At 45.7% G+C, this 284,152-nt stretch overlaps 6 protein-coding genes and 7 long non-coding RNA genes across 25 annotated transcripts in view; 6 read left to right on the forward strand and 7 right to left on the reverse strand.

The window, feature by feature from the left end:
- LRRC8E (leucine rich repeat containing 8 VRAC subunit E) overlaps positions 1 to 7,329 on the reverse strand; it is a 20,740-nt gene extending 13,411 nt beyond the window's left edge. Inside the window, exons 1-2 of one of the 2 annotated variants that reach the window (XM_081181657.1) lie at positions 7,174 to 7,329; positions 266 to 404 (exon numbers count right to left, since the gene is read on the reverse strand). In XM_081181657.1, the coding sequence (XP_081037783.1) occupies positions 266 to 403 (138 nt within the window). In that variant the 5' untranslated portion in view covers position 404; positions 7,174 to 7,329. Of the gene's footprint in view, positions 1 to 265; positions 405 to 1,353; positions 1,561 to 7,173 lie in introns of those variants that run through there. The other variant, XM_081181656.1, reaches the window with a different exon arrangement.
- On the forward strand, positions 1,660 to 2,451 carry LOC308580324. Its single transcript, XR_014004798.1, has 2 exons — positions 1,660 to 2,163; positions 2,315 to 2,451. It is a non-coding gene; the product is annotated as an uncharacterized lncRNA (long non-coding RNA).
- A 20,371-nt stretch (positions 7,330 to 27,700) lies between the features above and the next one.
- On the forward strand, positions 27,701 to 37,856 carry LOC308581978 (CCN family member 1-like). Its single transcript, XM_081184774.1, has 5 exons — positions 27,701 to 27,923; positions 28,898 to 29,114; positions 31,767 to 32,093; positions 34,465 to 34,670; positions 35,149 to 37,856. Exons 1-5 carry the CDS (start codon positions 27,873 to 27,875, stop codon positions 35,455 to 35,457), a joined length of 1,110 nt encoding a protein of 369 aa, XP_081040900.1. The 5' UTR covers positions 27,701 to 27,872; the 3' UTR covers positions 35,458 to 37,856.
- Positions 37,857 to 37,992: 136 nt separating this feature from the next.
- Positions 37,993 to 44,738, reverse strand: LOC308581979. Its single transcript, XR_014005428.1, has 3 exons — positions 44,675 to 44,738; positions 41,445 to 41,607; positions 37,993 to 41,383 (listed from the first exon to the last, which is right to left on the reverse strand). It is a non-coding gene; the product is annotated as an uncharacterized lncRNA (long non-coding RNA).
- PRR36 (proline rich 36) lies at positions 43,918 to 62,475 on the forward strand. Of its 8 annotated transcripts, none has more exons than XM_081184767.1 (6): positions 43,918 to 44,616; positions 51,242 to 51,746; positions 52,259 to 52,340; positions 53,864 to 54,030; positions 55,174 to 57,963; positions 60,117 to 62,474. In XM_081184767.1, the coding sequence occupies exons 2-6, from the start codon at positions 51,326 to 51,328 to the stop codon at positions 60,527 to 60,529; spliced, it is 3,873 nt and encodes a 1,290-aa protein (XP_081040893.1). In that variant the 5' UTR covers positions 43,918 to 44,616; positions 51,242 to 51,325; the 3' UTR covers positions 60,530 to 62,474. The 8 variants fall into 8 exon arrangements, with proteins under 8 accessions (XP_081040893.1, XP_081040896.1, XP_081040897.1 ...); XM_081184770.1 differs by lacking the exon at positions 43,918 to 44,616 and adding an exon at positions 44,748 to 44,920 and having other exon boundaries at positions 53,864 to 53,946; positions 60,117 to 62,475; XM_081184771.1 differs by lacking the exon at positions 43,918 to 44,616 and adding an exon at positions 44,751 to 44,920 and having other exon boundaries at positions 52,259 to 52,313; positions 53,864 to 53,946.
- A 4,767-nt stretch (positions 62,476 to 67,242) lies between these two features.
- Positions 67,243 to 75,716, reverse strand: SAMD1 (sterile alpha motif domain containing 1). The gene is made up of 5 exons (XM_081181658.1): positions 74,839 to 75,716; positions 72,707 to 73,085; positions 72,143 to 72,233; positions 70,682 to 70,790; positions 67,243 to 69,380 (listed from the first exon to the last, which is right to left on the reverse strand). Exons 1-5 carry the CDS (start codon positions 75,574 to 75,576, stop codon positions 69,222 to 69,224), a joined length of 1,476 nt encoding a protein of 491 aa, XP_081037784.1. The 5' UTR covers positions 75,577 to 75,716; the 3' UTR covers positions 67,243 to 69,221.
- Positions 75,717 to 82,173: 6,457 nt separating this feature from the next.
- Positions 82,174 to 143,385, reverse strand: PRKACA (protein kinase cAMP-activated catalytic subunit alpha). 5 transcript variants are annotated; one of them, XM_081181662.1, is made up of 10 exons: positions 143,212 to 143,385; positions 97,217 to 97,278; positions 92,855 to 92,983; positions 92,670 to 92,768; positions 90,480 to 90,562; positions 89,219 to 89,345; positions 88,589 to 88,684; positions 88,320 to 88,442; positions 85,197 to 85,361; positions 82,174 to 83,340 (listed from the first exon to the last, which is right to left on the reverse strand). In XM_081181662.1, the coding sequence occupies exons 1-10, from the start codon at positions 143,255 to 143,257 to the stop codon at positions 83,215 to 83,217; spliced, it is 1,056 nt and encodes a 351-aa protein (XP_081037788.1). In that variant the 5' UTR covers positions 143,258 to 143,385; the 3' UTR covers positions 82,174 to 83,214. The 5 variants fall into 5 exon arrangements, with proteins under 5 accessions (XP_081037788.1, XP_081037791.1, XP_081037789.1 ...); XM_081181665.1 differs by lacking the exon at positions 143,212 to 143,385 and adding an exon at positions 131,432 to 131,528; XM_081181663.1 differs by lacking the exon at positions 143,212 to 143,385 and adding an exon at positions 131,199 to 131,226.
- Positions 111,041 to 115,171, forward strand: LOC308580330. The gene is made up of 3 exons (XR_014004805.1): positions 111,041 to 111,232; positions 112,710 to 113,146; positions 113,577 to 115,171. It is a non-coding gene; the product is annotated as an uncharacterized lncRNA (long non-coding RNA).
- Positions 131,289 to 132,468, forward strand: LOC308580333. The gene is made up of 2 exons (XR_014004808.1): positions 131,289 to 131,382; positions 132,262 to 132,468. It is a non-coding gene; the product is annotated as an uncharacterized lncRNA (long non-coding RNA).
- Positions 140,770 to 143,091, reverse strand: LOC308580325. Its single transcript, XR_014004799.1, has 2 exons — positions 142,978 to 143,091; positions 140,770 to 142,333 (listed from the first exon to the last, which is right to left on the reverse strand). It is a non-coding gene; the product is annotated as an uncharacterized lncRNA (long non-coding RNA).
- A 9,216-nt stretch (positions 143,386 to 152,601) lies between the features above and the next one.
- ASF1B (anti-silencing function 1B histone chaperone) lies at positions 152,602 to 161,087 on the reverse strand. Its single transcript, XM_081181679.1, has 4 exons — positions 160,868 to 161,087; positions 156,366 to 156,481; positions 154,755 to 154,931; positions 152,602 to 153,675 (listed from the first exon to the last, which is right to left on the reverse strand). Exons 1-4 carry the CDS (start codon positions 160,974 to 160,976, stop codon positions 153,478 to 153,480), a joined length of 600 nt encoding a protein of 199 aa, XP_081037805.1. The 5' UTR covers positions 160,977 to 161,087; the 3' UTR covers positions 152,602 to 153,477.
- Positions 161,088 to 161,216: 129 nt separating this feature from the next.
- On the forward strand, positions 161,217 to 262,262 carry LOC308580327. Its single transcript, XR_014004802.1, has 5 exons — positions 161,217 to 161,565; positions 163,371 to 163,474; positions 189,340 to 189,799; positions 193,533 to 193,689; positions 260,986 to 262,262. It is a non-coding gene; the product is annotated as an uncharacterized lncRNA (long non-coding RNA).
- A 4,259-nt stretch (positions 262,263 to 266,521) lies between these two features.
- LOC308580331 lies at positions 266,522 to 279,108 on the reverse strand. Its single transcript, XR_014004806.1, has 4 exons — positions 278,972 to 279,108; positions 278,511 to 278,708; positions 274,837 to 274,912; positions 266,522 to 272,038 (listed from the first exon to the last, which is right to left on the reverse strand). It is a non-coding gene; the product is annotated as an uncharacterized lncRNA (long non-coding RNA).
- Positions 279,109 to 284,152: the final 5,044 nt, after the last annotated feature.

The following is a 284,152-nucleotide window of genomic DNA, read 5'->3' on the forward strand; positions in this document are numbered from 1 at the left end:
AGGGTCATTTCCACCCTTGCTCAGACTGCCCCCAAACATTTAGAGCCTCTTCTTCCACGGGCAGTGGAACATCACCCCAAGATTCCAATGATTCCAATTCTCCTTCCTTGGAGGTTTTCAAGCAGACGTTGGATGGCCATCTTTCACGGATGCTCTAGCTGCGACGCCTGCATTGCAAGGGCCCTTTCCAACTCTACAATCCTCTGATTCTATGACACCATGGCGGCATCTAGGCACTGCGTGGGCTCCCCCCATACGCACTCACCTGCAAAGTGCAGCCAAAAACTCCTATCATCAGCATGGCTATGGTGATGTACTCGGCCAACACATCCCACCATGGCTTGAGAACCTTGAAGGCAGGCTGCTGGTCTGTGAACTGCTTGAATTCGGCCACCGGGATCATACTGCCTGCCAAAAGACAGTGAAGGATTAGAACAGTCAGCTCTCACTTTTAGCAATGCTCATGGGCTGGCTGCAGGGCCTATAATCTCTTCCTGTTCTTGCACAACCTAGGTGTCCTTTGTCCAACATACATACACCACTGGGACAATACCATGCACATGAAGAGGCAGCTGCCTTCTAGATTGGTGCCTGCCCTAAAACACTTTAATAGCCAGTGTTTACACCTGGCAGAAAACATAGCCAAATTAGGCAGACTCTGGCATCTACTGCAGTAACATCTCTAGGCCCATAAGGACCCCTTGCAGTGCTTTGACATGCTACTTCCTCTTTCATGGGCCAGCATCCACATCTCACAGTGAGGCAGCTTATTTCAAAGACCAAGAAAACCCATTGTTTTTATATGGCTGCCACACCCAGCATCAAGGCAGGGCTATCTGGTCAGCAACATTGCTGCAGAGGGGACTCACGCAAGAATTCAAGAAACTGCCATTCCTCGCTTGTGTTTGCTAACATATTTAAATACACAGGGAAAATAGAAAAATACAGATAGCAACGCTGGCAACCTAACAGCCCCCCAAAGTGATGATGCTTATAGATTTTATTGTGGTAGTTTGAAGTACAAGCCTATGTGGAAGCAAATTTTTATTTTTAGGACAGGTTTTTTTTGTAGGGTCTGGTATTGAGAGTTGAACAAGAGAGGTATATTCATAGTTTGGACCCTGGTCTTGGGGATGGAAGGACGAGACTCAGGGCCACATGAATCTGCCTGGTATATGATGCCACAGGGAATATAATGCCCAATAGTGTCACACTGGAATAACGGGATCAGTGTTGTCTATTCAGATGATCCCACTATGCTACCAATTATACTGCCTTCTATGCAAGATTCTCAGAGATGTAAATGTGCAGCCATGCCTTCTTCATCGAGGAGGCCAAGACCTACTCACTCACCCAAATAGAGTACTCATGGTGAAGATGGATCTGGCTTCCAACACCACCAGGAGAAAATCTAATCTTTGAATAGACTGGTGTAGGTATGGCAATCTCCTTGCTATAGCTTATGCAAAATTCCTTCGTCTCCTCTCTTTTGGTTTAGGATGGGATGGCAGAATCAGAAGTTACATGTGTATCTGTCCTCTGGATGACACCTTCTGCAGAAACCCTAAAAGAGCAACCTTCACAGCTACATTCCTGCCCAGCACCTAGACTCTGGCACCATAGAACAGAGCAGTCTCTGAGATTCTGGTTGCTATAGTAGTGCTCTCGCTACACTGGCCTGGCCAAAGATGTTGGAGGAGCAGCATGGAATGTGCCAAGGAGAACCAAGGAGGTGGGAATGTTAATCCTGCCTCTAAAGTCTAGTGTTGCCTCAGCCCTACCAAAATCCAGAAGGAAGATACTCTTTAGCAGTATGATCAGAGGGTGCGATCTGTTTTCATCTCCCTTTCTGTTTATCTAATGACCCCCAACATGGACTTCTCTTCTCTTGGTAGGCATGCAGGATCTGCCTCTGATGGTCCTTGATTGCTCTGTGCTAGTCATTCTATCGAAGAGGAACATAAACGGAAACTGCATGGGCAAAATTCAGAACAGCAGAGGGCAGCATGGCAGCAGACTGAGCATCCATGGAATCTGGTGGTCCCTGAATGAATGGCTTCATCAGTTTCACCACACATAAACTGTGTGTAGATGGCTGTGGCTTCTCAGTACAATTGCAGGTTCCCAACAATGTGCAAACAGTGAAATGTGTAAATATGAAAGGTCAGCATGAAGTTTAGGTGTTGGTTAACTGGGGGCGGGGGAACCATGCAGGGAAAACATACTGTGCTTAGTACAGTACGGAGATTTTCTATATTATTTTTTTCATAACAATAGTAATTAATTGTGTTGTGAATCACCCTTCCTCCAACAGAGCCCAGAGTGATGCACAACAAAGGATAAACAACAGAATTGCATCAATGATGAAAACAAATACAGAGCTAAAAGCAGCCAACTGATGTTTCTACCTCAATCTCCAGTTCTGAAACATTGCACTACTGTACATTGATACATATGCCTCAGATGTTTGATTTTATCACCATCTCATCTTCATCAAGCAGGATTCATCCAACTTGACTGATGAAGTTATAGTTCCAAAGTAAATAACACCTTAGAAAAAGTGTGAAAAATACGCTTCTCTCTAGACTCACCCCATGCCAACATTTCCTTAATCTAATTCAGACTCCCAAAACTATGTGGTTTAAGAGATGTCAAATTGGACCAGGATAGATTGACCACTGTCATCCATGTACTGGTAACCCTCTCCATGCCCCCCCCGGATTGCTGCAATACAGTCTCTGTAGGGCTCGACTGTTCACTGGGACTAAGACTATCGCCATCATGTTACGCTACTGCAGAAAGAATTGCACTGGCTGCTGATTAGTTACCAAGCTAAATTCAAACTGTTGGTTTGGGTATACAGGTTGAGACTAGGATACCTAAATGATACTCTCACCTCTTGTATACCCAGCTGGTCATTGCACTCTGAAAGGGATGGGCTGTTCCATATGATACAGGAATTTGGCTTTTAGTATGGAGGTACCTGCTCTTTGGAATTCCCTCCCATTTACACATCAGGCAGGCACTGTCTCTATGGTATTTGCAGCGTCCATTCCAGACCTTCCTTTTATTAACAAGCCTTTTAAGTGGAGATCTTTTGTATTAGACTTGAAATCATTTTTCTTGCTGATTTTTTTTTTTACTGTGAAATCACTTAACAAGAGATTTTATAGGAAACAATAAATGGAAATGAATAAATAAATGTGGTAGACTCGCTTTGACTCTTCAGAGTCAGCCAAATGGTTTAACTGAGACAGGCCTGGCAGCAACTGGCAAGAGAGTCCTCCAGATCAAAGTCAATTTTGATGGTGGAAAGGCACTTCCACAAAGAGACTATTGAAAGCGAAAAAAGGTGTTTGTTTCCACTATCCTTCCCAGCCTTCCAAGAGTTGTAGAACTTGTTTTCTCACCACTACTAACCTGTTACAAAAGATCATTAGGTGCAATTTACTAAGACGCTCAAGTGCAAGTCCAATGATTAACAAGAGGGGTGTTGTTATTCATTGCACCAGGGGAGACACCCAAATCACCCCAAGGAAGGGCAACCAGGATGACCAAGTGGCTTGGAGCAACTTCCACATGAAAAAAGCTTACAAGATTTGAGGCTTTCTAGTTTCAAAAAAGGTCAAGTAAGCAGGGGACGTGCTAGATAGAATTAGGTATGGAGTCGAGAAAATAGAAATAAGTTATTCCTCCCTCTCACATATAATAGAACCCAGAGACATTCAATGAAGCTGAATGTCAGAAGATTCAGAACAAAGGAAAGCCCTTCTTCACACAGTGCGTAGCTAAACTGTAGAATTTGCTCCCACAAGATTGAGGGTTGGCCACCAACTTGGATAGGCAAATTTGTGGATATTCCGCCTCCTCTGTTGGCGTCAACATGCCTCTGCATACTTGTTTGTGGGAAACACAGGCAGGGAAGTTCTCTTGCAGGCTTCCCATGGGCATCTGGTTGGCCAATGTGATGCTGGGCAAGATGAATCTTTGGCCAGAACCAATATCCCTCCATGGTAGATCATTGGTGCTGTTCCCCAACATCAATTTGTCTCCTGTTGCTAAGAGCTGGCTCATGCCCTTTCTTAGCTTCTTCCATAAGAACATGTCTGAACAGCTGAAACAGACACTGTCTGCATAAGGTTCTGGTTTCTATGAGCACCAAACCAGCCGGGTAATTATCTCTGAAGGTTACCATTCAGAGGAAGCAGCCAAGGGAAAAAGAAGTGGGAGGGGGTGAACAGAGGGCAAATCCAGCAATTTGAATAATCAAGCTTTTAATGGGACTTGTAAAATGTTCTGAAAGTAATGGAACTTATATAAAAGTTAATGTTATGAGTAGTAATTTTCCATAGAAAGATCTCTTGGAACAGAAATAGCTCCAGGGCATCCTGGCTACCAGCTCTTCTGCTCCTGTCTCCGCCCAGTTTAAAGAAAAGAAGTTTTTTTAAAACAACAACAATATGCTTTGGTTCCCAAACTACCTGCCTTCCATTCTAATCTTAGATGGCGTATACCTTCCAAAAAAGAAAGAAAGAGTGGAGCACCCAGGAATTCTGCCTTCCAAATCATTTCCCACACCTGCTAATCCCTCTGCCTCCTCCTGCTCCTTTCACACGACACCTTTCATCCTCTCTCCACTAAAATACATCCCATTATTTATTTCATTTCACCTTTTTAAAAAAAGCCCCTTGGCGTAAAGCGGGGGTGGGAAACCTCATGCCTGCAGGCCAAATGCAACCCTTTCTATATGGCCCTTGGGACTCTATCCAGACCACACTTCTCACTATCCCTTCTTCACAGGAACGGCCTCTCCCCATATTAAACCATCCCGGACTCTGTGTTCATCATCTGAGTCCCTTCTTCGTACACCTCATCCACATGAGGTCCAGAAGGTGGCAACACAAGAGCGGGCCTTTTCTGCAGTGGCTCCCCATTTGTGGAATACTCTCCCCAGGGAGGATCGCCTGGGCCTTTATTACATATTTTTAGGCGCCAGGAGAAAACGATACTTTTCAGCCAGGCCTTTGGCTGATTAATATCCTATAGCCTTTCAAATGTATCTGTGGGAAGGGGGTTGTTTTGGTTTAATTTTTTTTTTACTATGTATTATCTTGTATTTTATTACCACTCTGAGATCTTTTGATGAAGGGAGGTATACAAATTGAATAAAGAAAGAAATAAATCACACTTTGAGGGGTTTTGCCCAGCTGGAATGTGTCCTTGAACTCTGGTAATGCCTCCTGCCTGTCTGGATAAATGGAAGGATTGGTGGGAGGGAGGAAGGAAGGGTCTGCAGGTGCCTAGAGAGCAAGAGTAAATCAAGATGCGTTATAATTAGGGAGATTCTGTGCCAGACTGACTGTCCTTATCCCCCTACTTCCAGTCCAGACTAAATACTTTCTAAATTACAGTCACTCCAGTGGCTGTGTGTCTACGTATTATCTTCGTCAAAGTGGAAACAAAACAGGAGGTATATCAAGCTGTGGTTTCATTGTCTCAAGCTGCAGACATGCCATACATTTAAAGCACACCCACCCAGAGAATCCTAGGAACTGTATAATAGTTTGCTAAGGGTGCTAGGAAATGTAGCTCTGTGTAAGCTACATTTCCCATGGTTCTTTTTAGTAGGGGTGCTTTAAATGTGCAGTGTGTAAATGTGTTTGCAGCCTTTGAATACACAACTGTGTGTGAATAAGCAGCTCCCAAACTCTGAAAGGAATCAGGGAGCAGGAACTGCTAGCCAACTTCCCCCTGCAATTATTTATCTTTCCTATCAACTAGTTTTCCTTGCTGTTCTCCCCATACATTCCTTGGAAAAACCAGCCTGTAAGTAGAGACAAAGCAATGAGTACCTGCTTTAGAACGCTTGAAAGTCCAAGACTATTTTTCACCCAAGGAGCACAACATTAAGTCGGAGTTGGTGGTACCTAGTCCTCCCCTTACTCCCCTTACCCCTGCAATTTGAGAGACACACAGAGAAAGAGCTCCTGTATTTTTAAAGATATTGGAAAACTCTAGCAGTTACTTTAAGCCGTGGTAGTTCTAAAAGTTCCCCACCACAGGCAGCCCATTTGCAATGGTTACATTTGGGTAGAGATGCACCATAGCATATTTAAAGAACATGGCTTCCCCTGAATAATCCTGTAGACTGTTGTTTACCTCTTAACAAGCTACAGTTCCCAAGAAGCCGTGTGCTTTAAAAGTATGGTGGGGCCAAAACAGTGCATACAATTAAAGAAGCATAGAATTGTCCTCTAGTTCAACACAACTGGATCACACTAAAAGTCCATCTGGTCCAGCGTCCTGTTCTCACAGCCAACCGGATGCCCATGGGAAGCCCACCAACAGGAGCTGGTCTCAATACCCCCCCCCCTCACCCTTGCTCAATCCCTTGCCTTCAGCGATGGCTACCACCATCCACCCAGGCTCACCAAGCCCATTTCCAGCGCCAGGGCTCATCCCTGGGGGCTGTGATGCAATATTAAGGAAGGAAGGCCCCCTTGTGCATGCGCAGGGTGCCATTCCAGCCGGACCAAATGGAGTTTTTTTGGGGAAGAGCTTCCTAAACTCGGGAGCTACAAACTGAGCAAGTTGAGAACATCTCTTCACTCAACGTTCCTTCATTTTTGAGGAGTAGATCCCGCTAGCGCCCCCTCCGCACTTTCCCACTCCATCGGACAAAGGGGAGACCCCACCGCCTGCTAATCTTGCCCCCACAGTTTACCCGAGGGCAAAACGGGCGCTCACAGGGTAGCCATGCACAGCATCTCCAGGCACCGTCGGTGCGCGTGCCAGGCTCCCGTTGCTGTCGGGGGTCTAGGCTCGGGCATCACCTCGTCGGGACCTCACCCACATTCTGGGAACGGGCCGGGCAGAGGTAAGACTACATGCTCGCTTTCTTGCCGCCAAGGTGTGTGTGTGGGGGGGGGGCAATACCTCTAGCGGCAAAGTCAGCGTGGGCCGCCCGCCGTAAGCGCGCTGCCTAGGAAGTTCCACGAGGAACCATGTGGGGATCCTTCCAGGTAAACACGCCGGCTCTGGCCGGATCTATAGTCCCCCTCCGCGGCCACACTTTCGAGGAAGTGAATGGGACACGCTGCGGTCCCTTTATGGGTCGATCCCGCCTCTCCCTAAAACCGACGTCCCGGCCTGCGTAAAGACGCGCACACTCACCGACGGTTCCCCGCAGCCGCTTGCCTGGAGTTTGTAGGCTCTCGCTGGCTGCCCCGGCCGCCCGGAAGCACCTGAGCCGGCTTCCTTGTGGCCACCTGCGCTAGGAGGCAGCGGCCCTTGCTGGCTTCTCCGGCGGCGGTGTCGGCCGGTACAAGTGGCGCCCTCCTCCAGTGCCGGGCCCGTCCCTCCCCAGGCGCCCGGCGCTCCCGCCTCCCTGCCCATTCCCTTGAGCTGGCTTGGGGAAGGGAGGGAACCTCGCGCAGGGCGCCGCCGCCCAGCCAAGCACCGAGCGAGAGGAATCCGCCCCGACGGCCCACGCGAAGCGAGGAAGAGCAGCCCGAGACGGGCCCAGGCCGGGAACCACCCACTGGAGAGTTGCCATTTCCAACTCCTCTCACGCTGCCTTGGAACCTCCCTCAAGGATCGCTGGACGTCTGAAGCAGATGGGGGGGGGCTGTGTTGGGACTGGTGGATTCTGATGACCCCAAGTGGTGGCCGACATTCATGTGGATGTGGCAAAATGCAACAAAAGGGTTGGCTAACTCGCAGCCTCTTGACTCCTTCCACAGTTTGGAGTTATATCAGGAGGAAGTGAGATGGCATCTCAGCAAGATCCAAAGTGCATCAGCCTGGTCACCACTTGTGGTGGTGGCTTTGCCCTTCTCTGTTTATCTCAAACCACTGTAAGACTGCAATCCTAACCACACCCCCCCCCCTCACAACCTTACTGAGATTAAGTCACATTAAACGTAGCAGAACTTCTTTTGGAGTGAACACAGGGCTTGCCCACCCATGAGGCAAGGATCCACAGACAGCAGACCTGGCCTCCAAAAAATGCATTGCCCGCTGCTGCTGCCACAGTGGCATCAACCGCTGTGGTGCACTCCTTGGAGGATAGAACTGCAGACTCCCCAACAATAGCACACCTATAGTGGCCTTTTAGCAAACAGGAAGTGCTGTTCCTGATCTTCCTGATATAGATCTTTATTCTCATCATAGAGTTGACAGGGACCCTGAGGAACATGTAGTCCACCCCCTGCAATGCAGGAATATGCAGCTGTTTCTTACGGGGATTAAACCTGTAACCTTGGTGTTACCAGCACCATGCTCTAGTCAGCTGAGCTATTCTTGTTCCCTTGGGGGAGGAGGCATGCCATTTTGTGGTTTGCCTCAGGTACCAAAATGTTTTGGGCTACCCTGAGTGAACACATCTGGGATTGCTGTGCTGGACACACAGGAGTGTAAGAGCACCTGTGTCGCTCAGCCTCTGGTGGCTGGATGACCAGGCCCCTGAAAGTGTGACCAGGAATGCTAGCATTCGATTGACGTTGGAGAAAGACTGAGTTGAGAAATAAGACCAAGCCCCTGAAAGGGTACATATTGATATAGGAATGTATTAGATAAAATGTAAAGAAATATACAATAATAAGAGTACATTCATTTGTAAAAAAGTTATATAAAACGGGATAGACAGGAAGTCCAAAGTGTTGGTACATATATGATTTTGGAATAGTTTTTTTGTCCTTGTTGCTTTTCTTTAGGTATATAAACTTTGTATACATGTCGAAAAATAAATTATAATAAGCCTTGTTATGTAATATGATAATGTTTACAATGTAACATAAGAACATTAATAAATAAATAAAACTCAAAAAAAAAAAGTGTGACCAGGAGTACCGAGCAAGTTAACCGTTTCCACTAAAGAATATTGCAGTTGTGCTGATGCAGTGGCGGCTGCCAGTGTTGTCTGATCTGCAGTGCCTGAGTCATGAACAAAGCTCATCATCCTATGCTGCCCTCACCAAGTGATGAACTAAACTGAAATCACTCGGAGGTGATGAAAATGTGTTGTCATTGTTAGAGTTTATTTCTGTTCTGCCTTTTGGCCAAAAAAGCGTGTGCGCCCCCCTCCCCCAGCCCAGAGTTCACACACACACATACAAAAGGCAAGTTTTGTACCACCTCTGCGGTAGCTGAAGGACTTTCCATGTCATTGTGTGATGAATGTGGCTTCACAGCAGATGCATACAATCCTTTTTCTCTGCTGTGATCCCTTTCTCCCTGTCATGAGGTGAAGCTTTGGAGGAGTCGCCTTGCACTAGAGATCCATGTAGGTATTGCTGTTGCAAAAAAACTAGATGGTGCATTCTTTGCAAATCTCCACAATCAGGGTAGAACCAAACTAGTGCTGGCCCACAACTGTGTTGGAAGACCTTGGATGTTGAGAGTTCTCTTTCTGGTGGGACAAATGATTGTACGAATCTAGCCTTCAGTTTCCCAGCTGGGACATGTGCTGTTTCCATGCAGAGCTCGTCAAAAAGGCCCCAGTGATCACACCATTTTAAGTCTTGTCACCATTTAAAACCAGGCCCTTGGTGTCTGCCTGTGCTTCTTAGCCCCAGGCTGGAGATGCTTTTACACACCTGTGATGATATGGATCTCTGTCTCATATCTCTGCAGGTCTTTTTGTGCTTGGACAAAAAGCCTTCTCATTCAGTGCCAGCAGCCTTTCCCTCCCCTGGAGCAAGGTGCTGTCCCTTAGCATACAAAGGCACCAGCCATTGAGTCATTCTGGACACAGTCTGTGGCGGGGGCTACCCAGAGATCATTCGGTGCTGCTGAAAAATGCAGCTGCCTCTGGGGTCAGGCTCCTCCGCTTCAGCCAATGTCCAAGTGGGAGGCAAGGAAAAATAATCCCCTCTCCAGCCCTTACGTAAAATGTTTGTGGCAAGCTTGTAGACAAACCCTGTGCTAAATTCTGCCCTTTGGTGAGTGGAGGAAAGCAGCCTATAAAAGGCGGTTATTATGTTCTCAAGAAAGCTGATCGTTAGGACTCTGAATGGGCTCAAAGCCTTTCATTGTCTGGGGGGAAATTCAACCGACCCTGATCTACCTCTAAACAGACCTACTCAGGTTGTCTGTGGTGTTTTGCAGCTCTGGTTGGAATAGACCATTTCTTCTTGACAGCAATATGTGTGTGGGCTGGGGAGCTGGGCCCTGTGTTGTTGCCAATTTTCCCCTCGCAAGAGTCTAAACAGTGCAGCTGTGTATGAAGGCCTGGATCCCAGAGCCCGGAAGCAACTGGCAGGTAAATGAAAGGAAGCCAGCCAGGCACCAAAGCTCCAGAACATTGAGAAATGTGGCAGCTTGTTTCTGCTTCCTCGCTCCTTCTGTTTGGCTTTGGAATTACCTTGCCTCTTGTTTGATGCTGATCATTTTCCCAAGGAGAAGTTTAGCACTGGGTAATTTTTCCTGCTAAGTCTGAGAGTTCCTATGGGTCTGGCATAAATCCACCACCCTGGATAGACCAGTGGCCAGATTTGGTATAAGCAGGGGCATATCTACTATGAAACTTAATGAAGTTTAAGCTTCAGGGGCCTCCTAATCCTGGAGGGGCCCCCAAGTGACCTTATTCGTGCATTCCCTATTTTTAATTCCCCCCCACATAACTCAAAAACTACAAGGCATAGGAAACATTTATTCACACCTGTGACTTCGACATGTGAGATAAACCAGAACAGCAATTTTAATCAAAATCTGAGATGTAGTAGTTAAATAAATAACTAGTGATCTGTTGTGGAGCAATACCATTGAAGAAGATAACAGTGGTTACCCAGACTTCATTACTGGTTGTGAAGGAGCACCCAAAATGAAGGTCTGCCACATTTCCAGATTTCTACGTACCTATCTAATTATTACACCCTTTATTTAGCTCTATGAGGACTAGAAACTTACTTTATTTTGAGGGGAAGGATCATAGCTCAGCAGCAGAGCCCATGCTGGCCATGCCCCTGACTGAAACCCTTGAGAGCTGCTGCCAGTCAGTGTGGACAGTACTAAATTAAATAGATCAGTCTGACTTGGAATAAAGCAACTTCTTACATTCTTACCAATTTGGGACATGCAGCTAGACCTTATGCAGGTTTCGTAATAAGGGAGTCCTATTGGCAGAACAAGCCTGTATGCATGTTTATTCGGAAGGAAGTCTCATTCAGTTCCATGGGATTTGAGTAGGTAAATGTGCATAGGATTGCAACCTGAGTTCAATAGTAAGTGGGTGGAGGAGGGGAGCCTGGCAGTGCAACCCTGTGCGTGTGTTTGGTGATGTTTATTCTTTAGTAAGTGAGTACATAAGATTGGGGCCTCACTTTATTGCAGCGTGGAATTAGCATTTATTTAACAAGGAGATTAACAAGATACATTGCATCAGCGTTCCCCAACCTTCTCCAGGAAAAATCTGAGTGTGTTGTAGCTGCAGCAAGTGCCTAAGCACTTTGTTGCCTGAAGCAGAGCCCAGATGCCCACCCCCTGGCTAGGGCTAAGACTTCACAAATTTTGCATCGTCCAGGCATCCATTCCCACTTTTGTCCATTCCTTCCTGGCTACCTCCTTTATGGGGCTGCCCAAAGCAAGGGCATCTCTGTTTGGTGCTTGTATTCCACATACAGTGGTACCTCGGGTTACAGATGCTTCAGGTTACAGACTCGGCTAACCCAGAAATAGTACCTCGGGTTAAGAACTTTGCTTCAGGATGAGAACAGAAATCGCGCAGCAGTGGTGCGGCGGCAGCAGGAGGCCCCATTAGCTAACGTGGTGCCTCAGGTTAAGAACAGTTTCAGGTTAAGAACAGACCTCTAACACAAATTAAGTTCTTAACCCGAGAGACCACTGTATTGGAGTGGGGTGGAAACTAAAGGCTGGAGGTTATAAGCATCGCCCAGAAACCATTACATATCACACCATTAGCGACAGCAGCCATCAAAGCAACATGCCAATATGCCAAGAACAATTCTGATGGAAAAGGATGGGTCACATTGGGCAGGCATACGTTGACCCAATACTGAGCCCTTGCCAGAAGTACCATTTTTTCTGAATGACAAGCACTTGCCAAGAACTATCTATATGTCCATCACCAGAAATTAATTTCACAAAGGGGTGGGGAACCCTGTTAAGCCCAAGGGCTGCATTCCTGCCTGGGCAACCTTCCAGGGACCACATGCCAGCGGTGGGTGGGGCCAGGGGCAAAATGGGGCAGAGCCACCAATGTAAAATTTCCCTCTGTACAGCAGGCTAGTTTCTACTCACAATCCTATGCCTTTCTTTGTCCTCCACCCAGGCAAGCAAGAGCCATTATCAGAGTTCAATGACATATCCTAGACGGGCAAAAGCAGGACAGCTGGGGGGTAGGTCATAAACACAACAGATACCAAAGTCACATGCCTCAAGATCTCTGGTCTTGATTGCCATAACTGTGGCTGAAAGTCAGGAGAAGGAACGACAGCCATTCACCCTTGCCCAAGGATATAGGCAAGGTTTGCAGGGGGCAACCTGGGCATCCTTAACTACAAACTCAGCACTGTGGGTTAAACCACAGAGCCTAGGACTTGCTGATGAGAAGGTCATTGGTTCGAATCGCCACGATGGGGTGAGCTCCCGTTGCTCAGTCCCAGCTCCTGCCAACCTAGCAGTTCGAAAGCACGTCAAAGTGCAAGTAGATAAATAGGGAAGGTAAGCGGCGTTTCTGTGCGCTGCTCTGGTTCGCCAGCAGCGGCTTAGTCATGCTGGCCACATGACCCAGAAGCTGTATGCCGGCTCCCTCGGCCAATAAAGCGAGATGAGCGCTGCAACCCCAGAGTCAGCCACAACTGGACCTAATGGTCAGGGGTCCCTTTACCTTTACAGGTGAATGCATGCTCCAGTGACAGGCCTCTTTGGGACAGCAAGTGATGAGATGCAGGAGATGCATGATCTGAGCCTCCTAATTTATTCATTTTTTTACCTAAAAAGAGGTGGGCCCAAATTTGATTGGAGCAGTGATGGTGGGAGAGAGGAGCTTAAATCTGCCCCTTGCGCTTCCCTAATCAAAATTACCTTCCCACAATGCTCTTCGCTTTGTAGAGGGAAAAGCAGGGACACCTGCATGTGCCTCTCTTTCGCTCTCCTGCTGCACAGCTTTGGGATGGGGGCACTTGGATCTAGGAAATGGCATGGGGGAAGGATTAACTCCTCCAGTACACTCTGTAACTGCTTTGAGGTAAGCAAAGGGGAAATGCTGGGAGACTCAGTCAAGGATCTCCAGCACCTCATTTGTTTTGGTCCTTTGTTTGACCCTCCACTGGCCTCTGGAAGTCTTCATTCATCTCCCCCTGGTTGGTTCCAGTTACACAACAGACGGATCTTGCCAACACACTTGCCTTTGCCCAAAGACTGTCTGCTTAGCCTGCAGACTCCAAGCTGATAAACAGTGTTGTTGTAGGTAGTAATTTCTAAGCCTGGGGCAAGTTCTCAGGCCTACACACCAGGAACTGGCACCAGGACAAGTTAAGAAACACTATGGACTTTTATGGGATATTGCAGCTGAGCTTCCAAATTTCCAACAGCTCAGACAGACTGTCCCTGTTCCGGGGAAAAAACCTGCAGGTCACTGCCATCCATTGTCGCATGTCTCCAGCCACATTAGCAGGTTTAGGAGCATAACAAGTGGTCTTATATACAGTACCTAGTCAGACCAATGGCACATCTTGTTCAGTATTGTCTACTTTAACTAACGACAGTATGCCACAGTTTCTGACAGGAGTTCAGTCCTCACAATTGCCTCGTTGGGGCAAGACCTACTGGGAAGAATTGCTATGATTACTAGGCCTGCACTGTTTTGGTTTCTTTGGATAAAGAGTTAACAGGTACCAGATGTTTTGTTGCTGAACTACTTCTAACTCTAGCTCTTGACAGCTTGGTGGACCAATAGTCCAGACTGTTGTGAGGGAGCTTCATTTGTATGTCTCAGATTGATCTAAGTGGCTACCTTCTTCCGCTGCCCCTTCTGTGTGAGGTTTCCCACATTTGTGAAAGGACGGGCACACCCTGTCCAATCCGGCTACTGAAAGTGTATGGCTGATCAGCTGCCCTGGGACAGAGACCATAGAACATACAAAGAGATTAGCAGGGCTTAATACACACTCCTTCATTACTGGGGACGGTGGGGTGCATTTGAAGTTGGCCTCCCCTACTTTGCTCTGAGCAGGCCTAGCCTAACCACAGTCACAAATCCTTTGGTAACCTCAGTCCACATTGGATTTGTCTGCTTCTTGCACAGTGTTTGTTTGTTTGTTTGTTTGCTTGCTTGAAATTGGAATCTTTTTTTTTCCTTTGAAGAAATCCAAGCAGCTAACACCAAAAATAGAAAGTACAACAAACAACAGCATAACAGATAAGCAAAAATAAAAGTGCTGCAAAAACAAAAGCTGCGAGCACAGCACTTCATGGCAGTAGAAAAAACACAGCATTCAGCCTTCCCTGGCAGCCTACCCACCCCTCAAAGCCCCCCTGCTGTATTTATGCTCTTTATCTTAAAACTATTTTATCAAGATTGTCCTGTTTTTGAGGCCCTTTAAAGCATGTGATTGATTGATTGATTGATTGATTGATTGATTGATTGATTGATTGACTGCTTGATTGGCTGATTCAATCAATCAACTGAAATAGTCCAGAGAAAGGAAAGCTGATTCAATCAACTAAAGCAGTCCAGTGAATGACTAGCTGCCTCTGGGTTGCAGAGGCGCTATTTTTTATCTTCTGAGAAACCAGCAGTGGCTCTTTGTACTGCTGTTTTCTACAGAGGAGATCAGGCTCAGGATGCATCTCTACGCAGAAGGAAGTGCCATTGTGTTCAATGGAACTTACTCCTAGGAAAGTGATTATAGGATTGCAGCCTAAAGGCCACTCTGGACATTTGCCAGTAACCATCTAGATCTGACTTCCACACTCGGCACCACTGCCAGGCACGATTTCTTGTTGCAGCCCTAAGCTCTGGCGATAACAAAATTAAAATTGCTTTGATATCATTGTTCAAAGAATTACTGTTGGAAACAACAGCACACCAGAAAGCCAGGGTTGGAGAAAGGTCAGCAGCAGTCTTGGTCTCAGACTGCTACTGTTCACAAGGGAACACGCCTGAGCCTTGCACTCCTCTCCCTCAGAAATAGTCTCCAAAAATCCTCCTTTTATCTATAAACCACATCCGACCAAGGTGGAGGAAGGAATAGCTCCCTGAAAATGTATTAATTGCTAAACTCATATGTGTGTCCTCAGATCCCTTATGTCACCCTTCAGATGTTGCTAAACTACAACTCCCATCCACTCCAGTCATTAGAGTGAATAGTCAGGGGCAATGGGAGTTGTCCCAGAAAACCACAGGTTCCCTATCCCTTATGTAGCTATTGTTCACTAAAGTGAGTCAGGGAACCCTGCCTTACCTTTAAGTAAAGGTAAAGGGACCCCTGACCATTAGGTCCAGTCATGACCGACTCTGGGGTTGTGGCGCTCATCTCGCTTTACTGGCCGAGGGAGCCAGCATACAGCTTCCGGGTCATGTGGCCAGCATGACTAAGCCGCTTCTGGCAAACCAGAGCAGCACACGGAAACGCTGTTTACCTTCCCGCCAGAGCGGTACCTATTTATCTACTTGCACTTTGAGGTGCTTTCGAACTGCTAGGTTGGCAGGAACTGGGACCAAGCAACGGGAGCTCACCCCATCGCGGGGATTCGAACTGCCGACCTTCTGATCAGCAAGTCCTAGGCTCTGTGGTTTAACCCACAGCTCCACCCGCGTCCCTTACCTTTAGCCCCCCCCCAAAGCCCTACTACCTGTGGGAAGGTAAACAGTGTTTCTGTGCACTCTGGCACTTGTCACAGTGTCCCGTCCCTTGGCTTGAAGCAAGATGAGCACTGCACCCCATAGTCACCTTTGACTGGACTTAACCATCCAGGGGTCCTTGTCCTTTACCTTTACCAAAGCAGAGTCTGGGATAGACAGCAGTGTGTGAATGTTTCTGAATGTCCCAGGGTGGCCAGCCCCTGTTCCTTTCTGGGAGCTAATCAAGAGAGGTTTCTTGATGCAAATCTCTCTGGAATGCTTGGAATGTGACAGCCATCAGAATCTGGAGAAAGTGACAAATCCCACCCTTCTCTAGTTAAAAGGAGGGGGAAGAAGGGGCAGGGAGGTGGGTGCAGGCAAGAGACACAGACTTTGGGCACTCCGGTTTGCTGAAGCTTACTGGGAACGGTAACTCTACAGTGCCCAGGATTATTTGAGGGCGGAAATGTGCTATAAAGGTACAGTATAGTGAGTACACAGTAGGAGAAAGAGAGTTGTGAGCTGAAGACTGGAAGCATCTCTGGGGATCTGAGGCAGCAGATCGGCCTGTTAGGAGCACCTGCTGCTTGCCTCCACTTATGTTCTACTTGTACAAACCAAATATTACAAGAGCACCATAAGCCTCCAGTGCTCTTTCTGCTCTGAAGGAAACTGAAACCAATCGAGTGCTGCCTTTAGAACGCTCTCCTGCTTGGGCAAGTTGGAAGCAACAAGTCATATGACTAATCCCTGCTGATCTCTCCACTTTGAAGTGCATCCACCCTTGTCTGCACCGCTGAGACACAGGGGTCAACATTAGCTCAAAAAGCAGAAGAAGAAGAGTTTGGATTTGATATCCCACTTTATCACTACCCTAAGGAGTCTCAAAGCGGCTCACAACCTCCTTTCCCTTCCTCCCCCACAACACTCTGTGAGGTGAGTGGGGCTGAGAGACTTCAGAGAAGTGCGACTAGCCCAAGGTCACCCAGCAGCTGCATGTGGAAGAGCGGAGACGCGAACCCGGTTCACCAGATTACGAGTCCACCGCTCTTAACCACTACACCACACTGGCTCTCCTCCATAAGAGAGGGAGCCTTTTCAGGCACAGCCCCTGTACATCTTCCAGTGTGTTTCCACTACCAGGAGCATGATTGCTTTTAAAATGCAATCAGGCAGGCAGGAGTGTTGCTAGGTACTTAAAGGACCCAGGGCCCATGATACATATTTGCATATGCTAATTTATACTCAGAGATGCCTGGTGGTAAATTAAGATGATGGCTGGCTAGGATCTCACCAGCACAGCCTTTTGCAGCATGCTCAGCTGCTCTAGAAGAAAAATAAAAATACTTTTTTTTGTTTCCCCAGGGGATCCAGGGACCACTGCCAGAGAAGCAGAGCTCGGGTTCTCCAGGACCACCCTATAAAAGAGCTCCTGTCTTCAGTTAGATGCTAGTTCTAGGTAAGGCCCCTTTGACTGGCTCATCATAGGACTCCATTATCAGGAAATGTTGGGGCTAGAATCAGGATCTCTTTGCAGCCCTTCCAGGTGGATGGCAACTCCAACCATCACTGCTCATTGGTTATCTTGGCATCTGGAAGGCCACAGGTGCCCCAAGACTGGACTATGGGCTTCTAGGTCTGCCCTGAGCAATAGCAGTATCTGAGCAATGGCAGGATCTGCTGGTTTGGAGTCCTGGATCCCACCCTGTGTCTGCTTGAGGGCCAGCTCTGACACCGATGCAGGCATCCCTGAGCTCCTTGAAGTGTGGGATGTCAGGACAATAAATAAATACAAGAGAAGAGGAGGTTCCCCTACTTCCACATTTTCATGACTCAACTAGGGCCAAAAGACACAGTTGCTAAAATGCTGCAGACTGGCTCTTTTGCAGCATCAGCAAGAATTCTGCATGGCAGCGACCGAAAATAATTTGCTAGATCTTTGAAAGTGAAATGGCAGGAGAAATTGTGAGGCTTAGCAGTCTTGGCTCAGCTGACAGCTCATTAGCCCATCAGAGAAGGAAAGGGTGGCGTGGGAACATTTAGAAGAAACGGACTGTGTTTTATGACTTATGTCAAACTGCTCTTCAATTAGTGCCAAACCAGTCTCTCCATCTGGATATATTATGACTTTACGATATTAATGGCACCTTATCCTCACTAAGGGCACTTTATTATTCCTTCCTGGTTGTAGTTTTTGTATTTGTCTGTGGATTTGGTTTATCTTAATCGTCATTCCCAAGTGCAGTCTTTTTTATTTGCTTACTGTCTACATTTATATTCTACAATTCCTCCAACAAACTCAAAGTGACATACCAAGGTGGCCATTTTCCCCCTCCTCACCACAGGCCTGCGAGGCAGTTAGACTGAATGATAATGGCTGACCCAAAGAAAGCTTCATGGTCTGAGATTTGAATCTCCCCGGTGGTCCTCCCCAGTTGTACGAAAAGGCCACAGTGGCCCATGGTCTTGTTTTGTCTTGTCTTCCCTCCCCTCCTGTCCCCTCCCCTAGTTTCTCCCTCTCCTGTTATTTTCCCACTGTCTGATTTCAACGGGGAGCCCCTTGGGAGCAGGGACCTGTTTATATTGCCTATGTAATGCTGTAAGGCAGCCTTCCCCAGTCTGGTGCCCTACATATGTTTTGGACTACAATTCTCATTACCCCTGACCATTAGCTATACTGGCTGGGGCTGATGGGAATCGTAGTCCAAAATATCTAGAGGGCAACAGGGTAGGGCAGGCTGCTATAAGGCATCATGCAAACTGATGTCATAAATAATAACTTTTTAAAAATGTTGGCTCTTCTGGATTCTAAAATTATATTGTTATCTGTACACTGCTCAGGTACCCTCTAAATGTAGAGCAGCTTACAAACTCTAAAATAAAATAATTATTTTATAGCATGCTCTTCTAAAAATTAGCATTTTTAAAATTGCCACTTATCCTCTGAGCCTGACTAGCTGAAGATCAACACCATTCTCTTTTTCAAAGGCACGGAAGGAGCTAATGCAACCCAGAAAACAAATAAAACAATTGAGTCATTCAGCATAAGGAGCTATCCTTGTCCTCTGCTGGTAGGAATGTTGGTCAGAAGGAGAGAGAGGTTCTCAAGTGCATATACAAAAAGGTGCTCCGTTCACACCTACCTGCGAGTGATAACCTCTGCCTCAGATTAGTGCTGTCTGCATTTACTTAGTAGTGAGGAAAAGGCTCTCTGCTCCTACTCAGAAGAACTCATTTATTATCATGATTCAGGGCTAAGCGCTAAAAATATGTTCTGGGACAAAACAAGCCATTATTATTATTATTATTATTATTATTATTATTATTATTATTTATTTACATGTGTCATTTTATCCAAATAAGGGCAAAATTAAAAATGTATCATTGTCTAGCACTGGAAGGAGGAGAAGTCATGCAGCAGGAACACTCCCACATGGTTTATTTAAATTTAACCAGGTGAGTAACTCTTAAGAGGCAGCTCAATATATGCTTCAAGAAAGCAAGCGAGGAATCATTCCTAAGAATGTAGAAGTTCTAAAATAACAAATTTATTGATGCTTACACATCAAGGAAATGGACCAAGCTGGCTCCTCATGTTTCCTCCCTGCGGAGACTCCTTGAAAGCGACTCTGGAGGATGGCTGGTTTGTGTGTACAAGCTCACTATGATTGTTGTCATAGGTGACTTACATTGGTGCCACTATAAATTGATGAGGGTCAATCCACATGGCAAACTGGTCCACTCAGGACTGGCTTTCTGTGTGGAGCTGCTTCCATATGGAGGAAGTTTCAAGCATGGTTTACCCAGACTTCCTGCTCCATAACAGGAAGGGCCGGTCTGAACTGGCCACTACAGTAACATGTACAAAGTACCATTCCTTTATTGTGAGCCAGTGTGGTGTAGTGGTTAAGAGTGGTAGGCTCGTAATCTGGGGAACCGGGTTTGCGTCTCCGCTCCTCCACATGCAGCTGCTGGGTGACCTTGGGCCAGTCACACTTCTTTGAAGTCTCTTAGCCCCACTCACCTCACAGAGTGTTTGTTGTGGGGGAGGAAGGGAAAGGAGAATGTTAGCCGCTTTGAGACTCCTTTGGGTAGTGATAAAGCGGGATATCAAATCCAAACTCCTCCTCCTCCCTTTCCCATTCCCTAGGCCAGGAGTGGGGAGATCTGGCCCTCCAGGCACCATCAAACTACAACTACCATCAGCCCCAATGAGCATGGCCAATGGCCAGGGATTATGGGAGTTGTAGTTCAGCAACACCAAGAAGGCCAAAGTTTCCCCACACCTAGGCTAAAGCTGAATAGTGCAAGGAACATTTGGAGTCAAGATTGCTGGCTTTCATCCCCAGTCCTTGCAGGAGAGTGATACCTCATGGGTCACAGACCAAGAACCCGATATCCACTTTGGAGTGGGCAGTGAGCACTGTAGTAATTAACGTTCCAGTGGACAGGGATACAGGACTTCTGAAAGGAGAGGCCCAATTCTGCCAGTGTTTGTAGCGTTGTCCTGAGTGCCACTCTGTTATTAATAGGCTGCGTGTTTATCGGGCTGTTTTGGCAGGTAGGGATCGGGTGACCAGCCTGTGCTGACTTGCTGCCTGATGCCAAGGAGCTGGTAATTGGATCCTTGGGCCAAGCTCCCAACATGCCCCATTTTTATCCTGTTCGTAGGAAACCCCAAAACACAAACACCATGTGCACTTTTAAAATAATGATTATTGGAACTCAAGCCCTCAAGGACAAAACAGAACCGGGCCCTGTGCAGTGATGCCACTAAACACTCCTGATGTGAGAATAAGCCAGACTGAACCCAATGGGAGGGATCTTTCCCTCCAAGTCTTGCTGTGTAGAAATGAGGTTACCCCTTGCTGTTGGCCCCTGGCTCCAAACTTTCACCCAATTCCTGGTTCTTGGGCATTTAAATATCTGGAATCCATTGCCACAGCATAGCTAAGAGAGGCTGGGAGCAAGAAAATGCCCCTCCTGAAACCTGTCCTGCTGTTGCATCACATTTTATCAATTGAGACTATTAGTGCAAAGAGGGCAATGTCTCAGCAACTTCAGCCAGCCTCCTCTTTTACTTGCAACCATTCCAAATGGTGGCCCTGGCTGTCACCTTCCTCCCCCTTAGTCTCGGTGTTACCCTTGCAGAACACAGCCATGATGAGGATGGAGCTGCCTATCATTGGCTGGGGCGCCACCTGCTGGTGGTCTTCCTGCTTTCCGCCCCATGCCACTGCATTTTACGCTGCTTCTGGCCCTGCCTGGGCTCTGCCTCGCTGACCTTGCTGCTCCCTCCTGCTGCAGCCCCCTGTGATCCAGCCTGGCTTTCTCAGTTCCCCCAGCTGTCCCAGCCTGAAGGAAGGCCTTCTCCCTGGTGTTGGCTCCCTGTGCTTCCTCACATCCTTGGGGATGCTCATCCGCCCTGCTCAAGCTGCCCAGGTCGGCGTTCTTAGTGCTGACTCGCTGCCCCTTCCATTCCGCAGGAGTGATGATGTTTGCACATAGGCGCGTGTGCACACACACACACCACGGAGGAGGTGCCAGTGACCAGCAGGGTTGGTGGAAAGGGAATTGCTTGCACACAGGCTCCTTTGTCCAGCAGGGGCTTTTGCCACAGAGGAAGCTGCCTGAGGGTTCAGCAAGCATCCCAGGAATCTCACAGCACACATAGTCTGGTTGGTCTGTGTGTGTGTGTGTGTGTGTGTGTGTGTGTGTGTGTGAGAGAGAGAGAGAGAGAGAGAGAGAGAGAGAGAGAGAGAGAGAGAAATGAAATGGTGAGAGAGGATGGAGAATGCAGTTTGCTTCCTTTTCCTATGATACCTGTTTATTTTTCAATGAAGCTTCATGAAAGCATCAGGCCATTTCTCCTCCTAATGTGAAGCTCTGCATCCACGTCTTAGTGGTACTTGGGGCTCACCGCTCTCCAGATTCTAAGAGTGCAGCCTGATCAGTCCCCAGACATGGCATTCTTCTGGGAGGGCTTAAACGTAGCTGATCAATGCTGAACTCTCAGAGAGACCCCATTTGCACTCAACGCAGATTGGCATTGGAACCCTGACCTCATCTGCCCTCCCAGAGGCAGGCGGATTTCTCTCCAGAGCCCTGCCCCAATCTCTCTCTCTCCAGATTCCCAGACTCCCCCAGAAATATTTTGGGACTTGCACACTGTGCAGAGGCAGGACACCCGGCATTTGCTGGTATTCTGAACCATGACAACAGCCAACACTCTGCTTGAAAGCAAAAGCAGCAAAAACAACAACAACAACAACAACAACAACAACAACAACAACTAAATGTATCTGAAGAAGTCTGCATGCACACGAAAGCTCATACCAGTAACAAACTTAGTTGATCTCTAAGGTGCTACTGGAAGGAATTTTTGTTTGTTTGTTTGTTTGTTTGTTTGTTTGTTTGTTTGTTTCAACTAAATGTATGCACTTGATGAGCTGCAGGGTTATTAAGGATAGAGCAGTTCCTAGAGAAGTGGAAAAGAACTGTGAATAATGAAACACAGTTTATGTCACAACACTCCAGGCATGCCTAACAGGTTTAATTTAAGGGGGTGGAATATTTCAGTGTACCTTATCCCTATATACCAGACACTGTGAGAGGGATGTTGTTCGTAACTCTTGAACATCTGGTAATGCCTTTCTGCATCTTAACAAGATTAAATATTTTAACTAGAATATTAAGAGCCATCTTAACTAGAATAAATATTTATATTTCTTTCAACTTATTATGTGCCTGGTTATCTTCCTGGATAAACACCTCTCTCTCTCTTTTCTAGGATACTTTTGCCTTGTCTTCTTTAGACACTCCAGCCCTGGGTTGGGGAACTGCAGGCACAAATGCAGTCTGCCAGGCCGCCCTCTGTGTGTCTGTGTGTCCCTTGGCGTTCTCCGCAAGTCATACTCCCTCCCCAGTCCTGCTTCATACCCTCCATGCATGTTTTTGCCTGAATGGGGTGTATCCCTGAACTTTGTCAATGCCTTTTGGTTGCTTGGATGGAAGATAAGGTAAAGGTAAAGGGACCCCTGACCGTTAGGTCCAGTCGTGGCCGACTCTGGGGTTGCGGCACTCATCTCAACTTATTGGCCGAGGGAGCCGGCATACAGCTTCCGGGTCATGTGGCCAGCATGACTAAGCTGCTTCTGGCGAACCAGAGCAGCGCATGGAAACGCCGTTTACCTTCCCACCGGAGTGGTACCTATTTATCTACTTGCACTTTGATGTGCTTTCGAACTGCTAGGTTGGCAGGAGCAGGGATCGAGCAACGGGAGCTCACCCCGTCGCGGAGATTCAAACCGCCGACCTTCTGATCATCAGGCTCTGTAGTTTAACCCACAGCGCCACCCGCGTCCCATGGATGGAAGATAGCAGCTAGCAAAAGTTACCTAGCAAAAGGTAAAAGCTGCATCAATTTGCCTCTAGTCCTGCCCACCATTGGTATGTGGACTCCAGAACATTGCCTTGATGGGAATGCGGCCCCCGGTCTGAAAAGGGTTCCCTACTCCTGCTCTAGCCTAAACCCATGTAAATTTTCAACGACTGATTTCTACCCTACGTATATAATATTCATCAGAAATGGAGGCAGTACATAAGAATAGGAAGCATCAGCCATAGGCTGTTTCTAGGTGCTGCAGTGTCTGTATGAACCAGATATCATTACCTTCTTGAAAATCAGTATGCAGCAAGGTGGCAGCAGCTCCCCTGAGCACAGTGCCAGTGTCAAACCTGGTTAGCCTGCTCCATCTCTTGCACGCTAAAACCCATGCCAGCCCTGGGCTTTCCTTGGATAAGTACTACTTTCTTCAAAACATGCACATGCCACCTTGTAGCAATGGTTTTCAAAGCAGTTTGCAAACCTTAAAACAAGTAAAATGACAATAAATGCATGCAAAGCAACCAGCAAACATAAACACAGTTTTAAAAAAGAGAGCTTAAAATACTTAATATAGCAAAAAGGAAATGTTTTCAAATGCCCAGGTGATTTATTTATTTTTAATAGAAATATTTGCTTGTGGCCTAAAGACAGCAAAGATGACAGCAGACATACATCTTTGGAGAGGGCATTGCATGGCTGGGGCACCATTATGCCAACTAAAAACCCACCTCCTTTTTGTAACAACCCCCATCTCTTGATGGAGGTGGTAATTGGAAAAGGGCATTGGCCAAGGATCCTAGCAGGCAAGCAGACTGGTGTAAAAGGAGATCCCGCTTGAAGTACTTGAGTCCCAAACCATTTATGGCTTCAAAGGTAAGCATCCCAGGTTTAAAATGGACATGCAAGTTAATAGGTACGTATAACATTATGCAGCTGAGTGGGCAACTGCTGTGGGGTGGTCTGGCGAAAAAAGAGAAGTCTTCTTTGCACCTTTTCATAGCTGTGTGGCAGAGGGAATTTCAGTAAGTGTACCTGGGGCCTGCAAGAAATTTCTTTTTCTATGCAACTATTAACGATGCAGAAGCCCTGTTCTCTTTTGCTTCTGGTCCCCCTCAAGGGGGGAAATACTATGAAAGGCAGGCGGTCAGAGAGAATCCGCAACACATTTCCTAGCATCAGAAGAATCCTGCTGGATCAGAACAAAGGCCTACCTAGTCCAGCATCCTGTTCCCACAGTGACCAACCATATGCCATTGCAAAAGCCCTGTCCCCTGAGAAAGATGGGCAGGGAGAAAGTGACAAATAGGAATTCAGACAGAGAAATGAAGCTAACACACTGATTCTAATTGGACATGGCTTTGCTTGCTTATTGACTCCAGAAGGGAATTTTGGGCATTTTATAAGGTTAAAAACTGGCCAGGCCCTAGATAACATGATGGTTGTAGTACTGGTCCATGGCAGAGACCTCCTTGTCAAGCCTCTGTACTTACCCTTTCCCCAAAGAATCAGACATGGCAGCTGGGACATGGAGCTGTCCAAGCAGGGTAGTGCTGGATCTTTGATCCTCTCCTTTCTCTTCTGAAGTTTGTGCCATACTCGTGGGACGTGTCTGCTGCCACCTGATAATTTTTAGGAACCAAAAAATATTGTGATTTTTAAATGAATTTGTGAGTTTGGACCCATCATGCCAGAAATTGGGCAACGTCACATCAAAGTCACATTTGGTGGTGATATCTCAAGAGGAAGCCGAACCTGTGCCAAGAAAGAGGGGACATCATCCCAAAGCCATGTTTTGGTCCACCACCTTGATTTAGAATGGTACCCAGCACTCACATATTGATGATGACCCCCCAATCAATCACTTTCTCTGTGGTTTTTTTGGCACCTTTTAAGTTTCCCAGGGTTTTAAACTGTGAGTATTTGAATCCACTGATATTTTTCCAGAGCTGTAGATCTGTTCCAAACTTTTAGTGGTACTGTGTTTTCCTCTATGGTGTTTTACTCTAAGTTGCTGTTTTTTAAATGCTGGAATTCACATACTGTTTTATTGCTCTGTGCTTATTAATTTGACATATTATGTTATTTTTGCAAGCTACCTGAAGAGCGCTGCTATTGGCAGTGTGGTGTAATGGTTAGAGTGTTGAACTATGATAACCTGGGTGACCTGGGATTGAATTCCCACTCGTCCATCAATCTCACTGGGTGACCTTGGGGTGGTCATTGCCTCTCAGCCTATCCTATACCACAGAATTGTTGTGAGGATAAAATGGGGGGGGGGACCATGTACACTTCCTCAAGCTCCTTGGAGGAGAAGGAGGCATATAAATGTAAGAAATAAATAAATGTGCCATTAATAAATTAATGTCAAGTTGTAAGAAAGTAAGTAAGTAATGAGCACACGTTGTGTGAGCATGCCCTCAGACTCTCAATAGAAGGTGGAACATTGTACAGACCATATCTTAAGCTAGCAGACTTGTCACAGTTGGAGCTCTCTGTGTTCCGGGGATTATTACCCTGCCATCAGTTAAGTTAAAACTACTGTAGCTGCAAGGTGTATAACTCTGACCCACCCAACTGGGGCCCCTGTGTGGCTCAGCTGGGGTCCTCAGAACAGCCAGTTTTGTCATTCTAATTCTAGCCTGCCCTTTGCAGAGATATTAATGGACACCGGTTCCTGTATGTAAGGGAAAGATCGGTCAGCAGGGGTGGTTGGGGGTGGAATACCCTGTCTTTGGGGCACCGAATAACAGTCAGGGCTGTGTGAATAGTTATCAGCCTGGCAGCTACAGTATGTGGCCAATAAATCTAACAGATTGTAGTGGGGGAGGTGAATTTATTGCTTTTACTTGTTTCCTTTGGGAAACTGCTCTAGTGAACTCACAACACTTTCCATGTAAGTGGAGAAGACTTATTTCAAATCTATCAGCAGTTATAGGATGAAGATCTACCATGAAAAAATTATGGCTGGACCCTCAACATTGGAGGTAGTGGGGATCCTATCATATTATTTACAAGGATGGCTGATTTGCTCAAACTTTGGCCCCATTAATGTCTGCGAGGCACTGTTGATTTATGGTAAGTGGAAATCACCAATCTCTTATTAGCTCCAATATAGCCAGGCTAGGGGACGCGGGTGGCGCTGTGGGTTAAACCACAGAGCCTAGGACTTGCCGATCGGAAGGTTGGTGGTTCAAATCCCCGTGACGGGGTGAGCTCCCGTTGCTCGGTCCCTGCTCCTGCCAACCTAGCAGTTTGAAAGTGCAAAGTGCAAGTAGATAAATAGGTACCGCTCTGGCTGGAAGGTAAACGGTGTTTCCATGTGCTGCTCCGGTTCGCCAGAAGCGGCTTTGTCATGAAGCGGGCCACATGGCCCGGAAGCTGTACCCCGGCTCCCTCGACCAATAAACAGAGATGAGCGCCACAACCCCAGAGTCGGTCACGACTGGACCTAATGGTCAGGGGTCCCTTTACCTTTATAGCCAGGCTCAATGATATCAGTTTTGTCTCTGCTTCAGTAGAATGAATGTAATTTACTTGAAAGCAGATTTAGCCCCATGCAATTGAATCACAGTATCAGAATCAGTTTAATATTTCAAGGTAAATCATTCATTCTCAAAATCCTTTTGCAGATCTTTGGTACTTTTGTTTAAAAAGGCAAACCAGGACATGGTTTCCCAATTATAAAATGTGATAAAGGATGAAATTTAACTTACACTATTGCAAAGATGTTTGATTAGGTACATATCCCATCCCTCCTCTAAGGGGCTAAGGAGAGGATGCATCCCCCCCCGCCACTTTATCTTCCTCAGCCCTTATCTGGTGGTGCTTGTTGCCCCCTCTGATGCCATTTTGGTACAATTCAATGATTTTACAGTTGCAGGGTGAATATTGTGCGCGCGCACTCCGAAGTCTCGTTGATTTCAAAGGCGCTTACTCCCAAGTAAATGGATCACGCGCTTAGCCACATTCCGGTCCCCCAGAAAGACCCCACCCATTTGTCTCTCTCTGGTTTTGTGGGCCTTTGATCTGCTCTCGTGTCAGATCAGAGGCTGGCGCTGGCCAAGCAAACGCTGGCTTCCTTCTGCTTATTTTCCTTCGCCCGTGATTTTTTCCTTCGCTCTAATTTGTTTTTTTGCATGTCAGGAATGACTGTGGCCGCGGCTGCTCCTCATACTGGTATGCCTGTGCACTGATGTGCCCTATGGGAGCAGGAGCCTTATTCAGCAGTCTCCATAAAAGCGCTACTCTGCTTAGCGGAACACCCTGGCCCGCGCGAGACTACGCGCGCATCGCCTCGGAATGCACTAGCCTTCTAATTTTATGAATGACTCTATTCATTCAGCCCCTCCCACCTTTCCAAAGCCCCTCCCCTGGAATGTTTGGAAGTGTGCCACCGTTGCTATTGGCCGGCGAGGAGGTTCCTATTGGCTCCCAGCCCGGTAGGTGGGAGGGGCCCCGGGGAAATATAAATACAGAAACAACGTAGTTGCTTTGTAGGTACTGAAAGTTGCGCAAAAAGGGGTGTGCGGAGAGCTTACGGAGCCGAAGGATCCTGGGGACAATTTTGCAGCTGCTCTACGATCGCCCGAGAGTTAGTTTCTCGAGTCGTTTTATTTTATTTTATTTCATCTCCTTTGGTATTTTTGCTCCCTTTCTGGCGTCTCCTCCCATCCGACAGCAATGAGGCAGGCTGTCCTGTTTAGCGCTGCTTTCCTGCTCTGTATCTCCCTGGTGAGTAGCTCTTGCTTAGCCACCTCTTTCTCTTCCGCTTAAGCAAGTGAAATGTGCGCGCAACCTTGTTGGTGATAACAGGCAGGGGTGACCAAGCACCAGGCAGCGAGAATCATTTGGGGAGGGGGTGTTTCATCAAATGCTAGCGAGCTCTCGCTAAACTCTGGATTCTAGTTTGTAGCTGGCCCCCCGACCCCCTCTGCTGGCTCTCCCGGTGGATCCCGGGCTCACCAACGTGACTGCACTCGCGGAGCCACATTTATTCACACGCGTCCCGGCCGGTTGCGGTGGGGATGGGGGTTGATCCCCGGGTCCTGGGAAGCGGTGCGGAATCGGGCCGGTGTGTGAGACTTCCTAATGCTTAAATCTGGCGAGCCTGTCCAGAGTGGACGCACTCAGGAATAGAACCTTACCGAGCATTAAGGCGAGTTTTTAAATTTCCGCCCCTGTGGACTCCTGGGAGCTGCAACTCCGCCGCCGCTTTAGCCCCGGTGCCTCTGTGGCGGGGCTGCTTTGATGGTGGTGGCAGGGATTTTATTACGGAGATTTATTTGGGATGGAGGGGACGGGCACGTTGGTAGGGGAGGCCGAGAATGCCGGGACTCCGTGGCATGTAGCGCCATCTAGGAAACTATTTTGGTGTGGCCTTTAAAATAAATACATAGCAGGCGGCCAGGCGAAGGTTAAGATCCGCGCGTCCCCAAAGATCCCACAAGCGCCGCAAGCTATAAGAGAGGAGGAGGGCCCTGATCCGGAGCTTCAGCGCCCCAACTTGCCCGCGGAGTGCTCCTCTCGGCCAGCTTCCGCCTTTCCTACCTCCCTGGGGTAGTTCAGTCGGTAGAGCAGTAGACTTTTCATCTCAGGGTCATGGATTTGAGCCCCCCGTAGGGCAAAAAGGATCCCTGCATTGTAGGGGGTTGGACTAGATGACTCAGGTGGTCCCTTCCAGTTCTAGGATTCCTCTCTCGTTGCAGGTGGCCTCCCGCTGCCCCGCCACGTGCCGATGCCCCCCTGGCGGCCCGCCTCGCTGCCCCCCCGGAATCAGCCTGGTGCTGGACGACTGCGGCTGCTGCCAAGTGTGCGCCCGGCAGCTCAACGAGGACTGCGGCCAGCTCTCGCCCTGCGACCCCCACAAGGGCCTGGAGTGCAATTTTGGGGCCGACCCCTTGGCGAATCGGGGCATCTGTTGGGGTAAGGGAGGCGAAAGGACGGAGTGGAGGAGGGCTTCGACCCTTCTGTAGCTGTTTGTTTGTGGGGCTGGCTGGAGTCATGGTTTATCAGTGATCGTAAAATGATAACTTTTGAAACCGTTTTGTAAACCTACCTTGCACTGTGAAAGAAACACAGTATGCTGCTGCTGCTGCTGCTGCTACTACTACTACTAAATAGAATTTGTTTTATTTTAAGTTTCTATCGGGTTTATAAATGCTTTAAATGAATGAATCAATTTATTTCGGTCACTGAACAGAGTGCATGCTTTAAATAAATACAAAATAAACCATGCTTCCTGCTACTTAATCCTGTTGATGGTCATGATGATAATTTCAACTGAGTGTTTTTGTGCTTGCTGGTTACCTTTTTTCTTTTTCTTTTTTTGTATTTTATGTGAACTCTGCAAGAAAGTGCTTTGAAATCATTACTGCGATTTTAAGTTACTTTGAAATCATTATTGCGATTTTAAGTCGTACCCAGTGTGCTGGGTGTTGACCAGCAACCAACTATGTTGGGCAGTGGCATGTTATGTACTAAACTGGCACCTAATCACAAACTGGCACATAATTTAATGAAGGAGGAAGGAGCAAGGGCTTCTCCTCCAGCCTAGTCAGGCACGTTCTCTGTTGGGGCTAGACTAGGAAAGGATTTCCTGTTGATGTACATATTCTGCTTTGGCAATCATATCAGGGATGACTGGTCCCCGTGTCCCAGGTGTGTTTTCTTTTAAGAGGATCAAAGTCCGGAAGGGTTGGGCAGAGCCACCGTGAGGGCTGGTGAAGGTAATTTGCAGATGTAGCAAACTACGTCGTCTCTTATCCAACCTCCCTCTAGTGACGGATGTAGTTGTGGAATCCATCGTGGCATTGCCATGACGATAGAAAGGTTAATGGAAATCGTGAAGAGGCACAAAACATTGGACAGGAGTGTGTGTGTGGAGAGACAGTTGCGCAAATATTTTTGTTCCTGAAGCATTTTGAGAAAGCCAGTCTCTTGATCAAGGGTTTCCTTCAGTGCTTCTTGGAAAATTTGCTTGGGGCAACTTCTGTTGCCGGTCACCTAAGTAAGGCGAGAGTTGCCCCAAGCAAAATATTTGTGCAGCTTTTTCATGCTTGTTTGTTCCTATGACTGTTTTTTATCCTCCCTCTCTCGGTGTGTGCTTGCTTTAAAATGGCATGAGCTCAGGAGTTGGAGAGAAGTGACTTTGTAATCCAGCCTTCACCAAGCTAGTGCCCTCCAGATGTTTTGAACAACAGCTCCCATCAGCACCAGCTGTAGTCTGGAACATCTGGAAGTGCCAAGTTGGAGAAGTCTGGTGTGAAAGAGATCTCTGAGGGCAGCTGGGCAGCGATGGGACTCTTGAGTTGTGGCTCCGCTTGGTGGAGGGTGAACCTCTGTTGCTCCCCTCTATCTCCTCTCATGGATGTGGTGAGCATTTTTTGCAGGGTCAGCCAGCCACTCACTCTTTTCCCCCCAGTGGGACAGAAAACCAGATTTGCAGACTAGGAGGAAGGGAGCTCCTTGGCAGTTTCTACACCAGGTATTTTGCTCCCTTCTAGGTAGCAGGTTTATGACGCTCACACAAGAGCACACTTGCTTTTGGAAACATTGAAGGTCCTAGTAGATCTGTATTAGCATTCATCTTGTGGCTCCACATATGCAAGCTACATGTTAACTCTCTGAGCTGGGAGGCGATGCTGGAGGGCAACACTGTTCCCATGAGAAAGCATGTTTTCCCCACTCCTTCCTCGAGACTACTTCAATTCTGTACATTTACCAGGGTCACGGTTGTGTCTGGGACCACCTGTTTCCCTGTATGTCTGAGCACTGCCCCTTGCTGGAAAGTGTGAGAAGTAAGATCTTCGTTCAGGAGCACACATGCCAAGAAGAGAGCAAGGAGCAAGTGAAAAGTTGTCTAAATAGTTGCAGGGGAGTAAGGTGAAGGGCACATCTCTGTGGGCCAGGGGGAAGCACACTGCATGTAGCAGATAGGCTCTCCAGGCGTGGCTCAGGCCTTTGCAACCCGATCTCGGTCCATGTGAGCTCTTCGCATCCTGTTTTCACATGGCTATTTAAAGCTCCAAACACTCTCTTCTTGTTGACATGGCCCCTAAAAACCTAGTTCTGCAGAGGAGTGTATTTCTCTTACTTACGACGCTGGCAGGTTAAGTCCTGCTCTGTTTTTCACATCCACAGACTCCAGGGATGAGGCTTGCTGTTATGTAGCTCACTCCCAGGTTGGCCTGAAGTTGCGGATGAGTAGAGGGAAGCAGGAAGTGATCTCAGAGTCCTCTCCCACCCTATCACCTCTTGGCTATTTTAAAAAATTATCTGGTCTCCCATCATTGATCTGTGGTAACCATGGATGCCAATCCCTAACTAGACACCAGATTAGGTGAATGGAGGATTTTGTGTTGCTGGGATGAATGTCAGGGACCATTTGCCTGTTGGCACTTATTTCAAAGGATCTCTGAAACTGCTGCCCTCGTGCAATTCCATGATGACTTCTTGAAACCGATCCAAATGCCTGTAGCTGGGTCCTCAATTACAGGGACCTTACAGTCAGCATCACTTTTTCATTTTTAATCCAACTTCTGAAACTGAATAACACATACCTTTCTACCTCCTCAGCAAAGCAAGAAGGCCGGACCTGCGAATACAACGGCCGCATCTACCAGAACGGGGAGAATTTCCAGCCCAGCTGCAAACACCAGTGCACTTGCATCGACGGGGCTGTGGGTTGCCAGCCGCTCTGCCCACTAGAGCTGCCCCTGGCCTCCCTGGGCTGCCCCAGCCCCAAACTCCTGAAGGTGCCTGGCCAGTGCTGCAAGAAGTTTGTGTGCAGCAAAGGACTCAAGAAGTATGGAGGGGTCACCTTTGAGTACAACGCCAATGGCGACTCCAGTGACAATGAGCTCATCTATGTGGGCAAAGGCGGACACTGGAAAAACCTACCAGGTGAGGGCTGAAGGGTGCAGTCAGAGCTGCTGCGACTGGAGGAGTAGGAATGCTATTCAGCTTCTGCCTATATTTATACCAAGAGGCTTGTGGCACCTTAAAGACCTAACACATCTGTTGTGGCATAAGTTTTCATGGACTACAGCAGGGATGGGGAGGCTCAGGCCCCAGGGCTGAATAAGTCCCGCCCCCACTCCCTTGGGACTTCCCCTAGGCCACACCCTCTCACCGAGCACACCCCCTATCCCCAGGCAACACCACTGCTTCGCTAGCCTGGCTTTGCACGCTTCCTGAGTCTTCTTGACAGGCTGGTGTGTGTCTCTGAAAATGCCTCAAGCTTGCATGCGTGGACCGAGAGGAGCGTGTGAGCGAGTCTAGAAACTAGTGTACTGTCTGAGTTAAAATTTGCACTGATTGCTTGGCTCCCTTTGCCTCTTGCCCCACCCACCCCTTGAACACTTGAAGGTTGTCCAGATGGGAATGTGGCCTGCAAATGGATGACGAGATTAGTCCACCTGGAAGTTTCTTTTGCAACAACAAACATGGGTGCTCCTTTGGAAATCCTTAGAATGGAAGGCATCCCTTTATACTGGATGTTTTCCATCGTATTAGGTCACTCTAATGTTTGCATAGGAATAGAGAGTCTGCATGGGGATAGTCTTGGGCACTATATTTGTGGTTGTTGCTAAATTTGGTGTGCATCACAATTTAAACAATTGCTTTGGGGACCTGAATATAGGTAGTTATGAGGTGATTTATGGCTGTAGGGATTCTCCACCTCCCCAGCTTAGAACGATAGGCACCTTTGGACCAAAAAAACCAAAACTGCTTTATGAGCTGTGCAGCAGTGTGTTGCATCTGCCCCATGGGAAATGGCATAGCAAAGTAAGATGAAGCTTCCAGCCATTGCTCGTGAGACTGCATCTGTCAGAGGCATTCCCTTGTAGGATAATGTACTGTAGGATGTCATACCAGGATGTTTATTAGCAGGCCACATTGCAAGGCTTAAAAGTCATCTGCTTACTGTGTGGCATTGCTCTTTGATGACAAGCTGCTCCTTAAACCGCTTTGGGACACCATCTCACCCATGAAACCTCCTTGCACTATCAATTTCTAGGTCCGTGTCTCACACAAGCTAGTGGCGATGTAGCTCCCTTCTCTTTTTGGCAGCAATCTAGTGACTTTGCTACTAACTCTCTAATTGGAACCCTGAAATTTCCTCCTGCCTCCAAGTATCTTGGTGTCTTCACTTCCTACTACTTGGGCCTCATGCGGTCTGTGCACCAAGGCACTGAGGGAAAGGTTGCGCCTTGAGAAGAAGTGCCTAAGATGCAGCTGGCCAAGTTTATAACCGTTTTGCTCCAAGGGCGGGAAATGGAAAGCTGGCACTGTGTTGCGTGGAAGCGGCATCTAAACAGGGTGGAGACACAGAACATAAATAGGGGTAAGAGTGGGAGTTGGCCTTTGCCCTTTCAGGATCTATATCTGATGCTCCCGAGGGGCAGGAAATGTGATCCTTCACTTGCATTTGCTTTGGTTCCCAGTTGCTATTTCGACTAAGCATGGCAGTGGTTGCATAAGAGAGGGACCGAAAAGCATTAAATCTGTCTGAGAGGGATTGTTCACACAATCTCCTGTATCACTCTTGCTCCCAAGTGATGGTTGGTCGGGATGCCACTACTCCTGCATATTTTGTTTTGTGGTTTCATGGCAAAAGAGGAATGCAGGCATTTCCTTCCCAGAAGACAAGAGTTTGCACCTACTGGGAATTTATTCTACAGATGCCAGTTTAGTCTAAATGGAGTTGATGGGTTCTCAGTTGCCAGAGTCCCGAACAGCCTCCACATCCACACCCTCTTCCCTCCATTTCCCCCCTACAAACTCATTTCCCATGTTTCCTACCCAGCATGTGGCCTTGCCTCTTTCTGTAGTTGCCATTTTGAATGGTGTGGCTGCCATGGAGGCTTACGAAGAATCCTGCTGAGTCATCTTGACTTAGCATGATGGCAGCTAGATGCCTCTGGGAAGCTCATCTACAGGACAAGGAGACAGTTGCCTTCTTCTGTTGCCCATTAATGCCTGCCTTCCGTTTGTGGAAGTTGCAGGGAACCTGTGGCTCCCCAGGTGCTGCTGGACTCTAACTCCCATCATTCCCAGCCAGCATGGCCAGTAGCTGGGAATGATTGGAACTGTAGTCTAGTAACATCCAGAGAACAGAACAGACGTGTTCCACATCTCTTAAGGAACTTAATCCCTTTCAATCTCATGTTATGCTTGGCCAATGTGTGTAGCTGCTGGCAGTACATTGCTCACTGTTCCCTTTGGGTTCAGAATGACAGTGCGGTAACTGGGATTCCCTTCTCTTCCCCAGCATGGAGGCCATTCTTCCAAAGCCACGTGGCAAAGCAACAGCACAAGTGCTTGGCTCAGACTACGGACTGGTCGCCGTGCTCCAAGAGCTGCGGCTTCGGCATCTCCACCCGCGTCACCAGCGACAACCCGAAGTGCAAACTGATCAAAGAGACCCGGCTCTGTCAGATCAGGCCTTGCGGGAAACCTGATTTTTCCAAACTAAAGGTGAGGGTTGGGAAGGCGGGAAGAGGGTGAGCAGGGAATAGGGGAGGGCACTGCTTACCACAGAAGCCCAGCATCTGGGACACGAGAGCTGAGTCTGCCTGCACTCCCAACCATTCAAAATGGCAAGTTTTGAGCCTAACAGGTGGGATTAGGGCCCAAGATGGTGAGATGTTCTGCTCCAGGCTTACATTACAGGAATGGTGCCTGTGGGGCTAAGAGGTGTGTGTGCTTGTTTACTAGAAAGAAGAATAGCTCAGCTGGATACAGCGTGGTGCTGATAATGCCAGGGTTGCAGGTTTGATCCCCCATATGTGACAGCTGCATATTCCTGCAACTGTCCCATATTCCCTTCCAACTCTACAATTCTATTATTCTATTCCATGACTAGGTTCTCCAGCTGTATGCTTTGTGTGCATACAGCTTTCCTGGGCTGTATTCTTTTGCACACAGTGCAAATACTTTCCTCTCCTCTTTTCAGAAGGGCAAGAAGTGCTTGCGGACACACAAAGTGCGTGAGCCGGTGAGGTTCAGCTACGCTGGCTGCAAGAGCCCACGCCGTTACCAGCCCAGCTACTGCGGGTCCTGCTTGGATGGCCGCTGCTGTGTCCCTCTGCGCACTCGCACCCTGAGCGTGCCCTTCCATTGCCCGGATGGGAGCTCCTTCTCCAAGAACGTCATGATGATCCACACTTGCCAGTGCGGCCCGGCTCATTGCCCGCTCCTCAGCGAACCTGCCATGGGGCCCCGGTACCAGCTCAATGGGGATATTCACAAATTCCTGGAGTGATGGAGCCCGCTATCCTCGGGAACCGAGTCAACACATCTCCAGTGACTCTGGATCACCCCTATGGACTTGAGGCCCCTCTGCCTGATGTCAGGAGAAAACAGGACATCCTAAACCTGCCCTGCTTCCATGAATGCAAATGCGACTAAAATTAGGAAAGGCAACATGGATTTTGGAGGTGCACTAGTTCCTCAGTATATGGGTTGTGCCTGGGAGTCTAGAGATCTAGCGATTTGAGGAATGGATCTCATGTCGCTGGGTTCAATCTCTCCATTCAGCCCGGCCAGGCTCAGGCTGGAACTGGGCCTTGGGCAACAAAATGGGGAGTCAAACAAAGAGATCTCCCCATTGCAGTCACCTTTAGGGCTCCACAGTCCATGATTTGGTCACAGTGCTGGAATGAAGGAGGAAGCACAGCCCTTGCACGCTAGGGATAGCTGTAAATTCTCTGGTTTGATTTGCCAAATTCCAAGATGGACAGCTCTGATATCCTTAAGGTCCTTTGACTGGAAAGAGCAGAGGAGGATGCAAGGCAGATAACCCACAGCTGGACTGGATTGGGGTGAGGGGGAGTCAGATCTGCCCTGGATGCCTCCCTAAGATCCTACAGTCCTTTTTAGATTGAAATCTGGCAATGCAACCTCAAGACAGTCCCACAAATAATGAATTAGGATGAGTTTTGGTACAGAGTTCAAATTAATGGCCAGTAGAGGAAGCCATGGTGGAGTGGCAGTGCTCACTTGACCTCCAGGCAACTGAGTTGCTACTATGGGTGGAGGGGGCAAGGCAGTGAGAAGGTCACCATGGTGCAAATGCAGAGGCAGACCGGCACTCCTGGTGTGTTTGCACTGCGCTGACCTCCTCGCTGCCTGGCCCCTCCCCTTCCAGGTAAGCAGAAGCAACTTAGCTACCCAGAGGTCAGGTGATTGCTGCCACTCTGCCATGCTGTCTGCTGCTGCTGCTGCTTTTTTAACCCTGTGAATTATTGAGAAAATGGCCAAACAAGGGTTGACAGGGACCTGCTTCCCCTTCACCGCCTGCTGTTTGCACCTGTGCTTCTAATTCCTTCCTTGTCTGCCTCAGTTGGAAACCTTTGCTTCCCATTCTGTCCTCCTTTGAACCGAAGGGCTGCCTTGCCTCCTGCTCACAGCACACCCTGGTGGTGAGATGGTTTCCTGGAGAGAAAGAAACCTGTTGGCAACAACAATGCGGAAAGGGAAGGGCTTCTTTCTCCAGTTTGCGCTGTTTCCCAGCTCATCCTTCTGCGTGTTGCTGAACTGTTATTCAAACTTGGGTTGGGGGGGAATATTTTTTAAAAAATTAAAATGTGGGGAAAATCAGAGTAAACACACACACTGCAGACTGAAAACAAAAAAGAGGGAGGGCTGAGAGTTGAAGGAGATTTTCTGTGTTATTTCAAAAACCAGCAGACCCTATTTATCCATATGTGATGGTAGCAGAAGGGAAACACTTTATCAAATCACTTTCTTCCTTTGAAAATCACTTTCTTCCTTTGAAAATCAGCATCTGCCTCCAGACTAAGACATGTTGATTTCCGGAACAGTCATTTGTAAAAGGCAATCCCCCATTTGGCGAGACTCTCCTCTCCAGCAATTCTGTTGCACCATGGCTAAGCTTAAAGAGACCTCCTCCGAGATTTATTGAAGCACTTTTTAATAATTAATCATGTTCCCTATATGTTCCTGGTGAGCAGCAACAGGGATCGTCAGAGAATAGGGGGGCAATGTTGGAACAGATATTAAACTGTTAAGTCTTTCTTGTCCTGTTGAGGAAAACTATATTTATGAGCGCAGCAAAGTAGGCTTTGCTACAAATAAGGAGATTTTATTTTATTTACCTTTTTTTTGCATAAATATTATAGCTTCAACGCTGGTTTGGAGTGTCGGCTATTTAGCTTCATAATGAAGCCTTCCTTGCTTTGCATCTTGTAAGCAGAGCTTTTGATTCCACTCTCCCTCTTGGATCTTAAAAGTTGCTAGAATGAAATGTCTGTCACTTCATTCTGGTGTTTGTGCCTCTTTCCGTCGTCTTGGAGGTTTTGGTGTAGGAAAATCATGACACTGCCCTTGCAAAAGGGCTTGATATAAAATGTTCAAGGGGTATGTGATAGGTAACCTTGGTTGCTTTCCATTTCTACAGCCATCGCCCCTGAACTCCATTCTTCCCAATGTAGGAGGAAATTGGATTTGCAAATCCAGCAGGACCTGACCTTAGTTGGAACTGAGGGGTTCTTGTTATTTTCAAAATGTATTCTTGGGCTCTCAATTATGATTTTAAGGCTACAATCCTAATCACATTCTCTTGAGAGTTTGCCTCACTGAACTGATTGGGTCTTACTTCTAAGTAAACATGCACAAGCCTTGTTCATGAGATACTAGTGACCATATTTATCACATCCTCATTATTAGCAGCTGACATATATTTATTGTTTAAGTTGTGCCAAATGTCGTAATGGTTTCTTTTTACAGGTGAACCAATTTAGTAGATATGGGGAATGCAGTAGGTTTTATATAGTTCGCCTTCAGTGTTATTTTAAACAGTCTCAGCCCACTGCCATTCTACCATTTTTACCAGACACTTCAATGGAGCAACAGAAGACTATGCATATACATATTACATTTGACTAAGACTGAATGGTGGGAGGCAGGGTTTCAAATACTATAGGGCAGAGGTTTTCAACCTTTTTGAGTCCAACTTGACCAACTACATTCTTTCTGCGGCTCCCCTGTGGGGCTCAGGAGCCCAGATATGTCACCCCTTGCCTCCAGAGCTGGCAGCCTCTCACCCTTTTTGGAACACCCTCCCTTGTGGAGGGTTCCCTCAGCCTCCTCTCCTCTCCCCTGGGCTGCTGCTGTCCCTGGTCTCTGAGCTGCCCCCCCCTCCCCCAAAGACAGGTGCCTCCCAGAGGCACCATTTGCCTGTGGAGCTTGTGGCCTGGGCTGCTGCAACAAACAGCTGTGCAAGCCTTTGGGAGGCAGAGACACAAGAGGGCATCAGAGGAGGGAGGGAAGGAAAGAGGGGCAGAGGCCAGTGTTGCCTGTGGCACCCCTGACCATCATTCAAGGCACCCCAGGGTACCATGGCACACTGGTTGAAAACCACTGCTATAGGGAATCAACATGAGCTGGGAACAGTGGCGGATCTTGGTGTTTCAAATTTAAGCGGTCAGGATCCGCCCCGCCCCCCACCTCTGGCGCCATCGAACTGGTTGTGCTCTCCTACATCTGCTTTTGATAGGAGTGCTGATCTGAAAACATTCAAACCAAATTCACCAAAGGTGAATGCTAAATGCTATCCACTCCAATAGCCCTACAAGGATAGAAATACAAAACATGATGAAAATCACCAGCATACGACATCCCCTGAAGATATTTGGATTCTAGTAGGTCCCAAAATGAATAAGTTAGCAATATGTCATTATTTTGCAAGGGGGTGGAATAAGAAATATGCCATTAATGCTCACGTTAACAGAAAGATGGTAAGATACAGATGATGCTAGCATTGTTCTGCTCTGGTTAAATCTCATTTTAAGGATACAAATGAACGCCAGAAGCTTCTATACATAGAGTCAGACCACTTGGCCTTGTATTTGCTAGCCGGACTGACAGCAGCTGTCCTGGATTTCAGAGAGGAGTTTGTAACTGTACAACAAGCTTCAAGACCTGGAAAGAGACTTACCTTGGGTCACAGTGCCTGTAGGGCAGGAGAGGGGATCTTACAGCAGTGTGACTTTACTGCCATCTAGAGGCCACCTTCTCTGTAAAAGCCAGGTTGGCTGCCTGAACCATGCATGGAATGTGGTTTTTGGAGTAAGAGACCAAAACCTCTTGCTTTTAGACCAGCTTTTACAAATAGGAGAGGGGTAAAGTAATTTAGCTATGTCTCCACAAGCAATGACAATCCAATTCTTGTCTTCTGGAATTAGCATATTCATTGACTCACAAAATCTGTGAGAAGTGTCACCTTTGGGGTTATGGATTTTCTGAATTTAAATGTTTAAAAAGAGGTATCTTATGGAGCCAGAACCAGCGACCAGATCTCTAAAAGATGTCATGCAAATATGCTAATAATAATAATAATAATGGTTCATTGTATCCACTGCAGCACAAGTCCATTGAAACTGGGGCCGGGGATGGGTTAGGAGGGTAGAGTTTATTTTTCCGGTTTCCAACAATGGCTTGCTCCCTGCTCAAGCCTAGATGTCTTTCCATTATGTTGTTGTACACCACTCTAATCTCCCCGTGACACTTACCCAAGGTTCGGTTTCCTTGGAGCGTGGCACAGCGGAGGCTATGGTGCACAGTTGATTTACACTTCTATACAATCTAAGCCTACAATGGAGGGGTTCACAGCATTGACACCCCAAAAGGGTCTTGCTTCTCCCATAGCCGCAGCCTTGGATTGCAAAAGAAATCAGGCATCACTCTGACCCTCTGCCTTACCAGCCTGCTGCCTTGCTTCCATCTTCTAACTCACATAACTTCACTCTCAACTCTGACCCTCGTCTCTCTAACTTCCAGCCAGCGGAGGGAGGAGGCCCACCCTTTTGCCCTCTGGTGCTGAGCCACTTCTGTCATCGGTAGCCCAGTACCCAGTCTGTCACCTCACCAGGAAGCTAGCCTCGCTTTTCCAGGAATTAGAATCCTTGATTAGATTTCAACACTTGCTGGGTCCAGGGGTTAGAAGGGCCTCAGCATACGGCCTACCTCCTCCAAAACTCTTAACGCTATGCAACTTAGCAAACACAAGAGAGAGCGCTTAAGTCTGCAACAGCCGGCTGCTTCACTGGACTGCACTATATAATCTACACCACCTTTTCCCAAGCTGAAAACACATAAAATAAATTGTGGGATTTGGGACAGTTGCAAATCAGTACTCAAAACAGTAATCAACAATTCCGAGTGTTATTACCGTCCCTCATCTCAATCTCAAAGCTCTTTGGCTCATTAAAGACTTCGATCTGTGAGTGGAAAGAGGTTGCTGTTCATTGATCTCCCTTACTGGAGTGTAAGGGCTGGAGTAGGAGTGAAATGATCTGATCCAGCCTGCTTAAGAGTGTACAGCTGAACACATTGCCAGCTCTATCTATGCTGATCCTTGAAGAGGGGGGTTGGAGGGGAGGCAGAGAAGGTGATGGATTGAGTCCAGTGTCCCTCTTCGCCACACAAAAATTAGAGCCAGCAGGACTGGAGGAGCACTAACCATGTCACTGGGGGGAATGGATGTGTGCATTTTTAAGCACAGCAGCACATGTGCAACTTCCTGGCGCATGCAGAAATCTCTGATTCGGGCCCTGGTGCCTGGTTAGGGTGGGGTGGTGGAATATGGCCTATAAAGAATTAACCAGGTATAGCAGCCATATGTGATGAATGTCTCTCTCCTTATCCATTATTATTGTTGTGATTTTTCTTAAATAATCATATTAGAGCTATTTTCATTGTGCAAAGTGCTTTCCAGTTCTCCTCCTCCTTTGCTGTTTCTCCCAATTCATCTAATGAATAGTGGGCTTTATTTTAAAGAGATCTATGTATTAAAATGAAAAGGTTCAGCAGTTTTATATTTTGCAGATACATGGATATATGGAAATCTTTGTTTGGTTTTTATAAAATTAAACAATTATTACATAAGACAACTCTGATCCAGGCTAAGTTCTGGGGGACTAATGAAGGGACTTCAGGGTGGTGGTGATTAATGAGCACAGCTGACAGTGAAGGAGAAATTCTGGATGCAGAAAGAGCCAATACACACAGCCATTAGGAGTGTTGAGGAACTCAGGTTCGTCTCCAGTCCTGTTGAATTCTGTACGTGGGAAGGAGAGGGGGCACTATTTTGCCCTTTGCCTGAGGCAGCAAAATGATTTGGGCTAGCCCTGCTCTTCCCCTAGTATTGAGATTCAGCATTTTCACTCCTAAAGTAAACAAAAAATTAAAAAACACAGAGGAGATCAGAGGCAAGCAAGAAGCACCCACCTCTGGAATTAGCTGCCAGAAGCAAGTTTTCACTCTGAAGGCCAGGACAACTCTTCCCATAATAATCCTCACTACTCCTTGTTGGCTAAGGAAGGATGGAGATAACTTCAACATCAGGCCTTTCTGCAACACACCATGCAGCATCTAACCCAGGAGCTGCAGCCTGCAAATACAATCCAAATTAGTTTGTCCACCATCAGGATGCACGCTGCGAAGATGGCCCTAAGGCAAGTTGCAGGTCTGAGCAAACATGAAAGAAAATGCTAGACATGGGGGTGGGCAGTGCTAGATAATATAGTGCTATATTAAGTGTTTTGTTTTCAGCTGATTTTGGAAAGCAGCTCTCAGAAGTAGCATGGTGTAAAATATAGCAGGGTGTGTAAGCCACTTGGACTCTGCTGCCACAAAGCACATAGGCTGATGACATGTTGATTAAAAGCAAAGCAAAGCAAAGCAAAGCAAAGCAAAGCAAAGCAAAGCAAAGCAAAGCAAAGCAAAAAACAACCACCAGAAAGACTTGTGGCACCTTGAAGAGTCTCCAATTTATTGCAGCATAAGACTTGGTGGACTAGAGCCCAGTTCATCAAACATATATTGCATGGCTATAGAGAAAACAATTGTGAACAACTGGGCCAAAAGGTCATGAAAGACAAGAGATCATGAGACAGAAATTCCTGATCTGAATACATAGGATTAAATTTACTGTACTCATAAATTCTAATCCAGCAATTTCACACTGGAGTCCTCGTAAAAGTTTTTGCTGCTGTTAAATGCTGGTGACTTTCAGGTTGGCAGCAGTGTGTCCTGAGAAAATGAAATAGTATCTTCCCACTAGCTTATGCTGCCTTAAAAAAAACATGTAAGCATTGTGCCCATTTACTCTTAACTGTGGATCCTTGCTTATTTGTCCTATGCAGACACTAGGAAGGCATTGTTGGCAGCTGATACCGTACCATACTTCAAAAAGTAAAAACCAGGACACCTCAAAAGTTGTTGAGGAAACCCCCAAAATTGTTGGGCTTTTTTTAAAGGAACAGTTTGGGCTGGTTCCTTTGACAAAATGCTGTGTCCAGTTGCTTTTTCTTCTGGGTCTGTCCTGTAGTAGCAGGCAGCTGGATCGAGGCGGGTCAGGGCTGCTGATTCTTTTAGATCTGTCAGCAGCCTTTGACATGGTCGATCACGAACTCCTGGACCACCGCCTTGCCGACGTGGGGATCCAGGGCACAGTCCTTCAATGGCTGCGCTCGTTTCTCTCTGGTCGGGGACAGAGGGTGGCGCTTGGGGGGGAATTGTCATCACGCCACTCCTTGGTGTGTGGAGTGCCTCAGGGTGCAATTCTCTCCCCGATGCTTTTTAACATCTTTATGCGCCCCCTCGCCCAGCTTGTCCGGAGTTTTGGGCTGGGTTGCCATCAGTATGCTGATGACACCCAACTCTATCTGTTGATGGATGGCCATCCTGACTCGGCCCCAGACACACTGACCAGATGTCTGGAAGCTGTGGCTGGATGGTTACGTGGGAGCCGGTTGAAGTTAAATCCTTCGAAGACAGAGGTCCTCTGGCTGGGGCGGGACGATATGGGATCGAGGGGGCAACTCCCATCTCTTGCGGGGGTGCAATTAGTGCCAGCACCGGCCGTTAAGAGTTTGGGTGTAATCTTCGATACCTCCCTCTCTATGGAGTCGCAGATTACAGCTATAACAAAGGCGGCATTTTTTCATCTCCGCCAAGCTAAGCAGTTGGCCCCTTATCTCTCTCGTCCTGACCTAGCCACTGTGATCCATGCGACGGTCACCTCCAGACTGGATTATTGTAACTCACTCTACGTGGGGCTGCCCTTGAGACTGACCCAGAAACTCCAGCGGGTGCAGAATGCCGCGGCGAGACTCCTTATGGGGTCTTCGCTGCGAGAGCACATTCATCCGGTATTATACCAGCTGCACTGGCTCCCGGTGGAGTACAGGATCAGGTTTAAGGTGCTGGTTTTAACCTTTAAAGCCCTATACGGCCTAGGACCCTCGTACCTACGGGACCGCCTCTCCTGGTATGCCCCACAGAGAAACCTACGGTCTGCAAATAATAACATCCTCAAGGTCCCAGGCCTCAGAGAGGTTAGGCTGGCCTCAACTAGAGCCAGGGCCTTCTCGGCTGCAGCTCCAAACTGGTGGAATGCTCTGTCAAAAGAGACTAGGGCCCTGCGGGACCTGACATCTTTCCGCAGGGCCTGCAAGACAGAGTTGTTCCACCAGGCCTTTGGTCAGGGCGCAGCCTGACTCCCTCCTCTGGCAACCTGCACATAATTCTGCTTAATTGGTTGCCATCAATTTGATTTAATTAATTTTTATAATGAAATATTTTTAGATTGTGTGATTATTTGACTGATTATTTGATTGTTGTTAGCCGCCCTGAGCCCGGCTTCGGCTGGGGAGGGCGGGATATAAATAAAATTTATTATTATTATTATTATTAGTAGATCATTCCAGCCTTTCCAATTCTGTCTCTTCATTCTGTGGATATTATAGTTTTTAGAACGCCTGAGGCAAATCTTTTGGATGAGATCACTGTCTGAGGAACTGGAACAAATTCTTGTTTCAGAGGGCTACAGTACAGATAATGGATGGGGAGACTGTGGCCCTCCGGAATATCCTCATGGTGCGGAAACGGGAAAGGGCAACCGCAGGCAAGTAAAGCTGTGCAGGCCTGGCTGGTGCTCCTGTCAGTACCACTGCCAGACAGTGAGCCTGTTTGGGGATGGGGAGGGTGGGCCAGCCCGGTCTGCCAGGAGGGCCCACTTAAGGACCCCTTTGACCCAGGCAGGGTCCTGCAACCCGGGTCGGCCCCTGCTCGAACAACTCCTTTCAATAAAACCAGTTCACACGTTCAGGTCAGAAGGGGGGTATATCCGCGCACGTGTGAACCAGCCCCGTGTGTCCTCTTCTGACAGTAGCAGGCTCGCTATCAGCGCTCCAGCAGGCGGAGGGTTAACGCTCCCCCCCCCCCGCGGCTGAATTACTATTAACCAGCTGCCACATGGGCGGGGGCGGGGCGGGGGCCATAATAGCTGCCGGCGGCGCAGCCGAAGACACAATTGATCCGCGCAGCGCCAGCCTCTCCCCGCGAGAGTGACATCATCCCTTCCAAACCCCAACTGGCGCTGCCATTGGCTGTCCAGGTAATTGAGAGGGGCATTTCTGCTCTCCCTCCCGCCCCGCCCCTTTCCCCATGCCTACTTTGTGCGTCTCTGGCGCTGCCGCCGCCGCCGCCTCCTCCACTCCGCCTTCCTCCGCGCCCTCCGGCCACACACGCCCAGGGCAGGCGCCGCCGCCGCCGGCAGCAGCACCAGCAGCAGCGACGCCCAGGCCGGCCGGCAGCATCCCCTGCACGGAGACAAAAGCCCCCCAGGGCTCCTTCGCTTGCTGGAGCGGCCGAGGGACGGTTGGCTCGGCTTCCCGGCGCGCCGCGAGCGAGCGTGCGAGGTAACAGCCGTCGAGGGGGCGCCGGGAGTTCCGGCGGCGGGCGGCCCCTGGCCGGAGCTTTGGGAACTGCGCGCGGAGCGGAGAGGGTCTGGACGGCTCTCCTCTCCCCCCACGGCTGGGCAGGGCGGGTTGCTTCTCTTCTCTTCCCCCCGGTTTCCCACGTGCTGGGGGTCAGCTTATGGGGGGGGGCGCTTGGGGCTCCGGTGCACATGGCGCCGGCAGGTGCAAAGCGGACCGAGCGAACAGCCCTGATCTGGAGGGGCGGGGCGGGGTGTTGGCTTTTTTGTTAGGCTGGGCAGTTTTTGAATGGATCCTCCCGGCCAAAGGGAAGACTGGGAGCTGGATCCCAGGCTCTTCTCCGGGCTTCGTGAAGCCTTCGGGGCAGAATCTGCTGTGTTAGCCTGTTAGCCCCGTCCGCTCTCCCTCTCCGACCAACTCGTCACCCTCGGAGAGGGGAGCTGCACACTGCATTTGCTGTACCCGTTGGTGGCTATTCTTCTTGTTGCACTTTCTCTGGGTGCAGTAAGCAGGGCATTTTTTCCTTTTTAAAAAAGGCGTGATGCGAAAGGGGTTTTTTTCCCAGCAAGCTGATTGAAGCGAGCTAACGCTACAAGTGCATTAAAAGCGTCGGTACCGAAAAGCGAGGTTTATATTATATATAAACAAACAAAAAAACAAAGCCTCCATAATGTCAGGGGCCACCGGGGGAAGTGGCTCCCATCCCTAAAAAGTCTCGCATGAAACCAGGAGGGACCAATTCCTAAGATCTGCAGGCCCTTTCCTTTGTTAAGGGAGGGATTTGCAGTGGTGATGAGCTACCATCTCGTATGAACACACAGCCCCACCCTGTGCTTCTTTGTGAGAGTGAATAGGCTTTCCCTGGTATTGCTGGATGAATCCATTTAAAAGATAAAATGAAATTGAGGCTGCCTTTTTGCAGGAAAGGCAAACTGAACCAAATCTCTCTCAGCTGGTTACTGGAAGAACAAATGTCAACTATCTCACCTTTCATAGGGTCCCATGTAGTGGACAGTGGACAAAGGGGTTCCTTTCTCCCTCTCCATCACAGTATACATGTAAAGGAGCCTGTCTCTAAAATGGAGAGAAAGTTTGTATTAAGGCTTTGTACTCAACAGAAAAAAGCCTCCCCCTCCCCGATTAGCTCCTCTCTAGGAAAGAGGCTACCCCTCCAAGAAAAATCCCACAGGAAATAAAGTAAAAAAATGGGGGTGGGGGAATCCAGGTGAGCTAGCGGCTTTTAGATGGATGGCTGAGATATGCAGAAATGGGCTAGTCTAGAGCATGGGTAGGCAAACTAAGGTCCAGGGGCTGGATCCGGCCCAATCGCCTTCTAAATCCAGGCTGCGGGTGGTCTGGGAATCAGTGTGTTTTTACGTGAGTAGAATGTGTGCTTTTATTTAAAATGCATCTCTGGGTTATTTGTGGGCCATAGGAATTCGTTCATTTTTTCCACAATATATAGTCCGGTCCCCCACAAGGTCTAAGCCGGACAGTGGACTAGCCCCTTGATGAAAGCTTGCTGACCCCTGCTCTAGAGGAAAGGCAAAGCCTTTTTGGGATTGAGATGAATGAATGAAACCCTTTAGGGCAAGGTGTATGGACCATTTGCTAGTAAAAGGATGTTGCTACAGAAGTGTGCAAAGGAAGGGCAGTGCATGAACACTGAAGGATAAGGAAAATCACTGGTGAGGTAAAGTACTTCAGTTATAAGATGGAAATAAGTTTGGGGAGTATGCATCAAATCAGGTGAGTTTTTAAATGGGAGAGATGTCTGCTAATCTAATCACCTACCTAACCTAACAGGAAGCAGAAGTCATGGATGATTGTGTTGGGGGGAAGATAATGGATTGGGGTAGCTAAGCAGGTGTAACTGTGTCTTTACACACTGATGCTTCTAGATCGATCTCCCTGGTACGTACTTTGTGTAATTAAAGCGGATCGGCAAGGTTGTAGCTGGGGAACGTAATGGCCATCTCCAAAACCAGAAGAGAAATTATAGGCTTGCTAGCAGAGCTCTTCCTCCTGGGACAATAATTGGAACAAACAAAAAAACAAAAGTGAATGGGTGACTGTTGGCATGATCTAACTCTCTTGCTTTGGGGGCAGGGGTGGAGGGGCTGCAGCTCCCTTGCACTTCTTATGGCTTCAAGGAAAGAGCAGAGGAGGGAGCGTTGAGTGTCTAATGTAGCTGGAAAGTTTGGGAGAATGTGCAGCAGCATTCAAGGGCTAGAAAAGAAGCAGGTTTTCCCATGGGCCTGCCTTGGGCTCAGATGTGGACTGAAACATATGCTTTGCAGCTTTGGGTGATGCAGAATTATAAACATGCCAGGATGTTGTGGTGGGTTATAAACAACCGAACAAGATATTTGAGACAACTGAAAGGTACTCATGGTGGGCAGTGGAAGGGTGGGGGGAAAGTGTAAATACAATTTTGGGCAGGGGGTGTGTAGGAGAGATTTCAGAGAGTTCAACTGTAGCATGAACAACACTTAGCTCTGCTGGGTTTTAAAATGTCAAGTTGTATTCATTAACAAAACAATATGGAAAATAAAAATTGGAGGCTGGTTATGACTTAAAAGTTAAATGGCTACCTTCTGTGATACTCCAAGGAACGGCATATGCATATATAAGGGATTTTGGAGGGTACACACTTTCAGCAAGCAGAAAGTGAAACGGAAACTTGACCATGCAGGAGACAAGAAGGTCAGGAGAAACCAAAGTACAGCATTACCGTATTTTTCGCCCCATAAGACGCACTTTTTCCCCTCCAAAAATGAAGGGGAAATCGGGGTGCGTCTTATGGGGCGAATGCCTGCAAGCCTCGCGCGCCCGGCAGGAGGTCCGACCGGGTGCGCGAGGCTTGGGGCGGCAGCCTGTCGCCCGAAGCACGGGGAGCCCTCTGGAGGGCTCCCCCTGCTTCGGGCGAGTGTCTGCAAGCCTCGCGCACCCGGCAGGAGGTCCCACCGGGTGCGCGAGGCTTGGGGCGGCAACGGACTGCTTGCGCGCACCGAGAAGCTTGGGGCCAGCTGAGCTCAGCCCGCCCCAAGCTTCTCGGTGCGCGCAAGCAGTCCGCTGCTGCCCCAAGCCTCGCGCACCCGGCGGGACCTCCTGCCGGGTGCGGGAGGCTTGGGGCGGCAGCGGACTGCTTGCCGGCATGCAGAAGCTTGGGGCGTGCTGAGCTCAGCACGCCCCAAGCTTCTAGGTGCGCGCAAGCAGTCCGCTGCCGCCCCAAGCCTTGCGCACCCAGCGGGACCTCCTGCCGGGTGCGGGAGGCTTGGGGCGGCAGCGGACTGCTTGCCGGCATGCAGAAGCTTGGGGCGTGCTGAGCTCAGCCCGCCCCAAGCTTCTCGGTGCGCGCAAGCAGTCCGCTGCTGCCCCAAGCCTCGCGCACCCGGCGGGACCTCCTGCCGGGTGCGGGAGGCTTGGGGCGGCAGCGGACTGCTTGCCGGCATGCAGAAGCTTGGGGCGTGCTGAGCTCAGCCCGCCCCAAGCTTCTCGGTGCGCGCAAGCAGTCCGCTGCCGCCCCAAGCCTCGCGCACCCGGCGGGACCTCCTGCCGGGTGCGGGAGGCTTGGGGCGGCAGCGGACTGCTTGCCGGCATGCAGAAGCTTGGGGCGTGCTGAGCTCAGCACGCCCCAAGCTTCTAGGTGCGCGCAAGCAGTCCGCTGCCGCCCCAAGCCTTGCGCACCCGGCGGGACCTCCTGCCGGGTGCGGGAGGCTTGGGGCGGCAGCGGACTGCTTGCCGGCATGCAGAAGCTTGGGGCGTGCTGAGCTCAGCACGCCCCAAGCTTCTAGGTGCGCGCAAGCAGTCCGCTGCCGCCCCAAGCCTTGCGCACCCAGCGGGACCTCCTGCCGGGTGCGGGAGGCTTGGGGCGGCAGCGGACTGCTTGCCGGCACGCAGAAGCTTGGGGCGCGCTGACCTCAGCTTGCCCCAAGCTTCTGGATTAGCGCAGCGCACCTGGGGGGGAAATAAATTTTTTTTCCTTTATTTCCCCCCCTAAAATCTAGGTGCGTCTTATGGGCCGGTGCGTCTTATGGGGCGAAAAATACGGTAAAACAAAAGGACCTCTTAAGATAATAACAGGGTGGGAGGGCAAAAGTTTCCTATCAGAACTGTTTGGCAATAGCTGATATTGACTGGGAAGGTTATTTACACGGAGAGGTGTTGTGTCAAGTGTGACTTAAGGGGTTGGTCCCATAAAGTTCATTCTTGTTGCATTGAACAAATGTGCTTTTTTGCAAATATGGTGCTGTTTGTGCATCTTTCTCTCCCACATCAAACAATGGGTTAAAAGTTAACCATTCTTTTCAGCATAGGAGTGGCTAAATGTCCTGGATGTTCAGTTAGGGCTTTAAAACAACCAGCTGAATAAGCAAATATGGGTGAAGACTCTACTCATAGCCCCCTCATTGCCTTGTGCTCTAAGAGCAGAATGGAAATGACCCTGGGAACTGCCTTCAGGATCTAATAGCTGTCAGCAGTCACTGAAGCTTTCTGCATATGGCTTCTCTAGAGTGGGCAGAAGGTAATGTGATCTGGTGGAACATTGGGTGCCCTAGGATATAGGTGGAAGAGCCTCTCTAAGTCAGTGGGTGACTTGAGACCTATCTACCTAAGTCAGCTCTGTCAGTTCATGGGCAGCGGGCAAAGTATTCTATGACACTTATTGCCTGGGAAGACTGTGCAGAGGCTGCCAAGGGCCAGTTAGTCTTTCACTTCCTGCACAGTAAAATAGATCATTGGTAGTGTCAACGTTGGACCACGTGGCTTGGCAGCCCTCCCCTTGTCTTCTGCCCTCTCCCCTGGAGAGGAGTGCTATCATGTATTGTGGCCTCTGCAGCCACAGTTCATCACACTTCTGCTCAGGTACAAAATTACCACTGGCAACAAGGCTTGGTTGGTCCCAAACCTGCTGTGCAAACTGCATCAGGTGCACCCAAGGTTCTCATAAGGGGAGCTCTCCCGACCTGGTACCCTCCAGTTGCTTTCGGCTTCAGCCAGTGTTCTATGCTGGCAGGGGCTGATTTGATGGCAGGGGCTGCTCTCGTCAAATCAACCCAAGATTCAGTGCATGGCAGTTGCATAAGGCCTTCAGCTCTTTTGTATGCTACATGCCAATCCTGGATAATCAATGTGGATAAACCTTGCATTTTAAATAGGCTCCAAGCAAGTGTGTGTAAGTACGAGGCATTTTCTGGAACAAATTTGCATCTTCTGTTTTGCTGTTCACCTTGTCTCAGAGGCACTTCAACTTTCCCTGTAAAGTTTTGAGTCTCTCCTCAGTTTAGAGGCAGGAATTGAACTGTCTTCAACAAATCCCTTAAAAAAAAACCAACCCACCCTCCAAAGCTAAGACATGTTTAAAATAACTTCCTCTCTTTGGTCATACTGAAAAGGGCTTTGATAGGAGATCTAATTATCTAATAGTATGGCTCTGAGCTGCCTTGGTTTTGCGGCATAGGATTTATTGTTGAATATAAATTTCAGCTACAGTAGTGGTTGTAAATTTTGTAGCGATCTTTTAAATGCCTTGACGGTCCATTGGATGCCATCTGGGAAGAGTCCTCCTTTCAAGTTATACTCTGTCTTGGCCTGTCCCTGCCAGCTGCTCTTCCACTGATAAGTCACATGGGAAGGCATAGGGAGCAGAGCATGGTGAGGAATATCAGGTTCTCCTTCTGCTGGTGGATTTGGTTTTCTTTCTCACCACATCCCCCAAGCTTGAGTGCTCTGTGGTTTTGATGGAACACATTTCTTTTCTTTTCTTTTTTTGCTGGGAGTGACGGAACCCTTGTTGCAAAGTAGACAGCTAAAATAGTTGCCAGCCATGGGCAAATGCTGCTCTCTGGGCGGCAATGTTCCTGATTTGTCACTTTGCACAGTGGCAGAAATAGGGCTAATCTAATGAACAACACAACATTGGCCTTGTGACTCTAAGGTGGATCCTAGCAACGCAACTGTTGCTTGACTGATCTGACTTACCAGTAAGACTCCAACATAAGGCAGCTGCCACTATGACTTTGGCATCCCTAGAAAATTAGTTTTGTACTGCGTGGATGTTCATGCTTTTCTTTGCAGTCCCCCAATGTAGAATCCACCTCTCTGAAAGCTTTTGGCAACAAGCTGCAGATAGCTTCATGTGACTAGATGGCCGCATATGAATGCTTTTGTGTATATAGTCAGTGCTGGCTTTTTGCATCCGAAGCAGCTGTGAGAGTCATCTGCAATACTACACACAATCCCCGCAGAGCTTCATTGGGGTGGGGTTCCACACAAAGTGTTGGTGGTCCTCTTTTTCAGGTCGCAGGTGAAAACGGAGCCCTGCACCTGGCCTAGCGGTTCAGAGAGGTACGGACAGCCTGCCCAGTGTCAGTCGGTGCGAAGATGGATGACAATGGCGCTGCTGGTGGAGACCCAGCTCCACAGCTGAATGGCGTGGCAACGGCCAGTAAAGGAGCCCGGGCTGCCTGTCCACCTGCAGCAAAGCAAACACCCAGCAGGAGCCCTCGGGCTCCAGGGCAAGTCCCTGGCAGGAAGCAGCCAGGAGCCCCTACAAGTCGTCCTCCTACAGTTCCTTGCAGCGCCCCCAGAATGCTCAGCAATGGAGCAGCCAGGAAGCCGCCTGTGTTGCAGACGAAGCAGCCAGTGGCCAAGGCCAGTGCTGCCACCAACTTGTCTGCTAAGGGGGCAGTGAAAAAGGTCATGGGGGACAGACCCAGCGGGCCAAAGACTTCAGAAAGGATCGGTCAGGAGAAGGAGGTGCAGCAGAAACCCACAAAAGTGGAAACGCAGGTGACGGCTTCAGGTATGGATTGCCAGCCTAACTCTTCAGCAGGGGCTTATTAAAGCTGTGCTAAGCCCCTTAAGACATTGCATGGCACCTCTGAGGTTTGTTCCTAGACATGCTTGTCTAGAGAAGGCTGTGATCTGGGCCAGGTTCTCTCAAACAGCTTAACTCAATGCTAACTTCCCATATACCCTCCCCCCAAAAAATTGGGCCAAATTTTGGGAACAACATGGAACTATGTGGCTAACTGAAGGGTCCTTCCTTCCTGCCCCCCACCTAAAACCCCCTAGTAATTTGTTTTTCTAGGTTTCCACTTGTATACCTTGCAAATATGTGCACAGGCCTGGCTGTGATAATCACTCACCATGTACTCAAACCTGGTAGAGAAATGAGGTTCCAGGACCCTTCCCTGTTCTGCTGGCGACTTGATAGCTCTTTCATGCTTATCCAGCTAGGGTCTTCTGATCGTTTGTTCTGTGCTTTAATCAGCTGTTTACTTAAGGCAAGTATCTTCTTTGCTCTTTCTGTAGGACCAAAGGCAACTTCCACGAAAGTCAAGAAACCCGAACAGACAAAGCCCACCAGGTATGGAGCGGAGGAGCACAGGGAGCTGTGAGTCAGACCACTGATCCATTCACCTCAGCATTGCCAACACTGACTGGCAGCATCATTTCAGGGTTGCAGGGAGGGATCTTTCCCAGCCCTGCCTGGAGATGCTGGGTATGGTACCTAATACAGTACATGCAAAGCATGTACTTCTGTCCCAGGAGCAGTCCTAGGAGGCAGGCCAGGCTAAGAGGGTGACTGACTTGAGTCCAGCACTGTCCACGGGCACCACAGTGGCTGTTTGTCATCCTAGTGCAGGTGTGGGGAACCTTTGGCCCTCTGGACGTTGCTGAACTACAACTCCCATCATCCCTGACTGTTGGCCATGCTCACTGGGCCTGATGGGAGTTGTAGTTCAGCAACATTGAAGGGCCCAAAGGACTGGTGTCCTAGTGAGTAGATGCAGCCCTGCTTCCGTTAGAAGGAAGTCAGAGAACAGAGGTGCAGAGGACAGTGGGATGTGGGTCTGTAATGTGATGAGTGATTGGCTGCCAGCTTCTTGAACACCACCACAGCAGCGACAAAAACCGTGCACCTCCCACTTAACGATGCATCCCATAGATGACCCCATGTACTGTTTTTGTGGGTCTGCTGCGAGTCCTACCTTTGCAGTCTCTGAACAGACTGATAGGGTGCACTTAGCAACAGTGCGGTGCCTGAACCAACTCGACCGAAGTGTAGTTTCCATTCTGATTCAGGAAAATGTGGCCCACAATCGCCTTGTGTACAGTGCTTCCCCCACTGCACATTGGAGCAGGCAGTTCTCTGCTAAAAGCGATGGTTACTGAAGCAGTCTTTTGAACTGTGCTGGCAAGTACTGCAGAGGCTGCCCTGCCTAGAGTAAATACCAGTTTTGGTGATGTGCCACACTTTACAAAAAAAGGAATCGGTTTAATCATCTTCACTCAGCCACCTCTTGAGAAATGAGTGGTCCTCTTAAGGCAAATCTACAGGCAGAATTTTGCCCCATCGACTTCCTTTGGGGCAACCTGTACGGTGTACCAAAAAGAAAGCAGTGGGCAGAGAAATAGCAGTTGTAGAGGTACATTTACCTACTTTTAATTTGCTTTTATGCATTTCCTCTTTTAATCTTGGAAATGACTAGAGGCAAGGCCCGGAGAGTCGGGGGTGGGGATATTCTCCAGGAAGGTTCTGCGTTTCCCCAGGGCTCTGATTTGCATGTTGTAAACAAGTGGAGGAATGGGAAGCACGGCTAATTTTATGTTTCCTCTCTCCCCCCCCCCCCGCCCCACTTGCTTTGAGGATCTGAAGCCCAAGGAGCGGCTAGAACGGAGGAAGTGATCTGATTTTTTAAATCTATTTTTTATAGCTTTCTCACTGGAACACTTCTCTTCTCTTGACGGCTGGCATTTGTCAAGGATAACCTTGCCACTCTGGTCGCAGCTAATTGCCAGAGACTTAGAAGTGCTAGCATTTGTGTCAACGCACCAGCATGCTGGCACCAGTGGCCTCTGTGTGTTGAGCTACAGTCTCTCTCCCCTGCATAATCTTGTTGCTTTCTGTTTCAGAACTTGGTTGCCAGGGACCAAGAATTCAACTGCATCAGCCCTAAACAGACCACCAGCCAATAGCACTGCAGCCAACAGCAAAGGTGTGGGGAAACCTAAGCAGGCAGTGCCAGCTACTGGTCAAGCTGTAGTAGCGCAGCAGAAAAGCAGTCCAGCTACACAAAGAGGTATATGTGAAGATACATAGGTCCTATGTGGCTTATGGGAAGGCTGAGCCTTCCACAGCATAATGCAGAAAGGGAAAAGTTCCACTTTCTGTGGAATCTTGGACATGTATAGTTGGGGGGGTAACAAGGAAACGAGGAAATCTTCACAAGAGTACACAGCATACATGCATCTCATGAAGTGGGCTCAAGTCTATGGGCTTTTCCACACTTCCCTTTATCTTGCTTTGTTAACCCGGGGAAAGCCCCTCTTTAGCGCTTAGTCGGTGCAAACAGCAATCAGGTTTTCTTCAGATTGCTATTTGTTCATATTCCAAGCTAAAGAGGGGAAACTGCTCAGACCCGTGCTTTCTAGGCATGGGACAAGTCCTATGAAATGTCTTTAAGGTGTCATCACTTTTGCTGCATAGACTAACACAGCTGCCCCTCTGGAAATTGAGACATTTATATAGCACTTCTATACGTCAAGAAACCCGCATAACAGTATCTAGTTTCAATCCTCTGAAGATAGGTTGGCATTTCCATGTTACAAGCCTCCAGCTGAAAGCTGCTTGCTGAAGCCCACCTAGTGGGTTCATAGCAGAAGTGAGATTTTAGTTAGGGGCTTTCTGAGAGAGAGCTGCCACCTTAGTTGGGGGACTATACATTCCACCAGCCTTCCTCAACCTGGTGCCCTCCAGAGCTTGTTGCACTTCAACTCCCATTGGCACTAGGCAGCACGACCAGTGATCCAACATGGTGGGAGTTGCAGTTCAACATCAGATGGGCACCAGGTTGGGAAATCCTGCATTGCATATCTGCATTAAACTATAGCTAATGGTGCCTTATTTCAAAGGGGGTTTGAGGTGACCCAAATTCTGGCTCCATAAGGCAAGGGGTGCAGCAGTTGGAGATTCCTTTAGGGTAGGTGGTGGTTCATAGCGAAGCATTCCTAGTGATGGTACTGTGGCTTTTATGTTGTTTGGTTTGAAACCAGGTGGCAGGCATAAAATGGGTAAATGTTTATGGCTTTGGAGCAGAATTGCAGCTGCCATGAGAATAAGATCTTCGGCTGCTTAAATCTTCCAGCATGCATTGACGCATGTTGCGAGAGGCTCAGCTTTGGCAATCGCTGCAATGGACTTAAAATACTATTTCTCATTCCAGATGCTTCCAGAGCTGTCACGACCTCAAAGGCCAAGCCTTCAAGATCAAACCCTGCTGTGAAGATGCCGCCTGCCCCCTCCAGGCACCCCAAACTCCCAAGCTCCAAATCTCAGTCCGAGCAAAACCTCGGGCAAAGGAATGCGGCCGCCCTTCCGAATACCAAGCTTTCGTCGAAGAAGTTCTCGGAGTCCACTAAGCCCAGAACTCCTGCCAAGGCGGCTGGTGGGACTTCGCATCCGCCCACGCCACAAAGAGCTGCTGTCTCTGCTTCCAAGGCTTCTCCTGCAGGGGGCAGTCCAGGCAAGAAGCCCCCCAAGAAAGATGCCCTTCCTAGCCAAGAGCAGGCCCCCTCTCCAAAGAAGGTCCAGAAGGCCAAGGAAGGGCATGCCATGGTGGGCATTGGTGAAGCAGAAAGCATCTCCATAGAGGAGGCAGGGCCCATAGAACAATTAGACCCTGCAGCAGAGGTAGAGACTGTTTCCTTGCTAGACTCCCAAGAGGCAGTGTCTGAGACCTGCAGGGTGGAAGCCGTGGCGACTGAGCAGTTGGAGCCAGGGGGCTTGGAAGGGGAAGACTGGGCTGGACATCCCAGCCTGAAAGTGCTAACTCCAACTGCTCTTGAGGCACCCCTATCCCCGCTTGATCAACAAGATGTGACGGTCTCTTCCTCGCCCACCGAGATGCATCCAGCGGTCCTTGTCACACCTTTGGCTTTGTCCAGTCCAGATGATGTGAAGGACTCTTCCTCTCCTACTGAGATGCATCCAGCAGTCCTTGTGGCGCCTCTGGCTTCATCTAGCCCACAAGATGTGACGGTCTCTTCCTCTCCCACTGAGACGCATCCAGCAGTCCTTGAGGCACCTCTGGTCTCTCTGCCTCCGCAAGATGTGGATCATGACGAGATCTCTGAGGTCCTGAACGTCCCTGGTGACGAAATACTGGGCTTGCAGGCAGCTTGCACTTACGAACCATCTCTTCCTGTTGATTCGGGGCTTGCTTCCCAAACTTCAACGCTGGAATCTTCCCAGACTAGGCAGGCAGGCACAGACTCTGAGTACTTAGAGGAGCAAGTCTTTCCGCGCCTTGATATTCCAGTGGCTGTTGAGCAGCCGCACTTACTGCTTGACGCGGAAGAGCCTTGTGAAGGCATAAGCCACCTCTCGTCACCCGGCACGCCGGTGTCCACTGGGGAAGATGTCCCCATGCCAAGCTGTGTAGAAGGATTTCATTCTCCCGGGTCCTTGGTTCCACATTTTGGGTTGCTTGGAGAGGCCCAAACTGCCAAACCTCTGGCACAGACAGCAGAGGCAGCGGAGGTGTCTGTCCTTACAGCGGAGCAGCCCTCCTCGTTCAGCCAGGCAGGTCCTCCCCTGGAAACTATGGCAGAGCCTTGGGCAGCTGAACATGAAGTGATGGACGAGGTCCTAAGCCTGCCTCGTAGCCCAGAGGTGGAGCGGCAGGTGGACAGGGCCCCACTGGAGGCAGAGACTGAGAGGCTGAGGAGGAGCCCACTAGAGCTTGCAGCTCAATGTGGTGACGTAACACAGGAAGTGGTCACTTCTCCACAGGCTGAGAGGCCACACGCAGCTGCCATTTATACCGAAGATGAACTCCTGGAGCCTCCGCATGCAGCAGAACCTTCTGTAATCGGTGAGTTTGTTCAGGACCAGGCCCCAGTCTCTCTCCAGACCCCTGAAAGCTTGCTTCCCACAGAATTTGCTGGAGAGCCTCCTGTAGCCCACAGCGACCCGTGCAGTTGTTTGGGTGGACATCCCGTAATTGGAGGCCCTGTGGATGATGATGATGATGGTGGTGGTGATGATCCAATGCTCCTGGAAATGTGTGTGGGTAACCTGAACCGAGAGGAGGATCCTGCAGGGGAAGCTCCAGGCTTCCGGCCCCATCTCTCAGGGGAGCTCTCTCCGAGCGGTGTGGCTCAGGTGTTGGTGCACAAACCCCAGACCCTGCCCCTGAAGAGCCTTGAGCTGCTGCAGGAGCCTCCTGCCCAGCTCCCCGAGCTCCCAGACTTGCTGCTGAGTAGCACAGTGCTGACCACGAGCCAGTCCCCAGAGAGGGGAGGCTCCTCTTCGAAGTCCAGCACTTTAAGCGGACCCGATTTGGCAGGCAAGAGTAGCAGCGAGACCAGCACCCCTGAGGAACTGCTGGACTATGACAGCAGCTCCGGGGTGGAGTCCAAGTCGGAGGAGAAACTGGAGCAGACCTGCCACCAGCTCCTGAGCCCCCTGGAGGACCTGCCTGGCGAGCTGGACCTGGGCATCCACATGGAGAAGGGAGACGACGAGGCAGAGACCCTGCCTGCTGACGAAGTCCTTGGCGACCCGCCCACTGAGCCCACCGTGTCCTCCGAGGAGGAAGCCGAGCTGGACGCCGATCTCCTGAAGGACCCGGGCTTCGCCAAAACAGCCGTGTGCCTGTCGACTTCTTTCCCGGGCAAGCCGTCCTTGCCCCACTCCGTGGAGGAGTCTGACGAGCCGGGCTCCGGCGACGCTGGCACCGAGACCCCGGCCTCCACCAACTCTGCCGCCTCTTGCGACGTCTTTGGCGCCTTCCACCTCCACTCCACCGACAGCTGTGGGAAGAGCCCCGGCCTCTCTTCCCTCGAGAGCGAAGAGGGCAGCAAGGACCAGCTCCCCAAAGAGACCGGCAGCAAGGCCCCTGTGGATTGGGAGCAGCACTCCTTGCAGGCCTCGCCAGCCCCCCAGAAGACGCCTGGAGGGCAGGGGGAAGAGTCATCCCAGCCTTTCACTGCCACTTATAGCTTGGCTGCAGGTAACGTATAGAGGAAACCTGCCTTGTCTGTGTCAAAAGTGCCAACCTGTGGTATCTCAATGTGCAATAGTACCCTGTAGGGAAGGATGACGGCCCCTCTCCTTCCATGTGCACCTGTTCCATCTGTGTTTCTAGCCAAACAGGCATACTTTTTTTGTCTCTTTGTGTTTGATACCTCTCCCCCCCCCCCCAATCTCGACAACCCCTTTTCTTCGCGGGAAACTGTGTGTATTTTAGCGTGTTTTCTGAGAAGGGTAAACTTCTTAGTCTTGATATGTTGAATAAAGCATCACTTTGTCTATCTGATCTGGCCTGTCTTGTTTTTCCAGGAGATCTGTTCCCTACTGTTTTGAGGTGGGGTGGTTGGGGGCTTGGAGAGAGCGGAGAGCCCTAACTGAACGCGGCTGTAAGTGGCTTTGCTTCCGAGATCTCGCCAAGGACAGTCCACGTATTTTTCAAAGTTGCTCAGGTGTTAGGGACGCAATGTGGAGCCCTGTCATTGAGAGCTGCCTCTTGTGTGCTGTGTTGCTCAAGTAGCCCAGAAACCTTGGTTGGTTTTGCACATGAACTGGGGCAAATCTGACTGGCATATTGGCAGCAGTGAATCATGGGAATATTTTGCAGAGCTGGGTAGAATTTTAATCCATCAAGGTCAATACACTTTCCTAGCCTTGTTCAGCAGCCCTTGAGCCTAGTAGTTGCTTCTAGTGACCTTGGAGCCTCCCTGTGCCTTGAAGGTTATTTTTCTTTATGGGATCCCATCACCATTTGCTTCTCTCTCATGAACTGGATGAAGCCCTGCCAAAAAAAGGCTCTGCAGAGCATTTGGTGGGGAGGCATTATACTTATGGCAATCTTCAGGCTAGTCTTGCAGGCAGCTCCCCTAAAGTGAGTCTCACCTTATCAAATATAAGAGGAATTGAAATTCGAACAGGCCTCTTCTAATGCAGCTGGCAGGGAGGAGAGCTTTCTAGAAATGGGACTGAATACCATGGAAGAGGGCAAAACCCACTCTGCTGCTCCAGAGGCCTGGACTAGACCTAAGGCTTAAGCAAGAGGAGAAACCTGTTGATGGCAAGGACCAGTTAGGCAGCAAACCCAATTATCTAGGGGGATGGAGGTCTTTGAGCAGAAGCTAGGCAGTCCTCTGCTGGAGATGGTTTAGCTCAGAAATTCCAGCATCAAGCAGGGGATTCTATGGTCCATGAGACCCCCCCCCCCACTATAGTCCTATGAAGTTGGCTAAGGCAACTGATCTAGGCAAACCAGCTTTGTTGTAATCTTGGAATATGATACCTTAACCTTGTGACCTTCTGTAGGGTGGTAGGAAGAGCATAGGTTGATCTCTTTAGAAGCGATAGGTGTAGTGAAATGGGGGAGTGTTCAAACTAATTGCCATTCTAGGGGGAGCAAAATATGTTGAAATCCTACTGGACTAGCAAGGTCACATGCCGAAAGAAGCTTGGGTCCCCAGTAAGAATGATTGGGTGTTCTGTTTTGTCAAAAGAATGGCAGAGCTGACTGGCAACTTAACTACAACTTCCTTGATGGATACATCTTTCTGCTGTTGGTTGGCTTTTTAAGTAAAATGGTCAACCAGGACTCCAGAAAATATAGATGCTGTTGAGAAGAAACAACTCTGATTTAAGAACTAGCTTAAGTTTTATAAAGCCAATGAAGTTCTTAAGAATTCATTGCCCACCTGCCCAACCTATCATCTTGAGAAACTCGGGAGTGGCTGTCTGACAGGGACCATGAGTGGATGGGGAGTTGCTTGGGAATCCCAAAAGGCAACCCTAGCCAGGTCCCCCTGCAGTTCTTACAGCTGTTGTATGTCCATTAAGCTGGCCCCATATCTGGATGGGACGACACTAGAGGGAGACAAAGTGGGGGATCTGAACAAAAGGGCTCTGCACAGCCCAGGCATTGCAATGGTGGTGGGTTCAGCCAATAGATAACAGCAACCTTTGAAGGCAGCTCTTGCCAGGCTGAGAAGCATCTCAGGTTTTCTTTTTAAAAAGAAAGAAGTAAACCCAAGCTCTTTTCCCCTGCTCTCCTGTTGTGTTCTTCTTGTCTGTTACTTCCTCTTTGTTCGTCACCACCCCACCCTGAGGGCCACTCTTTCCAACCCAAGCTCCTTGCCCTGTTTGTAGGTGACAATGGGGCTGGCCTGCCCTTCCCCTGGGGACCCTGTCCGTCAGAGATCCTCTCCACTATCTATGAAGTGGAAAGTGGCGCTGAGACTCCTGGCCCGGACGAAGAGGACGGGAGCCGCCATTTGCGCGCTGCGTCCCGAGACCAGGCTCTTCACCTAGGAAGCATCCAGGCCACAATGGTGCAGCAGCTGATCAGCCGGACGCTGCTCTTCTCAGCGGAGGCCCCTTCCGGGGCAGCTGGGGGGAAGGGGGCGCTGAGCAGCGAAGCAGAGATTGGCAAGTGGACCGAACTGATCTCTCCTCTGGATGAATCGCGCGCCAGCATCACTTCTGTGACGAGCTTCTCCCCAGAGGACATGTCATCCCCGCACGGGGACTGGACTGTGGTGGAGGTGGAGACCTTCCACTGAATTTGTTTCCTTGGAAATGGAAAGTTTCCCTTGGGCATTTTGACTTGTTTCCCCCCAACACCCTTCCCCTTAGGTACGATCCAGCCGTTCCTGTAGGGACTTCAGAATCTAGTGTTAGCCAACTGCGGGGGTGTTCCTCCTCCCATTCTCCTGATCTCTTGGGCAGCTAATGAGAAACACTATCTGAGATGATGGCTCTGTTGGCTTTTACCGTAGCTTAGCCACTGTTTTTGCCACTTGCCAGAAAGTGCAAATTCACTTTTGAGCTGCTTTTAGCTCACTGGACCCCCTCTACATTTTGTTTGGGTTTTCAGTGATATGGGGCAGCTTCTACACTTGAGATAGTCTTGCGCAACTTCGCCTGGTAAGTGCTGGGGGGGGGAACCACACCCCTCTGCTTTTGGTTGACATAGCAATACTTTCTCTACTTGGCTGGGGGCTGCCCCCAGCCATAGATAAGCAACTGTCTGATACAGCTACTGATGTGGCCTTGGAGTTCCACGTGGATTTATTGGCAATTAATGGCTACAAAAGCTGGCAGACCTTTCCTAGGTTGGCAGAAAGTGTTCACGTGCCTCATTTCTCATAGCTGACTGCAGATACAGGGAACCCTTCTAAAGCAAACTGCTTGCTCTTGGGAGAAAGGCATTTCTACCTCTTTCCCCTGAAAGAGCAACACATGAAATTGCCCCTCCAATGACATAAAGGGGGGGGGGAGCATCTACAAGTGAGGAGGAACTGCTCTGTCTTTAGCCATTTCTGTACTTCTCAGGAGCGGGTCATGCCCCAAGTTTCAAAGTATTTGGTGGGAGGGCTTGTGCTGGTATGTGGTTTGCCATCTAAGTGCCCATCAACTTGGTTTTTTTTACATAGACATCTGTACCCTGTCCAGGGGAAAGGATAATGAGAATCTCTTTGGGAATTATTCTGCTTGGGAATTGTTTGGTACAGAGTGTCTTCTTCCTGGGAGCTTGAACCCAAAGTTCAGCAGTATAGAGAAGTGGACAAGATTGCAATGCCGATGACTGTGCTATCCTGTCTCAGTATTGGCACAACAGTAGCAACCTGCAGGTTTCCTATGGTGCTTTGCAGGGATAGCTGTGCCATGCCCAGGGACTTCCTTTCTTTGATGATGGACAAATGCAACTGACACTTTTTACTGTGGGACTCTGCAGTAACAGACTTTAATGGCGATGAAACACTGCATCTTTTTTTCTAGTAAAGGTCTCCTAGCATTTGCTGGTATTAAGTGGGACAAAATTACTGCCAGTACCCCACATGCCAGTTTTGGGATAGAATGTCCCATCACAGGGATTTTAAAAATAAAAAAAAATTCTCCTTCACCTCCGCATACTTGGGCACGTAGCACAGGACCACTTGCTAGAGAAACTCCTGAGCAGTGCAAAGGTAGAAATGCCTTTGAGGCATTACTTTCCTCCATTTCTGCCTGCTACAATGGAGATGGCAGAATTTAGGATTCTTGAGTCAATTACCTTGAGAGATTAGTGCTGCTAGGAAAATGTTACATGGGATGGAGAAGATTGTTTTCTAGGTAGGGACAAGGTGTCCATGTTGGTTAGCCCTGCCTTGCTTGTGGGGCTGAAAGTGCCCAGGCATTACAAATTGCTATGGTGGAAGTAGCCCAACTGTGAAACCTATCATCCGCATGGCAATATGGTCCTTCTCTTCCATGCATTCAGAAGTGGTTTTCCTCTTGGTAACTCTTGTCCATGCAGCTACATGTGCCTTGAATGCAGGGTTTGGGGAGTATCTCTTAAAACTCGATGGAACTGTAGCTTTGTGTAGTGATATCATTGGAAATGGAGCCTTATTAACTGTAACAAGGTGTGTGGTTTCCCGCCCCCCTCCTGAAGTTTGCATGTGTGTGACTGCTTTTGTAATGTAGCACATTGTTGGTGATAAATTATGATAGATTTTTCTTAGTTTCTTAAAATAAAGATGAACTTGAGTTTCCGCTGTTGTGTCCATGTTTCAAAATGGGGGGGGGGGGGGCTTATAGGTTCAGGGTGTACTATATTTCCTCAAAATAGGTTTCAGTTCTAATACAATTTTGCACTTGTGGTGAATTGCTTTCTTCATCTTCCCTAAAACACTTTCCCTAGCAGATTCACCTTAATATTGGCGCCTAGACTGGTTCCTTAGATGACTGCAATGCATGGTTCCATGTCAGGCCTGAATCCTGTATCCAGCTCCAAATTCTACATTTGCAGTGTACATTTAAGACTTGCATATACTGGACAGTGGTTTGGGGTCTTGCATGATGGGTGGTGCAAATTGCTTCAAAATTAGGTACCAGTTCAGTCCTGGATAAGAGATTTACCATTTGAACTGCTAGCTCTGTACTCTTCACCTACCCTTATGAAGCATGGGACAGGTGGCATCTTCCTTCTGTTAATGGAGCGCTCTACTATTGTAACCACAACAAAATTGGTTGTTGGTAATGATGGTTAGCCGGTTCTTCTGTGTGCTCAAGTAAAACTACAAAGTAGAAGCAGCTGGCACAGTTCTGCTGTGTCTATTATGTCATCAAAAGGATATGGATGGGCTTTAAAAGATGCAGTCTGCACACAGTGGCCAACACCAACACATTCATCTCTAGCCCCTGTACCTTAAAGCTTGGTTGACAGGTGCAGCTGCAGTTTGCATACTGAAAGGAGAGACTTTTATTTAAGAGCCTGCTACTTGCTGTGACATCTCTAACTCTTCTAAGTTGAGTGGAGAAGCAGCACCTTGATAACTGGGAAGGTAAAGAATGTAACAGTCCAGGCCTGGGACAGGCAAGGCATTTGGCTGCTTATTTGTTTTTACCACAAAACAAGGGGATTTATAAAGCAAATCCTGCAGAGAGAGCACTACACTGTTCCTGCTGTAGTTCACAGAATGATTTGCTGTAGCAAAATGAGGTAAAGGGATGTATGTTTACCTTTTAAGTCCCAATGACTTAACTGGCACCCTCAGGCTGTATAACTTGAAGTTTTACTCAGGAAATATTTGGTGGAAGTCAACATCACTCTTCCAGCTGTTCAGATAGAATCATCTCCCTCTCCTCGTGTGTACTATTCTGGGAGTTCTTCTGATGCGCGCACACCTTGCCAAAATAACCAATTTTTGGGTGTGACATGGTGTGCAGGGGGAAGCTTGCGCGGTGCTTCTGCTGAGGGGCTGGTTAGGTAAATCCCGTCCATTGAAATTTATCAACCAATCTTAGTCACAGTCATTCATTCCAATGAGTGTACTCTGAATGACATGTTGGAATGGCACACTAAGTGGTCTCAAAAGTGTCATAGCAGCATATATTTTCCCTTGAGTTCCTGTGCAGATTCTCCAACCTACCTACATCCAAACCAATACTATAAAAAATGCTATACCAAGTATGAGGTTCTATTTGTAAGGTGTCTATCATAGCCTACTTTCCATAATTTGTATTTGTGCAGCTGGGTCCCCTATACCTTACCCTAAAAAAATTGGTTGTAGCAGGATTTTCCCCAGGCTTAGTTCTATTTTATTTTTTTGCTTTTTTGCCATTCCCAAGACCCACACAAACTATTATTTTGTTCCAAGGAACACAGGCTTTGCCTGGGCAAGGAGTCCTGTTATGGTTGCTTGCCCTGCAAAAAGTCCAGTTCAGCATCTTATAAACAGATGCAAACGTGGATTGATCAAATGGACCCTCTTATAGGAGCCAGGAGTTATTATCCTTTAAACCAAAAGCCTCTGATCTTCCCTCACCCCATTCCCATCCTCAATATGCAGTTATGTTACTGAAGTCCAGCACAAAGCGCAGCATGCAATCACTTCTCAGGAAGAACGGAATAATAATTGTGAACTCGACAGTGACCTAATCTGGAACTCCCTACAGTGGCTACCAAGTTGAAAGCAACGAAGGATCAGCACAATGGGAATTCAAAGTCCTTTACTATTTTTTACTGAAGCAGAATCTTCCCTTACACACAGTTATCAGCCACAGAGCTGTTGCTTTCATTGTAAATCTTCTTGGAGGAGGGGGAGAATCAATCCTAATTTATTATCTACTCCCAAAGGTACATTGAAGTCAGAATGAGGAACATAAAGACTTCCATGGCCTCAGACAGAGTTCATCCATTTCAGCATTCCTGTTTTTGAGAGTGGCTAGACTGCCAGCTGGCTGTCCAAGGTAGACTGCATCTGAATCAGGTGTGTCCATTTAGTTTATCATGGCAAACAGCTAGTGCTAGACCCTGCACTGGAGCCAGTGGCCATCACGTCGTACAACAGCCTTCCATCAACTATCTGACAAAGCATAGTTTTTTTTAAAAAAAATCTGTCCTTGGTCTGTTTGGCAGAGGTGGAAGCATAGCCTGTATGTAGGGAAGAGATGGACTTGCCACAACACACACAATTCATACCTCCCCTCTTCCATTTAATTATAAAGCGTCCAGTATTTTGGCCTTTCCTCAAAGTATTTCAGATGCTTAATTGCTTTGATTGCCTTTTTGTGTGTGTATGCTGCAGGACAATGCATTGGGTCCCACCATTAGCCACGAGGTTAAATACTCATAGCTAAACAGGAGCAGCACATTATTGTTTTAAAAGATCAACTTCTGGTTGTAAGCACCACAAACATTGATACCTCTAGTATGCCAGTCCTGAATGAATTTGTTCTGTAGGGATGTTCATCGTTGACAACCCAGCTGCTTTTGGGTTAATCTCAATTTAAATGCCACATAGTGCTGAAAGTACCTAACAAACTTGTACTCAGCTGTAGGTTCTACTCACTTCGACTGAGCTTATCCCACGGTAAGCAGGTATAGAACTACAGCCTAAGGATCCTCAGAGTGTAAGAGCATCTGCAGGGCCTAAGATGCTGGTGCTGCATTACGGCTTCCATCATTCCTGGCCATGCTGGCTGGAAGTCCAACTTCTGGAGGGCTACAGGTCCTCCATCCATTTTAAGTCAAGGCAGCACATTTGGAAACAGAACAGAGGACATCCAGAGGCATACGTACTTATAGCTCAACCACTTGTAGTCCCAAAGTTGGACAGTTCCATCCCATGTTCATCAGCAAATGCTAGTTGCAATCACTTATTCAGAGGGAAATCTGAAGAATTAATAGGAAAGCTGCAAAGTCCATTAGAAGCATGTATTTTCTTAATTATCCTCCGTCCACTTCTTTCAGGTGGGTATGTGGGCTTAGATTGCATCACCATTTCCAAGGAGAAGCCCATGAAATATCAAGCATTTCCTTGATATTTCAACCATACACCCAAGGCATAACTGATCAGCAGTTTGAGGAATGACCACTTTGCCAGAGGCCTAGTTGGTTAAATGGCCCTAGAATATTTCCCACTCCCTGCACCCCCATTCGCTTTTCACCACCTGTGACATATTGCTTCTGCAGCAACATTGGGTGCTAGACCACCCCTGCACCATGATTGAAATAAGGATTTTAAGCAAGTTTAGGGAAATGTCTGTGATTCAGTCTCTGACTAGGTTAAGTAACTCTTATGTATTCAATTCAGGTAGAGCAGAGCTTTCCAAACTCTGTGTAGCGACACCTTAGTGTGTTAGTGTGTCGTGCAAATGTTCCCCGCTCTCTTCCTGGTGCTGGAAAGGGGTTAGTTTAACCTCCGGTTTGCTAGCAAAACTGAATTACTGTGTCACAAAATGATGCATGTCTAAAAAGTGTGTCGCCAACATGAAAAGTTTGGAAAGCTCTGAGGTAGAGGGCGCCAGGTGCGAGGTCTCACACTGAAGTGGGTGCACGTGATTCCCCAGCCCAGTCCATCCCAAACCTCCGGTTTCAGCTTCACATCCAAACTAGATTTCAAATAAAGGTTGAGATGAAACTTCGTTGGAACTGAGTCACCCAAAGTGATGGAGCACTTATTTGACCAGCTGTAGTATTAAAATACTATTTCTCCTCATTAGAATGGTCCAAATTAATTCCTAGCCTTTAAGTGTTTAATTTCTGGTCGCTAGATTAGCCCAGATCAACATAAAAGACTGTGCAATATGTTGTGTCCACCTTTACTAAGGAAACTTCGCCTTTGGATTTTGTAGATGTTGAATTAGGGAACACAAGCCCAGTTCACACCTCAGCACAGCCTTAGCCAAGGCCATTCCCCCTGCACAAATTTCCAAAACCTGTATGTTACAACCTGGGCCCATTGCCAACCAGCTCAAGCCTAGATCCCAAAGCACAAATCTGTTTTTTAAAAAACCACACAACCAGCCAACACCTTATCTGTGTTTTCATCAGCACAAGGTCATGTATATCAGCCCTTAAACTGTACTACAGTATATCTAGGAAGTTAGGATCCTGAAGCCCCTTTCCGTCTTGTCTCTTACATGAACTACCCTCTGCACTGACAGGCAACACAACCTTGTCCCATCCAAGCCTCACAGAGGAATTTTCAGAAAACTGCGCTGGAACAGCCTTGCTTGGCTTTGTCCATTCTAATCTACACCTTTCCACTGTGGATTATGAATGTCCTCTCTTCTTTCCACCCTGGCCAGTGTCAATAACAATGAAGTAAACGGGCAGCCCAATTCTATGCGCCCTACTCTGTTCCCAAAAGGACAGCATGAAGAGTTGGAAAAATCACTCCCACTGTTGAGTCATCTAAATTGGTTCCTAAAGCATTTCACCTCCTATGACAGCTCTTTTGACAACTGGTGGCCAATAAACAAAATACATATTAGAACCCAAAAATCTTGTTGTTTTTTTATTCCCAGCTCTGGACAAAATAGTAGGGTCTAGTGCAATAGGGGGCAACATGCAGCCGGTATGTAAGCCCCTGAGGCACTTTTGTGCTACAACATTGAGAACCTCTGCTTTCAAAGTTCAAACAATAGGTTTCTAGCCCTCATGGTTCCAAATAAAATTTTGAGAACATAAATTCAGTGTGCTCCTGTCTAGCTGTGCATTCCTCTAGGCATGCATGTTGGATTGTGTCTCGAGCTACGTACGCTTCTCTGTTTCTGAGTCACAACTAAACAGGGTAGCTACTGTCTATCCACTGATCCTCAAACTGTACTAAGGGCCTGTCTACATTCCAAATTTAAACCAGTTTCAACCCTCATCTGCCACGGCTCTAAAACAACAAATTCTAGGAACTGTCGTTCTGTAAAAGGGTCTAAGATACTACAAAAGAGTTCTCAGCAGCCTCACCAAAAGGTGTCCATTCCTACAGTTCTTTACAGAAAGCCGTGACAGTGAAACGAGTTTCAAACTGTTTGTGAAACAGATACTTACTAAGCAACTGGGGTACTCAAGAGGTGTGCCCTGAAAAATCACCAAGAAAGCTCAGATTTTGTGTTGTGTGCCATAGCTAGATCCTCTCCATTTGATTTGCACAAAGAGCCAATTTCACTGTAGTCTTTTTTACCACCCCCTCTTGCCTTTACAGTCTACCTTTGCGGGCTTGGCCTGCTTTAACAAGAGGAGATCCTTTCTTAAGGCAACAAAAACCACCACCCCATTTTTCGTAACTGAGAACAGGGCTATTTCCTTTCCTTGCTCTTTTCAGTCCCCAAAGTGTTTGCTCCACTTATATTATCTGCTATAGAAGCACCAGCTAAGCCACAGGGTTGTGAATATACACAGACGACAAGTCATCTGCCTCTGCTACTGCAATGAGACCTTCCCTAAACGCTAGGTGTTTCATTTTAGACCTGGTGATGGTGCAAATTGTTACCACACTTTTTACCCCAGTTGATTATAGCATTGAAAATTGAGCCAGAACTCCAGAGTTCTGCTCCCATCCCTGGACTAGTCAGAATACATCCCATAAACTGATTAGCAACACCACTAGGTGACATCACCACCCTCAAATAAAAAAGGAGAGAAAAAGAGAGCAGAACTCAGGACTTCCACCTCTTTTTACACATACTTTTGTCCTTTAGACACATGTTCATTTTAGGTGATCCAATACCCCTTCCAGAAGGCTAACAAGTCTGGGAATACTAAACCAATTGGGTTTTTTCCAGTTTAAATATTTATATATTTTTTTAAAAAATGGGAAGAAAGAAATAATAAAAAGCAGTTGACTCTGGGCAACGGCCATGAAAACTGGAAGAAAAGCCTACCCAAACAGAAAAGAGAATAAAAAGATATTTGATTAAAACCTCCTGACACCTTCAGCAGGCTCTATCTTTGTCTTCTTGAGAACAGCAACAAAGGGAGGGGAGCAGGTAGGACCATCAAGTGCTACTGTGGTTGCTGTTGTTGTGGTGGTAAAGGGGAAGGGGAAAGGGGGATGCTGAAGCACAAATTATCTCAATTAAACTGCGGCTGGGAAGAGGGACAAAAACCACATCTTTCCACCCTTTCCCAATAACAGACAATGCACTATGGTAAGTAAAATGCTGGGGTAAGTAACACAGACAGGTTGGGAGAAGGGTGGGGTTTTCTTTTTTCTTTTTTTGCAGCCCTCCCTCCCTGTCTTTCCTCTCTCTGGACAATCAGGGCAGAGAAGCCGCAAAGCCTGGATCATCATTTCTGTCCTCCCCACCATTTTCACAAAAATCTGGCCAAAGTCCTTCTTCCCCTTCCCACACAGCTGCTTCTCTTTGTTTTCATGGAGGCAGAGAAAGGCTGAAATGACTCGAGACAGTAGCGGTTGGCAGAGTCCCCGTTCACTTCTCCCCACCCAAGCTCTCCACACCCTTCGCGAGCTGCGCCCGTCCTCCTCAGCCCATGAAGGAGTCGCCCTCGTCCTCCTCAAAGTGGCACTGCTGCAGCACCTTGATGTGGTACTCGTAGATCTTGAGAGCAGGCCCCAGGCGGATGGAGAGGCCGGTCAGGACATCGGTGCGCTGCATCAGCAGAAGAGACTTCCCATCGATCTCCTGCAGCGGGAGCAACAGAGGGACAAAACAACAGGGCATTTAGGGCACAGGGACTCCCCCCATTAAGAGACAGAATATAGATTACACACACACACACACACACACACACACACACACACACTACTTTTAAGAAAGCAATAGTAGAGATCTGTATTAAGAAGGAATCCCCCTCCTCAGTGAACTGGAGGGAAGAAGGAAAGTGTTCTTTAAATCTAGACGAGCTTCCAGGTTGAGGAATGGATATAATTGAATTTATGCACATTTTTTTGCCTATCTTGAATGCTTAGTCCTTCCCCATCCTTTTAACACATATTTAAGCATTATCAATTACGATTCATGCCACTGGTTTAACACCCGGCCATCAACCCATTAGGCCTCCAACACAAGCATAGCTGTCAACTTTTCCCTTTTCTTGCGAGGAATCCTATTCGGAACAAGGGAATTTTCCTTTATAAAAGGGAAACGTTGACAGCTATGAACACAAGTCACCAGGAAATGCCCATCCTAAGCAGAATTTCATATTTTGAAATAGTCACAAGAGTATTTTTCAGTCTTTTCTATCTGAACACAGCGCATAGGAAGCACAACAACACCACTCTCTGTTGAGCTTAGGTCGCAACAGGGCCTATGCAAAGGTGGCTTGAAGGTGCAGATGTCCATAGACAGCATCCAGCTCACAAGGTGGGATGCTTCTAAGTGCAGATCCCTGAAGAGGGAAGCCTGACTTTGGCCTTTGTTGGTGCCATTGACAGCTGTAGTTGGACCAGGCAGAGAGCCTTGATTACAAGAGGAGAGAGGGCTGAAGGAGTGAAATCCCATACTAAGGGAAAGAGGCCCATGATGCAACATGCAGAGAGGGATGGGGAAGACGTGTGTGGGAGAACACTCTGGATGCTTCCTATGAACATAAACACACATTCAAATAGGATTGCTGAGCTCTAGTAACTATTTTTCCTGAAGCAAATAACCAGTCGGAAACAATGGTGGGGAGTGGCAATATGGATAACTGAAACAGATCTCTAATCATTGGCAAGCACCTCTGTTATTTGCAAGGCAGGTTTTTTAGCACGCAAGAAAACCCCACGGTGACTGCTGCTTTGATGTACAATCATATGCACCCTGGCTTGTGTTTTACATTTGACAAAGAGCCCCTAAGCAACTAGGAACCGAGTGTGCATACTTGCAAGTCCCTACCCTGTTAAACATTCAGTGCCCATGCCATTCAGAGCCTTCTATTTCACTAAGAGTTCCGCTTGAGCATTAATCCCCAAATCTTTCACTTGGTATCCCAAGGTTCTCACCTGTTCTTGAAAGGCAGATGCTTGCTCAGCAAAACCAGCTTCTGTGAAATAATCCACAACATCACTCACAGTCCATTCCACTGGGTCAGAAGGCTTCTCCTTCACTGAGCTACAAGGAGGAGAGAGAGAGAAAAGAGAATTCATACCCCAGGCATCCAATGGCCTCCTGCTCCACAATGAGAAGGGGACTTCTCACCAGGAATTAAAAAGAAGAGAGTGCATGCATGGATCCAGAATGGGAGGGGGGGGGCAGATCATAAAAAGAACCCAACTTGAGCAAGAGACAAGTTTTTCTGTACGGGGCCACCCAAACCCCACCCCAGTAATTTATTATGTGTATTTTTAAACCACACTTCAAATATACTGCGGGAAGGGGAGGGGTTACAAGAGTAAAACAAAATGTGAATAATAAAGTCAAATGCCGCAAAATGACAGAGAGCAATAACTTCATCTCAAAAGCTTGGGTAAATAAAACACAACACCTGCTTGGAGCTGAAAGGAAAAATAGCATCTTGTCAGGGAAACATCTTTGGGCAGAAGATGTTCCATCACTTGCTGGGGATCCACCAGCAAAAATAAACTTTCTCTGGTTGCCACCCACCTCACCTCAGTCAGTGAGGCATATCTGGAGACAGATGGCCCTTCAAGTTCCCTTTGAACAGGACCCACTAATGGAATGGAAGCCAGTGCAGCCGCATAGCACAGGCAAAACATGATCCTAACACCCAGTCCCAGGCAGCAATCAAGCAGCTGCATTCTATACGAACTGCAGCTTCTGAACAGTTTCCCAAGGCAGCTCTATAGACAGTGCATTCCAGCAGTCTATCTTGGAGGTTCCCAGAACATGGGTGACAGAGGCCAGGCTAACAGGAAGCCTATCCCAGCAAACAGGAAGGGAAGGTCCCCATTGAGAGGCACCAATATGGCATCACAGTCACACGAATATGGCAATGTGCAAAGCAGCCTAATGAGGACGTCTAAGTATTTCAACCCCACTGTGCCTGCTTCGGAATCTGAAGGGCAGCAGCAACTCATTTCCTCCAATGAAGGAGGGAGGCAGCTGAAGAAACTTGCAGGACTAACTTACTGCTTCCTCCTCTACTGCCACCACCTCAGCAGCCCCTCATTCACTCTGACAGCAGCTTCATTTCCCAGAGTGTGCAAAAGCTAAGTGCTGCTGCTGCTCCTTCTCTTAAGAACCAGCTGGGGTGAGGCAGCAGCTACAGCTCCTCCCTCATTTCCATAAGCACCAGGGTAGAATGAGGGGCAAGCTTACCCAGATGAAAGCCCTTCTAGATGCAGTCAGCCTTTACTCACTGCTGAAGACGTCTTGTCTGGTCCTTTTCTAAATAGGTGGTGGCACTGATGGCAGGGGACTCAAGTGTTCTCTCCTTACAGAGGGTCATAGGTGAACTAGCTGTCATTAAACAAATGGGTTTTTGGTGCCCACTCAAAACTTACGTGCAGCTGAAGGGTCTCCCATCTGCCTGGATGCCAGGTCTCCCAGGGGATGAGGGCACAGAGGGCTCAGTACCTGCAACAGCTGGTGACACTGGGAGAAAGTAAGAGAGAGGGAGAAAAAAAAGACACAAATGGGAATGGCCCTGGTTCTCTTACATAGCAATGAGGCTTTAACTAGCTGGTGAATGAATTTGTGCATGTGTATGTGCCTGGAGCCCTTTTGAGGCAGAGAACAAGAAGCCAGTTTTAATTCCCATGGCACAAACACCTGAGAGCCAAAGCCACCTTCCCACAATCTGACACCCCCCCCCCCCGCTCCTCATCCACCCATAATACCACTGACCTGGCCTAGGGCTCCTAGGCATAATTCTCAATAGTGAGTTGCACAACGACCCCAGGGGTCTATTTACACTGGAAAAACCTGTGCAATAATCTTATCACCATCTCCAATGGTTCCTCCATTAGGATCTTTTGCCATATCCCTCTAGGGCCTGGGTCTCCCAAGGAAAGTCAAGCTCAGCCAACTACTCCCCCCCGCCCTCTCGCCCACCCTATACCCTATACCTGCTCTGTCTGGCTGCTGATAGGCGCTGCCATCTTTCTTGCTGCCCCCCAGATGGTGACAGGCACTTTCTCCAGGCCAAGAGGCCTTTGTATGACATTGCTCATTTCCTTCATGGTGGGGACGCTCTGATCCTTTGTTCAAGGGCTGCTCCTCGAGGGAGTGCAGGTCTCTGGTGAGGGCACTGCTGGGTGGGATCTCTTTCCCACCATGCTTGCTGTCCTTACAGTCCCCGTTCACCTGGCCCATCCCAGGTCTGCTGTAGTTGCTGGCCTCATAATCTTGTGCCACCTCTGAACCTTCAGACATGGTGGAGGCTTCATCCTCTTCTTCTTCTTCCTCCTCTTCTTCTTCTTCACCTTTGACCTCCTCACCTGCCTTCTGCAAACATAAAAAGAATACATATATATTTACAAATCCAGGCCCTGCTTCCACAGCACCCCAGACTAATCACCCCTGTGTCTAACTCTCCAGGCTTACTCCATGTTGGTGCCTCAAGTTCCTTGTTTCACTTTTATTGACTTTACAGTACTGTCCTACACATAATTGTTGTTAATGGTGCTTACTGCCAGGCTAAGGGTGTATGGGATTGTGGCCTTTTGCTATGCCAACTTTCCTGGGAGTTAAGTACCACTGACCTCTGTGGCTGTTACTTCTGTCTAGACATATAAACAGGATTGCACACTTTGACAACTAAGCCAATCTACTTCCAGGTTACAATGTAATTTTACTCGGAGCCATTTCTTGTAATCCTGCTTCAGTTTCCCCTATTTGTTCAAAATGAGTTACTGTACAGTGGTACCTCTGGTTACACACTTAATTTGTTCCGGAGGCCCGTTCTTAACCTGAAACTGTTCTTAACCTGAAGCACCACTTTAGCTAATGGGATTCCCGCTGCTGCCGCGCCGCCAGAGCACGATTTTTGTTCTCATCCTGAAGCAAAGTTCTTAACCCTAGGTACTATTTCTGGGTTAGCACAGTCTGTAACCTGAAGCATATGTAACCTAAGGTACCACTGTACTTGGAACCAGTGGTGTTGCTAGTCTGGGTAAAGGCCTCCACAATACTACCGCAAAATGCTCAGAGGCTCTTTGAAACACAGCAGGAGCCTTCTAATCCAAGAAGAGATGGAATCAAACTTCAGCCACACCATCCCTCCACTTGGCTTTGTTGTGCAGATCCGCCTAGATTTATGGAAATCTATTGCCATCCTTGTAACAGAAAACTTGCCAAAAATAAGAGAGAACTGAAAGGGGCTTCTTTTTACTGGACTGTAATTGTATTCTACCCTTGATAATTGCTCTGATCCTTACTGGATTGGGTTACATTCCAGAGCTGGTCACCCTCCTGACATGAGGGTGACATGATTTCTCCTTTTCTGCTCCCCCCTCCGCTCCCCGTTTGCATTCGCTGCCTTACTACTCCCACCACCTCCCGACCTTACTGGAGGTTACAGAACCCTTTAGGTCAAGCACAAACTGACTCTTTGTTCTGTGTTTATACGGAGCCTGGCACGGCCTGAGTTTGGCGGGGGGGTGGGGGTGGCGAGGTCGGAGAAGGGGCCACTGTCCATGGCCCGACGTGCATCCTCAACGCCGCACAAATGTCACCGGAGGGCCACGCACGCAGGTGAGCGGAGCCTCTCCACACGCCCGGGGTTGGTTCTTACCCGCTCCCCAACTCGGCCCCGCAAGTTCCCCGCGGACCAGGCGGAGTTGTGCCATCCAGCGGCGGCCTTTCCGCTCACCTTCCCACAATACTTCGGAACTGCACGGGAGAATGTCGCCCCGTCGAAGCCCAGGCACCAATCGTGGCGCCCCCTCCCGTGCCAAAGCGATTTGATTGGGCGCTGCCCATAACTCTTCCTCCCAGACACACGCACACCTGCGCGAGCGCCCGCTGACAACATTCGGGGGGCTGGGCGCCGTCTGCCCTCCCCGAAAGCGGCTCCTCTCCGGCGCCCGCCCCTCCGCTCCCCCCCCCGCGCGCCCAGTGTTCGGGCACCCCCTGCGCGCGCACTCCTCCGCTAGGTCCGTTTCCGTCCTGGGGAAGCTCACCTGTTCCCCTCAGCCCGTGCGCCCCCGCCGCCCCGCCCCCACCCCCTCCCCCCGCGCGCGCCGCGGCAGCCCCTCACCTTGTTCCTGTAAGCCCTGGCGCTGGGCGCCCGGGCCTGCGCGCCTCTCTCCGCCCTGGGCAAGGCGACGCTGTTGCCGCTGCCGCCCCCGCCCCCGCCGCCACCCAAGCGGGTCCTCTCCAGCCGCTCCTCTTGGAGCAGCCCCTGCGCTCGGCCTCGAGTCACTCGGCCGCCCCCCGGCGCGGCGCCGTCGCCGCCCAAGTAGCGCACAATCTCTCGCAGGCTGACGGGGGAGGGCTCCTCCGGGGCGGGGGCAGGCGGCGGCGGTCGCTCCCGGCCGGTCCGACGAGGAGGCGGCGGCTGCGGCGGTGGCGGCGGAGGAGGTGGCGGCGGCGGCGCGGCTGGCTCCGCGCGGGGCGCTGCACGCTGGGAGGACCGGGGCGTCGCGGTGGCGGCGGCGGCGGGAGCGCTGGGCGGGGAAGTGCGGGCCGGCCGCTGCGGGGCCGCGGGGCTGGCGGCGGGCGTTCCGCCTCGCCGAGGCGGCTGGACCCGCGCAGCGTTGCGGTACGAGATGCTTCCCTTGTAGCTGACGCGGAGCACGGCGCGCTGCTGGATGAGCTTCTCCAGCTCGGCGCGGGTGCGCTCCGGCTCCGGGCCGTGCCGCCGGCGCACCATGCGGCAGATGCGCTCCAGGTCCGGGCGCGCCTTGCGCGAGCGCAGCGAGTCGATGGTGTCCAAGATCCACTCCTGGTAGCGCGGCGCCTCCTGGCCCGGGGGCGGCGGCGGGGGCCCGGCCATGGTGTTGCCGCCTCCCCCGGGGCTTCGCTGCCCCCGTGCGCCGCTCCGCCTTGGCCTCAGCTCTTGCCCGCGCGGCGCCAACTAGACCCTCCGCCCGGCAGGCGCTGCTGCTGCTGGAAGCGGCGGCGCGCGGGCTGGTCCGGGCAGCGCGAGCTCCTCCCTCCCCTTCCCCCAGCCGCACGCGCCGCCGCCTCCACCACCGCCCGAGCGGGACCCGCAGCCGCTTAAGGAGGCGCTGTTGCCTCCCGTAGCCTCCCTACACTTGGCGGCTTAAGGTGGAGCAGGAGAATTCGCAGCGTCCCCTTAGCGGCCGCGCCGGCTGGAAAGGGCGCTCTCTGGCCGCCTCAGGCAGAAGTCAACAGCAGGAATCCGGCGAGTACATAATTCTTTTTTTAAAAAAAAACAACTCGCTGGCTGTTCCATTTATAGCAGCAGGAGTTTCAGCGGCGGATTTTAGCGGAAAGTGGAATAGAAGTTTTCCCCTCAGCCTGCAACGCTTAGCTTTCCTCTCAAACGCCTGTCTTCATTTGCCCAATTTACGAACCTGACCTCCTCCTAGTCCACATTTATTCACTCAAAACTACAGCGGTCAGCGTCCACGCCCTTGCTTAATCCCGATCGCTGAAGGTTTGTCCTGCCTGCCCCTGTACACTTGTATTTCCTGACTACAGCAGATAAATGCGAGCGCTCAAATATGGAAGGAGATCAGAACCTCTATGTTTTGCTTTGTGTTGTTTTTTTTTAAGGCGGCTGTAAAGAGAGGAAAAATGTCCCTCCCAGCCACCACTCCTTCACTTCCTATGACATTTGCTTTTGCAGCCCTATGCTACACCATTAAGGTTTCAGTTCTGTGCACAGAGAAGCAAGCTCCACTGAGCATAGTGAGACTTTCATCCAAGTAAATACACAGAGGTCAGACTGAACTGAACTCTTGCAGTTGTCACAACCAGTTGGCCTCTGGTCACACTAGGATGTCCTGCTGTAAACTCTCACAGTCTTGGGTACCCTCCTCCGACTCTTGTTCTCATACACTAGAAATGTTAGAAAGGAGGCCCTTAGATTTCACAATAGGTTGCATTTTGATTACTGTACTCTTCTTTTTGGCCAGGACCCCAGAGTTTATGATGTGATGACATAACAAAATATAAGCTGCTAAAACATAGTTTAAGAGGATAAGTAGGATCAGAAAGGGGAAGCTTGTACCTGTTTCTATTATGGTTAAGCAATTAATTGTAACAGTTGGATCCCCGCAGCCCCAGAAGTCAGAATCTAAGCAATGCTAGGAATATTGACTATTGAATTTCAAAGAGATGAGACAGGAAATCTGCAGTAGAGTGACTGAGGCCTTGAGTATATTTTCTCTGTACTGATGTACTGTAGGGCTGTGAAATTTTCACAAGATGCCAAAGGCTAGCACACCACACCACACTATTCATTTATTTGTGAACACGAGTTGCACTAAAGCATATCCATAGTAAATAGTGTGGTAGTTATTGTTCACGTAAAAGTCAGCAGTGCACGTCAGCACTACCAACTTAAGCTATGTCTGGTTGAAGTCAGTGCTATTGTCCATCTTCTCTACCTGCTAATTACTCAAGTCCTGACCAAGCTAGACCAATCTTCATGACAGTCATTGGGTAGTGCTAGCTTGCAGAGGAAGGGCAGTGCTGCACAATGTTGTGTACGCGGATGCTGCTCCACTTTTCAAGCTGTAGGCCCTTGCACAAAACGGGAGCTACTACCAGGCATAGGGGAACCCCAAGATTTGTAGCAATACAAAAAAAAGTGGAAAAAAGCCAATGGAAGGAAATCTCAAAGCAGACCAATGAGAACAGCATGCTCAGGAGCCAGAGACTGACTAACTGGTTTGAGGGAGGGAGTGGTTGGAATCTTTAATAGCAGCACTCAGCAGTGCATCGTATTGTTGCAGCTCCAACTTCTATATATATTTCCAACAACACATTGCAATAGCGTGGCCAAGAATTAGAATACAGAGGCAACGTAAATAGGAACAGGCTCGGTTCTCGGTGAGAGATGCGTTGAATGTCTATGCAGAGTGCAGCAACCTACTAAACTATATAGTAATGAGTTCCTGCAGTACACTGACCATCATAAGAGAGACAGTAGTGATCTGCTTTATGCCTGGGGCAGGAGCAAGAATAGGGGAAAAGTGAATAAGGGATCCTACAGAACAGAATCCCTTCCTTGTTGATTCTGGGGGAGAAGAAAAGCATCTGCTTGGCTCAAGGTAGGACTGGGGGGAAACCTTGCATCAAAAACCCTAGCGAGCCACTGCCAGCCAGTGCAGACAGTACTAAGTTAGATAGACCAATGATCTGACTCAGAATCAGGTAGCTTTCTATGGCCCCAAAAGCAAAATGGATAGTATAAATTGAGCAGCCATGCTAAGTTACCATGAGTTTTAACATTGCACTATAGACTACTACTATAAGTTGAGGACAGCCGATAAGGATATGTTAAGAGGTAGCTTTCATGAGTTATATTCCCAGTTCCCACATATTGCAATTAGGGCAGAATAACAGGGTTTTGTGTCTTCTTAGGCTGTACCTGTTTAACTCAATGCTTTCCCCAATGCTAATTTTGTGAGAATTTCCAGTCCATCTCAAATCATAGTTTTTCCAGTTATAGCACAGGTAACACGATTTAGCAGTGATGTGGACTGTGGGAAGCAGTAGCTTTGATCCACCCCCATTACTGATGGGAAAGAGGCACTGGAAAGGGAAGCAATATGCCCATGTTCACAAGCTGAGTCAGTGAGAGGAAGTGGTCAGGAATGAACTGCCTTCATGCCATCTCTTTTTCAAGCCCTCCTCCCTTCCAGAGGTGGGAATAAAGCACTGTAGCTTTCAGTATGTTTTGAAACTACCAGTCCACTTGTTTTACTTTAAAACTCCCAGTGTGTCAAACGAATGATCTTTTCCAAACTGAAGCATTTGTGCCCTCCAGAGAGATTTCAAGAGCAACCGCCTTGAAAAATTGCAATAGCATTTTGGTTACTCTTAACATCTCTCATTTGTGGTTTTCCTTAAAACACCAAGGTTCAAGAATTCCAGTATTTGCTGGCAAGCAAATGCAAGGTTTCCAGGCATCCTGAACAGAGACAAGAGCATGCCAAATGTGGCATTCCTCTTGAGTATACAACTTTAACATATATACACATCAGTTATCTAAATCTTATGTAAAAAGGATATTATGCAAGTCAAATGGCCTGAAGACTGCACACACACAAACACACACACACATAGTTTAATCCAACTTGAAGATACCTAAACAGCTGATACATTGAAATTGGGGTATGATTCCTTACATAGGGCACCGGAGCCTGTCTTACGTGACAGGAAAAGGGGCAAGTTGCGTTAACAAGTCTGTGTTTGAGACATTTAACTTTGTGCTTCTGGGTTTTCAACATTCTCTAGTGTTATAGTGTCTTTTGTACCAACTTTCTTGCATAGTAGCCATGAGTTGTATGTGGACCTATTGAGAGGCCGCACGGTTTCAGACAGCTCCAAGAAGCTGCAAGAACTGTAGGCAGTCTCACTGGCCTACAACTTCTGCACCCTGTTAGCTTTGGAACGCTGGGGATCACTGTTAACCAAGTGCTACCCTCCTGAGCAAGACTTTGCTCATCACCAGATGTGGCCTCCTTGCCTGACCATCATGAAGAGAAAAAAGTGCTCAATGGGGACCAGATAGGGTATCAGAAGGCAATTTAAGAGGAAGACAGGTACGCTTGAGAGATGAAAAGTGGTTTGAGAAGGGCTTCAGTTCCCATGTGTACACACACACACACACACACACACACACACACACACACACACATTTTTGTCCCACTGCCATCTCTGGTCAAAAAGATTTTGCAGTTTTTGAAAGTAATACCACAGCTATTAACCGGAGGTGAAAGTGGAATTCCTCTTCCAAACTGTCGTCAACATTGGGGGAAGGTGGAGTGAACAAACTACAGTGTATCTGGGTTTAGCTAAGAAAATTAAAAAAGGAACCAAAAAGGATCTCATAGCTCCAAGAAGTCTTACCTCTGTATGAACTGGGAAAGCAGCTAGCATGCTTCAAATCAAGTGGCATCCCTTTGCTGTTCAGTCCCTAATGCTTGTTATTCTCAGAATGACCCATTCACTTTTAGAACAGTTCACCCTAGTTTTCCAGTGCACCTCATTCCATCACTTCACTTGAGCAGACATCTCTTTAGAAGCCAACTTCAGTCGAACTAGAACAAGAAAGGAGCCTTGTAGCAGCATGAAAAACTGTTCTAGCATCCTAGCTAGCTAATGCAACACAAAAAAGTTAGTTTGTAATGTGCCATAAGCTATTGGTAGGCTGTCACTTTTTCAAGCCAAGCCTGAAAATATGTACATAGAAAAAGCAAAATTTAGATTAAGGAAAAGAGTGACATTATAGCCAACTACAGTTGCCATACATCTTGCTGAAAAAGTTCTTTAACTATGATGATAAGCAGAGGCCCCAAAAGCAAAACACAAATGTCCAGAGACCTTGCAATATAGTTGTACCTCTGGAGACTAATACAATTAGTTTTCTCAGAGACAGTGTTGATAATGGTTGATCTCTTACAAGAACAGGAATGTCTGTGTACCATTAAAGTGGTTTATATTTTGTCTGCCCAACTTTCAATGGCCTTGAATGGATGGATTTTGTACTAGGAGACTTTGTACAACACTATAGTTCAGTGTTGCCCAACCTTGGGCCTCCAGCTGTTTTTGGACTACAACTCCCATCATCCCTAGCTAGCAAGACCAGTGTTCAGGGATGATGGGACTTGTAGTTCAAAAACAGCTGGAGGCCCAAGGTTGGGAAACACTGCTATAGTTCATTACGTAACTCGACATGTGACATTTATTTCACATACAAATAGTGTATTCTTTTGTAATCAGCAGGGTAGGAGCTTTCTACAAATATCAACATTCTATGGCTCTATCTATCTGTCTATCTATCTAAACACACAGGTCCAGTGAATCTGGCAATTGTGGAATGCTGGTGTAAACTTTAGGTAACAGACACGTGATCCCATTTTCACAGCTGTTTGATAATCTTAACTTTCCATCTTTAAGATGCTAGCAGAATTCCCACAAACTAAAAATTAAATAGTCTCAAAATATCACTTATATTGCTACTGCATTATTGATTGGCTAGTAAGTTAAAACTAGCTAATCCATTTTGTTAGCTGACCTCCTTAAAGTTGATCAGGACAGACAATACCCTCAATCTATGTACCTTCAGGCATGGCAATTAAACCATAGGTAAAGAATCTCACTGTGTCAGTGGCAAATGTGAGCACACATACTGCTCTCTAAGAAGATATATTCCATAACTTCCCATTCAGTGCCATCATTTAGCACCTGTCATTTGGAAGGCCCAAGTACTGTCTCCCGTCTTAGCGTTCAAACTTCTCAATGTCATCACAGCCCCTCGCTTCTTCCTCTTCTCTGCACCACCCTGTCTTAAGTCACACTTCAGAAATAAAAATTCAGGTTTTTTTTAAACAAAACTTTATTGGTAATAGTTTCAAATATGTTTACAACAAAGCACACTGTTAAAGAGGAAGTAGGGTTTGTTTTTTTCTCAGTGAAACAAGTTTTGTTGGATTACATAGAAGTGTTTTTTTCTGAGGCAGGGAGCTGGTGGGTATTTTAACTCCCGCTGTCTCCCCAACCCAACACAGAAGAGGCCAATGAGCTATTGGTGGGAAGAGGACGACGAGGAGTTGGAGGGGCAAGCAAAGCTTGCCTGCTCCTGACAGCGCTTCTGTATGTGTTATATGTCATCTATCAATCTAAAGAAGACTGCTTTGCTCCCCAGCCACAGAAAGAAAACAAAAGAAAACTAAACTGGTGAATATAGAGTGTGTTTGGAGTGGGGTAGGTGAAGACAGAACACAAAGAGGCATTGCATTGGAAAGGGAGGGGGAGGAAAGAGTCGGAACAAATTAAATGGAGAGAAATGGGCTCCCCCTCCTCATCTTTGAGTCACAGCTCCCTCCGCATCCATGAGAAAAGACTCTAATAAAACAGATGCCACCTCTCATTCCCTGTCAGAACTGCAGGTCAAAATGGAATGGGCCTTCCCAACACTTTCGTTTCTAAGCCCCTACCCCACCTCCATTTACACCGGGATTTACATTTTCCACTCCCTCCTTACCGTCTTAACATTAAAAAAAACCCCACATAGCAGGCCGATGGAGCCCTTAAGGACCGGTGCGATGGAGTTTCCACCAACAGACTGGAAAGATTGTTGTATTACAAAAACAGATGTCAGAGGTTTGAGTTGGGAAGGGTAGGATCCCAGCAGCCAATGCATTTTGCCTGCGACGGTCAAGCTCTATCTACATGGATTTTCTCCCACCCTGATGGCTCACCAAACGGGAGAGGCCCCTTTGAACCATGGCAACTAGCTAGAGTCTATCTGATGTTTCACAGGGTGGACTAGATCCTGCTTGTTTCTCTTCCGTTCAGGCAGATGCTCCAAGAGTTGCCTGAAGTGGGGAAACTCATGTTGGGACATTTGGATTGGAGGGTGGTGGTGATGGGGAGACTAGGGGAGGGAGAGGGAGGGAGGGAGGGAGGGAGGGAGAGGGAGAGGGAGAGGGAGAGGGAGAGAGAGAGAGAGAGAGAGAGAGAGAGAGAGAGAGAGAGAAGGGGTGTGTGCACATTTAAGAAAGACAAATTGAGACAAGCTTCTTTCTCTCAGTATGCCTTTGCCAGCTGGCAACCAGTCACTGCTCCCTCCTACAGGTGTGAAAACTATTGCCCCCTTCTTTCCCCCAAAATAGGGAGACAAAGATTGGAAATAAAGTGTTTTTCTATCCAAAAAACACACACAAATTCTTCATGCTAAAACTCAGTTGTTTTTACAGAGTTAAAATTCCGGCTGAATTTAATTTAACGGTGCGGGAGACAGAGCGTATAAAAAAGCACTGTGCCCTGCCTAGACTTTTAAAACCCTTTTTTATAAAGCCAGTCAACTATTTCTTTAAACTTTTTATTTAAAGATAATAAAAGGGGCCTGGAAAGGGGGGGGGGGCTGATAAAAGGACAGGAGTTGTCCCATAGGGGAAGGTGAGAGGGTGGGGCCATTAACCTGTTCAGTGCTGGTCTAAACACCAAAGTGCTGTGTGGATGCGGTTATTTCTTGCCCTAACCCCCCCCTCCAGAAATTCTTGCAATGCCCCATGAACCAGACCTTTCATAGGGGGTGATGAATGGCAAATATATCCCCTTTCCCCTAAAAAATAAAATAAAAATAAAATAAAGCCACCCATAAACCAGGGACTGTCCAATTAGGGTTTGTGTGTGGTAGTGGTGGAGTCAATATGAGGAGGAAGGGAATTTGTTTAAAACCTGCCTGAGAGTGGCTGGGAGCCACCTTACAGCTTTCAGTGGGAGGTGGATGGATGGCACTCCGACTGCTGCCTTTTCCACAGCTTCAAAATGAACTCCCCTTTTCTCTCTTCTGCCCAAACAGATTCAGGTGAACCCCAACACTCTCCCACCTCCCCAAATTAACATATAGGCAAGGAACTCTGGCCCTTGGGGCTGATCAAATCCAGCCCTTCCTTTTCCTGGGCACACAAAGCAAGGGGGACTGGCCCTAAAATTCTGCAAACTCCTTGGCGCACTTCTCACTGATGGACACCCGGATCTCCTCTTCCTCGTAGTCGTCAAAGTTACTTGTGTCGCCGGGGCCTTTGCACTTTGGTATAAAGGGAGCTTCCACCTGTGGAGGGGAGGGGACAAAGCGAGGAGTTATTAGGGATCGTGTCTGCATGGGTTTAGGAGAGAGAAATACCATTCGCTGTGAAATTGGGCTCCCTGCAGGGTTATTGGTTTAAGCCTTCTCAATTTAACCAGAAACAAAAATAGGTGGGCAGGAGAGAGAGAGTGAATGTCATACAGGGGAACCTCGGGGTTGGGGGGCAAATGTACTCCTCTCTGAACTGTGGGACCCTCCCCAGACACACACCTCCCTGGCCCCCCTTGCCTGACTGGAATAGGTCCTTGGGCTCTGGTAATACCTCTTGTTTGCCTGGATGGAAGGCAGAGGTTGTGGGTGTGTGCAAACATCTGTAGAAAGGAGCCTATTGTACCATAAAATGCACATCCACTGCTTTGCTCACTTTGGTCTCTGGCTTCACCCACCATCAGCATGTGGTCCCTGGAAGGCTGCCCAAAAGGGAATGTGGCCCTTGGATACAGCTGAGCCTATTCCACAGGCAAGGAGAGCAACATGAGCTCTTCCTCACTCATAGCTTAAGCCCGCTAAAGGGCAAGCCAGACATGCCTGTGCTTTTTAATCAGGTCCTTGACTGCTTATCTCTCAGGTGGGGCTGAGATCTACTTTCTGAGTATCAAAAATGAGTTGGCAGGAGAGGGGAACAAAACTTTCCCCTCGTTTACCTTGCCACACTTGGGTTACTTTAATCTTCTTTCCCTTTAGCCCACTCTACTTCCAATACTGGAAGTGGTTTGGGGGGAAAGAATCTCAAAGCAGCATTATACACCTTTAGGCGCAAGGCAAAAATGTTCCTTTTTAACCAGGCCTTTGGTTGATTTGATTGACATCCTATGCCCTTTAAGAATGTGGTACAGTATTTTTTTGCTTTGTTGGGGTGTATTTATTGGGTTGTTGTTTTTATTTTGATAATGTGTTTTGTGGTTTTATATTTTGATTTTGTTTTGTGAACCACCCTGAGACATCCGGATATAGGGCGGAATATAAATTCAATAAATAATAAATTATAATTATAATAAAACAAAAAAGAAAAGGGAGGACGGAGTAGCCCTTGATCCCCTTACTTGTGTGCCCACCCTGACATAAAACATGGCTCTCCCCACACCTGCACGTTACAAGCAAATAGGCAGACTGAACAAAAACGCATGTCTTGTTTGGCTCTGAATCAGGCCCAGCCAAAATGGAAGCTGTACCTACTGACCCCTGCCTTGCTGCTCAGCTTCCTCCTCTCAAGGCAGAGATGCATTTAATTGGGCCTGCTATTTTCCCCCAGTTTAGGAGGAACTGAAACTTATAACCTTCATCTCCAGAATATTTGCAAATTAGGTAGGCAGCAGAACTAAGAGTGAACACAGTCAACGACATCATCCTATCCTGCCTCCCTTCAGCTTTTTCATAGAAAGGGATTTCTCAGCCCTGCCCTCTCATCATGTTCTATGGGCAATTACTTTCATATGGGCCACTAGCAGATCCTATACCAGGAATGGCCCTCCAGACTGTGCTGGATTCAAACTCCTGACCAGCACTGGTGGGAACTGGAGTCTGACAACATCTGGAAAGCCACAGGCTTATACCGTGGAAAGCAACATGTAACCAGAGGTGGTTTTTAGCATCCAGATGCCATTAGCAGCTGTGGGGTTGAAGCTTTCAGTCAAATTCACAAAGGGAAGGTCTAAGAGAAGACATGACAATTTCCAACACAGCTGCAACAGTGGATTTAACTAGATCCTGGGATCTTTTCACAGATAACTAATAATCACAATATGTCCCGAGATCCTATATCATTAATATTGGGCCTGCAAGTTCCCCTCTTCTGACTGCACCTTCCTACTTCTCCTTACCTTCCGTTGGTAGATGGCAATCCAATCGGTAGTAGCAAACCACTTGTGGTTCTTGATGTCATTGACTCCATTTTTGAGGTTGCCAAAGCGTTTGGTGAGGTCTACCTGGAGTAAGTTACGCAACAGGTCCTTCAGGTCTGAGCTGAAGTGAGACGGGAAGCGAACCTGGGTACAATGAGGCAGAAGCCAAGAACAGGTTAATCTCTCTGCCTTCCAGGAGAAATCTGACAGCCGCAGGGAAAGGGCAGGAAGTGAGATTCATTATGCTCTGTAGCCAAAGCACTAATTCACCATATGTCTGTAATTGCAACATCTACCACAAAACTGGGGCCTTGGGAAGTTGCACCCATGCCCTGCTTGAGGACTTCCCATATGAATCTGGTTGGCCACTGTGAGAACAGAATCTAGCAGGCTCTTCTTATGTCCTTAAATGTTAACACTGCACATTCCCACAAATCCTAGAATTTATTCTATCAAGAACTTCTAGCTGCCACAGAGACAGAGATGTGCACATCCCTCTGGAAACACTCTAAACACAAGAGGGACAGAAGGAGGGCTTTTACTAACACACTTGGAACGCTTGCCTCTCTCTTTAAAAACTGATTTATAACTTCTGAATTTTAAAAAAATGGTCTGACTGGCTTGGCACAGGAACTGCTGAAAGAGAGAAATTCACATGCACACACAAATGTACAACTGACGCAGTGTCCCCTGAACTACATTTTAAAAACTGAAAACAATTTAAGAAGCAGTTTGGCAAAAGAAGTTGACAGCAAGAAAACCCTTAAAAATAATACAGGTGCTCTTGGTGCTTGCTTCTCGACAATGTATCTCACCTAAATGAAATTCAGGGTGGCTAGTGGGTTTGAAGATCTTCAATCAGAAGCCCTAGGAGCAAATGCCCAAAGAAAAAAGCACTGGCAAAGTGGCTATATTTATTTTATTTGTGTATTAAATTTGTATACCACCCTTCATCCAAAGATTTCAAGGCAGTTCACGTATATGTACTTACTGTAACCTACATTTTGTTCTACCACAGAAAGATAATAGATAGATAAAAAGGTAGAATGTTATCAGGCAGAGATTAGTAGGGATGTGGCGCTAAGTTATGCACATATTTACACCATAGTTTTTAAAGGGGCTTAAGGCATTAGGCAATGTGATTCTATGAAGCAATGAGGATCCCCAAGCAATGCTCTTAGGTTTCCTTGGCAGGGTGGTGGAAACAGATGAATCAGTTTGAAAAAATCTGGCTCAAATCTGTAGTGTAGACATGCCCTATATTTAAGTACATTTAGTGTACCAGTTTAAATGTAAGACTGGAATTCTATACAAGCTTCACCAAGATCAAACGTAAGTATCACAGAGTCTGGCTTAGCCTCTTAGTATTGTGAAAGGAGCTACTTCTACCCAGATTCCCTTTCTCTTTTAATCAGAGCACCTAATCTTGATTAATGGTTACTTGCTATTCATTCTGCTGAGATCTGTGCTAGACTGTCATCATGACCAACCGTGTTTAACCCTCAGTCATTATTACTTGGATGACTTAGCTAAGTAAAAGCCCACCTCACAGAGGTGCACAAGTTTCATCAGTTTCTTTTGCAGAGAACCAAACCTGATCAAGCGCCTAACATTTTGACTATGTTTTTTATATGCAACCTTAGCTGAGCTGTCCTGATGCAAGAACCTATCACAAACAAGGTTCTGGGAGCTTTTATATTAATTCAGCTAGTTAATAGTAATGCCTCATGCCCAACTGTGATACTAAGTGCTAATAATAATGATAATAGTAATAGTAATAGTAATAATAATAATAATAATAATAATAATAATAATAATAATAGTATCACAGCAATCTTAACAAGGACAAATCCTTTGCTGAAGGACATTGTGGAGATCCATAACACACCTGCACAAATTTCAAATCCAAAGTAAACTGCGGTCAGTGCCACAGAATAACTGTTATCCACAATGCATGTTTATTTGTCAACAATTAGTTGACTCAATAGAAGATTTAGGTGTTACTGAGAAAGGCTGGGTTAGTACAGCTCCTGGCCTAATAGCCTCACTCAAACGGCAACTTAATACTGATTATTTTAGCATTAACCACCTGAGAAATCAAAGTTGGCAAGTAGGGCCAGTGAAAATTCATAGGATAAATGGCAGGGAAGGGAGAAAAGGACAGCTGGACTCAAAGAGAGCATGCATGTTCTGGAGCAGCAGAGCAAGAGCAAGCCCCAGCCATCTGAGAGCTAGCATGCACATATATTCACTGATCTCCATTACTTTTGTTTAGTTTTATTGGGTGGGGGAGATGTTCCTTTGACATCACACATTTTCCTGCAAAGCTCTTCCAACACTGCCCTGCCACACCTCACTCCTTTAGGCCATGTTACAAATTCTAAGAGCAATATTCTGAAAACTCACAGCCTTGCAGTTACAGAGAGCTTGAGTTGCATGTCTCCCCCTTTCCGTTGTTTTACTCTGTTTAACTTATAAAACTCCACTTTGTGCTTTTCTGATCTTTTTTGTGCTGCTCGGCCTCACATTACTCCAGGAGTCTCACCTGGGAGAACTGCCAAGTATTACAGACACTGGAATTCTAGACTCAGAAAATCCATATTCCACTTAGCCTGTAGAATTCTTCAACTAATTTCTTCTTCACACTGAAGACTAGAGCCTTAAGTTTGTTTAAAGTATACAAAATTTGAGACTCAGTTTTCAAATGAAGCCAACAGATCTGCCCCTTTCCTCAAAATAAGGTCAGACTGTGAATATAACTGCAGCCATCTAGATTTCCAGACATTTGTTCCTGTGGTGAAAGCTGCAAGCAGCACCAAAAAATAGCTGGAAGATTTGCCAAGAAAATACAGAGGGGGTTTCCGTTCACAGTCTGCTGAATTCCACCTACTCCAACATTTATTTGGCAGGTAAACACCGCAGGTCCATGCTTCACCGAACATTATAAATGTATGCACTGTATAGTGTGAGCTATTTGGAAATTTCTAACACGCCTTCTAGGGAAGTACTGCATTTTCTCCATGGGCAAGATGGTCTACATATTGTAATATATATTTGTAATATCCTGTACCCAGCATGCAAGCCTCTGTGCTGAAATATTACCTTCCCAGAGACAATCTTCTCATATATCTGAATGGGCTGGTCTGCAAAAAATGGGGGGTAGCCGGCTGCCATTTCATAGATGAGGACACCCAGGGCCCACCAGTCCACAGCTTTGTTATAACCCTGAAACAGGAAAGCAGGCTCAGATCACAAACACCAAGGATGATCGGCACTTAATTGCAGTGTACTGCAAGATATCGAGATGAACACAGTCTTCTTTCTGGGCTGAACAAGGCCCAAAAAACTGTTCCTGAGTACAGGTGTCTCACCTTGCTCAGAATGATTTCAGGAGCCAGGTATTCTGGAGTCCCACAAAGGGTCCATGTTCGGCCTTTCACTCGTTTGGCAAAGCCAAAATCTGTCACCTGGAGGTAAGAGAAAATTAACAAAGCTGAGTTCTCCACACCAATAGGATCAGCAGCACAAAGGAAGTGATAGAGGCTTGCACAAACCCCAGTACATGGAGAGGTGATGTTTCGTGTGGAATATCTATAAGAGAGAAGATTTTGTTTCCAAAGGTAAGTATCGCTTTCTAAACAGCAACTGCTCATAATGAATGTTTTCTACCATGCTCCCTACTTGCCACCAAAATAGGAAAAGTGCATCTGGTGGTTTGGAGCATATTTGGTTAAGCAGGCACCACTTTGGCGAGGAGGGGAAGGAACTTCCTGATATTCAAAGCACAAATGATAAAAAGAGGTACGCCTTTAGATTTTATGTCAACTCCAAAATTTCCTAAGAAGTTACTTACGCTTTGTCAAAATTTAGTCCTTTCTTAAAAAACTAATTGTTACAGATATTTGGGGAAAGAAACAGTATTCCTAGACACACTGACAAGGAGAGGAATTCTCAAAATGCTGTGCAGCAGAATCCCACAGAATGGATGGAAGCAGCATTACCTCAATGTAGCCCTGCTGGTCGATGAGGAGGTTCTCAGGCTTCAAGTCTCGATAGATGAGATCTAGTGAGTGCAGGTACTCAAAAGTCAGCACTATCTGAGCGGCATAAAACCGGGCATGAGGTTCACTGCAACAAAAGGGGGAAGAGCTTTTTCACAAGCCATCTCTAATGTATGCCAGCTGAGTCTTCACCTTCACTGATCCCCATAAACCAGGGATGGAGAACCTGTGGCCACCAGAGCACTCTTGGGTTGGGCTCCAACTCCCATCAGCCCCAAGCAGCTCAGTCAGAGATGATGGGAGCTGTACTCTCAGCAAAAGGGATCAGGTTTCCACCCCTGCCACAAACCAAGACCAGATCTCTCCCCTCTTCCCCATTCAACAGGACCTTGAGTCTTATCTCACACCTTTCACTCATGCTCTCCCTGCCCCACCTCTGGCTGAACGCATGCAGAATCGCTTCCCTCATTCTGACCATGTTCTTATGTAGGTGTAATCATTGCAGCAATCCTGTAAGGTAAGTCATGACTATTTACTCTCCGTGCTGCAGATGGTGGGGCCGAGGCTGTGAGACAGAACTTTGCGTAATGCCATGTAGCTGAGTTCATGGCAGAGGCACCATACGAACTGGGGGCTTCCTGGTCCGTTGCTCAGTCTCAGTGCTATGCCAGTTCTATAATGTTCTACAAGATGGCAATTTATCTGAAGCACACGTAACTACACAGTTAAATGAGAGCATGTTAACAAGCATCCCGCTTTCCATACAGTAAATGGATACAAAGCAAGATAGAAGCATGTTCTGTAGTGGTAGCTTCTATACTGAAGTCTCCGCTAACAATCCTCTGATGAAAAGCACTCCGCTCATATGGGCCTGTCAAGCCAGGTCACCCCTTGCCCCTTAGTGTTAACGAGAATAATCAGGAACTCAGTGTTGTTGTCACCACACTCTGATAGGAATGATCTGCTTCTTGCAAGTCACCAGCTTCACATCCAGGAGGATGGGAATTAATGTCAAAGCAAATGCAGCTTCTGTCCTATCATTAGACTTTTTTCTAAACTGCATATTCTTTACCCCAGAAGTTAGGGCTTGCTGGAAGGGGAAGATATCCTCCACTCAACTTTAAAGTGCAGAACAAGAGAAACCTAGTTCTTTCCTGGTTCCTCTCCACTGTTCTAACCCAGGAAGCCCAACTCTCAGCTTTTCTGTTCCCACAACTGAGAGCATCATCCCAACCTTACAATGACAGGGGAGCACACTCACCTGAACCTGCCAATCCGTCGTAGGTGGGAGAACATCTCGCCACCTGGGATGTATTCCATCACCATGTACAGATTTGAGTTATCCTGTAATCAAGGGCAGAAACAACTCAGGGTCCTGGCCAGCACTGCTTTGCACCCACCCCAACCTTGTATGTTCAGGGCCACAGCTCCCCAATTTATTTACTTCTATATTGCCTTTCTGCAGTGATGCTTGCACCAGTGTACTCACACATCTATAGGAGCACTCTAGAACAGAAACTGGGTTTGCTGTTGGGCTGGGAGAAAGAATTCAAGTTCCTGCCAATTTCCTTTAAAAAAATGAAGTATCTTGCCCTTGCAGTTGCAGATAAAAAACCAAAATGTTGATACAATGCCTATAGACTAGGTGGTGGTGAAGGAACAGGTCCCAGCATTTCAGATCAGTACTTCGTTCCTTTCACATGGCTACACTTTCCTAACTGCCCCCAATTCCAATCTTCACGTTTGTTCCCTAGTCCATCGCTCTCTACCACTATTGCCTTGCTTCCCGCTCAATAAATGCAAGTTCTTTAAAATCTGAATGTATACAAGTTCCTTGTCCTCTAGTCCCCATTCATTTGCACAACTTATTTGCACAACGATCATATAGTTTTGCTTGGTGCAAAACCGTTTCTATAGCAGAGTGTTTTGGTTTTAGTGCTATGTTCTGCTCAGACTCTCTTCCTGCCATGACCTTAAAAAAAAGGCAACAACTTCAAAAGTAGCAGTTACTAAGGTGAACTCAAACCTCTTAGTACCTGGTCATGTAGGATAAGACTAACAATGACCGCTAGTCATGATAACTATAGTAACTCCGCTATGGGGTAGCAGGCCTCTCAATACCAGTTCATAAACAAAAGAGTGTTGTGCTCAGATCCTGTTTGTGGCTCCCCATTAAGCACCTGGTTGGCTAGTATGGAGTGTTGGGCAGAATGCTGGACTAGATGGGCTTTTGGGCTGATCCAGCAAGGATCTTCTTGTAGATTTACAGAATTACTCTCACTACCAAGGGAATGAATTAGACACACAGTCTAACACCAACCAACTTGGAAGCAAGTCCCACTAACATCAATGGGACTTACTGCCGAGGAAATAGTATTTAGAATTAAGATACTTTTTTTTTTAACCCCGAAGTCTACAACTGAAACAATCTCTGCAAGGTAGCATGAATGTATTTGTTCAGGCTTTATTCTGATTGAGAGGTAAGCTTCTGACACGGCATTGTCAAGGACTGCTATAGCAGAGGGAAAATGGGAAGGAACCTATAAGACAGCAGTAGAGGCGTCCTCTTCTGGTTGTGCTTTCAAACAGACACTGTGTCCATGGTTTTAGGTTACAGCCACAAAGGGTATATAAACATGCATATTTCCTTCAAAGCAGATTTTTAAAAAATGGTTCTGCCCTTTGTGGCGATAGGTACGACTCAATGGCTTTTTATATCCTTTCCATGTAGCTGAGATGAACGGAAGCCTGCAAAACCTCGATTTAGAGCTGCATTAATAGACAAGGCACGGTTGCCTTGTCACACAGTCCAGACTTGCATGCTCCCTATAGCACTTTCACATTAACTTAAAAGTAAATCCTACTGAATTCAATGGGGCTTACTCCTAGATAAGAGGTGTTAGGATTGCAGCCTTACTTACTGTATTTATATAAGGCAACCCAGTAAGATTGTTCTCTGGGTAACTCAAACACAAAATGATAAAATACTGTTGGCTTTATTTAACATTCTGTATGCTTATAGTGCCCACTTGTTTACTTGCCCAAAGCTGCACAAACGCCAGAAAGAGGTAGGACAAAACAAAATATTGAAGGCCTATCATAAGGAAGAGTTTTGAGGGCCTATCATGACAATGTGTGCTCTAGCCCAGGAGATCCATCCACCCAGGCTGCTCCCAAAGGGGAAGCACACTGCACCTATTGTACCGGCACAGAAAGTATCCAGCCAGCTGGGCTTGCCTGCAGTGGTGGATGCTCAGCTAGCCACAAGCCCAGACAGAGGCAAAAAGATTACCTGGGTGCTATGGTAAAGTGGTTAGCTTCCCTTAAGTATCCGGTTGGCCCCTGTGTGCCTTTGATCTGATGCAGCAGAGCAGGTGTCCAGAGGACCAGAAAGCCAGAGAAGGAATATTTAGGCAGGGGTGGGGAGAGAGAGTGCAAAGACACCCTTTACCTTAAAAGAATACTCTAGCCTGACAAGGAATGGGAAGTTCACAGCCTGGAGAATGCGCTTTTCATTGAGGGTGTGCTCGATCTGCTTCAGCTTAACAACCTGCAAGACAGAAAGGAAGTCAGCCAGAGTCAGTTGGGCCTCCCTCTTGCCAAACTCCCAGAACTCCACGACAGGCTCAAACTCACTTTCTGCTTGTCAAGGATCTTCATGGCAAAGTAATTCCCGGTCTCCTTGTGCTTCACGAGCATCACCCGCCCAAAAGAGCCTGTACCCAGGGTCTTGAGCCGGTCGAAGTGATCCAGGCTGGACGTATTCTGAAAAAGGATTTGGAAAATAATAATATAAAAAGCAGAGGAAGACAATCTGGCAAGGACACCAGGCTCTAGTTATCAGATTTTGGGGGCCCTTAAGTGGCCGTGAGGGTTCAAAATGCCGGCTTACTAGTTTCATTTTAAAGATAACCCTTCAGGCAGTACCATGTCTTCCCATGCCATATTAAAGCAGCAACTGTTATTGAAGAGGATCATCCCTGTGGCGTGCCAACTCTTCTTCCTGAAACTTGCAGCGTTCTTGGGGTTTTTTACCACGAGGGGGCGCAAAAGGCAAGAGTTTTTAGAGAGAAAGACATACAATCCTCCTGCATACTGAACAGCAAGAAAATCCAACTGAATCCACAAAAAGGACTGTACATACACCCAACACTCACTACACTATCTGTAATAACCTAGAAACTAGCAGCAACAGGTTAAGCCTTAGAGCCTGACAAAAAAACACTAATATCCCCAAATATCACACTTATTGCAAAATACAACCAGATGTAATGACACCTTTACGTAGGGGGCAGCAAATGGAACAAGCCAAAACAGCGAGAGCATCCAAATTTCCGGGCCAATTTACACAGTCATTTTATTGCCATGAAGCAGTTATTTTGGCAGTCACCTTCTGGGAGTTATTTGCTGAAAAGCTAAAGCATCGGACTTGTTAGTTGAGCAGTGAGGTATTCATCAGATATTGCAGGGAAGAAAATACCTTATTCAGCTAGAGGGAGATTGCATTCCCCTTTCTGTAATATGGTCTGCTAACACCAAAGAGCATATGTGATAGGTGAAGGGCTTCTGACCCTTGCTTAGTAATTTGGAAAGATCTTGACTATTTGTTCCTTGTCATGCAAGCAACCCGGGCACTGGCAAACCTTATTGTCAGACACATCTTCCAAAGTGTCTTAGAACTGCAAAAGGTAAACTAATCCAAAGCTGACTCTCTTCCTGTGTTTCCATCTTGGACACCTCACTCTCCTCCTTGCAAAATTATTCCTAGAAAAGGGGCAGTTCCAGAATAACCTGGGGACTGAACATAGGCGCCGACTCCATGGGGCTTGAGGGGGCCCGAGCCCCCTCAATAATTCGTTTGGGGGGGCTCAGCCCCCCCAATAATCTCGAGCGCCCCTCCAGCAGAGCGCCTCCGCCGCGCTGGCTCTGCCTGTTGACGCTTGGCGCGTCCGCGGCTTTTATAGGGCACCGGCGCGGCGGGGGGCGCCGGGCCGGGGGAGGGGGGCGGCCGGCCTGTCTCCTTGGCAACCCCATTGAGCAGCGCCGGCTCCCCCGGGAGGGCCATCCCCCCGCGCCGCCGATCGCCAACACCGCCGACGCTGTGGCTGCCCGAGCCCGAGCCCGAGCCCGACCCGGAGCCCGAGCCTGAGCCCGACCCGGAGCCCGAGCCCGAGCCAGAGCCCGCCAGTCAGTCAGGAAGGAAGGAGAAATGGGGAGGGAGACGAGGGAGGAAAATTGCGCGCAGGGTGAAGAAAGGAGAAGGGCGAACGAGACGAGCTTCCAACCCAAAAAAGGGCTGGAAGACTGGGAGGATGCAGGATCGGGAAAGAAAGCGACGCCTTCCCCGCCCGCGACGTCGCCCGCTTGTCATTGGCAGCGCAGCGGGCGCCCAGAGGGGCTGGGCACCGGCGCAGGGCCGCTCCGCAGCCGCGGAGGACAGCTGCGCGGCTAGCAAGGTGCGCCACGTAGAGCGCGGCCCTTGTGTGGCCCGGTGGCCAGGCAAGCTCGGGCGGGGACCCCCATGCGAATCTAAGACGGGAGAAGAGGGCAGAGCAAAGGGGGTCCCTTCCCCAACCTCCGGCTCTGAGACTTCCCTGCGCCCCAGAAAAGCGAAAGGATTTTCTCTTCTTTTTTTTTAATAAATATTTTATTAAGTTTTCAAATACAAAGTTAGAAACATACACTGAAGAAAAAAGTAAAAGAACAAGAAAAAGAAGAAAAGAAAACCAACCATTCAACACATTTTTTATATAACTAACTGGACTTCCTCGCATCTCCCTTACCCTGCATTCTTTATAATAAAGATATCAGCAAATTATTACCTTGTTTCGTACCTTATTTTGTACTTTTCAAATACTATACCTCTAAATATAACATACTTTTCATCAGTTACTTATATCTTAAATTAAACATAGTATTACCTTAGATTTTGACCTTTTCTTACTTAAAATATAATTTCCTGTTTCCCAAATCTAATTGCTGAAGCTATAGTTTCCGAATCGTGTAAATTTTTAACATTCATACAACTTATATTGTTTTTGTAAATAGTCCTTAAATTTTTTCCAGTCCTCTTCCGTTGTTTCTTCTCCCAAATCTCGGATTCTGCCAGTCATTTCAGCCAGTTCCATGTAGTCCATCAATTGCGTCTGCCACTCTTCCAGTGTGGGCAAATCTTGTGTCTTCCAATATTTTGCGATAAGTATTCTTGCTGCTGTAGTTGCATACATAAAGAAAGTTCTATCCTTCTTTAACACTTTCTGGCCAACAATGCCCAAGAGGAAGGCCTCTGGTTTCTTGGGAAAGGTATACTTAAATACCTTTTTTAACTCATTATAGATCATTTCCCAGAAGGCCTTCACTTTTGGACAAGTCCACCAGAGGTGAAAGAATGTCCCTTCAGCCTCCTTACATTTCCAACATTTATTATCAGACAGGTGATATATTTTTGCAAGCTTGACTGGGGTCATGTACCACCTATAAATCATTTTCATAATATTTTCCTTCAAGGCATTACATGCCGTGAATTTCATTCCGGTGGTCCATAACCTTTCCCAGTCCTCAAACATGATGTTATACCCAATATCCTGAGCCCATTTTATCATGGCTGATTTGACTGTCTCATCTTGAGTGATTTTCTCTTCAACCTGCCCTCCATCCTCTTGCGGAAAACTCTTTGCCTGCCCTGCCCGTATCTCGTTTTTGCTTTTTAATTCCACACACGCACCCTTCGGACTTCGTGGCAATCGGGCGCGCGGGTTCGTTTCCTAAGAGAGTGAGGACCCCCGCCTCCTCCCCACCTGCTCCCTCACCAGCCAGCCAGCCAGCCAGCCGTGCGCCCTAGCCGGAGAGCCCCGGCCGTCCCCGTCGCGCAATCGGCTGGATCTCCCTTCAGCAGGCCGTGCTCACAACTCGGCCCAGGGACCCGCAGCAGCGGATCTCCGGCCCAGCTGAAGAATCCGGCAACAAGCCCCCTCCTCCCCAATCGCTCCGCCGAAATACGCTCCAAAACCCCCCAGATAGGCCGCCGGCCGCCAAGTCTTGTGGCGCCCTGAGCGAGGGTCTCTCCCCAACACCGCCACCTCGAACTGCGTTCTCCCGGCTACCCGAGCGAACCAGCGGCAGGACCCCGGTATGGGCCCCCCCAATATTTTTTATAAGTCGGCGCCCCTGGGACTGAAACACCTGTCTCAGCGCCTATTCCTTCAGCAGGATAATTTAGGATGTCCACCAGCATCAAGACTTTTGCCTTTGGTGTAACCAGCAATAACAAAGGTTTGGCAAGATCCTTCCAAAGCCTCGTTTTAAAAAGTTACACTGGTCACATTTTATACACACACAAAACAAGCGAATGCAGACCCAAATGGGCTTCCACACAGCCAGTACAGGAGAGCCAGAGTGACCAGAGTGTCAGACCTGGACCCAGGACACCAGGGTTCATATCCCCACTCAGCCATGAAGCTCAATGGGCCAGTTGCAGTTTCTCAGCCTAACCTACCTCACAGGACTGCTGTGAGGATAAAATGGGGAGAACTATGTAAACCAGCTTGAGGAAAGGTGGGATATAGATGTAATGAATTTAATATCAAGGCAGTTGTTTCAATGCATGCGGCACACTATAGCATTCAAGTTAGGCAGTGCATCCCTTACTTAAATGCAACACCAGTTGTGTGAAACTGTACACACATATTCTGAGCTTAAACTGTACACCTGTATTATGTGAAACTTTACACATGTATTCTTGGCACCCTGGTCTGTTTTCTTTCCAGCACATCAAAAGGAAGCAGGGTACATGGGAGCGATTTAAGCCGCGTGCACCAATACACATGCACATTCCTGCGAAGCCATAAGTTGTCTAACTCTGGCTGATGGTTGCATGCAAACCAGGTCAGTGTCACTTTCAAATCAGGCCTAAGAGCTTAGAAGCAACAAGACGCAGGCTGCTATGGCTAGATAAAGAAAGGAAGGCAAAATATCAAGACGAGAAGAGAGGTGTCATACCTGCAACGGGTTCTCCCATTTCTTGAGGAACTCTTCTTTGGCTTTGGCAAGAAACTCCTTCACTGTAAGTAAGCAGAAGCAGAGAAAGAGCATTGACAAGAGAGCATGTTGCCTGAAGGCCTGAGCTGATGAGCACTCCTTAGGAGTCAAAGAGGCTATGTTGGGAAACAGGAGTCCCCTTCAAGTCTGCCAGCTCTCATTTCTTTGACGGGCCTATTTGCTGAATCACCAGGAACGGAGGATGCAGTCCCAGCAGGAAGGCCAGAAAGGGGAAGACAACACCTTTCAACAAGTCGGATTCCCAAGGAGCAAACATTCCCTGGAGGGCAGAGAGCAGACACACAGCCCCCTCTTTTAGGCTCAGCCATGAGACTCTAGATGAGAAATGGCCAACTGCTGGCCTGTGGAAATATGCACAATCAATATCTGAGAAGTCTGTGTTACCACTGGAGCCCTAAATCCAGCCTGGAGAATACAGTAGCAACCGGTCACCTCTGCTAAAGATCATGGCTGCTCAGCTTTAGGTCTGTCACCATGTTGCTTCTTTTGGGGGCCAACCTGTGCCCAATCCTTGCAAGCCACAGACAACTTTGGGCCATATTGGGACCTCCAGCCTTTTAAAGCAAGAGCAAGGAATAAGTAAACCCATGAAAAAGGAAGGCAGGCCCCACTCTCTCCACATCCATGCCACTCATTTGCAAGGCTTTTGAGGAGTCATACAGATGTGAAATTCAATGCCGCACCATGACACTCTGCCTATGTAAGGGTTTCCACTTGCCAGATGGAACCATCTTCCTCCCTCCATGTTGTTCTAGGGGTTCCCCAACCCCTTAGAGCCAATTTCAGGGTGCACATGGGAGAGGGGGAAGCCTTGTTGCACATGCAGAAGCCCTTGTGCAGAGCTTCTACTGATGGGGTTCATTAGGTGAATCCTGCCCTGACGGTAAGCATCTAAAATACCATAGGGCCATCTGTTTGCATGCACACATTTTCTCCTCAGTTTCCAACTCAGAAGGTGCTCTGCAAGTTTCAAAAACACACACGCACAACTAGAGACTTTCAAGACTGGCAGTTCCATGTACTGGCAGCTTCTCCCCTTCAAAAAGGTTCTCATGCCACAACCCCCAAACTTATTTTCAGGAGTTTAAAAGAGCAATTTAGGAGCTGTGGAATGAAATTCTGAGAAGAATCTGGGGAAGCACGGGCCCTTCTGGATTTCAGCCAATAACATCAATCATGAGAGGTAAAGTGGAATCATTCAAGACTCAGAGACTCTGGTTTCCCAGTCACAGGTGAGCTACTCATGGTGAAAACACCTGCCATGTGCTGAGACAGTGACTGAAACATGGAAAAGAGGGGACCTGTGGCCCTCCAGATGCTGCTGGACTGCAATTCCCACCTTCCCTGACCACTAGCTGAAGCTGGAATACACATTTAGAGAGCCACACATCCACCAGCACTGAACTAAGGGCTCCCAATATCACCCTGACTGAAAACCAACTGATGACCTGTATGCAGACACCAGCAGCCATGGCATGACCACTGCATACCTTGTGTTCTATAATGTACAAAAGATCAGATCCAACCTGGAAGGTAGTCTGGTGTCTAAGAGAAACTACCTGGTGCTCCAACACACTCCATATATCCAAAGCAGGAAGGCTACCACGTAGATAGTTGTACACTCTCTAAATTGCATAATCAGGGTTTTTTAAGCAACAGGTATGTAATGGCACCAAGCACGACAACAAAGAGGGTTCTTGAGAGCAGAAAATTCACAGAACCAAGGAAATGCTCCATGTCCAAACAGGTTTTGGGCTTTAAAACCCATCTACTGCCGACAGAAACATGTCAAATATAGCTGCAGATGAGAACACCCAACTGGGTGTGACTGCCTCAAATTGGACAGTTTCTAGCAGTCATGGCCACAAAAGAAAGATAAAGCTTAGGAAGGTGGATTCAGTGTCTTCTAAAGGATCTAGAGGTAAACAGGTAAATGAGAGAGAAAATTACCCTTAACACATCCTAATCATTCACCTGTATCCCATGAACCCCATCCTTTTCTCTCTACTCCAGCTGCACAATAGAAATAATACCCCATGCTGTTACCACTTGTGCGGGTTCTGAAGACAATTGGAGTCATAATCTAATCAGTTAATTAAATAAATTTGGCTGATTAAAAGTGATCAAATAATTATATGCTAATTCTGTGTATTATGCAAGCTGAACATTGTCCAAGTTTAGTTTTGTTTTTTGTCATGATATAAACCAGAGTTTGGGGGACTCTGGCAGAGGATATTTCCAGAAGTAGCTCAGGGCTGGGCTTTAGAAAGCAGAATTGGCATACTAAACTCCCTCTTCCAGCATCTCCATCTATGTAACACAGCGTTCTGCCAACACCAAAAGGTTGTGTTCACTGGCAAAGCAGTACTGCTTGATTAACTAGGAAGGGGCTGGGTGCATTCTTAGACTGGTACCCCTTGCTGAGCTGGGAAGGAACCCCAAACAATTTTCACACCCCCACTTTCTAAAAGGTTGCCTCACTCCTGGAATGTTTTCTGAGGAGGGCAACCATGATGATGAAGAGCCTGGAAACCAAGCCCTTTGAAGGAGTCAGTGAATTTTACACCCTGGAGAACAGACTATCAAGAGGCAATGCAATAGACCCTCTGTTACATAGATGGAGCAACTTTGTTTTCTGTTGTTCCAGAAGATAGCACCTGAATTAATGGGTTTAGACTACAAGAAAAAGGACTGGATTTAGACCAAACATCAGGAAGAACTTCCTGATGGCATGACATGTTCAACAGTAAACCAGACTGCTTTGGAAGGGGCAGATGACTCTCTTTCATTAAGGCCTTTTCAGTGGTGGCTCCCTGTTGTGAAATGCTCTCCCCAGGGAGGCATACCTGGTGCCATCTTTATCTATATTTAGACTTTTCTCTTCACCCAGGTTTTGGGTCCTTAAATTGGGGGGGGGGGATTGTGGCCTCTTTTCGTGTTGGCTAGGAATCTATCAGACCTGCCTTTTAATTGTATTGCTGTGTTTTTTGCTATTGTTTTCAATGGAAGTTTCTTCGGGTCACTCTGTGAGAAAAACAACTACATATCAGCATCAAGAACAGCAGGCTGGATGGCCACCTATCAACAATACTGCAGTTGGCAGTTGCCACCTCTATGATTCTATGAAACAACAACCTTACAAACTAAGCCCTCAAGATCCCATCATCCACTGGGGCCAAGCACAGCATATACAGTTGTACCTTGGAAGCCGAATGGAATCCGTTCCAGAAGTCCGTTCAACTTCCAAAACATTCAGGAACCAAGGTGCGGCTTCCAATTGGCTGCAGGAGCTTCCGGCATGCAATCAGAACCTGCGGAACCCACGTCAGATGTTTGGCTTCCAAAGAACATTTGCAAACCAGAACACTCACTTCCGGGTTTGCGGCGTTTGGGAGCCAAAGCATTTGAGTTGCAAGGCATTTGGGATCCAAGGTACGACTGTATCTACATAAAGCAAAGAGAAGCAGAAAAGGCCAAGCAAGCACTCCTCAACCAGGGTAAATTTGCTGAACGGTTCGCTACCATCTACAGAAATGGAGCCTGGCTACAGATTCCAGGGATCCTGGCTCCCAGTTCAGAATGTGGAGTTAAGTCTGCCCCTGCATCCCCCAGAAAAAGCTCATTTTGAGTTCCCCCCTCCCATCATGGAGATGCAGCTTCTCCTGGCATGAGATCAGAAGACCGTAAAATGGAGGAGCCCCTGAAATAAGGTTGCTTTGCACCAGCCTCTTATTTCCTACAGGAGAGGTACCTGACACAAAGGGAACATGGCCAGGCGCAGTCTGGGGATGCTTTCATAGCATCCTCCCACTCCAAACCTTCACAGCAATCCTCCCACCCAATTCCTTCATGCTGCAGCACAGAGCGGCTGGATTTCCCCGAGACACGCACACAAACAGACGTGGAGCTGCAGCTCAGCCTGTCTGACCTACTTTCCCTTTGTCTCCTGCTTTATCCACATTACTTACAGAGCGCCACCAGCTTACACCTTCCTGCACAGATCCCAGCCCCCTCCCCACTCCTCAAGGAGATTTCTTTTGCCACGTAAGAACATTCTGGCAGCTCTTCCCCCCTTCCTAGGGCCATCTCTGCATTATATTTTAGCTCCATGGGCCCCCCTCCAAAAAGGGGCAGCAATCACCCCTCCCCATCTCCAGAACACTGACCTCTTCCATAAGCCATGAGGGACCCCCGACAGCGACAGAGCACCACAGGCCTTAAGGCCAGGCTGAGCACTATGATCTCATCTAACCTCAGGCCGTCAGTCGCTCCCGCGTCATGCCCAAGAGCCTCCAACTGCACTCTAAACCAACAACCCTGTCTTGAGGTCTAGGCAAAGGGAGGGAACAATTCTGCATTCTTGATGGCTGCTCTGTTCTCCAGACAGAGGCCTGGTTCACACAGAACACTAAACCACGGTTTGTTAAAACAAGCCATGAGTTGTCTCACAGATGAGCAAGCAAACCATGGCTTGTTTTTCTCCAAAGTTTGGTTCAATTTTCAGCTGCTCTCAACTCTTGCCTTTGTAGTTCAGTGAGCATCTGGGGTGGGGAGGCCAAACAAACCATGGTTAAGGAAGGGTGTTTGGCTTGGTGAGAGTTGCAAAACTTAATTACAACAAACTAAGGGTCATAAACCAGCAACGAACCACAGCTTCAGATCATGGTTTGTTAGCAGTAAACAAACCATAGTCAAGCCACTAGGCAGGCTTTGCACAAAATACTAAGCTGTGGTTTCATAAACCATAGTTTAATAAACCTTGGTTTAGTGTTAGGTTCAGAGTGTGGTTTAGGGGCTGGGAGTTTATTTTGCCTAAAAGTGAGCCCTGAACATTCACCTGACTCCATAATGAAGCTGATATCCCCTAGTAATATGGGCTTCCAAGTTATGGCGCACAAAACTCAAGACATTGCATTGCAATCCAAACATGTGCATTTACATGCCAAATCAGAGAAAGATGCAATACTGCCTCATCAATATGTATATTTCAAATAAGAGAAACTGTGGTTTAAAAAACCACTTTGGCTAAAATTTAGATAGGCCACCAGGAACAGGAAAAAAATTCCTTAAGACAACCTCTCTCATTCTTGGGTTACCAGATGGTGTTGGACCACATGTCTCATCATTACTGACTGCTGTACAATTTCTTGCCCAGTGAACTTGCATCATTCCTCAAGGGCCTCAAGGGCCATGCGTAGGCAAACTAAGGCCCGGGGGCCAGATCCGGCCCAATCGCCTTATAAATCCGGCCCACGGACAGTCCAGGAATCAGCATGTTTTTACATGAGTAGAATGTGTCCTTTTATTTAAAATGCATCTCTGGGTTATTTGTGGGGCCTGCCTGGTGTTTTTACAGGAGTACAATGTGTGCTTTTATTTAAAATGCATCTTTGGGTTATTTGTGGGGCATAGGAATTCATTCATTTCTCCCCCCAAAAAATATAGTCCAGCCCCCCACAAGGACCAGCCCCCTGCTGACCCCTGCTCAAGGCTATAATTGTGATGTGCTAATCTCCTGTTCTCCCAGCTTTCAAATGGCACTGTAAGAGTCATTGTGGTGTAGTGGCTAGATAACTGAATTTGAACCATGAAGCTCAATGGTTTTGAAGGGGTCTTTCTGCGGGGTGGGGCGGGGCGGGGGAAAATCACACAAGCAACATAACTTAATTCACAAGGCTGCTGGGAGGAAAAAACTGATAATCCCACATACGTTACCTTGAGTTCCTTGGAAAAACGTAATACAAGTGTGAAAGTGCAAGTAATTGTTTGTTCCTCTTGTTGGATGTTGGCAACAATAATCTTGCAGGATCAGAATTCTAGGTTCATCAAGTATAGTATATGGTCTCTAACCAGGACCAACCACATACCCCTGGAAAATTGATAACTAGGACATGATTTCAATAATCATCCTCTGTCTGTTCGCTGCCTCTGCTAAGGAAAGATATAGTGCATCTGCAAACCATGACCTACAGCCATTGATAGACCCATCTATGGGAGCTAAACCTATTCCAGTTGACAGTGATAATGACAGTGTTAGTGGCCTTCCAAGCTGTGGGATGAATTCCATAAAGTTGAAAACAGTGCTTGCTTTAATTTGTCCTGAACTTGCTGTCAAAGTATTAGAGAACTTCAAACTCCAATGTTTTTGTTTCTTTCACACCATTCCTAATTTTGTGAACTAAATAAGTGTGCGGCCTAAACTTCTCTTCGAAGGAAGTCCCATCCACCGGAATATCTTTAGCCACCCATTTCTTTACTTTCCTCCCCTTCTGTGATCTCTTTTTCAAAACCAGGCCACTAGAACTACATTGGCATTCCAAGCACAGCCATACCAGAGTCTCATCCTGGCGTACTTGCCGTTTCATTTTCAGTCCCTTTTCATAGTAATTCCCAGTATCAGATTTGCTTTTCCTCCACTGCGCCAGCACACTGAGATGACGTCACTGCGCTTTCTACCATGACCCCAAGCCCTCACTGGCAGTAGTGACAGCTCATTTAGATCCCATCAGTGTCTGTGCAGGAGTTTGTGTGTCCCAATGTGGAACACGAGGCGCTCGCTCACTCTGAAGCTCACCTGCCATTCTGCAGTGCTTCTGAATCATCCAGCTTGAAGAGTGCCTTTGAAGAAATGCTCACACCATTTTGTAGATTTCTTTTTTTAAGAAAGAAAAAGTTATTGGGAGTCTGAGCACTCCCCTACAGTACAAGGCAAGCGTGGGCATGTTCAGCTAGCCCTATTTTTAACCCAACAAGCTCTACCCACATTTTCTTCATCTCCCACACTAATGACCCCTATCATTTCATGAAATTTCGTCTAGCGGCTTATTTGATAGATTTGCTTTAAACCATTATTTGAACTCTGTGCAGCGGACGGCTTCTGTGCTGGAACCCGCACATCTAATAAATGTTTTCTAAGTAGTAGAAGCTGCCTTGTGCCAAAATCAGCCCACTGGCCCATCTTGCTCAGCACTGCCTGCAACACTTGACTGCCAGCAACTCCACAGGCTGGCAGGTGAGACACTTTTTCAACCTTGCTAGCGGTACAAGCAATTGAATTTGGGACCTTCAATGCACACAGAAGTATATGCTCTGCCACTGAGCTATGGCCCTTTCCAAAGACCCAACGTGAAGAGCTGTATTCTGTGGCCATGGTACCCACAGCCTGAGTTGAGAAGGCTGGGGAAGAGCAGATTCAGCTTTCCTTTCTGAAGCACTCTCACTGACCAGAACGCTTTGAAGCAAGTTTGCAAAAGGCAGCAGAATTCTGTTAAGTTTTGTGGCCCTCCAGGTGTCACTAGGCTCCAATTCCCGTAAGTCTGAGCCAGAATGGTCAGGAACAGTCAAGAATGATGGGAGCTGTAGGTCAGCATTTTACAATCTTTTTGCTAGATCTGAAAAACAAAGGAATGGGCTTCACCTTTTCTCAATTTTAATGTATCTGGCACACCTTTGGATTTAATTCAGCTACTTGGGCATACAGAGAAAATAATTCTAAATGTTCAGGGTTCCACATAGCCTGAAACAGGAGGCCAGCAGTACTATTCAAGATTCACATATTTTTGCTTTCCCACATGTTATAAACATTCCCCGAGTCTGCTATAAATGCTAACTTGCCCAGGGTTCAAGGCTGGTTGCCAATCCTGAACCCAAGTGTTTTATTGAGATATATGTATGAATGTGTGCATATATTGTTTCTGGGAAGGCAGCACTCACCAATATGGAGTGCAGGCACCTTTTGCTGCCAAGGTAGCCATTTGGTGCTGGTACCCACAGCACTTTTATCAAGACATGAGTACGAGCACCTTTTTTTTTTTTAATTACCAAAATAGAGGAATATATAGGGTGAAAATATTTTAGCCTCATGGCATGCATCCCCCAACCTCCCCCTCTGCTTGCCACTTTTAACTGACACCATCATTCTATGGCTCAACAGCCTGCAGCCATAGACATAATTGCTAGACTAACGCAGCATGCCCAACTTCCAATCTGACCCACTTTTTCCATCCTCCAGGGCAGAACTAAGAGCTGCTCACATAAAACAATGAAGGAAACCCAGGATTTTAACATTGCTGTAAATGGACAGCAACAGCAGCATGGCCCCCACCCTGGCCCCCAACCCCCTCCCAGAAGAGGCTAGCAGCAAAAAGACAGCACCTCTTACTTTTGGGGTGCAACATGAACCTAGAATTTCCCTCTTCCGACAGAGATGAACTGCACCAGTAAATAGTCTATTTTTCTGTATGTCACTGACATTCCAAAGGTCTTAAAATGCCCACCGTGCTTTTTTTCTCTTTTCAAAAAGTTGTTCTCTCTTTCAGCTCAGAAACTTACATACTTCTGCATGTCTCCCAGAGAGTCCTCTGAGTATGCAGAAATCATTACTTTATTTTTGGGTGCCCCTTGTTTCCTTTAAGACGGTTGCCTTCATGAGATCTGAAGTGCATAGGGCGGGGCTGCGGAATCAGTTAAAGTGGGCCACCCATAAGCCTCAGCCAATATGGTTAATGGTCTGGGATTATGGGAGTTATAGTCCAGCAACTTCTGGGGGACACAGGCTCCCCACCCCAGCTTTAGGGCTTCAGCAAATTTCTGTTGCAGATTAAGATACCCAATATATGTGTGAAAATATCCTTTCTATGACCACTAGAGGGCTCTTCTACCTTTCTTGTAATAGGTTTCTTACGCTAGCTGCTGCGAGAGACAGTATGCTGTATACAAGACTGGGTTGGCCCAAGGGGGTTGGATTCTCCAGCCATTTCCCTTCCTAATTATGCTCCCCTCCCCACACATCTTCAACTGCTGTTGCAGCCAGAATTGCAGATGACAACAGAACAAGAAATTGGTTGGCTGAATAGAAGCAACAGGGGGGAAAGAGCAGAAACACACCATTTGCCTCATTACGACAAAGCCCCAGGTGTTAAAAGCATCTCTTGCCACAGAAATAACTCTCCATTACACCATTTGAGCTGAGAGCACCCCTTAAAGAGTGAACCCGATGAAGGCATTTTCTATTCACATTGACTCCCTGAATCCAGTTTATGGAACTAATCGACCATGTCCAATTGCACAAGAGCCTCACAGACTGACCTGTGCCAAGATAAACACCAGAGCATAGGGGACTAATAGAGATGCAGCCCTAGTAATCTTTCAAAGCCTCCGGTATCTCCTTCTTCTCCCACTGTATCCAAAACACAACTACTAGGCTGCATTGCTGGCAGATAAACTGAGCGCAGGGCACTCAAGCAACATAGGCAGGCACTCTCTTTAACTGTGCCGATCTCCACCATGCACGCTTTCGTCCTCAAAGAGTTTTCCCACCAGGCTTATTCACCACGCAGAAGCTGTTCGCATCAGACACACGAATTCACCTCTTTTCTCTCTGCACTTCGGAGATCAGCAAAGCAGCAGCCAAGGTGGAGCACCTTCAACAGAGGGGCACCTCGAGAAAAGCTGCAGGAGCTGAAAGTTCAGTGCTAATCCACATGAAATACAATTTGCATATGATTTACATGAGCATGGCAAATTAGAGCATCGTATGATGGACGTGCTATATATATATATATATATTTAAAAAAACCTTATTTTGTGCTTCCTATGGAGAAGGCCACCTCCAAATGCTATTTTAGCTGCTCTGCAGCTTAGGTCACAGTCCTCTCGGAAAATACTTGGTGGAAATGCTTATGATTAAGCCGCATATAAACGCCTTAAGAATAAACAAATGGAAGGGAATACAAAAGAAAAGCTGCACTAGGGAATAAAAGCCCCAGTGTTATTGACGGAACACATTTTGTGGAACCACACATGCTTCAAATAATTGTTGGTATGGCACCATTTGCATTCCCAGGCAGATGGTATCTTCTGCATGGAGTAAAAACAAGGTCCAGGCTGCTCAAGGAGATGAACTGCACTCCCTATCAGAAGGGAAGCTGAAGTAACTGTAGGCTACTAGGCATTCTGGCCATACAAGGGGGAAAAGACTACAGGCAATAAACTTGTACACAAACACATCTACATGCAGTGCCAGGAAATAAATAAAAAAATGCAAAGCAGGAAATCGTGGGAGAGAGCTGAACAGTCCTTGTTGCTTGTGAGGAGACCCTCCCTAGAGCCTGAAAAAGACATCAGTGACGGCGGAGGAAGCCCCAAAGAGACACACAGCCTCCCTCCCTAACAGCTGATGGGCGGGGTACTGCAGCAGCCACAGCCGTCACCACTACTTGCCTGCGTGTCCTCCAGCCTCCAACCAGCCCCAGAGCTGATATTTTAGTCTGCATTGTAGAGAGAGCTGGAGAGCAGGGGAAAGCAGGCGTTCAGAGGCTTTTCAGAGGGTGCTCCCCACTTACACGATTTTTGCTTATGTGCGTGGGCCCTGAAACATAATCTCTGCCTAAGTAGGGGGGACACCCATATAGCAATAGGGCACATGCAACTGAAAAACCTCTGGGCCTCCAGATATTGCTCACCTCCAGCTCCCATTGTCCCTTACCACTGGCCATGCTGGCTGGGGCCGATGCGAGTAAAAAGTCCAAGAACAGCTGGAGGGCCCCAGGTCCCCCACCCCTGCTTTACATGCAGAAGGCTCCAGGCTCAATCTCTAGTATCTCCAAGTAGGTTGGGAAAGACCTGTCTGAAATCCTGTAAAGGTGCTCCCAGTCAGTATAGACTAGAGATGGGAACCTGTGGCCATCCATGCTGTTGGGCCACAACTCTCATCATCCCTGGTCATTGGTCATGCCAGCTGGGACTGATGGAAGATGGAGTCCAACATCTGGAGGGCCACAGGGACTCCATCCCTAAATTAGACTGACCAATTGTCTGCTTTGGTGGAAGGTAGCTTCCTGTGTTCCTGACACACATACACTAGCCTCCCATTAGAACTTCTGGTTGGGCCCAGATAAAAATCCCCATCTTCCAGAAGTTAAACTTCAATTGGAAGGAGCAGGACCTTTCCAGCAGGTTTGGAATGAGTTCCCAGAAGAAGTGTGGCAATGATTTTCACAGTGACATTTTAGAAATGCAAGGAAAACATCTTTTTGCAGGACTGTAGGGAAGCAGTCTGCGTGGGATTCTTATTTGTACTGATCTGCTGCATCTGAACATTGCCACCTCAATGTTCCTCATTTAATGTTTTACTGGTTTTGTTTCACCACTTTATCACTCTGGGTCTTTTCAGCATTAATTCAGATATGAAATTAGAATTTAATCTCGCTCCTGCACTGCTAGCAACTGGAGACGGAAACCAATATATTCTCCAACACAAGGGGCCTCCCTCCTCACAAGGTTTCCAAAACAACAACAAAAAAGCATCATCACTTGGCTAACAAGTCTCTTGAGGGGCAAGTGTTGGCTTTGGTGCGTAACTTGTATGTTATCTCAGAGGGATCTTAAACATCCTAAGAGCCTTGGCCATAGGCAAGCACAGGCCAGCCCGATGTTCTCAATACACTGCCTTGCATTCTCCTGTCTTTTTCAGTGGCTAAACAGGAACAGACGCCATTGTAATCTCTCTAGTATAGAAAGCCAGTCAGCAAAAGGATGGGATACAGACTGGCAGATTTAGGGCAGATCCATGCCATACCCTTGAAGCACAACCAACACACAGTTAAAGCACATAACTTCCTCCGAGGAATCCTGGAATATGTAGTTGAAGGTACTGGGGGGGGGGGAGAAATAGAGTTCCCAGGATTCTTTTGGGAAAGTCATGCAATTTAAATGTGTGTTGGGATGTATGGTGTGCATGTGCCCTTAATTTCTAAGCCAAGTGCAGGTAATCTGGTTCTATAACCTCATGCCCTCAACACTTCTAAGAAATATCCTATGACCAGTAAACCAATGCCTGCAATTGGAATCAACCATGGGACAGATTTATGCAAATTTCATTTTGCTTGTGATACTTTTGAGGATGTAAAATACTTATTTTTTTATTTCTTATTACATTTATATCTCGCTCTTCTTCCAAGGAGCTCAGGGCACCATACACAATTCTATTATCCCCCTTTCTCCAATTATACTAACAAAAGTTGTGAGCAGATTAGGCTAAGAGTCACTGATCCAAGGTCACCCAGTGGGTTTCATAGCTGAGTGGGGATTAGAACCCAGGGTCTCCCCAGTCCAAGTCCAATACAGTAACACTACATCACAATGGCTCTATTTTTTTTTGGCGGCTGAAACAGGAAGTCTCATGACATCTCAGCTCAGCCATGACATCTGTGAACATGGTCCTAATAAGTGACAGGACAGTGTTTCTGAGAAAAAGCATGGTGCAGTTTCTTCACCAATAGGCTGCCCATCACCCTGTAACTGAGATTGTAGTGACCAGGTCAGAAGGTGTAACAACAGACATTAATGGGGGAGAAAGAAAGGCCTCTAGAGAAGACCAGTGGTCAAAGTGAGCAGGCATAGGTTTCCAGGGGAAAATGTTTTCACCTGCCATTTGTCACTGAAAGCCAAATTAGATGTAACACTTAAATGCACCATTAGGAAGCCAGTCAGTTAAAAAAAAAAAGAGAGGGAAGTTTAACCTTTCCCTCCTACCCCACAAATGATGAGCCTTCTCCACCCTTGCCACTCCCATGAGTTTGGAATACTGATAAAATGTTAGAATTCCAGGAAACAAGAGAACCTGCTTCAAGACTCATCCATATCCTAAGTGTTTATCAGAATCTAAACAGCTATTTCTGATACTTCATCACAACCTTGAGGGCTAGACATTTTATTTAAATACAACCATGTCCAATGGAATGGGTGAAAGTTATCAGAATTTGCTTTAGATGGCTTGTCAGCAAGGAGCACACTCTTGAGCATGTTGATCCTTAAGACTTCTCCTAATTGACCCTCCTTACTCTTTATGGTGCCAACACCTTTGATTTTTGAGGCTTTGAATCTACTACTTAGAATAAACTGGTAGATTCTTCCTTCATATAAGCATTTAAAACAGCAATTAGGATGGTAATAGCAGCAAGAAAGCTCAGCTCAAACTACGACGTGCTGCAAATTCATAAAGCAAAAATGGTACCCTTAGAGAGAAAACAGCAGCTCTGAGCATCTTTTGTTCAACGCTCAAGGTTCTTTAACTGGAAATAAAAGGGGATAAATTCTGGAGTTAGTGGAAACATAATTCATCAGGAATAACTCCCCCAAGGCTAACCATTTAAATAGTTTCTACATATGTCTATGACAGTCAGAGCTGATTTGTTGTGGGGGCTGCATGTGAGTACAAACCCATCTGCTCAAAAATTTACTGTGCCACATTCAGCGTCACAGATAGATCCATGTATGTCTTTGTCTTTAGAGCCCTTTTCTCACCATACATTTCTTGAAAGAAGCAGCTGTCTAATAAACACAGGGAGCGAGGGAGAAAGCAGACAGCAGTCCGTTCACCCACCCAGGACCCCGTGGTTCCTTACCATCCATTCGGTTGCCCTCAACCCCAAGGGTCCACCTGGTGACCTGGCTGTTTCCGTAGCTGCAACCATACAGTTAAAAGGTCAAAACGGGTGGCGGGGAAGGGCTGACCCGACGGCTCATGGGGGACTTTGCCCCTGGAGGCAAAAGCAAACACGGCCCCCGCCTGGAGCTCAACTTCTCCTGGAAGCGAAAGAGAGTCCCCAGCCAGCAAAGGGCTGAGCGCAGCTCCAGGGCACGCCTGTTTCGCCTTCTCTCCCTTTCCTTCGACTGCATCAGTGTAGGCCACCGTTATAGCCAGCAGGAGTGATCTACCATAGCACCTGGAAAGGCTCCTCTGGAACACCTGATGCTTATTCAGACACAGCAGGCTCCACCTTGAAGATCCACCATACACGGAGCTCCTGAGATTCCAAGTGGAGTGAGGCTTGAACTAGACCATGCCAACGTGGCCTCTGCCTAGAGATGAGGTCGAGAGAGTCATCGCAGATGCTGTGCAAACCATTCCCCCCCCAGTGTAACACTTCCCCGAAGTCCAGAAACAACTGTTCTGTAAGTGGGACAGCTGGTTACGAAACAATGCTGGGGGGGAGAAGGGGGGCAGGGGATGGCAATGCAAAGAGAAAGAGAGGAGGAGGTGGCGGCGAGAAAGATACTGCCAGTCACCAAAGGCGGCTCATTCACAAGCCTATCACAAAAGGCTGCCGTAGATCCTCCCCCCGTGCCCTGTAAAGACCAGCCTGCATGCACTCACCCTTCTTGTTTTCCAGATTAAAAGAGGAAAGGTAGCGGTGCACTTGCTTGTTTTCAAGTGGTGACTATACATCTCTTTTCTATTCCTTAAGAGGGGAAAGTAAGCAGAGAAAGTAAAAGCCCAAGTCTCCAGCTGGTGCCGAGAGAAACCCCTTCCTTTTGTTCCCTCGGAATGAAAACATTTTATCAGCCCAGCCGTGAGATTTTCATTCTGCCATTAGTGATCTCAGTTCCACCATGAGCTCCTGCTTCACTCACCCTCATTACTTGTTAGGTTTTTACTTTGATGTGTGTGAGTGAAGTGTCATGCGGCTGCTGAAAAAGAGAGGAAGCCCCAAAGATTGAAAAGGAATCGCCTCTTAACCCAGCCACCCCAGATCAGATCCTAAAAACAAACACCAGAACAGAAAGCAAGTTCAAGCACATGCTTGCCAAGAACAGATAGCCCTGTGTCTCTTTTCGTTAATAGAAACAGGTTAACACAGGCTTAAAGTAACCTATACAAGAGCAGCTCCTAATCCAAAAGAAAATACCAAGGGATGAGAGGAGAGAGGCTTGTTTACATGGCCTGCAAGTGATGACCAGTGAGATAATAAGGCATGACAGCTACACCACAATTGCCAATTTACTAGAAGATTAAGCATATGCAGCTACCCAGCACAGGACTCTCTTGAGGTGGTGGCCCAACAGAAGTAGCTAGAGATAGTAGCAGTACTCACGTGGAAATACGAAGTTGAATGAAATCTACAACATAGACACACACATATATATTTGAGGAGATAAAAGCAGTCCTATCCAGCACAAGTACAATGAGATGCCAGAAGGCCTAAGGCTTCACATTGCTCCCTCAAGTCAGAGCTGGACTAATTTCTCAAGAGAAAAGCAGAACAGTGATTTCAGAAGGAATGACTGCTCAGTAGCTGAGCTAAAGATAACCTCCATACAGAGGATGCTCAAAGATCAGCCCAACCTTCTCAGAGCATCTCATAAGCAAGGATGAATCAAAAGCAAACACCCCCCCCCAGCTTTTGCTTTTCGAGCATCAGCTGTTCTGAGTCTGTCTCAGAATTTTGTAATAGCCCCTGTGAAGAGCATCCAATGATTTCTGGCAGCATATGGGAAGGAGGCTCTGTCTGAAAGTGCCAGGTTCTGAATGCATCTGACGGAATGATGGTCAGCAGGCTCCAAGAATACTGGAAGGGAGGGAGATACCATCAAACAACTGATGGCGTCAGTCCTTGGTTTCTTCATTTCAGGAGCGGGCCAGGCTAGCCAGGAGCACTTCTTACTGAAGTCTATTCAATGGGAAGGTGACTACCCAACTGGACAATTTTTAATTTATATATTTCTACTGCATCAGACCAACACCTACCTGAATCTAGAACCATGGAAGGTACCACATTGAGCCCCATGAAATGCAAGTCCATCAACCTCACAAGGTATCGGAAGAAGTCTGCATGTACATGAAAGCTCATACCAAGAACAAACTTATCGGTAGTTGGTCTCTAAGGTGCTACTGGACAATTTTTTATTTTTTAAATATATTTATACCCCACTTTCAGACATGGCAAACATCCTTCCAACCTTCAGACACACATGGAAATGTTTCACCTGTAAAGTAGTGCAAAGGACTACAGTTGGAGACAAAACAGCATGGCATACTTCTTGATGGATCAGACCACCCTAGAAGGCCAATTACCAACAGGTTCCAAGGTGAGTAATGGTTTCCTTTAGTGCTGCAGGCACAGTTACATTTTTTTAAACCTATTTGGTCTGAAATTGTTTGAGCACTACATGCCATCTTTTTTAGAATTTATGATCTCCAAAAGGGGGGGGGGGATCATGACCATCCCTACCATGTAACAAGGTAGAGTTCTGCTGTATGTGGCACCAAAGGGACAGTGATGAAGAGATGGATGAAGGCAAGAATCTGTATCTGAATAGGTGGCAAAGACATTTTAAAATGCTGACCCTAGTCGACACAATTCGGGTTCCACTTGAGGCAGCAAAATGCCTAGGGTTGGCACAAGAGAGATTCCCAGAAGACCCCAAGAATGTCACACCAAATGATGACTTGCAATCATGGAGAACACAGGTGTTCCAGGCAGCTGCATTTCTCATAACAGAGCTCCCTTTCTCTAAGGGTCAGACAGTAGAAGCAATGCAAGATGCCCCCATTTGCACCATCAGTCAGAGCCAGATATTAAGGTAGGTTGACTTCCTTTCAACTTTGTTTTGGAGGTCCCATTTCCTGCCCTGATCATATTAGGAAAGAACATCAGGCTTTGATTGCTATCATAGATTCTCCTTCCAAAACATTTTTCCAGCCAACACTTTTCAAAAAGCTAATGCTCTTTTTGAAGCTTTCAGCTGTTAAACATTCATTGCTATTCTGCTGCCCTTCCTCTTCCTATTTCAGGATCATGGACTTCAGCAGTTCATAGTTACTTTCTTTTACATAGCCAACTGTTTTCACAGACTCAAACATTTCCTTCCTATTAGTCAGATTCTGATCTAAAAATAGCATGTCCCTCATTGTTTCCTCAACTTTCTGAAGGAGAAGTTTGTTGAGAACAAGTAAGAACCCTGTTTATGTATTCCATTTAAAATATGGCAAAAGTGCTTTTGTACTTCTACTTGATATGGAATTTTTTTGCTAGTGCAGTCCAGTCCTGGGAGCAGCCAACGTGGAAGCTTACATGCTCAGTGGAGGAATCTGGAGTTTTGCTGTTGCTCTCGCTGTCTTCATTGTCTCCTCTCAGCAGCCACCAAACCCTTTCTATCATAATACTGCTCCCTTTCTCACTTAAGATTGGACATTGTTTTTTCCTCGCAAATTTCATTCTCTTGCATTTCCAGAATCTATGGCTCTTGGGCAGGTGTATCAATAAGAAACAATGACACCATTCAACACTGGCATTCAAGCTGCCAGCCCCTGGCTCACTTCCAGAATAGTCACCAGTTGGCGTTCTATGCACACAGAACCCATTCTGTGCTTGTGGGCAGTGGCAGGGGGCAGAGGCTCCACAAAGCACATTCACTGCTTTAGCACTGGCTATGATCATCTGCTTGTACGCAGCTCTTTTTTTTTTTTTTTAAGAGCCTATAGAGCACAAGTCTCTTGTTAGGGCCCTTCAATGGTTTTTTTTTTTTTATGCAATGAGTATGCAGTTGCAACTCGTGTCATGTGCAGTTGAGATGCCTTTCTCAGAAGCTGTGCTTCTGTTCCAAGAGTTACTGCACTTTGCCAGTGATGGCACTTACTATTTATGCCTGGGAAAAGCAATTCTTCCCGTGCATAGGAGTCTTTGGTGCTATTACTACTGTGTGCAGTGGGGCTGAGCAAATACTACCAGCACCTGCCACTGGATAGGTGCAGTGTTATAAGTGACCATTCCATTCCTACCTCCCACCCAGTCCCACTATAATACTCCTACCTTTATGGCTGAAAGATTCCTGCCATACAGTTGCTTTTAAATTATACTCCATTTTTCAAGGAAGGCCAGGGAGTAGCATATATGGTTCTCCCTGCTCCCTCCGCATTTATCCTCCTAAGTACCCTGTAAGGTAAGTTAAGCAGGAAGAGCTACTGGCTTAGGACAACCCAGTGAGCTTCATGGTTGAGCAGTGACTTGAACGTGAGTCTTGTTCCCTCTTGAGCAGCTTTCCAAGAGATGTATTCCAGAGAGGAAGCAGGACCAGAAGCAAGAAGTAGGTGGAGCGACAGATGCAGCTCTTACTACCTTTGTATAGAGGTTGCATTCTGACCATGCAGAAGCCACATCATGCAGAAGCTGACCATGCAAAAGTACACATCTCTCCATCCCAATGAGGAAGTGGGATCATCACAGTTCAAGGATGCATTCCAGCCAGCAAAAGCACTTGAGGAAGGCATGAAGCAGGGCTGGTGAGATGTGTGGACTGAGGAGGAGAGGCAAGGGGTTTGAGAGGGTGGTGGCTTCTCAAATCTAGCTAATCAATCTTTCTTCTGGCCAAGTTTTGCTACCAATGCTGCTTTGGTCACCATAAAACTGACCAATAAAATGTAGCCCAATTCAAAAAAGACAAAAGTTTTGTTGGTAAGTGGTACGATGATCAAAGAGTTTGTAATTTGCCCTTTTGCAATACTACCTCAAAGATGAGGTTCAAAGACAGGCAATGTTAAGTGCTCAAGTCCTCAACTAGGCAGGCAAAAATTACTGATAGTAGCAAATACAGTACAGGGCAGTTGCTTTAGGAAGTAGGTGACAAAAGTGGATGACAACAGACATGCCCCTCTATTGCTGTGCTTATAAGACCCTAAAGCAAAGCATCAAAATTACAAAATTAAGGCAAGAAGCTCATTGAGAACATCTTCCACTAAGTTATATGTGCAGAATGAAGACATTTTAGATACTGGAGGAGGTACCTTGAGACATATTGCAAGAACAAAAAGTATCAAAGCAGAAAGCAGGTGCAGTCAGAATAATTTAACACAGCACCCAGAGAAAAAAGGTTGAGCACTCATCTCTCTTCAATCCTGAAGCCTTTATCTCAGCTACAGGTTGCTTTCATATCAGTCTGTCATGTTCTGTAAGAGGCCCACCTACAGGAGAGAGACACTGGTTTTCCACCCTTCAACCACAATGCCCCAGTGGTCTAGAAGATGAAGGACAAAGTAGCTTTGCCAGAGGCCCAGAACACAGTGACCCTAATCAATTTCCCTGGGAATAGATTGAACAGCCAGCCATGTCCCTAACACGGCTGCGCTCAATAGGAAACTGCAGCCGATTCAGGCTAAGAACCAAAATTAGCAGGCAAGCAGTGAGTCAAACAGCACCTCCCACCAGCTATTGTTTAGCACTTGCCCATCAGCTATTGCAGAGCCGAGGGTGCCAGCCCAACTTAGGCTTCAAAGGGGCATTCTATTCCACAGTGTTGTGAACTTGCCATAGCATAAGATAGGGAAGGTACAAGGGAAAGGGGGCAGGGAGAGGGAGAGAAAAAGCAGCAAGCCTTCCTACAAAAAGTAAGGATTCTTAACTTCAATGCCTTCTTGCACTATGATTTAACAAGATAACCATTCAATGCATGTACCAATCACACTTCTCCTGCAACACTAGATGCACAATTGCCATGAGAATAATATGCAGTCCTCGCATCAACCAGGCCACACGGAGAAGTGGGGTTGCTGCTGCTTTATGCCTTGTCTTCAAGAGAGGCAAACTAATCTTTCAAGTTGTCCTAGAGCCTAAAGCACAGTGGGAGAAATCAATATTCTTAAATCAACAGTACCAAGACCTAGGAAGCAAAGGACCAGACCACTTGAACATATTTACACTTGGGAACATAATTCATCTCACTGAATGCGTACGTCACAAATCTTGCAGGAATTTCTCATAAACAGCTCTACCTAGCTGCCAACCTTTCCAAGTCTGCACAGGTTTTAACTATGCATCTGATTGTTACTGAGGGAAGGGAATCCCTGGGAATAGAGACAACATGTGTTGCCCAAATTACAAGTCCCTTTGACATCTGCTCTATATAACTGGCATGGGAAGGCTTTGGTGGGCTTTAGGAAACCTGGAGAAGCAACTGGTCCTGCTAACACTAAGCTTGCAGGAGTGATCAATAAAGGAAGTCTGCCACATTTCAGCCAGGAGTACCAATAACTCATAGTCCTTGTCTAAATGAAATTGGCCAGCCAACCTAGCTCTAAGGGCGCAGATGATTAAGGCCTAAAATTTCACTGACAGATGCACTCTATGCATCTTCCCCAGTGGGTGGATGCCAGGTGGTTGACAAGTAACATACTTGCTTATTGTTGCTTAGGCATTTAGGGTTGCCAAGCTAATATAAGCTCAAAGACAGTCACATTTAAACCTGGATTTGGACAGGGCAAGGTAGGAAAGCAAATCCAGTCAACAGTTCTGGAGAAGATGACACAAATCTAGAGAACACCTTGTTTGAAAGGACATAGGACATCTCTGAAAAACAGACACAAATTTTTCAGTGCTTAGCAGGATAGACAAAACCCACCCTGATTTAACTAGCATGCTTTCTTTATGAGGATTTAATAAACATGAAATACAGGGATCACTGTTAGATCCAGTTACAGATGGGTAGCCGTGTTGGTCTGCCATAGTCCAAATAAAAAAATTCCTTCCTGTAGCACCTTAAAGACCAACTAAGTTAGTTCTTGGTATAAGCTTTCGTGTGCATGCACACTTCTTCAGATACACTGTGTATCTGTTAGATCCAGAGAAATCTAATCCTACTGCAGAGTTGCTTAACTAGTTAATTCAAATGAAAGTATGCAGGAAGCTAAATAGCCACCAGTCATTCATGACCTTACCCTGTATTTGTATGCTCTAGGCCAGGGGTGGACTGAAGATACTCTACTAACAGATCCCCAAGTGGTTTATAGTAGATTGTTAAAAACTAAGGATTAGAAATCCTTGCCAATTGCAGCAACAAAATGACCCCCTACTGTCTTACATTATACTGTTGAAATGAACTGCTCCAATTGGCTTGTCAATTTTGGAAACGTTGGAGGAGATCGGAAGCACTTCACATTTCCCAAGTGCTCTGATCTTGAAATAAATAAAAAACCAAAAGAAGACAGAGCTGATGGCAGATGCGCATTACAGGTAATGGCCTTGCTGTGTGTCAGATTGGGTGGACTGGCTGATGCAAAGGGACCAGCCCTGCAGTGACCTTCTGGTCTTCAGCAAGCCAGAGAGTTGTGCAGTGTTAGCTGGAGTTCTGATTTATTATTTGCCTAGCTAAGAAGAGGCAGGGTGTTGTGTGGTGAGCACCCTCTCTGGAGCAGGCTGAACTCTGGCAAAAGCCTGGGGTTCCTCACAAGAGGGTTCAAGGCAACTGAACATGATAATTAATCAGCAGCTAGTGCAAATCATGTAGAATAAGCATTCATATACATTAATCACAGATTCAAAGTGCCTTGCATTCTGGCTGCAACTAATTGAGGTTTCCAAACACTTTTGAAAGGCAGCCCCCCATAAACAGTTACAGCACTGTCATCTGAAGGTCACTAGAGGAGGAGGAATGACTGTGGCAAGATTCCCTGTGTCAGGGAGGATGATAGCTGTTGCACCTGGTGATACTGGGAAAAGGCACCCCTCACCACCTGCAGAAACAGGACCCAGATCAAGAAGCACCCCCAAACTAAGCATCTGCACTTTCACACTTTCCACCCAGAACAGGCTGCAAAACCAATCTCATATCACACGGTCCAACTACCAACAGTACCTCTTCTGTCTGAATTATGTTTGCCCTCATTGCACCCTATCCAGTCCATCACAGACATCAGAGAGCAATTCAGCCTTTCAACTATCTTACAGGAACAAATGAAAATGAGAGAGAGGTGGCTGTCATCTGCATACTGATGACTCCACAGCCAAAATCTACAAATGACCTCTGCCAGCAGTTTCATGTAGATGTTGAACAGAATCTACATGTGTATTTTATAAGCCAAATAGTTCCAAAATGTGCTGCTGGTGGTTTTGAACACTTTCCTTCATGTGCAACACACTCAGATGCAGCATGGAGGAGGTGTCAATGCCAAAAGATTAAAGGGACCAGAGAAGAATCTGGGATCAGATGTTCAACAAGGTTCTATTTTAGACCAAGCAGCATTGCCAAAACATTGTGACAGTTTTGTTTAAACATACTTGAGGATCCAAGAAAAGACTGCATTCACTCCCTTTTGCCTTAGATGAAGAAGTAATGTGTGGTCCAGACAGAACAACAGAAGACCTACCATCTATTTACAACCCATCACCCTACAGGTAGACAACACCATGAATTAAGATACAGCCAGTGACAGAAATAGAATATGACATCACACCAAGTCAACAACAAAAGCTACAATCCTGACTGGTAGTGGCAGCAAAGAGGAAAAAGGAACAATCATCAGCCCATGACTTTCACTCACATCACTCTGTCAACCTCAGACTGAAATTCCCTATGTCAACAACTCTGACCACACATTTTAACCAAAACAGCTAAAGTGACAACATCAGTTGGAGAGGCCGGGGAAAATCTGTCAAAATGGGAAGAAAGTTTTGAAACACACACGGGCAAAGATAATTTGCTTCTTAATAATGACCTTTGCCAACAACTTCCCAAAAGGTTGCAATTCTCCCCATAAAATGTGGGAGAACATCCAGGAACGCTCCAGCTATCCTTTCTCTAAGTCAGGGATGGGGAACTGTGCCCCGCCAATGTTACTAGACTACAACTCACATCATCCCTTCCTATTGGCTATTTGGGCCAGGGTTGATAGAAGCAGAAGCCCAACAACTTTGGGAGAGTTACAGGCTCCCCACCTCTACTCCGTGCAATAGACACTTGCAGAGTTAGAGCAGCATCCGGCTCCAACAGCTTGATAACAAATAGTAAGAAAGAGTGAGTTGAAGTGGGCTTTTGAGAACCGATGGGGCTTCTCTAAGGCCAAAATCAAAGCCACACACCAAGCAGCTGTGGCCTCATTAAAGTTGAGCACCCTACACTTTAGCTTAGCATGAGGAAAGAGGTAGTCAACAGTCATAGCCAGAATGGCTGTCGGAGCTAAGGCTATAGACTTTTGCGGGCTTCTCTGAAAAATATCAGAGCCCTATTTCAGATTCCAGTTATACACTCAACCACAAGCATACGCATGCACCAAGAGGCACAGAACAGCAGCAGCTCTGGAGCAGAGTCTCGAGGGAACCCACCGATTCTGGCACCCCTGGAAACCGTGCTCCCTTGTCAACTCACTCTGCTCATTCCAGGCTGCCGTGTGCTCAGATTCATAGGCTGCCTCCCCAACGTTCGGTGCCCCAGCATCACTCCGTGGCCCCCAGTAAAAGATCCGCCCTGCCAGACTCTCCAGTTTCTGTAGCGCCGACATCTTACACCCTTTGTCCTTGCTGGAGTTTTGAGAGTTCACCTCAGCTCCATGGCTCATGTTTCTCTTTTATTTTATCACCGATTCTTTTCCTCTGCCCCAGCTCTGCTCTCGGAGCAAACACAGCCAAGCAGCTCAGTCAGGATCCAGGAGGGCACTCTCTTCAGTCATTGCTATTTGCCAACAGGTAGAGGCAGCGGCACTGCTTTTCCTGTCCCGCCACAGGAAGAGAGGGGTAAAGGCAGCAACTGGAGAACAGACACAGCCCCAGATTCAGCAGAGCTCTTAACATTCCCCTCCAAGTGATTCACACAGGCATTTTGGCTTGAGCCGACTGCTCTCGACTTCCATCAAACCCACCTCCCTGGACCATAGCATTCATGTCAGTTCAGCAACAAGTCTGGGGCAGCCATCCATATCAGGTTTTCCCAAGCTCCCATGCTAAGGCTCAGAAAGGCTCCAAGACAGTTCATTCCATAGTCTCTCTGTTTAGAAAGAAATACAGGGAGCCTGGTCACTTACACAGCTGATCAGAGGGTGAACAGCAGGCAGATTTGATTAATACAGAGGGAGGAAGGCCTGCCAGATCAGCAGTAGCAAGGACTATGCAATGAGGCTTAAAATAGCTCACAAATTCTCCGAATCTCTTTTGCCCTCAGGGCTGAAGGTAGGGCAAATAAGGAAATTGTCAGGTAGGGAAGCCCTATTATCTTCCAAAACGAGGTGATTCTTTAACAGAAAGAAGAAACAATTCAAGGAGAGAGGGAGACTGAGATAGAATCATAGAATTGTAGAGTTGGAAGGGACCAAGATGTTCAGATAACTTGATGAAACTAGAGCACGCCAAAGCAAACCTCTGATGCTGTAGATGGAATAAGACAAGGTGTGGCCCCCCAAAACTCAAAGTAGGAGCTCATTCAAGTCCATATCCCCTTGGATGCTCCATGTTCTGAAGATAGAAATCACTCTTTCTAAACACTAATACAACATTCCAAGGGTGAACATTCATTTGCAGAATGGCAGTCCTCATAACTTCTGGATTCTATTGCTAAGCAGCCCCCAAAAGCTCATATTCTCTGAATGAAGCAAAAGATTACTGCACAGTCCAGAGTGTGTGGATAAACATGGGAAGAGAAACCAGAAATCTTGCTTCTAAAGCTTTGTCCTTCTCTCAAGGTTAAGAAGCCTTTCTTAGGCAAGGCCATCCAGAACAGAGAAGAATGGAGGTAAGGAAAAGGAAAGAAGAAAAAATACAGGGCGACGTCTCTTCCTCATAGGACTGCTTGCCAAAGAGCTCTAAAAATATTAGATGTCACGGTGGACCTCCAAAGAACAACCAAGTCATAAGGGACAGGAAGGAGTTATTGCTTTAGCCCCCCAAAGCTACGCAGGACGTAAGTGACCAACCGGCCAACCAAGTGCATCCACAGAAAAAGCTGGGTCCAAAATTGGAAGCTGAATTCGGAGTCGCCTTCCCACATACTCTGAGGACTACGGGGTTCAGCTTCCATATCGCTGTTTCCAGACGACAGCCTTGTTCTCTACGCCTTCAGCACAGATCCAGACTCAGGCTGCATAGTTCATTCTGCTTGTGCTGCAACTCTCCATTGTCCCTCAAAGCAGAGCTGGCTCTTGATTCAGAGACTGTCTGCAGGGCAAGCAGAGCAAGCAGAGTGGCAGGGTAGCTTGCGGTATTGTTTCAGGAAAAGCCCCAAAGGAACTGCCTTGAAGTGGGAAGAAGAAGAGAAGAGGCTGGGCATGGTGCCAGCTTTGTACAAAGTCCTTAAAGGAACAGGCTACCAACTTCGCATCTTCTGCACTAATGTTCAGCAAAACATGCACACAAAGGTTGTCCATGAGGAAACGGCACTCCTCCATTCTCCATTCTCTCTGCTGAAACTGTTGAGATGCACCAGCTTAAGGACTGAAACTCTGAACTATTAACTAAGAATGCAAAGAGGATCCCCTTTGCTGCTCTGCATTTCATAAAGTTCAGAAAGCCTCTCTGCAGGCCAACACTTTATCATCATTCAGATCACAAAGCAAGAACACAGTCACTTCCTCCGAGAGCAGTCAGATTTGACTACTGCCAAAGACAGCTTACTGAACTAGGTAGACTAATGATGCACCCAGGAAGAACAACTTCTCACATGGCTGGAAAATGCTTCAAACTGAGTATTAAGCATGCCATTTCTGGAAATCCAAACCATTATTCTAGACCCGACTTACAGAAAAGACAAAAGTTCGCAACAACTACTGCTCATACTGCAAATCCGTTGGGTGCATGTTAACGCATCTCTAGCAGAAAAACAAAGGAAATAATGAGACTCTTCTGCACAGTACTACAATTCAGCTGAATCAATCCAGATCAAATACATCAATGTGATATGCAGCAGAAGTAGAGCAAACAATTTCCTTCCTAGACTGACTTGTAGGCAGTAGTAGAAACCAAGTACTTAGAGCAGGGTAGACCTACTAACTGCAGATAAGTTGCCAGGTTTCCAAGCTCTCAAGAAGTTAGGAATCTTAATTTGTGGCATTAAAAAACAAACAAGTTCTCACCTTTGAAGACACAGAAAGGGTTAAACATTGTGCAGGTGAGGCTTCATTAGATCAGGTGATTATTATTTTTTTGTCATCCCAGGAGGCAAATCTCTGACGGGTTCAGCACAAAAGCTTAAAATATTTTTTAATGAGCATGCTGGAATAGATGCAACCAGCCACAGCGGCAGAAAGCAATGGTTGTGTAAGACATGGAATGGCACACCAAGAGGAGAGGGGGAAGAGTCCTTGAGGTGCTCTGCCCTCCTCAGCAATTTCCGTGCCTCTGACTTAACAGGGTTACCCTTCAACACTACAAGCAGATATGCAAGCTGCTGAGCAGGAGTCCAACCAGATGAAGAAGACCTACTGTATTTTTCCATGTATAAGACTAGGTTTCCCCCCCTAAAAAATAATGTCAAAAATTAGGGGGCATCTTATACTGTACACGGCTACATCTCCCCCCCCCCCATTTTCTTAATTCTGGGTCCCCCAAAATAGGGGGCGTCTTATACATGGGGGCGTCTTATAGACGGAAACTACAGTAACTGGAAAGGCTAAGTGAATGGACAGTTTGGGATGACAGCAAGTGGTCTGTACAAGTAAATTCTGTACCCATAATACCTTTACCATAATACTGCTACATCAAAGTTCTCATCAGTTTTTGGCACATACAATTGTGCGAAGGGGAGAAAGGTGCTGTATCCTACCTCCAGGATCAGAGGTGGCACACCTCTGTATACCAGTTGCTGGAGTGTACATATCCTACCTCCTCCCAATATCTGGTACCTGGTTGGCCATGGTGGGAAACAAGATGCTAAATCATATCAGCTTTTGATTGGATCCAGCAGGGCTCTTCTTATATCATTAACTACTTGGGGGTCAACCCCTGCCCCCCCCCCATTTGGCAGAACTATTGTAGCGTAATATAAACTACCAACTAAAGGACAATTAATGCCTTCTTAATTACACACATTTTGAAGCCCAAAGAGAACATTTAGATGCTGGTACAGGGCCGTACAAGATGCTTTTCACACAGTTAGCAATTGAATTAATGGCCTTTTTAAAAAAGGAACTTAGTAGGCACAGGGATTCAGTATGAATTGACAGGAGAACAGGGAGCTTTAACCTCTTACTGCTGCTGCAATCCTTATCTGGATTGGGAGTTCCACACCTGCCATTTGCAGTGGAAGAAAAGCTTCCAGATTATACATGGACAAGTCTTTTAGAAGGTTTTAACAATGTATTTGGATGGCATGCATACTTGTGGTATGATAAGGTCAAAGCACATAAAGCATTTAAAAACCATATTGTCAGGAAAGCATTGTTTAATGTTTGGATAAGATATAAGGACCTATTGGAAAATAAAACCCCAAGGTGGCTGTCACCGATGGAAGCGAAGGCTCAGAAAAAGCTCAATATGGAGGTCAAATGGCCGAAATATTGGGAAATTTTGGAACAAGAGGGAGAAAGACTGAAATTGCAGAGTTTTGAGAAATTAAAAAACAAAGTGCGAGACTGGCTTCATTATTATCAGATAATGGAGGCATACAATTTGGACAAGAAAATTGGCTTCCAGGTGGAAAAATCAAAATTAGAAACAGAACTGTTAGAACCCAAAACTAAGTTTTTGTCAAAGATGTATAACTTGCTGTTGAAATGGAATACACAGGATGAAACGGTGAAATCTGCTGATTAAATGGGAACAAGATGTTGGACATAACATAATGATGGCTGACTGGGAACAGTTATGGACCACAGGTATGAAGTTTACGGCATGTAATGCCTTAAGAGAGAATATTATGAAAATTATATACAGGTGGTACATGACCCCAGTCAAGCTTGCAAAAATCTATCATTTGCCCGATAGTAAATGTTGGAAATGTAAAGAAACTGAAGGTACATTCTTTCACCTTTGGTGGACGTGCCCAAGGATTAAGGCTTTCTGGGAGGTGATTTATAATGAAATGAAAAGGGTATTTAAATATACCTTTCTGAAGAAACCAGAGGCCTTTCTCCTGGGCATGGTCGGCCAAATGGTGCCAAAGAAGGACAGAACTTTTTTTATGTATGCCACAACAGTAGCAAGAATACTTATTGCAAAGTATTGGAAGACACAAGATCTACCCACTCTGGAAGAATGGCAGATGAAGGTGATGGACTACATGGAATTGGCAGAAATGACTGGCAGAATCCAAGACCAGTGAGAAGAGTCGGTGGAAGAAGACTGGAAGAAATTTAAAGACTATTTACAAAAAATTGCAAAATTAATGAATGTTAGAATGATGTCAGAATGAAGTTAAGTGGTTTAAGCAACAATGTTATAAAGGTGTATGTAAAAATGGATTGTTAACAGGTAAGAATCCAAAGTTATAATATATTATGTTAAAGGACTAAGATAAAAACAAAGAGGGAAAGAAATTGCTGAATTAACTAACTGAATTGGAATACAAAAAAGGGAGGCGTGAGGAGGTCAGGGAAACAAGGAAATGAATGTAAGGTATGGAAAGACTGATGTATTTTTTTAAAGTGTTTTTTTATCTTTTTTGTATTTGTATTTTTTCTTTTATTTTTACTTTTGTCTTTCTTTTTCTTCTTTTTTTTAATTCATGTAATTCTTTTCTTTGAAACCTTAATAAATATCAACGTTGGAGGCTATACACCACACCCCCTCAACAGTATTTATAGGAACTCAAACACTGAGATCCTGCTCTGTTCCAGTAACAAGAAGCCGAAAGCACCAGCCTGAAGATGACGAGTGAGACCTCGTCGAAACGTCGCCTAGACACCCCAACTCTTACACGGGAAGACACCCGAAGACACCAAAACCTGCATATATATATATATATATATATATACACACATGGACAAGTCTTCAGTTGCTCAGAGGTGGCCACTGGCAAGCAAAATTCAGGATACTACTGAGCCAGTGTGGTGTAGTGTTTAAGAGCGGTAGTCTCGTAATCTGGGGAACCGGGTTTGCGTCTCTGCTCCTCCACATGCAGCTGCTGGGTGACCTTGGGCCAGTCACACTTCTCTGAAGTCTCTCAGCCTCACTCACCTCACAGAGTGTTTGTTGTGGGGGAGGAAGGGAAAGGAGAATGTTAGCCGCTTTGAGACTCCTGAAGGGGAGTGAAAGGCAGGATATCAAATCCAAACTCCTCTTCTTCTTCTTCATAGACTCTGAACATGGGGTCAACTTGTCCTGGGGCAATGCACCTTGAGAACAAGCAAAATCAAACTGTGCTACCATCAGCTTTGTTTCTTAGAAATGGAACACGTCTTTCTTTTGAAGTCTGAATATATCACCTCATCACTGTATATCTTTCAAATGTACCAAATTGATAGGTAATGGAACCAATTTTCTCATTATGTAAACTCAATACCAGAATGTACTTAGTGGCATCCTCTTCCAACTGCACCTACTGGACTGTCACAACACTCTTTAGAACTGGATCTCAGAACTTGCGAGTAAGATGCAGAAGCCCCCCCCCCTTTCAGAAAGGAAAGTGAATATTTGGGACTTGAGGATATTTCAGACTTTTCTTTCTTGGCACACTCTGCCAGCAGATTCTTTTGACAGAGCTCTTTCTGTTCTTTGCTACCTTACAATGAACCCAATTTCATATGTCAGATATTGGGAGTGTCTAATCGGTTAAGCTGACTCCCTGGGAACTTGGGTCACCCTAATTGGCTGAAAGAATCATCTGGTACGATACGACTCCCTGCCATTCCGAGCAGCCTGGAATACTTCACTAAGAATGAAAGTGGCTAGAAACATGAAGCTCCCACACAGAAGCTACAAACGAAACACTGAGGAATGCTTCTCAGTTAAAACACGCCAGGCAATATTATTTAATTTGACATATTCAACACTGCCTCTTAACCAGAATGGTTCATGAGAGGGCTCACAATGTGCAAAAGGCATGCATTAAAGCCACAGTAAAGAGCAATAGGTAGCAAACCTGCATAACGACCTGCATCAGAATTAGTTAAAACAAAGATGGTTGGGGAAGCTGAATCTTTTAATTTCTGCTAACAGACTGTGGTTAACTACTGGCCATTCCTTTCCCTACATTTCAGTAATTGCTGGTGGTGTAAACTGATGTAAATCAATTAGGTAGCACTGACCACCTGAATTTTTGATGTGGGAGTTGTACCACTCACCAGATAGAGTGAGATATGCAACAATTAGTGCTTTTAGAGGGCGGGCTTCTGCACATTTGTCATTTTTTACAAAACACTAGTAGATGGAGTCCTCCATTAATTGGCAAGCACAAAATATAAGTGGTTACCAATGGAGGTTGCAGAAATGGTATGAGCGGAAACATGCTTATACATGCTGTGCACATTATTATACTTAACTAAAATATGAAAGTCAGCTATGTCCCTTTAGTTCATTATCCATTCCCAGCACTTTAACAAGTTTGCTGCCGAGAGCCACAGTTTTCACTGTAAAATCCTCCAGTTATGTTTGCCTGCATAGTTTCTGTCTTATGTATTTTCATAAACAAGTCTTAAATTACACCTGAAAACTTTAATGAGAGAAAGGAAGGAGAATTGGTGAATAGTCTTTGTTTTTAAAACAAATGCCATAAAGCATAAAATGGCTTCTGAATTCAAAATTCCAAACCACTACCAAATAATGAGTTATGCTCAATGGAAAATATTGTTTAGAAACTTTTGGCAGAGTTTTATCCTGATGTTTGCAGCATCAGCATATCAATGTTTAGAATGAGACATCAAGAGATATACCATCAAGCCAAAGAGCAACACTTTAGAATTGGAGCACCACACTTACAGAGTTCCATACCCGCTAATGTAACATGATATCAGGGTTTGCATAGTTAATGCAAGCTTGCCAGTAAGCCCACGCTACTCAGGAAAGCTAGGGCTTTGTCTGTGTGAAGTCTCCAAACAGCTTTTTTTTATATAAATGTCAGAATTTTAATTCCCCCCTCCTCCGTTTGCTGACAGCAATGTAATCAAGAGGTATTCTGTGAAAAATAAGGGCCTCTCAGACACAAGGTACAGAACAATATTGAGCTACAACTATCCTGTTAGGAGTTTGCAAAGGGTGGTGATCCCATTACACAGCTTCCCCACAAAAAAAGGCAAAACTTCACAGCAAAATCATTTTTTTTCTTCCACAAGTCTGAACCCCACAATGAGGATATCACACATTCTCATGCACATTTTCCACAGCCAGGCTGGACAAGTTGATTTCATTCTCAATACAGCTGGCAGGTATAAAGCATAAAATAGTAGTATTGTCAACCAGCAGCTAAATTCACCAATGCTGTCCATCCTTCTGACTGTCCCGTTCCAAAATGCTGAACCCAGCATACCAGTCTAAAGTAGGACTACAACTCCCATCTTAGCCGACCACGGGTCATGCTGACTGCAGCAGATGGGAGTCCAACAAAAGCTGGTAGACCAGAAATCAACCTGACCTAAAGGCTTTGTGTAACAAAACAGTACGGCTCAGTGCAATATGCTGACCTCTACACAATAAGTACAAGTCAGAATAAGCTGCACCTTAGGTACTCACACATCTACATGTAATGGGGCCTGGATGTATATTGTTTTCACAATGTGTATACACAAACATATGTCCCCCCCCCCACACTTCCTATAGATAGTGCTTTAGGTATGAAGAAGAGCAAGAAAAGACATGGCTATTATGTTTGCTGGCTGATCAGCTGAAATCCATTCCTCTCTCAAAGTGGCTCCTTGCTCTGTGAACAGGATTGCAAAGGAGAGAATGAAGATACCAATATAGCTCTTGCAACAATCATTTGGGATTTGAAAGTGATCCTTCTTTGCAGCCTCAACCTTACATGGCTTTGTAAAGTTTATCTAGATGTAAACTGGAAGATTTATCTACATGTTAAGGATTTCTCATTGCATCAAGCAGGCTTACTTCCAAAGTACACATTGTTAGGATCTGACTGTTTGCGATATTTTAGCACCTCGCTACACATAATGCATTGCTAATGAGTGTTCCACTTTCTGAAACCTTATTCCTTTATATGTACTTCACACCCTCTCTCACCATATACCGTAGCTCTAAAGCCACAGGTTTGCTCTCAAGAGGCACATGTATGTGCTAAGAGCTTTGCAAAAGGAGATATCCGACAACATGACTATTTTCTGGCATAGTAATACATATTACAACTCCAACATTAGCACTTCCACACATTCTAGCACACTGAGGCAACTTCTGAGATCACCTGCGTCTCTTATGCTTGTGTCTTTTGTGATTAATGCAGAAACAGATAATCTTATCTGCAAAAGGTATCATCAACCATTTTCTCTATTCCAAACCAAGTAATAACTGAACAAAGAGCACAGAGCACAAACGGTACACCTTGCCAACAATTACAAGTGACATACACACCCCATGGTTTTTCTCATTAATTGGTAACAAGAGATGCTCGAATCATACACTCTGAAACTGGCAAACCAATCAGCATTATACCATCTTTAGAAACCATGTGCAACACCCCCCTCTGGTGGCTGGACCACAGGGAATGGTGCTGGGCCACATCTCTCTCAAAACTCTTTTCTGTGGCCAAGTGTCCCTTGAACTTTTCCATTCATCTGAAGTACTTTGCAGATGGTGGATCAGATCACGAACTGGAAGCAGCACAGTTGGAATTAAGTAATGCGTCTCAACCTGTTACCTCTCAACCTATGTTAAAAAGAATAAAGAGTAAGCACTGAAGGGTGCATAAAGCCTTCCACTCAGCACTCTATTCATACGCTGGCTGTTGGAAGCTGAATGCACACCAAGCCAAGCAATACAGCTGCATCACAAGGTACCCATTCATTTGAAGTGAACCCCGGTGAGTCTGCTTCTGAAAGCAAACAAGTACATCACATGGAAAGTTACATGAGTGGGTCACATATACTCTACTGCAGTTAAGCCTGTAAAAGCAAAATTCAGTTAGCTGGTGACTCTTAGATGTAATGATCATCTGCTACAAACAATACAAGTATGACTGACTGGTGACCCCAGTTAAAGATTTTCAGTATGGACCTGATGCTGAACAAAATCAAGAATTTTGCTTGTGTGATCTTTTGGGTTCTCTCTTGGCCATTAAAAAATAAATATATCTCTGCACTGCACAACCATAGCAAAGGAGCTGAGATTAAGATGTATAACAAAAAGAAAAAACTTATGAAAGTCTGATTTCCAGAAGTATTCCAGCTTTATATAGTTTTGTTTGCTTTGTTTTTTCTTTGCACACATCCTAAACAAAACTCACTAGAAGATAAAACGGATTCCTTTTTCAAGAGTAACATCACTTTCCCTATTTTCACTGCTTGCATCTTAAACGATCCGCTCCTTCATTTATATAACCTTCACGCCTTCCCAAGATTCCCATTCCAGTCTGCCAAAGACACCACTAACATTATTTTCCATTCTAGAAAAGCCTAATTCTACATTACGCACATCATCGAAACAGAGCTCAAACTTCACAGCCTACTTCTGCATAGCACCAAAGTACTACTTTCTCTATATGGAGAATTAGCAAAGTATTCTATGCTTAACATAAGAAACACTGAACTTCTCCAGTTCCCCCCAGTTCTTAGAAAAGGCATCCCTCTCAACAGCATTTTAACTATAACAGACATACCTCTCAATATGAAGTTTGGGTTTCAATCAGCACACTTATGTACAATCATAATTTAATCAATAAGCTCCAGGACCATCAACCAGCCCTAACAAATAATGCTCTCTCTTAATAATTCAACATAGGAATCCAAAGTGTGGACATTCCCTCTGTTAGCCACTTGCCACGCTCCACTCTAAAGAACTCAGTCCCACAGTAACCACAGATTTTTAGGGCCTTGTACAAACTGTCCCAACAGAAATAAAAATCCTCTCCCTCAAGGAACGTAAACCTGAATTACTGACCTGCCACAGTGCAAACCTGCAAGAGGCCAAGACAGGGAAAGGTAACCAGATGGGATTATGTTAAGTTAGACCGAACAGAATGTTATAATCAAAGGGCCTACCTTTTCTTAAATTATCAGCCTGCAGAAGCCAGATGGTACAGCTAAGTAAATCACAGCCATTCTTCACCTTCCCAAGTCCCTCGATTGGGCCCAAACGGAAGCCACCTCACATTAAGAGTGGGAAATCTCTCTACTTCTCAGCTCCACTCAGCCTGTCACATTCCCCTCCCTCCCCTGCGGTGAAGACCAGGGCTACCTGTCCCTAGACAAAGCCACAACACCCCCTCCTTGGACCCCCAAGAGGGCTGGCATCATAGTCTCCGAGCCTCTTCTCCTCCCCAGGCTACCCAGCCTATTACTCCCCCTCACCTCCGACCTCCATCTTGCCAGTCTGGAATGTGGCTTCTCTTCACCTATGGCTCCCCAGAAGGCCCAATCCATACTACCGCTTTGCCAGCTCTCTGGGAGACCGGCTCCAAGGGGCAGAGAGGGGGGTGGTGGAGTGAAACAGCCCGCTTAAAAGACCTAAAGCCAGACCCTGTAAAGAACAAGAGTAAGGATCAAACCCTTCCGAGGCCCAGGAGCCTGCCTTTGGCACATACTTTTAAGAAGCGCGAGCAGAGCACATCAGGCCCCGGGCCTGCCTGGTCTGATCTCCAGTGATCTCCTGTAGAACTGGGAGGGCGTGGCCAGAGCAGAACCCTCAGCACACAGGCCTGCTGCCCTGCGCCCGATTGGCTGTTTCGCTTCGTTCAAGTTTGTATAACAAATCAAAACTAGGTGACTGAACACAGTTACAATAATAATACTTTATTATTCACACCCTGTCCATCTGGCTGGGTTTCCCCAGCCACTCTGGGATGCTCCCAAAAGAATATTAAAAACACGATAAAAGATCAAACACCGAAAACTTCCCTAAACAGGGCTGCCTTCAGATGTCTTCTAAACATCAGAGAATTGTTTATTCCCTTGACATTTGATGAGTGTTCCACAGGGCGGGGGGTGGGCACCACTACCGAGAAGGCGCTCTGCCTTGTTCCCTGTAACCTTACTTCTTGCAGTGAGGAAACTTCCAGAAGGTCCTTGGAGCTGGACCTCAGTGTCTGGGCTGAACAATGGGGGTGGAGACGCTCCTTCAGGTATACTTCAGTTATAAGGGTCCTCTGTACTCCCCAACCTCACCAGCTTCCGGGCAGTTGACTAGGGAGACTAGGCTAGTCCCCTAAATGTTCCTGGTAAATTAGAGTATTAAAGCATTAAAGCCTGGCACCTCCTCCTCAAAGCCCAGGAGACTTCTGCCCCCCCCCCACTGGCAACCATCCTCACAAGGTGGTACTTCTGACCCAAAGTGTTCCCCTACAAAAAAAATCACTGCAGGTCACTGCTTCCATGTTTAGAATTCATGTCTTTATAAAACTAATTCTTCTTTTAGTTTTTCTCTACAGGATTCTCTTACGTTGTTCCATCAGGGTAGTGTGGGGGCATCCATCCACAGCAGGGTCATCTTCTCCAGCTGAAGTACAAAGAAGTATGCATGGCCAAAACACCCAGTTTTGTAGAGGTGCAGTGGATAACATTATTTTGTAGACCCTTTTCATTAGTGTAGGAAATAAATGGCCACCAGATGGCACAAAAAGCATCCATTTTTTTCCTTTTCGTTCAGCACCGTTAAACTACAATATACATTATTGTGTCAGCTATAGCTAAACTCCACGCTATGTTTGGGCAATGGACAGTGTAATGGTTAGAATGTCCAGGCTACAGAAACCTAAGTTCAAACCCCCATTCAGCCATGAAGCTTGATGAGTGACCTTGGGCTAGTGACCAAGTTGTTGTGAAGATAACAGGGAGGGCTGGGTAAAGAAAGGAGGACCGTGTACATTGTTTTGAGCTCCTTAGAAAAGTAGAATATAAATGTAATAAATAAATACAACAGCAAAGCTCTTAATGGGGGTAGATTGCTGACAATATATTACATCCGTTTTCAAACATTTGCATGCATTGCCAGTGTGCTTCTAAGCACACATCAAAGTATATTTTTGATATTTAAAGCCCTGAACCAAAGTTATCAGAGGCATACCACCAGTTTTTTGTTGTTTTTTTAGATTTGATATCCCGCTTTATCACTACCCGAAGGAGTCTCAAAGCGGCTAACATTCTCCTTTCCCTTCCTCCCCCACAACAAACACTCTGTGAGGTGAGTGGGGCTGAGAGACTTCAGAGAAGTGTGACTGGCCCAAGGTCACCCAGCAGCTGCATGTGGAGGAGCAGGGAAGTGAACCCGGTTCACCAGATTATGAATCTACTGCTCTTAACCACTACACCACACCACTATTGTGTCCTTGGGGACACTGGAAAAGCAATGCTTAACAGTTCCCTTGTTTGTTGCAGGAGGATGAGGGGTACTCTTTGGAACACTATCCCTAGGGAATGCATTTAATGAACTCTTGCATCAGCTTTCAAAAGTATAATGTTTAAGATCCTTTTAGGAGGGTGTTTGGGTTAGAGGCATGTCCAATGGTTGCATTTTCTCTTTGCTCTTAATGATTTGCGTTTTCTTTTTCTTTTTTAAAATTCTGTCAGCTGAAATGACTTTTGAAGTCTAAACAAGCAAGGTTAAAAGCTGCTAAATAAATAGCGAACACACAAGACCAGGTACTGTATTTGTAGTTTCCAATCTTCCATGTACGAGAAATTCATCAGGAAAGAGCCAAAACCCAATCACTGTATCGTGCTACAATAAGGCTCTGGCCTGTAAGTCTTATCTAACCTGATCAATACAATTATTAGCCATTACTCCTTTGCAAAAATGTTACAAGTGGAATGGCTCACAACACAATCCCACACTTGAACCACAGGGCAACAGAAGGTTAAACTTCAAGTTTGTTCTCCTAACTAGAATTGCCAGAAAACATTCCACAGGCCAGGCGCTGATAGTCTTAAATGCATCATGGCTGAAGAACGTGCCTGATCTGGTCTGTGGATGCCCAAACCACTCTCCTATTCCTGCCAAAACTACAAATGCACTAATTTGTAATACTCCCTCACTTATCCACCAAGGTTTACAGCATGCTACAAGTTAGCAAGAGGCAGTAGTCACTCAAGCCAGCTTGTCATTGTCATTTAGACAGCTTCTGTCTCCATTTAAACATAATAGGGTTCTCTTGAGCAATATGTCCAATCTTTTTTCCCCTTTTTTGTAATTTAGTAGACAGACCCCTTTACAGTCTTTGGTCTGAAATCACCTCTTGATTAACCTACTAACAAACAGAACAGGTTGATCAGGAAACGAATCATTCTAGTCAAGGATTTTAGTACTCAGGGTCAATGCTCAGTTTTACACATTAAAACTGGAAGGGAAGGGAAGTTGCTACTGCAGCCACCAGCATATGAGAAAATAAGCAAGCTGGATCTTCTTGAAATGTCAGTTTATTTTGCTGCCTTACCAATTCAAAACAGCAACAAGGGCAGGGGCTAAGAGATATAGAAAGCAACTCCAGGAAATGTTCCGTGTTTCTGTTCCATAATAATAAAATGCATTTTAAAAGATAACCTAAAATACTTGGAGCAACTAACAAATCAGGATAAGATCTAGCTGATATAAGAAGAAGAAGAGTTCTGTTGGATCAGACCAAAGACCTATCTAGTCCAGCATCCTATTCTCAAAGTGGCCACTCAGACCTATGGGAAGTCAACAACCAGGTCACGATCACAACAGCACTTTCTCCCCTTGTGCTTCCTGACAAACAGTATTCAGAAGCACATCACCTCTGACACGTGAGATTATACACAGCCACCATGACCAGGAGCCTTAAAGATGGTGACCATCACAACATTTGTGACAGCATGTAGTTTAACTATGCCCTGAATGAAGATATACTTCCTTTTGTGTGCTGTGGCACTTCCAACATTCAACATCTAGTTCTATTTTTATGAAGGGGAGGAAAACTTCTCTATCAACTTTCTCCACATCGTACTGCTAGATCAGTCTACAGATAGATACAGATTGTGGAAATTTGATGGCTGCTCCCTCTGCACCAAGACCACAAGGCAACAGGATGAGATCCACGCCTGAGAAAAAGAGAAAAGGAGTTTGGCATGGAGGCAGTGGAAGAGTCAAGCATGTCTTTTAGGCGGTCAACCCAGGAGAAAGGGAGCATGAAGCTAGTAGCACAAAGACCAAAAACATTTCCCAAATCAGAAGCAGGACTTATAAAGTATATAACCCCACCCCCATTGCCAATCCTCTCGTTTTACACCTCTCCCACACCCAACCCCTCACAACTGGCTCAATCCCCACCTACAAGATGGGCAGAAAACTTTCCCCTATCTCCCCACTTCTGCTTCATTTGCAGATTTCCTTCTGGCAGCAGCAGGGAGAGGGCCTCTTCATTCTCTTGCCGCCGCCCCCCCCCCTTTGCAGATGGTAACAGAGGGAGCTCAGCAAGGCCTGTCCGGGTGGCCAACTCTGCCAGTTTACCTGCCTGGGCCGCTGACCTGTTTCCTCTACACACACCCATATTGTGGTAGCAATGACAGAGAGCGCGTAGGAAGGCTTGCCTGGGCTGCCCACCTGCCTATTTCACTGGTCTTCTTGCTCGCGCTGCAGGCCTGAGCTGCTGGCTTTCTTTCTTCCGTCCACCCCAGGATGGCAGTGGCAACAACACTGGGAGCACAGGAAGGCTTGCCTGTGGTTTGTGAATGCCTGTATACTTGTCTGTGTGATTAGGGATGAGTGCAAATATAGTATAGAGACATGTGGCAGGTTGTTGCATTTACTCATCCTTGGAAATTACCCACCTGGTGACTAACCTGTCTGCAACACTTCAGAAAGCAACACAGAATCTTGGAGGAAGTGACAAGAAGAACAGCACTTAAGGGTTTGGGCTACCAAATCTTTTTCCCAGAAGAAGCCCCTACGCCCCTTATCAGCAGCAATCCAAACAGAAATTCAGCAGGTGACTCCAGCAAGATTCCGCTGTTGGATACCCGCTTGTCACAGTCATTAAAGACACAGGAATCCTGCCAGAAACACGTGCTGACTACCCTACACAGGAGAAGGAAATGGGCAGCACTTTGCTTTTAAGACGCTTCAAGCAACTTAAGAGCTGGCTAATATTTAAATGCTATGTATTATGAAGTATTCACACACTAAAAAAAAACCAACCAATTAAGTGTGAAATCATCCCTGGATTCTACAAAGGAATTTACAAAAGGCTGCTCAGCGTTCATACTCGTTTGTTAAGGCAGTAAATTACTCTTTAAACACATTTTAAACCAGCCATCTTGATTGCAAAAAGAGTGGATTTTTACACTAATCAATGAGTGCTTACAGGTGCAGCAGGGCCCCAATTCATGTCAGCAATTTGCATTCTGACTTACGGGGTTGTAGTAATTTCTTGAAGATCATTCATGATCTACACATGGTGGACACATTGTGTGAAACAGCTACATGCACCTATGCACATGGCAAGGAACGGCCTTGGTTGACTCCCCAGATGTGTACATGCTATGAAACAGATGCTTAGACACTTCAAAATTATGTAGCAAAAGTACCACCACTTGAACCTTTACTCTGTAAGGTATGAAGCATTCCCGACACTGATACAAATGAAGTTGTTGCTTCCTTATTAGCCTTTACCTACCATACCAACTCTTCACAGAAAATAACCACCCTTGGCATATTTGCCACCCCACCCTTCAGCTCCAAAGCGCACAAAACTTTCAAAGTCCATTATTGGCTTTGTAAGCTCAGGTTTGACCTCATTTTACCAAAAGTTCCTGCTAGTTTACTCTGATCTTTAATAGAGTTCCAATTTCTCATCTTAATCATCAGTGCGAGCTCACACTTTTAACCTACCAAGAACCCTAAAACATCTGGGATCCCATGCACATCAAACTCTTCCTTGAAGACAGCTTCAGTCACATAACTGGGAGAACCTAATGAGGAGAGCAAGAACTGCTGGGGCCTGTTCGGAACCTTGGAAGAACGGAGTGCCAATTACATGGGCAAGGAAACAGTTTCATATTTTTATAGTGTACACAGATAAAGGTTTCTTACATTTTCCTCTCCTGTCTGCATCTTCTGAAGAAACTTCTTACGGTAATCACAGCTTACTCCTAACACCTTTCCCCAACTCCAGGGAGTTCTTTTGCTACTTGCTGTGATTACAGCCAGCAGTGGATTTGATTTGTTGGCTGATGTGAAATTATCTCTGGTTTTATAATTTGTTTTATTGTCACTTGAAGGTTGCAGCAGGCCCCGGAGGCCCTTTTGAGGGTGAGAAGACATATAAGTAAACAAAATTTAACCACAAAACCAATGCATATTCTCTAAGTTTTAGTGTGTTTTCAGGGACTCTGTGTTCACATTCTTCACCCAAACTATGTTTTTTTTAAAACCAGATTAACACATGCTGATAGGGTTTTTTTCACTGGTCAGAAGCCCCAACCCACTCCACTTTATAGAGAGATCATAGGCAAATCATATCACTTTCACAAAAGCCAAGAGATGAACCAACTCAATTTCTAATACCAGCAAGATTTTAAGCCTTTGCCAACCTGGTGCCCTCCAGATGTTTGGAGCTACAATTCACAAGTTTCTGCCAGTATAGCCAATGCTGGAAGCTATAGTTTGAAATATCTGGAGGGCACAAGGTTGGAAAATAGCGGCTTCAGATACCAACAAGTGTGCATGCACACAAAAGCTTATACCCAGAACAAACTTAGTTGGTCTCTAAGGTGCTACTGGACTATTTTTTAAACTGAAAGAGTTCAGTTTACCAATCCATGGGTTCTCCGTACATTTCACTTATATTTACTTACCATACCAACAGTGAGTCAGCCACAACTTTGATACCTATATAGCCACATTTTCTTTGACCAAAAAACTGACAAGCGTTTTGGACCAGAATACCTCAAGGACTGTCTGTAAGTAACCCCGATTGCACTCCAATCAACATCTGAGAGCCGTCTCAGGAAGCCATGAATGATTACTTCAGATAGGTGAAGCTGACAGGAATTGGGGTCCAACAAGATATGGATGTCCACACCTAAGGCACCTCTGTTTTAAACAGACAGTTGCAGAGCTGGAAAGGACCTCCATGTAATGTTGCACAATCCCTACTCAGTCACAAACTGGGCTTGGCACTGCCTCTCAACTTAATCCTGCCTCACAAGGTTGTTGTGAGGACAAACTGAGAAGGGAAAGAACCAGGTACTCCACCTTGAACTTATTGGAGGAAAGGTAGGATGTAGTAGTTGTTATCTAGTTTCAACTTTAAAGCCGCCAATGAAAGAGAATCACAATAATTAAGTTGTCAGGTTTTTTTTAAAAAAGGCTACATAAATACAAGAATTGTTCCCCTTCTGAGTTCATCAGAGTAGGCAGGAAGTTTACTTGACCCATCTATCTTCCAGAAATTCCATAATAGACATTTTACACAGAGCCTAGCAGCCAAGCCACAGGCACCTGGATGTCCCATTTAATAAAAAGAAACAGTGCTTCTATTAAGTGCACTTCACATAAAAGCTTCACATACATTATATTGGATTAATTGTTTAATTAAAGCTGTGCTCTGTTTAATTGAAGTCGTGCTTTGTTTTCCTTTTTAATCCTGCCAAATATGAGAGCTGGGAGTAAAATTTATCAGCACAGTTTCTTTGTGGATCAAACAACAAATCTGCAAAGAAGTTCCATGCATCAGCAATAGAGGCACAGGTCTAATGTTGCGTCTGCTCCTCAGATCTGTTGAAAGCAACAAAAGGGGACAGATTGGACCGGAAAGCTGCAAGGGAGCCCACCTCCAACTGCTGCACATATACCAGGAGAGCTGCAGGCAGAGGCAGATCCAAGTATTCCTTCAAAGTCCCACTTCTTAAACCTTACAGCTTGGATATCATGTGGATAGTGCGCTAAAGTTCCTATTTAACAATTAATAATTACTATTTGTTCCCTTTAAATTTCTTTCAGTTGCTAACTGACCATTATTCTGTGCAGAGAATAATGGTCCACAGAGCATATTTCTACAACAAGCCAGTGTTCAGAAGCATTCAGGTTTTTTTACCTAATGGAGCTCATATAATGCATGCTGTTATTTGAGAAAATAGCCTTTGTAATATTTTATAACTGCCAATAAATCATTTGTTGCAAAGGCTAGGAAATAGCTTTTTGACTAGATGACAACTAAGGAATTAGATCTTCTGGACAGAACCCAGAAGGGACCTACAACTAATTAGAAACACAAAATTTCCCCCTTGGTACCCACTCTTGAAAAAAGAGCATTTTAGAGCTAGTATCTCAACTTCCACAAGTTTCCCTAAATGTCTTTATTGAGCTGCGTTTCCAAGTCTTGGAAGGCGACTACAACAAGGTGTTGTATACAGACTTTGTATATATGGTCAGGTGGGAGACATCACTCATTATCTGTTAGCCTGCCCCTTATAGAGAGGGCCAAGAGATGGCTTTCTGAAACCTTTGTTCACACAAGCAAGCAGGCACACACTGTTGTTTCTTTTGAGTGGCAGTAATAGCTCCATAACATGCGCGGGTAGCGCTGTGGGTAAAACCTCAGCGTCTAGGACTTGCTGATCATCAGGTCAGCGGTTCGAATCCCCGTGGTGGGGTGCGCTCCCGTTGCTCGGTCCCAGCGCCTGCCAACCTAGCAGTTCGAAAGCACCCCCAGGTGCAAGTAGATAAATAGGGACCGCTTACTAGCGGGAAGGTAAACGGCGTTTCCGTGTGCTGCGCTGGCTCGCCAGATGCAGCTTGTCACGCTGGCCACGTGACCCGGAAGTGTCTTCGGACAGCCCTGGCCCCCAGCCTCTTAAGCGAGATGGGCGCGCAACCCCAGAGTCGGACACGACTGGCCCGTACGGGCAGGGGTACCTTTACCTTTAACATGCAGAATGGCCCTCTATACAATGGCTGGGAAAAAAATCAGGAAAAAGGAGTTAAGATAAAATTGCTATAAATTGTGGTGGTGCTTCAGACGTTTAATCTGAAATCAAGCTGGATTTGAGTTTGTTGGTGTATCTGGGAACTTGTCTTTCTTACATTATGGATGCTGGTAAATTGGATTTTTAAAAGGCAAAATATTAGAATTGGAGTTCTGAGAGAGATACAAGGGAAACTGTGTGTTTCAGGAACTTGGCAGTCTTTTTGTATTATGAATATATGTTCTGTATTATTGAATTAATACTATCATGGGCTTTGGCTACAACCATCAATTTATGAACTTGAACTTTATTAGATGACATGCATGCATGTATGTTAAATGTGATGATCAGGCTAAAGTTTTGAAGGATGTTTAGAATTCAATCACAGCTACTCAAGACAATTTTAAGGAAAGTGTCCTTAAATTTTCCCTATCTTGACTTAACAAACTCCTCTTCCAAGTACCATGATCACAATAGAAGGACAAGGTATACATTTACCTAAATAAAAATAACTTAAGAGTCAGAACTATGCATGTCCTGAGATTCCACATACTCAAATATGGTGTAGTACTTGGATTGCTGATAAATCCACGTTTTAAATATATAACAGTAGGTTTCAGTCTTCAGTTAATATTTACAAATGTGCTTTTGAAAGAACCAGTGATCATCGAAGACATGCACAAGTACCTATGAATCTTGCACTTCATGTTACCCTATGTCACTCATTTACCTGTGATTCCCTTCCAGGATATATTCTAAATTCCACAAAATAATATAAATATTTTTAGAATCAAACATAGACATATTTTTACAAGATAAGTGTATCTGCACAAAATATTAATTTGCACAACTTATTTTTAATACACAATGTTGAGTTATCTTTCTTTGGCAATAGCTATCTTTGTGGTTAATAAAAACAGTATAAATCAGGCTTTTGCTGTTCAGGAAGTCCAAAATATTGGTCCATCTCATTCTTACTACAGAGTCCCTAAATTCCTGGATACTGTTTTTTTAATGTATTTTTTATTAAAGGTTTCTTGGTTTACAAAAGTATGTGCAATGTCTCTTTTTTCAAGTCACATTTTCTACAGATCAGTTTCATTTGTTGCAACTTTAGTGTTACATTAGGAAGAAAAGGGGGGAAGAGGTGGAGGGGACCATGGAGGGTGGGGATGGGGTCAGGTGGCGATGTTTCTATTTAATTTAATGTATGTGTGGGGTTTTGTGTCAGCGTCGCCTGTGTGGGTTCTCTTTACTATTCACTTGTGTTCCTCTGGTGGTGAGAGGTTGGGGTTGCCCTAGGGTGCGGTTGTTTGTTTGTGATTGGCTGTGATGAACTTTGTTTTCATGTATGAGTGGGGTGGGTGTTTTTGGATCAGGTTAGCCATATTGCTTCGTAGGCTGTTGGTGGATTCTTATCGTTGTCTTGTTGGGCAATCCCTGGATACTGTTAACAGCTGACAAATGAATGAAGTGCTGAAAACAATGAATACATTAAAACACTGTAAGGCAGTGATGCAGGGGTAGGAATTTGTACACTTGCTATGTGCCTTGCCCTTTCCTCTTTCTACAGTGATCATTACAAGCCACAGATATAATCCTGCCATACTGCTACTAAGTGTAATAATCTCTTTGGGAAAGGGTCAGCCTCAGTCTAAACAGTAATGGGATTTTAATGACAGAGTAAAACAAGCTGGGAAGGGAAGAGAGTAATAATGGACAAGAAGTCAAGGTTCCTGAATCCTATCCACAACTCTGGGAAGGGATTTAGGAGTACATGCTGGGACAAGGACTGAGTCCACACGGAGCAGAAGTCTGAGAGCTCTCTTATAACTTTCTGTGCCAAGCCCTGGCACTTCCTTTGCAATTTTCATACATTTCCCCCCTATACTTTCTCTATCTTTTGAGGGAGCCTTTAAGGATGGACAATTCCATGTTCAAAGAATAGTACTAGCACCTAGAAATCCTGAGTTCTGCAGTGTAACTTTGATTCACATTTTTTATCTGTAACTGAGCCCAAGCCGTTGTTAAAGATGCTGGTATACAAAACAAGGTTGTAAGATGCATTAGTCCTAAAAAAACATGACCTGAATTCTCCAGTGCAGTTTTGCACACCCACTGCTTGGATGCAATGTGGCAGATAAAACTCATACTTAATTGAACAGGCTTGCATGCCACAAGCTCCCAAAGAAGACAGGTAAAATGAAAGAACCCAAAAGGTGTGTGTGTAGTTTTAAATAGTTTTCATGAGGTCCTATTCCAGCATTAATTCTTTGACTGTTCTGCAAGTGTGCCGCCAGCTACAAAATCCTGCCTTCCACTTCCTCGAAAGCAATCCAAGCAGACCTCTCTGTTTTCCATCTAGGTACGCTACAAACATACTTCCTGCTTTGTTGCTAGTCTTTCCATCTGAGGCCCTGCCTGACCAGTTTGCAGTTCCATTCTGCAGCTTCCTTTGGGGGTGGGGCGTAGGGGACACATCCGTCTGTCTCTGCTGAATTAAGTAGCCTTCCATTTGTGTTTTAACAGGGCGAGCTGTCTATTGAACAGGAACCTGTCAAACCTGCCTAAAAGCAATAGCAAAGTGTTAGCTTCATTGCACATATTCGGTACCAGCCACTGTTAACTAAGCAGCTTCAGATAAAAGAGAAAATGCTACGCTTCGTATTTAAATCTGTTTGATATATTTGGGGAGGATAACTAACCTACAAGTTACAGACAAAGTCAACACAAACTGGTTTTTAGTGCACAGGCACGACCAGAGGCAGTGTTGCCAGAGGCAGAAAACAACCCCAGCTCGCCAATTAATTTTTTTTAAAAAAAACCCGTTTTTCCATGCTAGAAACCCCCTTCCCCAATAAACACACACGTGGACCCAAATCGGACAAAGCATTAAAAGTAAGGCTCATGGGAGGGGAAGGCGAACGCGAAGAATGGGTTGTGCTGGGAAGCCAGGACAAGGGGACTCATTCCATGTGGAGGCAGCGCACTCGCAGGCTCCCAGGGGAGGCAGGGCGGGGGCGCCGGAGAGCGCGGCAGGCAGACCGGCCAGATCGCCCCCAAAGTCCCCCGGCAGCACCGGCCAGCCAGGTGTCCCACAAACGAGGCACGGAGGGGCCGCCCGCCACCCCCGCACTACGGATAAGCCTGGCACGGCAGGCGGAGGCAAAGGCCTGGCTGGGGAAACACCCCCACTCCCTGCCCGGGGTACCTGGTGTGAAGGCAGGGTGGGCAAGGCGGTGTCCTGCCCCGCGAGCGGGCTTCACGGGCGGCGACGCCCCCGCTGCTCCTCCACTCTCCGGAACCGGCTGCCCGCAAACCCCAGCACACTCCCCGCTCCGGGAGGGAAGAGGGAGGTCCGGCGCCAGTTCCTGCCTCGGCTTCTCCCAGACTGCGGCCCCCGCTCCCCACACCCGGCTTCCTCCCGCCGCCGCCGCGCACTCACCGCTCTCAATCTCGCCGCCCTTCTTGGCCGTGGCCGCGTTGCCCATGGCCGGGCGGGGGCCGGGCTGGGGCTTGGGCTGGGCCCGCGGGGAGGGGGCGCTCTCCCCGCTCGCTCGGTGCAGGCGGCAGGAGGCTCCGGCTGGGCCCAGCCAGGCCCAATCCCCCCCTCCCCTGCCAGACCGGGGTCGCCTCCGCCCCCTTCTCCCCTGGCGGCAGTAGCAGCGGCGGCGGCGCCACCTCCCCGCGCGTGCGCCATTGGCTAGCCTGCGCGGCTGCCGCCAGCCGATTGGTCCCGTCGCTGAAGCCCCGGTCGCAATTGGCCCGCGGACCGTGACGGCTTCCTCTCGCGCGCCCGCCCTCCTTCTTGCGCAAAAAGTGTCGGGTTGAAGCCGAAGGCTTCTACCGGCTTCTGTGATTGGCTAACGGAAGATTTAGAGTCCCACCCTTCTGGTGTGGATCCGCTAATTGGCTAGGCCGGGAGATGGGGGCTCAGGGTGCTATTATTAGAATATTTAGATTTTCCTAATTCCGAAGAATGTCCATTGTAAAGGAAGGAGGAGGAGCAGCAGCAGTAAAACGCGTCTCCGGAGGAAGCGGGGAGAGGGCGAAAACCGGGCGTGGGGTTTGATGCTTCCAGTGGGAATTTAAAATAGAAATAAATAATACAGGGATTCCATTGTGCAGCGAGCATAGGGGTTCGCTGTTGCGCAAAGCTATTGTCCTCGGTTGACCAGTATGGAATAAATTCATTTTTGAGGGGCGGGAGCCTGACAAAGCGATGCTCGGATAAGAATGGGCGTTCAGCTGAGCTTGTGCTCACCAGCTTGCTTTGTGTACCTAGACTAACGTTTGACAGTCCTTGACTACCCCTTTGTTCATGCACTTCGGTTAATGTATGAATATAGACTGACTGTGCCATCTTTTGAATGAATGGAGACGTTTATGCTTGTTATTGATTAACCCGGAGCGCTCTCTGATGTAGGCTGCTTACCACGCCCATAAACTCGGACTGGAGGGTGGGAGGAAACAGTGCATTTGCGCCTTCTATGTCTCTAGCTACGTGAGCGTGTGAAACAATGGCTGGGTAAAGTGAATTCAGAGGTTTCTCCGTCTAGTTTGGCCCTAATTTATCTAAATTTCCGTAGGATGACAGGATTTTCCAAATCTTGGCTGAAGTTGCGGGGGGGGGGGGCTCAGAGCTTATATAACGAGCTGAACTTATGTAATAAATCTGATGCCCGAAGTATTGTTGATAGTTGTTCATTTTGTGACATACACAGTCTGCGGGTTTTTCCTGGTTTTTTCCGGAGCACGTTGTGTAACCAACGTAAACGTTATGAAGAGACTCTAGGCTACATTTTCACTTCACTTTTTGTTTGGCAATCGTTAACAGCCCTGGAGGCAATGTAGGACATGGCTGTCACCATGACAAATGCTTCTTAAATACTAATACAGTTATTATTTATTATGATAGCCTTAAAATGCCACAACATTCTTCTTTGTTTTTGCTGCAATAAACTATCCCATCTCTCTCTCTCTCTGGAAGTTACAACTGGACAGTTAACACAGTACTGTACCACTAACCTGCTAGACATTATTCAGAATGCAGAAGGGCACATAACCTAAGAACCTCAGAGGTTTTACAGGGCTTTACTATGCACTAAGGGTATGTGTATGTTAAAGAAAAAGCAAAACAAATACAAGGCACAATAATTTTCTGTTCTTTTTAAGTGCCTCTAAGAGTGAACTATTACTGTTTCAAGTGTCTCAGTAGCAATAACTAATACAGTAGTCATTACCAATACTTTTTCATGCTTTACTCAATTTCTTCTTAATGCTTTAGCCATTTTTGCTCTTGCTTAACTTTCTCTCCATCCTCTCCTCACCTTCACCTTTCATGTTATTTCTTGTGTAGCCAACAGAATGAGGCCCTATTTCTATCCCCTGAGTGGCAGAAAGCACCATGAGAAAGTTGTTCATCCTTTAATGGGAAACTCATAATGCAACATTACACATGTTTGCTCAGAAGAGACTTCTGGGAGAAGTAAAGGTAAAGGGACCCCTGACCATTAGGTCCAGTTGTGACCGACTGGGGTTGCGGCGCTCATCTTGCTTTATTGGCCGAGGGAGCTGGCGTACAGCTTCCGGGTCATGTGGCCAGCATGACTAAGCCGCTTCTGGCAAACCAGAACAGCGCACGGAATTACAACCTGTAACCGGTAAATGTGCTAAGCTTTGCAACCTAAACCTTATCACAGTATAAGCGAGCAGGTACTTCTCGAAGTACCAGTGTGCTTTTTTAATTGTACACTGACTGCTTTAATGGCCTCTGGCTGTGAAGCAGTTTATAGATGTGTCAAATAAAATAATAAACTAGGTTGTTGGGGTCTTGAAACAGATAACAGGGATCATATTTAGAGGGCAAGAACTTATACAGAATCCTATGTTTCAGCAGCTTTTTTTCTGTCAATATTCTCTGATTTCTGGATCCTTAGCTGAAATTGCGCATACTACACTTGCAGTCAAAAAGAAAATTAAGTGTCATTCCAGATGATTCTTTAAAAACTATACTTGAACTAGTGCAATCCAGCACCAATAGTCTACATGCACCTATGGAGGTATACTTCATATATTCCAAGTGTTATGATCCTGGCACTGAAACTAGGTTTTAAGAGTGGGTCCTGGCTTCACCTGAACCCTGATACACAAAAAATTAAAATCATACTTGGTTGGAAGGGATGTCAAAGTTCACTTTGTCCAAGACAACCAGGCCAAACCAGGAAGGAAATCCACCTTTACAGTATCCCTGATAGTTGACCAACCTCAGCTTAAAAACTTCTTACTAGATTTCCTTAGACAGCAAAGTTATTCTCTCCAGGACATGACTGACAACTGGATGCTCAAAAGTAGCAGTTTTATCCACTCCTATGAAAGGGATAAAATATGGCATTTAATTTTAGCTATTTTGGCTGCATGAGCATAGGCCTTATTAGTCTGATTTTGAGCACAAAGACAGAGATCAAATTAGGTCAATAATGAACACATCTGAAATCTGAACATTGAAAACCAATCACGTTTTAACAAATTAGTACATTTCAAGGCTTTATGAATATACAGCATTTTCAAATAGGATGCTAATTTCAAATTTGAAGCTACCAGTTCAAATTAATAAAATTAATCAAACACTACTATTAAAAACGTGAATAGCTTTAGGTATTTGTCTCAGCTTTGCATTTTTGTACTTCCTCCAACCTCTCCTCTGCTGGGTAAACATGAGGACTGTGTCAAATATTACATTTCCATGGTGGGGGTGGGCGTGAGTGAGGGAAGACCAACAGTAGGTAGATCCAGAATCCATGACAGGCGGAGCAAACTACCGTAGTTATAATTCTGCCGTCTTCCTCCTCCCTACTGAATTGTCCAAGGGTAATGCTGAAACTAAGGCAGAGGAAGCTCGCCAGCAGTGCCACCCCCTGGCAGCGGTGCCCCATTTGCCCTAATAGATAAGCTTCTACTCAAATGTTAAAAATGTGTGCAGGGAAACAGTAAGAAAATAGCTTCAGATAGTGTGTTTGAAATACTGGAAGAGTTTGGTACCTGTTTGAGGTGGGTGAATTTCAGAGCGCAGTTGTACACACCACAGATTAAAATCAGTTTCCATACCTATTTAGCACTGAATTTTTTTCTCATTGGGAAACTCTCAGTGGGTTTGGAGAGCTCTAACAAAGGGTCCCCAACACACTCACTGGGGTGCAATCCTCCAGATTATTTGCAGGGCCTCACGATGGTTACACTGGATGCAAACTTATTTGTAGTGTTTAAAGAGCCATACCAAGTATTACCCAAACCTTACTGCTTTGATTTTACAAATACATGTATTGTTGGTTCACGGGGGGGGGGGGGGTATAAATGGATAATTCCTGGATGCCAATATCCAAGTTTGGGGAAAATACTATTTGGTGAGAGAACCTCGGCAGAGATTTAAAATCACAGAATATGCAGCAAACTAAAGCATGGAAATAGAGGCTGTAAAACTTTAAAAGTGCATTCCAAAAAATTCGCCTTAAAAGTTTATTTCCAAAGTTTCCCTCTTCCCTGGCATAGGAAAAATACCATGCATTTGGTAAGTTAAAAAATGGTTTACTTACACATTATTCAAAGGTCAGATTCATGTGCTTCAGAAAGGGTTGCACAGGCAGAAAAACTTGTCTTAGTTACAAAGTGGTGAAAGTTCCCTAATTATTGGTATAGGAACTCCATAATGGCTTGTGAGAGCCATGCAGTCTGATCTGGAACAGCCAGCTCAAACTTCTTTACATGCTGAGCTTCTCAGGTTGACTGGAGAATAATACGCTTGATTACCCAAAGTAAGGGAAGTGGGCATGGCTAAGCCAGCAGGACAGCTTACTCTATGGTATTAACCCATTCATGCATTAATTAGACTTAAACATATTGGTTATAATAGGCTGGTTATCCCACTTGTATAACATAAATAGCACCCCAGAGAACTTCACAAGCAGCACGCAATGTTATAATTTCTGCTTTCCTTTTGCCTACCTACATCAATAACTATGCATGTATTATGGAATCTTAAGGGTGGAGAGAGAGTGATGAGCAAATGGAGCCCAGATGGTAATAAACAGGCCAGTCTGGCTAGATCTCCTCTTTGAGCTCACATGATGATTTCTCCTTGTAATATGATGTCAAAAAGAGAAAAACGAGGCAGAGTTTGCTTAGAAGAAGATGTGGCTCCTGCCGTGGACTCTGTCAAAGAGCAGATGAAGCAAATTGCAGTGGTGGGGCCATGCACTGATGTAGTAAATAAGCATCTGATTAAAAGGGAGAAGGATGTACCTCCAGTCCACAGCAGACTATGAAACTTGGATTGGTGCCACCAGCTTTATTTCCCTGTGGAGAGGAGATTAAACAAAGCACAACAAAGGCAGCTATTATGCAGCTGTAAGGTTCCCTTCTGTTGTTGTGAAATATCTGGATCGTGGAGCAGCATATGTGTTATGTGAACAGGTGGTGCCAGGAAGTGAGGACAGTATTTGAGTTTGGGGTATTTCTGAGACCACAGGGAACCTTCCAACCTCAAATTCAGTGCAGCACAGCACAAGCACAGAACAGCACAGCAGGAAGAAACAGCTCTGGTTAATGCTCCCCTTCAAGGGCTAGGGTTTACCTCCAGAAGGGCACATTGGTGTTCTTTAGGGCACATGGAAATGTAAGTAAAAGCTGTTCAAACCTGCTTTGCCGCCCTTTTCAAGGGGAGGGCAGCCTATGCAGCTGAAATGACTCCAAGCTGTATCTACAGCATTATTACAATTTCTAGAGGAGTAGATGCATATATCTGTTGCAGCAAGAGTAGCAGGGAGTCCTGTGGCACCTTAGAGACGCAGTTATTACGAAATAAACTTTCATGGTCTACAGTCCACTTCAGATACATGAAGGGTTATCCTGAGTTGCAAGCACATATATATGGCTGAGGTTGGTGGGCATGGTGCAGTGAAATCAGAAGAGAACACAGAAAAATGCAGTGTATGTAACAGCGGCAATCAACCACACGCAAAAAGTCATGTTGGTAACACAGACATCCTGGCATTGGTAAACTGTTAGTACCAAACCTCTTGACATATTGTAATGCAGTGGTTATATGTTGCAGTCTCCCTTGAGCTCAGATACAATGCACCCTTGGGAATTTGAACTGTTCCCACAAAGGGGGGAAACATCTGCAAACTACTCAGGTTCAAGGAGATTGGGTCTTAGCAAGCCTGCTACGGTTACTAAACATCCAAAAAAGGAAGAGTCGAGTCCAGATTCCCACAGTTCACCTGGCTGCATATTTGCCCATCAGAGTAAACCACATCATCCCTGTCCTTAAGCACTATTAGGGCTCAACAGTACTTGGCTTTTTCTTGGTATTGTGGTTGCAGCTGATAGACTGGAGTAAGTATGCAAAATAAGTTTATTTGCGATAAGCTCTCAATGCTCCCCTCCACATCTTCCTCACCCTCATCCCAACATGCAACTGGAATAGTACTTTTTCATATATAGTTTTCAAATCCTCTTGTGCCAAGAGGGGAGTTTCATTTAGACACAGCTTAAAGCAAAGGTGACCTTGAAAAGGATTTTAAAGATCCCTTTCTCCTTTTCTTTGACAAGGAAAGAAGGTATGATAAGAGTGTTTCTTGCTGAGGTTCTTATCCCTCAGGAGAACACAAATATAGGGAAAGCCCACGCCTTTTCTGTTGTCAAGACTATTGGCAAGGCTGAGCTCATTCTGCCTCCAGTACTGAGCACAGTATTTGAGTTACATTGGCACAGAATATTAAAGCTATAAGTAGTGCAAATCAAGAGATCCCTGTTATGTATCAGAAGGCAACCTAAAGGAGTATTTTTGCACTGTTTCCTAAAGAAAAATCAGGAAACTAAGGGGTTCCAAAGTTGTGGGTCTCCATCAGGCCCAACTCATATACAGTGGAACCTTGGTTGTTGAACGTCTCCATTGACGAATGTTTCAGCTTTCGAACGCCGAAACCCCAGAAGTAACTGTTTCAGTTTTTGAATGATTTTTGGAAGCTGAATGTGCCACGCAGCTTCCATTTTGAGTTTCCCTATTGTACTGAGGCTTCTGCTTTCAGTTTTTGGTTTTTGAACGTTTTGGAAGTTGAACGGTCTTCTGGAACAGATTATGTTCGAAAACCAAGTTTCCACTATATATGCTTTAATGAGGTTCTTGTATGGGGACTGTTGACATCCGTCTTTCTGAAGTGACAATGGCAGAGTGGGCCATGGGAGTAAATTCAAGCCATTGGAGAGTTATAGTGCCTGCTATGGCTATAGAGATCAATACAGCAGAGACATGTTTACTGAAGGTGTCTGGTTTTGCTGGTTCAGATGTAACATGGTGTTCCTTCTCTCCGCACTCCTCCCAGTGGTTATCTCTTCTCTGCTCACTGCTGTGGATACATGCCCTGTCTTTCTGTCTCCAGGTACTGCGGTCATCTGCAAGGGATGGGGACTACACTGCCTCATTTTCACATAGGAACAGCACCAATATGCAATTGTGTGAAGTTCCGTATTACAAGGATGGTCCAGTTTCTTAAAAACTTAATTTGATGTCTCTGGGCAGAAAATATAGCCTTAACAGGTAGGCGGATAATGTAATTATATAAGGTTTTTCCTTCACCTACAATGGGCAGCTGGAATGTTTAGGCAAAGCTGAGAGCTGTACACTACCCATTTGTTCTGAATAAAGGGGGAGAGCTCCATGCAAGCCCTCTTATTCCTCTTTAGCTTGCTTTCTTGGATTTCATGCCTTCCAAGGAACCTTCCAAGGACTGTGCCAGCTCGCCTGAGCAAGATCCACCAGTCAATACTTTTTTATTGCTTTGACAAAACTAAACCACTTTCATCCTTCACATAGGAAACCTTGCTGTTGTGATGCCTAGGAACACTCAGGTCCCAGGTTTACTGAGCTTTGTTATACTCAGCTTCTTGAATCGCATCCAACAGCAAATTGAAGTCACCCCACACTGCAGTGCACAAGTAAAATTGGTTTTCTATACCCAGCTTTAGCAACTGAGCAGATTGCTTTTTGGATTAGCTGAAGTTTATAAATGAGCTAAAATTAACTCGAGTTTTGAAGCTATGGCAGTAGTGGCAGGCAAGAGGGATCCTTGAATCTGTGCAAGAGGTAACTTTCCTGCCATGTTTGGCCCAAATATTTGAGAAAGGACCACAGATACAAACTCCTTAAAATGGAGGTTGTACTGGTGGCCAGAAGCAGGAAATAGAATATGAAATGGAACACACAATATTAGGGAAATAACAGACTGGGTGGAAAGTGGCACGAAAGAGCGACAGCACATTTTAAGCAGCAGCAACACTTTTGTTTGCAGGATTTGTACTGGCGCAGGACCATGTTCAAAGTTCTGGTTATCAACATTTCAACCCTATTTTTTTGCAGTTTTAAAGATATGTTGTAAATCACCTGGACACACATGTAAAAGGTGTTTAATAAATGAAATGCAGCCAGCTTTACAAGAATGGCTTGGGGCAACTGAAGGGTCCTCCGGGAAAATCCTGGAACATCTATGGCCCAGTGTTTACACAGAGATATTCTTCAAGGATCAGTCTCATTCTTCTAACCTAAGCACCCCAGCTCGCACTTTTGTTTTCATCTAGGTTTTGATCCGTGAATAATTATTGCTTATGTAACTCCCTGCAGAAAGCAGCATGACTAAGATAAGTTTCCACCAATTGCCACAACTGTAGTGGTGCCAAAAAATAAAATAAAAAAATTGAACTGTAACTGAACTTCATAGTATTGGTGCAGCACCACTGGTTCACAAGCTACTTTTAACCACACTGCCACAGACATATACATGCTGAATAATGATCAGGTTGAAAACCTTTCAGCGGTGAAAAATGAATGTATTTAAATCAGTTAAAATGAGTCAACCAACCCTAAAAATTCCAACTTCAGTCTACTTGATAATCCATTGACTTGAGGTAAGCCAATTACCCTGATCTGGAATTTGGGAACACCGGGCATGTTATACTTGACACACAAGAGAATCTCTGCAGTTCAATGGCTACTCATATTTCAAGCCATTTTGAAAGTGGAGCTTTGTAGCAGGTACTTTCTTTACGAGGCAAGATCTAGTGGTGGTCCAGGGTAGGACACTGTAGTGTTTTGCTTACATTTAAGTATGCCATTATAACATTTGAGCGAGCATTTTATTCTGGCACTTTTCCCCTGGAGTGATACTTTTGTCATCTTTGCATTACTATCTTTTACATGCTATATTACTGTTTTACTGTTTTTCTATTTTCCTGGGGCATTGGTTTGAGTCTCCTTGGGCAGGGAGGACTCACTCACACACTAGAACATGGTTTGGCATTATATCTGATCTAAACATACCACAAGTTATTTTATAAAATAAAAAAATTGACACTAACCTATGACACTATATTAACTGAAAATAGTAATCTGGTCGTGACGATCATCAGGGGTGGTATCCAACTTGCTCTTTCCATCAGCATAAAGGTTTACACTTGCACAACAAGTGTTGTGCCCTGCACCCTCCCTAATTCTGGTCCAGAGGGTCAGGGAAACCCCCAGGACAGATTTAGGGGGCATGACTTGGTGTACTGCAGTAGGTTGGACTAGATGACCCTCAGGATCTCTTCCAACTCTACAATTCTAAGTCTTACAGATCTTTAACACTGCATACAACTATATTTTGCCACTCCTGCTTTTAGGAAGCAAATTCTACCTACATATTTTTTAACCTCGCCAAAATGAGTAGTCCCTTGCAGCAAAATCTTTAATAAGGTGCTCTCGGTATTCAACCAACTAGATACCACTTAAGAATTCACAAAATAGTTTATTCCAAAAAGTTTTATTGGTCAGACATACAACACAAAAATGTTTTAAACATCTATATGCTGTGTTCATCTCTAAAATACCAGGGAGAGAAATAGAGAGATCAAGTATCAGGGCAGGTAATAACAGAAAAGAAGGGTGTGCGACTGGAGGCAGGCCAGAAAAAAAACAAGTGCAGGCCTTTTGAAGAAAGGCATGTTTCCTCTGTGGAGGGATTTGTAAACTTAGCCACTGTCTAAAGGAGTTGATGCAATTCCTGCTCACTGTGGCCTTGGGCAGATTTTGGGTCAATGGTAGAAAGAAGGCCAACTGGTGCAAGCTAAAAGAGGGAGCTCTCAAAAGCAGTGCTGGGACCCTTGTGCAAATAGGTAAATTGTACAGCTTAAATCTCATCATCCATCACCTTTTACTAAGCAGATTGTAAAATTGGGACAGGCTTTTATCAACTCCTGAGAGGCATCAAGACCTGACTGTAATTGCTAGCTATTTTGCCAGCAGCAACTCATCAAGACTTAGCTGTGTTGCAACAGAAAACTGTCCTGAAAAGAAGGTACCCACTATGCTAGATTCCAGCCTTCTGGAGACCTGGAACAAAGGAGGGAAACACAGGGTTCTGTTTATGCAGCTGTTTATGCAGCTAGACTAGGTGCCTGTCAAGGGTTAGTGGCAGGAGGATCCAAGTATCAATGAAGAAATACTATGATAGAACAGACCTGTAGATCTGTTACAAACCCCAACACGAAAAGGACTCTGAATTGTCAATCTCCATAGACATATCAGTTGGTTCATTATCCCAAATCCCTCCTACATCTCCCACAAAAACTTGTCAGCTGCTCTTCATTGCGCAGGGTCCTCAACATTATTGTGTTTGGATCACATACAGTCCATGGAATTCTCTGGTTGCAGACCCATGGAATGGACCAAGCCTTTGATGTAGACACAGCTAGGAGGCAGGAAGCTATCAGGTTCTGGGTCTACATTTTCAATATTGTCCATCTGGTCTCTAGGACCATCCCAATTGATGTGGAAACGGGTGACTCTGGGGTTGGATGCCAAGATATTCCTCTGTAGCTGGAAGTAAGAAAAACAGGGGTCAAAGTTACATAGGTTTATGTTTGGATCAACTTTCTAGGCTGACAGCTACTCAATTCCTGCAGCAATATCAAGAAAGGGGAGGGTTAACAGAAGTAAAAAATGGTTTAAAAAGTTAACACTATTTTATTTTTGACAACACAGAGAGAAAATTTATATCTGGGTGTAATCCTTCCAATTCTATTTCACATTGGTAATCCTTCTTACTTTTTGACATCTACAGGGGACCTACTTACATTGCACATTGGGTTTCAAAATAGCAAACAAGACTTGAACCAAACTTCATAGTCCATAGGCTCTTAAAATCTGCTGCTGTTACTCAGTAACCCCAATTTTCTTTCAATGCTTTGAAGCCCTTTGTCAGAGCATGAACCTTCCGAGGAGGGAATCATCAATGTCCCCTCAACTCACGGAGCAGAGTAGGTACCTCACTAAACATATTAATCTTCTCTTTGAGATTTAAAGCTCCCTCAAACTACTCTGCTGCAGCCACATCAATCAGCACATAATATGATGAAGATGCAATTACAAACAAGGTTTTATCTGTAGCAGGCCATTATCACTACTCTATTCTACAAAAGTGTATTTAAGTTGTGCTATAACTCCTGGGGGGGAAATCAAAGCTCCATTCTATATCACAAGGGCTACCCACTCCACAGCTTTCTGGTCAAAATGCACTGTCTTATTCAGAATGCAGGCAATAAATTAATACTGAGCTGAACTCATTGTATAACTTTCTGCTTCATATTGTCATCCCAAATAACATCTACCTTCCCCCAGCATAGCATTTTCCAACACTGCAAAGTGACTGGGTCTCAAAGGCTACTACTCTGCCCTTGCAAGGATTTTGTACTCCCCAAAAGAAATGGGAACCGCCAGACTGGGGGCCAAATACAACCCCCCCATCTCTCTCTCTGGACTCTCCCCAAGCCACACCCCTCACTTGCCTTGCTTTGCATCCTGTTAAGGGTCCCCAATCCAAATTCCCAAGGCAAGGACATGGCCTTCATGAAGGCCAAGATGATGGACAAGCTGCTTTTATCAGATCAGTGTCTCACCTGGGAGAAGTCTGGCTTGAGGGGTGGGTTTTCTCTTAGCTCAGGATCCATATATTCATTGTTGACATAGTATCCAATGCGGATGAATTCTTGGCCCAGATAGGTACAAGTGATAAGTATTACTGTAACTCCCACAGCATCACTTTCAGGGATTAGATCAGGGTTGGGGGCATTGGCCTGCAGAGAAAACGGCAAAACAAGTGACATTTTCATCCTGCCTGTCTTTAAAAGAAAACTCAGGGCAGCATGCTTGATGCTTTTCCATTTCATCCCCCTTGCAATTCTTGAAGAATATTAAAACTTTAAATTACCCATTCAGCTTCTGGGCTGAGTGGAGATTTGAACCTAGGACTGTCTGGTCCAATCTTGAATGACAATACTACAGAGTCCTCATTTAAGAGCCATTGAAGTGTATATAACCAGGAATGGGCTTATGTTGGTGGAACAAAGTGATACAGTTATAGAAGAAATGCCAACAGACTGGAGTTCATAATCAAGGCTTTTTTATTTCTCTTGGTGTTGTGCAACAACAAAGACAAGCAACAAAAATATGTAGTCTCAGAAAACCAAGCAAAAGATTCAGGTAATTATCCTCATGTCAGTTCACCATGATTGTAAAATTATTTTGGAGAAAGAAAGCTAGACTACAGGTGGTAGAAAGGCCAAGGATGGAGTTATACATCAGCACAAATTGAAAGCAAGTAAGCAATGCAGTTGCAGTTCCAAAGCCAGTGAACTGGGCCACCAATTTAATCATCGTAGTTTAGTGTTCTAACAGGAATTGCTATCCTGAAAGCACTGGCTAACTATGTCGTTAAGAGTTGTACCAGTTGTACCACCCCAGAATGCAACAATGCCCTGTAATTACTACAGTAATGTTATCAGCACAGGTCAAAGAGCCACATTTTTTTTTTCTTGAGGAAAAAGGATTTGAGACTTTGATATTAACACATTTGTGTGTTTATATGAGGAGCAGCAATTCATTTTCAATAATCACTGTTTTCCCCTAAAGGCTGGAAAAGCATTTAATCATCACCCCCACCAAAATGAAACAGCCTTCTCAAGCTGCAATTCCCCCCAACACTGAGTAACACTGGAATACACTGCAGGGCTGTCATAAGCCACTCTCTCTCTCCATCTCCTCATATTAGTATAGCAACACCAGGTGACTTTTCATGACTAATGTAGCCCATGTTTTCTCAACCTAAATAGCACTCTAGCCACACACAATATGGATAGGCTAATGATGGACTTTATTTGCATGGTACTTTAAAAAAATGTTGACATACTCAGAAACACATCATTAAAAAAAAAAAAACTTAAATCAGAGATAGAATACAAACTCCTGTACTTTACAGCTACCTTTTAATTTTGGTGGACATGCTATTGCCCAGTTATAGGTAACTGAGAAATCCAGATTTTAGTGCATTTTCTCCAGGTAACAATCACTTCTCTATTAGGGAAAATGAAAATTAAAAATGAAGCAGGAGGCCCCTTTCCAATGAATCTGTCAATCTTTCTCCATTGTCTGAATCTAAAGAGAAAAATCTAGAGATTGGAGCCTTAGGCTTATCTTTCCTATCCTTCTCCAAGAGATAGATCTAAACTTACTTCAAACACAAACATATGCCTCCCAGCTGGAACAGGTCCCACCAGCACTGAGTCAAGAACTTGGTCATATTCCTCACTCTCTGCAGAGCCCACATAGATGATCTTCCACTCCAAATCTGAAAGGTAAAAGCAACAAGGATCAGTTGGCAAGAGTGTGGGCACCAGAATCCTAGACGTATTGAGGGAAATTTCCCTTCATCTTCAGAAGGCCAATACATTGAAATACACCATTAGCACCAGTGTTTAGAGAATGTGTACCCCAGTTCAAGCGCAGGGCTGAATAACCTCTATTGTTTAACAGTGTCTCAAAAAACCCTTTTCATATCCACAATTCATATTGTTAAACAATGATGGGGAAATTTTGGGTGAATATTGATGTAATGTTTGCAAAGCAATGGGCTCAATCTGGAAGCACTCTCACAGCGTTCAGTACAGATGTCTCTATCTCTCTCCAGGTCAAGGTCTGCAAATCTGCCATTTAAGTCAACAGTGGGCATCACTCATAATCTCATCAAGATTCCTCACCACAATCCTTGGAGCAGCTTAGTAAAAAGTTTATTTTATATTTTGTGGTTGTTTTTTAAAGAAGAGGTGCAGATGCAATTAAATGCAAATATACAAGAGTTTTAAATTCTTTTTCTTTAGAAAAGCCAGACAGCTTTCCTGCACAGGGGAGGAGCAAACTGCAAAGGCTCCCACCATGGGTGAAGAATCTGCTATGCAAAATCAGCTGTGACTTCCAGTTAGCTATTATGTCTGTCTTGAACCTTTATGGATCATCTCATTAGACAAAAGTCAGAAAATATTGTGAACAATCTGCTATGATAGACCACTGGTGCAGCTATGAAGGCTAGTACTGTAGTTCTCTCACATGGAACCGTAATGCTAATTAACAAGAACTTGTATCCAATGATGTGAGGTCATGAATAAATAAAGTCCACTGTTCCACATTTTTGTGCCAAAAACAGTGCAAGTCAAAAGGGATGTTAGCAAACAAAGCAATCATCAGGAGCAACAATAAACTATAAGGAGCTGTGAGGAATGTGCAAAAGTATCCCCATTTGCTCACCAGAAATCCCTCTTTGCTGTCATGGCTTTTTGCTAAGAAAGAACTCTTAACAGGAGATTAGAATCTGAAATAGGAAGTTGTTCCTATGCTGCAGCTCACTTTTTCATGTGTCTTCTTCTACAAAGTTTACTACTTTGCAGGTAGCACTTTTTTGGCATCTGTCCACAGAGGTTATTAAATTTAGAAAACTTGCAGCTGCTCCTAAGTTGGAAAGGCCATACACATCCTGCCCCAAAGTAAAGGATCTCACTGTGATTTTCTGTACCTCCATTTCTCCCCAATCTCAACACTCTTAAGAGAAGTCTGGTCTTAATAATGTATGTGAAGGCCCTATGCTTTATTTTAAAAAAGCAATGGCAAAACTTTGCATGATGTATAAATTATGTGCAACTTATCCCTGAGGGAACCAGGGCAGTCAACATCCCCCACTACAGCCCTGACATTAAAACATGCCCCTCTGCCAATCCAGCTCTCTCAGCTGACTCCCTGCTTGCAACTTCTGAAGCTTCACCAAGCACTGCCTAAACACTTTCAAATATATCCTTTCCAGCTGTAAGGCTAGACATTCAGTTCTTCTAATAAAAACTGCAATTCCCAGAATACTGAACTATGCACCAAATTTCATGGTTGTATAGAAAAACGGCGGAATCAAAATAACAGCATGTGAAATGATAAGAAAGGTGAGAATAAGATGCTTTCCTATATTTTATGGCAGCGTTCCCCTTTTTACATGCCATTCCCCAAGTTTATGCATCATGTCTGCATGATAAGCCACTCTATTTTAAAAGCCTGACTTACAATTTTTCTCTGTGGAGAGGGTCATAATTTAGTAAGCTCTTGATTTGCACTTGTGCCACAATGACATTTTTAGCCCACTCCTACCCTGGGACAGAAGTAGCAACTTTCCATCACAGCAGTCCTGAACCAAGTCAAACTTGCTTCACACAATCCAATGTAGTGGAAGATCACCAAGGAGTAGAAGTCAGGAAGGCAGTGATTTTCAATTTAACAATCCAGAATCCACAATTAAAAAGGGAATAGTAGGGGAAGAGACTGGTATGGTCCCAAGGAGTAGGCAGAATGGTACCACAGAATAAAGGGGCTTTGGCATTCTCTCATAAGAACAGTTGATAGGGCCAGAGCCAATGACAGGTAGTCAACTTATTCTAGTTTTGCTCCCATGTTCATCCTTGTTGAGTACTGAAATGGCAACAGATTAAGAATCCCTTCCCCTTATGAGTCAGAAATGTCGTTTTAAGGACTTAAGCTGTGGATTTAAGGCTGTGTGGAGATAAACTTTCGAACCAAAGCACGTTTTAAGAAGAGCATGGAATGTGTAAGAGCTTGGGAATGACGCAGTTAAAAATGCCGTCGCCATATTTGGGAAGTTCTGTCGGAGGTCTTGAGTCTGGGAGGAGGAGAGAAATAGAGCTGTTTATATATTGTGGGTTAAACTCCTCAGTGGGACTTAAGAGCGACAGCTTTACGAGACTATGATGGAAAGAGTGATGTTATCTATGAAGGAGACAATATATGGAAACCATCTCGATTTGAGGATTGGAAGAACGGAAAATTCACACAGGACTATTATTACTATTGGTGTTTATCGGCTTAAGGAGACTATCAGAAGAGATCATAAAGAAAAAAGAGAAAATATATGAACAAGATGTGATGTGGAAACAGCAAGATAAGATGGGTTAGAACTATGAACTTTGTTTGGACTGATTGGGACATTAACGCAGCAGCAAGAAGATGATCAGAATCCCCCTTCGGATCTTGAAATATGGGTCCCCCCAACAAAATTTAAAATTCGGCTTTGTAATTCGGAATTTATGTGATATGATTTAATTTGATGTGATTGGCCAGTTAATAAAAATTATTTTAAAAAAATAATGAAATGGCAACAGATTAAGGAGGAGCAAGATGATAACCAGTGTCAGTGCCTGGATAGGATGCATGTGGCAGGTGAGGGTTAGCTGAGGGCAGGTTGACTTTAGTGGGCCTCTGCCTCATTTGACCTAACAGACCAGCCTTCATGATTTTCCACAAGACCACTGCAGTATCTAGTGAAGAATTATTAAACACTATAATAAATTGACAACAAACATTCAACTGAAATTGAAAGAATTCAGATAAGAAGTTACCAACTCTATAGAGTATAACACCTAGTTTTGCTATGTTACTGACTGCCAATGAATGCCTAGGAAGGCATAGCTTTTAACCATGTGCATCTCCTAGGCTTACTATTGGCTAATGACCAGCTGTATTCCCACTATGGCATTCAAGAAACTCTTCCTATAGGAGCAAATAAAGAGCTATGATTTATTGGGGGGAAAGAATACGGGCATTCATTCCGGAGCTCTCTGCTGATCTCATCAAGCAGCTACACCTTGCCCTCAGGCTGCTGGCACTGAGGTCAGGACACGGCCTGCGCTGGGGCTCCCAACAGTGTGTAACAGCCAATGCCACCCCCAAACAGCCAATGCTATTTTATTTCATTTATATCAGGGGTAGGCAACCTAAGGCCCGTGGGCCGGATGCGGCCCAATTGCCTTCTAAATCCGGCCCGCGGATGGTTCAGGAATCAGTGTGTTTTTATTTATAATGCATTTCTGGGTTATTTGCGGGGCATAGGAATTCGTTCACCCCCCCCACACAAAAATTATATTCTGGCACACCTGTTCTGAGGGATGGTGGCCAGGCCCATGGCTGAAAAAGGTTGATGACCCCCAATTTAAATCCTACCTTTACCCCAAGGAGCTAAATGAGACATGCATAGCTTTCCCCCTCAACCCACTTCTAAAAGCCCTGTGATGTAGGTTAGATGCCAAGCTCAAGGTCACTCAGAGAGCTGCCTGGCTGAGTAGGGATTTGAACGTGGTCTCCTCAGCCCAAATCTCCACCCCACACTGGCTCTTTGCCCAGACCAACAGTATTGCCGGCTGGGGCTTCCTGGCAGAGGCCAAGGCCTCATTCAGCAGAATGGTCAGAAGGACACCCCACATCCGGTGGCATTTTTAAGTGTGTGTATTTATATTTATATGTATATGTATATGTATATGCATACACACACACACACACACACACACACACCATCTCAAGAGCAGCCTCGCCCCAATTAAGTCTCTGCAGGCCAAAAACTTAAGGCACCAAGTTCATAAAAGCTCTATTTTTATAGGTAGTTAGAAGGTACAGCGCCCACGTAGCAGCCCCTGTGTGGAGAGCCGGGTCCAGGCTGGCAAAATAAAGCCACAGCGGAAGCCCCGGTAGTGGAGGCACCCAGCGCTGCCATCCTGGGCGGAGGGGTGGGGGCTCCCGGACGTCGGTTGCGGGCGGCCGCCTCGTGCGACGGAACCTGGCTCGGGCTGAGGGTCGGTTGGGGAACGAGGCTCCTGGCGCGGGAGATTCTCCCTCCCCCCCCCCGCGTACTCACCGTGAGGCAACGCCTCCCCGCACTCGAATTGGACCTGGAAGCGGAGCGGGTGCCCGAAGGGGCTCGGGTTCTCCAGCAACGAAACTCCCAGGACAGACACCCGCGCCATGACAGATCTCTTCTTTTCCCCCCGCCTGCCTTGCCTGCTTCCTTCTCCCTCTCAAGCCCAAACGCCGAAAGCCCACTCCCCGCGCGCCGCCGGCTTAACGACGGAACGGCGGAGCCACCAATCCCCGCGCGGCGATCGGAGACGCCGCAGCCAACCCCCGAGCTTCGCGCCTCAGCTCCCCCGCCTACTCCTCACGCGCGGCCACGCCCACCGCTCCCTCCGCCAATCCGCCTTCCCGACTCTGTCCCTGGCGGGAGCTAAATCTAAACAATAAGCGTTCGACTCCGAGTCTTCCTCCCTCCGCTCCCCTCCCCTCCCCTCGCGCGCGCTGACCTTCGCCGCCCACCACCAATCAGCGCGCGTTCTGCCTGTTCCGTTCTGCGCGCTCAAAACGCGCAGGCGGCCAATTGGTGCCTTTTGGCGAGTTATTAAGGGACCGGAGCCAACGAGGAATTCGAAAGACAGGCGAGGAAATGTTCCTTGGCAAGCCTAAAAGTCCCACGTCACGTGCAGATCAGTTTTAACGTTGTACAGTGGCTTAATAAATGAAATCCCTGCAGAGTTTCGAAGAACGTTGAGCAAATCTGAGGTGAAGCTTCTGCAACTAGCTTCTGTCTCCCTCTTTCCGTCTAGACAGAACAGGAAGGCCCCTAGGTGGAAGAACTAGTCGACAGAAGGAATGTTACATTTAAAGTACATGGCTTCCCGCAAAGAATCCTGAGAGGTGTAGTTTCCCCCATTAAAAAAAAAGTAAAGGTAAAGGATTCCTGACAGTTATGTCCAGTCACGAAGGGCTCTGGGGTTGCGTCGCTCATCTCGCTTTACTGGCCGGTGTTTGTCTGCAGACAGTTTCCCCGGGTCATGCGGCCAGCATGACTAAGCCGCTTTTGGCGTAACAGAACACCAAAACCAGAGCAGCGCACAGAAACGCCGTTTACCTTCCCGCCGGAGCAGCACCTATTTATCTACTTGCACTTTTGGGTGTGCTTTCGAACTGCTAGGTTGGCAGGAGCTGGGATTTAGACCACAGCGCCACCCATGTCCCTTAGTTTTCCCCATTACAGAGACACAGTTCCCAGCACCCTTAAACTACGGTTCCCAGAATTCTTTGAAGAAAGCCATAGATCTTAAATGTATGATGTGGAGCGGCCCCCAGGGGGGAGGCGTCATATGCTACCCTAAAACAAGGCAAGGTAACATCTTTATATCCTGCTCTGCTTCTTTATCAGTATATGAGCAGCACCATTTCTCTGGCTGTATCTTCACTGCCACCAGTGCCCCCCACGTCCTATTGTCAGCCCTCAACATTTCCTTAACCCTTGTCTTTTCAGTAATTGCAATACCTTTTTTTGCAGTATCACATCATATCTGTGTTAGGCACAGCAGCCCCTAGTACCAAATATACACAAAATTGCTGTGCAGCATATTTATAAATGGCATATACCATATTTTGATGAGAAATAGCTCAGTAGCCACAAGTTGATTATCGAGATGTCATGGACTGTCTGGGTGCAGAGGACTGGTGGGAGGTGCCACCAGCTGGGAAGCTCCCAAAGGAGCCCCCATGGGAAGAAAGCTCAGAGCCAGGGGATTGGTGGTGGGATGATGTTGAGTGGTCAGAGGGAGAAGAGTGGTCAGACTGCGATGTCAGAAACTGAAGAGGCAACAGGGTTTAGTGAGGAGGAAGAGGCTATGGCAGAGGGCAGTCCAGAATCAGAGGCAGAAGTGGAGTGGGGACAGGCTGCTGAAGAAGCCAGGGGGTCCCTCCCTCCTGCTGTGACCGGCTCACCTCCCCGCTGATTTCACAGAACACGCAGAGAAATGAAGAGGGCAGAGCAAAAAGAGACAAGACAAGCCTGAGATTGCTTGGGAGGGATCTGGGGGAGGAAGATTCTTAGGGACCAGTGGGGAGGCGGGGACCCTCAGCCCTTGCAGCTACCTCATTGGTGCAAGACCTCAGAGCCGTAGCTAGGTGATCTTGCGGCCCTGGCAGAACTGTCCAGATTGCGTCCCCAACCACTGACAAATTAGCTCTTCTTTCCGCCTCTCCAACCCACCCACCCCATTCAATTCACCCTCTATTTAAAACCTTTTCTTATGAGGCAATAATCAAGCTTTTTATTTATAGACATAAATAGCTACGGCCCTGCAAGATCTACTGGAGTTACTGTGTTCGCTAGGCCTACACTGTTTTGGTTTCTTTGAATAAAGAGTTAACTTCACTGACACCGGGTGTTTTATTGCTGATCTGTTCCTGACAAGTATAGCAAGTTTGTATTTAAGTTTGTTGGTAGTACAAACTTAACATTGCCTTGCTATACTTGATAGTTAACTTATGGCTGTTGAATTATTAGTTTAAGGCTGTGTACACATTAATGTTTACTCTGATTCTAGTGAGCTCCCACGGCTGACATTTGAAGCTACGATGTGTGTCGCAGGTGTGAAGCAACCAAGCTGATAATGTGCATCAGGTGATGACAATCCCCACCCTCTCTCTGGTATGCACAGCAACATAAAATGTGACTTAAACTGTGATGTGTATGTGTGATCTCACTGTGTTTTAAGACACTAATGTGTATATAGCCTAACTCAGGGGTAGAGAACCTGTGGCCCTCCAAATCAGCCCCTACTAGCATGGACAATGGTCAGGGATAATGGGAGTTGTAGTCCAACAGCACGTGGCGGGCCACAGATTTCTTCACCTATGGTTTAAACGATGGTTTGGGATTTCGGGATTGCACTTGCGAGTTCTTGTTAGCCAGGAATGAAGTGATTATGCAAGGCCACTGAGTATGTTGCTTTCCTTGACTGCAATATTAGTTTGAGGTACAAAAGTGTCCCTCAGAAATACTGAAAACCCTCCATAGAATCATAGAGTTGGAATAGACCACAAGGGCCATCGAGTCCAACCCCCTGCCAAGCAGGAAACACCATCAGAGCACTCCTGACATATGGTTGTCAAGCCTCTGCTTAGAGACCTCCAAAGTAGGAGACTCCACCACACTCCTTGGCAGCAAATTCCACTGTCGAACAGCTCTTACTGTCAGGAAGTTCTTCCTAATGTTTAGGTGGAATCTTCTTTCTTGTAGTTTGGATCCATTGCTCCGTGTCCGCTTCTCTGGAGCAGCAGAAAACAACCTTTCTCCCTCCTCTATATGACATCCTTTTATATATTTGAACATGGCTATCATATCACCCCTTAACCTCCTCTTCTCCAGGCTAAACATGCCCAGCTCCCTTAGCCGTTCCTCATAAGGCATTGTTTCCAGACCTTTGACCATTTTGGTTGCCCTCCTCTGGACATGTTCCAGTTTGTCAGTGTCCTTCTTGAACTGTGGTGCCCAGAACTGGACACAGTACTCCAGGTGAGGTCTGACCAGAGTAGAATACAGTGGCACTATTACTTCCCTTGATCTAGATGCTATACTCCTATTGATGCAGCCCAGAATTGCATTGGCTTTTTTAGCTGCCGCGTCACACTGTTGGCTCATGTCAAGTTTGTGGTCAACCAAGACTCCTAGATCCTTTTCACATGTACTGCTCTCAAGCCAGGTGTCACCCATCTTGTATTTGTGCCTCTCATTTTTTTTGCCCAAGTGCAATACTTTACATTTCTCCCTGTTAAAGTTCATCTTGTTTGTTTTGGCCCAGTTCTCTAATCTGTCAAGGTCGTTTTGAAGTGTGATCCTGTCCTCTGGGGTGTTAGCCACCCCTCCCAGTTTGGTGTCATCTGCAAATTTGATCAGGATGCCCTTGAGTCCATCATCCAAGTCGTTGATAAAGATGTTGAATAAGACCGGGCCCAAGACAGAACCCTGTGGCACCCCACTAGTCACTCTTCTCCAGGATGAAGAGGAACCATTGATGAGCACCCTTTGGGTTCGGTCAGTCAGCCAGTTACAAATCCACAGTGGTAGCATAGTCAAGACCGCATTTTACCAGCTTCTTTACAAGGATATCATGGGGCACCTTGTCGAATGCCTTGCTGAAATCAAGGTAGGCTACATCCACTGAGTTCCCTTCATCTACCAGGCTTGTAATTCTGTCAAAAAATGAGATCAGGTTAGTCTGACATGACTTATTTTTCAGAAATCCATGCTGACTATTGGTGATCACAGCATTCCTTTCTAGGTGCTCACAGACTGTTTGCTTAATGATCTGCTCCAGAATCTTCCCTGGTATTGATGTCAGACTGACTGGGCGATAATTATTTGGGTCCTCTCTTTTCCCCTTTTTGAAAATAGGGACAACATTTGCCCTCCTCCAGTCTGCCGGGACTCCGCCTGTTCTCCAGGAATTCTCAAAGATGACTGCCAGTGGTTCTGAGATCACATCTGCCAGTTCTTTTAATACTCTTGGATGCAGTTCGTCTGGCCCTGGAGACTTGAATACATCTAAACTAGCCAAGTATTCTTGTACTATCTCCTTAGTTATTCTGGGCTGTGTTTCCTCTGCTGAATCATTTGCTCCAAATTCTTCAGGTCGGGCATTGTTTTCTTTATCGGAGAAGACTGAGGCAAAGAAGGCATTGAGGAGTTCAGCCCTTTCTGTGTCCCCTGTTTGCATTTCACCATCTTCTCCTCTGAGTGACCCCACTGTTTCTTTGTTCTTCCATTTGCTACGGACATACCCATAAAAGCCTTTTTTGTTGCTTTTAACCTCTCTAGCAAGCCTGAGTTCATTCTGTGCTTTAGCTTTTCTGACTTTGTGTCTACATGTGCTGGCTATTTGTTTGAATTCCTCTTTGGTGGTTTCCCCCCTTTTCCATTTTTTGTACACATCCTTTTTTAATCTTAACTCAGTTAAAAGTTCTTTAGATAGCCACCTTGGCTTCTTTAGGCACCTTCCATGTTTCCGTCTCATTGGTATCCAAACAGTGTGTACGTGCCTAGATGGCATAGATAATGGCAAAGATGCTAGGGTTGTCAACTGTCACCCATATGGGGTTGCTATAGCTAATTCCACAAAGGGTGGAATTGCAGCATAGCTCTAAAGCAGTTGTTCTGTCATTGCAAGGATTTCTGTTTGTGCAATGGAACAGTCTCTCATGGGTCCCCTAAATCTGTTCTAGGGGTTCTCCCAACTCTCTAGAGCAAAAATCCTTGTGCTGGTGTAACTCAGTGTATTCTTCAGCCTTATGGGTTGTATTCTACTATCTGCATCATTTTATGAGAAAGCTGGCTGCTTTTCAGCTTTGGATGGGCTTTATGTGGGACATGTAGACGAAACGGTCTTGTGAAATTACACAGCCCAACATCAGATTCAATTGGGTTGCTGTCCCCTGCATGCACAGTGTCAGAGCACCAAGACATTCTGGTCTGGGTACTTACCATACTGGCACACTAGCACTGCAAAAGTCAGTACAGTCATACCTCAGGTTGAATATGCTTCATGTTGAGCGCATTCGAGTTAAGCTGCGCGGCAACCTGGAAGTAACGGAGCTCGTTACATCCAAGTTTCGCCGCTCACACATGCACAGATGCTCAAATCGACGTAACGCGCATGCGCAGCAGCGACAAAAAGCGACGTGCGATCACTAGTTACGTTTGCTTCTGGATGCGAACGGGGCTCCGGAATGGATCCCGTTCGCATCCCGAGGTACCACTGTACAGGGGAACCTGACTTAAAGGTGACAGCACCCATCTGCTGTAACTGTAAGGACAGATTTAAATCAGGCCTAAGAAAGGGCAGTTTAATTTCAAAACGCAACTACACCTCAACAATATATGAGGTCTGCTTTGTGCAGTGTGGGTCACTGTCTGCTGCCTAAATTCCCTGATCAGCATTTGGACAAATCACTATGAATCCCTCATCCCCTTCTTTGCACTAACAGTTGCATTTTCTGGCTAGAAGCATGCAGTACAATATAGCAACATTACAGTTTTGCTAGCAAAACAGATTTGTAGATGAAGGTCTATGGAGCCTATGGAGTTAAATGTATATACTGTATACAAATGGGGTTTGGGCCTACTTACCACTTAATCTGATGTTCAGTTGAGTACATCCATGATCATTGATTTTAGTGGGCATAAATACAGTATGCCTGTGTGCATAGGATTCAACCCTGGAGGTTTTAATAGACCAACAGCTGCACATGGCCTTGTGCTCAGGCTCTCTATACCTTCTTAATCCCAGCTGTAGCTTCACTCTCAAGCTCCATCTGCCGACATTCAAACATGGAGAGAGATCAACACTTATCCATACTAGGTTTGCCAACTACTGTGCTATGCAGGTGGGAAGGAATAGTTCAGGACAACCTATGCATTTGTGTTCTATCCCCTGCCCCCAGATCTGCCTTTTACCATAATGTAGGGCTGTTGAGAGGCATTCTTGCAAGTTTTAGCCCACACCTATCCCTGTTTTCTCCAAAATAAGTTAAAGTGATCTCAATTAGATTTCCTTCCAGGTAAGTAAGCTAAGGAAATCTATTCACCATCATCCATCATCCCTTATGTCCCTGATGGGTTAACACACTTATTGCATCTCAGCTGTCAAACCTGTCAGAGCCAATGCTTTGGCTCCCAGCTGCTGGCTGGTTGGAATGGCAATGAAGTCAGTATCCTGGTCCCACCAGCAGAGAGCAGGAGTCATCCTTATCTGAGCTGCTGTACTTGTGCTGATGAATCTGGGCTGGGAATGACTTGGTTAGGGGGCAGAACAGTGGAAGGGCTCCCAGAAGTTCCCAGTTGGCTCAGATTAAGACCGACCTAGCATAAGACATGTGCCAACCGATATCCATCCACATATACAGAAACCTTTGTGTATGCATACATGTGTATTGGCACGTGCATTACAAATGCAACTATGCAGCAGAGAAAAGTAAGCCTTTCCTCTGGGTACCCCAGCAGATTATTTTTGCTGCACACCCACACAGTTCCACACATGCACGCCCAAAGGAAACAGCATGAAAATAAGCCTCCCATATGCACAAACCCTTTCTCTCACCGAGACATTTGCATCCTCCCATGGTGTGTTCCTATTATATTAATGGTGGAAATAATCGCGCTTATCTCTAGAGTAACCTTGAGATTCCTGTGTAGTGTTTGTCATAGTAATGATCATAATTGTTATGTTATTTATATAGCCCCCCACCTATGCCAATTGGTGCCTGGGGAGCTTAATATCAAAATTCAACAATAAAATACAACAAGGCCACACTAGAAGTCTATATTTTTATATATAAAAACGTTTTTGGGTTTTTTTTAATAAAGAGAGAGCATGTGATGAGACATATGGTTCAAATCCCTCACATCCCTGCAAAGCTGCTTGTGGCTAAAAGCCCGTCAAGAGAGAGAAACCACAGGCTTGTAATGTCTGCAGGTAAGTGGTTAGATAGCAGATGGTCTACACCAATTAATATCTGACCACAAACGAGAGGGTAGCATGTTAGGAAGCTCCTAGGCATTCGCGCATCCCCCACATGCCCAGTACGGCTACATAAAGCACTCCCACCCCAGCACACTTGAACAGCAGAATATTAAAGCACACATCTTGAAGGCTGAAGCTGCAATCCAGCACAGAGCTGAGTGTTCTCAAGGTGTGCCTAAACTGTGACCCGCGTGACTCTGCCTTCCTCCAGCAAGTGGGATCTCGGCTACCACTAAGAGAAGTAACGGGGGTTCCTGCTTGTGTGTGCTAGATGCTGTGTGGTGCAAGTCAGACTTCCTTAGCAACATCCACTATAGTGCTGGAGACTAGAGAAAGGGGAAGAAAGAGTGGGAGAGGGTAAGGAAGGAACTAATGGAAGGGAGGCTGAGGAAGTAACAGCATAAAGAATGTGACAAAGAGCTGGAGAGGAATGTGCATGGGGGAGGACTCTCTCTGCAAAAACATGGCATCAGACTAAAAGTAGAACAGAAGCTATGTTCCTTGGAATTCACAGCTCTCTGGCAGCAAGCAACAAAAAACCCCTAATTCTCAGAGTATTAAGTAAACAAGGAAAATAACAAAGAAAGTCCTTGGAAGGAATCCATCCCAATATGATGGATTAATAGAGGTCTTGGAGGAGAGATGTTTTCCCTTCCCAGTTACTGATCCCTACCCCATCATTTAATACGCACATTTAAGATAGGCACTCACCATGGGCATTGCTAACTGACCAATCACTGACCAATCACATCGGTTCTGCCCCCCCCCCAAAATTTCTGGCTACGCCCATGGCACTCAGCAAAGGCACATTAACTGCCATACAAACCTCCCGTACAAACCCTCAAATCTACAAGTGGCAGGACATGCAGACAAGGCGTCAAGGAAACACCGAGAAATAGTCACACACAGTGCTTCAGGGTTTCAAGTACTTTGGAACTGCAAGAAAGAGATGTCTGAAGCAATTTGGAAAGAACTGATTGAATTTTCATTCTGCAATGGAATTGAAATATAGCAAAAGGGACTGTGAAGTGAAAGATGAAACCCAAAGCCCAGCTCTTCCCAGACTACAGTCCAACTTGTCCTTGCTCAGAAGCACAGCGTTCCCACACCTTGGCAGAGGCCCCTTTATGTGGTATAATTAGCCACAGCCTTGCAACACAATCAGATTGTTGGTTTCACTAATAGCCTGGAATTATGTCAATTTGGAGCCATTTCGGAAAGATCCGTGAGAGCAGGGGAAATGTTAATAAGGAGCCTGCACTGTTGCTAATGGACTACAGGGGGGAGGGCTGTGTGATGGCCCACCTACATCTGGGACTTGATAACATGCAAGGTTCTTGGTGGTGAAAGCTAGAGGCACAGGCCCACCAGGTGACCTAGGAATCTCCCCATATGTTAATGAAGATTTCTGAATAAACAGAATCCTTGTATGGTGGTACCTTGGTTCTCAAACTTAATCCATTCCAGAAGTCTGTTCCAAAACCAAAGCATTCCAAAACCAAGGCGTGCTTTCCCATAGAAAGTAATGCAAAATGGATTAATCCATTCCAGACTTTTAAAAGCAACCCCTAAAACAGCAGTTTAACATGAATTTTACTAACGAGACCATTGAGCCATAAAATGAAAGCAATAAACAATGTACTGCAGTCACACAATCAGTAGCTGAACTGGGTTCCACACAGTCAAAAAAACAAAACAAAGAAGCCGCAAAAACACAAAATAAATAGCAAAAATAGTCCTCAGCATAACACTCAAAACGGAGCACATTCGGCTTCCGAAAAAAGTTCGCAAACATTTACTTCCGGGTTTGCAGTGTTTGGGTTCCAAGTTGTTTGAGTACCAAGGCGTTTGAGAACCACGGTACCACTGTATGACTCTTTCCCAGCAGAAGCACCACCTAGGAGAGGCTCAGTGAGAAGCACTACCTAGGAGAGGGGTGACCAACAAGGTGTTATCCGGATGTCCCATCATCCCTCATCATTGGTCATACTGCCTGGGACAGATGGGACTTGGAGTCCAACAGGCTCTAGAGTGCCCTGCATTAGCTACCCTATCTTAGAAAACAAGGTTCACTTGAAAGTCGCCCTAGCCCAGGGTGGACTTCATTTGGCCTCAATGAGAGAAACGCTTTTAGCCAACCTTCAAGAAACAGAGGAGAGCAGCTGTGGATTGTATCCTGCCGACTTGGTTCCAAACCCTTTCACCAAGCAGCTAGAACCAGTTCACCACCAGAACATGAACATTCCCCGTAGCAATTGCTGCATGAAGATAAACATTTCCTCTCGGGGTGCTCAGTGCTCTGAACCTACAGAAATGACCACTGATCTAGTTGGTTGTAAAAAGGCACCAGAATCCAGCACCAGCCTCTCAGTTGCTGTTCCGATGCCATCTAATCTCCTGCGATTCCATCTTCGGGCTGCCAGTTCCAGCTCATTGATGCCCTTGCCTTCTGCAGATGAGCCCAGCAGTGTGTCTCCAAGCTACAAGTCTCCACCTACAATCTTCCTGACATCTCAGCCATGGCCTCGCTAGAGTCCTGCGAGATCTGGCAGTGTCGAAGGGAGAAAAATATCCTCAGATAGCCTGTTATTAGGAGAGGACCATTACACTGCAGCAAGAAGCAGAAATGAATTTAATGAGATGGGGCTGTTGCTACAGCCTCAAAGACAGCTGTGCGGGATCCTACTTTTTAGGCTGCGTCTCCAGTCTATGGGCACCAGATGACAGCGCTCTGCCACAGCCTCAGCTCCTTGGCTGACACGGACTCTTCTCTCCTTGATGTGCTAAAATCTCAGAAGGGGCACTTGATTCAGGAGGTCTTCAGGTTTCACATTTCAGACTTGGGTGTGCCCCTTTAGATGCTTTGGTGGCAGCTGTATTTGGCCGGGTTTCTCCTTGACCGTTCTTGCTGATGTAAAAAGTCGAAGCATAAGAAGCTCCTGGGGCAACCGATGAAGAGGCAAAACCCAGTTTCCATGGCTGAACACAAGAGGGTGCTGCTGAGACACTCTGGGAAACAAGGAGACGGGTGGGAGGAAAACATCTCTCCATATCATTTATTTTATTTTATTTTTTAGTGAAAGCCTCCGCTTTGTGGTCTTCTTATTGAGAAATCACCACGTTTCCTATGGGAAATTGGAAGATGGGCGAAGATTTTCTTTATTTCACACACCAGGGCTGTTTCCCAATAATAAACTTGCAGACTTGGAAGACAATCAACGCTCCCCCCCATTCCTTCCACTTTAATAATTCTTGCTATATTCCTTTAATTTTGATGTTTTAAATGTGTAACTGAATCCCTGCTGAGCGCTCTCTGCACAATATTTAAAATATATATCACTAAGTGCCAAGATGGAGGCTCACATTGCATAATGACGAACAGTCACCCATACTATCAGCACACACCATATACATCCAGCAGGGCAGGCCCTTGCCAGGGGCACATCCAGCACATGGGAAAGCTCGTGGCTTCCTCCAAAGAATACTGGGAAGTGTAGTTTGTTTAGGGTGCTAAAAATGTGAAATATACTCAGAGTCGCAAAGTGATTTCATGCTCTTTATTCAGCTCATAGTGGTGAGGAGGAATGAATGAAAGTCCCCTCACAGTATCTGCTTTATATACATTATTTACACAATGGGCTGCACATGATTGGCTAATTCCGGAATTCTACTGTAAGCCAATCAGGTTGTGGATTCACTTCTATCTGGAGCAGGATTGGGTGGTTCCTGCCAACCAATCATACTGCTGCATTGTTCTAGGACCAATCAGACTGCTGCATTCTGAATCCTATTGTTCAAGGACTAATCAGACTGCTGCAATTTGGATCCTATTGTTCTAGGACCAATCAGACTGCTTCAGTTTGGATCCTATTCAACTCAGTACATAACAAAATTGCACCTCAGTGGGGGCAAACTACAGTTCCCAATATTCTTTGCGGCAGGGGTGTGTGCTTTAAATCTATGGTGTGGATGTGGCCATATGGAACTGCTGTGTGTACGTGACCTATGGGTATGAGGTGCCTTCCCCACCATTGCCCCAGCTTCATTTTACGTCGATTGGTTCTCCTTCCTCTGTTCCTGCGCTCTTCTTTGTGCCGTCTGAAACAGGAATAGACAACAGACAAAAGGCATATATGGGGTGTTATCTCTGTGAGTAAATCTGCAGGAACTTCATGGGGTCCAGTCTTCTGTGTGCCTGTCTGTTTACTTATCCTCACAAGGAAATGCCTCAGCCTGCCCTTTGAAAGGGGCAAACCTGCAAGTACAATGGTTCTGGCTCCCGGTGGAGTACAGGATCAGGTTTAAGGTGCTGGTTTTAACCTTTAAAGCCCTATACGGCCTAGGACCCTCGTACCTACGGGACCGCCTCTCCTGGTATGCCCCACCTAGAAACTTACGGTCTTCAAATAAAAACATCTTGAAGGTCCCAGGCCACAGAGAAGTTAGGCTGGCATCATCCAGAGCCAGGGCTTTTTCGGCTGTGGCTCCGATCTGGCGGAACGCTCTGTCACAAGAGACTAGGGCCCTGCGGGACTTGACATCTTTCTGCAGGGTCTGCAAGACAGAGCTGTTCCACCAGACCTTTGGCCAGGGCACAGCCTGACTCCCTCCTTTGGCAATCTTCGCAGAGCTCTGGCCCAATGGTTGCCAGTGGCTTGATTTGAATTAATTTTATAATGAATGATTTTAGAGTGTTGTTTGTGCTGTACTTTTGTACTGTTTTATTGTTGTTAGCCACCCTGAGCCCGGCTTCGACTGGGGAGGGCGGGATATAAATAAAATTTATTATTATTATTATTATTATTCTCCTCATGTCACAAGAAACAGTCTTGTCATGGGGGACTGAGGGCCAAAGTATCCTGTGATACTTTCTCAACAAGGTTTTCAATCAGCCAAACAAAAACCAAATAACAGAGTCTGCATCCGCACCATACATTTAAAGCCCATTGCTTCACTCAAAGAATCCTGGGAACTGTATTTCGCTCCTCACAGAGCTGCAATTCCCGGCACCCTTCACAAGCTACAGTTGCCAGGATTCTTTGGGGGAAGCTGCATGCTTTAAATATGCTTCAAGTGTGCTTTAAATGTTGGGCGAGGTTGGTTACAGAGTTTCCAGTTCAAATCTGAATCTTATCATGAACTCAGCAGGTGGTCTTCTGCAAAATACTATCTGTCATCCTCATCACTTTCTATTATGCAGGGATAATAATCCCAGCTTACTTTTCAAGGTTGCCCTAAGCCTTACTGAGATAATATATGTGAAGCATTGTCAGCCTTCCAAAATGCTATATAAATGCTAGGTCTTATTGTTAGTAGTAGTCATATATCTTGGGAAGTACCAGATATAGGCAGTACCTTAGGCCTCCTGAAGCCTAGAATGACCCTCCAGACATTAAACAGTACGTGTGCTTGGCTCGTGGTCATTGCTCCATACTTTGTTGACAGAAGTAACAGGCTGGGTTTTTGAAAATGGGCCAAGCACCATATGGTGGTGCTGCTGCTTCAATCTGGGCCAGGACCAATATTTTTCTTCCAGATTGCTGGCTCAGTGGATTTTTTCTAAGCAGGGTGCACCAGCTATTCAGTATACCTTGCATGTCCCTGAATTTGTTGTCAGCTTTGGAGGGCAACCAGGCTGCGATCCTATACCTGCTTACCTAGGACTTACTTCTGAGAAGACACGCTTCGGATCGTGCTGTCATTGTGAAGTGTGGTGCACCTCCTCTCCTCTCTCTTCTTTGCAGTGGTGAAGGCGATTTGGGGCAATGGTCTAGCATAAGGCAAATGAACATTAAAATGAAATTGCTATTTTATCGCTCACGGAGACATGAGACTGAGTTGCACGGAGCTTTGAAGCAATGCATCTGGTAGCTCTTACATTCTCACCAAAAGGGTTCCATTAAGAAACGCAGCCCACTTTATGGGGTGCGGCACCTGTGCACATCACCCTACCAGAAGGCTGGGCTTGAGGGACATCTCCTTGGGGCAAAGAGAACCCGGAAAGGCAGGATGGTGCTCCTAAGGAGTCGGGTGGAGGGAGGGAGATCAAGGACTTGCAACGTCCGTCCCTTAATGCTGTGCGCTAGCCCCTAGGCCATCCCACCTTTTTCATCAGATAATAGCAGCACTGACTTACTCCCCGTCTGACAGAAGATTGACCCTTTCAGCTCAGCCTCCCCGTGGGTTTAACTCCTTCCAATAGCCCACGGCCAAGCTCTCTCCGTAGGCAGCGGGGGATGCCCCCCTCCCCTCTGCTATGCAGACGGGTGTGCGGGAATTGGCTGCACAGCTGCCTGGCAGGGAAGGAGCCAGCTCGTCTGGCATCGATTAGGTTTCATGTGAAGCTTTCAGACCCTGGGTAACTTCCTGGGGAGCTGGGAGGAAAGAAGGGGAGACCATGGTTCTTGGGGGGGGGTAGCTGGGGTTTAGGCTGGAGAGAATCCCAGAATTCGGGTGGGGGGAGGAGGAATGGGGCAGGGTAGAGCAGGGTGGGAAATACCCCGTGGAAGTGCCAGCTGACAAAGGAGGGAATTAGACCAGTCAAAACAGTTCAGGGGCCAGATCACAGAAGACCAAGTCCAGGGTGGGGACTTACTAGGAACAGGGGCAACATACCACAACGATACCTGGCTCAGTTTTGGTTTATTCCGGCATCTTTTGTAAGGGGTCAGGGCTTAGGCCTGGGTGGAACACACACACACCCCACACACTCGGGCCCCCACACATTGGAAGCCCCTCTTACCACATGAAAACAGTCCTTCCTTTCAGAATTGAGAGGAAGGCAATCCATACATTCAGTGGAACTTCTTGCTATCTTTTAAGTCTAGCACTGAAAACAAATCCTGAGGCAGATTCCCGGCAAAAATGAAGTGCTCTTTAGCATCCTGGCCTGTCTTTGAGCCTGCTTAATTCATGATTTGGTGCCAGGCAGCTCTGTAGAACTCATGTATCTCCTAAAGCCTCCATTTTCAGCATCCGCCTGGTTTGTTACAACCTTTTTAATGAGACAATTTATACAGTCCCTGCACAGCTGAGGGAAACCTCTCCTAATTTTCAGACCACAGAGCACCTCTTTATGTCAAACCCAGACAAGATGGCTTTGCTGTAGCTCCCTTTTCTCATTTACCCTTTCTCTTTGTTTCCTTATGGGGGTTGGTTAAACTGTGGCAAGACGCTGCCACTGTTTTGTACTTTTCACTGCATAAGGTTGGCTGAAATATTTAGAGTAGGGATTGGGAATTGCCCAGATTATTGCTGACTTTGGTTTTCTCCTCTTCCTCTCTCATAGGAACTTTGCATGAGTCTTTTTTATATATATATAAAAAATGCTATATCCATGCTACCTCTAGACCAGCTCTAGATCTTATCTTTATAAGCATCATTGCGATGGGGTTTCCATTTTTCAAACAGTGAAAATCCAGACAGAAAAGCTTTTGAGGTTTTTTTTGAGCAAAGTTGTTGACATGGGGGGAGGGGCAAAGGTTTTTTTTTTTAAAGTTTTGCCCAAAGCTGTTGTCATGAGCTGCCATACATCCAGATTTTCCTGGACATTTTGCCTATTTCCACACAGACACTGCTAGAGACAGCAGTATTCCGGATATGTCTGGGAAATTCCGGACGTATGGCAACCCTACATTGTGAGAGGATGGCCATATTCCTCTTCTGTGTTTTACTTTGTTTTGAAAACATGAATGTGCCCCTCTGCTGGAAAGACACATTGCCTTCTAAGACCCAAAATAATCAATTAAATAATTTTTAATTATTTCCAATATAGAACGAATGAACAAGTTTACAACATGGTAGGGGCATTATGGAAAAGGCAAGAGGCACTAGAGATGATGCAAACTAGATTCCATAGACGCCCACCATAACATTTGAATAACCACCTTCCATGCAGCAGTTACAATCGAGTGGATGTGTTGGTTGGAAGTGGGGGGGGGGGAGCCATAGTTTCATACTAATCAGACATTGACATTTGCATGCTGTGAATATGCATTTTGTCTGCAACAGAAGCACTACTTTGAGGGAAGACATTTAGATCTCAGGCACCAAATGAGACTAACAACTGTCTATTTATTGAGCAAAATAAAGACTGGCTGGGATGACTCCCAGTGACTATCATTCAGTTTCGATTATTGTCTCTGCTTTGTTAGGAGATTGCTTGACCTCGGCAACTCTTGGGTTCCAAAGGATGACAGGCCAATTTGCATTCCACCTCTCCTCTGTCTTTGGGTCACACAGGAGAGTTGACTGGCAATATCGGACCCTGTGCCCATGCCAGCTGCCAGCTGGCAGGGAATGGCCAGTGGAGACTGGGCAGATGCTTCAGTCACCCCCTTGTGGTCCCCATTCAATTTGTAGCTCCTTGGCAAGTGTGCAGATGTTTTTCTAAGCAATAATGTCACGGAAACCTTCAAACACCTGGATCCACAAGTGCACAAGGAGCTTCATGATCTGTTAGTCATTAGCAGTTCATCTCTTGGGCTGCCCTTCACATGGTTTAACATTGTGAAATTGTTGGCATTTTCAGAAGGCTCCAATTTCTCAACTTAGAGGTGCTGATATCTTAAAGAAGGCTGCATTACAACATTGAAAATCTATTGACAACTCAAGCAACAGTTCTTGATCATTGACACTATGTGGGTCCTTGTGATAGTTTTTTCTCATGCCAACTGTGCTGTAACAACATTTCTTTACTACCAATTGACACAAACTGCCTCTAGTAGTTCCCTTCAATGAATGGTCCACTCTGTGGAAATGAAATAGTCTCGCCTAGATTATTTGACCTGTGGGTCCCGCCCCCCCCCCCGACACCTGAACAGGGCCAAGAGCTCAAAACCAACTTTACAACTCAGTGGGACTTACTTCTGATTAAACCTGTTAATCATTAAACCAGCTAGCAAAGCCCAGTCTGTGCACCCACATTTTATTTGTGTGTTGCCTTTCCATAGTTCAAACCATGCTCAAGAAAGCTTATAATATGAAAAAATACATAACCGCAACATAACAAAAATAGTCCTAAACAATAAACCAAATAGCAAAAAAATACACAACCGTATTAAACGATTTCCATGTAAGCCACAAGGTCTAAAATAACAATGCATAAAACCAACAGCAATAACAGCAACCCCACTACCACCGACCCCCCCCCAAACAACACCCCAGCCCATGTTGTTCCCTAGGATTCTCATACAAAGCATCTCTAATTTAGCAGTTCATCTGAACTCAGCACCTCCAGTGCAGCACGTAAACCAATCACAATGCAATTAAAAATGTACATTTATTTCTAAATGTCCTGGAGATTCTAAGTGGAAACAAAGAAGACAACAGGAAGCAAAGACGTCATAAAGAGTGTATCTTTTCCAAGTATAATTGTATCTAAGTTTACTCCCATATTGATTTCAGTGGTAACTATTTCACCTTTGATTCATTTACATTTCCAATCCAATGTAATTACGCCTGATTTGCATTGCTTTCATCTTCCCTGCATTTCATGCCGGTAAAAGATGTTGCAGTTTACTAACACTCCATTGACCCTCACTATCTATTTTTACTGCAGTTGTGCAAATCTGTGTGGCTTCTTGTGGCAAGAAGATATCTTCATTAGATGATATTCCCATGGAAAATGAAACCTCCTGGGGAATCACAAAATCTCCATAAGGCCCCAGAGCAGGTTACAGCAATTTAAGAATATTAAAAACAGTTTAGATGGCTCAGATGGCTTTAAAGGGGGGTTATTTTGACAAATTCATGGAGGGCATGGCTACCAATGGCTACTAGTCATCACGACTGCTCTGTATTACCTCAAGTATTGGAGGCAGTAGTCATCTGAGCATCAGTGCTGCAGATCATGTGTGAGAGAACAATATTGCCCTCTTGTCCTGTTTGTGAGCTTCCCATAGGGATCTCCACTTGGCCAGTGCTGGAAGCAGGACGATGGAATAGATGGTCATTTGGCTTGATCCAGCAGCTAGGCTCTTCTTAAATTCTTAAATTAAAAACTTATTGTTGGCAGCACACAGTTTATGACCAACAGAGCTGCTGGATTTCCTATGAACCCACCCAGTTCCTGAAATCTGGTAGAGAAACCCTCTGAACAGCCCCATATCCACCTAGTGTGTGATATGTGTTAACATGAGAGAAGGTATTATCAATCACAGCACCCCATAGATTGCCTGCTTGTCATCTTCAGAGATTTGGCTGGTGCCAACCCTGCTGGGCTTTTAGATGCCAGTTGAAGGCCTATTTATTTATCCAAGCCATTGGTTAAGATTGAACATTGAGAAGCACCCAGTATTCTGCAGTTTTCCTGTGGTTAGTTTTAGATTGTCTGGGATTTTTAATGAAGAGTAGGTTAAAAGTGCTTGAAATAACCACCATTTAGGCTGCAGCTGATAGAAGTGAACTACTTGATAAATGGTCACTCAGGAGTCATTTCCTATACTGTATCTAGGATTGCAGCCTTAGTCCCTACTTGTAGGGTTTGTCCCCTACTGTGTCTAGTCCTACTGTGCAGAGCGGAGTCAGGTGAACTGCCCTATCTATTGCTGCCAGCGCAAGGATTAGCACGACAAGTTAAAACTCTAGTTTATGGGCGATACCGAACTCCCAAAGCTTTCGTTTTCTACAGACATCCTTATCAGTGTCTAAAGCAACCCAGCTTATTTCTTCTCGTGGTTACTTCAGCGTTCAGGTTCTCCTAGGCTTCTATCAGCTAAATTGCAGTTGAAAACCAGAATAATTGAAATGAAAGCCTAGAAGGAACTTGCATTTATCGGGACTTCTAGACTTGCTCCTTGGTATGCATCAATTAAACAGCGAGATTGCTGGGAGGAAAATCTAACAGAAGTAGGCCAAAGTAATGCCAGAAGGACATTTGCTGCCCTACGCTACTAAATAAGACCATCTATGCCTTTGGAGGGACAGTATTCAGAAAAGCCATACACCCAGAAACTCTTTGTATTTGTGGTGCTAATTGTACCGAAGATTTACCACTTAGCGCTGCAGCATCATTTTGATCAGAAAAGGCTTCCTTGAGCCAATTCTATGTTAAACCCTGTACTCGGAGAAAAATGAAGTTACAGTTGCATGGAACAGAGTGTACATTCTAATTGTTACAAAGCGGTACCGACTCAACGTTGGGATTTAACAAACATTTTCACACACACCTGAAAAACATCCCCTTCGCCCTTTCTGGCAATTTTTCACACTCCTTTGCAAACGAATGTAAAACCTCTCCCTCGGTCCACGCAGGATGTGCCCTTGGAGGAAATTCTAACATAAACCTCACAGAAGAGCAGTGTTGAATGGTTCAAGGAGGTGGTGTGGTATGCCGTATCACTAGGACAGATGAACACAAGCATATTCTTGCCGCAGGTAGTGGGTGCCCCTTGGTGTGTTCAGGCACTGCAAGACTTACTCAAGGGCAAAGAGGGTCCACTGGCAGAGAGGTCAACTGTAGATGGAGCCAGAGCCAATGGCAGGCAGAGTCAACTATTTCTGTTTGGGCCCCCATCCTCCCGCTTGCTGAATTCCATAATGGCAAGACTGAGGGTAAGGAGAAGCAAGGTGATAGCCAGTGCTACCTTTTGGGCAGGATCTAAGCAAGAAGGCAGGCAGGCAGGCAGGCAGGCAGGCAGGCGGGGATTGGCTAAAGGCAGAATGAGTTGGGTGGGGCAGTGCCCCGTTTGCCCCAACAGACCAACCTTCATTGGTCATGAGGAACTGCTCAATAAGGGAGCTCGAGTGAAGTTGCATGGGCTTTATGAACATAGTTACGTGCTTTGTTCATGGTAGATGTACTGAAGGAAGGGCAGAAATAAGTTGGTGTGGCTGGACTGATAAGGTATTTAGTGCTGGACCAGCTGCTGTGTGCTTTTGCTTCTGTGGCTTGTACCTGTACAACATTCCAGGAAAAGGTAAGAAGCAACATGGCAGGTTCAAGGGACATGGAGGCAAGGAAGAGGAAGTGCAGAATTCCAGGGCGATGTAGAAGGCAAATAAATGAATCCAACAGTTTCTCTAGTGGTGGGAGGTGGGCAAAGCCAAACCCAATTGATGACACTTTATAAACCAGCCCTAAGACGGGGGACTCGGCTATACAGCTGCAAATAAAATGTTTTAAGTGTGTTTTAAGTACAATATACAATGTGACACTAGATGGTGATGGCGAGCCTTACTGAAAATTCAATGTGTTCTTTAAAGCGCTTTAAAAAAAGCATTTTCAGAATGGTTTTTATATGTGTGTAGATTCCACCAGGGTGATATGACAGATAACCCCACACATCACAGAGAAAATGTTTCACTCTGCATCACAGAATTGTAGTCAGAAGAGACCCTAAGAGTGAGCTAGTCCAACCCCTGCAATGCAGGAATAAAGGAGGAGTGTTTTGTATAACATAATCGGATGTCCATCAACAATGTTGTAACTGATGTATTGCTTACGTATTGTATTATTTGTGTAATAAAATGCAAAATGTGTGATAAAGCTGTAGTGCAGATGCAGTTAAAATATAATTTAATTAGAGTGCAGCTCTGATCCATTCAAATCAGTGGTGGTTTCATCTTTGACTCCAGCAAGATGTGGGTTGCTTTTTTTGACAAACAGTGCCCCCAGTCTTTTCCCGCATTTCCCCCCAAGGATGGGCCAAGTTCTATGATCCAGCGATTAAGTGGTTGATGGGTCTGGCTTCCCTCTCCTACTGTCATTCCATCTCATTTCTCTCCCCCCCCCCCATTTATATATTCCTTTCTTCAAGAAACCTTGACTCTCAGCAGGAAAAAAATAGCAAAGCAAAAGCAGCATCCCCTCAGCAGAAGCGTTTAATGACAGCCTGCATTGTGCGTAATGAACCACCCTGCCTGTCTTCCTACTTTGCCCATTTGTGCACACTCTTATTTGGGAGGGGGAGCGGGGGAGGGGAGAGAACTGCCAGGAATGGCAAGCCACAAATCATGTTTTTAAAAATCCTGAAATTCTTGGGGGTAGGGGGAAGCAGAAATAAGTTTTTGGATGGCCCATAAACATATATTTTCTAGTTTTCTACTGCAACTTTACATAGAAAACATCAAAAACCAAGCAGGGGGGGAAAACCCTGAGAAAAAAACTCCTAAATTTTATCTATGTGATGTTGGTGATTTCAGGCATCATAAAATCTCCATAGTTCCATGCACACATTGTATACATTGTTTATTATTATTATTATAACTATTAATGTATATACCACATTATTATTATTCGTTTAGATACCACTTCCAATCAGTTTGCAAGTTCATAAACCAGTTGCACAAATGTTAAAATAGAAGCACCCATAATTTAAACAAACAATAGAACAATACCATTACAACCATTAAAACCATGTGTAATTTCATCAGCTCCATTCTGGGCAAGTTGATCAGAGGCTATAGGCGCAGCAACTACTTATGGCGCTTGTTAAGACACTGTTGTGCCCTGCTAAAAGCACAAGAAGTGCCCAGGCAACTTTCTCCCAAGGATACCCCTGTGCTAATTGCTTGGCTTAGTCCAGTCTCATGATTATACCTGCTGCCAGAATAGTAATTAACCTTTACACCCTTGGCAACGGTGTATTACATTGACAAGTGCACGGAATGGACAGTATTCCATACAACCTAATTCCTTAATGCAGCAGTGTAAGGGGAAAATAATACAGGAATGTGCATCATGTAGTATTGAGCAGTTCATATTAAAGGCCTATATACCTTCACTATTGGGAATGGTGTATGTACGTTCTCAATGCACAGACATACACTCTTGCAGTGGCACATGCAAATGTGCATCTTGTGTTATGCTTTGTGCAAATACTTCATTTGGTGCTTTGTAGATAGATTGTGTCAAGAGACAGCAAGCAAAGAAACACTACATGGAAAATTACATATCCAAGAACATTTATTCTGTACATAAAACACTTTCTGACAAATAATTACTCTTACTTTGTACGCACAAAGTATAGCTCATCGCATATGTGCGTGCACACACACACACACACCAAAATATGCCATTGCTGATCAATACAAGCACATATACATAAAGAATAACTAGGATACATGTAGTTACAGATAAAATATTCAACTGTACAGGCATGGTATGCCCAGAGTACACAGGAATAAATGCACATGGTAAAATATAAAACACAGCTCTGCCAACAGATGCATATACCCTGGCTGTGTACTACATAGCTACTTCATCTCCCCTTCATCTCTCTCCACTCCAACGCAGTTGTCCCAGAAATGGTGAGGTGTAGATAAATATTTTATCTTTCTTTTTGTTTGACAGCTGAGTAGGAATTTGTCAAAGTTTGAATTTTAATGTGAAAAGAATATTCTGAAATGCATCTAATTTAAAAAGGCAGCTTCAGGTGTAGGTGGCAACAGAAGCCAGGAGCTTAGATTCACACACATATTTACACACATACACACACGCAAACACACACAGGTCTGTAGAACGCTTATCACGGATGTAACAGAACAGCCTACCATTTTCACTTTAAGAGAAACTGTCCCAAGCATTCAATCTAGGAATTTATCCATTTATGCCCCAGAATAACCACACAGCAACAGGTGAGTCACTAGGAAAAATTCACATCCACTCAGTCAAGGCATGCAGTAGTTGCTACTTCATTGCAATAACATGAGTAAAGAGCAAAGCAGCTTCTCATCAAATGTACATTCAATGACCACGTGCACGAAGATGAAATTAAATAGAGCAGCCCAAACCTTTTGAAGGGAAGAACAGCTTTGAAGAACACACAATGAAGAAATAACAACAACAAGCAATTATAATTAATTGATTGATTAATAAAAACTGCAAGTGATCAACGAACAGTTGGCGGGAGTGGGTAAAGCCAAGAATTCGCTCTGTTCTCAGGGAGAAACAGGCGGCTGGAATGCCTGCCTTACAATCTGTGTGAATTGTGAGGGACTGGTTGGAGGAACAAGGGGTGCTGAGCCAGGATCCCCAACTCTAGTCATTAAAGGGACATCCTCCCTTTTTGCTTTTTCTGGGGCTGCAAGTGACCCATCAAGTGAGTGGTGGCAGAATCTACCAGATAGGAAAACACTGCAGGGCTGTTGCAGAGTAGTGGGGCAAGGAAGCGGGCGAGAGTCTCTTTCCTGAGCATTCCCACTTCTATACAATCCCTATCTGACTCTGCACAAAATAAAAAGGGCACTGCGCTGCAAGCTTCTGCCAAATAAGGAAGGAGACAGCATGCTAAAACCCAGGGGACTGAACCTGAGATTCACAGCATGTGATTCCATTCCTTGCAACGTACACATGGTCATATTTTGCGGGAACACCTTTTATAATTTCCACTCTTGTGATGTTGGGATGATGGCCTTGGTACAGAATTTTGCATTGCCTTGTTATGACCTTGTAAATCCACAGCTAAGCTTCTCAGGTCGGAATGATCATCTAGCTAAGAATCAGAGATCACAATTTAGTAGTTTGTTTTTTAAAAAAAGGTTGACATGTGGAAGATACTTGTCTAAGGAAAATATTTGTACTAAGCTAATAACAGTTCCTTTGTTCTTTGAGACAAGAAGTTTGCCAGCTACAGCAAAAGCTAGAAAGCATAAAAACCCAGACTCTTCGCTTGTGTACATGTTAAGTTCCCATAATGGGTCTAACAGGAGCTATAGGTGACATTTTCACTGTGTGTTTGTGAGAGAGAGAGAGAGTGAGAGTGAGTGAGTGAATGAGTGAGTGAGTGAGTGACGGGACAGTGCTGGGAGTAAGGGGGTCACCTCCCTGCTTCCCCATGCTTCAGTCTCTTGAGTCTGAATTTAAGGGATGGTGAAGCAATTATATGCTAAATTCTTAATGCGGGTAGTCAGACCAGGGAGCTCCAGTGTCACACCTAATTGAGTACTCAGTGTGAAATACATTTCACAATTCTCATCTGAGTACTGTGGTTTACTATTGCATTTTTATTGGTATACAAAGTCTGTGGCTTTTGTGACTTTCATTCTTTAATTGCTGAAAACCAAATTTGCCACCTTAGTTATATCACTGTGTTGGCCTATTGTGACATGGGACCCAACATTGCCATGATATAGTTGCTGCATGATTCTCTGTCACAAATAGAATGAAGTAGCCATTATAAAGCAATGGAAGTTCTTTCCCTGTCCTGCTAATCTTTTACCTGAAATCTGGAGTGCTACAGAGAGCAGTCACTCTGCTTTTTATGCTGAGCAGCTACCAATATTTTAAAATGTCTCTACAACTGGGAACAATGCCACAATTCTCTTGTCATGTGGTCAAGGAACAGTCACTGAGAAGAATTTTAAAGGGCCCCACACAGACCCATTCTCTACGCAGAAATAATTGCATTCCAGTAGAGACCCACTATGGTGGGGACATTACTCAGTAACGTAAGCAGCATAATGATTAATTCAGTTCTGGCTTAGTGTGCAACAAATTTCCTTGCCAATTCTCAAGAAATCAATTGATTTTGCTGTATGCTAAAATATATACAAATATAGTTCCCTAAAGAAGAATTGCACTATCTGAGAATAGCAGACTGCTTGTTGGCCAACATCAACTTATTAATAGAGTAGCAGCAACCATCAAAACTAACCACCTAACGACTAGGGATGGTGGTGATAGTCAATTCAGTTTGCATTAAAGGTAAACCTTCCTAATCTGCACTTGGGCCAGGTTTTAACTCAGTTGTTGCATGTATGGAATGAGGTCCATTCACGCAACAATATTCCCCAAATCTGTTCTGGAGGGTTTGGGGAAACCCCTGAGCAGGTTTAGGGGGCAGGCAGGGGACAGGTGAGCGGCGGGGGAAGGTCTTGCTGCATGAGCAGACCTCGTTCTGTGCATGTATACCCCACTTAGTTCTACACTGAGTTCCACCCCAAACACAGCCTTTCTTCAAAACTTGAAATGCTCCTTATTTTGCAATGCAGTTTTCCACCCAAGTAATGTGTACAGAAATGTATAGACTAAGTATGCATAAAAATGCGCAGTGAAAATAACATATGTACAACAATTTAGGGGAACTGGTTTGCAATTTCCCCCAAAATTATATTAGACAAATTGTATTATATTAGACAAATTATATTATATTAGATAAAATTCCATTAAAAAATGTGTAGGTTAGGAGAAATTTTCAGTAAAACGCTGATGAATTCTCATGAGGACCTTTTTAGAAAAATGCAAACTGATATGGAAAAGTGGGGACCTGAACTTAAGAGTGAAAAAATGATAAACTGAAAGAAGCTGAAGTTGATAGGAGTTGGCTCCTATGGAGCAGGGAAATAGGGGTTCAGATGGTCCCTAAGATATGCTGGACCTAAGTTGTTCAGGGCTTCGTAAATTAATTCAAGGACCTTGAACCTGGCTCAGTAGTAAATGGGTGACCTTGAACCTGGCTCAGTAGTGTGCAGATATTCTACACTAGCTGAAGCTTCTGCACTGGGCTCAAGGGCAGCCGTACATAGAGCACATTGCAGTAATCTAATCTCTCAGCCTGGTCTAAGGTAAAGTATAGGATAGTTCAGTTAAACTCTTGAAATGCATCAGATTTCTATACATATCTGAGTTTCACAAATTACCTTAACACTTTCCCCTCTGGCAAAGAGATCTATTCTTCACTTAATCCAGGAATGACAAACTTGTGGCCCTATAAGGCTTTAAATGTACCAAATTTGAAAATGGTGTTATTAATTGAAAGATTCAGGTTGTCTGATTATTATAAGATTAATAGAATTAATAAAAGCTAGTGCTGAAATAGGTAACAGGGCATAAGCTGACAATGGAAGATTCCTGGAATTATTAAGAGCTGATATCTATAGCTTCAGAAAGAAGTGAAAAATTGCCCAGTACAAAAATTGGAAAGAATTGCGTGTCTGAGGGTTCTGATTTTTGGACAAGACATAGGACATTTTATTTTAAGTGACCCAGTTGAAAAGGGTGGTGGTTCTGAAAAGGCATGCTAAAACATAAAAATAGGTGATATTAGCTAGTTTTGGACCATCAGTAGACTCCTGGTGGATCATGAAAGAAAGGTTTACACCAGGGGTTGTCAACCTGGTCCCTACCGTCCACTAGTGGGTGTTTCAGGATTCTAGGTGGGCGGTAGGGGGTTCTACGGCACAAGCTGAATCCTCCTTCCATCGAGCACTGGTGGGCGGTAAGGAAATTTTACCATCAAGAAAGATGCATTAGTGGGCAGTAGGCATAAAAACGTTGACTACCCCTGGTTTACACAGTATCATAGATATGAATTGTCCAAGCATGAAATCTAACATAAAAACTTGGCATCATTGAAACTGGACCTAAATTAGTTTTTTGAAACTACCTTTTTGAAACCTTTTTAAAACTACCGTATAAAGGCTATGTATTAAGCTCAAGAAGCACTATTCTCTTCTAATTGAGGAGCCCCACCTCCAGGGGTGTAAAATAGGGCTGCCTTATGTCCAGATTTTCCCAGATATTGCTGGGATTTCAAAGGATTTCAACAACTTTTGGGGTGTCCTGGTTTTTACCTTTTGAAATATGGCAACCCTGGAAATATTCTTCTGACTGAGGGAAGTCCCACCTTCAGAGCTGTCTTCCTCAACTTTCAAGCTTCAAGACAGGTTTGGGGTGTTGCTTTCAGGGAGCACCAAGGGGGCACTAAGGGGGAAGAAGGGGGTAAGCCCTTTTGTGCAAGCGGAAGGTCTCACACAGGGCTTGTGCTGATGGGGTTCCTTACATGAATCCCACCCAGTAGCTTTAATCCCTGACAACCCTCCAGGTGTTGTTTGGTTCTGGCTCCTATTGTCCCCAGCCAGCATGGCCAGTCCTCAGGGATGAATGGAGCTGTAGTCCAGGAACATCTGCAAGGCCACAGGTCTCTCAATCCCACTTTAATCCTTTGTGGTATATAAACATTTCTTACTCCATTAATAATTTGATTATTTCAAAGTGCTAGAAAGAGCAGTGCTAAGCTGTTCAGTGCCATTTTCAGGGCTCAAAGGTGCCATTTTTTTCACTTCTACTGTCAAGTAATTTACTACGTGGAGGGGAAACAACAACATAACATGAGTCAATGTGAAAACACAACATAAATGTCAAGCTATGCAGTAAGCTCTGGCATTACAGTTTGCAGTCATTAAGCTACAAATCACATATCAACACTGTGTTTTATGCATCTTTGTTTCACTACAATTATATGTCCTGGGAAGCAACTGACAAGATTGAGCATACTGCAAAATAACAGATGTGCAGTCCTCACACATGACAATTTACATACCAATAGCTTGTTTCCCTGTATGGAAGTGCCAGGGTCAGTATCACAATGCTGTTGGAATCAGGATTGGATTGGCAGGTGGTGACACAAGAGGTAAGAAGAAGAAATTGGGGTAGGGGCTAAATGGTGGGAACCTGAGTCAGAGGAACGGGGAATATTCCCTTTTCACCCTAACTTCAGCCACTTCAGAAGGGGGAGTGGGGGTGCTGGCTCTGCTCCCCTCCACACTTTTCTCCCCAGCAGAGAGCCTCGGAGGAAGCTAGGGAGGGCTTGGAACAGCCAAGGGAAGAGGAGGAACTGGAGGCAGCAGCAACTAAACAGGAGCCTGAAAAGGGAGATTCCGTTTTGTCACCTTGGACCAGTGACTGCCTTCTCAGATGGGAGCAGACTCCCCTCCCCTCAAAGGCGTGTGCATTTGCAATCCTGACATTTGCACAAAGTCAGCAAGTTTCACATGTAGGCACACCACATCTTTAAAAGCTGTTGGAACATCTTCATTGTTTCCATCCAGTTCTGAACTTCTGGCCCCTGTTCTTCACCTCCTAAACCATGACGCCTGAGCCTTGTGTCTGTTACTGAGCCTGTACCATGATTTGCCTGAATAAATATCTATTTCTTACTTACAAGTAAGAGTCTCTGCTTGTGTGTTTGGGTTGCGAAAGATACCTGTCTTTCGGTTTGCAGATTGTTTCAAGGAGTGTGAATTAGATAGTTTCTCATTAAAATGCAAACAAAATTGAATTTCTCCTCCATCGCTACATCTATGGGGGTGTATGGCAACTTCAGGTGGGTTCCTGGACCTATCCTTTGAACTACGGTATTTATTCTGAAGAGGGACATGATCAAGGGAGCTGACACAGCTTCTTACAATGGGAGAAGGTACCTGCCATGAATAAGCCCCCAGCTCCTCTGTGCCAGAGGTCCACCGGGACTGCTTTGAATATTTTACAACTTCCTTGAATTATTAACTATACGTTACTGACTTAATTGAAGGGGGAGTGGCTGCAGTTCCCTCGGGACATGTTGGTGGGGGGTCTTGAAGACAGCTAATGTGTCTGAGGCCCATGAATAAAGGATGGCAGTGCTGTGTGATGAGGTGTTGGTGATGGCCCCACTTCCCCCATGCTAGGAGGGAATTGGGACAGGGAACCAAAAGGGCAAGGAGACACCAGCTGCTGTGACAGAGGAGAATGGAGCTATATCAAGCCATCTGCTTCCCCCCTCTTTCTGTGATGCAATTAGATATTTGGTCCAATGGTGGGGAAGGGAGAGAACTCCTGAATATGTTAGCTGATGGATTTGAAATGGTGGTGAGGTGCATATGTGTGTGTGTTTGTGAAGAGAGGAACCAAAGCGCACCACAGGAGGCCATTGTCCTTTGTTTCAACTTTGGTATCGTGCTTCACCTCTCAGATGTGAGTTCAATGCTCAGTTTGGGGAAATGAAGGAGGCACAGCTTGAGTCTTGGAGAGTTGTGGAGTTTGTCCCTCAGAGACACTTTCCCTTCATGGTTTCATCACAGAGAGGGAATATATGTCCATACCTATCCTCCCCAACGAATCACTTTTGAGGTTCTAAGTGCTGAAGGGGTGGGTGGGTCTTGAATGGCAGCCTCCTAAATCTCTTGCATCACAAGCATTCTGGGCCTTTATCCAGTCAGTCAGCCTAGGCTTCGTGCCACAAGGGTGATCTCTAAGTTGCAGCGCTATCTTGAGTGCTCTCTGCTTTCTCCACAGCCTGAAGATCGTCTGCTGACCTCCCAAAGCAATGGAGAGGCACCGTGCCCCATAAATCCCTTCCCTCTGGGCTAGTCCTGAGCAGCTTGTCGCACTGAGTAGCAACGCAGGCCCCCCTCAAAGACGCCACATCGCACCTCTCCAGACTGGTATTTGACCTCCAGCCTGCCCGTAACTATGTCTTCTGCTCCCTCCAGCCCTTGGTTTCCTGATAACCTTGTCCGGTTCGTGACCTTCAGCCTATTCAGGATTAGGCCTTCCTCCTCTGGCTCACGTGGCCTCTGTCAGAACCTGACCCTGTGGCAGCCTGTCACAAGCTAGGCCTCAAGCCTGACATTTCCCAGTTCCTGGATGCGACAGCTGATGAAGAAGCTCACTTTAACCCAATAACGTCTACTGACTTTTCTCCCCGAGAAGATTTAATAAGAGATTTGATCCGGTTTTACAAGGACCAAAGCGGGTGAGTACGAGAGGAGGCTTCTGCTGGAAGATGGCTCTGTGACACAGGTGGGGGAATCCATTGGCTGGGGAGAATTGGCTGCTCGACAGAGGGGAATTAACCAGACCAGCTCTGAAATGTCAGAACAAACTCTCTGTTCAACGTCTGGAAGATTAGTATTGTGCAAATGAATAGGTGGATTTTGCAAACTTTGCCATGAAAGGTGGAAGTTCCTCCATCTTTACCCAAAAGAGATGGGATTGAAATTTCTGCCTTGGATCTTTCTTTCTTTCTTTCTTTCTTTCTTTCTTTCTTTCTTTCTTTCTTTCTTTCTTTCTTTCTTTCTCTTATAGGAAGGCAGGATAGAATTGTCAAAAATAACTGCAATGTGTTATATATTGGTGGGTGGGGGGTAAGGAAAACAAATGTATGAATACAAAATAAGGAGGGCTGTTTAAGCTGTAGTTCTGTTCTACTAAAAACAACAACACAAAAACCTCTAAGGGGTTACAGCGGATCATAAGAGCATCTCTCCACTACCCTGCGGCCACCCTGGAGCTCCTGAAACTTCACTGTCACCACGCTGCACCATCCCAGTCCCTGCGAGCCCAGCACCACTTCTGCTGGGAAGACATCAATGATTGCCCCCCTCCCAGCTACTGCTGTGTTTCAGACATAGGGAAATAAATTGCAATAGACTTGAAGAGTATGCAGAGGTAATACAGAAATGTTTCGGAATGCATGATATCCAAGGAAATGCTGGGGGAAGATGGCATTTTTGGCTTAGGAACAATACTTCAAATACTTCAGGGTGCTCAATGGATTCCATGTACATTATGCTAGCAATCATTCTCTGCATTCAAACAGAGTTCTCAATTGTCTCCAACAGGGATGCATGAGAACTTCAGTTTGGTCTACGTGCCATCCTTTGAAATTCATACTTCTCCAAATTTTGTGATGCAACTTTCCAACCAAAATATGCATGAATATGCATATATGAAAGTGTGTATGTTAGTGGAAGTAGCATACAAAAATGCATTAAATTTGGGGAGAGAAATTGCTTGCAAAGATGTTTACATTAGGAAAAATGTATACAAAATGTATGTGTTGGGAGATATGCTTGATAAAATGCTGATGAACTTTTCTAAGAACTTTAAAAGAAATCATCAATTGATGTGGAAGTGTGGTGGACTGAAGATAGGAAAAATAAGAAATCAAATCTAATGCATCCACCCCTAGTAGTCTGCTTAAGAAAATAAAATTATTATATTTATTATTCAAGGTCAACAGCAGCCAGAGCATGTGTGCCGTGAAGTAATTACGGCACCGCGCAGTACTGACTTTGGGCACCCACAGCAGGGGGCCCAAGTTGGCACCCCTGCCTGGGACACAGTACCCTGTAAAGCTAGAGGCAAGACCAAGGCCACATCCACACCATACCTTTAAAGCACAATTATACCTCTTTAACAAGTGTGGCATCCCCAAAAGAATCCTAGGAACTAGTTAGTTAAGGGTGCTGAGAGATGTTAGGAGACCCCGTTCCCCTCACAAAGCTACAATTCCCAGAGTGGTTTAATGATCAGTCCTTTCCCCTAGGGAACTGGGAATTGTAGCTTTGTGAAAGGAATAGGGGTTTCCTAACACCTCTGATCATCCTTAACAAACTTCTGTTCCCAGGTTCCTTGGGGAAAACTATGACTGTGGTATAATAGTGTTTTAAATATATGGTGCAGATGTAGCCTGACTAATAGGTAGGGTTTAAGTCAAATATCAGTAGGGACGCGGGTGGCGCTGTGGGTTAAACCACAGAGCCTAGGACTTGCCTATCAGAAGGTCGGTGGTTCGAATCCCAGCAACGGGGCGAGCTCCCGTTACTCGGTCCCTGCTCCTGCCAACCTAGCAGTTCAAAAGCATGGCAAAGTGCAAGTAGATAAATAGGTACCGCTCCGACGGGAAGGTAAACAGCGTTTCCGTGTGCTGCTCTGATTCGCCAGAAGCAGCTTAGTCATGCTGGCCACATGACCCGGAAGCTGTACGCCGGCTCCCTTGGCCAATAAAGCGAGATGAGCACCACAACCCCACAGTTGGTCACAACTGGACCTAATGGTCAGGGGTCCCTTTACCATTACCTTTAAGTCAAATATCAGATGACTGGATGGCTCCAATATCAGCCTGAAGTCTACTGAGAGCTGAAATACTGCCATCAGGATGTATGTACTGTAGCGTCGACCTCCCTGGAATTGATCAGCCTCTGCTTCTGAGCAAGGCTGGCATCCCTGCTGCTGCCTCAGAATCTGGCATGGTGGTGAACACAGGATGCCCAGAACTAAAGGAATTTCCATAGGGGATTCATCTACATCTGTGGTTGTTGGCAATATAACATTCTCGGAACAGGAGGCAGAGAAGACATGGCTCCTTGGAATTTATCCTCTCCTCCTCTATGTCTGAGAAAGTTTTTGTAACAGGGGTTGCCTCTGTGGCTGCTTCCTGAGATGGCCCAGTGAGAGGATCCCCCTTATTATGATGGTCCCTGATGTCCTAGGATTCCTCTTCTGATGCAGATGCAACATGATGACAAGATCCTGGAAGACAAGATGAAAGCAAGTGCTCCCCAGTTGCATTTTGTGCACAGCCACCAGCCAGGAGAATGCATCATGACATTTGGCTGTTAATATGCAATAAAACAATCTTTGTAAATTTCATTAAAATTGGGTTAAGATAAAAATATGCCAGACAGAACACAGCCAATAGAACCTTAATTGGCTCCTTCCCAGAGGAGAGCTGTGCTCCGTTTTCAGTGTTTTTGCCACCAGGACCTACAGAAACAACCACAGTTCTTACGGCTCCAGAGAAGAACTGTGGCCATGGAGACCCTCCCAAAGGCCACACCCACAAACACCTCCTGTCCTGAAGCCAATGAAACTCATGAACTTGGCTGCTTATGTATCCATTTTGAAAGCCTGTCAATATCTTCCACTGGCCTAGAATGGTTGGTTGTTTATCAGGAAAACTGAAAAATCCATCCTGACAACTGTAATGTTTACACATCTGCTCCAGGTCATCTGGTTGTGTGTTTTATTATATTTTTCATTAGAGGAGAATAAGAAGGGAGGGACTTTTCATGGAAACTTCAGACAGTAGAAAAACATTCCACTTTCATCAACTAAAGGGGGGTGTTTGCCCATTCAGAGTGAGGACAGTATTGATCCAGGAAGCATTGTTGTTTGGCTTTCTGAGATCACCATTTAGCCAAATCTGATTGGCTGTAGAGCATTTTAATATCATGTTTGCTATGTGGTCCCTGATTGGTTGGGATTGCCCATATGACTATTCCTAGCAAGAAGGCCCCCCACAAAATGGTGCTGAAATAGCAATAGGCTGTGAAAGCAGCACAGTGCACAATGTGCATATTTGCTTCATTTGGGTGTTTCCCCCTAAGAAAATATTTCATGTCCCTGTAATCACCACTCTGCTCTGAATAATGAAACAGCTTAACATCTGGCAGAGCCCTGTTTTTAATACGCCATCATCTAGAGCCATTCTAGATAATATGTTAGCAATCGCTCAATCTCTCTCTAGCTATAGGCAGGGTCTTGCCATGAAACAATGAAAGATACTGGTTGGCCCCAGTCTACATTTATAATTAGTGCTGGACCTTTTTTTCATTAAAACCTATGGATTTCCACTGACTACCTCTCTGAATCTTCCTGGGTCCATGATGTACACATTACCAACCCAAATCTCTTTTGCCGAGGGGGAAGAAAAATGTCACTACCTATGCCCTTGTTTGCCAAGTCCCTCCACATGGCCAATTCGTTTCTTAAACTGCGGTAAAGGAGGATGGGGAAAAACACAACTGAGGACAGTAGAGAAGAACTATATCCTATGTATTGGATATGATGTGATACCAGGTAAGCCAAAAGAGCCTTTTGTCTTTTTGAGCTTGCACATCACACTGTTATTTCATATTTAGTCTGTGATCCACTGTCCTCAGTAGCACTGATATTCCCCAAATGAGGTCAACACACTGTTCTGGCAGGCGCTGCAGACAAAAGGTGAGAGACAATCTCTGCCTCAAAGAGCTTTCTGAGCCTGTGTAGAGACAGACGGGAAAAGAGCTAGGGATTGAGCCCAGGTGACCTGCCTGTCAGCTCAATAACTGGTGGGTGAGGAGGAGAGACTGAAGGAAAGCCAGGTGCAAGGGGGAAGGTCCCCTGCAAGGAGAGTCGATGGCCAAGAAGAAGAAGAAGAAGAGAAAACACTCGGCAAACACATAACAGCATTTTAAGGCATGTTCCTGTTTTGGCTTCAGGTATAATATTGTCAGTCCAGAGTGTGGCTTCCTGCTGGCTAAAAAGAGATAAAGAGAGGCTCTCCAGCTGCTTGATCCTGCCATGCTAGCCCTGAGAATTTTTATTTTTAAAAAATCACATCATAAGCCACTATTAAAATCATTCAAATGGAATAATACTAAAAATGGGCTACTTTCCTTGGCTTCAGAGAGCTGCATAAATATGGAGCAAAATCCAGACTAAGTTCAGCGTGTTTCAGTCCTGTTGATTTTAATGAGAGAAGAGTGTTTAAGCATATTCTTGACTTTGTCCTATTGAAATCAGTAGACTTTTAAGTGCCTAACTATTGTGTTATAGCTGTGTTCATTCTCATGCATTTGCTCAGACAACTGGACACTTTAAACTCACACCTAGGAAAGGGACTACAGATTGAAGCTATGCGGGTTGCACTGAGGAATTAAAACAGAGAGGTGGTGTGATTTACATTTGGAGCTTGGCAACTTCAGGGCTGCTTCCAGAGATAGAGGGTGTGTTGGCTAGGGTGGGAGGAAAAATTCAGCATGGTGCACATTTGAACGGGAATCTACCTAATCCACATTTTCTGGAAACAACTCACAAACTAAAGTGCAACTGTTCTTTGAAATCTGCACTACTCTGAATTTTGCAATGCAGTTTTCTAACCGAAACATGTGTACAGAAATATATATATTAGAGAAAAGTGTGCATGGGGGTTGTTTTTAAACGGTGATGATGATGATGATGATAGATTTAATGCAGAAATGTTGTAAACTGAGCAAGACAGAGAAATCAGAAACTGAGAAAAACCAGAATTGATAGATTCATCTATCCTGAGTGTTGGTCATTATTGAAGGCACAGCCCCAAAGAGGGCCGTTTTTGCAACACCTTAAGTCACACTTGCTTCACATAGTTTAAGATTATTCACTTCTATAATCTCTGCATCTCCTGAATCATTCCCTGAATCATTCCCTGATATATGAATTCCAAGGTAGAGTGCCATATTGAAGCACAGTATGAATGGGGCAAAGCAGAGATGGGGAATGTGTGCCTTGTCTCCAGATGCCATTGGATTCCAAGTCCCAATAAGCCCCAAGCAACATGGTCCAGAGGAATGGTGGGAGTTGCATTCCAACAATTTATAGAAGGTTACAGTTTCCCCAACCCTTGATTATACAGTGGGATTTATAATATTTTGCAAGGCCAAACAACACTATTTGCCACAGAGAAAGAAAGCAGGGAAGGCATGACCAGGAATATAAGAAGACCCTGCTGGATTAGGCCAGTGACCCACCTAGTCCAGCATCTTGTCTTCGCTGTGGCCACCCAGATGCCAATGGGAAATAGACAAGAGGGCTCTCCCCTCCTGTGGTTTCCAGCAACTGGTATTCAGAAGCATTACTGCCTCTGACTGTGGAGGCAGAGCATAGCCATTGTGTCTAGTAGCAGTGGAGGCATGGAAGGAGGGGATAGGAGGCATTGAGACATTTCTTCATTTGCTCTGGCAACAATTATTTGCCAGCAGCCTTGTTTTCACCATTAGCCATTGAGATTCCTTCAGATGCCGATGATGAGAAGGCGGTCTTCGGTGACTTGTATAGTGCAACAAAAGTGGGACAAAAAATTAAACCGGAACATATGTCCACCCTGAAACTTTTGCAGCTGCAAACAGGGTTGAAAGGGGATTATGCATAACCACTCCAGTACAACCATGAATGCACGATAAACAGGATGTATCAAGGGACCATTAGTATTTATTATATGATTCTTGTTTTTTAGATGAGCTTCCCATGTGTTATTTAACCAAGATTATAGCAGCTCTTTAAAGTAGGCAACTATTATTATCCCTTGGACTGCTAAGGCTGGGAGGAAGTGGTCCGCCTGAGGCCACCCTCTGAGCAAATGGCAGAGATGAAGCTCAGAGTAGAGACTGCCCAGCACACAGCTCGATTTTGTAACCACAACACCTTCTCGCTGCTGTGGACAGTGCTAAATTAGAATAACAAAATGATTTTTGTATGTGTCCACCACAGGCAGGCCCCTTGCGCAGCAGTAGGTGGTTGAGTCTCCGCCACTCGGAACAGATCGTGAGTGTGTGGAGGAAAGCTAAATCCCTTCTGTGACTCACTTCTTTAGTCTCAAGAAGGATCGGAATGGGTTGAAAGCTTTTAATTGAATTGGCTTTCTGACACAGGAGTGTTTGCATGATGGACATCATGAGTACCTAATGTCCAAGTGCTAAAAGTTCTGCTGTGGTTCTGAGGGTGGAACTGGGCATTACACACAGACACACACCCATGTAATGAAAGCCAAAATGTCTTAGGGAAAAGCAGGGGCAGGGGATCAGGGAGGAGGGGAGGAGGAAGAGGAGATGCTTAATCCATTCCTCACCTGTTACTTCTCACAGCTCTCGATCACTTGCCTCTTGCCTCACAGAGTTGCAAAAGTATGTTTGCAGAGGCAGTTTTGGAGTCCTGCATCTAGTGAAGAGCAACTAGGGGAGAAGGATATGGGCAAGGAAATGATTAAGCATGTACATATTGGCTGCTTCTTTACAACTTTTTGTTTTTTGTTCCATGCATTAGTGGCTGCATGCGCCCTAAGGCTGCTGTCTGAAGCACATTACCTAGGAGAAATAAACTCCAGTAAACACACCAGGACAAAGTATGGTGACTTTGCTGCCAAGTAAACATGCATTTGTTTGCATTGCAATGTTCACATTAAGTCCCAGTTGCTCAGCTTACATAGAAATCAGTGGGCCTGCTGGCTTCATTACCAAAAGGTGCAAACACTGATTTTCACAGCAGCAACAGAATGTACTCTAAATGTGCCTCTGATGTAGGTGGGTTTCATCCCCGCCCTTTCAAAACTGCTCCTTTCTGGCTGATGTAAGCTGCTATGTAACATTCCCTAAAGTGGGAGTCACCAGCCTTCATTGGTGCCCCCATTCAGGTTCAGTCCCTGTCATTTCCATGTAGGGCTGGGGAATACCATTGTCTGGAAACCCTGGATAGCCACTGCCAGTCATTATAGACAATATGAACGTAAGAAGAGCCTGCTGGATCAGACCAGTGGCCCATCTAGACCAGCATCCTGTAGCCACCCAGATGCCTGTGGGAAACCCTCAAGCACAACCCAAGCTCAGGAGCACTGTCCCCTCCTGCAGTTTACAGCAACTGGTATGCAGAAGGATACTACACTAGATGGACCAATAATCTGGCTTGGAATGAAGCAGCTTCCAATATTCCTATGAAGCAATTTCTGGCACATCAGAAGGCCAGGAACAGGGTTTTGGTGTCTCTGATCTTTGATCATCTGAGAACTGCCAGCCCCTCCTTCTGCATTATTTCAGACTAGCAAAGCAGCTAGAATATTCCTTGCACTGACAGTCGCCTATGTATTTTTTCATATCATTTTTGGATCTGTTTGTCCCACTCGTTTTCAGTAGCCGGTTGTGCTTTCGGGGAGAGTCTGGTAAAGTTTTGGCATCGCACTGCAGCGACACAATTGACGGCCTATTCTTTCTCATGGGCATTTACCCATCATATTGCATTGTTGACATAGTGTAAATCTGTTACCCGTGGGAGATTGTAGCATTGTGTGAAGGCGAGTGTGTGTGTAAAATACAAATCAGTGTATTCTGGGGGATGAGGAATATGAGAGAGAGAGAGAGAGAGAGAGAGAGAGAGAGAGAGAGAGAGAGAGAGACCAGTTTAATATAGACACTGCAGTTTCAAGGACAATTTTCACCTTCCTCTGCCCAATCTGTCTGAGCTGTGGTTGCTAAGCATCACAAAGTATGGAATCCCCAGGATCCGTTTTTGTCGAAATCTTCTCCCCAGGATGCTAAGACCTGCCTGACAGCTGAGAAGGCAGGCTGGATTTCTGCTCTCTGCTTGCAATGCCTTTTTTGGGGGGGGGGGGTCTGGCAGGATGAAGCAGGTTGGTGGGAAGGCTAAAGAGAGCAGCAACGTCTTTCAGCAGAGCCACAGATGGCTGCTGTGCTTCCCTTTAGCTGCTCCAGGCCCTCCTAGGAAGCTGAGTCCAGGACATGATTATTTATCATTTATTGAATGCTGTCAGTGCTGCAGAGCCCTAGAGAGAGACAGTCTCTGCCCCAAGGAGGTTGCTGTCTGGATCAGACAGGCAGGGCAAGGAGGAAGGCGGCAAGGGAGGGTGTGGAGGCCAGGCTTGCTGACAGATGCTTGGCTGGACTTGAGGAATCACTTTGGCTGAGAGCATACAGGGCCAGCTGAAGACAGAGAGCACAAGGGAAAGGGATAGGAAGTATTTGGGCTACTGTATCTCTTAAGTGTGGGAGAAAATAAGGGGAAGGACCATAGCTCAGTGGTATAGCATTTGCCTTGCATGCAGAAGGTATCAGGTTCAATCCCCAACATCTCTAGGTATGACTAGCAAAGGCTGCTGCCTGAAATCCTGAAAGCCACTACCAGTCCATATAAGCAATGCTGAGCTAAATAGACCAATGGTCTTACTGGGTATAAGGAAGCTTCCTAATAAAGGTATGTAAGTAGGATAGGCAAGGATTGTGTCTGCAAATGGATTGAAACCAGGGGTGCTATCTCACCCTCAGGATTGTGGGTGCCTGCCCCTGCAATGTGGGCATGTGATATCACATGCACATGCCTGCATGTGTGCATGTGATGTTGCATGTCCATGTTGCAATGGTGGCCGCTGGTGACTCCTCTTCCTCCTCCTATCCCATGCTAGCAAGGCACCCTTTTCCATGGGGAGCGGCTCTGACTCAGAGGCAGAGAGACTTCTCTGCATCTGAGCTCCACCCCCTGGAAAAGGGTGCCTCGCTGGCTGGCTGTGGAGGGCAGAACTGAACTTCTTTTCTCTTGAAGGAAGCACTGCTGCTGCTTGCCAGCTTTTTTCATTGACTTTGTGGGTGCCCGACCTAGAGTTGGTTCCTATGATGAAAACCAAGAGTAGGGATGGAGAAGGAATTCAATTCAATTCACATTTAAAGGTGAACCTGTCTCATTCACACTTCCTGGAACAATATGCAAAACGAAGCCTTTTGTTGAAATTTGCAGTGTAGTTCACCGGCCAAGTGATGTGTAGAGAAATGCATATGCTAGGGTAAATTGTGCATACAAATGCTTATATTAACAAAAATAACATGCCAATATGTGCAATAGTAGAGGAAAATGCATGCATGTATGTATGGGAAATTTGCACCAAAATGCCGATGAATTTTCATGAACAAATCTGATGCAGAAATGCAAAGGACTGAACACTGGAAAAATAAGAAACAAAGAAACCATCCATCCTTGTCCACGGGTGGGCAGAAGGTAGACAAGAGCCCTACAGCCGGGGGAGGGGAGGCAGCGGGTAGACCGTGTGGGCAGGCCCCACAGTGAGTGCTGCCCAGCATTTTGTCACTCCCCTCAGTGGTGACACCCGGGGCAGTCCGCACCCACTGCACCCCCCTTCCTTCACCCCTACCCCATAGTTCCCTGTGAAGGGGGATTGATTGTTAAACCACTCTGAAAATTGTAGCTCTGGAAGGGGATCAGACCCTTAACTACAGCTCCCATAATTCTTTGGGGGAAGCCATGACAATTTAAAGTGGTATGATACTGCTTTAAATCCGTGGTGTGAATGTGGCTTAAGGTCTACAGTAGATTGGCAAGGTCTCTCAATTGTTCAGCAACAACAAAATCATTCTCCTCCACCTTAAAAAAAACAACCCACCATATTGCCCAAAATGAAGAAGACTTTCCTCAGAACGTATTTTCACACTGAAGGTCCATGAGCTCAATTCAAAACAAATTCCTGTGCTCACTCAGCAGCTGCTCAGAGGCAGCATATTCTTCACATTCCTAAGTAATGTAGGCTCTAGTCAGTGGGCCCTGGCTCCAGTCAGTGGGTCTGAGGGCTCTAATAAACACAAAGTGGATCCACAAGCCTGAAATCTGCTTTTTGTTACAATCAGCACAGCTGGGAACTGTGATGCCAGTGATGGGCTGGACTTACTAGGTCATCCCTACATTGTTGATGGGGGTGCTGTCATCTTCTCTGCTGCCTACGTAATGCCCCATGCACAGATGATCACTTGGAACTAAATAAATGCCTTAATTAGAGGAGGGCATTTTATGATAGTCCCTTAGCTGCTGTTTTAGGCAGTTGGGCGGATACATGTGATTTATCTCTCCTGCCCCACATGTTTCCCAGTCTCTCTGCAGCTCTGTGCCTGGCTAAGGAGGGCAGTAAGAGCTGTGGGCACACACTAGGGTGTTAATGTGCTCATGAATCTGTTTCCATGTGATCTCCAGCTCTGCATTTTCTTACTCAGGCTATTTCATTTTTTATTTAAAATATTTATATACTGCCTTTCTCATTATATATTTCTACACTGCCTTTTTCAGGGTGGTTCACAGTGACATAAACATAACAATACCCAGATCCACTCATGCTATGTCCCATGGGAACTCTCTTTAGCTACCTGCTTGGCTCCTTCTCTCCCTGGTGCACTTGGTTTGGTTAGATACTCCCCGCTGTCAATCAGAGTGTTCTGCCACCTTCCAAGGGGCCCAGCAATCATGAATTCTATGTATTCTGGCTGACAGGACTTTCAAGCCAAGTGGAATAGCCTCACTAAGGGCCTCTCCAGACTGGTGGGTTTTGTGTGTGGATGTTTTCTGCAACGGATTATTGTCGCAATAATAGTGCATTAGTGCTGAATTTATGCTGGATTTTCCACACACCATTCTGCTTTACTAGTTGTTCTGTGATGCTTCCCCAGTATTACCACATTGTTGCTGCCTGGACACTCCTGCACTGTCCTGCCTCAAGAGCAGGGCAAAAAATAAACTACAGCATTTGTAGTATTAAAAGTGACAATATTTCAGGAGGGAGTTATGGAACATGCACTGATCAGAAACAAAGTAGTACGTCTGCCTTAAAACATTTGCAGGGGAAAGCAGTATTGAAAGCAGGATCATGTACAACTGCTTGGATGCCACCATGAGTGCAAATAATCTGAATGCACAATAGAAAGGATGTCTGGAGAGGCATCAACACTGGTTCTCAAACTTTTTTCTCTGGGCCACAGTTTCCGAATAAAATTTTTGCTTGCGCCACACCCAATTTTTTATTGATTAAGAAATACATTGGAAAAGGAAAAGAAGCAATTAGCAGTGCTTGATTTATAACATAGTACAAAACTGTTTTATAATACGATCATGGGACATCTATAAAGTATAAAACAATGCAGCTAAAATTTCTGCAAAAAAAATAATATTTTGATACTATACTGTACTTCACTGAAATGTTTAGATGTTTCTTTGATTGTCCTTGAATCTTTCCGCCACACTTGCCATCCTTTCCTGCCATACCAGTGTGGTACGCCACACCCTTTGAGAACCACTGAGAACCTTTAAAACTCATTTGGTACCTGGGCCCTAGATGCAAGATGAGTTTTAAAGCAATGTCAGGATCCGAAAGAACCCTCGTTCCAAGGTGAGCTCAAGGTGAACAGAGGAGTGAACAAGAGAGGGCTGGGGAGAATCCAGCTTGCTCAGCCAGCATGACCCACACAGAGGAAGGTTGGATTCTGCAGGCCTCCTCCTGCAGAACACACGTAGGCCTAGCTAGCCTCTTTGCTTTGGGATGATCAAGAACTGGAGCAAAGCAATGAACAGATCCGTGAAAATTTCCTTATGGAATTAAAAGGGATGGCAGAAGGATAGGTTCCTTCCCAAAGTAGGCTGAGGCTCCCATGACTGTTATGCCCCTGCCCACCTGTTCCTCTTCTAATGATCACCATATACCTTACCTCACTTGGAGGCTTCAGTAAGAAAGGACAGTGCAGAGCTCCACCTCAGGTTCCTTTTGCAGTGGCCATGCCATTCCTCACTCCCTGCTTGCTCTCAGCATCTCATGGCTCCTTCATTTATCACCCCAAGTCCATAGCAGCCATCTCTCATGCCTGACATGCCTTTCTCCTGAGGCTGCTCCTGAGTTGGAACGGCTTCCATGCCTTGGATCTGCCCAGTTCTTTCAAGAGCCTAGTGTTGTTCAGATTTCTCACAAAGCCTTCTCCTTGCTCCTCCACCATCCCATACCCATAGGTTCATGCTGCTTTCCAGAGCTCCAGCTTGCTCATGTGAGACCCATTGTTATGAGTAGCAGCAAGCCACCCAAGCCAAATGTTTTGCTCTAGACTTGGGAGTAGCCAGGCTGGGGCACTCCAGATGTTCTTGGATTCCACCTCCCATCAGCACCAGCCAGCATGACCAGCGGGCAGGAATGATGGGAGTTGTAATCCAGCAACATCTGGAAGGTACTACATTGACTACCTCTGCTCTAGACACTAGGCCTCAGTTGCCCTGCCTACTGAAGAATTACCTGATATGGCTCATTCACTCCGCGTGCAGCTGCTAGAGAGGTAATATGTAGGATTGCCATTTTGGGGGAGGATGAATTTGCATGCAAATGCAGGTGAATGCTCACAGCATGAGAATGTACATGTAGATCTGACTGCTGCTGGCTGTGTCGGCTGTGGCATATCCAGCACTTCAGTCTCAGTACTTGAGCCACTGGGTAAGCCAGCTCATTCACATATTGCCTTTTTGCTAATTTGATGCTGAATAACACACAGGAAGTAGCCCAGGCAGTGAGCGAGAAGATAATGGGATCAACCTGGCATCCCAGTTGGCGATCAGAATCCCCAGCCAGTGTAAACCAGACCTAAAGCCAGTAGATAATTCTAAGCAAAGTTGGGGCTTAGCTCCAGCAGCCCCTCAAGGGCCAGAGAGTGGCAGGTGTCAAGTGAAGGCGGTAGGGGGACAGGGGCTGCCACGTGCTGAGATGGCGCATTGCATGGGGCCTGGAACTGATCCCAGCAGCCTGACTTCTTGTCTAGCAGGCGGCTGTTCCACCTGTTCCATTTGGAGTCTCCCCACACTGTGTGTGTGTCTGTACAGGAAGGAGGGTGGTTGGGGCCGAAGAAGCTGGTGAGGCCAGATCTTCCCAGCAAGAGCCATGTCCCTGTCCTGCTATTACCATATTTATGAGGCTCAGCAGAGCGTAAGCATCCTAACCTGCTGCCGACCTCCCCCTTCGCAGCGTCCTTCCCCTTCACCAGCAAGGGTGCCATGAGATATTCATGAGCAGCCTCGTTCCTGTCGAGCTGGGGCCTAAGGCTGGCTGGCAGCGAGTGCATTTTTTATTAATGGGCTTCTGGAGTAAGGGGTATGCAGATGTGTGTGCATGCGTGCGCGTGCATAGAGCCCAGAAGTGCCAGCACGCTAGAGCGAGTCACAGGGAGAGACAGATGCACACTGCAATCGTGGATCGCCCTAATATCCATGCTGTACATGTGGGTGCACCCATTCTGTACATATGCATGCATCTATATGTACATGCCTAGTCCTGGTAGGCAGTTGCCACATATATACAAATACACATGCCGCAGAAACACAAAATACAGACGGGACATCCCAAGTGCCTGTCCATTCCTTGTAGCAGTTCCCAACATTTACAGCACATTTGTATTATTCTCGCTCTGGATTTAATGTGAGAGGCTCCTGGTTTGGTGGTGTAGTAATCTGGCAGCAAGCAGAACTCAAACACACCACATAGCAAACACAGAAACATATGTGTCTATACCCTGAGTAGCATTGTGGGGTGGGGGTAACACATGCTTGATGCAACATTGTCTAACTTCACTGCAAACAAATCAGAATGAATGCTCAATAAATAGCTGATGTTGTCTAACCTCCCTGCAAACTTTGTGCTCAATAAACATGTCATCAGGAAGATGAGAGAGAAGCTAGTTCCCCATCATCACTGTCAGCTGTGATTGTGAGAGCAGTGTTGTTTTTTGTTTGTTTGCTTGTTTTCCTTTTCTACCCTAAGAATAGCCATAGTGGCTGTCTGAGTACTGCTACCAACATTAGGCCCCATGGATACCAATAATTGCAGCATGTGCTTTGTAGAGCATAGGGTGGCTCTGCAGAAACATGTAGGTTGAGTCTCCAGTCCTGCCCCACTAATCTTGTACTGAAAGCTAGAAGCCGTGTGTCTTATTGTCCTACAGAAACAAATGAGTAGGTAACAAGAATAGTGCTTCGCTTATCTCCTTGCACAAAGACCGCTCAGGCCTTCATTGTGTGACATTTGGGGCTGTTTTCCCGCCACTTTTCTTTTGACACAAGTGTGTTACATACAATTCCCTGGAGCAGTAGGGACATTTAGGGCACTGATTGCTTTCAGACAGTGGGGAGGGCGGAAACATAGACTGGTATTCAACTAAGTTCCACTCAGAGTAGACCCACAGAAATTCATGAACTAAAGCTAGTCATGACCATTAATTTCAGTGGGTTTACTCTGAGTAGGACGAACACTGGATACAAGCCATTCATACCAAGGCTGCAATCCTATGCACATTACTTGGGGAGAACTGCAACTGAACTCGGTGGAGCTTAAATCGAATGCGTAAGGCTGTAAGGTTATTGCAGAGGGATGCATTACCAATTTTAGTGATGCACATTTGTTACGTGTACATTTTACTGAATTCTTTTATTGCTGAACCTTTCCTGTGTCTATGCTTCTTCTCCAACAGTAGCAGCAACAAATATTTAAGGTTTTGATCTCTTAGCCTCATCCGGAGAAAAATGGCTTTTAAAATGGAGCTGTTTAGCACTACCCTCCTGCCCACCTCTAATGCACCTTAAATCACTCTCACCTTTCACTTTATAGCCATTTGGCAGCAGTCCTGACCCGGATGCTTGCTCTGCTGCCATGTGCTTTGGCCCTTGTTTTTGACCTATACTCCTCTGCATGGCTGCTCTGCTCTGCTTCTCCTGTTCTCCTTCTCCAGCCTAACTTGATGTTCTTTTCTCCTATCCTGCTGCACCTGCATGCCCATTTTCCTCCTTCTTAGAAATCCCAAGGAGCCCAGCTGCTGCCTCCATGAGCTGATCTCCCTTGCTATGATGTGTGTTCTGCACTATATGACCTTGAGGGATATTCAGTTCCCTCCTAGATCCCTGCTTGGATGCAGCACCCCTATAATGCAGCGTTAACTTCATCTTGGATTCTGTCCAGCAAAGACCATGCATGCCTGGTTTGCAGCATTTGCTGCCTGGTCTTCTGTATATTTATTCTGAAAAAAGTCCTGATGCTTAGGACACTTCAACACAGCAGTTTATTGTGGACTTGATCCTGATCATGTGAGCAAGTTTAGTGCAGCATCCTCATGAAAACGCTGCCCTGTATTATTTCCCCATTTAATCTGGATTTAGCACTTTTGGTAGAATGGTTTGATGAGAATCAAGGTGGCTTCTTAATAATATTTTTCCTGTATATCGGTATACATAGTAATATTACACACTAATATTTCCATCTTTAGAGAGTTGTTGCCTAAGTTTCACTAATGTTTCACTCTTTAAAAGTGATGTCTCCAAAAGTGCTTTTAGACAATCCCAAAGTGCAGCTCTTCAAAGACTGAGGTGTGTACACAGGCCCATCTATTTCTATATTCCCCACAGTGATTGGCACCAGGTCTGTGGGGTTTCATACTGGGGGCACTCCCGGCTCTACCTGGAGATGCTGAGGATTGACTAGGATTGACTTAGGGAGTTGGACTAGATAATTTCTGTGGTCCAAGGAAATTATGGCTAAACATATTGTTTGCATGTAGAGCAAGAGGGAGGAATGTCTAGAATTAATTCTTCTTTAATAAAGTGAACTTGGGTATAGTTTTAAACAAGCTCCTGTCTCTGGTGTTTCCTAGGGCTAGAACTTGGGCAGTCCATCCCTCAGTCTGGATTTTCTCATACCGGAGATACTCCAGAAAAGAAAATGTATGAGAAAATCTAGACTGAGGGAGAGGAAAGAGTGGCCGTGACTTTGTATCCTCTAATCCAAAAGTCAAGTTGTTGTTTCTCCCCCCCCCCGACATTTTGTATCCATATTTATGTCCAATTGTAGCAAAATTTACCAGCAAAATACTTATAACAAAGTCCTCTTTATGTTCTCAAGATTTGACAGCTACTTTGACAGCTGTCAAATTCTCCATCTCTCTCCGCCAGATTCTCCGAATCGCCCCGGTTCCCAGAGGGGGGTTGCCTTTTCCCTCTCACCCTCGACTTTTCTCCTCCAGCACAATTCTTGTAATATCCCATCGTGGAATTGATATTTTTTGTCAGCAATAAGCTTCTAAATCGATCTTGGTTTCTCAGTCCTTGTTTTAGCATGTTTGCAATCAGGGAGGGGACTGACTTCCTTTTTAGATCCCCCCCGCTCGTGCCGAATCCGAAAAAAAATTCCTTTTTTTCTCCTTTTATACCCGGTTACCCAATTACGGGTTGTTGTTAAATAGCCGAATTTTCAATGGAAGAAGCCAGCGCTCTCCGACGAATGGCATGCGGCTGCGCTCGGCAGGGGAAGCGATAGACTCACAGCACCACGCCGCTCCCCGGCACCCGATCCATAGCCTTTAAAAAGGCTCCTTCACGAGTCGGGAGGGCGCTAACGGTACCAGCCGAGTCCCCATGTCCACGGGCTCCGTGCCCGTGGTTTTTAAGGGTCCCCGCGTCGCTGGCGCGGTAGGACCCAGCCCCTGCCAAGCAGACTCCCTCCGGAGCTCGGAGGGAGTCCGCCATTCGGCGATGGCGCCAACCCGGAAGTCCCTGCTTCTTTCCTTTCTAGACACCATTGCTCATTTTCCTTACTCCTCTGTTGAAGCAGGTGGGGCTTCAGTTTTGCCCTGTAGCAGATGGGTGAGGAAGGTAAGCAGTAGGACCCAAGAAGCAATGAGATGAGAGATCAGCAGCAGCAACCTCTCCCAGTATAGGCACTGCATTCAGTGTAAAGTTGGTCTCTCCAGGCTGAATCCTCGCAACGTTACCTGCTCTGCAGCATCTTTAGCACAACTGTAAATCCTGCCCTGCCTAATCCCAAACCACCTGACATCACACATGAGTAGAAACTTGTTTGCCCATTAACAATCATGCACCCTTAGCTAGAAGAAGGTCACAACAGCACCACCTGGTGATCCCTGTCACAACAACCTCAGTCACTACAGGTGTTAATAATGATTACCAACACATACAATTATGGATTATCATAATTAATTGGCATAGAAGAAAGTGGTAATTATTTTCATTGTGCATATAGTTATCGGCAATCTTACATATTTCCGTAATAGCCAATTACAATTATTAATCAATTCCTGGGGTTTAGTAAAAAATGATGACTGTTAGCAGCCCTGCCATAAATGGTCACTGATGTTGAAAATATAGGCTATCTGCCATCATTGGTCTGCTCAGTAATTATTGCTATTTGTTATTAATTATTACGATTGTGTTTTAACAGTCTCATTCCCATTGAAAGCATAATGGTGTGTGAATTTGTCCTTGAGGGACTTTGCCAAGAGTAAAAATCTCATTAAGGGGCTTGAGGTTCTTTTTATTTTATTTAAAAAAATAGATTAGGATTTCTGCGTTGTGTTTTTTCCCTGCCTATTTGATTTGAATTAGTGAGATAATGAGCTCCCAGAGGTGTGAGATGCCGACAATTCCCAATCAAAGCACAGGAGAGGAATTAAAGGGAGAGAGTGAGAGAGTAAAAGTAAAGGCCTTCCTATGCTCCAGAAGATCTAAAACATCATTTTCAGAAATGGAACCAATTGCTCCTTCTGTGCCTTGTGAGCCATATAGTTCACTATGAGAACCCAGGATGGGCTCATCAGTAGTTGCTAAATCGCGCCTTTGCAGCCCTTTGCTCAGGCCTGTTTATGGCAGCATCCAATAAAGACCTCCCTTTCTTCTGCTACTGGAAAGTGGCATATTTGAGTGTGGGAACTGATTGCATGCATAGGATATTTGACTTTTGTTTATTATTAATTTCACCTCATCAGCAAGCGCTGCACCAGGAGGGCAGCATCTGAGGTGGAGTGAGGTGGAGCTGCTCACACAATTGCTCGCGGGCATGACTTTACTTGGCAAGAACAATAAGGCTGGGTGGATAGTTTAGCAGGGGCCGGCTGCCATCAGTGCATCAGAGACTGCCCAGCAGTAACGTATCTGTTGTCTTTTTGGTGGCTACTGAAAACCTTCCTCTTGCAACAAGTCTTGTACGTAAAGATCTTTCCCTGTCTGGTATTGGAATTGTGTTAGGTTGTAGGTGAACATATCGGACAACACAGCGATTCTTCAAACAGCTCTTGTTTATTCACAGGCCAGGACAGAACTGAACCGAAGGGTTCAGTCAGCCTGCTTATATAGAGCTCCAGTACAATGTAACTGTAACAATTTTCTAAAACTATCCAATCACTGAACGTCACTTTCGATCCCTTATTTGCATAACTATCTACAGTATCCCCCTGCTGGCCCAGGGTGAGAACTTCAGCACATAACAAATTGTTTTTCATATGCTTTTCTTTTTTTATGGCCTGTTGTTTGCTACTCCAAGCCCCTACTCCAGGCTTAGGAGCAGAGGCGGGGGGAATATACATTTAAATAAAAGTAATCCTTATCCTCATCTCACACCCTGTTACCTTTGCTGTAAAACTGAAATTAACTGTCTGAGTGGGAGGGGGGGTACCCATAATTATAAACGTTTATGGAACCAACAGGGATACATGCACATCAAGCTAATTTCATAAGAGAATTGATTGAGCAAAGCATTGAGACCCTAGTGTGTGGGAGCACTCTGACTCGTTTGAAAGAGAGGAAGAGGAAAAGAGTGGTTTTGTATATGCTCTCACCATCTATTCTGATCTCTAGGAAAGCTGGTATTTATTGGTATTATTGTTCCAGATCACATGACCAAAGCAGCAAAGCTGTGCCTGGGATTTTAGCCACTGTCTGCCTAGGCTCTCCAGGGTCAAGGGTCAAGCTTTCCCCCAGTCTTGCTGCCTGGAGATGCTTGGACTGAACCTGGTCCTTCTGTGTGGAAGAATATGCTGAGTTCTGACCCTGCCTTCTTTGAAGGGGCTTCAGGAGCCAAATGTGCCACCCTCTCAAAGCATGGATGCATGCACCCAGACTGTCGCTGCTTAGGTTTGCAAAATTAAAATGGATTATAGTACAGCAAATGCACTTTTAAAAATACAACATACTTTTTGCAGTTAGAATAGTGACAGGGAAATGCATTGAAACATCCTGCAAGTAGATCAAGATGAATGCTAATAAAGACCAGACATAAACTAACCTCTGTCTAAGTTTGTCCAAGCAAATCAGGATGAATGCTCAAGAAATAGGTTGTCTGGAAGTAGCCCCAAGACTGTAGGAGGGCAAAGGTGTCAGGAAATGTGCTTTTATGAAAGAGATATTCCAGGATAAGATGAGATCACATATCAGTATGGTTTTTAGAAGCAGCTTCCAGGTTTTTGTTTTGTTTTTAAGTCAGGGCATTTTCATCAAAGTTTAGCGTGAACCAGCAGAGAGGTCAAGGGATTAGCACTTATTAGGTCAGGTCTGGTGGTCATTTGCTACTTCCCGGCAAAGGGGGGACATAATCTTTGCAAAATGTTATGAATTTGTGCCACCTGGAAAGCAGGAAGCTTAACCTGAGCTAAGGATGTAGCAGGCAGGGCAGAAATGTTGCATTCACCTTGGTGCTCAGGCCAAATAAATCAAAGCATACTTCTACTCTGAATGCAGCTTATACCAGACTATGTCTTATATATTAACCAGACCTGTGAGCCCAGGGCTCTTAATCTTTCCACCCAAACCTTCCCTGCTCCTACACTTGTCTGGCACAGCTGGAGATACTGTTATCCACCCACTTGCAACCTTGGGGTCATCTTTGACTCTACTTTGTCATTTTCTCACATCCAAGTGGTCGCAAATCCTGCTACTTCTCCCTTTTCAGCCACTCCATGAGCAGCCTTTCTCTTTCTTTCTAGAGCTAGTGGTTAAACCTTGTCTATGCTCCAGTCACGTCTTATCTATATTACAGTAACCTCCTCCTTGCTGGTCTGGCTGCCAAGTCTCCCCACCTCTCCTGTTCCGCTAAATTCATTGTTCTCTCCTGCTCCTATGCTGTAGGTCTCTGCACTGTCTACATCAGTTCAAAGCATCTAGCCCTTACATTTATAGCTTTTATTCACCCTGATTATATGTTATGGCTTATCTTCCTTTACCATACCAGCTGCTCCCTGCTTCTTCAGACCTGAGCCCCACACCTTCTTTGCTGCTCTGATCACTCCTTCCTTTCTGCAAAGTTCATCTGCTCTCACTGTCTCTCCTGCTAGAAAGCAGGTGCACACATAGCCCCATATGGAGTTTGCAGGCTTCCTTAAACTCTTTGGGGTGAACAACAGAACCACACAAACAGATACACTTGCTTGACAGATGCCGTAGAACTAACACTGACCTCATGCCTCCATATTGCCCTGTGGAGCTGACAACCCCACTTTAGCAAATTCCTATAGAACAGATCGTCATTGGCCCCACAGAGCTTGATTCAGTGTTCATGCATCATTCACACACACACACACACACACACACACACACACACACACATGCAGTTGTCATTTGCTAAGGCTTAGCCTGGTTCCTTCCTCCCCGCCTTCGGCACCTGTGCACCGTGTGCTGGGGGATTAGGGGCTTTGCTGGCTCTGAGCTATGCTGGGCCCTCCCTGCTCTGGTTATTTCCCCAGGGATGGGGGATGTTTGCTCAAGGTAAACACTGTCTGGGGGATGAAGCTGGTACAGCATTCTGCTTTCTCTTCCACTCTTCCATGCTAGCCTTGTGCTACAATTTGTCCTTGTTTACTTCCAACCTCTGCCCCTCCCAAGCCCAAGCAGATCCAGTGCTGCAAATGCTCTCCAAGCCAGCTGCTCCCCACGATTCCAGACCTGAATCCCTCCCCCTTATTTTCCTTTATCCAGCTGTAGCCTCCCTGCCTCCCTGCCTTGCGATCTACGCCCTGGACTTCCTGTAGATCTGCTAATGCCTTTCAGTCTTGACATGCACACAAGCTCTGCATTAGTTCAGCTCTGGACTGCCCTGGCTGATTCTACTCAGTGTTAGTCTTGATTTACAGCCTTCCACATTTTTTGGTCCGAAATGTGACCAAGACACTTTTCAGCAAATCATGGGACCTTGTTGCCCTTGGTTCCAGGTACTGTTTTAGAGCGACTTTTTTCCAGAGGCACCATGAAAGGGTGGTGGCGAGGAGGGAATTACTGTAATGAAACCAAGAATCGGTGTCTGCATGGTGCAGTGAGACTTTTAAAAGCCATTCCCCTTAAATCCCACTCCCCATTCCTTGTAGGGGTGGGGAGTGGTATTTAAGAACTTCAGAAGAGCCCTGCTAGATTAGACCAAAGACCTATCCAGTCCAGTACTCTGTTCTCACAGTGGTCAATCAGATGCCTATGGGAAACTCACACACAATTTGGGCTCCAACACTGGCCCACCCAGTCAGAGTACGAAGAATGGATAGTTTCTGCCCTTGCCAATCCATGTGAGACTGTAAGACCAAGGTCTGAGAAGCCTTGTGAGTTCCACAGAACAAAAACAACAGATGAAGGTTGCTTCCAAGCAATCTGTTTATTGAGCATTTGTTCTTGCTTGTTTTCACATAGTGTGCAGGAAGGTCAGATGGCAATGTTATATATTGAACAGTCATTCTGATTTGTTTACAGCGTGGAGCTCAAGGTTGCTTACATGGGTTTTCATCCACCCCATTTTATCCTCACGACAACCCTGTGAGGTAGGTTAGACTGAGAGACAGTGGCTAGCCCATGGTCACCCAGTGAACTCCTTCATGACCGAGTGGGGATTTGAACCCTGACCTCCCAGGTCCTAGTCCAGTGCTGTAAACATCCTTCACCATACTGGCCGATGTTATATGATGCTGCGTCAAAGCAATTGTTATCCCACATGAGGGATATGGGAGAAAATTGAGTTCACACTTTAAGGTGATTGTATCAGATTTGCACTTTCTGAAACAGTATGAGAACCGAAACACAGCCCTCCTTTCAAATTTACGCAGATCTAAATGTTGCGAGGCAGTTCCGCAACCAAAATTTTTACAAAAATGCATATATTAGGGGAAGTGGACATAAAAAATATATTTTTAGTGAAAATAACATGCAAAAATGCATTATATTGGGAAACTTGCTCGTAATAATAGGTAAATTAGTCAAAACCACATACAAAAATGTGTTATTAGGAGAAAGTCACACTCAAATGGTGATTAATTTTCATGAGGGTTTCTTTTTTTAATTACAAATTGCTGCAGAAATGTGGAGAACTGAATTCAATATTGGCAAAAAACCTTCCACCCCTATCCTACTCTCCTGTGTGTTTCCCTGTCAATTTTCTTATTGTAAAAAAAATCTGATTTTGGGGAGAGGGGAGGAAACAGATTTGTTGCACAAAAGTGCCAGATAAATTGTGCAACCTAAATTACCCAGTACGTGACTGAATCCCACCTGAAAATAGTGACAGTCTGGAAATGCCCCATGTTAGATTGTGCCACTTGGTGGAATAACTGATGTTCCAGAGCAAAATTTCACACAGAACTATTCTACTAGGGTTGCCATATGTCCAAAATTTCCTGGACATAGCCGGAATACTGCATTCAGAAGCAGTCTGGGTGGAAATCGTTGAAATGTCTGGGAACATCAGGAAATATGGCAACTGATGTCGGAAGTCTAGATTTTGGCAAATTTCCTTAAAAATAGCTCAAAAAGGTCTCTTTTTTTGAAAGAGTTTCACCAAAACTAAAAAAGCTCAACAACTTTGCCCCCCCCCCCAGCTTTTTGAAATATGGCAACCCTACTTCAAGGGGTTGGGGGTGAAACCAGCAACCCTAAAGTGACGTTGTTACATAACAAGCAGTGTTAACCTGGTGAGATTTGGTGCTGTATAAATAAATAGGTGGCCCAGAAGGTTTTGAGGAGTATCTATACATTGCATTCAATGTATTTCTTCACTTATGGATAGCCAAGGTGGTGACCATCCAGATGTTTTTGAACTCCAGCTCTCTAGCCAGCATGGTCAATGGTAGCACAAGGTTAGGAGTTGCATCATTTTATTTATTTATTTATTTAAAATATTCATATGGCTCCGTATCATGAAAATGTATCACAGCAGTTTACAACATAAAACCAGACAATGGAATCATATTAAGTTAAGAACAATTTAAAAAGAAGAAGAAATAACAAAACAAACATCAGTAGACCATTGTAGGGGATGTCCTTTTAATTGCCTGCATAGGTCATGGTCTGGCAGAACAGAGAAGTTTTCAGAAGGCATTTAAAAGTTGGCACAGAAGGCACCCGCTGAATCTCTGTTGTTGTTTTTACGTTTACTCATTGCTTACTACAAAAATGTCTCAAAATGATTTACAATCATAAATGCATGCACATTAAAAAAATGCAAAAGACATCAACAAAATAAAAAGAACATTAATTGACTCATTGTGCTCATTCTGCAATAACATAAAAAGGACAAATCCTATGCTACCTTTGCAGATTATAAAACATCTGCACTGACTGCTCATCTATTACTGAGCAAAGGTGTATTAATTTACAAAGCCCTGAGGAACTTAGGTACAGGGTACTTTACGGACGGCTTACAGTCTCATATCCCAATTTGATAAGTGAGAACATCAGCAGGAGCACTGTTGGTCGCCCCCCGACTTGGCGAGGCTCATCTGACAGCAGCAAGAAACTGAGCCTTTAGTGTCATCACCCCAGTCCTGTGGAATGCTCTGCCAATTGAGATTCAGCAGGCGCCTTCTGTTTTAGTCTGTAAATGCCTGCTGATAAATTTTCTATGCCAGCAAGCTTATGCAGGCAATTAAGAAAATATCTATCTGTAATTGATAGTTGATCTCTGATTTTAAATTTGTACATGGCTTTTTTATTGTATATAAGTAGGTTTGCTGCAGATTGCTTTGGTATTTCTTATGACTAGCAATATACAAATATTTAAATAATAAAAAACAAGTAAAATATTGGTTCTAAGAACACATTTGCAACAGAGAGAATTAGCTGTAAGAGTATTATTTTCAAACTGTGCCTTAAGAAATATTTCACTCCTCATTCTGAAAGAGAAAATGTTTTATACAACAGTTTTCTCATCCCAAGTTTTGAGTTTTTCCATCTCACACCTTGGACAAATATTTTCATCCCATCCCCCGTCCATTTTGTCCTCAGGCCTTCATATCTCTCGCACCATATCACATGATGGGCCTCTCTGAATATCACTTCATAGAGAGGCCATTTTTGGCAACATCCGCAGAGCAAAACTAAAATAAAAGTTGGTCCTTGGTTAAATGGAACACACACAAAATAGCAGGAAATCACTATATTACATGAGAGTGCAACATGTCTCAGATCTCCATCCTCCAAGTATCTGTCCTCAAAGCTCAACTGATGGAGAGCCAGACCTCTACTTTGCGAAATGACCCCCTTAGTTATGGTTTTGAAGTCTGGTGGGGGTGAGGAGATTATTTGGCTAAATCGAGTGAAGTCATGGGCTTGGCTTGTGAATTTCATGAACAGCTCTTCTTTTTCCCTCTCCAGTCCTAGCACTTTCTGGCTTATTCAAAAAACATTGCGCAAATACTGCTTAAAAGGCAGCTAGAGGGGAAGGGGGGAATGTCCTTGCTGTGTTTTAAGCTGCTAATGTGGACAGACTCTTAGCTTGGCCATTCTCTCCATTTTGAAAAGAGTTTTCCCATTAGTGGTCAGTAAAATCAGTAACTTGGCAATGACTCTGAATGTATTTTTCTGCACATGTTTCTAATTTTAAAGGGAGACTTTTCTTTTAAACATTTACCTGAGCAGAGCAGCACTAGGCAACCAATAACATGCTCCTGGCAGGCCAACTACTTCCTGCGTATTCACAGAACAGACATTTTCTCTCAAGCAAAGAGTTTGTTTACAATAGGCAGGAAAGCTTTGGGGGCAGGAAAACAAAGGACTCTTTAATTTAAAACACATCTCTAGCTAACTTAATCTTGCTTGCCCTTAATATTACTAGAACGGGCTACTTTCACACATGCTTTGTTGCGTTGTCATAGGAAAAGCTCTTTGTTCCCAGAACTGGCACAACTGCCTGTGGCCAGGGCAACCTCAGCTACAGTCCTCCCTTAGATGAAGGATGCATCCATCTGAGCCAGCAGGACAGGAAGGACCCAGAAGCAGATCATAGTTCAACCCCACATCTAAGGGACCTGAAAGTGTGTGTGTGTGTGTGTGTGTGTGTGTGTGTGTTTAGCAAGATTATTCCTCTACCCTCATTTCTCTAGAATTCCAACATGACATCCTTTCTAAGAACCAATAGTTCTTGGGCAATCTCTTATGCAAATGTGGTCTCAGTGTGGAACTGAAAATATGTGGGAAACCACAGTTTGCAAAGCTCCCAATGGGAGAGTAACTGCTTGCACAAGCAATGCACATAACATAACTGTGAATGAGAACCACAAATTGCTCCCATGAAGGAAGTTAACCAGCTTAGCCAACCAACAAAATCTGTGTTTGCACTGGCCTTGCAACATTGACTGTAGGAAGATAGGTGAAGGGAACAGAAGGGAAGATTTCCCCCCCTTATATAGTCAACATGGCTTTTTTGTATAGTTAACAGAAGCAAGTTATTAATAACATCGTGAACAGAAGTACATCATAATGAGCTACAAGCAAGTTTTGTGGATGGCCAATTTGCATGACATATTTTCACACATATGAAATCATGATTGCAGTCATGCCAGAAGTCAGTCAACCAGTAGCTGCTGGAACTGGTCTAAAAGCAACAGTAGGTGCTTTTGTGTATAATGGCAAGACTATTATGGTTTACTCCCCTGCTCCAGCCACTTCCTAGGATGGTGGTGGGGTGGAAAATGTACTTTAAATGTATGGTGTGTTTGCAGCCAATGTACTGATAGAAGGGGTGTTTAAGTAAGTGTTTTGGTACTAGTAACTATCTCTGTGTGATTAGTGTACCAGAAGCAAGCAGAGATTGGTTGTCAGTTTCTTAGTGCCAACCCACTGCATCTTGCAGCGACAGCTTCTGTGAACAGGAGGAGCAGGGTGGAAATCGTTCTTGGATGTGGATGCAGACAATGATCCAAAGAACGATCCATTATAGGCCTAAATGATGAACAATCTAAATTAAAATCCAGAGTTGATTTTTTAATCCAAATTTCAAGGCAAATCTTTCATCTCTTTATAGCATCCTCTCTGCACAGCTACCAAACTAATTGCTTTTTAAAAAATAGTTGTGTGTCAAAATAGACACTCGCTATTCCCAGTTAGTGGACCCCCAGTAAGTATGATCTGGACACATAATGTTAATATAATGAAATGGGGGGAAATAATGATTTCAAATATGGAATGAATAGTAATATGTTTAAGCATACCATTTTTGTAACATTCTCACACACAAAAACACATTTAAAGTGAAGTGGACTGGCTTTATTTCAAACACTGTTAGTAGTTGTATACCAACTATTATTATTATATACTGCCCTTCATCCAAAGATCACAGGGTGATTTATAGCATAAAAACATAACATAACAACAACTTACTAAGTATATCAGCAGTAACAACTAAACTATACAGAAATGTGCTCATTAATACAATGGGTGGGTAGTGGATTTGGATGAATCCCAAATCTTAAACCAAAGTGGATGGTTTGAAGAGATTGTGCATTTGTCAGAGACAAAGAGGGAATGGTCTGAGGCACCACCAAACCGAAGCAGGAACTCATGAAGTGCTTTGTGGTTGCATTGTGGGTGGACAGTGGACTTCCTGTTTCAATTTTTTTTTAAATGGCATGAGAGATACAGAAGTGCTATTATCATAGAATCCAGAACTACTAGGGGAACGTCCAGTGCTGCCCTCTCCAGAAGCCAAGCCCATCTCCACATTCACCAACTCCCCACCGACAAGCAGTGGCTGGATATAGATTGTGATCTAGAAACAGGGTTATATTTCCTTCCAGGTCCAGATTCAAATTTGCATGCAGATCTTTTCTCCTTCTGCTGCTTTTCCATCTTTAACACTGTAATTCACAAGCAGCCTTGAAAGAGGCGAAACCTGCCAAGGCTGCTAAGCAACAAAGCACAAAGGAAAATGGAAGCTGTTGCCACAAGCTTTTGGCGCGCACACCCTTGAGCCTTTGCCCTTCTTTGGCTTTGCAGAGCATGCACCTATCCCCAGCATCAGCAGAGAGAGGAGATGCTTGCATCATCTGCCCAGGTAGAAATCGAGTGGTGAATTTTAACATCTATTGATTGCCTGCAGTCTCTACCTGTGGTACATTTGCAGGGCAGTTTGGCTTTGCCAAAGAGCTTGGATTCCTAGAGGAGCCAACCAGGCCTGTCTCAGCAGTTCCTGACTGCAGCAAGAGGGTGTATGTGGCTAACCCAACCTCTTGGTGAGAGGTGGAACAGTGAGCTGGTGAGAAGATGGAATCCATTCATGAAGCTGGGTGGGTGGTAAATAATGCGAGGGTGGGTTGGACTTGTCACTGGAGTCTCAAGCAGCTCCTGTGGCTTGGAGTGCTTATGCCCAGCTCAGGCTGGTTCCCCATCTACAGCCATCCCTGGACAGGGATATCCTGACTTCAGTTGCCCATGCTCTAGTGACTTCCTGCCCAGTCTACTGTAATGTGCGCTATGTGGAACTGCCCTTGAAGGTGGCCTGCTAAGTGGGGCAGCCCGATGGGACCATGTGACACCAGTCCTGAAAGCACTGCAAAGCCTGCCAGTGAGCTACCAGACCCAATCAAGGTGTTAGTAAAGGTAAAGGGACCCCTGACCATTAGGCCAGAGCAGCGCACGGAAACACCGTTTACCTTCCTGCCGGAGCAGTTACCTATTGATCTACTTGCACTTTGACGTGCTTTCGAACTGCTAGGTTGGCAGGAGCAGGGACCAAGCAACGGGAGCTCACCCCGTCACAGGGATTTGAACCACCGACCTTCTGATCGGCAAGTCCTAGGCTCTGTGGTTTAACCCACAGCGCCACCCGCGTCACTCAAGGTGTTAGTACTAGCATATATATTTTTTAATAGCTTGGGACCCAAGTACATAAAAGAGGACCTTTCCTAATATTGGCCATTTTGGTCTCTACGGTCAGCAGGTGAGCTGATGTTGGTGCTGCTGCTACCAGGGACTGTCCAGTTGGTGGCAGAGTCTTTTCAGTGTTGGTCCCCAGTTGTGGGATGCCCTCCTTAGCAAGGTGGATCCATCTCCTTCATGATCAGCTTTCAGCAGGAATGTGAAAACTTTCCTGTGTACCATTTGGTGGCTGAAGAATACTGGCCCTGGTAAGCAGTGCTGGATTTATGTATATGATAAGTAGACTGAAGCCTGGGGCCTTGCCAGCCTGCCAGCCCGCTCCCCAGTGGGCAGTCTCCCCTCTCCCAAAATTACAAACCCAAGACTTCATGCGAGGGCAGGGCAACTCAGGCCCAGCAACTCAGGGCTAGTCAGTGGGGCCCAATTTGAAGCAGTGGGACGCAACTTGAATTTTTTTTGTAGGGCCCCAGTTCACAGCCAAAGTCTGCAAAATCTTATAGGTATAAATAAAATCCATCTAGATTGCCCTGGTGCAGAGGCCCCCTTTGGGCGGCCCGCAGGGCCCAATTTGGCCAAATTGCTCCAATTGCCTTAAAGTCAGCCCTGATGAGACTGTGCAGGGGTTGGACTGACAAGCCCTGCACCTTCTAGGTCCCTTATGTCACTATTCAGAGTACAGACTCAAGGACTTGTTATGGAAATAAAGGGAGGGTACTTATTGAAAATCAGTTTTGTAACCTCTTCCCCCCCAAACCCCGAGACAATGAGCCCAGCCACCTTTTATTCATTGTCACATAATAACTACACTACAGCATGGCCATAAACCTGTACGTTCAACTGCTGAAATATATGCCCAATATATAGCAATGGAGATATATGTTGCTACTTTATGAATGAACGCTGTGTTTTATGAATGGACTCTGTATTTTGTGAATTACCTAAGAGCCACCAATAGGGAGCTCTAGAATCTGACAGCTAACCAATTGCATACTACCAAATAGCGACCCCTATTGCTGAAAGCAGGTAACCAGCAGGGAATGCTTCAGCTCAGCCTTTGCACTATTGACTGAACACCCCCTGCTGTGCAGATAATGGAGAAAGCTCGTAAATTGTATCCCTTCTGGCATCCTGACCAGCTCTATTACGCTGGTGTAAACCCTGGTGCACCAGAACCCCAGAATAACAGCAAATAAAATCCGCTCATACGTCAGCAACTGATAAGACTTGCCAACCAGTTTTTCCAAAGTCTTCCTAAATTATAAAGCTCCAAAATACAGGCCAAAAGAAAACAGGTCTGGGAAGAGCAAGGCATACAATGGGCACCACCAGTGAAAAAGCCCTGCTCCATTTAGCTCCTGCCCTGTCATTTGATAGGGTGCCCACTTGCCCACCTTCTTGACATGGAATGCTCTCTGTTGAAGTCTCCAGGTCCAATACAAAGACCATAAGAAGGGAGAGCAGGGACCTTGAAGTCCCCAACAGCTGTTAAGCAAGCAAGCAAGCAAGCAAGCAAGCAAGCAAGCAAGCACACAGGTCACCTTTCTCACAATCAGGATGCCTATGTCCTGGCCAGGCCTGTGCCCAATCTTGCTTTTGTACAATCTTGTTTGTTCTCAGTAACCAAAATTATATTATCAACATATACAAGCAGAAAAGTAGTTTTCCTTCATTTGCAAGGAATCGTACAAAACAAAGTGGCACTAATAAAGAAAAGTTCCAGGGTGGCAACAGAAAGCAAACTAAAAATCCTTTTGCAGTTCATCAAAACTATCCAGCAATATCAAGTTACAGTGATACCTCGGGTTACAAACGCTTTGGGTTACAAATGCTTCAGGTTACAGACTCAGAAGTCTGTACTTTGGGTTAAGAACTTTACTTCAAGATGAGAACAGAAATCATGCGCCAGCAGCATGGCGGCAGTGGGAGGCCCCATTAGCTAAAGTGGTACCTCAGGCTAAGAACAGTTTCAGGTTAAGAAAGGACCTCCGGAACGAATTAAGTTCTTAATCAGAGGTACCACTGTATAGGAAAACTGGTGCTATTAACAGTAATCCTTCTAGTTGGTTAATTGGTTCAGCAACTTCCATGCACATGACGTGTGATGCTAATTATTTCCTCAAAGAGTTAAATGATAACTAATCAGAGGCAGCTACAGTTGCAAATAGCAACAAAATATCTGTGAAAGGAAGAGGAGCAGGTTTGCTCAAGTGTGTTGCAGGTAGAAATACTGTTTGTATCTGAAGAAGTGTGCTTGCACACGAAAGCTCATACCAAGAACTAACTTAGTTGGTCTTTAAGGTGCTACTGGAAGGAATTTTTTTATTTTGTTTGTAATGAAGTGAGAGCAGTAGTTTACTTGCTCAAATTAACAAATAAGAAAGTTTTGAGAATTTAAATTCTAGATTAAAATTGATTACTTAATTGAGAAGGGGATTGTAACAAAAACACAGAGGCCTAATTTGAATAGCAGAGTGCCTGGTATCTGGTGGGCAATCTCATCCTTTATTTCCACACTGTGGCTGCAGATCAAATGATCTGTCAGGAGAGTTATGAGATTCAGGTGAGGGTCAGATCCCAGCAGGCCCTAGCCAGGCCTTCTTTTTTTTAAGAATAACATTACAATTTCATTTTCCTAAAAAATAATGCTTATTTCACAAAAGGTTTGCAAAGTTCAGTTATTGCAAAAGTTTTTCAGTGTTAATTTTATGCATTTTTAAAAATCACCATGGTATTTAACAATAATATTTTATGTCCTTTAGAGGAGAAATTGTGAATTCCAGAATTTTAAATACCTGTCATTACCCTTGGCTTCACTCAATTTTGTTTATAACACGCTGCCATTTTCTTCTAGTTGTGAGGGTGGGGGATGGGGAGGGGCCTCACAAGTGGAGTAGCCTAGGGCCTCTCTTCATCTAAGTCCAGCCCTGGTGGCAAGCCTGAGATCACTGGGTGAAATTATGTTTTTAACTATAAGTGAGAATGCCTTTAAACAAAAACCCATTGTGTATGTGTTTGGCCTCCTGAGCAACTTTGGAAGGAAAGGTGGGATATAAATTTAATAAATACATCAATGTCCACCCAGCCTTGTCCATCCCTACCTCCCTCACCTCTGCAAAGGGCAATATATCAGCAAATATGCTTCTACCTAAATACAAATCCAGGCACCCCTGACTTTGGCACCATTTTAGCCTATACACTCCATCCTCACCTCCTCACCCTGACCCACTATTCTGTCTTGCATGTCATAATGGCACCTGGAGACAACAGATTGGCAGGGAATCTGCAAAAGTCACATTTGGAGCACAAATCCAAACTGCTCTCAGTCCCAGTGTTTGCGAAATGGTCGGCCCAGGAACTTTGAGGGTGGGTTGTCAGGCTGTTGGCAGTCAGCAATGAGGACAGTAAGCTACAAAGGACTGAGGCTGCGCGTAGCAGCTAGCTTTTCAAAGAGCTGGAGGCGGTGTTGCAGAGGTGTCATTGCCCACGGCACACATGCTCATTTTTTGTGTGTCCTCCCATGATCTTTGGTCAAATCAGTTTTGTAGGTTTTTTGCGCTGCTTCAAGCTGTCCTTTGGAAAAGCTGGCCTTCAGCTGATATTGTAGCAGGCCTGTATACATTCCGCTGTGAGGGTCGTCCACTTGGATAGTGCCCATCACAAGTTCTAAAAATATATATGCCCTGTCCTGAGAGGGTTGGTTTTAACAGTTGCTGCTTTAACAAAGCTTTAAAAAAGAATGAGAAGCAAAAAGACGGGTGCTTATCTGCATGTCCTTCTATAAAGGGGTGGTGCACCTGGGTACTCCCAGGGGCCTTTGGGCACATTTTAAATTCACAGTGTGGGATAACCACCCTCGTATGCTTGTCAAATTAATGTATGAAGGGGTTAAGACCATAGAGTAAGCTGTCCTGCCGGACTTACCTCACCTTCCAAGGAACTAGATAATCAGACCTATTGTTATTCCTCTTTGTTTGTTTTTTTAAATAAGTTTTTATTGTTAAAATAGTTCATCATTAATACACATATACAAGCATACAAACATACATTTCATACAATCCTTAAAAGTGTTCAAACATACTTACACTCAATCCCACAAATAATTCCTTTCCCCATCACCATCCACCACCCCTCACCCCACCTTTGTGTTTGACTTCCAATCTACTCAATTACAATTTCTTTCCACTTCTATTACTTTCTTTCACACACCTTTAGCCTAATTTCATACTTCTTTTTCTATTACACATTGTTATCCATCTTATTTGATATTTCAGTATTTGAAACGGAACTTGTTTATTCTAATAGGAGTTCTGATTTTTCGATATGATTTTGCAAGTATCTTTTAAACACCTTCCAGTCCCTATCTATCCTTTCTTTTGAAATCCTTCCAATTTCTTCCATTGTTTTGGATATATTGTAATACTCCAATAATTTGGCAAGCCACTCTGTTTTTGTCGGTATTATACCACTTTTCCAGTTTTTCGCAATCAATAGCCTTGCTGCTACTGTTGCGTATAAATATAAGGTCTTATCTTCTTCCTTTAGGCTTCCTGGTACAGTGGTACCCCGCAAGACGAATGCCTCGCAAGACGGAAAACCCGCAAGACGAAAGGGTTTTCTGTTTTGGAGGCGCTTCGCAAGACGAATTTCCCTATGGGCTTGCTTCGCAAGACGAAAGCCCATAGGGAAATCTCCGGGGACCTCTTTTAAATGCTGGTGGTGGGGAGCAAAGCCTTTCCCCTCCTCCGGCCTTCAGAAGAGGTCCAGGAAGGCCGGCGGGGGCCGAAAGGCTTTGCTCCCCACCGCCAGCATTTTAAAAGCAGTCCGGGATAGCAGGGAAGAGCTTCCCGCTATCGCGGACGGCTTTTGAAGGCAGGCGGGGGGGAGCAAAGACTTTCGCCCCCCGCCCGCCTTCAGAAGAGGTCCAGGACCTCTTCTGAAGGCGGGCGGGGGGCGAAAGTCTTTGCTCCCCCCTGCCTGCCTTCCCGGGAGAGCTTTTGAAGGCAGGCGGGGGGGCAAAGACTTTCGCCCCCTGCCCGCCTTCAGAAGAGGTCCAGGACCTCTTCTGAAGGCGGGTGGGGGGCAAAAGTCTTTGTCCCCCCTGCCTGCCTTCCCAGGGGCTTTTACATCGCCCCGGACAGCGGAGAAGTCCTCCGCTGTCCCGGGCGATTTTAAAATGCCGCCCACCAGCATTTTAAGATCTCCCCGGACAGCGGAGAAGTCCTCCGCTGTCCCGGGGTTTTTTAAAATGCTGGGGGTGGGAAGAAAAGCCCTTGTCCCCCCCCCCCAGCCTTCAGAAGAGGTCGGGGGACAGACTGTCCCCGGACCTGGTCTGAAGGCGGTTTCCATAGGAACGCATTAATTGATTTTCAATGCATTCCTATGGGAAACCGTGCATCGCAAGACGAAAAACTCGCAAGAAGAAAAAACTTGCGGAACGAATTAATTTCGTCTTGCGAGGCACCACTGTACTATTCCCAATAGAAAACCTTCTGGTGTTTTCCTAAATTAGTATCTAAACATTTTTTTTCATTTCATTATATATTATTTCCCAAAATTGTTTGATGTTTAAACAATTCCACCATATATGTATCATAGTACCTATTCCCGTGTTGCATCGCCAGCAGACATTGCTACAATTTTTATTCATTTTTGCTATTCTTTCAGGTCAGGTGTTAAATACCATCTATGTTGCATTTTAAGGTAATTTTCTTTCAGTATATAACACATAGTGAATTTCATATCTTCTTTCCACAATTTTTCCCATTGTTCAAACATAATATTTTTCCCAATATCTTGCGCCCATTTAATCATTGATGCTTTAACCAATTCATCCTTTGTTTCCCACTCTAAAATCAGATTATACAATTTAGATATATTTTTTGATTTTTCTTGTATTAAGTATTTATCAAATTTTGATATTTCTTTTTCAAATCCTAACTTTTTGTCTTTCGCTAATCTATACTTAATTTGAATATATTGGAACCAATCACTAATATGAGCTTTAATTTCTGTGTAATCCTTTAATTCCAATTCTCTGTTTTCGTCCTTTAATACAGTTTTATAGGTAGCCCAATTTTCTTTCATATTTAATTTTTTCACTGCGACAATTTCTGCTGGCGATGCCCACAAGGGAGTTTTCGGTTCTAGGAGTCTTTTATATTTCTCCCATATTTTATATATAGATTTTCTGATTATATGCCCTAGGAAGCCTTTATGTACTCTCACTTTTTCATCTATTAGATAGGCATGCCATCCAAATCTCGTCTCTACTCCCTCTAAATCCAATACATCCGAGTCATCTAATTTGATCCATTCCTTTAGCCAGGTCAGACCCACCGCATCGTGATATAACTCCATATCTGGGAGACCAAATCCTCCTCTCTCCTTCTTATCTATCATTATTCTGTGTTTTATTCTTGGCTTTTCCCCTGACCATACGAATTTAGTCAAATCTCTTTTCCAGTTATTAAAACAAATAGCCAAATCTCTTTTCCTCCTAGTATTGGGATACTTTGAAATAAAAACATCATCCTTGGTAATATGTTAATCTTTATTACCGATATTTTCCCTAGTAAGGAAAGATTTAATTTCCCCCATACTTGCAAGTCATTTTTTTTTCATTCCATGTTTTCCCATAGTTCTCATTACTTAAATCTATAGTGTTTGTTGTTAAATTTATTCCAAGATACCTTATTTTCTTTTTAATTTCCAATCCTGTAATTTCTTGTAATTTCACTTTTTCTTTTTCTTCCATATTTTTCACTAGTATTTTGGTTTTCCCATAGTTTAAATTGAATCCTGCTAATCTGCCATATTCGCTTATGCATTCCAATATTCTAGGTGTACATTGTAGGGGATTTTCTGTTGTGATCATAACATCATCTGCAAAGGCTCTTAACTTGTATCTTTTTTCACCAACTGCTATTCCTCTTATTTGGTTGTCCTGCCTTATTTTCTTTAATAGAACCTCTAATACTATTATAAATAACATTGGGGATAGGGGGCATCCTTGTCTTGTACCTTTAAAGATGTTGATTTCTTCTCGAAACTCTCCTTTAATAATAATTTTTGCTTTCTGTTGGTTATATATTGCATTTATACCTTTTTGGAATTTTTCACCTAGACACAATTCTTTTAATAGTTTTTTCATAAATTCCCATGAGATTTTGTCGAAAGCCTTCTCCGCATCGATTGAAATCAAGGCTGCTTGTTTGTCTCTTCTTACTTGTTTGTCTCTTCTTACATTCCATTATGTCTATTATATTTCTGATATTATCCTTTATTTGTCTACCTTCCACAAATCCAGCCTGATTTTTATGTACTATTTTTCCTATAATTTTTTTCAACCTGTTAGCCAATAATCCTGCATAAATTTTATAATCGGAATTTAACAATGAAATGGGTCTATAATTTGAGACAGATTCCAAATCCATACCTTGTTTTGGCAGGAGCGTTATATACCCTTGAGTCCAAAAGTCTGGAATATTCCCCTTCTCTACTGCTTCCTCTATTACTTCTTTTAGTGGGTCGATTAATTCATTTAACATTTCTTTGTAGTATTCTGCTGGTATGCCATCTGGACCTGGGGATTTCCCTATTTTTAATTTTTGAATTGATTTCTTAATTTCTACGGTTGATATTGGTTCATTTAATAATTTATGGTCTTCTTCTGCTATCTCTATTAATTTATTTTTCTTTATATATTCCTCTATTTCTTCTATTGGCACTTCATCTTTTTGATATAATTTTTTGTAATATTTTTCAAATTCTTTTTTAATTTCTGTCATATCCCTTATTGTCCTCTCTTCTACTTTTATTTTATTTATTAATTTTTCATTTCTTTGTTTCTTTAGTTGCCAGGCAAGGATCTTGCCTGGCTTATTTGCCCATTCAAAATTATTATATTTCCAAAATTTGATTTGTTGTTCTACCTCCTGTTCTGTAATTTTATTATATTCTACTCTCAGTAATTTAATTTCTTGATTTAATCTCTCTTTATTTTTGCTTGCATAGGCCAATTTTTCCTTCCTTTTAATTTCTTCTAAAAGCTCCCTTTTCTTTTTTTCTTTATTCTTATTTGCTATTGAGTTTTGTTGTATGAAATATCCCCTAACAACCGCCTTCCCAGCATCCCACACTGTTTTAACATCTGTCCCTTTCCTCCAATTGTTTTCAAAATGTTCCTTCATCAACTTTCTGGCTCCTTGTATTACTTTTTCATTTTTTAATAAGAAAACATTCATTCTCCACCTTTTTTCCCCTTTCTCCTCTTTTCCTTTAAGAGTTAATGATACTGGATTGTGATCTGTAAGTGTTTTTGGCAAAATTTCAGCATTCTCTGCTTCAATTGTCATATCCTTAGTAATCCATATGCTGTCGATTCGACTATACGAATTTTTTGGTTCTGAGAAATATGTGAACTCCTTTTCGACAGGATGTTTATATCTCCATATATCCACTAAATCAAAAATCTTTACCATTTCCATAAAGCTTTTTGGCAACTTCCCTTCATTTCCCCCCCTCTTCTTCTGCGATCTATCCAATTCTGGTTCCATTACTCCATTTAAATCCCCTAACACAATAATTCTCATATCTATATATTCCATTAATAATGATCTTACTTTAACATTATTCCTCTTTGGTCTACCTGAGAAGCTCAGCATGTAAAGAAATCTGAGCTGGTTGCTCCAAGCTCAGACCGCATGGCTCTAACAAGGCTTTCTTGTGTTCCTATGCCAATAATTTAGGAACCTTTACCACTGTAACTAAGCCAGGTTTCACTGCCTATGTTACCTGACTGGTGTGTGGAAAAGCACATGAACCTGCCCTTTGAAGCGTTTGTAAGTAAACCAATGTTGAACTTACCAAATGTGTGGCCTTTTCCTGTGCTAGGGAAAGAGCTTTGGAGGGAACTTAGAAGGACATATTTTAAATGCCTGACAGTCTATATTTCCATGCTTTACTTTGCTGCATATTTTGCAATTTTAAATCTCTGCTAGGGTTCTCTCACCAAATAGTGCTTGCCACAAACCTGGATCTTGGTATCCAGGGAATTCTCCTTTTATATGACCTATTTTTTCCTTGCCACCAACATGGTGGGCACCCCTCCCCCTCTGAAGACTTTGGGACACCTGGGTTACCCCCAGAGGCCTTTGGGCAACCTTTTACTTCACAACCCCCTTGCTCTGCACAGCTCCTTTGCTTAGGATTGCCAACATCTGATACCTTGTAACATCATCAGACCAGGGGGACAGGGCAAGGAGGAGAGACTTGCAGCCCAAGGACCACATTTCCTTCTGGGCAACCTTCCGGGGTCCACATGCCAATGGCAGGTGGGGCCAGAGGCAAAAGTGGGCAGAGCCAGAAATGCAAATTTTACCTCTGTGCAGTTGGCTAGACACCCCTCTCTCTCCTCCATCCAGACAAGCAAGAGGCATATTCCAGGACATATTCTAGCCAGGCAAAAACACTTAAGGTGCAAAGCTGAGTCAGTGAGGGGCTCGGCCTGGGGAGTCTTCCAAGGGCTAACAGAGGCCTGGAGAGTCATAATTGGTCCCCAGGCCTGCAGTTCCCCAGGCCTGCCCTAGCAGATACAGTGAGTTGAGCATGGTAGAGTTGTGTAGGGAAGTACTTGCATCAGCAATCCCTATAGCTGCCATTGCCAAGTTGTTGTTTGGTATGCCACCATCCCCTGATCCTGCTTTGTTCCAGAGAGTCTGTGGGGTCAGTTATGGAGGAGGCACACTCATACATTCTGCCGTCTGTCATGTGAAGTGGTGTGCTTGGGCTTGAACTCAGCTGTCTAGCTCCTTAGTGCTCATACTCGGGTCACTCCGTTCAAGCATGCATGTTAAATGCAATCCTGCTGATTTTTATTCAAAATATTCTGGCAGTGAACCCAAACTTCTGGCTTTTGCACAAAAAATTCTGGCAGCTGGCCCAGAGACAAAGGGGGGGGGGGAGAAGCAGCTGATAGTTTGGTATTCCTGGTTGGCAGCCCTACCTTCACTGGTGGGTGCTTCTGGTTTAAGCTTTGGATCAGAAATGGCTGTTGTTTCTGGTTGACCTCTCTTGGGAAACTGTACCCTTTAGGGAGAAATGGACGACACCAGTGATCCTATGGGTTAGTCAATTTCACCAGTCCATTGGCTTGCAGCCATAGGAAATAATTAGAGCAAGGCAATCAGATTAGGAAAATGGACCTTACATGCTGCACTGTCCTCTTATTATTTTCCAAAGACTAAAGTTAATTGATTGGTCAACTCAAGCACAAAAAAGTTTGACAAACAGGTATATCCCATATGTTTGTTCAGCTACACATACGGTACTTCCTCTCTCTTCTCAGCTATCACATCAGGCTCTCTGGAAATGCAAGTGTTTATTTTCTTCCCAAACCGCTGCTTATGTTTATATTTATTTATTAATTTGTTTGCTTGCTTGTTCAAAAGCATTTTTAAACTGCATAATATTTTTAAAAATCTCTAAGCAGTGTACAATATGTTGTTAAAATTTGTTAGTGACCTTAGAACCAGACAACCAACCAGACAATAAACCCCACATAGATACATTAAAACCAAGAGGAAATAAATACATTAAAACATCCCGACCACTTCTAAAAGGCTGCAGATAGTTAAAGGACAAACAATATCATTCAAACAAAAAAGACAGCCTAAAGCAAATAAAGCAGCAGTATAAAAGGCATATAAAAACAAATAGAAGAGGAATTCAGGGCATTAAAATACATCAAACAGGGTCGGATCTTATGGGTCAGGAAAAGTCCAGGTAAAAATATATTTACAAGGCAGTTGAAGAAACTGATGGTTGCTGATTTATATATATGGCAGAGTATTCCATAATACAGAGGCAATACCAGAAAATGCCCATATTCGGGTCACCACCCAATGATATTCTGTAGGTTATGGTATGTTCCCTAGACAATCTAAGTAATCTTACAGGTCTATACAGGGCAGATGATCTTTCAGCTCTGAGTTATTCAGGGCTTTATATGTTAACAAGACCTTTAACATGGCCCAGTAACCATGCTATGCTATTTAGATTGCTATGCTGTGCTGGCTCTGTTATTTGGCTGGTGACTACAGACATTTTGAAAGAGAAAATGGAACAAAGTTCTGAGTGAGAAAAGAACTTGGTCTTTCATCACAGATACTTCTTGGAAATCTCAGAAACCTTAGTACTTTCCAAATAATCAGCCAAGTCCATCCAGCAAATTTGTGCCAGCAAATGTCAGATTGTGCAACAAAACGGGCAAAAGTGTTTCCCATTAGTAGTGTTTACATGGACAATAGTGAACTTCTGGTCTTGTTGACAACATTGTATCACCTCTGTAAGAATTATTTAGGAACGAGCACCTGCCTAATTTCTGTACCTGTCATAGTCACTATGTACATTTCATGTCCTGCTTTCTTTCAAGAAAGGAACAAGTTTGCTATAGCCATGTGGGCCACCAATTGGCAACCACTGCTCTATTGCATTGTACTATAATTCCTTGTCAGCCCTCAGTGTGGAAGAGAGTTTCAACATAGGACTTACCGGCATTTTTGGTACTGAATTGAACTGGGAGTCACTCGTATTCCCAACGCCAGGTGTGTAGAACTTTAATACTATTATTATTACTAATTCAATTTATACCCTACCCAAAGGAGCCCATGAGAGATGCTGGGGCAGAGTAATGACTGTGGCCATACAGTTTAATGGCCAGTGGCTGTTGCAGTCCTTTCCCCACCAGTCTGTATTTCCCTTACCTAAAGAAACACCAACAATTATCTCTCCGCTTCATGTGTCCTTTGAGTTTTTGGGTTGTTAACTAGGGCTTTCAAACCTCTCTCTCTCTTTCTCTCTCACTCTCATGCACACACCTGGCAACATTGTGCCTGTTTTAGATTCCCACCAAACATAAAAATTGCTCCTCACAAAACACACCTCAGGTTTTAGCAAATTGCCCCTTCAAAGGGCTTTTGAAGCTCCCCCACAGAATCCAAATCCAGCAGACACCACACGCACCATTCGCTGGCAGGCAGGTGTCTTGCACTTTTGGCTTTTACAAAGTGTAAAATGAACATTCCAAATCAAGCCGGAAGCTGGGAACTGTGTGCAACTGTTGTCTTCCTAGTTCTGTGACCACACTAGAGTAAGAGGTCCCTCTCTGAGCCCAGTCTGGGTAAAAATATTGTTTGTGTGAAGCACGTGCAAGAAGCCCACTTCCACAGCAGGCTCATAAATTTTGTATATCTGCAAACACCCTAGCACACATACAAACAAACAAACAAACAAACAAACAAACAAACAAACAAACATACACCAGAAAAGGAAGGAAAGCAGACTCTAAGATTTCCTTAAAGTAAAGTGATTTATTTGTTCATGCGAAGCTGGCTGCAGATTCTTGCTGATTCCAGAATTAGTGGAATTCTGGAAGGTGGAGAAAAGAGTTCTGATGAAGTAGGTGGAAGGGATACAGGGACAGATACTTTCCCTGCTCACTTGTGACTGAGACTTGCCTGGGACCCAAATAAAAAATATATTAAAAAGATGACCCCATTTAAGGGTGAGCTGTCAGGCAGTCCTGCCCTGTCTTGTCCTGGGACTCTTGGAGAGACAACAGGATTTCAGACTCACCCTATATTAGTAATAATCACCTGCTTACCCTTTTATTGTATAAAAAACCCTGTTTACATATTGTATCCGATCCCTTTGCTTTATACTTTTTGTTCATTTTTGTTACATACATAAATGCTTAGATGAAGAACAGTTTAAGATTAAAACAACAGTCAATGATTTACATAATTTGATAGTATCTCGTCTATCTGACTTTAAAAAAGAACCTTTCCCAAACTCTAATTGCCTAACTGCCTATGTAACTTCATTACAGCATCCACAGCCTGTATTTTTACAAGCTGCAAATGTATAAGGGACAACTGAGTTTCTTTCCAGTATTTTGGCATCTCGTGTTTTTGCAGCTGCCAGTAAACAAAAGACAGTTTCTCTCGAGTTTGTCTCTCTTGAAGTAACAGACATAAAAGGGTTACTTGCAGATCCAAAACAGAAGCAAAATGTTTGACAGCTTATTAATATGAGTATTCTTTGCCAAACCCTTCTGAAACAGGTGAGGGTGAGCTCATCTCTACCTACCCCTGGCAGTGGGCTGGAGCAATGACAGGGCCGCATCACGGGTTAGGGATGAGCAGCCCTGGCTGAGTCAGCTCTGCCTCTCCTGCAGGCATGATGGAAGGAGGAAAGGTCTTTGGCAAGTCTCTCCCACAGCAACCATCTGTCCCCTTGAGGCATGACCCTCTCTCCCTCTGGGGATGGAAGAACTGCGTTGCTCACAAGGCAAAGGAGGCAGGGTCTGTAAACTCCCTGTCTTCACACACACACACACACACACACACACACACACACACACACACACAAGCATACACCCTCTTGCGTGTCAAGCTGCTTGTGGCAGATGCCCCTCCTTCTCTGTTCTCGGCACACATTGCCCAGGAACAGAGTGAGATCATTGCATCACTGTCAGAGTCATTTGTTTGCAGTGTCGCCACGCGGCGTCTTCCGAGTGTTGTGCTTGCTCCCAGATGCAAGGAGCATGGCTCATGGCTGGCCTCTGTCTGACCTCACACACAGCTGACACTCTCAACAGCTGGCTAGTGGGCTACCCTGAGCATAGAAGAGAGGGAGTCGCAAAGGAGGCGTTGGGAGGAGACAGACTGCGGCATCAACTTTCTTACCATCCCTGGCTTGCGGTGCATGCTCTCTCTCTCTCTCTCTCTCTCTCTCTCTCTCTGTATTATATGGTGGGAAGGGTGGGGGATATGAAGCCAAAGCCCCAAGCTCTGAGAGGGCTATCTTTCGATTAGGAGAGGATCTAAGACCCAGGAGTCTGCACTTGGTGACAGCGGCTTCAGGTGCCTGGGGTGGTGTGCCCAGGGACTGGGTGAGCCACCCATAGGAATGGGGCGCACCACGGGGCCTCCGGAGTCTGCCTGCCTCCTCCCACCCAGCCGCCCTCAGCTTGGGGGAGAGGCAGCGGGCGGACCATTTGGGCAGCGCGGAGCCTGTGCGTGCCTAAGCCACCATGTCTCTCCCAGGAGGGACGTGTGGCTCGGGTGTGCTGCAGACCCTGCAGTGAGTGCCACCTGGCATTTTGTCACACACCCCCTCAGTGGGGCGGTCCCAGGACGGTCCTCACTCACCACACACCCCTTCCTCCGTCCCTGCTTGGTGATGCTCCCAGCAGATATACATAACTCTTGGGTTTGGGGTGCTCTCCTTGGAACCATTTGACACCCCCAGCTCTCCACCCACCTCTTCCGTTTCTCCTTTTCACCTGTCCTGGAGCCCATTCATAGGTTGCTTCCAGATGACTTGTTTATCGAGCACCCAGCCTGGTTTGTTTGCAAGGAGGTTAGATGACACCAGTTATGTATTGAGCATTTGTTCTGATTTGATTGCAGAGGGGTTAGATGAAGTTCTGTCAAGCCACACTTCCCAGTGCATTTTCCTGTCACTGTTCATATTGCTAAAAGTCCAATCTTCTGGGAAGTAGCTTTCATTGTATAAGCTGAATTTACTGGGATATGATTGAATACCACCCTGAAATAGCAACGGAGTCTGCACCAGAGTCACCAATTTTCTCCACTCTCTCCCCTTCCTCCGCTGCCTCCGACCCCACAGAATCTGCTGGCAGTTAGCTATTCACAGTCAAGGCTGGTTCCTAGGACAAACGTTTCATAAGAATCTGGGCAGTATTAGCTGGCAGGAGTCTCTCTCCAATCTCCCCGCTCACCGCTTCTTTACAGAGCAGCACCCTACCAGCCACATGCCAAGTGCTGATTGTTACAGGTCTGAGGCCCTGGCTGATCTGGAACAGTCATGATTAGTGGGCTGGAAAATTGAGAGGGGTGACTCTCTGAGAAGAGGTCAATTGGCTGTGGCCTGCTATAGGATTGGCTAAGTCCTGTATATAGCGGGGTGGGGAAGGGAGTCAGTGAAGAGAGAAGGAGACAAACAGGAAAAGCAAAATTTATCCAGGATTGGTTTATTTTCCCTTAGAGGAATTTAGAGAGAACAGGACTCAGCTCCCCTCTTTCCCTTCAGAGCTCTCTCCCATAGCCCAGCAGATGTAAGTCTAAAATCCTCAAGACCATTTGGGACTCTCTGCTCTATGCACTGTAGCCCTTCGAAAGCAGAACTGACCCTTCTGTTTCTCTAGAACTCCTGCACTATTCCCTGATGGTTTCCTACTTCTCTGTGTCCATGGATAAGATTCTATGCAAGATGCTAGATGATTTTCAGGCTCTCAGTTTATTGACAATGTGAGGTTTTCCCTCCGCTACTGGTCTCTGAGTAGAGATTCATGTGGGTCTCCTTTTTGTTACTAGTACAACACACATGTAGACTGTGGGCTATCAGGCTAACACAAATAAACCCACAATCCAAGAGCACTGACACATTGATTAACCTGCTGACCCATTGTTTTTCGGGGGGGTGGATTCACACAACTACTTGTTTGCATCACAAGTGATTTCTTGTAATCGCCTTGTGGTTCTGGTTGAGATCTTTCCATTAGACTGCAAAAAGTCACACGTGGTACAAACAAATGGTTGTGTAAATCTACCCAGAAAAACCAAGCATGAAGTCATCTGTGAAATAGTTTTTGACCCTGCTGAGGGGCAGAAGGAGAGAAGGAGATGGGATTACCTTTCCCATTGCGTGTGCATGCGCAAACACACACAGAGAGTAAATGCAACCCTTGGCAGAAAAAAAGTTTCACCACTCCTAGAAATCTCTTACCTTGCCCATCTCCCAGATCTAAGATTACCTGGAAATAAACATTATGTAGAAGGGGAATCCTTCAAACCTTTTTTTTTTTCAGAACAGAAGCAAGCTAAATGACATCTTGGAAACAAATTACCAATAGTCAAGTAGGGAGTGGAAGAGAGAGTGGGCTTCAAGTCATAACCCTTGGATTGGTGGTTTAGTGTACAGTGTGTGTGTGTGTGTGTGTGTGAGAGAGAGAGAGAGAGAGAGAGAGAGAGAGAGAGAGAGAGAAAGAGAGAGAGAGAGAGAGAGAGAGAGAGAGAGAGAGAGCATGCACCGCAAGCCAGGGATGGTACCGTATTTTTCGCTCTATAACATGCACCCAACCATAACACGCACATAGTTTTTAGAGGAGGAAAATCCATAGGCATGCCACCCATAGGCATTCCCTCCATAACACGCACACATTTCCCCTTACTTTCTAGGAGGAAAAAAGTGAGTGTCATGGTGCAAAAAATACGGTAATTCCTGGCAGTCACCAGAGGGAGACAGGGCATGCCCTAACAGCAGGAGAGTCCCCTCTAGGCCAGTTCTCTAAGGGATTAATAACATGGCACAGCAGGAGGGCAGCGTTTTTTAGCCCCAGCCCCTGTGCTAATATGTCTAATTGATGCATTAATGAGGGTTCTAATTCCTTGCTAACAGGATGAGATCACCCGCAATGAAGGGTTACAACAGCCCAGTGTCCCACCCACTCCCACCTCCTCTCGCTCCACGGTTGCCTCTGTCTCCACTCTTTTCACCCCTTGCCCATCCATCTGCATTTGCCTCTCTCCACTCCGCCCTCCTGAACAGGCTGGCGCCTGGGGCTTCCTTGGCAGCCCATTTACTCAGCAGGCCCCTGCACACTGACAGCTACCCTGTCTGTGATTCAATGGGATTAACACAGCCTTTATATCCTAATCATCCATGCTGGCATTGTGCAGCCTCACCACTCAGAGCCATGTGCCATAGGCTTGTTACTAACAGAATGGCTATGTGTTTGCCATATTGGCCCCCTCTTTCCCAGCCTTTGAGAGATGAGTGAACCCAGGAATCCTGGCTGGTATCCTCTTCCAGTTTAATCTATCCCTCCTAATTATCCTTTGTTGGTGACCTATCACCAACATGACACATGGAGGCACCAGTGTACCCACCAGTGCCTCCTAAGGTGTCCATGAAAAGGCTCAACAAATATCCCCTAAAATTCTAGACTGCATGAGTGACTGTTTGCTTTTTCTGCCCATTTCCTGGTTGCATTGGCTCAGCCTCTCCTACACTGAATTTACCCCCTTAAACTTGCCCAGATTTCATTGGATGACAGGACCGGATACCCTTCCTCCCTTCTGATAAGAAGTGAAAACACATTATCTTTGAGAGGGCACAGAGGTAGCTGATATAGGTGTATTGTTTATATTGATGGGAGGGCATGGCCACACCATTCTGTGGCCCTGTCTCTTTTTCTGCTATTTTAAATGTGGAAGCCATTTTATGTTATGTAGCACCCCCACAGCAGCCATTTTCTGATAGGTGCTACTGCACCTTATCAAAATCCCAAATGTATCCACTGATCCAAAAATAGTTAGTGACTCCTGAACTTGGGGGAGGGAAGTGAATCCCTGGAATTATTTCTTAGAATTTATAGATATTGACCTTCAGTTGTGGATTTGGATCCACAAGTGTGGTTTGTGTCAACATCTAAGGTGGGTTGGTGGTACACAGCATTGCTATCAACCCCACCACTAAGGCAACAGTAAGTTAAATGGGGGTTTTCCAAATTGCAAGCTGGGTTGAAGGTGTGTCCCATGTCAGACGGACTGGACACCATTGCAATAGATTATGGGTGCAGGGAGCTGAACTTCAGTCAGAGAAGACTTTGCCCATTTTTGAATCTGTCTGTTTATACTTTGACACTGATGGCATAATATTATCTGACATGTTTATTTAAACCTGGCTTCCAGCATCTCCCACCCACCAAGCCTTTTATGACCCTCTCAGAATGACATGCCCTTTACAGCATTTCACCCATCTCATCTCTTGAAACAGTGACATCCAGAAAGCCCAATCTTGTATATTTGGATGCAGGCAAGAGACCTGTGTGAACTGCTCCCAGTTTATCGAGGAAACCCTGCTGTATTCCCTTCATTAGCTGGGCAGTTGTACATTCTGATCGCAGCAACACAAGTAGACTTTCCTGCCTACCCCATTGAAAGGGCTGCTGGAGCCCACTCTAGCATCAGCCAGCATCCTGAGGGATGATCTGAACCCATAACCTCAGAACCCAGAGGCTCCTGGGCTGCCAGCTGAGCCACATCACCAGGGCATGAGGCATTCTCAAAAAATTGAGTTATTGGACAGTTAAAGCACATAAATCCCACCCTTGGGCATGATGCATTGTTCAGGCACAACCCCTCCGCCTTCTGCATTTCAGCCAACCTAACCTAAAGTCTCATTTGCTGCTACGAAAGGGCTATGTAAAAATGTCCTTCGTCCAGGGCATTAAAGGAAAATGCCATGCCCTTTCCCTTCCCAGGAGGCACTGTTGCCTTGAGCAGCTCTGGCTGGATGAACATTTGTCCCCTTTTCCTTTTCCTCCTCCTATAATATTTGGTTTCACGCTGATTTTGTTTCCCTAACTAGATATTACTGAGCAATGCTTTACCTAGCATGCAGCAAATTCAAGATGATGGAAGGGTGTGTGCACTGTTGGGGGTCAGAGGGACTGGGAATTAAAAGTTGTTGATGTGAGGTGGAGTCATGCAAATAACTCTGCAGTCAAAAACGTAGGAAGGGTGCAAGCAAGCAATACTAATTTACAAATAAGTGCACATAATTAGTGTTTGTCGCAGGACTGCAAGGATGGCCAATCTTTAAGTATTAGGGCAGTGCTTTTAATAGTTGTGCGGAAGAAGGAACGTAGGAGGAAGCTGCCTCAGTGTTTAGCTCAGTGTTGTCTACACTGACTGGCAGGGCTGCAGGCAGGGAGTCTCTCACAACCCAACTGGAGATGCCAGGGATTATTATGAAGGTTTATTAATTGCCTACCATCCGTGTCTCAAGGTGATGTACAAAATACAATAAGAACAGCTAAAAATAAAACAGGTAATAGCAGCTTCCCCCCCTAAATCAAGTAAATAAATAAAAATACTTTACTAACTGACCAATCACAGAGAGCTCTGTTCTGCCCCCCCAACCCAAATCCAGGGAAAAAGCTCACACCTCTCATTAAGTTTGTATACATACTTAAGGTACATACGTAAGAGGTTCGTTTTTAATTATATTTTGGGAATGATTCATGTTCTTTTGTAGCTACATTGTTTTATACTTTGTGGATGTCCCATGATCATATTATAAAATAGTTGCGTTCTGTGTTATAAATCAAGCACTGCTAGAAGTTGTTTATTTTTCTTTCCCAACGTATTTTGTATCAATAAAAAATTCAGTGTGTTGCAAGTAAATTTTTATTCTGAAAGTGTGGCTCAGAGAAAAAATTTGAGAACCACTGGTTAGATGAACTTTTGCCCTGATCCAGCAGGACTTGTCATATATTCCTCTAGATCCAATCTGCACACTATCCAATCAGAAGAGCAAGACAAGTGGAGGCTGCTGCCCCTTCTCCTTGGTCCTGTCACTGCTCGCTCACTGAGATAGGGCAGGTGATCAGGCAACAACAGTAAGGAGGAGCAGCAGCAAGGTTGGGAGATTCTGGGGGTGGATCCCCTCGTGGTGCGTGGGTCTCAGCAGGTGGCTGATGACGCTGACCTCTGAGAATCCCCTATATGTGCAAACCACAAAAAGAAAGCTGCATCAACCATTCAGTTTTGTTGTTGTTGGGGTGCAGACTGTATGCTAAAGCAGCCTGCCATGCTCAGTGGTTAAATTCCTGTATCAGTACGATTGCAGGCTATCCTACATGGAAGCTTTAATATGAGTGATATGGTGATAATGCAATCCTGTGTACGGTGCACTTGTACAGAACGGGCTGGTCATAATCAGGTTGCCAGTGTTTGTGGCAATTTCAGGTAGGTTTCCATCTGCCCAGTGGGGCTCTGAACTGGCCTTAAGATTTTGGTTGTGCAGCCAATTTCTAGTCATTTCTAATCTCCAAAAGGGCTGCTGAAAAGCATGGGTCAGAACTGTGGCATGGGGTGGGGGGGGAGATGGGTTGCTAAATAAAGTACCACCAACGTGCTGCAGCTTCAGGGATGGGGCATAAGAGTCCCTTCAAAGCTCCACAATATTGCTGCCTGTGCATTTGGGAAGGGAATAAAGAAGGCCCCAGTGCTGCAAGTCAGCCTTCCAGTCCTCTTTACAAAGCCTCTAGCCTCAGGCTGCAAGGACCGCTTCTAACTGAAAGTAGAAAAATCTTTAGCACATCATTTCCCCTGCTAGAAGTCTGAAGAGGGAGGCACGATCAGACCTTGGCGTGCGCAAGCAGCACTGCCTAATGAGACCATATGCAATTACTGCAATATGCCGCCATCACTTTCTGTCACACACAGCCGGGTATCACAGCCTCCTGAAACCCAGTCCGGCAGACAGACCAAACAATAAACGAGTGGTGTAACCACAAACTGCACACCAATTGAGTGGGCAAGGGTGGGGATGAGAGGCTGGGAGTGCAGGAAGGGGGAGGGCAAGTGCATGCATGGGGAAAGCAGCTCTTTAGCAGGAATGAAAAACAATATGCACACAAATGCGTATTATCCATCGGCAAACACAAGGCCAATTTTAGTACAATGTTTTCAAATTGTAACAGCTCGCACAGAGGAAAAACATTACATCAGAGACACCTAGATTATAATAAAAAATCTATATTACGATGTAATCAAGATAAGACTATTGTCTGTTTGGATTTCTGCCCACTCCTGCTCACAGATTATTTTTTCCTGGGGGGAGCTAGGGAAATCCATGGTGGATTTTGTCTTCCAACACAATGTTGTTCGTACACATTTCTCCACAGATACATGTTCATCATCCGTAGCATCATTTATTGTTTTGAGAGCACTTAACATGTACTAAGCATTTTACAATAAATCAAAAATATTGGCCTGTAATGGATGGGGGAGGGAAGCTACACTTCTCTGGGTTATGGCATGATCAGAATTAAAACCATTAAGGCAAAACCTTTGCCTCCTGTGCCTCTGCATAACCCATATGAGTTTTTAGCATGTCGGTGCAAAGTTCTTCATGTGTATTTGTCAACTGGAAGAAAAGTGCTATGTCAGAATCGCCACACAGAGCCATTCACAGCCTGCTTGTTCACACTTGGTGAAAACACATTTTTGGTTGAACTGTGCTTGTTGTGACTGCTAATGAAGGAGCCCTATTTCTTGATTTTTAAATTATATTTAAGAGGTATTTATTTGTTAGTATAGCTCTCTCTCTCTCTCTCTCACCTCCTCGCCCACAAATACCTCTTCGCAAACACCCAGTTGTGAGACTGCTGCATGAAAGGATTAGACCACAAAAGGGGTCGAGAAGGCTCCTTTCCCTTTTTGCAGCGTCTGCCCGGATCCTGGCCGCGAGGTTTGGGGTGCAAACAGTTGCATCGATTTACGTTCCCTAATCCTAATCTATATATTCCGGGCAAGAAAGGTATTCCACCCTTTGCATCCAGCCCTTTGCATCCGTTTCGGTGAAATGTTTGTCATCCTCCCCAGCCCCTCCCCGCGACAGAAATACAGCTGTGGGGAGCGCGCGGGGGGGGGGGACACACACGAGGCGGCAGCTCCAAAGCCCCTGGGCTTGGCGTGTGCCCACACACCACCCGCCAGCCGTCATGCTCCTGCTGATGATGGATGAGACACAGTGAACGACACCTCCTGGAGGGGGTGGGGGGAGGCGGGAAGAGGAGCTGAAATTCATTTCCAAAGAGAAATAAATAAACTTGCCCACCCTGGGGCTGCCGTCACCGCTGTATTAGCCAGGCTTTAATTTCGTTTTTGATTTGATATGATTTCATTGCAACTCAGGTTTTTTTGTGTGTGGAGGGGGGGGGGTTGTGTGTGTGTTTTTGACGGGTGGGGAGGGGAGAGAAGGAAATATCATTGGGAGAAACGCAACTGAATCTGGTTGTGTTGAATGTGAGAAGAGCGGCAAGTCCCGGACTCTCTCTCTCTCAGTCGGAGGGAAGAGGCTGGAGCGGGAGAGGCGAGGGAGGAGCCAGGAGGAGTCCGGCAGTTCTGGGAGGGAAGCCGAGAGGCAAGAAGCCCGGGAATCTAGAAGCTTCTTTTGGCTGCTGTGCAACGTTAGGCCTTCCTTCACTCTTGACCTCGTGCATCCATCCTCAGTGGGTTAGGAGAGCTGACCTACAAGTAGTGAATCCACTTATTTGCTTTCTCTGGTTAAAACAGAGCAAAGCGCCTTGGATGTCCTATATGTGAGTGATGAAGTGCCTCAGGCCATCATGGATGAATATTAGGGCCAGACTGCTTTCCTGGTGGAATTTTCCAGCTCTGCTTCCCGTCTGTTCCTCTAAGGGCCCTTGAGGTCCCAAGACTTACTCTATGTTTTACACAAAGAGCTTTTTAAAAATCTTCTCTCCTGGTTTTAATAAATCGAGGGATTGAATGTCGGAAGATTCGGGACTGATAAAAGAAAGCACATCTTCACACAGCACATAGTTAAAAACTTTGGAACAATGGAGGAGGCAATGTTGGCTGCCAGCCTAGATGGCTTTAAAAGAGGATTAGACCAATTCATGGAGGAAAGGGCCTTTAAAGGTTACTGGCCGTGATGGCTATGCTCTCTCCCCACAGTTAGAGGCAGCCATGCTTCCGAATACCAGTGGCTGGAAATCACAGGAGTGCTGTCATGCTCAAATTCTGCTTGTGGGTTTCCCACAGGCGTCTGGTTGGCAGCTTGTGAGAATAAGATCGGAGGTTGATTTAGGAGAGCATGACCCGTTTGCCCGCACTGGGCACTGAGCCAAGGGGGCGCCACTTGCAACCCGTGTTGGGGTGTCCCATCTTTTTCCCTGGCAAACATCCTGTGCCATCAACAGCTGGGCAGATGGGGAACAAGCACAGCTTTCCTTTTTTAAAAATGATATTTATTAAGGCTTCAAAGAAAAGAATTACATCAATTAAAAAAAGAAGAAAAAGAAAGACAAAAGAAAAAATAAAAGAAAAAATACAAAATACAAAAAAGATAAAAAACACTTTAAAAAATACATCAGTCTTTCCATACCTTACATTCATTTCCTTGTTTCCCTGACCTTCTCACGCCTCCCTTTTTTGTATTCCAATTCAGTTAGTTAATTCAGCAATTTCTTTCCCTCTTTGTTTTTATCTTAGTCCTTTAACATAATATATTATAACTTTGGATTCTCACCTGTTAACAATCCATTTTTACATGCACCTTTATAACATTGCTGCTTAAACCACTTAACTTCATTCTGACATCATTCTAACATTCATTAATTTTGCAATATTTCTGTAAATAGTCTTTAAATTTCTTCCAATCTTCTTCCACCGACTCTTCTCCCTGGTCTCGGATTCTGCCAGTCATTTCCGCCAATTGCATGTAGTCCATCACCTTCATCTGCCATTCTTCCAGAGTGGGTAGATCTTGTGTCTTCCAATACTTTGCAATAAGTATTCTTGCTGCTGTTGTGGCATACATAAAAAAGTTCTGTCCTTCTTTGGCACCATTTGGCCGACCATGCCCAGGAGAAAGGCCTCTGGTTTCTTCAGCAAGCACAGCTTTCCTGGCATGGAGATATAGCTGTTAAAAGCACTGATCCTTGGAAGTGTGTGTGTGTGTGTGTGTGTGTGTGTGTGTGTGTGTGTGTGTGGCCAGAGTGGCAACTGAAGCCCAAAGAGAGTGGAAGGGTTTGGTGTGGGCCACAGTCATCCATGGAGCTCTCTTCGGTTAAGGAAAAAATAGAACTTGGTGAAAGTGTGCAAGGAAAGAAGGAACTCCGAGTTATGTCAATCCCATTGTTCTCCCAGGTGATAAGCTTTGGTTGCAGAAAGTCAAACCTGACTATGACTGCTTCAGTTCCAACTTCTGACCAGTAGTGGGCATAGTAGGAATCCAGTGGCAGCATCTGATATGAGTTGATTTCAAACACTAATCTCTGGCTCAAATCCTTTCTATGGGAGGATTTTCTGAGTTAACACCCCAGAAAGTCCACCTCCCCCTGCTGTCATCAACAAGCCACTATATAAAGAGTTTTCAAAGAGAATAGAGGGCATCATATAATAATCTGTAGGGATGGAATTACCTGAGAACTACAGAATGTCCTTATTTGTGTGTAGCAGAGGGGGGTGGAGAGAGAGACATCAGAGTCCTTCACAGCAGTGATTGATTTCATTTATTTGTAAAAGTATTTGTATACTGCAGTTTCATAAAATATCAAAGTAATGTACAACAATGATAGTACAATAAAAACCACACAAAAATCAAAACAGATCACTAGCTGAATATTTCAGAAAATGTTTTTCTTAATTGTCTGCATAAGCTTGGTGGCAAGGGAAATTTTTCAGCAAATGTTCAAAGGCTCAAACAGAATGTGCCCGCTGAAGAGCATTCCATAGGAGTGGGCCAATAACAGAGGGCTCAGTTTTGTGTCAACATCAGAGAAGCTTCACCAACTTGGGCGACAACCAGGGACATTACCACAGATAATCTCAGTGATCAAGCTGGGATATGAGGGTTCAGGTGGTCCCTGAGGCACCCTGGATATAAGTTGTTAGGGCTTTGTAATTTCATACAAGGACCTTTATTTGCCAGAGGCTATGCTGTGGTCTCAGTGGTGCCATCAATGCAGAACTTTGTGGCAGAAATCCAAGGTACCATTCAGCAAGTACTTGTTATTAGAGAGGGCCTGGAGTATTTTGCAGCAGGTCCCAGATATGCCCCTTCCTCTCCTTTAAAAACTTTTTATTTTTACTTTGCTTAAAAACAACTGGGTGCTGTTCTCATGAGACCCCAGCTTCCCACCTTTTTAATTTCCTGGAGGCATTCACAGAGATTAAAAAGCATATCCAAATTCCTTCAAGTTTGTTTCATGGGCCTGTGCCTTGAGTCCCTTAAATACCTAGTAATGTTACTGAGCAAGGGGATCCCTCTAATGCAGCAGGGTTGGCTTTCCATATTTTAAGCACACATTAACATGCAAAGAGCACTCCCACGAGCACCCCCTGCAATACACAGTAAAAGCAGAGCCTAATTATCTAACAGTACTACTGTACTCTGCAGGGAGAAGATTCCCACTGTAAGCTCACCTCAGCATGGTTGTGCGAACATTTCCTAGCACTCTAAAGGCCTGTCTGCAAAGGACTTGCCACTCCTCAGTCCTTGGCTCATTTGCGAACAGAAATCTTTGCAGCCACCTAGCAACCGTGCATTGATTGCTCCAATCTCCTGCCCATCCACAAGACAGATGCAGAGAACTGTGATCTCTGCACAGGTGGCACAGCCCATGTGAGGGAATGAATGATATTGATGTGCCAAATCCTCAAAGACAACATGCCTTCTTTTCTGACACCCTGGGCGCTTCCAGACTGTTGCTATTTTCGGGTGGGATTCAGCAAATTCAGGTCGAGCAGTTACAGTTGTTTGGGATGTCTTGCACAGCGAACACACCACTCCACTTCCAAATTGGACTTTTTGCCTTAAGGAAAGTGATGGGGAAATGCACAGGAAAGCGTGAGATATCACTTGCTTTGATGCAACACATGTAACTTCTTCACAAATCAGAAAGAATGCTCATTAAATAGCTAACATCTAATCTTCCTGCAACCAAATCAGGATCAATGCTCAATAAGGAGGTCATCTGAAAGGGCCGAATTTCCTACACCTGGATATGCACTTAAGTGCCAAACTGCGAGCACAGGAAGATGTATGTGCAGGTGTACCTACAATTATTCTAGTACACACTGAGAGTCCCTCCAGACAGGCTGGATGAGGATGATGGGGCAGACCCCCATTCACCCTAAAGGACCTATCTCTGCTGATTTACTCATTGAATGTGTGGAAGGGAGTCCTGATTGATTTTGGGGAAGGAAGGAAACTTCAGCATACCAAGCCATAACTCAGTAAGGCCCTAATGTTTCACAGTATGATCCATTGAGAAAGGCAACCATGCCCTTCACATCATTACACAGAGTGCTACACAGTATGCTGCTCTGCCAAGGAGTCTGGATCTCCCTGGTTCAGAGGGAAACAATGAGGAGCTAGTAAGGGACTAGACACAGGCGGCAGCAGCAACAACAACAGGATGCCTCATCCCGCCTTGCCCCGGTGTCTGTCTGTGTTTCCCTCTTGGTGATGTCTTCATGAAGCTGCCAGCTGCACAGCTGTCAGGGCCAAGGGGCTGCATTCAACTCCCACTATTCAGTGCTTTTAAAAAAAGAGGAGGCCTGCCAGGCTCAGTTGAAGCCCCTTGAGCCCCCGCCCTTGGCACCTGATCGATGGGTTGAGTGACGGGTTTGTGGGGCTGGTGTGAGAAAACCTCCCATAGCTGTTCAAGCATGCAGCTGCTGTACCTGGCCCTCACCCCATCTATCAGCAAGGGTGGCAGGCAGCCAATCCTTTCCCCTCTCACACACACACCCCACACCCGACACACACACATATATGCAGAATCATAAGACAAGACAGACTCGCTCAGTCACTCTGGGGCTCCCCATATAGTATGAAGATGCAGTATGTAGCAGGGGGAAAGAGTGACATAGTTAGATAATTTTAGACCCTGGATTTAATGGGCTTATTTCAAAATGTGGTCATCCAGCCTTGCTACATTTGGGTCTCTCTCTCTCTCTCTCTCTCACACACACACACACCATTCCCCCTCCTCATTCTGCTGAACTTGGCCCTAGACTCCTGCCCCAAAGTCCTTCCTGCCCTGATGGCACCATTGGGTAAAAAGGTGGGGATCTGGGTCATGCTCATCAATGCACAGCACTCTTCAGATTAATTAAACCAGAATAACTGGCACCTTCTTGCCCTGCTGTCACAGTCACTAATGTGGGTTACAATCACCATTGCACATGTTTGTTCAATGCAACAGCAGGCAGAGGGCTCACCCTTTTGTGACTTTTCCTGTTTATGTTGACCAAAAAAGGGCTAATAACTCAACCCGAATGGTTCCTGACAATGTGCTCCAATGTGCTCTCAAGCATCAAGAAGATCCCATCAAACTGTCACAGGTCTCATCACAGAGCAAAAGAAAGCAGCTCTGGAAAATCCCCAGCAATGCAGATATATGTGGCATTATCATGTTACAGAGCCTTCTGCTTCTGGGTATGGAGGATGCTGGTAAGGAACAAGAATAGAAAGCAAGGGAACCCAAACTTACAGGGAGTGGTGATCTGTGAATTGTACCTACTCTCAGAGCAGGGATGAATCTGTCGTCCTCCAAGGATTGTTGCTTTACCACAATGCCTTAGTCTTTAATGTGAGCTACCATATTTGCCATATTTGGGGTGGGTGGGAAGACATATGTTACCCCAGTGGCATAGCGTGGGTTGTCAGCACCCGGGGCAAGGCAAGTAATTTGCGCCCCCTAACCCGTGGATTTTAGTACTCGAGTGCGAGCGCCCCCCCCCACAGATGTTGCGCCCTGTGCGGCCGGGCCCCCCTGCACCCCCCACACTACGCCACTGTGTTACCCCCCCATATGTTCCATATATATGCAGTCAGGACAGTTAGATGCCATCATTATTTGTCCTAATCAGCATTTCTTGAAGTCCAAATGGATGCCAGTAAGGTTAAATAACAAAGTCACTGAGGCTGTAAAAGGCAACCAGATATCCATTAAAGAAAAGTCTTGTCTGAAGAGGGGGGAAATGAAAGAGCTAAGCTCTGGCACATCATTTATGATAAGACAAGGCAAGGCAAGAATAAATCAGGGAAGAAAATCACTAAACAAATTAAACTAATAATAAACATGTATTTAAATGCACAATGATCAGGAAACCAGCTAGAGGCAATAGAATCCTTGGAAGATAAAGGTGTAAGAGGAATATGAAAGGAAGATGGGAAAATTGCAGGGAAGCCAACTGAATTATCTGCATCAGTCTTCACTGCAGAATGTGTTAAAGAGATCCCCACACCTAGAACTTTGTTTTGAAGTATTATGTCAAACAGGTGTGTGAGAAGAGGATGGTTTATGTAGGCGTGGGGAACCTGCCACATGCTATTGGACTTCAAATCCCACAGCCCTAGCCAGTGCTTCTCATTCCATCAGTCACTTTGTTGGAGAGCAGGAAGGATTTAAGTACAATACTTAAACAGAAGGAACAACCTACTCTGCCTGTATGTTCGTTTACTTATTTCATTCCTTCCTTTGCAAAATGATTTGTTAAGTTCTGCAGTGGGGCAATGCTGGCAATTTTTTCATTTTCTGGACTGAACCAAGTCACTGCTCTGCCTAAACATTTGCCTCACGACTAGGTGAAATGGCAAGACATGGTCCTGCACCACAAAGCTCACAGTATGAAATCAAGGGTGGCAGGAGGGAAATTGGAAGACTAGAGGGGACAAGATGATGCAGAAGTTGTCTGGCTCGAGACAAATGCCACTCCAGCGTGGTTTAGCTAGCAAGGCGTTAGCGAGCAGAGCAGTGTATCTGCACAGAGGGAATTTGAGGACACATTGCCACTGCCTATAGAGGCAAGGATTGGATTGTTCAAGGACCGGGACAGATTCACAGGACACCAACAACGTTGTTGACAAATTCTTTTCCTTTCTTCCCCGCTCCCCTCCTGGACTGAATGGTGATCAGGAGCCATTTTTGTTGTGAATATATATATATATATATATTTTGCAATGCATATGTCACCCATCTGAAACCTGACCACTCATATAGAAACAATTCACAAATAATTCTATAGACAAAACCGCTAAGATCAAGGAGATCCAAGGAATTTTACTTTGGAGATCTCTCCATCCAGCTCACAATGTCAGTTTCAAACCTTCCTATTTGCCCTCTCTTTACCCCACCCAGGTGAGTAAGCAATAAAGATCTATGCAGAAGGCTAAAAATTAAAGGGGGTTGTGCTTTGCAACTTCAGGTGTGATATTGTCAGCCCAGCATGTATCTGTTAGTATGGTGGCTTTAACTTTTCAAAATGTGTTTTGGGGACCTGTGAGTTTCTGGGCAGCTTATTGGGGGTTCCTCAATGAGAAAGTCCAGTAATGACAGACAAAATTCCTTGAAAGGCAGCATTTGGTTCACACGCAGACCAAGAAAGAAGCTCAGTAAGAATGGCCAGTGACAGGTATATTGGGGGAGTGTGTCTACAAATTCATGTATTAATGAAAATGACACATGCAAATACATTATATTAGGGGAAATTGCATGCTAAAAGGTGTACATTAGGAGCAATGCACTCTAAAAAATGCTGAGGAATTTAGGGATGACTTTTTTTAAAAGTTGTAGACATGTGGTGAACTATGACTGGAATAATTAGAAAAAGAGAGACCTAAATGGGTAGATTTGTTCACTCCCAACTGAGGGTACATCTTAGATTAGAACACACCCTAGAATCCTCTGTGATATCCAAAGGTAGGCAGCAGTGTGGAAAGTTCCCCCGAAAGATAGAAGGCTTGAAATATGTATTGAAAAGGCTGAAGACCAGAAAACAGAGGGAGCCTTCTGGGACAGATGGGTTGGGGAAGTCCACTATCTGCACACTCTGCCCCAGAGAGCAGTCAATTTCCCATTCAGAGTAGTGAGTTAGGAATAAGATACTGTAAATCTGGTTTTGATTCCAAACACTGCCTACTCTAACCCAGGGGGAATCTACTGGTAGATTTCAGGGTGGCTTGCAGTAGATCAGCAAGAGTTTCTGACTCTCACTTATTGAACAATAGTAATGCCACACTGAGAGTGCACCCCACCAGTGTGGTGTAGTGGTTAAGAGCAGTGGACTCGTAATCTGGTGAACTGGGTTCGCTTCCCCGCTCCTCCACATGCAGCTGCTGGGTGACCTTGGGCTAGTCACACTTCTCTGAAGTCTCTCAGCCCCACTCACCTCACAGAGTGTTTGTTGTGGGGGAGGAAGGGAAAGGAGAATGTTAGCCGCTTTGAGACTCCTTAGGGTAGTGATAAAGCGGGATATCAAATCCAAACTCCTCCTCCACTCCTCCTCCTCCCCACCAACCAAAACAAACAAATCAAAAACAAAAGCAAGCTGCTGAAGCCAAAAGGCTTGCAGGGGTAGGGGAAGCACAAAGGCTTTCTGAGGGTGTGTTTATATTATTGTTTTAGAGCACCATGAAGTTGTTTCCCCCCCTGATGTGTTTCACATTCCCCCCCCAGCTGTTCACATCGCCATGGCTTCAATTCTTTTCTGTTTGTGTACACACCAGGGGACATGAAGGGGTAGAGATGTCTTTACCCTATGCAAAGGTGTTCACACCTTGGCTAGGGATGAATTAGGAATGCCTTAAGGACTCCAATCAGTGTAAAGCTGATTTGAGAAACAAGACACCAAACAGTAGTATCCTATAACAAAGTACAGGATATATATGCATTTTGGAAAATGCATACGATTAACATTAAGAACTCAGCACTGGAAACGCCATGAGTGCACAGGAAACAGGAATGCAAACACAAGTGTATGTGAAAGAATTGTGTGAGGCTCAGTTCCAGCACAGGAAACAAATTCCTGGACTTACGTGCTCAGACATACTCTGTTCCTTTGTTCGATCCCACCAGCTTGGATTGTGCACACCTTGTAGGTCACTTTTTGCATCCCTTCCAGCAAGAAAATAGATGGGAGAGATGGTTAGAGCAGTCCTTTCTCTTGGAACTAGGGAAACTTCTTTGACACAAAAAAGTAGCTATCACACTATCCAGGCAGATTTCAGTTCTGCTGCCACCTCTCATTTCATAGTTTGACAGGTTCTAAAGTGCCCACTTTTATATTCTGGTGCAAAACAGGAAGGAGCAGAAGAGCCAGTGTCTGAAAAAAAGAAGAAGATACCTTGTTATGCAGAGAGAGTGTGTCTCCTTTCCCCATTACAGGTCTGCATGATTCTGAAACTGTGCAATGCAGATGACTGGGAAATCAGGGTGGGTGTGTGCTGCCTATGCAAAGATTGAATGCTATGAATCAGTCACAGAAGCACACCCCCACCCTAACCCTGCACTCCTGACATCAAAGAAACGTGGGATATACACTTTCAGAAAAACCTGCTTGTTCTAGAACTGCCTAAGCAACATGAGCTTGTCAAGAATACATTCTTCCGATTTCCCTCCATGCGTCATTACCAGGAACTGCATTTGCTGCACCATGTGCCATAGATAGCTACATCATCCAAGTCCAATTAATTGTGTGCAGTTATAGCAAGTGGGCTTCTTGCTAGCTCAAGCATTTTCTCCACTTCAGTTTGCCAGTTATCCCTCTATCAGTGTGAATCCTTGGAAGCCTTTCTGTCATCAGGGATCTAATCTCTCATGCATAGCTGCCAATGGCCATTGGTCACTGCCATTCACCTCTACTCTCCTAGCCTTGGGCCGCTAATGTCCCTCGGTTGATTTTACCTTCAAATCCTAATCCCCAGTCCTCTGATGTTCCATCCTCAGATAGTCAATGAATTACCTACCGGTAGGTGCTCTCACACATTACATAACAAGCACCTTTGAGACTTTCTCACACTATTCTGCACGTGTGTATGTTGTTAATGGGAGGCAGAAAGCAGAGCAGAACCTCTCTTTCAAGCAAATGGACACCTACCCAAATGAGGTTTTACATTCTCATTACTGGAAATGCAAAGCTCCATTCAATCATAATATATGGTTGTGAACGTAGATCCCACCCCACCCCACCCCCTTTTTTTGCTGAAGTCCTGGATGTTGCTGGGGGCTGGCAAGTCAGAACATGTGACACAATTTTGCACCAGTGTGTTTCCAGACCCAATCCAATACTGACCCTGAATAATCCTACTTTAAGATCAGCTTCTGAGGTCCTGCTGGTATGCCTGTCTGTAAGATCAATTTGGCTGGCAGAGACGAGGGACAGGGCCATCTTGATGGGGGCCCAATGGTTATTGAACTCCCTTATGAATTCTTGGCCTCTATGGTATAGTCTTACAAATGGGCCACTTCTTGTTTTCCATGCTCCCTTCCCCAGATAGTTTTCCTGTGCATCTGGCTTTATGATTCTGAGTTGTTTATATTTGTTTATTGGCATCCTTATGTTATTATCTAGATCTAAAATAAGGTATTCCACTCTGATGTCTAATGCATCTGTTCTTCTGTGGCAGCTGCTTTGTGAGGCAACTTGCAAATACATTCAGAAAATAAAGAATAGCACCAAGACCTGTTTGACTCCTTGAACTTCCCTAAAAAGCTCACAGGGACACACAGACAGGATTACACTCTTTACTCCAGATTAATTAATCTGCCTAGAGACTTTCCCTGCTTGTTCTTGACACCCCACATACTACAGCAAGTGCCATAAGAAGTACTAGCTAAGGAACAAGTTGGCTTTAGGCAGAAACAGATCCCCACCCCCAGCCCCTTGATGGCAGGCACCAGATAGCAGGAGATTATTCGCTGTGAAATTAGTTGTAGGACAAAGAGGAAACAGATCCTCTTCAGTGCCCCTTAATTTCAACACTTTCCCCATCCTCCACACCTAGTTTTACCAGCACATCTTTGGTTCTGTACTGTTACAGTCCCGCACAGCTCTTGCAAATTCTCCTTCTTGCAATCATAGCCCTTGGGCTGTATCCTTCACACACACACACACACACACACACACGAGTTCATAGCTTTTATAAATGCCATCTGCTAGGGAAACTAATGCTGGGCTGCTGTAATCCCTCCCTATCCACTGAGCAAATGCCAGTGTCAGGCAGCTGCCATGTGTGGCATTCATTGAAGCAGGTTTTGTGCTGGCAGCCCAGTCTGGTCAGCTGTGCCTGCTGCACCCACATTAGGGGCAAGAGGCGCTGAGGAGAGAAAGGAAGCAGGCACTGTCCCTTTACAGTAACTCACACCTCAGGAAGTGGTGGATGGGAACTGGAGAAATAATAAACAGGGAGCATGACTCCTTCCTATCCAGGAAGCACCTTCCTTTGCTTCTTCCTTCCTGGAAGACCAGGTACTCCCTACTTGCCCATTCAGACTTTCCCTAGGCCACACCTCTTCTCTCCTAGCCACACCTCTCCCAGGCCCTACTGCAGGCCCTCAAGTGCTTTTGCCTGGCTGGAACGAATCTTTGAACTGTGAGAATGCCTCTTGCTTGGCTGGTGGAAAGGGTAGGCACACATGCAGTTGCTGGTTTTTGTCTGACTGGAATATATAGCCTATAAGGTAAGAGTCACAGCCCATGTTCAGGCCATGTTTCCCTCCTCCCACTCCCATGTGCTAGCATGTGGCCATTGGAAGGTTTCTCACAAGGAAATGCAACCCTCAAGCTGAAAAGGGTTCCCCAGTCCTGAGGAGGAGGAATCCAGGAACAGTTTGCCTGCCTTCTAGACAGGTGGGTGGACCATGCTGTTGGGGAGGCAGCAGGATTCAGGGAACACCAACGGGAGTAAGTGGCTTGAGGGTCTGATGACGATGTTGAGTAGGCATTAGAGTTGCCAAGTGACAAGAGGTTAACAAAAAGCATCCTGGACTGCTATGTGCATTAAGAGCAACTTGATGCAGATAAATAAGCAAGCAAAAGTTTGTTTCATGGCACAAGGGTAAACGTTTTCACTCGTTACTGTTTGCGAGTTAAGCTGCTGTTAAAGTCATAGTTGCAGAAGTCAGCTGAAAAGCTGGCAACCCTAGTAGCAATGGAATATTAGGTGTTGGCAAACAAGCTCTGTTATTCCTTGCCTCCCTTTTGTTCCAGCCTCAGACTCTTACTCTCTGGTGCTCTTCTACAGAGCAAAAGGTGGAAATGTGTGTGTGTATGTGTGTGTGTGTGTGTGTGTGTGTGTGTGTGTGTGTCTGTGTGTGTGTGTGTGTGTGTGTGTGTGTGTGTGTAGGTCGGTCCGAACCAGTCCAGAAGTAAGCCTCTTTAGTTTCACACTTGCACAATCTTGGTTACCACAGTAGCAAGGCCTTAGCTGCCTCTGGCCCTTTAAGTCTAGGCAGAGGGTTATATATATATTTCCCACCTTTTTGTCTTTTTTCCCCTTTTATAAAGGAATCAAGGTATCGAGCGGCGCCTTGGGGGGGCTCACAGCTGCTGTTGCTGTGGCAACCAGCCTTACTAACCTGTAATTGGTACAGAAAAGCAACCTGGTTTAAAGTTATTACAATGAAGGCAGACCAGATTTCTAGCCGATTAGAAACCTCCCCAGGTGCTGGTATAAATAGAAATGGAGAGAGGGGCATGGGGATGACTCCATGCAGGGCACAGAAGCTCAATAGGGGGCACTCTCCTCTTTCAGTCATTGTTGGTCTTGTCTGGCACAGGAGGAGAGCAGGGGAAGGCTTGGCTACCCCCTAGGAAACTGTTGTGCCACACCTCTAGGGCAGGGGGCGCTGTATTGCAGAGAACGCCGTAGGTGGCCTCTTCTTAGTCAAATTAAGATGCGTCAGGATTCAAATCTAGATTTAGATTGGGGGAGGCTGCAGCAAAATGTTCCTGTTTTAGTATTGTTTTAGTGCCAGCTCCTGTCTTTGGGTAGTCTTGGGGTTTTAATCATATCATTAATTTTATAATTGATGCCCCACTGGGAGAATCTTTTTGATTGAAAACTGGGCTATAGTTTCATCATCATCATCATCATCATCATCAACAACAAAATGTTTCAGTGTGGAATGGTTTTGTTCAGGTTCGGCTTCCCCTCCCCTTATTTCTGTCTCCCCACAACTCAGTACTCCATGCCCAGTGAACAAGCACATTGGGACGTTTGGGTCTTCTCTCTCCATTTGGTGCTTCTTATCCTTTTCATTTCTTTTTTTCTTTGGAGGGGGAGAGATGGAGTAGAAGGTCTGGTCCCTGTTACATTAAATTATTGGATTTCTCCATTGATGCCTTTGGGTAGCTTTCTCTTCCATCCCAGGGGACACTGAAAAATAGCTTGTCAGTGTGAATCAGGAACTGACCTATCCAGAAAACAATATAGTTCTTTCTGTCACACATCCACACACTCTCACACACCTGTGTTTCTATTGCAGACATTCCCTTCTATTCCTCCTCTTACCCAGTTCTCAGGGCTTTTTCTCTCTCTCCCAGTCTCCCAAAATTGCATGTCAGCAAGTCATTATGAGGCTGTTTAGGGGTTCACCTTCATAGGATTTTCCCTTCAGGTTTTTTGACTTGTGCATACCTTGATGTTACCACAAGTCTGCTCTTCTCTCTTGGGCAGCACTATTATGTTTTGGCTACATAAGCATAAAATACTTGAATTGGTATTATTAGTATACAGTGGTACCTCGGGTTAAGTACTTAATTCGTTCCGGAGGTCCGTTCTTAACCTGAAACTGTTCTTAACCTGAAGCACCACTTTAGCTAATGGGGCCTTCTGCTGCCACCGCGCTGCCAGAGCACGATTTCTGTTCTCATCCTGAAGCAAAGTTCTTAACCTGAAGCACTATTTCTGGGTTAACGGAGGCTGTAACCTGAAGCATATATAACCTGAAGCATATGTAACCCGAGGTACCACTGTATAGATATTTGGCACAGCAAGGTATACATGTGCCACTACAGTGTGTGCTAGGGGAAATCCTACATGTTTTTACCACGTGTTGTTGTTTAAAATAGAAGTAGCTGAGGGAGGCACCTCTGAAATGTCAGAAGGGCCTGTTAGAAGTGTGAAATCCATTTTGTAGGTCTCTCTGGAAACTTCTCTGGACTTCATGGTCTCTCATTCACTAGTCCCCTGAGTTATTTTCTAGCCACTTTCCTGTATACATTTGAAAAATGCAAGGAGGGGGCAGGCATCAGATTCAAACCTCGTAGGCCACTGTCACAAGGATCAAATGCACATCTGGTTTGAATTTGAAGACACACCCACCCAAATTATGCTGGTGTTCAGCTTGTGCTGGTCTCTTGGTTGGTCAGCATTACAGAGTAAGGGAAATTGTTGAAACCTGTAAGGGTGGAGGAAGAGAAAAACGAGAAGTTGGAGGAGGAGGCAATACTGATACCGTCTGTTATGTTCTTCAAAATGTCAGCTTGCATTCTTGCATTTTCCTCAATTGCGCTTGGAGCACAATATATCTCTCACCTTCTTTCCTGCCATGCGGCCTCTACCCTCATTCCTTTTTGGTGCTTTCTTATTTCAAAGCCCAATTTGTGGCATGCCTTTGATGATGTTGCAGAACAGAAGGGGGCACTAGGGGCACTGTGCTGCAGGGAGTAAGATAGGTGTCTCCGTTTGAGTATTGTGCCAGAGATATAGGTGCTTCAGGTGGCAGGGAACCTGTATCTGTGGTTGGTGAGAAACTCCCACATTCCAAAAGAAAAAAGCAGTAGGAAGCAAGCTCTGAGACTCTGGAGGACCACTGCCAGTCAGAGCAGACAATCCTGGGATAGTTGGATATACAGTCTCACTTGCTGTAAGGCAGCTTCCTCTGTTCCTAACCACATACATACATACCCAGCTGCTCTGTTTCTGAAGAAAAGCATATTCCATCTTTTTACAGAAAAAGCTCATTTGAATGAGTGAAACACTGGAGGTGGCTGGTATTTTGCTTACAGTTTTTCTGGTTCCTGTATTCATCCCATCATTTTCTTTTACGAAAGACAAGTCAGGTTCAGGTTTGACTTTTACATTTCAGGCTACATTTTAGTTGGACTTGCACCTCTGATCTACTAGCAGGTGTGATCGTGGTTCCTCTGGGTCTGTTTAGAGAGGTCATGCCCATCAGTCCTAGCTTGAATGAAGGTCTTGCTCTATCGGGGGGGGGGGGGTTATGGGCTGTTTCTTTCCTACTTTGCAGAAGGGAGATGTGGCAAAAAAGCCAGAGTGCAGGAAAGAACCATGGCTTTCAGGGAAATGATTGAGCACGACCAGCTCATTGGATCAAGCAGTCTCGAATCCTGTCCCTAAGGTTCCCCAGCACTAAATGCATTGCTCCATGTGGGTAAAAGCCACCCCTGTCCTGGCTCTCACTAGTGGACACAGTACTTGGACTCTCAATGCAGTTTTTGCCAAAGGTTTTCATGCATAGAACACTGTGGTACAGAGGTTACACAGCACATCGGTCAGGTTAAGAGACATGGCAAACTACAAGCTAAGACATTGTCCCAACACTTGACATGCCCCAAGGCTCTCCTTTTGAAGAGCAGGGTGGGCACAGTCATTCGCCTGGTTGGCAAGCAAGTGGGCACTGCTTTGAATAGGCTGGGTTTGCTGAGTCTCTTTGCATCAGCACAATCATCTTCACATTATTGGCACTGGAGGTGGAGTTGATGAGGCTGGCTTGCTGTCTGATCTATCTGCAGGCATTGAAATGTGGTGTTTTTTAAAAAAATGTTACTATATTTTTGTTTTGCTATGTTATTATGAAATTGTTTTTGTAGTGTTTGCTTGAAATGCAGCCTTGTTTCTTTGTTCTAAGCTGCTTTGAACATGATTTTTTTGTGTGGAAAAGTGGCATACAAATAAAATGTATGAATGAATGGCAGTCCATTTGGTCTCTCTCTGGGGTCTGAATCATCATCCCGCACCCCGCTGGGTCCAATTCCTGCAGGTCCCCATTCCCCCCCCTTCTCCTTCCTGTCAGACCACTCCCACCAATATATCTCCACAAGGCTTGTGACAATCCACTTAAGCCAGGCCAAAGAGATCCAAGTGTGGGCAAGTTCTTCCTTATGCTGCCTTATATAGCCAATGATGTGCAAGAAACAGTAAACCTGAGCCATGATGATGCATGCATGCCCCTTCTAGGGTGGTTGGCCAATCTGTATCTGGTTGAGATTCTACAGAGATGTCTTCCACTCTGCTCTTACAAGGTCCTGATGGAGGTGGAAGGGACACCACACCCAGGACTTCGCAGCCCTCATTCTATTCTAGTTAGAAGGCTGATTGGAAAGCCAAAAGAATGTGAGGGCCATTGACTCTGCTGGGGATTGGGTATGTTCTTTTCTTGACAAAATGGAAGCCTAGCGGTGGCGAAACATCCCATCTGAATTGTTCATCTTGAGCATCTTAAAACCAGTGGCAGATAAATAAACTGGGAAAGACTGCAAATGTGTGGGTGGACTTGCGCAGATGATCTTGATGAAGCGGAGAACTGAGCTGAAAATGGCAAAATAAAAGCTGAACAAAGACTAATGTGCAGTGTGTTAACCAGATGCAAGGAAACAGAAATGCGCAAATATACAAGGGGGAGAACAGCTGCTAAGAACAGCGAAATAGGATAGGGGGCTGCAGTGGTTCTCAGACCATGTGGTCCATAGAATGTAAGAGTCTTGGGAGGTGAGCAATATCTAAGAGGGGCAAGGAAACCTTTTTTCAACCCAAGAGCTGCATTCCCTTCTGGGCAACCTTGCAGGGGCTACATCCAGTCGTGGGGGGAGGCAGAGGCAAAAGTGGGCAGAGCAATGAATGTGCTTTTCAGCTTCCTATGGTAGGCTACTTTTCAGCCATAGAAAGGTCATAGGTGTCTGCACACACCCACACTGTCCATTTAAAGCACATGGCTTCCCCCCAATATGAGAATGGTAGTTTACTCCCTTACAGAGCTACAGAACTGTCAGCTCATTTGACAAACTTCTGTCCCCAGGATTTTTTTTATTTTTGGGTGGAGGAGTGTATGGGGCAGGACACCATGTGCTTTACCTGGATGGTGGGCCTGTGATCACAGTCTCTCTATTTTCCATCCAGGCAATCAGCACACAGATCAAGGGCACATTCGAGCCAGGCAAAAGCAGTCCAGGTCTGGTGCAGGATGTAGTCTTTGCATCATTTGCATTCAAAGAATGTATTCTATCTCTGTGCCCATCATGCTTGCTGAACTCAGTTCATTCTTGGCCTCGTATTTTATTTTATGTTGCCTTTCTCCTCTAGAAGGGGCCTTATAAGTTCTGACCTCCAGCAGTCCAGTATCATACTGGTTCCTGGAACTTGGCCTAACCCTAAAAGCATAAACCACCTGTAAGCAACAGTGGATGCTTTTATGAGTCTAGGTTTATATAACATGGTCTGTTTTCCTATATTTTGCCTTGGCAGGGGTCCTCCCCCAAAGTGGCCTATAAATAAATTAATCGATAAAACTCAGTCCACAACAGGACCCTCTTTCTGTTTGCCAGCCCTTCGTACGGTAAGCACTCAGATACAAGACATAATGTTTACACGTGCTATATGGGAGATCCCTACACTACATCTAGGTGCAATGATCCTACAGGACTCTCTGCACACTTTATTTAGCTTTCTGTGGGGTTCATGATTACTGTTATGGCAGTGCTTAGCACACAGTCTGTCTTGACATATGCAACACTACAAAAACAAAGGGAAAAACCTCCGGCTTCACTCTAATAATGAATCAGCACCTGGAGCCCTACCACAACAGACTGGTCCTTTAAGTCCATGGAAACACAGTAGTGTGCCTTGTCTAATAAATTAATCTTTGCAACCCTCAAATAACAAGCAAGTGTTTGTACCTTAGCCATGGCTGAGCAGCATGCTCAGGTGTACAGGGATCCAAATACTCTGGCTGACACCTAAGGGTGCACCTGCCTTTGCTGGCTCCTGTTTGGTCGTGGAAATGCACATATTCTTCCTTTTCTGGGGCCAAGGTGGGGGCAGACCCTTGCCTTGGCTCAGACAAAGCAGTAAGGTCAGAGACAGGAAAGGAATGGGCAGGGAACAATGGCTCAGAATTGAGAAGCTGAGGCCGTCTCAGTGAATGGTCCATTGTGCCACTGACACCAGCTGTTTGCCTTTCACCAGCAGGCGGCAGGGGACAGAACTTCCTCTTTCTACCAGGGAAATTTTTTTAAATAGCTAAAGTGGAAGAATTGACTGTCTCCCTGGCTTCCTCCAGAGCTTTTCAGAGACAGGTGTGAATGAGTTTCAAAGCACCCACTGAAGTAGAAGCCAGACAAACAAGAGTACAGAAGGGAAGGGGCACTCTTCTATGAGGAAATGGAGGCAAAGAGAAAAAAAGACCCCCAGGCAGGCAGCAACAGAGCACAGAGTGGAAATAAGGCATTCCCCTAAGCCTTCTAGGTACAACAAGGGTGACCTGAAATAAATTGTTGAAGTGTCTCCTCACCTCCCAGCCGGATGGCTCCTGCTCAAGTTTCCAGACAGCCATACCTTCCTCCATAATACTATAAAATGTGAGGAGCTTCAGCAGGACATTTCACTGCCTTCCCCCTGCCCACTATAAGCCCAAATTTTCTCTTTTTGTTTTCCAGCTGGTGCTGAATATCCCATGCTGTTTTTTGCCCCCTTGGTCATGTTTTCGAAGGCATGGGTTCCCCTTCCCAGGGTTTACTTGCTTTACTTGTATGGTGTGGATGTGACCCGGGGCAGCCAGCTGACTTTCCTGAGAAGGCTTTCAGCCTCTAGCTGGGCCTTCCTTAGAAGCAATACTGCCGCAGGCTTGGGTGCTTACTAATGTTTAGGCCTTTTGGTAGATGGGAGCTTTGTCACTTGTGCTGACTGGCACCTTCAACATGTGGCTTATGGGTGGCTAGTGCTGTGATTCAGAGTGCCAGTCACTCACAAAATACATTACATCTGTAAGTGTCCTAAAGGGGCAGTTGAAGGGATTTAGGAGGACAGCAGGAAACTGCCTTAGAGCAAATGACTGCGTCAGGCCAACACGGCTACCTACCTGAATCTAGTGCCTTAGAGCAGGTTCCAGCTCAGCATTGTCTGCACTGACTGTCTGCTGTTTTCCAGGGTTTCAGGCAAGAATCTCTCCCAGCCCTACCTGAAGATGCCTGGGATGTTTTGCATATAAAGCAGCCCTTCCCCAAAGAATTGCCTGGGGTGGCTGAGCTTTAGAGTATACATGCTTGCAGGTGATAGAGGAGTGATGCATCCCCTTCCCCTTCTCAATGCAGATTCCATACCACAGTCTATGAGTCGGGTGCTCCATGTGGATGCCTCTGTCTTTTTGGAGGAGAGACAGCAAACTATGGAGCTATGAATGTGTTTTCTTTACTGTGCATTTTGAATCCGAGTGGTGCCAAACCTGTCTGAAATGTGTGCAAACTTCCCCTCCCGTCTTCTTCTTGGAACCAAGTGCTGCTGCTGAAAAAATTAGCGTCTTGATCCAACGACAACTGTATGCTGGAAACCAAAGTTGTGTAAATCAAATGTTCATAAGCTGTTTAATTTGCATAAAGTATTTTGCTTATAGCAAGCCTGCAGACTTCAGCTTTCCTGAGTGCGCAAATCTTTGATTTTGACCTGCAGTCAACACAGATCGCACTGGGTATTTATGTAGTTATGAATTCTGTGCTCTTAAAAGCACTTGACTGGGAGATAGAAGGATTTAATGACTCATGTGGTTGGAATTAAACCCAGACCCTACAGGAGCTTTTCATAGTTTGCGATGAATGCCCTTCAGACTGTGATGGACCCAGTCTTGGAAAATAGGGAGCTGCCTTATTATACCAGGCAAGTTCAGTGGTCCAACTAGCTCAGTATTGCCTATGCAAATCATCAGTGGCTCTAAATGGTTTCAGACAGGGGTCTTTCCTAGCTCTACCTGGAGATGCCAGGATTGAGCCTGGAACGTTCTGCATGCAAGGTCTGAGTTCTACCACTGAGCTATGACTAGTCTGTCTTTCAAAAGATGGTAAGAGAGCACCAGAGGAGTATGTCTGGGTCTACTATGGGTTATCCACACAAACCCGACTCTCCTTCCATGGTTAGATTCCAGGACCCTTGACATTCAAATCCCCTAGTGTTAACCATTAGACCTCTCTCTCTCTCTCCTTAGAGATGGGAAATCTAGACTTTCCAACCGTCTCCTCTAAGTCTACAAAACCCAACACTTCTCCAGAAGAGTGAGCTGTTAATGTTTTGTTTTGAACCCAGGCAGTCTCAGAAGCCCCACATTTATAGCACTGGAAGGAATCACTGCAGACCCAGTGTCCTAGCTGTCACTATGACTGTCCCCCTTTGTCTTCTCTCCTTCCCGATCCAGAAGGAGGTTCTCTCAAGACGGCAGATTAATGTTGCAAAATTAAATTTTCTCTGCTTCCTAGCAACGGTCGTCACGGTGCCAGGGTGGGGGTGGGAGGGACACATCAGGGTATCACATCCCTTTTTTCCCCTGCCTCCCTGTGTCTCGTGTTATTCATACTGTGTTGACATCATTAGAATCCAATTCCTATTTCCTAGGGGAGCCTCTGCCATCGACAGCCATGCATTCTTGTGTGATGGTTGAGGGCGTGACACACATACCATTCCTGCACATGGAAACAAACTCTGCTCCCTTGTACATATATACACAGAGGAGGCTGCCAGGCAAAGAAGCTCGCCATGTGCACAAGGTTGCATTTACAAGCTTATGAATATGCAAATACAAACCCCATCACAAAGGCAGGCGTGCACACAGTCTTTGAAACAGGCAAATCCATAGATGTACATGCTTCTGCACACAGATGCTCAAGAGCAGCACACAGTTATACAAAAAATGAGGGCGCACACATGCATTGTCGCATCCACATGCACAAACAGTTGCACACCCATGCCTACTCACGCCCATCTGTTTACATGCCAGAGCAGGTGAACACACAGATGCTATCTTGCTAAGAACATCAGTGCAGCTCAAGAACAGCCACAGTTTGAGAAGATTGGGCTTCTCTGTGCAAAAGGGAGTGACGTGTTTGAATGACATGTTAGATGCGTGTGCAAGACTCCTTATTTCTCTTGATACCTGTATGGTATCAGGGTGATTAAAAATATATACCTATATATATTCAAAGCCCACCCATAAATGCTAAAGGCGGCTTACAAAAACATAAAATAGCTGATGATATAAATAGTACACAGCATAACAAAAGCAACAGCAACCATAAAACATTAGCAGCACAAATTCCTCTCCTTCTCACAGATAGCACTATTAGATCATTTTCACCTGTTCAATTCCCCCAAGCTTGCTTGAATAGATTTAGAGAGCTCTCTGTATAGCTTAACAGGGAGGCATACTGACTCACCTCCACTTGCAATTCTTTCCAGAGCCTTGGAGCTATTTGGGGAAAGGTCCAGAGTCTTCCTGCCACCATCAAAATCTCTGAGAGTGGAACCCTGAGAGGTGTGAGGATGCCAGGTCTTGAAGGGCCTTTAAAGGTCAAAAACGACACCTTTGGTTTTGAAGCTCAGGATTCTTTGAAACCTATGGATTTCATGCCCTCCTGTTGTCATAGCAGGGAGTGGTGGGGATTTAGGGTTCCTGGACTTGTAAGGGGCCTGCTGGGCTCCTGCTGTCTTTGCAAAAGGATGACACTGAGCTATGGTCAGCTCATTCCCTCCATTGCTTCTAGCAACGGGGGCAGAAGCCTGGAGTTAATGTGGATTCTAATTCAAGATGGTCTGATCCTGCAAAACAGATGGTTTGCATCTATTTCCAGTTGTGCATTATGCAAACATCACAGGTGCATGTTAAGTTCACCTCAACAGGAGAGCATTTCAAACAGCCAAAGAGCTTAGAGTTATCTAGACTGAGGAATGAATCGCTAGGCCAAGCAACCCATATAAATCCATTTTATTCTGAGGCAGATTCTTGGTCTACCTAGCAACTACTTGTTGGAACACCTTGCCCCTCAGGGTCTGCACAGTGCTGTTTTTGTTGGTCTTCACTGTTTTTTTCTGCCAAGGGCTACGTTCACTCAGGGGTAATTGGTTTAGGAGACACATGCAGATGTAAAGTGGGCCTCTCCGCTTGTATGAATTTGGGGTGCACTATAGTCTGAAAGGGGACATAGGTGGCGCTGTGGGTTAAACCACAAAGCCTAGGACTTGCCGATCAGAAGGTCGGCGGTTCAAATCCCCACAACGGGGTGAGCTCCCATTGCTCGGTCCCAGCTCCTGCCAACCTAGCAGTTCGAAAGCACATCAAAGTGCAAGTAGATAAATAGGTACCACTCAGGCAGGAAGGTGTTTCTGTGCGCTGCTCTGGTTCGCCAGAAGCGGCTTAGTCATGCTGGCCACATGACCTGGAAGCTGTACGCCAGATCCCTTGGCCAATAAAGCGAGATGAGCGCCGCAACCCCAGAGTCGGTCACGACTGGACCTAATGGTCAGGGGTCCCTTTACCTTTACCTATACGTAGTCTGAAAGACATTTTGTTGCAGTGAGCCATTGGTCCCCCTTCAGTGAGGTTTTTTTTAAAAAACTTGCTTTCTTTGATGTACTACTTCATTGATTGTCACTGTTTTGTTGCTTTTGTGATTGCTTTATTGTTTATGTGTTGTTGTTGTCTTTAAAAAGATGTTTGCTGCCTTAAAAAAAAATCCCACAATAAAAACAACATCTGACTGGCTCTGGATTTCAGAGGTCTCAGGCAGAAAGGGGCTGCTTCCCCAGTCCTGGTCCCTGTGGTCCTCCTCCCCACCACAGCTGAAGGTGCTGAGGCTGAAACTGGGGCCTTGTGTGTGCCAAACGATTACTCTGTCACAGAGCTATGGGTCCTTGTCCATCAACAGCAGCACATTAAGTTGAAGTACTCACATGCAATTCTCTTTTTTTGTGTCAGAGAATGCAGACTTTCTCTCTGAAATAAAAGCATCCTGTTTCCTGATCCCATTTTCTACATTTTTCACAACCCAATTAGATTTTGCTGGGGTGGTTGCATCCTGAAAATAGCTGGCAGTTTTAGAATCATTACAAAACCTCCACACTCCTTTATCCTGCCTTTCTAGCACAGCCGGATACCACTAGTAGCTACCATTTTTGCACTTTGCTTGTGTTTAAAATGTATCATCCCCTACATTCTTGTCTGGACTAGAGATAGTTGCACCTCTGCAAACAATTATTCATTATCTTGTAAACCACATTGAGGTTTTTGTTTTAACAATCAAGCGGTGTAATAAATTTTATTAAAGAAATAAATAAGTAACTGGACTTCTAAGCAACTTACCTTTCTCTCCCTGAGCAATCCTCCATTTCACCTGCAGTTCTATATTTTTAGGCCCTTGGGCACCTTGGGGTTTGTAAGCAAGTACTGTGGTCATTTTCTCCAGAACAACCTCCACCCCAAAGACGCAGAAAGAAAGTGTGCACCCACTTTCCTTTCCTAAGGAATCTGTGTTAAACTAAGATCCAGCAGAATTTATCTCAGCCTTGAAAAGGCCTTGGAAGTGAAAAACGAAGTAGGAAAGAGCATCACTCTTCCCACTTCTTCCTTCAGCTCTTATGTACTTCTTGAAGAAAAAAGGTAATCACCCTCACGACCAAGATCACAATGAGTGAGGGGGCTCAAGAGGCTTTGTTGACATCAGGGGAAGAGCTCAAGGGTGCCACTGCTCCTGCAGGTGCCATATTGGCAACTGTTCCTTTATACAATAATATTATAGTTCCATATCTATATGTGATGATGTCATACTGTCGTAAGTTCTCTAACCTCTTCATGCTAAAACTCAATGCAAATAGAGTTCTGTATGAGCAGTGGGCCTTCCGCATGGCTGCCTCTGTTCATCATATCAGCAAGTTGCAGCCATTGCAAACAATGTATTCCATGGCAGAGCTGCTTGTGTAAACTTGGCCTTTAAACTTGGTATTTCTGCCTCTTAATAGATGTTGTTGGAGGGCTCAGTTGCTTATTCTGCTGCCTTGAGTGGTGTCCGGTCTTCTTTTCATCAGCAGAGCCACCTGGTTGCGAAATTATCTCAAAATGAAATTGATGAGCTTGAGCTTCCCAAACTATTTTTGCCACCATGCATAATGGTGTGCCTCTAGATACAACAGCTGTGAGTTCCTGAGTTCTCCTTCAGCCTTTATGAAATGATTATTATTATTAAGACTGAAAAAACCCCAAACCTCACCAGCTGACATAGCCTCATCAGATCTCCATGAAAAGTGTTAGTTCACAAGAGGGATGGGGGGGGGGGAGAGAGAGACATGTGGCCCTCCAGATGTGGTTGAACTTCAGCTCCCATCAGCCCTATTCAACATGGCCAACTATTAGGGACGATGGAAGTTGTAGCCTAACAACCTCTGGAGGGCCCCATCCCTGGATTATAATGGCTCATCATTTCCTTTCATTCCCAGCCTTATTGTCAAAATTCATGTTACACATGAGCCTTCTAGGTGGCCTGTGTCCCTTCCTGAATTATATTCTCCAATGAGGTTAGTTATCTATCCAATTTTTGCATCCTTTCCCCCTAATCAAACTGGCTTCTTTGTAGCTGTGTCACTAGGAAGATGGCAGCTACAGTAGAACCTTGTGTTACGTACCGTCTCCCTTGTGAACGCTGCGGGTTACAAGCTCCGCTAACCCGGAAGTAGATGCTCCTGGTTGCGACCTTTGCCCCAGAATGCAAGTGGAATTCGCATGCCAGCAGCGCAGCAGCAGCGGGAGGCGCCATTAGCGAAAGCGCGCCTCATGTTACGAGCGGTTTCGGGTTGAGAACAGACCTCCAGAACGAATTAAGTTTGTAACCGGAGGTACCACTGTATACGGAAAGAACAGACCTTTCTCTAGGACTGTAGTTGAATCCAAGGATGGGGAAATGGTGGCCCTCTAGATCAGTGTTTCCCAACCGGTGTTCCGCGGCACACTACTGTGCCGTGAGACATCGGCTGGTGTGCCGTGGGAGGGAGGCGGGCGAGAGGCGGTGGCGGCGAGGATCCGGCGGGGGTGGGGGGAGCGGGGGCCGTCGCGCGCAACCGAACTCACTTGGCGCGCTGCCGGCTTGTCCTCCTTCAACCCGGGTCGGGCCAGGCCTGCTCACGTCCCCGGATCCCCTAGCAGCAGCCGCACGCTCTCCAAAAGCGCAACGCTGCGCGCAACCGCTCGGCCAGCTGGTGCTCTGCGACTCCGCCCTTTCCCCTCCCAGCGCCGGAGGGTTCGCGCGACCGCAGCTGTTCCCTTTCGCAGCGCGCGGGAAACAATTCCAGGCCGATTGCCTTGTGCCGAAAAGCACCGCCTCTCCTTCCAGCTCAGGCCCGGGCCGCCGGCTCCCCGAATGACGTCACGGGGGCGGGGCTTTAATGGTGGTGTGCCGCGAGATTTTTTTCCGGTAAACAGGTGTGCCGTTGCCCAAAAACGTTTGGGAAACACTGCTCTAGATGCCACTGGAGTACAACTCCTGTCAGCCCTGACTTTTGGCCATGCTGCCTGGGGCTAGTAAGGGTTGGGAGGGCCACATTCCCCACCCCGGCTTAACCAGACTCTCTGATAATGCTTCGAAAATAACCGTGTGATATGGCATTCAGGGCTTTCCTGTTGTTCTCCGATTGTTGGATGCAACCTGTGGGAGATGGGGAAATGCTGGCTGTGATGGTGACATATCACACACACATTCCTGTTACTACTTGTTATAGCAGAGAGGCACACGAGGAGATAGGCTCCTCCATGCTACAGCCCTGTTGCGCCTCCTGATGCGATGGGTGGTAGTAGACCAGGAACTAAGAGCACCAGCTATGGGTATCCTGGGATACAGCAGCTTGGATGAGTCATGTTGAGGGGAAACAATGATGTACAGCAGGAGGTCAGAATGTCTCCAGGGAATCAGAATGCCTGAAACTGCCCTAGACGAAGACTCAGTTGAGTACAGTGGTACCTCGGGTTAAGAACTTAATTTGTTCTGGAGGTCCGTTCTTAACCTGAAGCACCACTTTAGCTAATGAGGCCTCCTGCTGCCACCGCGCCGCCAGAGCACGATTTCTGTTCTCATCCAGAAGCAAAGTTCTTAACCCGAGGTAATATTTCTGGGTTAGCGGAGTCTGTAACCTGAAGCGTCCGTAACCTGAAGCCTCTGTAACCTGAGGTACCGCTGTAGTCCACTTTGAGGAGAGGTGCCATTTAAGAATAAAGCAGCTCATGCTCTTCTCTTCTGTTCAGTAAGACATTCAGCCTGCCACTGGTTTCTTACAATGCCTTTGTGAACACAGCAGCACAGGGAATGCTGTTTGTGGAATCAAGTGTCCAAAAGAGACCCTTAAGCTCAGAGAATTCTTAGCTGCTCCTGGCCAGCACTGCTTCTTGTTTCTTGTGCCACTCTTTGTTTGTTATTAATTTTATTTCATCTCTTAAAATACCATTTAATCACCAAAGTTTCTAAGCATAAAAATTACAAAAAGCATATGGTGGATAAAATCAATTAAAATTAATCATAAAAGCAGAAAAACAGTCTGGAAAACAGAAAGACTGACTGCTCTAATAGTCATTCCATCTCCCCCAGGGAAGTCAGGCAACTGTATTCGGTGATGGGGCTAGAGATCTAAACAAACAATAATTAAAAAATAAAAATAAAAAGTGCTCCACTACACTCCCTTACCAGACTACCATTCCCAGGATTCTTTGGGGGGGGGTAAGCCTTGATAATTCAACTGATACAAAGCCAATATATATTTGTAGTTTAGTAATGCTCATAGCCTGAAGACTCTTCTCTTAGATTAATTACAATATCTCCTTCTTCACGTCTCTTCCAGAATACCCAGCAGCTTCTCCATAACTGACCAGCCGCACAGTTCTGGAGGAACTGGAATAGATTTTTATTTTTATTATTAAATTTAAATACCACCTTTAATCGAAAGATCACAAGGCAGTTTACAACATAAAAATACAAAATGAGAACACAAAATACATAATAAAACAGAAACCAATAGCCCCCTCCCACAAACACATTTAAAAGGACAGAAAATGTTAATCAGTCAAAGGCCTGGTTATAGAAAAACATTTTCACCTGGCACCTAAATATATGTAATGCAGTTGCGGGCAGGCGATCCTCAAGGGGGAGAGCATTCCACAAATGGGGAGCCACCACAGAAAAGGCCCGTTCTTGTGTTGCCACCCTCCAGACCTCTCATGGAGGAGGCACATTGACAAGAGCCTCAGATGATGATCACTGGGTCCAGGTCGGTTTATCTGGGCAGAGGCAGTCCTTGAGGTATGGTGGTCCTGAGCCATTTAAGCAGGATCAGTGTAATCTGCTCAAACTGTCTTGTCCCAATCAGCAAGCTGGCCACTGAATTCTGCACCAGCTGAAGTTTCCGAACCATCTTCAGAGGGAGCCCTACATATAACGCATTGCAGTAATCTAATCTAGAGGTTACCAGATTAACTCTAGGGAATAAATAAATATGCAATTTGAATGGTATATTCCACTCATATGAAAATATCTGAATTCTAAACAACAAAAGAAACACAATTCCCAAAATTGTACTTTTAAAACATTTATGCTGGGTAGCAGTGCTCCAATTGATTTTCAGTTTATTCACATTTGAGTTATTTGCTTTCTATTCAAAATGTTTCCTTTCTTTCATTATTGTCATTTCCCCCCCTGTTGGGTTTCTTTTAGCTGTAACAATGGTCCGTTCATTTTCATAACTGGTGATGAAACCATTGTTGCTGATGATGGAGGACCATAATAGGCTTCTAGTTCTTTCCCTGCCTCCCTTTGGCTTTAGCTACTAGCCTGGTCTTTCAGGCTGCCAAGATCGAGTGGGGAAGACCTAGCTATGAAAGGCAATGTCCTAGAAACAGAAGAGTCCAGTTGTGTTGGGTTGACGGCCATTCCTTCCTTGGCTTGATCTTTCCCTGGTTACCACCACCCCTATCAGCATATGCCACTGGAAGCCTTAATCAAGCAGAGGCAGCTGCTGTGCAACGCAGGGAACCCAGGCGGCTTTGTTACAAGGGCATGGGGTACATAGCATTGGCAGGAATCTATTTAGCAATAACCCAGAGGCAATGACAGCTGCTTGGCTCCAATCCTGGCTTCACAGGTGGCTGCCACAGCTCCAGGATGAAGCTGGCAGCAGCATGGACCTCCTTGACTGTAGATCTGTGTGAATTGCTGCTTACCTGGAGACATATCCAAAGGAGACGTGTCCCATTCCTGCTTTCAGGACTTCAATAATGTTGAGTACCAAGCAATGTTTCATCAAGGAAGGATGGGAAGGTCATATCTGTAAATATCGTGGGGCCAATAACTGGCAACAAATGCCATTCAAATGTATTATATATTTATATATCAATGGAAGAGGTGCCTGAATATTTTCTCCCTCAAGAACTCAAATTTCCACAGTCCTTTAGCAATCTAGGTACAGGACTTATTAACAAACTGAGCTAATTTTAACCTGCTGAATCCAAATCTCAAAATTAAGTTTACTCTGAGAAAAAGTGTGTGTGTGTGTGTGTGTGTGCGTGTGCTGTTAAACTCAGTGGGGAGGAAGGTCAGACCTGATGGGGAATTCCTTCTTTCCCCTCCCCTTGAGGATGGGAGTTTTGTTTCAATACTTTGTAACCTTTCACCTTCACATTTGCCTTGAGAGAAATGGATTTCCATGAGAAATGATGGTATGAAGAGTAATTAAGAAGGGTGTTGGAGATATGAGGAAAGATGGCGCCTGGTGCTAAGTAATGTGAGATGTGAAAGCTAAGTGCCCTGGTGCCTTCCAAAGATGTCCTTGGAATGAAAGAATGTAGGTCAGAGTCTCGGAAGGGTTTGCGGTTCCCTCGAAATCAGGGAGGGTCTCGGTGCATTGCTGGAAGTGCCCTGCAGTGGGAAGAGGAGAGGGCTGTCTCTGGCCCATGGGAGTCTATGAAACTGGAGCTGAAGGAAAGACCTTTGAAGAAATGGATGGACTACATCTTATGAGTCTGTGGAGCTCAGGGTGCCTCTTCTAAGACCCCCCTCCCCCTGCAAGAGAACATTTATTTGAGGCTAGATGGATTTGTGGCACAAGTAATCTGAACCACCATGGAACTGGGGTTTGTCTGTACTGGGGAAGGAGACACATCCCATATTTCTCTGCCCGCTTTCCACCAGTAAGGCATCAGCCCAAAAATGCTGTTTTGTGAGGGGTTTGGTGCAGCCATGCAGTTGAAGCAGCTGTTTTCTCCATGCATTTCTTCCTTATGTCCTCTCCTTTCAGCTTCCTTCAAATCACTATTTAGCCAGCATAAATAGTTTGCCATTACAGTGGCCATTGAGTCCTGGCCTCAATAGGTTATTATGGGATTGTCTGATGAGTTTTGCACAAACACAGTGATTTCTCAGCTCGGTTACTTACCATAGAAGTTACGGTACTTAAAAGAGGAGACTGCTTCACTTATTTACAGTTGTTCTAGGGTTAGACTCTGGGGCAGTGAGAATTATCTGCCAGCTAGCTGAGGTAACAATGACAACTGAATCACTGGGTTAATGATTAGGATCTACAGTTAAGTAGAGACTGCGGGAGGGGAGAGACTCTGCGGGAGGGGAGAGTCTCTTTTTATATCACAAGAATCTCTCACTCTCTTAATGCTGCAAGGGATCTTTTTGTGATGTAAAAAGAGAGAGTTACAACTAAATTCTCAGCATGTTAGAAGTAAGTCCCCCCCCCCCCCACTCCTGCTCAGTTCAGTGGGATGTATCAGGGTGGAGGAAGTTGTTCAGCCCCCAGGCTGTTTCCTCATTGATAACCTTTCAGGAGCTGCATATCAGTGGTGTGTGGGGGTGTGGCAGGAGCAAAAGTGGGCGGAGCAGCAGGTGTGACTAGGCAGATCCACACCATACATTTGAAGCACGTCCAACATACATTGAAAGCACAGTACTTCCCACAAAGCACCCTGGGAGCTGTAGTTCCCCCCCCTCACAAAGACAGAACTCCCAGCATCCTTAACAAACTACAGTTTCCAGGATTCTTTGGGGAAAGTAACATGCTTTAAATATGCACTTGATTTTCTTTCAATGCACAGTATGGATCTGCTCTTAGTTCAATTGCCTACAATCCTAGAAATTGCTAATAAACAAACAGATCCCCCCACTTCTCCAGGCAGGCAAGCAAGAGCTCAAGGAAACATTTCAGCCAGGCACAAGCACTCAAGGAGGCTGAGGAGCAGGACCTGGAGAAGGGTGTCCTTCCTTGCTTGTATCCTCTCCTTTCCACTTACTACAGCCCCCGCCACCCCACTGCCCAGGCCAGTTCTTTCCCACCCTTGGGATATACAGCCAGGCAAACATGCTTACAGTTGTGGCAATGGCATTAGTTGGAGATGGTGAGGGAAGATATTGTGCAGGGAAATAGTGTTAGTTGGTTACAGGAGGAAATGGGTTTGGTAGCTTAGAACAGGGGTGGGCACAGTTAAGAGCACAAGAAGAACCTGCCAGATCAGACCAGTGGCCCATCTCGTTAAGCATCCTGTTCTCATGGGGGCCAACTAGATGCCTGTGGGAAACAGCAAGCAGAACCTGAGCTCAAGCAGACCCTCCCCTCCTGCAGTTTCCAGCAACTGGTGTCAGATCTCTGGGTAGTTTCCAGTAGATTGTTGTTGTTTAGTCGTGTCCGACTCTTTGCAACCCCATGGACCAGAGCACACCAGGCACTCCTGTCTTCCACTGCTTCCCACAGTTTGGTCAGACTGATGATGGTAGCTTCGAGAACACTGTCCAACCATCTCGTCCTCTGCCGTCCCCTTCTCCTTGTGCCCTCCATCTTTCCCAACATCAGGGTCTTTTCCAGGGAGTCTTCTCTTCTCATGAGGTGGCCAAAGTATTGGAGCCTCCAGTAGATTAGCAACAACATAAATACGTGTGTGTGTGTGTGCCCTAAATTAGGCTGCTGAAGCAAATAAAGCTTGGGGAGGGGAACCAGGAGTGGATATTTATGCGAAAAGACTGTGAGCTCAATTCTAGTACTAAAAACAGTTTCCTGGTCTGGGCTCAGAGGCACCCCATTCTTTAATTCTACAGCTCAGTTGGTTAGAGCATGGTGCTGATAACACCAAGGTTGCAGGTTTGAATGCCATATGGGACAGCTGCATCTTCCTGCACTGCAGGGGGTTGGACTAGATGAACCTCGGAGTCCCTTCCAACTTTACAATTCCATGATTCTATGATTCTAGCTGCTCCTTGCCTGCTACACTACTGTAGCATTGTTTGGACGTAGTACAAAATCAACGGCTGAAGTCTGCTCATCACTGGCATAGGAGAAGGGAGCTTCTGGGGTGGGCAGGCAGTTGGTGCCTCCTTGTTTCTGCCCCCACCTCAGGAAAGAAAACTGAGCCGAGCTAGTCTAATCAAAGTGGGACCTGGGACTCCTATTCAGGGCTGGTGCCATTGTGTGTCAGCTGTGAGCCTCTTTGAGGACTGTGCAGAGAAACGGGGTCAGGAGCCAGGAAGACAGTTCAAACACAGAAACCAATGCAAGAGGGGGAGCCAAAGTCAGAGTCAAGCAGAGCCAAGGTCACAGCCAAGGAGTCTGTCAAGCGGAGCAGAAAGCAGGGAGTAGCAATGAAGCTAGAGACAGGCAGGTCAGAGGAACAGAGAGACCGGGAAGTGGAGATCAGGAATTCAAGCACATACTGACGGATAAAGCCAATGCAAAGCCACTCGGGACTTCAGGCGGTGTTTATGTTTACCAGGGAGTGCAGGCCTTGCCCTTTCAGAATGATTGTGGCCACCGCCTCTCCGAAACGAGTTTCCCCCGGTGGCAATGGCCCCCTAAGAAACAACTGCCTCCTCCTATGGTTCTTAAGGCGGTTGCCGCAAACAAAAGCTGCCCCTGTTCCAGTAGCCAATGCCACCTGCACCTGCCAGTGGGATTAATACACCAAAGGAGGTCTTTGGGAAAGGAGGCCACCATTTCTGTTTGTCTCCTCCTTCATGCTGCTTCTGGGAGCCAGTGTGGTGTAGTGGTTAAGAGCGGCAGTCTCGTAATCTGGTGAACCGGGTTCGCGTCTCCACTCCTCCACATGCAGCTGCTGGGTGACCATGGGCTAGTCACACTCCTCTGAAGTCTCTCAGCCCCACTCACCTCACAGAGTGTTTGTTGTGGGGGAGGAAGGGAAAGGAGAAGGTTAGCCACTTTGAGACTCCGTAGGGTAGTGATAAAGCGGGATATCAAATCCAAACTCTTCTTCTTCTTCTCTTCTTCCTAACTGCTGGTCTGCGATGTGCATGGGGCATCCGCTACTAATGGATCACCGAGGATGAAAGCAGACTGTTCTTATATTGTACTTCTGGAGAACAGAGGGCGGTATCAAAACACTGATTGAGAAGTGATTGAGAAGGATGGGAGGCAGGTATGGGCAATGCATGCCACAACCTGGCCAGGGCAGCCAGGAGCTCTCGATGCTTCAGACCTGTAATCAGAGAAATATATTGCAGGGCATTTTCCTACAGCCAGAGGACTTGGAACACACACAGGCTGAGGATGATGTGCTTGGAGGAGGGGTCTCTGGCACCTGCAAGCCCATTTGCCCCTCTCCTCTTGCCAGAGACAGGGGCAGCGAGATATTCCACAAGTGCAGAAGATCTAGGAAATGTATTTCTTCTCCTCCCACCTCCCCCACCCGCCACGCTCCCCAGGAAGATTAAAGCCCCATTGTTCTCTTGCCAATTTTAGCCCATTAAGTGAGCTAATCACAAGGAAAGGCCATTATTAGCTGAACAACACGGTGTAAATTATTAATGCAAAAAGCAGGATTGCATCCCTGGAGAGACATCCTGGGCTTCAGCCATCAGGGATAGCCCTGGTTCAGGGAGCCCTTCGAAGAGAGAGAGAGAGAGAGAGAGAGAGAGAGAGAGAGAGAGAGAGAGAGAGAGAGAGAAGGCAGTTTTCTGCAGAAGGTAGCACTCATCACCTGCGCCAGAGGGAAAAGGGAAGGCGTGCAAGACGTCCATATCCAGGAGCAGCAGCGATGCAGCTGTAGCCCTGCATGTGAAGGAGACAGTAGTGGCTGTCTTAAAAGATGCAGGAGTCTCCAGAGGGAGTCTTGGATCCAGTCCAGACCTCTGTAATCCTGGGGATCAGGTGTGCTGGTTCATTGCTCCCAGTCAGGCTTTCCACTGGGCTGAGAGGGACCTAAGCGTGCTTGCGGTCTCCGCCATGCACCCAACAAACCCTATTCAGGATGGGTTTCAGCTTTCAAAGATGCCTGATCTCTAGTCGGCTTAGTATTCAAACACAGGCAGGAAACAGGCCAAGGTGAGCCAGGCCATTGCTTCTCCCTGCCTGCTTACTGGCAGCTGCCTCAGGCAGGGCTTTTTTCCTGCTCTGCTCCCTTTAACTCAGGGATGAGGGACCTTTCTCAGCCTGAGGGCAGCTGCATTCCCTTCTGAGCAACCTTCCAGAGGCCACATGCCAGGGGTGGGCAGGGCCAGGGGCAAAAGTGTGTGGAGGAATGACCGTCATACAGCAAGCTAGTTTCTACACACCTCTATCCTTCATCTAGGCAAGCAAGAGACATGATCGGAATTCAAGGACACATTCCAGCCAGGCAAAAATACCCAAGGAGTGTGCGAAGCAGGGCAGTGAGGGGGTGCCGCCTGGGGAGAGGGGGAGTGTCCTGGGAAAGGGGGAGAGTCCTGGGTCAGTTAGAGAGGCCTGGGGAACCACATTCAGCCCCCCAAGTCTTAGATCTCCCCACCTTAACTGGAGATGTTGTGGATAAAACCTGGAACCCTCTATGTTTAAAGCCAGTTGTCTGCCACTGAGTTATGCCTCCCCAATAGAGCATTACATTTTTATTTCACTTTTTCTCCAAGGAGTCTAGGGTGGATACACACAGTCCTCCCACTCTCCCACCCAATTCTGTATTCACAACAAACCTGTGAGGAAGGCTAATCGGAGAGGCTTGTGAGCTTCATGGCTGAGTGGGTGAGATTTGAACCTGTGTCTACTGGCTGTGCCCTACGTTTGTGCTTCCTCTGGTGGCAAACAATTGATGGATGCGTTGTGCGGCAGTGGGGCAGCTCCTGAGGCAGGCGAGAAACAAGAGAATATGAAGGGCTCTCAGCTGAGAAAGGCACACTAGCTCCTCCTCATGCCCACAGGTGGCAGAACCTTGTCTTAAGGATGGACAGTTTCCCGCCCTGCAGTGGGCTGTGTTTGTGCAGACGTGCAGTGCATTCCCAGGGGCCTTGGTTCTCTGAGCTGGAGGGAGCATCATCCTACATGAGAGCACCAGGGAGGGAGCCCTGATGCGAATCTCAGCTCTGCAATGTCTCCTTTATGCTTGCCGAGAGAGGAGGAGTCTCTGTTTCTCACCCTCTGCATCTTTTGCCTCCACTGATGCTTTAAGATAAATGTGTCTCCATGGGAGTGAATGAGCAATTAAGAACGGAGCTGAAGAAACGGGGCCAGCTTGTGATATCTGTGTCTCTGTCACGGCCTAGCAGCTCAACGGTGCAAGGCACCACCTATATGTTAAGAGTGCCTTTCAGGAGAGAAACAAGCACCCGGGGCAGAAGGGAACTTGCCTGCCGCCTTGTTGTCGTGTTTTTTGTTTGTTTGTTTGCTTGCTTGCATGCATGCAGGATTCCCCTTCTGCTTCTGTCTCAGACAGATGGGCGGGATGGAAGGAATGCTGGACCTGATGCCATTGCTCAGTTTTCTCTGCTCCTGCAGAGCTTGTGGCTGCTGCTGCTGCTGCTGCTGCGTTTGGCCAAGCAGTCCTCCTCCCTCCACACTCGACCTTCTTTCTGGGAAGCTGCACCCTCTGGGCTCCCCCCTGGCCTGGCACCGGCGCCATTCTCTCAGCCAATGTGGTACCCGACTCTCCTGCCAGACTGGAATTGGCGTTGCCTTCTCGTAAATCATGCTCTGAGCAGCGTGGGCTGGGAAATACAGTTGTAGGAGGGGAGAGTGGCAAAACCCAGAGGTGGGGCGGCAGGGAGAGTTATAACAGGGAAGGGCCTGCAAGGCCATTAGTAAGGCAGGGAGGGAAACACTAATGGAAGAGCCTTGGGAGTAGGGAAAAGGGAAAGGGGGGGGGGGTTGATTGAAGAGTTTAATTAAAAAGAAATAGAGGCTGCTTCTCGTGGATTTGCCTCCCCTCCCCGAATCTGCAGGGTCTGCAAGGCTGCATTTCTGGCTCTCTGCAAACAGTACATCTGTGTGCGATATTAATTCATTAAAGTCATAAGCAAAAGGCAATACCTGAACTATATACTCTTCTGCAAAGCCTTGCAATTTTTTCCATATCGTTTTATTCAAACATTTGTATCTCATCCTTCTGGTGTAAAACAAAAACAAAAAAACATAACTCAGGGCACTTTGCCGCATACATGACATTACAGTTGTGTTAAACAATATAAAACAATTACCAAAAAGGAGACAGATCAGCAGTTTTTAAACAAAATAAAAATAAAGAACACTGTCTGCCTCATGAAATAAAAGTCTGTTGGAAGGGGGAAATGTTCATAGATACACCTGGTGGAGAATAGCAAGGGAGAGGGTCATTCTTCTGAAACTGGGTAATGTTATCTAACATACATCGCACCTCCGTGGAATGTCACCTACCCACCACCCTGCATCTTTGAGCAATGCAACATTTACAGGTACTGTACTACATGCATCTGCACACCTATGCACAAGGAAACATGTGCCTCCCAGTCATAGTGCAGATTTCCTAGGGTGCTTCTGGGTAGGTGTTTATTGTGGGATCAGTACTCCTCGTGCCTGATAGTTTTTGCAGTGTACACATGACGTCATTGACATCAAGACACCAGCCTGTTTTCCACCCCCGCCACCTCCACTTTAATCTGGATTTACCCTCTCCAGAGGAAATTCAGTCAGTGAAAAAAGTCTGCTGCCAACAAAGCATTTGCAATATCTCAATGTCTCATTTGCAACTTAAGCCCTCCCCCCACCCCCACCCCCGTCCTGAAGCATCCCATGTCTTGCTGCATACCTCCACATCATCACCTTGTAGGTGCAACACAAACGCAAAGCCGTAAAGTGAGTTCTCATATCCTTATTGTGAGTTGCGATTTCAGTTAAGGAGGTGGAAGCAAATCTTTACTAATTAATCTTTACTGATCTGTTTCAATCTATGCAGGGGAGGTGGGCGTGAGGGAGAAACCAGTGAAACTTAACATTAAGCAACCATGACATATCACCCCCTCCTTTTCTTCCTGAGAGCGGAACTTTTACTCCACAAATATTCTAAACTGTATATTGCAGCGGGTGGGGGTGGGGGTGGGGGTGGGGAAATGGACCAGGGATGTGATTGTATTATTACAATCTCTTCGCTTAGGAAAGGTCAAAGCTATTATTTATTTATTTCATTTTTGAGTCACTTCCCATGACGCATTCTCAAGCGATGTATATACAATATAATCGGTGTATATATATATAAAACAGTTACATATATAAAACAGTTAAAACAACCTTTAAAATAAAAAAGCAAGTAGGCCTTTCCATATAAATAGCTGGAAAATAACAACAGCACACATATAAAATCAATTCAAATCCACTGCAGATACTAGCTGAATCATAAATGGTATGCTTTGAATGCTGAAGGTCTCAGGTTTGATCCTCGCCATCTCTAGATAGGGCTAGGGAAGACTCCTGCTTGAAACCTTGGTCGGATTCAGCATAAGGCGGAAAGAGGGGCAGCACAACAGAATTCCATTTCATTTGGATGAGAGAGTAAAGGCGATTTCTGCTGTCTTTGTAATATTTGTTTTATCTACAAATAATATTAGCAGCACCTACTGGAAGCAAGCAAATGCCTAAAAATAGGCAGCAGGTCCAGAGAAACAGTGGGAAGCTGCACCACTGCCTGTGGAGAGGTGCAGAGAAAGCTCATCTCATACCCCACCTGTGAAATGGAATGGCTTATTCAGGAGACCATCCACAATCATTAAAGAACATTAACATTCCTTTATCAAGGACTTGACCACTCATTCACAGTGATCAAGCCAGCTGAGCACACAACAGTATATTTGAGAGTACTGGAGAGAAAAATACATGATAAGCTACTAAGGGCGAATGTGTTTCCCTAATATGTCTCTTAAAGTGAATCATAGTCCATTATTCGCCATGTGGTTTCTCACATTACGGATCTATAAAGGTGCACAACCACTCCCATCACGGCATGTGGGACAGATGAGAAGGGAAGTGTTCTCTTTCTCCCTTACCCTTTTTGCTTGGTCTCGAGCCTCGTGTAGCCATTGCAGAACTGGGGAGGTTCATTTTAAAAAGGAACTAGTTCTAGTTCAAGGTTGACATGCCCCAAAAGGAACTAATTCCAGTTCACTTTTGTTCCTTTATGAAATAAACTGGTTCAGTTCACATTCAGTTCGCAGTTCGATTCAAATTGTTTCAAATGATTCTTTGCATCCCTCCCTGCACCCAGACTTCAGAATGTTACAAGCTACTATGCTGAAGTATAAACTATATTTAAAGTCTATTTTTAAGACTAAGGAAGCATCAAGGCACGCGCACACAGCAGAATGTGAATTGTTTGGTTTATTTCCCCTACCAATTCCTCTCTTTAAGCTTAAAGCCCCCCCCCAAGTCAAAAACACATGCAAGAGAATGAACTTGATGATGAACTAGAAATAATTCAATGAACTTAATTCATGCTCTGTGCACTGGTCAATTATGGGGACTATTTTCAGGTGTAGTTCAGAGATTTTGAGCTAATTCAGTGAATTTTGCTAAACCAAACCAGTTCATTCCAAGCACATCTTTTTCTTAAAAATTGATATATTATTGCTGGATCCATCCTGCCCTCAGAGGACTCGGTTTTAATTCTTTAATTCATGCTGTGGAAATGCTCACTTATAACAAAAACACTTTAGTGAGCACTTTAATGTTACGGCAGTGGGGAAAACCAGACGTGGAAGTCAGTTGTCATGAAACCACAAAGGAAGGAAATTAATCTCCGGGCGATGCCTTACAGCCACAAAACAAATGCTGTGTACCTTACACACAACACCCCACCCTGCCCAAAAAAGTCCTAAGAATCCAGCAGCTCAGAGCCTTATTTGTCTGCCTTGGTTATCTTTAGCTAAATACAAATGATAATTTGAAAGACTTGTGCTTGAGACTCTGGAGAACTGCTGCCAGTCGGAGGGAATACTGGACTAGATGGGCAAATAGTCTGAAGTGGTGTAAGGCAGCTTCCTATGTGGGTTCTGACAACATGGAGGGAGACAAGGCCCTTGGGGCATGCAGGAGAGCTTGCTGAGGGGGGAGCCTGTTTGCCTCCATCCTAAAATAAAAGTAGGTCATAAAGTGCACATCCAAGAAAAAGAAAGAAAGAAAGAAAGAAAGAAAGAAAGAAAGAAAGAAAGAAAGAATAAGGGAAAAGGTTTCTTCAGAGTGGAGCACAGGGCCTGGGGTGGTTGATGTTTGCTACTTTTAGAGAGCAAGATGAACTTGCATACAGGATGTCACCCTTTCCAAAATTAAATAGGAGCCCTCCTTTCAAACCTTGAAAATAACATGATTATTGTAGAGTGGGGAGGGATTCTAAGTTGACATCCACGATGCCTGTGTCAGCCATCCCTTTTCGAAAGGGGAGCTCTGCCATCAGTGGAAGCGAAGGCTGTCTTTCTCACAAGGTGGGGCTGCCACCTTTCTGAGGAGTTTCAAAGAAGCCTATAGAAAACCAATTATTTCCTTAAAACCAACAGAGACGTCAGTAGCCATGTGGCCAAGCTCAAATGCTGATGTGTAGGGCATGGCCGTGTATGCCATGCCAAAAAAGAGGGCAAAGGAGGACAAAGGTTTGCATCAAATTTACATTTGGTCATTTATAGGAATTGATTCAAATTTATAAATCATTCTTACAGTTTAAGTAGAAAAACAATAAATCTCACCATTGTGGGGGAAGGCCATAGCCTGTGTGTGGCTGTTCAGTCTGCTGTTCAGATGTTTGCTATGGTTGGGCAGCATCAAGTCCCTCCCTGATACTCTCCCTCTAGCTCTAAACCAGATTTGGACAGGACCGCTCAGAGGGCCTTCGCCTGACAGCCCTTCAGAATTGAGGACCGCCCTCTGTAGAGTAGCTCTAGAAACTGGTAGGATGAGAAACAGTTTTAGTTACATGAGATGTGTTAGTTTTAGTTCAGAGGTTTTTGCCTAAACTGAACATCTTCTTTAAATAAGGAAAATCTTATGAAAAGGACAGATTTTATAGGTGAGTTTAAAACAGAGAATCAACCACAAACACCTTGATCTCAATAACTGGTGCATTTTTCATAAGAATTAAGCATCTTAACTGTATGCAATGAACAAAAGGCAACAGAAGATTTAAAATAAGCACAAACTTACACTGTACCTAAGAAGTGAAAAAATAGCTGCAATATGTTCTTTAAAAAAACAAAAAACAGTTTCATCTTGCACTGCACACCGATACAAAAGAAGGGTCAAGAAACAGAGTGAGGATGCAATCCAACCAAAGTCAAGCACTTTCACATCTTCAAAGGGAGACTGATGCTGAGCACGTGCTTCATTTTCCTGTTGAAATCAATGAGCCTTCTTTTGCAATTTGCCAAGCAGATTTTTTTCTATTTTTTGCTCTGGTAAAGCAAGGAAAAGCTTCCTGCTGCTGTGAGCACATTCTGGAAGATCATGAGAGACAACGTTCGGGCAAGTAGATCACTCTGGGAGTACTCACAATCCCCCATGAAGCCAGGGGATGTGGGGCTCTACTTGCAGTGGGGTGCCTGCCAGTCAGCCTTCCCTCTCCCTCTTCTGGGCAGGACTCCTCCTTTCCTTCCCTTTATCAAGAGGGTGGCAAAGGAGCAGCACAAAGTTTCCAGCCCTGAAAAGGAAGGGGAGGAGCTGCTGACTCCTGCCTGCTGTATCTGCCTACAACAGGTGCATACAATAAAGATCACTCCGAGGGAGACATTGACATTTCCTGATTAACGCAAGGGGCCCACATCACCACAGTAATTGCCGGGAATTATTTTTGCTACATTTTTAATGTTTTCTTTTTAACCTATTCTCTGTCTCCCCACCACCACTGCCAAGCCCATTTCTTTCTGTACCTCATAGCATATTACAGTGGTACCTTGGGTTAAGTACTTAATTTGTTCCGGAGGTCCGTACTTAACCTGAAACTGTTCTTAACCTGAAGCACCACTTTAGCTAATGGGGCCTCCTGCTGCTGCCGCGCCGCCAGAGCAAAATTTCTGTTCTCATCCTGAAGCAAAGTTCTTAACCTGAAGCACTATTTCTGGGTTAACGGAGTCTGTAACCTGAAGCGTATGTAACCCGAGGTACCACTGTATTTATTTTTGCCCTGTTCTTTTTGGCACCAGGTCTCTGTTGCCCTCTTTTTTCTCCTCTGCACACACCCAAGTATTATTTTCTCTCTTTGTGCTGTTAGAGGTCTCTCTATTCCTTCTGTTATCCCAGGCATAGGTTCTTCTGAACCCTTCTGTTCATCTGCACCCCATAGCACTCTCCTCTCCCTGCATCACCATCATAACGTTGCACCCCCATATCTCTTACCTTTCCCTTTTCTCTCTTTTGGTCTGTCCTCCCATTTTGCACTTTCTCTGTCACCTCCACTTCTCTGTTTCTCCACCCTACTGGTGTCTGTCTACCCCAAATTTCAAGTTATCACTCTTTTTCTTCCCTTTGTTCCCTGTCTCTGTTTGTTCTTACTGAGCTCAGCAGCAGCAACAGCACACAAGGCTTTAACTCCCCCAGCAATTCACAGCAGTAAAGGAGAAACTGGTAGGCCATGCGGTGAGCCTGCTTGGATGTAACAGAGTGGAAAAATACAGAGTATTGTACTGTCCTTAAACATGGAAGTTGCATTTCTATGGTAGGTGTGTTCTCCGTGAACAATATGAACATAGGGCTAGCTTGTTTAGAAAATGGGGGGGAAAGAATATCTCGAAGCACTTTAAACAAATCAGAACACAAAAAAGACGATTAAATTGAATATGTGATTCAAATTAAAGTAATGGGGGAAATAACAGATGCCACACTCTTCCGCAGAAAGAGAATGTGCTGACAGGTATGAGCTAACTGTCCATTCTCTGTCTGCACAACGTATGACCTGGATTATTCCACTGGCTCAGTTATCTTGCCAGGTGCCACTATCAATTTGTCCTTAGTAGCATTATGCAGGAGTTTATTGGAGACCAGACTCAATTTTCCTGGCCTTTTTATCATAGCCAGATTTATGTGCTTTATTCCCCCAACCTTCAGGTTACCCAGTTCTGTTCCACATTGTCATGAGCTACAGTGGTAGCTATTAGAAGATTCTAATACATGTATCGCATATATGAGCCTTGTGTTCACTAACAACTCTGCATCATTCTAGTAGTATAATAGTAGTAGTAGTGGTAGTAGTAGGAGTCGTCGTCTACACAGGGATGCTAGGGGCAGAGCTCCCAGGCTCAGGCACCGCCTATATGTGGTTTGTCTGCCCCCTCACATAGAACCATAGAACCATAGAATCTTAGAGATGGAAGTGACCCCAAAGGTCATCTAGTTCAACCCCCTGCAATGCAGGAATCTCAGCTAAAGCATCCATGGCAGATGGCCATCCAACCTCTGCTTAAAAACCTCCAAAGAAGGAGAGTCCACCACCTCTTACTGTCAGAAAGTTTTTCCAAATGTTTAGTCAGAATCTCATTTCTTGTAGCTTGAAGCCGTAGGTTCAAGTCCTACCTTCCAGAGCAGGAGAAAACAAGCATGCTCCCTCATCCATGTGACAGCCCTTAAGATATCTGGAGGTGGCTATCATATCTCCTCTCGGTCTCCTCTTTTCCAGGCTAAACATACCCAGCTCCTTCCAGCGCTCCTCATAAGACTTAGTTTCCAGACCCTTGATAATCTTGGTTGCCCTCCTCTGCACATGTTCCAGCTTGTTAACATCCTTCTTAAATTGTGGTGCCCAGAATTAGACACAGTATTCCAAGTGTGGTCTGACTAAGGCAGACCCCTGACAGTTAAGTCCAGTCGCGAATGACTCTGGGGATGCAGTGCTCATCTCGCTTTACAGGTCGAGGGAGACGACGTTTGTCCGCAGACAGGTTTTCCAGGTCATGTGGCCAGCATGACTAAGCTGCTTCTGGCGAACCAGAGAAGCGCACAGAAACGCCATTTACCTTCCTGCTGGAGTGGTACCTATTTATCCACTTGCACTTTGATGTGCTTTCAAACTGATAGGTTGGCAGGAGCTGGGACCGAACAACGGGAGCTCACCCCGTCGTGGGGATTTTAACCGCTAACCTCCTGATCGGCAAGCCGTAGGCTCAGTACTTCCCTTGATCTGGACGCTATAATTCTTTTGATGCAGTCTAGAATAGCATTAGTGTTTTTTTTGCTGTTGCATCACACTGTTGACTCACGCTAAGCTTGTGGTCCACTAAGAGATTCTTTAAACACCTGAACAGGCTCATTTCTGTCCAGCCCCCTGAATGGCATGAACTTCATGGAGCCTCACCAGCTAACCCTCAACTGCAGCACTTCAAATCACCTGGCTTGATTAGGCATTTGCAGATCTTTGCCTGTGAAATTAATACAGTGGCTAATTTGCTTCAGGAGGGGGGGGGGGCTGAAACAAAGGTCAATCCTGATTGGCCACTCCGGAAGAAGACAGGAATGAGGACAAGGCAGGAAGGAATACTGAGGTTTGGGTGGAACAAAAGATCAAAACCAACCTCAGAACTCCCTAAAATTCCTAACTTTTAACCCCTGGCTTCTCAGCACTTAAGGGACAGGGGACATCTCTCCTTCCCGCACCCTGCCTAGCCAGCTTCAACTCAAGGGATCCTCAGACATTAACAGAGGTAAGGGGGAAAGGAGGCATGTCCTTCTGTTCCAAGTCACACACCCCACATTTCTCTGGAAACTACAAAGGGCCTTATTCAATCCATGCTTTGGACTTGAGCTTCCACTTTGGCCAGTTCTGTCCAATGTGTTGCTCTCACTTTGTCACTTCTCTGTTCCAAGGAAGGAGAGGGTGAGAGAGAGAGAGAGAGAGAGAGAGAATTTATACATGCAGAGTTGTAAACTATACATTCTGTGTTCTCATTCTAAAAATAACCCCTCTCCCAAAACACAGGAGGAAGCATGTGCACACACACATATAGTAAAGTGTGTCTGGTAACTCACAAACCTGTCAGCTGCTATGTGGCAAAATGGCAGCCTCCTTCTAGATACTGGGGACTGCTGATTGGTGTGCCATTTAGTGTGTTCCAGATAGGACTGCTCGTCTGCTCACGCACTTTTTCTTTTAGAGATGGTGAAGTGGGGCCAGGGACGAGGTCACTGCCAGGAGGAGCATCTGGCATAAAGCAGTGACTCGTGCCCGTGCCCTGGCTGCAGCAGAGTAGCCCTGCTTATTGATGATCATCCCTGTGGACTCAAAAAGTGTGCTGTATCCTGAATTGGAGGGTGAAGAGGTATCTGGGTCACTCTGTCATTGTAAGCCTATTAATGGATTATTATTTTTTAAGAAATAAGCATTTTTATGCATGTGTTGGGGAGGGAGCGGGAACAAGCGAATTGCTCAGTTTGCATTCTAATAAGGAATGTTGCAAAGCCTACATTTTTGCTGAGGCAGGTGGAGGGTCAGTGTGCCCATTTTATCATCGATTTTTAGAGGGTTCGTTATCATTGATGAAGTGCTTGGGTGAGATTCAGGGAGAGGCTTGTGCATTCCAGTGCAGGTTTGCAACAGAAGATGACCACTGTAGGAGGAGGAGGAGGAGGAAGCCTGGGTTAAGGTACCAGAGTCTGCTCTTTGTGTGTCACATGCAAACTGACAGGACTTCTCCATGGTGCCTTTTCACACTAGATAACCATTTTGTCCATTCTTAACCATTAAAAACCAGATGGAAAAGGCATCCTGGGGTTCCAACAACAGTCAAGAGTAAATGTGATGAAGAGTTATGCAGACTCTCATGTTCAGCTCTTGTGGAATCCCAACTATACTGTTAACCCCCCCCCCCCACTGATGCTCAGAACCAACATAGTTCCCAGCAGCTTTTGTGGGTATCGATGTTTCTGTAGGACAGGAAAAAACCCTGTTGAACAAAATTAAGCTTTATTTAGAAAGAAGGGGGGAGGGAGGTAAAGTGGCTTATGTGCCATAAATTAATGGCGCACAGAGGGCTACCTAGTCATCTTGATCCTATCCATGCTTAATTTGAAGTAAACATTGTTAATTTCAGTGCAAATTACTTCAAAGTAAGTGCACATAGGATTACAGCATCTCGGTACAAGCATGTCAAATACCACATACTAAGACAAAACTGGAATTAGAGTTACAGTACCTGATTATTCTTCTAGAAAGAAATATCTGTTCCCTGGACCCATATGGACATAAAGGTCCTGATCAGTTGGTTATGCCAAACTTATTTCCTTATTAAAGGACCTAGTTAATGTATAGTGGTGTGATAAGTCCATCAGTCACTGGCAATACGTAAATATGTGATCAGCCTTACTGAAATCCACTCTTGGAACAGTGCGTTAGAGAATGTAGTTTTGG

The sequence above is a fragment of the Podarcis bocagei genome (assembly GCF_964188305.1).
Source record: "Podarcis bocagei genome assembly, chromosome: 2".
NCBI classification, from domain to species: domain Eukaryota; kingdom Metazoa; phylum Chordata; class Lepidosauria; order Squamata; family Lacertidae; genus Podarcis; species Podarcis bocagei.

Coding starts and splice junctions, on each gene's coding strand:
- ASF1B (XM_081181679.1), bottom strand. CDS start 160,976: ATGGCGCGGGTGTCTGTCCTGGGAGTTTCGTTGCTGGAGAACCCGAGC. Junction 156,482..160,867: donor CGGGGAGGCGTTGCCTCACG/GTGAGTACGCGG, acceptor TTTACCTTTCAG/ATTTGGAGTGGAAGATCATC. Junction 153,676..154,754: donor TCAAGCCAGACTTCTCCCAG/GTGAGACACTGA, acceptor TCTTACTTCCAG/CTACAGAGGAATATCTTGGC.
- PRKACA (XM_081181661.1), bottom strand. CDS start 120,383: ATGAGCCATGGAGCTGAGGTGAACTCTCAAAACTCCAGCAAGGACAAA. Junction 97,279..120,193: donor GGCAGCCTGGAATGAGCAGA/GTGAGTTGACAA, acceptor GCTTACTTACAG/TGAAGGAGTTTCTTGCCAAA. Junction 88,685..89,218: donor ACCAGCAGGGCTACATTGAG/GTAATGCTGCTT, acceptor TCTTACCTCCAG/GTGACAGATTTTGGCTTTGC.
- LOC308581978 (XM_081184774.1), top strand. CDS start 27,873: ATGAGGCAGGCTGTCCTGTTTAGCGCTGCTTTCCTGCTCTGTATCTCC. Junction 27,924..28,897: donor TCCTGCTCTGTATCTCCCTG/GTGAGTAGCTCT, acceptor CTCTCGTTGCAG/GTGGCCTCCCGCTGCCCCGC. Junction 34,671..35,148: donor CTGATTTTTCCAAACTAAAG/GTGAGGGTTGGG, acceptor TCCTCTTTTCAG/AAGGGCAAGAAGTGCTTGCG.
- PRR36 (XM_081184767.1), top strand. CDS start 51,326: ATGGATGACAATGGCGCTGCTGGTGGAGACCCAGCTCCACAGCTGAAT. Junction 52,341..53,863: donor GCGGAGGAGCACAGGGAGCT/GTGAGTCAGACC, acceptor TTTCTGTTTCAG/AACTTGGTTGCCAGGGACCA. Junction 54,031..55,173: donor CAGTCCAGCTACACAAAGAG/GTATATGTGAAG, acceptor TTCTCATTCCAG/ATGCTTCCAGAGCTGTCACG.
- SAMD1 (XM_081181658.1), bottom strand. CDS start 75,576: ATGGCCGGGCCCCCGCCGCCGCCCCCGGGCCAGGAGGCGCCGCGCTAC. Junction 73,086..74,838: donor CCAGGGCTTACAGGAACAAG/GTGAGGGGCTGC, acceptor TTATGTTTGCAG/AAGGCAGGTGAGGAGGTCAA. Junction 72,234..72,706: donor TCAGCAGCCAGACAGAGCAG/GTATAGGGTATA, acceptor ACTTTCTCCCAG/TGTCACCAGCTGTTGCAGGT.